Source organism: Pleurodeles waltl, chromosome 3_1, assembly GCF_031143425.1.
Source record: "Pleurodeles waltl isolate 20211129_DDA chromosome 3_1, aPleWal1.hap1.20221129, whole genome shotgun sequence".
NCBI lineage: Eukaryota > Metazoa > Chordata > Amphibia > Caudata > Salamandridae > Pleurodeles > Pleurodeles waltl.
Genome location: NC_090440.1, coordinates 534,786,250 through 535,074,607, shown reverse-complemented (window position 1 = coordinate 535,074,607; position 288,358 = coordinate 534,786,250). Strand labels below are relative to the sequence as shown.

General features: G+C 44.8%; 2 protein-coding genes across 11 annotated transcripts; one reads left to right on the top strand and one right to left on the bottom strand.

The window, feature by feature from the left end:
• Positions 1 to 50,826: 50,826 nt before the first annotated feature.
• On the bottom strand, positions 50,827 to 210,184 carry HACD3 (3-hydroxyacyl-CoA dehydratase 3). The gene is made up of 11 exons (XM_069222852.1): positions 209,928 to 210,184; positions 141,887 to 141,929; positions 136,314 to 136,387; positions 113,251 to 113,415; positions 109,836 to 109,887; positions 109,192 to 109,302; positions 107,537 to 107,664; positions 82,138 to 82,250; positions 81,941 to 82,047; positions 58,588 to 58,719; positions 50,827 to 51,761 (listed from the first exon to the last, which is right to left on the bottom strand). Exons 1-11 carry the CDS (start codon positions 210,117 to 210,119, stop codon positions 51,685 to 51,687), a joined length of 1,194 nt encoding a protein of 397 aa, XP_069078953.1. The 5' UTR covers positions 210,120 to 210,184; the 3' UTR covers positions 50,827 to 51,684.
• A 116-nt stretch (positions 210,185 to 210,300) lies between these two features.
• Positions 210,301 to 280,264, top strand: LOC138284268 (zinc finger MYM-type protein 1-like). 10 transcript variants are annotated; one of them, XM_069222850.1, is made up of 6 exons: positions 210,301 to 210,425; positions 254,720 to 254,782; positions 261,869 to 261,945; positions 262,565 to 262,848; positions 263,752 to 263,813; positions 277,085 to 280,264. In XM_069222850.1, the coding sequence occupies exon 6, from the start codon at positions 277,110 to 277,112 to the stop codon at positions 279,219 to 279,221; it is 2,112 nt and encodes a 703-aa protein (XP_069078951.1). In that variant the 5' UTR covers positions 210,301 to 210,425; positions 254,720 to 254,782; positions 261,869 to 261,945; positions 262,565 to 262,848; positions 263,752 to 263,813; positions 277,085 to 277,109; the 3' UTR covers positions 279,222 to 280,264. The 10 variants fall into 10 exon arrangements, with proteins under 10 accessions (XP_069078951.1, XP_069078946.1, XP_069078948.1 ...); XM_069222845.1 differs by having other exon boundaries at positions 263,752 to 263,818; XM_069222848.1 differs by lacking the exon at positions 262,565 to 262,848 and adding an exon at positions 214,806 to 214,832 and having other exon boundaries at positions 210,307 to 210,425; positions 263,752 to 263,818.
• Positions 280,265 to 288,358: the final 8,094 nt, after the last annotated feature.

Sequence of the window (288,358 nt, the reverse complement as noted above, 5' to 3'; positions counted from 1 at the left end):
TTCCCTCGAGTATCCTCTCTCAAGAAACCTGTTTTTCATTGTTTGCATTTCCATCACAAAATCACTGTCTTTACTGCAATTCCTTCTAGCTCTTAGAAGTGCGCCATCAGGGATGCTGCAAATCAAATTTTTGGGGTGGCAACTATTAGCATGTAAGAGACTGTTTCCTGCTGTCTTCTTACAAAATAAGAAAACTAAACTAACTAGTATTTTAACACATAATTTCAAATCCAAAAATTCAATTTTTGAACGATGTATGTGTGATGTCAATTTCAAATTCATCTCATATATATTAAGGTGTTTAACAAATTCTCCAGCCTGTTCTTCACTACCTTTCCAAATGCAAAAAATTTAATCAATATACCGAACCCATAATACTACATGCTCATCAAACATTTGCATATTGTACACCACTTGCTCCTCCCACCATCCTAAATAAAGACCTGCATAGCTCGGAGCAAACCAAGTACCCATTGCGGTCCCTTGCAATTGTCGATACACTTGACTTACCAATAAACACGTTCTTGCTGTCACAGCTGGTTGCTTTCGTCGAGGGATTTTTTTTCCTTTGAGGCTGAAACAACGTTTGATTGATAAATAAATATATATAAGGTTATGGGGACATTATAGTTAGGTCTTGAATTTACTGGCACAAAACCATAGAAATTCAGCAGTTAGTTATTTTGTGAGTGGGTGGTTCAGTGTCTTAAGTGGGTATGCGAGTGAGTCTCCGAGTGGGTGCATGAATGTTGTGTGGGTGTGTCCGTAGCTGTGTGAATGACTTGGCCACAAAGGAACCTTACCTGCCCTTTTATCCAACAAGAGTTCACAACTTTGCACAAAATATCTACCCAAGTGGAGTTCTTTCTGCCTCCTTGAGTAAATGACCAGTATGTATTCTACACTGCAACTGTGTAATGGAGCACAAGGAAATGTCACCAGTGACCTTGTGTGCATTTTGGCATTCTGATATTTCCTGGTGCCTCTTTTTCTAGAATTCTGTGATAAAATGAATCCTCCTATAGAGTCCAACAAGACTGCAAAGTCCTAAATCTCCGCCAAACCAGGGTCCTTCCTTTTATTTACATGCGGTATGTGCTCCTTCGTTTTGTGGATATGTCCTCATATTCCTCGGCATCAAGAACGTACCACCAAAATTGGCAGCAAATGCACTGGGGGGCCCTTTGATAAACTGTCCATCTTCCTGGCAAAATGCAGGAAGACCTCTGCATACTACTAAGGTGGGTGGTGCAGGGCCAAGCAGGCTGAGCTTCCTAGTGATTTGCACACTTGTAGCAATTTAAAGGGAGAACCATGGACTCTGCTCTCACATACAGATTTCCCTGCAATAGATCAGCGATGCAGTCACCTTCACAAAGGATTTCAGATTTTAATAGAGGTGGGGGGCCACATGGCTTCCGTGCACCCCTCCCTGGGCTGATGTCGGCCTGGGCACCCCATCGCCCAGGGTCGAGCCATGTTTCCTGAAGGCCTTCCATGGCACCAAGTCAGCAGCATTGAGTACTGCGACAGGAGCCTCAATGCCCCCGTGGTCCCAGCCGACTCCCTGCCTCCTGCAGGAGTCAGCATTGCTCTCACACACAGGAAGCTGCTAAACATACAGCTCCCTGTGTTTGGGAGCAATCCTTCCTTCTGTTTCTCTGCCCGTATCACTGCGGGCAGGGAAACAAACAAAAACTCCCCTTCCAGCAAGCGAGAGCTGTTTAGCAGCTCTCAATTCCTGGGAGCAGAGATTGTGTTTGCTCTGAGCTCCCTCCAAGTCAGAGCAAACAGGTATGTCCTGGAGGTAGACACCACGAGACATAGCAGAAGCCAGCCCTGGGGGGGGTGGCATCCCCAGGGCCAAATATGGCTCCAGGAGGGGGGCCGCACCTCCCTGATTTGAAACAAAGCCCAGGGGAGGTGGTGGTCCCTGGGTCTTCTTAGAAGCCAGAGGGGTGGGGGCCCTGCCGGCCCCTCTCCTTCTCTGAGCATAAGCCAGAACTGGGTAGGTGGAGGTCCCCGGGAGCCGTATATGGCCCAGGAAGGGTGGGCATGCAGCGCAGCTTCTAAGAAGCCCAGGAGTGTGTGGGAGGGGGGGTATGTGCAGTCCCCCTTCACTATTAAACATAAAGCCCCAGTGAGGTGGTGGTCCCTGGGGCTCAATGAGCCTTAGGACTGGGCCATGTGCACCCTCCTCCTCCTCCTTTTTTCTTGTGTTCTTTTATTAAATGTCCCCAGGACCTGGCTCACCCAGTTGATCTATGCAAAACAGGTGCGGGAGCTTGCGCTTGGTTTTTTCCAATGACAAGTTTGCCCTGGTGGGGACCCTCCTAAGATGGCAGCCAACACTTCCTGGTTGAAGTGTTGGAAGCCAATCAGATCTCAGTATGACATCAGGAGGGTTTGCGGAGCCTATATATATATATATATATATATATATATATATATATATATATATATATATATATATAATTTTTTTTTTTTTTTTTTAATCTCTCAAAAAACTGAATGAAATTGCACCAAATATCAAAAATGGTTCTTTCTGGCCAAGAGCTACCTTTGTGCCAAATGTGGGGTTATTCCATCCAGCGGTTCATGCTGTACTTGTATTCAAAATCCCTATGGAAAAATGCATTGGAAAAACATGTTTTGCCCCCCCCCCCCCCCCTGCCTTTTTCTTTACCCCCACTTGATGGATCACCCCGAAATGTTGCAGACAGCAGCTGAAGTGAGCATAGAATTTTTGGGGCAAAGTTTATTAAGATTCATCAACCGGTGACAAAGATATAAGCAAGTCAAAAACACTTTTTCTATAGAAACTAGGTCCTAATTATAACTAGCTAGTGGTGACTGCAACTGGATATATAATCTCAGACCTTTAGACATTACGTCCCTGCCGCCTGTAAAGCCTCCCTTCTCTCTTAAGGAAAAAGTGCTTATTTTAAGAAGAGTTTTCTCACCTTGAATTTTATGTGAAGCTGATATTTGCTTGTATGTAGACCTCTTGGCATCATTGGTACAGGTACTATTGTGTAGTTCCGTGTACGAGTTTTCTATGAAAGAGGAGATCTCGTTTGATTACACTACTGTAGAGCAGAGACCAGTGCACTCAATAATTTGATGCCTCCTATCATACAGAATTGTTCCTCGGAGCTCTGAAAGATTGAACTACTTTGTGTGCTTCTTAAGTTTGCTGCTTTTGACTATTGCAGAACGACAGCAAATTCTTTACTCTGCAGCTGTCCTGCATCTCTTTTTTATTAGCAGAAACGTGTATCGTTAGAAATGGTAGAAATGTTCTATCCGTATATTGAGACACCTCTGAATTCTTTCCTCGGGCACCTCCTTTGCAATGTCGCCTGTTTGGTATGTTCTGTTTGCTTCTACCATTTTCTGTCCTAGCTGTGCTCCAGTCACACTAGTAGGTCGGAGCCTTAAATACAGTGCTACCAAAGTCGGTGTGCTATAATTCGATAAAAGATGTTTGAAGAGTTTGGTGCACTCATTGGTTGACAGATATCCATGTAAAGATGTAAACACTTCACTGGCACCCATCCCCATGTTATCACGTTTTAAATGATTGGCAACGTAAACCAGAATTTCACGTTGCAGTGGACGATCATTTTTTTGGTAAATGCCCGTATAAGTCATAGCAAATTTAGTTCTGGCCTAAACAGAGCATTCTCTGTTTTGTTAGTGCCATGTTTTCCAAATAATTCACAATAATACATACAGGGGCCTTGTCAGCCCCCTTAACCATTATCTGATCAGGCGGTACTGATATTTTGTTTGCGCCTACCATAGCGCAAAGCATGGGGCAGTAGGTGAGCTTTGTTTATCCACTGTATGCACTGTGAATCACTGCATTGTTCCTGATCTCGTGCTCGGCTGCCTTCAGCAAGAGGACGGTGTCCCTGGGCCGTTGGGTCACTTCTTTTTCTATATATTTTTTAGGTTTACTTTTTTTCATGTTTGTAAAAATGAATAAAAAAACATTGTAAGCTTGCCAAATCAAGTCCTTATAAACTTTGTCAGTGATCGTTTCAAGGTATTTCTATGGTACTGTTTCATCCGCTAGAAGGTTCATTGAAATTCACCCCTTTTAGTGGACACTTACGGTGATGATGCTGAATTAAGAATCCTCACTACGTGTCTAAAAGTTTTTTTTCCATATAGCCCCCTCCAGCAAAGAGCCCTTTTGTTTGATTCATTTCAGGTCGGTCATGTCAGAGGTATCAATTTATATGCATCTACGGACGTGTTATGCAGTCCCTTTTTTTTTTTTTTTTTGCACACAATGTACGTTCGGAAACACAAAATATAGAGGAATTACATAGCTAATAAACATTTTTCCACAATTCTGCTAAAATCAATGCATCATGATCGAGTAGTCCTACCACATAGGAGAGGGAAAAAAAACAAATACACCATGCCCACGTTTGAATTTTGGAGAGATGTGGTAGCTCTGTTATTTGGATCTGGGGTTAACTGCCAAGGTGATCTACCAATTCCAGACATTTATGAAAATAGACACTCAGATAAGAAAAAGCACAGGTATCTATGCAAACCACATAGCCCTGGATTCCCCTGACTAGTTTTCAGAAATGCCACCGTTGGTTGGTTGGTTGTTTTTCCTGGAACACAAGCGTGAATACTGCAGCCATCTACCCATGGCAAGTGAGAGGAAATAGAGAAGTCTGGGTAAGGTTGTAACATATAGGCAGATAGACTTTGGTTAAACCCTTATCTGCCTCGTGAAGGTGGAGGATCACATGATGCTAGGACAGGCTCATACCTTTTCTCCCTATGCTGGTTTAGTAGGCTTTCTGACGCCCTTCTCCCCAGTGGAAAGATTGGGGGTGTTCATCCCCAATCATCCTACCATGGTAAAAGTGAGTCAAGGAGTTGTGTGCATCTTGCTCATTCTGGCACTAGGCTGCATCCTTCCATTGATGGGCCCAGTTTTAGCCAGTCCCCCACGCCTTTCCTTTTTTCTAAATACCTTTCCCTGGTGTCTAGTGAGCTTTGTGGCAGGGGGTGAGGTGGGAAGCCTGTCATACCAGGATGGCTGCCCAACCTCCTCTTTTTTTTTTTAAACACACCTCCTTCCCCTCCAGTATGGAACAGAAAGACTATACAGGCCCTTCGGTGGAATGGTGAAGCAATTGGCCAATATTCCTAGTTACCTAAAGGTGTGGTCCCTGCTCTGTGTTTCCCCAAGCAGGGATTCACTAGAGAGGAGTACCGGTGGAATGCGAGGGAGCGGGGAAGGGCAACAGCCTTTACTTTCCAATAGAACCACTTTAATTGAGATTGTTGCTTGGGGAGCTGTGTCCCAAAATCTCAATCACATTGAAAGCAACCAGAGCCATGCGTCACAGAAATAAAATATTCTTATCTATATATCTCGGGCTTACAGGGAAGTTATACCCTTGCATCTAAAGTTGAGTGCCTGAAAAGGCAATCCTGCTAGTTTGAGCACAATAGGGATTCCTTCACCTTTGTGCCAGGACATGATATTTACATTATCCGCACTACAGAGCTAGTGCTGGAAACACGAATGTGACATCACACGCACAAAAGTAGTTATGTGTTTTCATTTAAATAAATGACTCCAATTTGCTTCCTTGAGTTCTATCATAAAGACGACACACAACACAAATATATTGCTCTGTTCTTTTAATATAGGAACAGGGGACTACTGCCCTCTGGGTTATCACAGACTGGAATTCTTTCCATCTCCTACTAACTTATCGACTTACAGTTCTATTGAATTCACAACCATTATGCTATTTGGCTAGTAGTGACCCTTCTCTTTTAGAGGCAAAGCTCAGTTCTTTCTGATCACGGATGCTTTTGCAATACAAACACTAGCTGAGATTCTTCAGTTTAGCATAGTTTTTCCATTACATATTACTGCACTAGACCTGAGAAAGTCCTCTTGAAAAGATGCATTGGTTATCAGGCTCATATCTCACTGATACTGTCCTGGGTTGATGGAATTTATACAAATAAAGAAGCTATTATCATTCAGTATACTAATCTTCTGCATCTCTTGCTCTAGGAGTACCACTCTCCCTCAACAGTCATTATCCCTTACCATTGTGCTTCCATTGTTGTGTTTAATAAAACTCATATTTAAGGTGATATGAACAAAGAAGCAACACTATAAAATAAAATCAATTAGTCTATACAAACCTCTATTGGGCCTGCAATGACAATATAATTTAAATGATTGGCTCAGTATTAAAAATGAACGTAGTCTAATACTTCTTTAGTTGATCCTGGATGTCCATCCGAAAGCAACAGAGGCATAGCCCTGGGAGACACTGTTGAGCCACCACTAAGTAGTGGATGGTGTTCACCTGAGACGCAATGTAATCATGTTAGAAATTTTTTATAGAGACTACCCAAGAGCACTATAAGCCCATTGCTCTGGAAAGCACTACTAAGTCAGTCACTAAGTGCCATAAAGGGTCCTCCATGAAATCACAGCTAAGTTTTCACTATATAACGTGTGGTGCCTACCAGGACCCTTTAAAGCATTAAGTGACCCCGAATTTAGTCTCCCCAGGAGCGATATGTGCCCTATCAAATGAGACATTGTTAAGCTACCATTAATGCTATATTGCATCTATTCAGAATGAAAAATGTCCTAGCCATCGTAACAGAAAGTTTAAATTCTATTAAGGACACTGAGGCGAGGATTATGCTTTTCCCTTCACTTTATTCACTCCAGCAGACCATTTTAACTACATTAAAAACTATCTTTTCCATGAACGAAAGGGAAAAGAACATATAACCAATCAACTGCCTGAAAGGGTCCACAACAGTCCTTCCTCCATGCCTATGCCCCCTCTTTCTTCATGTGACAGGTTGCATGTTTTCCTTGCAGTCTCTTCCGGTTTAGATGATTCTGCTCCTAATAAAAATAATAGAAAAAACATTGAAAAATCTGTACTTGAACTGCAATACCATGTCACAAAGATTTTAGAAAACCTGTATATACTTTGCTTAATCATTAGAACATCTTACTAAACATCAGTAAGTTGAAAGCACTACTACCAATTCTTGCCAACTAGACAATGTTACTTAAAAGAAACTCTTTCATATAGATACCCTTAACATCGGGTGGGCATCTATCTATCTATCTATCTATCTATCTATCTGATCGGTTTGGGTGGGTGGGAATAATTCTCGCCTCAGTGTCCTTAATAGAACTAAAACTTTCCGTCACAATGGTTTGGAAATTTTTAATTCTATGTCTGGTCCTGGAAGCGAGAATTATGATGGTTCAAAGCTTATTGACCACTAGACAGGCCATATCTTGAATTGTTTAAAGTAGAACCTTTTGAATGTAGAATCGGACAACCAATCTGCTGCATTCATGATGTCCTCCAGTTGAGCCCCCAAAGAAGAAGCTTTTGAGGCCATAGCACCTCTAGCTGAGTGTGCTAAGCAGAAAGAGGTATCAATTCCTGTCTCTTGCATAGTCCCTTTGACCCACCTAGCAATAGGAGGGGAGAAGACAGCCTTGAAAGGTTTCTTCATATTTCATAAATCTTCATTCGGACAAGTGCTGACCATAAAAGAATAAAAACAATTTCACCACACAATTACATGATAAAATTCATATCAAACTTAATTACAATTCATAGCTATTTACAGTAGTAGCAATACTCATCAAGACCATATCTGCCAGCGAGACCCCCAACTATACAAAGGACAAATTTAAATAAAACCTCTTAAAAATAGAAATAAAGTGCAAATAACCATTTATACCACATCCTCCCCTTCCATGGACTTTCTTCTTCTTACAACAGCACAGAGAAAGGAGCGCACTCTCTGACCTATTTCCTCGTCAAACATTTGTAAATGAAAAAGTGCTTCTCTACACTTAGGATGCCCCAACTTTTTCAACAGCGGTTTAAGAAAAATTCTAAACTGGGAGTTAAACAAAACAACATAAAATGTGACAAAGACTGCTCCACATGGCCATCTCAAGGACAAGGTGGGGCAGGATCTCCAAACAGCCTGTTCCCCCCGCAGAAAGCACAGTAACCTCCACACTGTGCCTGCTCTAAAACTAAACAAAAGGGACCTCTCCCAATTCATAAGGGGTAAGGACTTATAACGCGGGCCTGCAAGTTTCAAAAGAGCTATAATAATTTAAGACTGACACCTTCCTTAGTTCAAGTTTGTCTATTTACAGTACAATACTAAAAAAAACTGAGCTTTACACTCAGCTTGTCGCTCCTTCTAATGGTCGCCCGTGCTGTAAAAAAGTCCTCCAGTCTCAGTAAACAAAAAGTTTTAAATACTTAATTAATCCAGGGATTGGAATGGCCCTTATCTAAGCCATTATTATGTCCCTGCAAGAAAACGCTGTCTGATTCGACCATACTCAAACCCACAACAGTAAAGGAGCTAAACTGACTATATGTAATGTGTTTTAAATTAAGCTCCAAATGCATAATAAAACTTGAGCTTAATGGAGGTACTTGAAGCAGCCGACGACAAATGCAGGACTCCTCAATTTAAAGAGACCAAATATTTTAAAACAAAATTGATGGAAGTCTGAGTGTAGATTCTATTGAGTCTATCACAAAACCCCAAAACGTCTTCTGAGCCAGTACAAGAAGTGGTTATTTTTTTCCTTTCTTTTCTCATTGGCTACGAATCCCACACTCTCCAAAAGAAAAACAGATGACTGCAACTGTCTCAAAAGGCACCTGCGACATGGATCCATTATTAGGATGTCATCCAGCTACACAATGAGGTGCATGCTCTAAGAACAAAGTTGTTACATCACCGGACGTAGAACCTTGGTAAAACACCAAGTGGCTGAAGAGAGATCAAGTGGTTGCGATGTGAGTACATAAGTATGACCCTCCCAATGGAATTACAGTAACCTCCGGTGCAAGGGAAATATTGGAATAGTCAAGTAGGCATCCTTGAGATCCAGGAGTACCATCCAGTCATGTGGTCTTAAGATGTCCCGGAGAAGGTGAATATTTTCCATATTGTATTGGCAGAAAACCATTCCCTGAACTTCTGTTGATTTATGACTGGGCATTCGCCACTGTTTCCTTTTTTGACTAAGAAGACGTTTGCTGAGGAAACAATTTGGATGTAAAGTAGACAGGGTGATTACCCGCTTCTTCAGGAGGTCTGATATCTCCTGTTAGATGAGTAGCACGGCCTGGTCTAAACAAATGAGAGGACGCAAACGTAACTTCTGGACTGGGGTTCTTTAGTATTCGATTTGAAAACTCTGCATAATCTTCAGAACCCATGCATCTGTCATCAGACTCAACCAATCATGAAAGACCTGAGCTAGTCTTCCCCTTACTGCTACATGGGAAGAAGACACTACACTTACCAAAGTTAGATCCGTGGGATTTTCCTCAGATTTCTTCTGACTCCTTGGCATTTGAATCCTCTAGGTCCACTATGTCAAGCAGTTTATCTTGATAGGACCAACATGAGCGGCCAATGCGCTTTTTGGGGTCTTTGACATATTTACTAAGAAAGGTGGCCATCTTTGCATTGACTTCAGAAGTGAGAGCTACTTCACCTTCCAGGGCAGTGTGGGGACATTCTGCTAGCAGGTGTTCCCTAGCCTCCTTCTCCAGAAGCTTGCATAGCCTGCAGACGTTATAGGCCGCCACCTTCACCACCGGCTTCCATTCCGAAGAAAGGGGTGTATCAAGTTGTCAAGGTCTAACATGTTTGATAGATCGTCCCCAGAGTGGGTAGGGTCAACAAGGAGCTCGAGACCCAAGATGCCATGGTCTGGAGGGACTTGGATCGCCGTCTGATTCCCCTTGGAAATCCTCCGCCTCTTGGGGGTCCTGCTGTGGGAAAAAACGTTTTTATCTCCCTGATTTTGTGGGGAGGGAGTTGCAGATTCTTGAAGGGTGTTGGGCTAAGAAAGGAAAACATTCTTGAGGTGGTTGAAGGTATCTAAATATACCCCCTGTGTGTGCTTACATTTGGACCCCCCCTTTGATGGGTGTTCGTCAGCTCTGGGGGTTGTAGAAGGTCAATAGGGTGAGATGCGCTGTCCGCCAGGGGAATAGAACCCGTGTAGCAATAGCTTCCTCTCCAGAGGAGCTATAGCTTCAACCACTCCGCAATGTGTGGAAGCATCTACTGTCACAGAAATCTTCATCAAATGGTAAGTAGGAGACTGATTCTGCCTCTACATAGGTATCTTGTGTACCTTGCATACTTAAGCAGTGAGATTAGAGAGATATATAGTCGCAGTAAGAATGGCAGAAGTTTGTTTTGGAGCTGTGGGTACAGCATTTTTAAAGAACCCACAGAGTTCAAGTGAAGGTCTGAGCCCAAGACCAAATCCACCCTGAATATATGGGGTTTCAAACCTAGGCTGGTCCCCACGGCACAGGAATGGTTAATATTTTACCTACTGAACCAGGGCGTAATAAAAGGAGTCAAGCGGCTGCTGTTACAGACCCAGCATGGCACTTAATGAAGGTGTGAAGTAGCCAATTCGGGCGTCGGTACTATGTACAAGTAATTATGTGCTACCGACCCTTGAAAGGGTGTCTTGATCCAGGTCGAATGTGGAGAATGAGGCCAAGGCTTGCAGGAGGCTGCGTGTTCAGAGAGCCCATAAGCGCAGACATGGGAGTCCTCAGCACAACTCAAAAGTGCGCTCTGGGTCTTGACAGTACCTGGTCGCCCTATCAAACAACTGAGGCCCCCACTGAAGGGTTGTAAACAATGCATAAGGTGCACAAGAGCGTGTTCCCACAACAACCAGTAAAGAAAAACACAAAGGGCAATAATGGCTGAGCCTAATAAGCACACTGCTTACAGTATTCACACACAAAAGTTGAACCTCTTGTCTGCCAGGCCTTTTCCCCCTCAGGTGCAAAGCCTTTTTTTGGCTGTTTGGGGGCAGTTCGCGCTTAGGCCCTCTCAACTTTTTGTCCACATAAGCTACCCACGCCAAATTTGCGTCCTTTTTTTTCCCCAACATCCTAGGGATTCTAGAGGTACCCAGACTTTGTGGGTTCCCCTGAAGGACACCAAGAAATTAGCCAAAATACAGCGAAAATTTTGAAAATGGCATCCACAAAGGGTTTGCAGTGCTCAAATCACCATCTTCCCAGCTTTCAGCAACAGGCAGACTTGAATCAGAAAACCCAATTTTTCAACTCAGTTTTGGCATTTTACTGGGTCATACCCCATTTTTACTATTTTTGTGCTTTCAGCCTCCTTCCAGTTAGTGACCGAAATGGGTGTGAAACCAATGCTGGATCCTAGACAGCTAAACATGTCTGTAAAGTAGACAAATTTTGAATTCATCAAGGGGTCATTTGTGTAGATCCTACAAGGGTTTCCTACAGCAAATAACAGCTGAAATAAAAAAAAAATGAAATTGAGGTGAAAAAAAACTGCAATTTTTCTCCACGTTTTACTCTGTAACTTTTTCCTGCGATGTCAGATTTTTAAAATCAATATACCATTACGTCTGCAAGACTCTTCTGGTTGCGGGGATATATAGGGCTTGTAGGTTCATCAAGAACCCTAGGTACCCAGAGCCAATAAATGAGCTGCACCTTGCAGTGGGTTTTCATTCTATACCGGGTATCCAGCAATTCATTTGCTGAAATTTAAAGAGTGAAAATAGGTATCAAGAAAACCTTTGTATGTCCAAACAGGCACACGATAAGGTGTTGAGAAGCAGTGGTTATTTGCACATCTCTGAATTCCGGGGTGCCCATACTAGGATGTGAATTTCAGGGCATTTCTTAAATAGAAGTCTTTTTTACACACTGTCTTACATTTGGAAGGAAAAAATGAGGAGAAAGACAAGGGGTAATAACACTTGCTTTGCTATTCTGTGTTCCCCCAAGTATCCGGATAAAAATGGTACCTCACTTGCATGGGTAGGCTTAATGCTTGCGACAGGAAGCGCAACGTGGACACAACATTTTTACATTGAAATCTGATATTTTTTTTGCAAAGTGCCTAGCTGTAGATTTTGGCCTTTAGCTCATCCGGCACCTGGGGAACCTTACCAAACCTGCGCATTTTTTAAAACTAGACCCCTAGGGGAATCCAAGATGGGGTGACTTGTGGGGCTCTTATCAGGTTCTGTTACCCAGAATCCTTTGCAAACCTCAAAATTTGGCCCAAAAACACTTTTTCCTCATAATTCGGTGACAAAGTCCTGGAATCTGAGAGGAGCCACAAATTTTCCCCCAAGTCTCCCGATAAAAATGGTACCTCACTTGTGTGGGTAGGCCTAGTGGTCGTGACAGGAAATGCCCCAAAACACTATGTGGACACATCAAAATGATCAAATACAAAACTACCTGTTTTTGTGGGGGGTGGGGGGGGGGGGGGGGCACCTGTGTTTTTGGTGCTGGGCTCAGCAGCTATCTAGGGAAACCTACCAAACCCAGACATTTCTGAAAACTAGACAACAAATGGAGTCCAGGGAAATGTGACTTGCGTGGATCCCCAATGCTTTCTTACCCAGAATCCTCAGCAAACCTTAAATTTAGCTAAAAAATAAAATTTCCTAGCACCCAACGTTCCCCTCAGTCTCCTGGTAAAAATTATACCTCATTTGTGTAGGTAGGCCAAGTGCCTGTGACAGGGAAGAGCCAAAAACATGACAAAATTAATGGCGAACCAAAGCGGGTCCAAAAGGGCAGTTTGAAAAAAATCATTTTTAAGCTGACAAGTGCAGCAGAATTTTTATCGGTATAGATGAGACAATGTTGGGTGGTAGGAATTTTGTGGATTCCTGCAGATTACGGAAGGTTCCATCACAAAAATGTGGGAAAAATTTGTTATTTCCAGCAAAGTTGGAGGTTTGCAGGGCATTGTGGGTAAGAAAATGGTGTGGGGTGTATGTGAAGCACACCACCGTGGAATCAACGAGATGTTTAGTTTTCAGATGTGTCTAGGTCTTGAGGATTTTTCTACATGGCAGCGTCCCAAAGTAACAAAAACTGTAGCCCTCGCCATTCCAAGTGGGGAGATTGTGAGAGTTACCAAGCTCTCATGGCCCAAATGTAAAACTAAAACCCAAAATAATCAAATGTCCTCTTGCTTGCTGTGGGATAAGATGTTTTAGTGTGCGGACGGAGAGCTCAAAGACTGTTTCCCCCTTCAGTTGGGGAGGGGGCATAACCAGGCCCATACTGGTTAGTAGCCACCACCCCACTTTTATTTTTTGTTTATTTCACTGGCATCTAGTAGACTTTCTGCCCCCCCCCCCCCCGGGTGTGGATCGGGGGTAATTGCCCAATCTGCCCACTGGTGGGTACAACAACTTAAGGCCCATTTATTTGGGGTGGGGTTATGGCCATACCCCCTCCCTCTTATTTTGAAAAAAAAAATCTTCCTTGGTTTCTGGTGGGCTTTTCTGCCCCCCTTGGGGGCGGATGGGTCTTCCAAAAATAGGCCGATCTGCCCCCAAGGGGGACAGATATGGCCAACTAAAATGTGCCCCCATGGGGAAAGACCCTTGCCCAAGGGGCTGCCCCCCCCCCCCAAAACAAAACAAAACACACACACAAAAATAGTCCGATCTGCCCCCAAGGAGGTCAGAAAGGGCCTAAATACAATTTCCCCCCCATGGTAGAGACCCTTGCTTAAGGGGTCGCTCCCCATACATAAAAACAAACTAAATAAAAAGATATATATATCCCTGGTGTCTAGAGGTTTCTGCCCCCCCCGGGGGGGTAGATCAGCCTAATTATGTTAGGCCGATCTGCCTCCAGGGGGGACAGAAAAGGCCTAAAAATATTTTTGTCCCCCCTGGGGAGTGGCCCTTCCCCAAGGGGCCGCTCCCCTTATGTGTAAGTATTTTAAAAAAATCCCTGGTGTCTAGTGGTTTCTGTCCCCAGGGGGTTGACGGTGTTGAGGGCATGGAGGGTGGTGGCATTGGGGGTGGTGGCATTGGGGGTGGCGGCATTGGGGGTGGCGAGAGCCATCGTTTCAGGTGCTGGGTGCGGTCCAGACATGGACGGGTGCAGATGGGCTTGCCTTTGATGCGCCAGTGGCCGTCATTAAGTAGGGAGGGGGAGGAGAGGACAGCTGGGAGGCGAGAGCAAAAACGGTGCATAAAAAAAAAGGGGGCGGGCCGTGGGGGCAGCAGCGGCGGGAGTGCAGCCCGAGAGAGAGGAGGGGGGCGGGGACGCAGGGGCAGCAGCGGGGGGGGGGGGTTGGGAAAGAGTGAGAGAGAGTGGAGGGAAAAGCGCAGAAGTAAAGCAAAAGTCAGAAAGAGCACAGAGGAGAGCGAACTGCAAAAAGGGGCACAAGGGGGAAGACACGAAAGAGAGAGCACACAGAGAGCAAAACAGAGAAGAGAAGCCTAGTAGAAAAGCAGAACTCTCCCACTAGTGGGTGGAGGAGGGCCTTGAAGTCCTGCGAGGGGTCAGGAGTTCAGAGAAATGAGGGCTCTACTTAGCAGGTGGAGCTACGGGAGGCAGAGGAGTTCACTGACCAGGTCAGTGGTATTGCTCGACCTACCACGCAGCAGGCACCATTAGGTGGGGGGGGAGAGGAGAGGACAGGACAGGACAGCTGAGAGGCGGGAGCGGGGTGAAACCAGCACGAAAAAAGGGTACAGGGTCGCGGGGCAGCAGCGGTGGGAGTGCAGCGCATGAGAGACAAGGGGGGTGGGCCGCAGCAGCGGCAGGAGAGATAGAGGGAGGAGAGCGAGAGTTAGAGAGAGAGTAGAGGGAGAAGCGCAGAAGTAAAGCAAAAGTCAGAAAGAGCACAGAGGAGAGCTAACGGCACAAGGGGGCAGACACCGAAAAGAGAGCACACAGAGAGCGAAGCAGAGAAAAGGAGGAGAGAGGCAGCCTAGTAGGAAAGCAGAGCTCTCCCACTAGACACCAGGGATGAGGTGCAGGCAAAGGCCTGCAGGTGGAGGAGGGCCTCAAACTCCTAACAGGGGGCCAGGAGTTCAGAGGACTGAAGGTGCTACTTAGCAGGTGGAGCTACTGGAGGCAGAGCAGTTCACTGACTAGGTCAGTGGTATTGCTCCAGTTTACCCAACTCCAGTCCACCCGACTCCAGTCCAATCCACCCAATTTAAATCATGTACACTCCACCAATTCCAGTCCACCCCACTCCAAAAATACATCCCACCCCAATCCACCCCATCCTAGCCTACCCACTCAATCCAACGCACCTCACTCAATCCAACGCACCTCACTCAATCCAACGCACCTCACTCCACTTCAGTGCGCCCCACTGCAATCCCATCCACCCCTCGCCATTCCAATCCACTCAATTCCACCCCAGTCTAGTTCACCCCACCCCAATGCAATCCGCCCGCCCCACTCCAATCCAGTCCACCCACCCAACCCCAATCTTATCACTTCAGTTTAATCCACCACCCCAATCCAATATAATGTAACTCACTCCAATCCACCTCACCCCATTTCAATAGACCCCACTCCAATCCACCATCTAAACCACCCATTCTACCCAATCCATTCCACTCTACTCTAATCCACCAGACTACCTCAATCTGTGCTATTCCACACAACTCTGACACTTTCTGCCACTGAACTCTACACCCCTATACTCAACTCTGACACTCTACTCCCCCCCCAACTTGACTTTATGACACTGTACTCCAACAAAAGCACTCTACAACTCTATTCCTCCACTCCACTCTGATACTCCACACCACTAACTTTTAGCCATGCTGAACAGCACCCCCACTGATGTACAACATAGCAGAAACACATTGCCAAGCCAATAGTTCTTGTATAGGCGAGACCTATTGACTTTGCTTGTTTTGTATAGCTGAAATGGGCTGCCGGAGTAAATAAAGTGAAGAGAGAAAGGCATACTCGTTGCCTCCTGGTCCTAACAGAGTCCTGACTCTCAAAAGCACTGTTATGCCACTGGTAAATACTTTGTGAGTGTCTCTACCACTTCCAGGAATGCCCGAAACCCAACCCCTGATGGGACTGTTAGTCCATTAGTAAATAAAGTTTAACACAGGTCTCTGTTCTTTTCTGTAATAAGAGCTACTATTGTGAGGTCAAAATCATCGCAAGCTACTCCTATTTTCAGTGTTGTAATAGTGATGACATCATGCAAGATAGTCAGCCGTGATCACCTCAGTCTGGGTTGCCAGCAGTAAAGTAAAAAAAACTAATAAGGCTTCATTAATTTGGAATGCTTCTGCATGGGTAATACAAAAACCCATAGCTGCAATGCACTAAGGTCTCTGCAACGCCACATGATTTGTCACTCAAACATCAGCTTCAGTTATAAAATAGCAATGTTTATTGTTACCCAAGTCAATGATTGGAATTATTGAATGGGAAATCAACCGTTTTTCTCCAAACATCAACTTACCAGTCCTGTAAATACACACATTTTCGTTTTGAATACACATTGTTCAATTTTCATTGTACGTGGATTAATTTAACCGAACAAACTCTTCTAATCTTCTAAAAATCTTATACGGGAATTACGCGGCACAGGGCATTCACACCCAGCATGGTCAACATCCGGAATTCCATTTGAACATCCAGAGGGCATACAGAAACAACGTGGTCAAAATGTTGAATTCCCTGTGAACATAATTTACAAGTTTGTTCGTGTTTTACTTATTCTCTCACATGCTCCTGCGATACATTTTGAAGGTATAATTTGCAATCTAATTTAAATGATTAAACGTCGTATGTTATGAGGTATTTTCCATCGCACATATGGTTGCATTCTCTTAGAACTGTAGGAGTTCTGATGCACACATAGATTCCAGTGCCTCTTGGTTTAGTTTGAAGTGAGCCGAGGCTGCATGGAAATTTCTCCTACGGTGCTGTCTTGCCTTTGCTCACTGAAAGCCCATCTCCACAGCAAACTCCTTAAAGAGTTGGTCTCTGACTGAATTTAGTAGACTGTACTGCACACAGGAGATCTACCCACTGGTAGCTGAAGAACTACTCGTTGGAGAAGCCTAATGTATAGAGTCGAGCCAAGAATGATAGAAGCACGTACCCTCAAGACAGTGCAGTGCCATGTAAACAGAATCTTTCGATTTCGCTATAGTCTGCATTTTAGTTTTCTTTTGCTGGTGGCTATCATTTGCTGTTTTTTTAAAAATTCACCTTCAATGTCACAGCCACCTCCTATGGCCCTTTTGCTGCTGGGTATTTGGTTTTCTGGGAGATGTGGCTAGCTGAACAAGCACTGGCAAAGCCAATAAGTCTCGCCTACGCAAGATTTATTGGCAATGTGTTTTAGCCGTGTTCTTCACCAATGTGGTTGCTGTTCAGCGTAGCTAAAAGTATGGTGAAATAGATTGGAGTACGATAGAAAAGGGTGAGGTCGGACATATTGGACTGGGGTGAAGTGAGGTAGAGTAGAATTGGGGTAAATTGGACTGGGGCAAATTGGGATGGAGTGGGGTAAATTGGAGTTGTGTGTATTGGAATGGGGTAGGGTAGATTGGAGATGAGTCGGGTAGATTGGGATAGAGTGAATTGGGGCAGATTGGGGTTACATTACAGACAACACATTTTCAATTTAAACGACCATTACCTTTGTAAAGACATAACAGTTTTACTGCACAAAAACGAATAGTGTGGAAATGTCACCACCTAGTGTATTGATGTGTTTTGACCTTATTCAAATATTTGTTTCCATTACACTTCAGAATTACAAAAAATGAGCTTAATTTGTGCTTTCCTAATTATGAAATAGGGCATTTACAGACAGAAAAACGTTTTCTTTCCCAGTACCGACTGTCAAATAAATGCTCTCACTTTGAAGTCGGAGAAAGAGAAGTAAACACCAACCTCCCTTGGAAGACAGTGTGACATTTGACCTTTGGAAGAATACAGTAAACAGGTGATGCTCCACAGGAGGGAAGAAGACATTCTGGACAGCCTAAAACAAAGCTGGCAAATAGCCTGAAAATATGAGTTACAAACCACAAATCCAGTGGTAAGCAATGTGCAGGATTCATTCTCAGGGATGCTTTCAGAATGCCTACAAGAAGTCTTCATGCAAACTGACAGCTGCACTGTTTGGTAGGCTTCAACCTAAAAAGGGCAGACGCAGAAAAACTAATTTGACATGCAGTGAAGTAGAGGTGAGAAGTGCCAGTGTGCAATAGTTGGGATCTTTTGTCTATTTGTCCTGCTGGTGTTTAAACACGGGAAGTATCCATGATACGATGCAACAAGAACACAGTTCAGGCGGTTTGGCCTCTCAGTATCTACAGACTTCCAGCTGTGTTCTATCACTCTATCACTTCAGCACAGTCTCTTGTGTCTAACAGGTCACAAACACGACCACCAACCGCTTCTTTCTTGTTGGCGGCTCTGTTTTCTGGTTTTGCATGCGATAGGCAGAAAACTTCATTAACTAAATTGGCTGGTGCAAAATCCGACATTTTGATCAGAAATCTATTCTAACACAACCCATAGCGGAGGTGGGGGGTGAGGGCTGCCCAGCCACTCCAAGCTACTACAGATTTTTCACTTGTGGCTAAAACTCCATAGAAAGTCAGTGGTTGGTTCAAAGCTTTCAGAATTTTAAACTAGTTATGGTAAAATACAGACTGCCCCTTTCTTAGAAATTTAGCTTAATTTTCTCCCTAGGAAAAACAACGCTGGTCTCATTTAAACTGGTTTGACCGTCTTAATTCTTTCCCCCCTCGCCCCCAAATATAGTTTATTAAATTTAAACATTCACGCTAGGGATCCCAGCTATACAGTAGTGATAATAATACAAGTCACAGTGTACCACAAGCAATTTGGCAGGCTGTTAAGCCAGAGCAGTTACATAATGTGCTTAGGTATAGTCAACGAAATATTGCCTTTACCCATGTGGTACCTATCTTGAGAATTACCTAATCCCATGGGATACGAAGAGCCATGGACCCCCAAATCATGTGCCATCCCTGTCCTCCCCCCCCTGGTGCTGAGTGCTGTTCAGTGCTTCCTAAATGTCGCTAATGTTAATGTCGTGTTCCGTGTCCTTCAGGGGTAGTTCCCTCCTCTTGCCCTAGTGTCTCCCTCAAGGAGTGTGCAGAGCTCAGGTAATGGGAGGAATAAGCTGTTACATAGCCAGTCCCATCCCCTGCTCCCCAGCGTCAAGGTAGTGGCTCCTCTCCCTGCTAAAGCCCGTCTAATCTCTCGAGAGCACATACCAAGGTTCCCCATGCTCGCGCTCCTTCAATCGACCCTCGGTGTCTTTGAGCCTACCGAAGCCGTACCTTCCCTCCCGCCCTTGCCCATTTCAGGAATTCGCATTTTCATTTGGGACCCCGGGGCCAATGCTTGGCTGTTTCTCTTTTGGCCAGCAGAAGGGCCACACCTTGAAACTGATTAGATATCTTATGCCGAGCCGTATGTGGATAGCCAACGAGCAAACAATGTTTGGGGTCGTGTGGGACCTCACAGTCGATCACCTCCGTCAGTGTACTAGTGATCAATTCTCAGAATTCCCCTAAATTCCGGCAAGCCCAAAACACGTGGAAGATTTCTGCCGCCACTTCCCCGCAGTGTAAGCATTTGGCATCCACCAAGTTAAAATGTTGCAAGATTCTGCCCAGAGTCAGGTAGGCTCTGTGTAGGCTGTAAAAGTTAATTAGCTTGAAGCTGCGTTCCTAGAGACTTTAGGAATTCTGATAAGGATATCGTTCCAAGCTGCATCTTCAATGGGTGCAGGCAAGTCTTCCGCCTATTTATGTTGAAGGGCTGTAAGAAGTGTGGGGTAAGGTCCGGTCAAATCCTTTGATAGAAGCATGTGACCGCTTTGTGCGTGCCTGTGGCACTCGCCAAGTATTGACAAACCCCCGATTGGGGAGGCTCTACGCATCCCTGCGTCCAATGTTGAGATTGCCTCAGAGAGCGCCCTGTGAAGGAGGAAGTGACCTTGGGGGCAAGTCCTAACCTGCTCGAAACTCCTCAAATGGTAGGAGGGTGTCCACCTCAAACAGGTAGCCCATGGAAGTTCCCCCCTGCCTCGATCTAGGCGGAGACTCCCCTCCAGTTACCTTCATGGTGTAATGCCCAGGAGCTGCAGTGGGATCTCCGCAGCATACGGCACTGTGCAGCCCGATCTGCGCAAGCAGCGTGACCAGCAACGGTGAAGCACATGCAGCTCTGCTGAGCTGGGGGGAGGATGGTGGGCGGGGCATAGACGATTCAGAGTTCTGGCTAGGATCTGGAGGTCTGGGGTGAAGGCCCCCCACTTCCCTGCCCAGCATCGTGTGATTGGCTATCCAATGGGTCAGCCATTGCAATTGGTCTTTCAAATAATAGGTCTCAAAGTCGGGAAAGGCCATGCCACCCTCTGCTGTGGGTCTTTGCGGTTCTGCCAGCGTAACTATCCTTTTGCCCATTCCCCAAATAAAATTTATCACCAGTGAGTTTAACTCATTGAAAAATGCACTCGGGATCCACAATGGGAGAGTGACGAAGTAAAGGAGGCAGGGGAGAGCGATCATTTTCAAGAGTGCTCCCCCACCCTGCCACCAATAGAGGCAGTAACCCCCAAAATGTCATGCTACTGCAGAAACCCTGCAGTGCCCGCCGCACATTCTCTTCCATAAGATCCGTCCTATTGTGGTAGACATACACTCCCATATAGGTTAAACAGCTAGCCTCCCAGCTCAGCATGCCTCTATTCGTCGCTCTGGGGAACAGACTAGACTTCTGCCAATTTACTTGGAGCCCAGAGATCAAACCAAAGTGGTCTAACAGTCGCCTCGCTCTCTGAAGGGCCCCTGTTGCATCTTCCAGAAATAGTAGGAGGCCGTCTGTGTACAATGCGATATAATGGTCATACTTTACCACCCGTATGTCCTGGTAGATAGCTTGCCAGGCCCGCACAGGAGCAAACAGCTCAATAGCCGGAGCGGGGAGAGCGGGCAACCCTGTTGGGTTCCTCTCTACTGTGTAACTCTCCGATACAGATTTGCATGTACGGACCCTTGCTCCCGGCATGGTGTAGAGCAACTGGGTCCAGGCTACAAAATTCTCTCCAAGGCCAAAAGCACGTAACACCTCGTAGAGGTATGCCCATTCTAGGCTATTAAAGGCTTTTTCGAAGTCTACTGCAAAAATCACTGCTCTGTGCTGATCATAGGTGTTCGCAGAAAGAAGCGAGAAAAGCCTACAGACGTTAAGAGCCGTGCTACGCCCAGGGATAAATCCCGCTTGGTCCCGATGGACCAGGAAGGGCATATGTCGGAGTAATCGTGTGGCCAGGATACAACTAAGTATGTTGTAGTCCACTGTCAACACCGACAAGGGTCGATATGCTATCACGTCCGTGGCCATCTTACCCGGTTTCAAAAGAGGCACTATCAGGGCCTCCCAGGCTGATGGAGGGAGGGCCCCCTTCTTTTGGCCTCTCCATTCATGGTGACCATTTTCGGTCCTATATAGACTGAGTAAAATTCAACTGGGAGGCCATCCAACCCTGGGGTCCTGCCCCCGGACATACCTTTGGTGGCTGCTTGTATTTCAGGGAATGTGATGGCCTGCCCCAATGCCTCCGATTCTTTGGGTGTGAGTGTTGGAAGAGTTATTTGCAATAGAAGTGCCTGGATGTCCTCGACGTATGGGCGGACTTTGCTACTGTACAAGTCTTTATACTATTGATAACATTCCTGATTGATTTCAGATTGCTGGTAGACTGCCAGGCCAGATACCCGACACAGTACTACGATGACTGATCCCCCTCTTTGCAGGGTTCACCAGCTACGCTAGGAGGGAGCTCGTCTTATCCCCTGCTCATGGGTGCAGGCTACATAGCCCTTGTAGTCATAGCAGCGCAACCTCTCGACCTCCACGGCTACTTTTTCTCAAGCTTCAAGAACCGCTGTTTGAAGGTCCAGATCATCTGGATGCTCCCGCTCTACTGAGTACAGAGCTTTCTCTACCTTCTGAATGTCTTGCAGCAATGTACCCCGGACACCTGAGGTTGTGGATATGCATAGCCCCCAGATGACTGTTTTGAGCACATCCCACTCTGTCAGCCACAAGCTCGCAGACCCATCACTGGTTTCAGAATAATCCACTATAGCAATACCAATGGAGTTTCGGACAGCTTGATCCTCCAGTTGGTCCGGCTGAAGTCTCCAAGTTGGAACTAGGGACTGCAGGCACTTCCAAAGACCCAGCAACAACGGGTTATGGTCTGAAATCGTCCTGGTGAGGTATTCCGTAAGTTGTGCCCGCCCATGAACATCTGGGGAGCATAAACAGGGATCTAATCGCACATTTAGGTCATGCAACGATGAGTAAAACAAGTAATCTGTCTCGTCTTGGTTGTGCGCCCTCCAGGTGTCGATGAGCCCACATTCTCGCTGCCAAGCCCCGCCGAGTCAGCGGTCGGCGACTCCCGCAATGGAGGTGTGATCTATCCGAGACAGGGTCAGCAATACAATTGAAGTTGCCTTCCAACAGCTCCGACCCCATCATTTGTGCAGCCGGTAGGGTCGTCAGAAAACCTGGTTGGTCAAAGTTAGGCCCGTAGATGCTCCCCACCGTGATCTCCCGTCCGTCCAGCCTCCACTGTATGAGGACGTAATGCCCCAGCAGATCTATGAACAATGCAGTGTTCTGTAAGGGCACCCCTGGCTTAATCCATATGAGCGCCCCGTGCATAAGCCGGATACCTAGTGGAATATGTATAGACCCTCCACCTTCGCTGCAGGATGGCTCCCTCCTTGGTGTCTAAATGGATCTCCTGGAGTAGTGCAATAAGAATACTTCTAGTGAGGTGTGAAAATGCTTTGACGATTGGATATTGTATGCATGCCCCTAATGTTCCATGTTAGTACTTTGTTCTCTGCTTTGTTAGCCATCTGGAGCTGTGTGTGCCCTGCACAGGCGACCATGGGCATGTTACGTTCTCCCCCCCTTATTAGGCGCCTCCTTGGCACAACATACCTGAAGCATGATAAAAAGACGCATCCCCAAACAATCCCCTGATAATCAATAACCTGAACATCGCAACTCCCCTTCCCCAGGACATGTGGTACCGCCCTTCTGTCTAAACTTTCAAAGAACCAACAATTATGCACGTTCCTGCCTTCTAACCCTCAGGCAGCAAGTAGCGGGGGTAGAGATTCAGCCAGTCTACAGTGTTCAGAACTGGGTGTCTCAAACACCCATTCAAACCATCATGGACTTATGGAAAGAGAAAGATAAAAAAAAAGCCCCAGAAACTGCCCATCTGTGGGGGAGGGCACATCTAATAATAACAATAATCAACCTAAGGAGGAATGCTCCCACTTCCCCCGATGATCCAGCCCCCTTACAGACCCAGTATATGGTTTTAGATGAGCTGTCCCAGGGGTAATCACCACCAGCAGCACACTGGAGTGTCCTGATACGAGCGATTCACTGTTAGATTAAGTTCTCTCCTCATTTGCCCCGCAGGATGGAGACGGCAGGCAGCTCGCCAAACCACCCAATGAAGCGACTACCTCCCCCGCTCTTCAGCGTTCCTGCGTGCTTCATCTCCAGTGGGAGGCCCGGCCGATGCCAGGGATCCCCTCCGGTTGGAGCGAGGGGTGGCTCTTCCTCTTCTGTATCCGAGCCATTCCAATCAGGCCCAAGCGAGGCTGTCGCTCCACCCAACCCCAGGCATCCTGAGGAGCAGTGAAGAATTGCACCCCCTCCGGTGCCACCACCAGGAGCTGCGTGGGGAACAGCATAGAGTATGCCACTCCCAGAGTTTGTTCTTCACCTCAGTGAATGACGCCCTCTGGTGTTGGATTTCTCGAGAAAAGTCTGGAAAGATTGAGATCCCGTGGCTCCCCACCGTGAAGCTTCCTCTTTGACATGCCATCCGCAGAATGTAATCTTGGTCTCTGAAGTGAAGCACCTGTGCCAACGCTGGCTTCATGGGAGTCTCCCTGGGGGAGCGGTCGAGATGGGTCTCTGTGGGTGCCAACAGGGCTAAAAAGGGAGAGAGGCCACCTCTCTCCTGATCCAATCCTCCAGGTATTTTACTATGTCAGGTCCTTTGATATATATATTTTTTTATTTGAGATGTTTTTTATTCAGGTAACCCCACCACTCTGATATTGTTCTGGCGTGGCCTGCTCTCCAGTGTCTTGAGGTGGGATTCAATAGAGCTCAAGCAGCCCCTAGTCTCCGTCACCAGTAGAGGTATTTCGGAAAGCTCCCTCTCCATCGCAGTGACTCTCTCCGCCAGATGCCTATGGTCGTCGCACACCAAGCCCAGATCAGTGCTCAATGTGTAAATCTTATTTTCTAGGGCCTCCCATGATGCCGCAATGACTTGCAACACATCCTGAAGTGTAGGGGAAGAACTCACTGCCCCCGTTGGTGGTGGGGGGGGGTCACCTGCTCACAGACATCTCTAGGGCACAGGGGACCACCAGAGTCCATGTCCCGCTTCCCCATACATTTCCCCATTGGACTTCGCTGGGTTTAGCTAGGCTCCGTGTCCAATGGAAGGATTCTCTTCAGGCCAGGGCTCGATGCCTCAGCCCAACTCAGGAATTCTAGAATCTGCGCCTGCCCCCATGAAGTCCACTCAGCTATCTGGGGTCAGGCCGAGGCACCCGCCAGCAGATAGTCCCCTGAGACAAGCCGCCCACGGGGCAGGCGTCCAAGGCTGTCAGACTACCTTCAGACTGCTGTCAAGGCAGTGCACCAAGGCTGAGCCAGGTATCAGCCCTCCTCCTTACTTGTGGGCTGCTATCACACAGGGGGCACCAACCCCAAGAGGCCTGGCCTCCACACTGCTCCAAGCCAGTTATAGGGCCCCTCGCAGTCTGCCCAGTAGGGCCTTGGGGATCAGGCCCTTCCCCGGCCTCGCCAATCCATCCTTGTTCACCCCCCCGGCCACCTCTCCGTCAGCAACCAGGGATCAAGTTGTGCACCGGCTCCCTTTACTGCAGGGCAGGGTCTCGCCGAGGGTTCAGGCCCCAGCAGGCAGGGGTCCGCGGCACCCATTGCGCTAGTCAGCGGATCGTCCTCAGGTCCCTCAAAGGGACCTGCTCCCTCTCTCTGCACCTCCATGGGCCCAGCGTCGATCTGCTCACCGGGCAATGCAGGCAGCTCCTCTGCCCTCCGTGAAAAGCCTCCTCGGGGCTATCCTCTTTGCAGCCTCATCTCTGCGGCTCAGCAAGCCACAGCCGGTCTGGTCATGGGCCACAGCCCAGGCCGACTCCTAGGCTCACCGTGGGAGCCACAGGCTCTGCCGCTCTGATGTCCGCGTCCAAGGATCAAGCGTGGCACTTTCCCCATCTCCATCACCGGGCGGGGTGTCGCGGATGGCTCCCACCTCAGCAGGTAGGGTCTTGCAGCACCCCCTGTTCCGTATCACAGGGACGCTCACAGAATCCCCTGCGGGCCAGCTACCTAGACACGCCACATCCCTCAGCGCTCCGTGGGACTCATCGTCAGCAGTGGTGGCTGGTGACTGAAAGCAGTGGTGGGGCACAAATACAAGACAGAATTGCACCTTGTGAAAGAGCCTCACTACCCACGTATTTCCATTCACCTACTCACCCACTGCCTTTGTCACCTACCCATTTACCCATCCACATTGTCATCCACTGCCATTCACACAACTCTTATACACAGACACCCCCATTTTCTCAGCCACTCTGTCAAGCCCTGCAAACACATTCAAACACACATTGCCTCACCCATCCAGTATCCAGCAGTTTCAGTGATAAAAGGTACACCTTTATTTGAGCTGCAGATTACATGTTTAATATGACATATGTCATTAGCCTCCAGGAGAAATAAAACAATAACTAGCCATGATAAATTACTGGAACCATTACTGCCTTTGAGAGATGAAATCACCTCCAGAGGGAGTGAAAGGAGAGGAGAGCTGAGAGAACAGATTTTTTTCTTATTGTCTGTAAAACTGATTTTTTTTCTTATTGTCTGGAAAGGTAGAGCTCCAACTTACTTGTATGCAGGGTTGTCTTTGGCATATTTATGACTTGAGGTCTTCAGGTCACACTCCTTTCTCCCAGAGAGCCCTGGATGGAGTTATTTATTGTATTTATTCAATTTCTCTGCCACAGACTGCTTGTAATGCAGGAAAAGAGGATTTTCTTTGCGCAATGCCACATTCTTTTAATAAAATGTGATGTGTGGTACGTAGACCCTTCTGATCACACCCCCACCATTTGAGTAAATAGGAAAGGGTGGAGAATAATATCGGAGTGACATGAAGTTTTCAGAAACCCGGGCTGAACAAAAAACGCTCCAGGCTGTTTACTATCAAGGCTTCTAGTGGAGGAGGAGATAAGCCAGGGACGTCACAGAGTTCTGAGAAAACGTAAGGGCTTTGCGTGGGCAAGCCCTGTCAGCCCTACTGTGCAGCTTTCAGCCACATACTGACGCAGACGCAGTGGGGCTTTTCAAAATGCACAACTTTCAGTCGGAAAATGTTGTGCAGAAAATGTTTTACTTTCATCATGTAATTAAATATATCCTTCACTAAAGAGGCCAGAAAAGGCTCGGGCGCAGCCCCTTAGTCCTTGAACACCAGCAGCCCCTGATCGTCAGGTCACACGGCAGGCAGCTCCTTCACGTCTGGCTCACCGCCCCCACCAGGCTACCTCTCCGGGGTTCCGCATGCGCCTCTCAATGCACCTCCAACGATGGCAGCCATCTTGGGCCGCCATATGGCCTCATCTCCAGTCTGTTCCCGGACTCGTTGCAGGTGCTTCACCCCTGTTAGCCACGGGAGGTACACCAGTCTGCATCTCAGGGGTCAGCCTCACTCGTCTCCCGGACTATGTTCCGGGCAGGATGGGGACTGATGTAGTTGTGCACACCACAGCTCAATCCGACCTACTCCATGCGCTGCATGGCCAAGGATTGAACCTATCAAAAGTGACCAATATGTATTAATCCAAGCCTTACCTTCAAATTTCACCAGTTCAACATATTATATCAGACAGTATTATAATTTAATAATATTACCGTTTTTAATTTTCATGTGCATGAGTCCAATTCCCATTAATCTATGGAATCACATCTGAACTAAATTAAGTCTGGACACAGGGAGCTAGATATGAGTTAGCTGGGTAAACCAAGGAGTATTCAGCTACGTGCTGCAGTTGGCTACACACATGTATTAGAAAGTTATTAGATTTAATGAAGAGGGATGGAGGGAGCAGGAGAGAAGGGATGGGAAGGGGGTCAGGACCTGAGCAAAATAAAGGGAAACACATTATGGCAAACACTTTTAACCTTCTGACCTTTACCTCTATCTCTTCGGAAGAGACTTTAAGAAGGTTGGGGTGACATGATGGTGGTGCAATCAACTGAACATTGTACAGAGTGGGACAGACTCAAAGGTAAGACAGGAAGGGGCTAAATCACCGAGGCCTGGCTCAAGCTCATTGTCCAAGTGAGGATCAGGAAACTGTGATTGGGATCTTCAAAGTTCTCTGTGTATGCATCCACAGAACATGACTTTGGGTCTTGATACTGTGACACATACAATGTATAACTTAAAAATGCTATATTTTTCTGCTAGAATCTGTACAGCATCCACCTCTTTTCAGAGAGGACGCTAAACACACAGAAATGATGATGATTGTGACATGCCAAATATGGCTCCCTGCATTGCGATTCAGACGTTACTCAAGGAGAACCCTTAAAAAAAAATTGTTGCGACATTAGGATGGCCTGGTATTTGAAGGATAGGAGTAAAGCAAAAATGGACAGTGCCTATCCGTGAATGTAATGGATTATACTATATTTACAGCAAGGGACGGACAGTAAAATGTTTCCTTCATTGAAAGGTTCAGTCACGGTAAAGGATTTAATTCAAAGGTTGATTAGCTGCATATTTCACAAGGCTTAAGGTTTAAGGCCAACCACAAATGGAGCGCAGGTTGGATACAGGGACCAGGGTTATCCTGTTACTTTAGGACTAAGAGGCATATTTACAAGAAAGTGGTACATTAGTCCCGATACACCACTTTTCTTGTGTCGCTCTTGCCCCTCCTAACGACACCATGGTTGCACATTTATTTACAAAATGGGCACCCTGGTGGTCGTTACCACAACAGCGGGAAAATTGCTGACGCTGTTGTGGCGCTTTGCTGCACTAGCATCAAAACGTTTGACACTAGTGCAGCAAAGCACAGGGAGGCCCATTGATTTTAGCAGGTGTTAAAAAATGGCGGAGTGAAATGTTGTAGATTTTACTGTGCAATTTTTTCAGGCCTCCCTGCGTGGGAACGCCGCCCTTGCATACATGATGCCTGACACAGGCATAAAATGGTGCAATGGGTTACAAAGTGGCGCCAAGAATTGCACCATTTTGTAAATATGGTGCGGGGGAAAAGCCACCATAGTGCCAACTTCGCATAAAAAAATTTACGCTAAGGAGACACAAGGGGGCTTGTAAATATACCCCTTAGTCTCTGGAAGGGAAATGAAAAATCTTTAGTGGGGCAAGGCAGCAGGCTGTGGCCAAAGAGGGCTCTGCGTTGTTGGATAGCTGCTGGACGAGATCTTGGTCAAGCCTTAGACTATTGAAAAAACAGATTGGAATTTTGCACCCAGGGACGTTTCTTCGCTGGCTGAATACTTTTCGCACCTTCACTCGGTGAAGATTTCTATCTACAGACTTAATTACTTTTTTGGAGCTCTGATTGTTCCTGCAGGGCATGCTGAAGAAAGTACTAGAACTGGGCTCCACAAGGCCAGACACCTTTTTGCGAGTTCCTGCTCAATCAGATTTTAAGCTGCAGAGCACTTAGTGGGAGCAACCGAAAATTTTGGTTCAGTGGCAGTGCACCTTAGTTGGACTGGCTTGGCAGCTTGGCCCAGGTCCTCATTGTTTCTTAGAGCAAAAAGGTTCCAAGTCCCAGAAACATTTAGCAATACACTTAGACATCTGCCAATGGTCCAGGACTTTGAAGACATGACTTGGGCGGTCAAGACTCGCACCATTAGAAGCCTGCAGAAAGTCTAGGGCAGGTCCAGTTTGAATTGACCTGCTGGTAGTGCAGGAGAAGGCCTCTTGAAGTTTGTGTAGCCCAAACAAGAAGTTAGCTTTACGGCCCTTGGAGTCCCCCTTCTTTGTCCTGGGTACAACAGGCAAAGCAGGTCTAGTCTTCCAGGCTCTTCTCATGTTACACACAGTGGGTCCAGTCCTCTTCAGTTCTTGCACAGGCCCAGTGCCAGTTTGTGGGTGGTGTAAGTTTCAATAGTGGGAGCTCCATGTAATCCTTTCCAATTTGCTCCCCAAGCCTCAATAGCAAATCATTGTCACAGATTCAGTGTGACCTTAATGTCTTAATGGTCCAAGGGGAAGTGAGATTCTGTTAGGACTGGGGGCTTCAGATTATGTTTCTCTTTCTTTACTGACTTAAAAACAACAGCCAACAATAATAGGTATAACTAATAAACACTGCAAACCCCATGAACCTCACAATAAGCCCACCCTCATCAGTCCACCAATCTGTGTCCTTAACTGGCCTTAAAGCTGGGAAACACCATCATGCTGCCTCTTTCTTTGCTGTTTGGCAGTCACAATAAGTGCCCCCAGTTTCTATGGCATATTACTTGCATTGATGATACTTAAAGTACAAGTATATTGTTGTACATACAAGTCTTGCATGTTCATTTGAGCCTTTACGGTTGAATCTATGTGTGTATGGATATGTACTGTTGATCATTGGTACAAATGCTTTCATCAGTAAATGCTGTGTAGACAAGCCTCCTTATGTAAGGGACTTAGGAGGGCTAATCCCCCTAAGTATGACAGTTTATGTGAACATGTTGCTGCTATTGTTTCAGACTAGGCCGGTCAATAAGCAGTTATCACAAAAACAACTGTCTGCAAAATTAGCAATGCTTTTATGTTAGGTTTCCTGCAGAAGGGTTTTGCGTGTTAAAGCTCTGCACGTAGAGTATATTATCCTAAAGCAGTATCCTTTTTGATTACCAAATATACAAAATCTTTATCTCGATGCATTGAGTATCAGGAGTTTCCACTTAACGCAAAGGAAAATATTGTCAATTATGGTCATATCAGAACTGATTTAGCTCCTTCTAAACAAGTCATTAGAAAGATGGCTAGTTGGGGAAGCCAACAGCCCCACTTTAAACCAATAATAGAAACACTCTTTAACTGTGTTACCCAGAGCATCCACCTGGAGTTCAGTCCACTCTTGTATTAGAGACTGCTGTCCAGACAGACACTAGAGTGGATACCCAACTTGCTCAGGCGTCTGTGCAGTATGTTTAGCTAATATATCCTGGTCCTCTTTCAAACTGTTTTTCCATTGTTTACTGGAGTTTATTACATGGTTGCGCTTGTGATTAAGTTTAGGGGTATATTTATGAAAAGTGGTGCATCATGTCATGATGCACCACTTTTCTTGCATCCCCCTAATGCCACCATGTGTGTGCCATATTTATGATACGGAGCACGTTAGGGAACTAGCGTAAAAAATGTTGACGCTAGTTTTGCACTTTGCAGGATTAGCGTCAATATTTTTGCCACTGATCCTGCAAAGTGAAAAGAGGCCATAGAAAAAAAATGGGAGCCTCATTTTAACACCTGCCTTAGTCAATACAAACAAACCAAGAGCAGCTGCCTGCCAGTACAGTGCATTGCATTGCATTGTGAGACAGTGGATCTGCTGGCTACCTTTAAAGATGTAGTGTTACTTTTTCTGAAGGTGCTGCTTATGTGACCCTTCTGCTTGCATTTCTGTTACATTTTCCATTTTCCTTTTAAAATGTATTGCTGTTTCATGGATCCGCAGTCAGATTTCACATGTACATATATTTTACAGACATTGGCCCTCGTTACAACCCTAGCGGTCGGTGATAAAGCGGCGGTAATACCGCCAACAGGCTGGCAAAAAAAATAGAGTTATGACCACGGCAGAAACCGCCAACACAGACAGTCATTTTAACACACTGACGAACACGGCGGTAGCAACAGCACCACGGCGGTAACAGCCAACAGCCAGGCATAAGACACTGTACCACCCACAATATTACAACTGGCCTATCTGCCACCTTTTCCGGGGCGGTACCAATGACATCAAAAGCACGGCGGAAACAGTACACAAAAGGCAAAGGAATTACCTATGGAGAATCGGGGAAGAACCATGATGCCATGGAGAACAGCAGAGCTTCCCCATGCTGGTCTACCTCCTCCTACACTAGGGATACTAACGCCGGCCATGACCACCACGATGAGTACTGACACCTAGCACACAGGGGGGGGGAGGAAAAAGAGAGTGACACACACACACACGCAACACACCCAACCCCAACACCATACACACAAACAGATGCAACAACATTACATATCCACCCCGTACCCCTCAGGAATAATGCAAGGCCAAAAGGATGAGATTTAAGTGAGTTTAATAAGAAAGTACGAGAAATACGTCCTCAAAAATCAAATCAATATTTACAGATATACAAATGGAGGGACACTGCCCAGTCCATAATGTCCTTGGGCCAAATCACATAGGCCAAGGCCTCACTTGACTCATGCCTCAACACGGAGAGAACACTACTGGGGCATGCTGGTCTGAATGTGTGCTTGGGATAGGTTGGGGTTCAGGGGAATGGGACTGGGTAGAGGAAGTTGTAGGGGGGAGGCAATAGATAGGGACAATGGCTGGAATGATCTATGCTGGGCCGCCACACCAGAGTGAACGTCCTCTGGGAATACATTTGTATGTTGCAAATGCCCTGCCAGCCCCTGGATGGCATTCACAATGGTTGACTGCCCAACAGAGATGGATCGCAGGAGGTCAATAGCCTCCTCACTCAGGGCAGCAGGGCTAACTGGGGCAGGGCCTGAGGTGCCTGGGGCGAAGGAGACACCCACCCTCCAGGATGAGCGGGCACAGGAAACTCGCTGAGGGGCTGCTGGAAGGACAGTGCTGGTATGGGGGGTGGAAACTGTACCTGTAGTTGGGGTGGCCACAGAGGTGTCCGCCACCACCAGGGAGCTTCCATCAGAGGAGGTATTACTTTCAGAACTGTCCCCCCAGTCTCCGCCGTGGTGCTCCCCTCGCCCTCCGTCCCACTGGTGCCCAATTGTGGATGCCCACTAGCTTGTTTGGGGGTGGATTGCATCAGCTCCTTCCCAACATGGAACCTACCCTGCAATGTCCGGCCTGGCCTAGGGGGACGAACAGGCACACATCCCCCACCCAGAGACCACTCCTTCATGTGCAAGTAGTATATTGGGAACTGTACTCACCCCCTTGTAGCTGCTGTTATGGCCTCAAGCGCCCATCCAACTCCGGATAGGCCACTGCCAGTATGCAGAACATCAAGAGGGTCAGGGTTCGACGGGCACCCCTTCCTCATTGGGAGGCCATCCCCGGCTGGGCCTCCGACGTCTTCCTTGCCCAGCGTCTCAGGTCCTCCCACCGTTTGCTCCGCCTTCCATAGACCCCCAGGGTCTCCACGTCCTTGGCGATGGCACCACATATACCCTTTTTCTGATGGGCACTGACCTGCAGAAAAAGAAACACAGAAAAAGGTAGCAGTCATACCATCTGGCCGGTTACACTCATGGCCCAACATATCTCTCCCATCCTCTTACGCACATGCCCAGGACCCCTCAACCACCACCCCCTTACACAAGGCCTTCACACACAGCACTCCTTGCATTGATGTTCCATGCATCGTGCACAAAGCGTACTCACCTGTTGGTCTGGAGGCCCATAAAGCAATCAGTACTGGGGTAGGACCCCATCCACCAGTCTCTCCAACTCTGCAGCGGTGAAGGCAGGGCCCCTTTCCCCAGTGACTCGAGCCATAGTCGGTTCCAGACACAGGTCAAAGCAGCACTTGCAGTGTAGGTCCTCTCCTGTTGAAGGTCAGGTAACAAGTGAGTAAACAGATAGAAAATGGCGGTCACGTCCGTCACCGCCGGCGTGCATCACCATTGGCTACTGTAACCCATAGGGCCCAATGAGGAATTGCACGGCGGTACTCAACTGCCTCCCGCAACGGCGCAAAACGTCAGCGGCTTTACCTCATTTCCACTGGTCCCTCCACACAGGACAGGCGTCTGCCATTTCGGTGGGGGGGAGGAGGCAGGCCATGGCACCTAACTGTGTCACAGCAGACATAAGCACATTTTGGGACTAAACATCAACATACTGTTTCTGTCACAACATGCAATACATTGCACATTGAGGAAATGTCGGAAACTGACCTGTTGCTCATCGTTTTGCCCCCTAGATTACAACCGTTGAGGATGTATAGGAGATGGAGACATCCCCCCCCCATGTACAGGCCCCTGGTGGACTTGGCAACAATGGAGGACAGGCACATTATCCTCACCTACAGACTTGATAGGGCCACAATCCAAGAGCTGTGTGCCCAATTGGAGCCAGACCTGATCTCAGCTATCCATCAGCCCACTGGGATCCCCCCTCTTGTGCAAGTGCTTTCTGTGCTCCATTTCTTGGCAAGTGGCTCCTTCCAAGTAACAGTGGCCTTGGCAGCAGGAATGTCACAGCCAATGTTCTCCAACGTGCTGACCAGAGTTGTCTGCCCTGATGACACATGCACAGCTACATAGCATTCCCCCAGGTGGAGGATTTGGCCACAGCGAAAGCTGACTTCTATGCAATGGGACACATCCCCAAACATTGTTGGGGCAATAGAAGGTACACATATTGCCTTTGTCCCCCATCCCCTCCTCCCTGGAGAAATGAACAGGTGTTCAGAAATTGAAAGAGCTTGCACTTGATGAATGTTCAGATAGTGTGCCTGTCCCATGTGAATGCAAAGTATCCTGGGTCTGTGCATGATGCCTTTATCCTGAGGAATAGCAGCATCCCGTATGTGATGGCTCAACTCCAGAGGAACCGGGTGTGGCTAAAAGGTGAGCCCATGGTCCCTACCCAGTGTATATTGGTCTATGGGTGTGGGGTTGGCCCTAAGGGTGAATGTGTGGCTAACAGGTATCCCTCGATATTTGCAGGTGACTCTGGTTACCCCAGCATCTCATGGCTACTGACCCCAGTGAGGAATTCCAGGAAAAGGGCAGAGGAACGTTACAATGAGGCACATGGGCGAACAAGAAGAATTATAGAGCAAAGCTTTGGCCACCTGAAGGCCAGGTTTCGGTGACTCGATCTAATAGGTGGTTCCCTGCGCTACTCACCCAAGAAGGTGTGCCAGATCATCGTGGCATGTTGCATGTTGTACAACCTTGCCTTGAGACGCCAAGTGCCTTTTCTGCAGGAGGATGAGGCTGGAGATGGTCGTGTGGCAGCGGTGGAGCCTGTGGACAGTGACCAAGAGGAGGCAGAGGATGAGGATGTGGATAACAGAACATCCATCATTCAACAGTACTTCCAGTGACACACAGGTAAGACACTATAACTTCACCTTCCATTGCAGTTTTGTGTTGTATATTTTCATTGGCAGGCTGCTGTTCCCACTACTATGGCCACTAACTGTACCCTTTGACATATCTATTTACAGATATCTGTGCCCTACTCTGGCTCCTGGTGTATTGACTGCAGTACAATACTGGTCATACGTATGTATACGTTACTGTACAGTCTAATTGCAATGTCTACAGATTGCTAAAGGAATACATGCTTAAATCATTTGACATACTACATACTTGTATTTTTTTCAAAGGGTGTTTATTTAATTGCTGAGAAGTAAATGGGGGATGTGCAATGGGCTTGGGTGATGGTGGAGGAGAGTCTAGGATAGAGTCCATTCTCTTTGTATCACAGGTGCATTGTCCAAGGGGGCATAGGAAGGGGAGCAATGGCAGTTCAAGGTGGACAGGGTGACACAGAGGGACACAAGGGTGACAATCAGGAGAGTCTTATTTCCTGGTGGGGGTATTGGCAATGTTCTCTGGCTTCTGCCTGGATCGCAGGGACAGTTTGCATGGTGGTTCTCCTTCTGCAGGGGGAGGGGTGATGGTGGCCTGTTGTTCCTGTGGCGGGCCTCCTGTCCACTAGTGTCAGCGGAGGTGGAGGGCTCTTCATCGGTGTGGCTAGTGTCAGGGGCCCGTTGGTGTGCCACTGCCTCCCTCATGGTGTTGGCCATGTCTGCCAGCGCCCCTGCTATGGTGACCAGGGTGGAGTTAATGGACTTCAAGCCCTCCCTGATCCCCAGGTACTATCCTTCCTGCAGCCGCTGGGTCTCCTGCAACGTGGCCAGTATCTGGTCCATCGTCTCCTGGGAATAGTGGTCTACTCCCAGGATGTTGGTGAGTGCCTTGTGGAGAGTCAGTTCTCTGGGCCTGTCCTCTCCTTGTCGCACAGTAGTCCTCCTAGCTTCCCTGTTGTCCTGTGCCTCTGTCCCCTGAACCATGTGCCCACTGCCACTGGCCCAAGGTCCCTGATCGTCCTGTGTTTGTGGGGTGGCCTGGGTTCCCTGTAGTGGTAGACATACTGCTGATTGACGTGTCCTGGTGACAGAGGTATGGGCCTGCTGGGTGGGTTCTCTGGTGGTGTTTCCTGAGGGGGGAGGCTCTGTGGTGGTATGGGACTGTGGCTGGGTAACCGACTGTCCGGAGGTCCCTGATGGGCCAGGTTGGTCATCCAGATCCAGGCGAGCAGAGCTGCTGTCATCACTGTGGACCTCTTCTGGGGGGGGGGTTTGGGGGAAGAGACTGGTTGCTGCTGGCACCTCCTCTCCGGTGACATTGGGTGTGGGACCTGTGGGGATGTAAATGCAGTGTTAATGTTTCTGCGTGTGACATCTTGTGCATGGGTGTGTTGCCCTGTATTGTTGTGAGTGACATGTCAGCTTTACCTTATGTGAGTAGTTATTTTGTGGGCTAGGTGACTCTCTCAAATGAGCATGCTGTGGTTATGGGTGTCCATGCAGGGCCGAGAGTGATGTCCATGCATTGGTGGTGCATGCAGGGATGGGTGGGTTGTGATGGTGGGGTGTATGTGAGGTGGTGTGGGGAGGGTAGGGGTGGGGTTATGTGATGACATGCAGGTAGGGAGGGGTGAAAGTAGTAAAAAGTTGACTAACCAGAGTCCAGTCCTCCTGCTACTCCTGCCAGGCCCTCGGGATGCAGCATTAACAAGACTTGATCCTCCCATGTTGTTAGTTGTGGGGGAGGAGGTGGGGGCCCACTGCCAGTCCTCTGTACAGCTATCTGGTGTCTTGCAACCACAGAACGCACCTTCCCCCGTAGGTCGTTCCACCTCTTCCTGATGCCATCCCTTGTTCTGGGGCGCTGTCCCATGGCTTTGACCCTGTCCACGATTCTCCACCATAGCTCCATCTTCCTTGCAATTGATGTCTGCTGCACCTGTGATCCGAATATCTGTGGCTCTACCCGGATGATTTCCTCCACCATGACCCTTAGTTCCTCCTCTGAGAACCTGGGGTGTCTTTGTGGTACCATGGGTGTATTGTGAGTGGTGTGTGTGGCGTGATGTGTTGGGGTGTATGCTGTGAGGTGCGTGGATGGTGTATGGGTGATGGTGTTCTGTGGCTCTGGTCTGTGGGTGCTCTTGCTGCATCTCTCTCTGGTGGCAATTTATGTTAGTTGTAAAGGGTTGTGGGTAATGTGTGTGTGTGTGTGGTGTGTGTATGAATGTCAGGTGTGTGTAGTTTGATTGTTCAATGTGGTGTAGGTTTGTTTGTGTGTGTGTATTTTGAGCGCAGCAGTATGTACCGCCAATGGTTTACCGTGGTTGAATGTCCGCCGCGGTGATTCGTGGGTCATAATGCTATCGGCATCGTTCTGTTGGTGTAACAGTGTGGGTTTTGGTACTGCCATTTTATCACTGACCTTTGGGCTGGCGGACTTGTGTTTGTGTCTATATAGTGACAGATTGCTATGTGTGTGTCATAATATGGGTAGTGGTATTTTGGCGGCAGTTGACATGGCAGTAAGCGGGACTTACCGCCAATGTCATAAAGAGGGCCATTATCTTCAGTTTCCCACAGGTTGGTGGTACTATTCTGTGTTAGTCTATCAGTGAAGATCTCATGATGTAGAAGGAAAATTTTACTTACCCGGTAATCATCTGTTCATGTCATAAAGTGAGTGTAGATTCACATGCTGTGCAAAAATCTGCCATCTACTGTTGAGCTCAGACATGTACAGCTTGTTTTCCTTTGAAGAAGTCTTCGAGTCACTAGGTATATTGTATAGTGCGTCTACCTATTGCTGGTAAAGCACACAGGCATCTGCTCCATTAGATTATTTTTCCGCACAGCAGGTGAAGATAGAAATTGAGTGTAAAGTTAAAGAAGGAGAGGAACATGCAAAAAAATTAAGAAAGAAAGGCACCTGCAGCAACCAAAAGCTTCTGGGACGCGAGTGGATATGTGGATATAAAGCACTAAATATCACAAGTAGTTGCATACAGGGTAAGTTAAATTGTCCGTTTGAGATCTGTGTAGCTGTAGACACATACGCTGTGCACAGATTATAAAGTAGATCTCCGCAAGTGGTGGCTAAACAGAGAATGTTGCAGAGGACAGGAAAAGCGTAGAGCATAGCCTGACTTGTTGCGGTGCCAAGAGAATTTGGGGGTTTGTCCTAAGGATACTCTATCTTTGTGAACTTGGAAGCAAGGCTATTCCAGGTTAAGAGCCTAAAGCTCAGTCACTTGAGGGGTGGGGTGATGGCCAGTAGGAAAGCTAACTTCCAAGAAAGGAACTGCAAAAGGCACGAATGAAGTGGTTCATTAGAAGGGCCTATTTTCATGACAAGAACTATGTTGGGATTCCACACCAGGGCAGGTGGTACTCTGGGTGAAATGACTCTTAAGTCCTTCCATAAAGGCCTTAATGACTAGCTCCCTGAAGAGTGAAGCATGTTCCTTGTTCTAAAAGTAAACAGCAACTGCGGCCAAATGAAGTATGATGTAAACAGAAGTGAGGCCTGACTTTTTGCAAGTGAAGCAGGTAACAGACAGTGTCTTAGACTGCTGCCTTGAGCAGGTTGATGTGCCTTTGAAGACAGTACAAACCTCTTCCATTTGGGTGCATAGCAGGTTCTTGCTGGTAGGCCTGCGGGCCTTCTTATGGAAGGTTATGCACTATGCCCCAATTCTAAAACCTCTGGAGCCAAATAGCAAGATTTCGCTGCCTGGGGGTTTGAGTGTCAGAGTGCACCTTGGCTCTGCGTAAGACGGTCTGGGTGGATAGGCAGCTTTGTATGATGCATTAGGGACATGTCAAGGAGGGTGACCACTTCATCCACAGTGTATTACCCATGAAATGTGGGTATCTGTAGGGAAAGCTTGGCATTTTGCAATTTCAAATAAGGCGCCTAGGTCTACGTTGGGGAATCCTCAATGATGTGAGTAGGAGTGCTGGTGGAGTTGCTGCATCCTGCCGCACATGTCTGTGTCATTTTCCACTCCAAGTAGGTATTACTGTAGTAGATTGACTGTGATGGATGCCCACTGCCAAATGTCCTGAGTTAACACAGACAGCTGTGGAGAGTGAGTACCACCCTGCTTCTGTAGTTAGTACATGGCATTCATGTTGTCTGTGCAAGTGAGGACCCCATGTGCTGCATGTGACAGAGCAACAACGTGCGTGCTAGCTGGATGGCTAGGATGTCTAGGTAGCTGACTCTGTTGATGGGGTTCCCGCATACCCTGAATGGTGAAATCCTGTCAAAAGTACCCCCCTACTCGGTGAGGGAAGTGTCACTTGCGATGGTCACTTGCAGAACTGGGTCAAGAAAAAATCCAGCCTTGCAACTGGTTGTTGTTTCAACACCACAGATAGCAACAGGTATGGCCCAAGAGTAATACTAAATCTTCCAAGTGACCCTTGTAATCTGACATTGGAACTAGGGCAATACAAGAGGTCATCATGCCAAAGAGGCGCATGACCGTTTATTGGTGATGTGGCTGAGAAGGGACAGTTTCTTACCTGCAACTCCAGTTCTCTTGTAGGGGAATCTCCAGTGAAGTCATCAGCATTGAATAGTCCCGCCTATGTGTGGGGACCCCGGAGCATTTCTTTGCAATATATCTTAAGTGCAATTTTCGCCTTTCTTCAAGAAGGTCTGCATAGAGAGAAAATAAATACACAACTTATTGGAATAGGTTACAATGGCCAAATTCTTCATCTTAGAATCAAAAAGGGGTCAGGAGAATTAAATAGGTATACAATGTCATGATGTATTGGTAAAGCAGCATAAATGCCTATCACAAAACCTTTTTCAAGGGAATAGAGAGATGAAGAAAAACAGGACAATATAGCCCCATAGGCTGTTATAAGAGTTGAATAAGAAACTGTGCCCCATATTTATACTTGGTTTGCGCTGAATTAGCGTCATTCTTTTTGATGCTAATTCAGTGCAAACCTAACACCATATTTATACTTTGGCGCTAGACACGTCTAGCACCAAAGTTATGGAGTTAACATTGTTTCCTGGACGGGAAAACCTAGCTTGCATCAATGAGATGCAAGGTAAGTGTTACTGTCCACAAAAGGATGATATGGCCCTTGTTCCATATTTATCCCCCGTGCTAAAATCCGGCACGGGGGATGGGGGCCTTAAATAATGGTGCTCAACTTGCTTAGCGCCGTTATTGAATGCCTGGGTCTAGGTAGGCTTAAGGGGACCTGTAGGCATATTTTCATGGTCAGAGACCATGGAAATTGCCCACAGGTGCCCTTCCCTGGCCCCAGGGACACACCTACCAACACCAGGAGGACATCTGAAGATGGGGGACCCATCCCAGATGAGTCTGGGTGCGTATAATTTTTTTTTTCTCCAACACCGCTTGGGGGCCCTGACTTGGGGTCCCCTGCACGGCGCTGACCCCAATGGCCATGCCCTGGGGACACTTGTCCCCTGGGCATGGCTCCTGTCCATTGGGGTTGTGTGCCAGAAAATGGCGCTACACTGCTTGGAGGCAATTTTTCTACCTCTGAACAGTGTAGTGCCATAATTTGCCGCACAAGCCTCTATTTTCCCTATGCCTCCCCAGCCCTGTTAGCATCCTTTCCAAGAACGCTGACAAGGCATTAGTGCCGGCTAGCGCCATTCCATAAATATGGCGCCCGGACGGTGTCTTGGAATGGCGCAATTTTGCGTGGATAAAGTATAAATCTGCCCCTGGGATTTTAAGAACCTAGCAGCCACCAATATCCCATCATGCTCAGCAGGTCACAGTTGCTTCAGTTTTTTTTTAGGTGATAGTAAAATGTATGTATTGTATATATTTATTTCTGTCAAATCCACCAGGGAGGAGGGTGGGTTGCTTATGACTTCAATGGAGATTCCCCTACGAGAGAACTGGAGTTACAGGTAATAAACTGTTCCTTCTTTTGTAGGGGATCTCCATTAGTTATAAGCACTGAATAGAGTAGCAAGCTCATCCCTACTAAAGTGGTGGAGAAGACCAAGGAATGAGATGGATAGCCTAATTTAAGCAAACAAATTTCTGAGAGAGGCCCGACCTACTTGAGCATCTGCTCTAGCATGAGTCGAAACAGTTGTGCTTGGTGAATGTGTGATATTTAGTGTGCAAAAGTCATGTGGCTGCTTTGCAAAAATACGCTATAGGGACATTTCTCATTAAAGCTGCAGTAACAGCTTTACTTCCAGTGATGTGAGCTTTAGGCCTATTGGGAAGTGACTTGTTAGCCTTTTGAAAGCACAATAGGATTCAGGAAACTATCCACGGGGAGATGGACTTTTTAGATGTGGCTAACCCTGTACGGACTAGCCCATAGTTGATAAACAGTTGGGTTGATCTCAGACAAGATCACACCTTGTCTTATCAAGGTAGAATTTCAAAACTCTCCGCACATCTAGGGAATGAGGCGCCCTCTCAGCTGGAGTAGAAAGATTCTGAAATAATGTTGGTAAGGAGATGGTCTGGTTGACATGGAAATCCTAAGTAACTTTGGGAAGGAATTTCGGATGAGTCCCATAACCACTTTGTGGAAGACTGTGTATGGTTTTGATAGCATAATGCCTGGATTTTGCTAATCCTGCAGGCTAATGTTACAGCTACCAGGAAAGCTGTTTTCCGTGAAAGATGCTGTAGGGAAGCCTTGTGAATTGGTTCAAAAGAATCCTGCTTCAGTCGAGAAAGTACTACATTAATGTCCCAAGGAGGTGAAGAAAGCCTAGCAGGGGTAAAAAACGTATTCAACCCTTCTAGAAATTCCTTTCCTACAGGGACTTTTACATGAAAAAAGAGGTTTGTGAAGAACAGCTTCTGTAAGCAGTAAGAGCTGCTAGGTAAACCTTTATGGAAGACAATTGCAAGCCAGATTTAGCCAAATGAAGCAGGTAGGAAAGAATGACATCTTCTTGACAGGTTGTAGGGCCTATGTTCTTGGAGGAACACCAAATGCAAAATCTCTTCCACTAGAAGTCAAATGCGAACAGGTGAAAGGCCACAGCCTCCTTGAGGATCTCCATGCAGTCTTGTGGCAGGTTTAAATATCCATATTGCACTAGCTCAGGAGCCATGCAGACAAATTAAAGGAGGACAGATTGGGGTGAACCATCTGGCCTCCGAATTTCGGATCGAATGCCGGTATCAGTGGAATTGGTGGAAAGAAATTTGCCAGACCACTTGTTCCATAGGGCATTCCCTTGTGTCCTTCGTTGGAAGTACCTCGAGGAGAAGTGTTGAGACAGGGCCACTCACCTGAAAAGCAGGATGTCTGCAGGGGCGATGGTATGCCCCCAACCTCCTGGAACACCTCTCGACACTTCCTGGTGGACACAGAAACCCCAAGCAGGGGTCCCAAAGGGAAAGGGGGAGTGAAAGAGACAAAACGCTGCCACGTCTTGCCGGTCCAGCCAGGAACTCTGTATCTTCAGGGGGGGGCAGGTCGTTGTTGACAGAGTGATAGTAGAGTTAGTGCACTCAACTTCCTTGAAACTGAATCTCTCTTTCTGATATGGGCACAGGAGCGGTAGAAGAACACCAGGATGCTCCAGCACTTTTCTTGGATAATAATAACTGTTGGCACAATTACTAACACTGCATTACCAAAAACCCAAACTGAGTACCATAACAATAAGGACTGCAACACTAAGGCTGGCTTCACAGAGATTCACTGTGGCACACTACAATTAGAACTGTGGTTGCACTTATCATGCACAAGAAAGACAAACAAGGGCATTAGTTATATCATATACAACTTTCCTGCATTCTTAGGGTTAAACTAAAAGGAACAAAAACAATCCAAGAAATACAAATGTCCACTCTGGGTTCAAACAGTTAAGGTGGCACAGCTTGGTTTGGTTTCACTCTGTGTGTAAAAACCCTTCAAAAAGCAAATTCCTCAAACCTGAAACACAGCCATGAATGACACAATTTAAATCCAAGAGTTATGCTATTAGAGAAAGAAAAGTCACATAAATGCTCTTTTAAAATTGCACTGTCACTTTTTGTAGTACTTGGGCTCAAGCAGATTTCCGGAAGCACATTTAGGCAAGTAACTGCAATAATAATGTAGAATGTTCGGAGAAGCATTTGTCTCTTCAAGATAAGCACTCTGCCAAAATACGAGGTCTGAAATACACCAGCTGTTCTAGGAAAGCATGGTGCTCAAAGAACAAACTCCCTGGAGAATACTAGTCACTTAGCTGCAGTCTTTTCCGGTGTGCTGGAGGAATGCCTGGTGTCAGCTGGTACAGGAACGAAGAAAAGAATGGCCTCAAAAGTCCTGAATACGAGGATGACAGCAGGGGCTGGACTGCCAAGTCAGATGCTGAGATCAGGAAGCAAAACAAAGCCAAGCAGGGAGGCATGCTTCACTCTGCTATTTAGAGCCAATCAGGAAAGCAGTTGAGTTTCCACATGTGGATGAGTCAGCGCGCCCAATTAGAAGCACATGTCTACACCTGCTCACATTAGCAAACAAGCATTGGTAAAACAAGCATTGATAAAACCAATTGTGTAACACAGCACATTATGTTTACTTAGAAACATGAAGGTTTAACCAAGAACAGAGATATGATTTAACCCTAATCCCTGGGGATACTAACAGATAACGCAGGAGGCACCTTGCGGATTCCTGACAAGAAGTTGCAGCATTTTTTGTTGTCTGGGAGGGGGGGGAGGGGGGGCGAACAAGTCTATGGTTGGAGTGCCCCACAGTTGGAAGATGTTTTGTACATCATTGTGTAAGACCCATTCGTGATTTTCTTCCAGAACTCTGCTGAGAGCGTCTGCCTGAGCATTTTGGACACCTGGGAAGAGAGCTGCTGTGATGTTGAGGTTCCTGGCTAAGAGACACTTCTAAATTGCCTGGGCTTCGTGTGACAAGGGCCTGGACCTTGTACCCCATTGCTTGTTGAGGTAGTACATGGTAGATGTCTTGTCTGCCTGAACAAGCATGTTCTGGGTCGTAAATGACTGCTGAAAAGCCTTGAGCGCTAGGTGAACTGCACGGAGCTCGACGAGATTGATGTGATAGGTCATCTCTCTCTGAGACCACGTGCCTTGAATCCAGAGGTGATCCTTGCGAGCTCCCATCTGTCAGTATGGTTTGATAGGGGACCTGTTGGTGGAACAGCATTGCTTTCTGGAGATTGTCTGTAGAACACCACCATTTCAGGGACTGTGTAGCATGAGGAGACAGCTTGATCTTGTCCTCCCAAATGCCCGTCAGTTGGTACCACTGGTCCTCAAGGCATTCTTGGAAAGCTGCATGTAGTGTTGAGCATCAGGAGTGAGGAAAACGCAGAAGGCGATCAAACCAAGAAGGTAGGACACTGCCCTCACTTTTGGGTAAGATACCTTCATGAGAGAGTGACACTTCTAAAGGATCGATATGTGTCTCTCCTGCGAAGGACACACGTTGGCCTGTATGGTGTCAATGGAGGCTCCCAAGTAATGTAAATTCTGAATCGGAGTGAAAGTGGACTTATTGTGGTTTACATAAAGCTCCAATTGTTGCAAGGTCCAGTTGAAATGACATTGGGCTGCTTGAGAAGTTGACGAAAATCCTCTATATATGGGTAAACGAAGATATAGTGCTTCCTGAGATGGGCTGCCACTACTGTCATGGACTTTGAGAATGTTCTGGGTGCTGACTTTAGGCCAAATGGAAGTACTGTGTACTGGTAGTGGTCCTGCCCCCACAACAAACCGTAAGAAAGTTCGATACTTTCTGGTGATTGTCTTTGCTCCATCGACCTTCAAGACGCATACTTTCATATTTTAATCTCCCTGGTGTAGTTGGGGATAGATTTGATGTAAACCTAGCATCCTGAACTTTTCTTGCCGAATCCACTTGTTGGCTACTTTGAGGTCGAGTATGAGTCTGAATCTGTTCTTGTCTGTTTTTTTCACCAGGAAGTACCTGGTGTAAATGCCTGTTCCCCGTTGTTTGAGAGGAACGACTTCCAACGCCTTCTTTTGTAAGAGGATGTTGACTTCCGACTGTAGTAATGGGAGATGGCAAATGGATAGTTTCGGAGGTATGGAAGGTGGCGGGCTGGTGAACCGGAGACCATAACCATTTTGCACAATATTCCGAACCCAGGCATCTTGTGTGATGTTGTAGAAGCTAAATCAGCTCAGCTCAATCAGATAGAATCAAATCACCTGCCTGCTCCTCTTTTAAGCAAAGTAGTTTAATACGTGTACACGGATACTGAACAGCATAAAAGATCAAGCTCGAACAGTCTGAAAAAGGAAGTAATACATTATCTTTTATATCATTAAATCACAATCAAATTTGTACATTTCATTGGTTCTTGCCATTGACGTACAATCATTTTACATATTTGCTAAAGTTGTTTATCCTTAATCCTTCATAATGCACCATATATGGATAGAAGATCATGGACAGGAACTTGCATAATATGGCCTATGTGTCTAATATCGCGTGATAAATCTATTAACAGAAATAGGAACAATAAGTGCACATGCTAGTACTTTCGATCAGGAAAATTGTTTCAGCTAGCATGCAGTGATACCTCATGATGGCTGTAGAAATAGCAAGCCTTGCAACATAATGCGTTCTCAGCAGTATCAAAGTATATCAAAACCATAGTCAATGATAGTTATCGAAGTTGTTCAACAAACAGGCCTAGTTGTCATTGGGTATCATAAGGCTCACCAGGCCTAAAATGGACCCAGAAGAAATACGATTCCACAATGTTTTGTCTCTCTGCCAGATAATGAGAAATGCCCCCCTACCGGAGTGGGTAACGGAAGGGGGGGGGAGAAAGGACTCATGGTTTGGTTGTTGTCTTGTTTACCTCCCTTAAGCAGGGTGTTGGTTCGAGTGACCTCTTGTCTGCTTTCATGGTTGCTGGTAGGGTCTTTGGTTTTGTTGCGGAGATCAACCTGAGTACCAATGAGGGGTTTGAATCCTCGGAGGGTAAAAATGGTGTTGGTAGGATCTGAATGATTTTCTCTGCTCTTTTGGTCTCTCAGCTTCACCACTTTAAGGGTTTCCATTTCCCTTTTCATTTGTGCCATCTCATCTTCATTGTGACTTCAAAGAGAGTAGAGCCTGAGAATGGCAGGTTCGAAATCCGTTGCTGAAACTCTGGTTTAGGAATGTTAAGTGGAGCCATGCATGTTTTCATAAGGACACTCCGCAACTATATTAATGATTGGAGACCATTGCACCCTAGTTGACTATCTCTATGAAATCCTCGCTTTTGCCTGTGGGAAGATGTTTAGTGAAATGTTGGATGAAGTCCCAGAGGGCTCTGTAAATATTGCCCAAGAGAGCCGTAACACTGTCTGCCTTCATGGCTGTTGCAGCAGTGCTGCAGACTGCGGCCTGCTCAGTCCAGCTTCTTGCTTTCCTTATCAGGGGGAACAGACGAAGACTGAGTAGAGTGGTGTTTTTTAGCTGCTAAAATAACCACAGAATCTAGAGGGGGATCGGCATAGAGGAACAGAGGATCTTGATCCAGAGGCCTGTATTTCTTTTGAACCCTCGATGAAGCAGACTTAACTGATGCGGTGTCAAAAACAGCTCCATAGCTGGTTGTAGAAGGCCAGGGACTAGTGGTAGTAGTGGCCTTGAGACTGTCCATTGGTGTAATGTCTCTAACACTACAGATGTGGAGGGTGTGGGTACTGACATCTGTATATTAAGACTGCCCCCCCCATGTACCAGTACCTATTGAAAGGTTGTAATGTCAACTGGGCAGATACGAAGCGGTGGTGAGTCAGATAATGTTCGCGAATATCCTTTTGTTGATGAGGAGGAAGTATTTAGAAACCTATGATGAGGTCTCGTGTAAGCCCTAGATTGTGATCTGGAGGGGCGTGACGTACGACGCAGCGGATAGTGGCACGAAGATGTAACAGAGCGCCTGGAAGTGTGATGGCGTTGGTGATGGCGAGAGCGGTGGTGTGTTCGGAAGCGTGCCCTGTTCCTTGGAATCAAGGTCTCCACTGGTGGTATTAGTGCCACAGTAAGGGGCACTGTCTGCAGAGGTGGTGATGGAGGAGTTGATGTTGGCTGTGGTGGTGGTGCAGGAGGCAACATAGGTGGTTGTGGCAGTGATGGAGCTGGTGGAGGAGGAGGAGGAGGAGGAGGAGGCGGCGGCGGCGTAGGTGGTGGAAATGGATATGAAGCTAACTCTTTATAGGAGACGGTGAACATATTCTCAAATATAGAGAATCTGGAAATGAATAGAGTCTTCTCCCCTTTCTCCTGGTGTCTCCTCGATGTCGACATTCTACTGTGATGCCTTGACATTGATCTGTTCCTCGACTTCAACCTCCGCCTACATGTCGATGTTGATGTACTTCTTCCTGACGTTAAGACACTCCTTGACATTGAGCGCAGCCTGTGCGTCGACGGTGTATGGATTCTTGACGTCATCCGTTGTCGCTTTATCACAATGGACCCAGCTCCTGACAGCGCACATGTAGGAGCCGTACCTTGACTCAACTTCTTAATCTCAACATCAACCGGGATCTATGTTGTTTTTGTGCAGAAAACCTCCTTATTTATTTTCCCTCTTAAGTGACTATGCAGACCTTTCTGAAGAAAGGTGAACATTGCACTTAAGAAGATATATACTGTGAAGAAATGCTCCGGGCCCCCCTCCCACAGGGGCAGGATTAGTCAGTGCTTATGACTATCAATGGAGATCCCTTACGAGAGAACAATTGGAATGCTTGAACCAGCGTGGACAGGAATAGCCTTTCCAGGTGACAGAATTGAATACTGCCCTCTAAGAAGGGCTAGACCTGAAAGGGATGGATGTCAGATTTTGAGATATTGATGATAAACCCTAGACTGTAGAGTAGGTGTATGGTGGCATGTGTGTGCGCACACCATGCACAGCTGTTTGGCTGCACTCTCGATCAGCCAGTCATCCAAGTAAGGAAAGATGTGGATGCTGCGTCTCCAGCGATGGGTAGTAAACATGGCAAAACACTTTGTGGACACCCTGGGGGATGTTGATAACCCCAGAAAGAAGCACTTTGAACTGGTAATGCTGGCCACCTACCACAAACTGGAGGAACTGGCAATGTGCATGGTGGATCGAGATGTGAAAGTAGGCATCCTTCAGGTCGAGGGCAGTCATGGAGTTGCCCTGCTGTAATTGAGTGATTACATCCTGGAGTGTCTCCATGTGGAAGTGCTCTGACCGGATGTATTTTTTCTGAGAGGCCTGAGACGGAGTATGAACGTGAGAGGCCATTCCTTCTTTGGGATGAGAAAGTACAGGGTGTATACTCCCTTGCTGCAGTGGTGGAGTGGCATGGGTTCCATGGCCCCTTTGCGAAAGAGTGCATCCACTTCCTCCAGAAGAAGGCACTAATGTTCTGGGGAGAGGGTGCGTTTGCGGAGAGGAATGTCTGGTGGGGTGGTGGTGAGCTCCAACCAGTAACCCTGGTCTATGATGGCGAGGACCCACTGATCTAAGGTGATTACGGCCCACCATGGGGGCTATATTGTTTCCCCAACAAAAGTGGTGGGGGTGAGGGGTGACCGTGAGTCACTCCTTGGTGGGGGCAGAAACCTTGGAGTTATTATCCCTGTGACCTCCCTAAGAATAGCCCTGTGAAGGGGGTTGCTGGCTCTGCTGCCTCTGATGGATGAAGAGGTGGATTTGGCATCTCAGAGGTACTATGACATGCAAAACTAATAGTGGTTAGTATGTGTTTGGAGCACCCCCATGGGCTTAGCAATATCGATGTCCTTTATCATTTTATTTTTTCTGAGTGTCTGGTCAACCTGCGGCCTGAAAAGGTGCTTCCCATCGAAGGGCAGGTTCAGCAGATGCTGCTGTAATTCAGGCTTAAAGCCTGAAACATGCAGCCATGCATTACGCCATGTTTCAGGCTTGAAAGATACATCAGTTAATGCAGCGTGCTGTGGTGGCGACAGTGTCAAGGGCACACCTGATAGTGGTGTTAGATATTATTTTAACTTCTGCACCCTGGCCACAACTGGCTCTTTGAAAACCTCAGCTGCAGTTTCTAACATCTCGCTTAGCATAGTGATGAACTGCATGGATTGCTGTGTCTCCATGAAAAAATCTTTATTCTCCTGTGTTTTGTGCATTTCCACTTTGTGAAAAGTGGCTGCCCCCTGCTAAACCTCGTGATACAAGGTGGTGTCATCTGGAGGGGATGGCCTGGTTGGATAGAGGTCAGGATCAGTGTCCCCAGGGGGTCTATGTCGTAATCATCCTGTGGCTCGAATGGTATGTTGTAAGGTTCTTGAGGAGAACCGAGACCCCCACTGCCCCCAGCCTGAATGTGGGGAGCACTGTGGTGATTTGGACAGAGGGGCTGCAGGTGGTTTGCGGAGGGAGTAGGTAGAGAAGGCAGCAAAAAGGGGGCCAAAAAGGTAGACAGTGGTAGGCTAGGCTGAGAGGGCAGGGGACTGGTGCCTTGCATGCCGCCTCTTTACTTTGTCTTGAGGCTTACATCGCAAGGCGAGGGCTTCCGCAAAAGTCAATTTTCTTTGAGGATTCAATGGGTCTTGAGGCTCTGGCGGTGGCGGAGACAGGATTCTGACGGTTTGGGGGCAGATCATGATGTACTTCTGTCTCGCATCAAGCTCTTCCTGGAGTCGTTGCAGGATAGGCTGGTACTCGGATGTAGTGGAGCATTGAACGCCAGGCATATCGGTGTAAAGGTGGCTTCTGAGTCGATGGCGCGGAGGTGGATTTCAGCATTGAAGGAGTCTTTTGAACTGAAGATGGGCTGGAGGACATTTTCAAAGCCGAATCCAAAAGCGGTGTTGGATCCAAAAGGTGGGGCTTCATGATATGCTTTGACCCTGGGGGCTGGTTAGGAGCGTGATCTGAAGTGTGTTTTCGGTGCCGACCATAGCCTTCAGGCAGTAGTGGAGTGAAGCCCAAGGCTGGGCTACAGGGCTCGCTATCCAAACCCCTCAAGGGTGGTGCTTGGCATCCGTTCAGTGCTGGGGAGATGAAGGAGGAAAAATATGTATTCACGACAGTTGTCTTCCTCATCTGCACTGACTGAGCATCTTCTGTCTCTGATTCTGAACAGGAACTTGCCTAGAGAGAGAAGATCTTAGTCTGGGTGGTCAAAGTCTCTGACTGAGGTTGGTATTTGACGTTCCAGTCACCTAAGAGATCCGAGGTGTTGTCCCTTTGCCATCGAATGTGAAGCGCGACGTCAACCCAGATAGTATTGCAGTGTCTTCTCTGATCCGAAGGCAAGGCAGGCAGAACAAGAGGTCTCAATATGTGTTCCAGAGAGAGGTAGAGGTTATACACCTGGTGGTGGTCAGACCAGGGGTATTTGGCTCGACACCGATGGCAATGTTTTAAATGGAGTCCTTTCCATACAACCAAGTAAGCCCCAAACGGGGCTTTGAAGAGTTCCAGGTCATTGAAACAGACAAGCAGGACAACGCCTCCGAATCAGCAATAGATGTGAAAATTGTGGCGAAACCAAATGGGCCCCAAGAGGATCAGCAGACGGTATTGATTAAGAGCATGGTGAAACACGGGTTCGGACCTGATGGCAGGAAAAAAATACAATCTAACAATAAAGCTGATGCCCATGAACATTACCAGCAATCAGTGAAGTCGCTATACCTTGTGACTACAAGACATCTTCGAAGGAAAACAAGTTGCGCACCTCTGAGCCCAACACTAGATGGCAGGGGTATGCACAGAATGTGTATCTACACATGCCGTGAACGTATGTTTACTTGTTTAAAGGTTGGAAATGTAGGCCGTTTTTCATTATGCCATTTGGTGGGAGTGAAGAAGTTCTGCGTCCTCACTTTCTTGTTCCACGCTAGTGTGTACAAAATATCGCCTCATCTGATACAGAGACCTGATTACGGTCATGCATATTTACAATTCATAGGTATACCAACAAAACACTTTGCTTCACCTTTCATCACATCAAAGGAAATGTTTAGCCTATTTAATACCCTCTACTGCACATAAGGGTCACCTTGGACCACTATAGTGTTCCTTTAAGCTGGAAAGGATTGTGGCTGGCCCCTGCGGTACAAAAATAAAAGGATTTGTAGAACCTGCTGCGGTAGCTGCAAAATAAAAAAATCTCCAATCTCTTTCTATAGCATATCAGGCATTGATCTTACTCACCAGAACCACACTAGTGAAATGCTCGGGTACACGTGGTGCTTTTTGTTTCCAACTGTAGTGCTCTGATGTACCTGTTCATCAGCCTGCACACAGCTGCCCTGTATGCCGTTTCAAAACCTCAGATATCAGCGGAACCGAAAGCGCTCAACTTGGTAGCTCTGGTCCCAACACATTCATGTCATGGGGAGGCCTACTTTTAGGCCAGAAGATCATCGGTAGGATGCAAGGTGGAGAGAAGGTAAGGCACACCACCAAAGAAGGGATTTGAAATTACATTTGTCTTAAAGAAAATACGCGGATTTAGCGAGGTCATAAAAGTGAGGGCTTTATTTATTTTTCAGATTTCTTAAAAATATGCCTGGATGAAATCCCGCTACAGTTAAGTTCGCTAATATGCAATTAATACAAAGAATGTAATTACAGTCTTGAACTAGGTCATGCTTCCCTCTCTAAACCTGACAACCACAGACCTCACCACCAGCCATGACGCAAGGAAATAAAAGAATGTGACTTATTATTTTTGTCAATAGATTCAGTATCTCGAGTGTACTGTGCTGCCATTGAGAGTGGTTTCCTACCGCTAGAGAGGCCCAACGCGCTTTCATGGTTATCGAGAAATGTACTTGGACTGCACAGCTTGAGAATTAAAGTACACGTTTGACCCTCCTTGTATGTAGCCCAGAAATATTTGTTTTGGGCAGGAAGAGGAATATAATGTGTCGGAATATTCTAGTACTGTTTTGCCCCTCGTACATTTTGGGACTGGAAGATGGCTGCCTTGCTACACAGTTGTCTTATTCCTTTCCTATTCAAACTGAAACGTTCAAAATGTCACAACGCTAGTTTATGCACACAAGGAAACCACCAAACAGTCTTCTCAGACTGCGTTCAAGTTGGCTGCGGAAGTTTTGTGGCTTTGGTCCTGAGCTGCATAGCAATACATCCGACTGTGTTCAATGTGTGTGCTGCCAACAGTGGAAGAGTCAGGAGCGTGTGGTTCTCATGCAGACGATACTTGTGTGAATCAGTACAACTGTGCGAGCACCCAAACCATCACTCAAAATGAAATCATTTACATGGTTGAATTGCGTTAAAGTCCGGCAATTGTAAAATAATCAGCGATGATGTGGAGAACTTTCATTGAAGATCACATGCTATTAGGGGATCTCAATTCATCTTCCTCTTCACTGGTCCTAGCCTTCGCAGCCTTTGTTTGTACAGATGACGGAAATTTATGTACAGCCCTTGAAAGAAAAAAATAAATACACTATTAGATGATACCAGGAGGGTGCACAGCATTTTCAACAAGCTAATCACAGATAACAAAACAGCTTTCACAAAACAAGTGTTGGCCAAGACATCACCAGAAACCTTCACACACATTCATCACCCACTAATGCCCCCTCAAAAGCCTGCAAGCCAGCATTATACATTTTCATATCATATACAGTTCTCTTGACCCATCTCACAGATGCCTCAAGCTCTTCTGAAACCACTACTGTCAAATACATACCTAAAACCTACCTTGGAGATTTCAGGTGACTCATCTACAAGGAGCATACAATAACCCTCTTCCGTCATGCCTCCCCAATTCTCTTCCATCATAAACTCCTCAATCATTCTAACGGAAAGGCACTAGATCACCCAAACGACCGATTTTACCATCAGGCAAACCCTTTTACCAGCTTGCAAAACTGCAAATCTTATGTGTACCAACCAATTCTTTGCAGGGCCATTCGATCAAACATTCCACCCACGAAACACCTTCGACAATACAACCCATTTCATCAACGTGTTAGAATAATTTAATACTGTAAAATACAGATACTGCTGTACCAAGACATCAAACGTAAACCCTGGTGCCTTGGTGAACTCACTGGCTAAACCCTTTCAAGCAGGAAACATGCAATCTTGATAAAGTCTAGCTCTAGCATATAACCCAAATTCAAATGAACATCACAGCAAAGGAAGCAATAAGTAAAGCCTGCAAACAATTTTAAAGGAAATTAACAGTGGTTAGCATATTCAACCTCTCCATCCCCCTATAAGCCCCCTCTAAATTCGGTGTCCGTTGCTTTTTTTTATGCTCTAGATGTATGACCCACCATCATCCCTGGGTAAAGGGCATCCTTTCAATTTTCCACTGCCCCCCCTTTTTATCTGTACATAGAGAACCTCATGAGTATATACGCAATCATAACTGATATTACTACATCTCAAGCTGGATCCGAGAACAATTTTAAAGATAATAGTCTTGATATCTACGCCCTCTGATGCAGTAGCATTATACTTAGTGCAGGTATTCTCTTTATCATCTAACAATGCACATCATCGAAACTTGACAAGAGAAGCCATGCAGATGCAGTCTTACATTCCACATATTTAGTATAACATATCCCATATTGCACTTTTTGAAAGTGAATTACTGATATTAACTTGATTGAATAACTGGGCTCATACAAGGGAGAAGAAAAGAAAGCCTTAGAATTTGAAATGTATGCGCTACACTATTCTTGAGGACCTTTTGCAATACTTTGCATCCTTAACATCTGAATACATTTTACAATGGACAGTACTTGTCTAGAACTGACGTTATGAAAAACTAATTTGTTTTTTTATGTCCCCACAGGGGTTAAAAGAGAACTAGGACATTTGCCTGGCAATTCAATCGAAGGCCATGAATTGGTGGAAACACAGCGGCTGAGTTAAACACTCCATACATAAGAGACCAATTATACCAACTTTTTAGCCATTTTTTCGATGTAATGAAAATTCATTTCCAATGTACACCAATATTCTGCCTTCGTCAGTATTGGTAGGTGAAAGAAAGACATTATGTATGCTGAAAGATTAAACCATAACGTTTTGGGACGCGTTTACCTAGAAAATTTGGGTTACAAGCCTTCAAGTTTAAGCACATCATGCATGAAAATCCTCAACAAAATGGCCTTGACTGCCCAGTAGTCCATTCTCTTAGAGGAAGGGGAGAGTATGCCAGAGGGGCCTGTAACGCTAACTGTTAGCATGAAAACAGCATTGCATTCCGAAATAAGATCTACAGTTAAAAGTGCTTGTACTCGGTGTTTAGGGGCTAGATTTCAAACAGACTTATTCAGCATCATAGATCAGTTAATTACGTAGGATAAATGCTCCGGCTGGATTCCCTTCTACTTTCTCCCACACCCTTTATTTTCCTACCTCTAGAACTCATGTACAATATCTAGTTGGAAGGAAAACCAAGTTGTTACTTGGTACACTATGCTTAGGCTGGCAGGGAACCACAAGGAAGCAGCAAATATGTTCGCTATCAGTTCCTGCTTGACGGTCTGCAGTTCCCGGCTCTTCACCTAGGTGCTAACACTCCAATCTGAAAAAACTGAGATTTTTGCACAGTTCATAGCCTGCTCTTGGTTTCCTCAACTCAGGTCTAGACACCAGCTTCTCTGGCTCTGCTCCTTGTGCCAGACATTGCTCTTTCTGTCTCATTTAAACCAAGCTCGACTGTGCTCAAAATCCTGAAGATTAAAAAAAAAGTTGTTTTTCTGTAACTGTAATTCGCCAACATGCATATCTGCATTAACCATGACAGACCAGCCTAACCTTGTTTAATTCAGAGAAACTGTGCGGACCACCGCGGGTACTAGTGGGAAGGCAGAGTTAAAGCACCTCCTCCAAATGCAATGTCCACTTGCTACATTGCTGAAAACCTGATTCTAAAAGTGTTACATCAAAATTTGTTTCTAAATCCTTGGCTGAAAGGTGATCTAGATTCTAGTGGACCTGCAAAAACTCCATAGCTTGTCACAATTTTGAAGAGGGTCCTGTTATGGGTACTGGCTGTACACCTCAAGTTAAAGCAGACTAGGACAGCACAATCCAAAAACTATTATCACTATTGGATCTAAACCTTGGGGATGCAGCAAAATCCCTTTGTCGAAACAGAGTAGAAGGAGGAGGAGATATTTATAGAGTGCAGCTGTCACACTGAGGAGAATCCTGGCACTATGCTGACCTACTACAGGTCATTAAAAGAGAAACAAGTGGCCTTAGATTAGAGAACTGCACAGTAAGTCTGTTGCTTGAAAAATAAAAAAATTAAATTCTTTTTAAAACTTTGCTTCAGATCCATTGGAAGACAAACTGCGGGGCAGTAGGTTCCAAGCTTTGGAGCCTACTACTGTTAATGGCTTTCTGCCTCTGGATTTCAGTCGAAATGGGGGTAGTTTCAAAATCTTTCCTGAGGATGATCTTAGAGTGCGTTGGGGCAAATAATGACAAACCCGTGCAGAATGAGAAGGTATTTCAGATACTTTTCTTCTACATTTATTCTGCCTCTCATTCAACAACACAGGTGACCAAGAAAGCACCAACAGCTTTGTACCAGCTGAGCCACTTACAAAAGATAAAAAACCATCCTGCTATTTCAACACTGTCAGCTGAACTGCAAGTTCTTGTGCTCTCCCACATTGACAGTGGGGTTGGCAGATTCTAGTGTCACTTCGCTGGAAGCAATCAACCATGATGCCAACTCCTAATCAAATGAAAATTTACATCAGCCCCACCTTTACAGACATGAACTGGCTCCCTCTGCCAGTCTATATCAAAATGATGTTTTCCAAATCTTTTAAAAGAAGACTATTATGCCTACTCTTAGTCCCTCGCATGACCATAAACATGCACCCCTGACCCGGGTGCCCCAGCTACAACAGTATTTGGATCCCTGGTGCTCATTTTGCTGATTTATTTTGGACATGTGTGTGCACCACCACATAGGCCAGTCTTAGGAATTGCAGTGTTGCTGGACCAGGAAGGACAACCAAAGTGCTACCCTCATAGTGTTGAAAGGCTACTGCCTTTGCCAGGAGTGAAGTAGCACAAGTGTGATGGTGGCAGCACACCATGTAGTGAGCTGTAGAAGTGAACAGGCCTTTTTATCTGTGTTACTTCAGCAAGGCCTAACAACTCACTCTGGTAAAGTTCTGCTGCTGAATGCTTAACTCACGCTTTGCCTGCATCAAGTCAGTACGTAGGTCTATGCAGCACGCATGTGGTTGCATGTATGTACCCCTGTGAATGGTGAACTACATGGAGGACTGCGTTCGATTTTGGAAGCTGCAGAGCTGACTAGAGAGGCATGTGGAGCTAGAGGAATTCCCCTCAGACAGATTTCCACATTACTGCGGTCCTGTGGGCTGGGTGGGACCCACACACTTGTGGATGAAGGGCCAGACTCTTCAGTACACTTCAAAGGGTACGCATTGATTTAGAGAAAGGGTAATGGAAAGGAGCCTGGGCACATCTCAGGAAGGAGATGAGGGTGATAAGAGAATCAAAGAGTAGGGCTGGGGCCCTTGGGCAAATGTTTGCACTTACCATTGTGGATGACATCCAGGGGCTGTATTATACAAAGTGCCTTGGGGTGCAATAGCCGTTTACTCCTTCTTTGCGCGCCTGCAGGGCACTTTGGTATTACAGAAGGGGCCACAGACGCCCGTGTGGCCCCTACTGTAATACATATAGCACCGGCACACATATAGCCCCAGTGCTATCATCAGAGGGCGTGCCCTCATTTGCACGGGGACGTGGCCGCCTGCCTATGCCCCCATGAAAATAAAGGAGTCTCTTTGCCTCTAAGCTGTATTGCTCCGTGGGTGCAAAAATGCAAAGAAGCCATCAGGAGGCCCACTGACAGTGCACCACAAAAAGGTGGTGCACTGTCAGCGCGCCCTTTGATGGCAGCACTCTGGAAAAGATGAAGGGGGTACTGTGGACCCCCCCCCCAGACATCCCTTTGCAGGCAGGTGCAGTCACTCACTGCATCCACCTCCAAGGGACTCTCACACCCCTTTTAAAAGTGCAGGCGGGTTGCCGCCTGCACAGTGAAACACAGAGCGGCAACTTCAAAGCTGCTCTGTATGTCACGTGAATGCACTGCCCCAAGGTTAGCACAAGTTTGCAACTACCCTGAGGGCAGCGCATTCAATGTACCAAGGCGTATTCTCCTTGTTTGCGCAGGGTGCACCTTTTGAAAGATGCGCCGGGGGCAAACAAGGAAAATGCGCCTTATGTGTAATACGACCCCAGGTATGCACCTCCAGTCACACCCGTCACCTGTGATGAAGGCCTATCAAATTTGGAGTCACTCCTGCTCTGACAGACTACTTTCTGGAGGAAGGCCTGGGCACATCGAAAGGAAGCATACCCCCCAACAAACTTGAAAGACTTGCATTACATTTGGTGTCCGGAAATGTGCTATAAGAAGGGGAGCTACGAGCTGGGCTGTGCTAGGAGTAGAAGCTCTGCCTGTGACCACGAATGGGGGACAATGCCTGCTAATCTCTCAGCTAAGTTAGGGGATATCACCTAGGGAAATCCAAAACCACTTGTACCTGGAGCACCAGTGCCTGCCTGCTTGCCAAGATCAGTGTGTCCTGTGAGGGAGAGGAAAGCACCAGAGGGATCAAGCTCCAGGGGGATCTCTGTAGCAAGGTGTGAGGAGACGACTCTTGTACCAGTCGGTTTGTCGCCCCTGTGTAGGTTCAAGTCAGCAACTTTATAAGCCAGAGGGGGCTGCTGTGAAGATTACTGCCCTGCAGAATGGGTCATAGCCAATGTGCAAAATGAAGTCTGCAACCCCCTATGCCAGAGGGGGGTGCTGTGCCAATGTGGCTGTCACCCTTGTATGGAGTAAGGTCCGTATGCTACAGGAGGGGGTCACCGAAAAGGACAAGTACTAGTGACTGGTTGAAGAGAAGAAGCCGTTCTGGCTGCCTGAGCCCCTGACAGGATTGAGCACCCACCTCCTGCCCTACCAGAGGAAGCGCCATGGCCATCCCGTTGCTGCCATTGCAGAGCCGTGAGTGCTACCCACCAACTTCAGCTGCTGCCGCTCTATGTAAAGTAGGTGTGTGAAACACTCTTGGAGACACCTGTTTTAAAACCCCTGCAAGAGCCGGAAGGCCCTGTGGGAACTTGTTCTGCCACACAGCGCTTCGGGCGCTGGCACACTTTGACTTCAAAAAGAATGGGAGTGGGCCTTCTGAGACTAATTCTGTTGCTGACTGTACTGTGAGTTGTTAGTCCACCACAGTGTCGCCTCCCCCCCCCTCCCAAAAAACAAAAGAGAAGCCTTGGACTGCTTGAGCCACGGTATTACAGAGTCAATTGCTGAAGGGGTACTTGGACCAACTGCTCAGGATCCATTGTAAGTTGGACCCTGGGTCATCAGGAGTAAAAGACCTTAACACCCGCCTAGTAGTTCCTGCTTGTCCAGTGGCCTTCTGGAAGAGGTTCTGACACCAAAAATCTTACAAGTTGATTGAAGGCTCATCAGTGTCCTAACTGCAACTTTAGGGAGCCAACAAAGGACTTGGAATTACCACAAATTCTGGACTTTTTTTGCAGACCAGCCAGTCCCAGCCATTCCCCGGCTCATGAAAGATCCAAAAACAACTCCTGTTCCTGCAAGTTCCACACCCACACAACCTATTGAACAGAGAAAACCCTTGCAGAGACACAAATTAAGGATATTTCAAGCTGGTTTTCTTCATGAGCAGCAGCACATCAAAAGAGGATTTTTGCTTTCTGACTTATCAACAGCAATACGGTGAAATAAATACAACTTATTACCTCTGCTTCATTTATTTTTGCTGCTTCTCCTGTCCACATCTAACCTTGCTACATAACTTCCTTTCAATGAAATGGAAAAAACCCTTTAGTCTTCTTGCAGACATATACCAGATCATTTAACATGCATGCCATACACTTGCCACACAACTAGTTTTATGGGGCTGCTGAGTTAAGAGTTAGTAGTGCTGCTTCACCACTGAATGCTGAATGTCACTTTAACACATACATACTCTCTGAAAGCAGGATTTGTTTCACTCTGATGCAAAGTCTGTAGAGACAAACAAGCTTGTCCACAGTGTACAGTGTGTCTGTACTGATACCTGGAGAGCACATATTAATTTAGTAAGATTTACATGTGTGATCATTGGTCTTTTCTATCCCACAACCTCAAAGGGCAGAGACATAAGGTATGGCAATTTTCATGTCAAACAAAGGGCTTACCAAAAAAGATCATAAACACATAGATGGTCAGGAAAATTGAGAATCTGATGGAAAAGTTCAGTGGGTTTGGTAAACTGTAGCTAAACTTCCCAGTCTCATTGAAGATCGGGATAGCTTGAATCACGGAAACAGCTGTGGAAAGAAGAAGATTGTTAAAAAGTTGCAGACAATATACCAAGGGTTTAATTTATGATAAGAGCCACATAAAAGATGAAAAAACACTGGCCTAGATTCTGAAACTCAACAGCGCAGCGGCCAAAAATGCTGCGCTGTGTGACAAGGAGAGAGCAGAAGAGTGCCATATTGACATAGAAATGGCACTCTCCTCCCCACTCCCTTGCGCCGGTGCTGATTTCAGGTGCTGTGCACCACACACATACACACCTTAGCACCGTAGTGGTAGGGTGTGTGTGTGTGTGTGTGAGTCTAGCAAAGATTTTGTACAGAAAGAGTAGCCTTCCTGTACAAAATACTATGCCTAGACAAGTGGAAATGCTTTGCCTACTTCGTATGTGTGCTGTAGAGGCAGCACATATGCAAAGTTGGAAAAAAAATATTTAGCATTGGTTTACTGTTATAAAAGTAACAGTAACCCGAAACTAAGCCTTTGAGAGTCTATATAAAAATGGCTGAACAACATACTAATGTACCTATAATTGAGAAAAACTGCCATGGCGCGTTTGCGTTGGCCGAGTCATAGTTTTTTCTTTCTTTCTTTAAGCCATGTTACACAGCAGCCCAGGCTGCTGTACAGCATGTCTGAAAACACTGACCGAGCCAATAGAACTCACTTAGGCAACACCTACTGGCTTTGCCAATTCTTGTTCTTGTGAGGGGTGAACTAGGATATTCTCACACAAAGACTGCAGTGTAACAGAAACCTGAAGAGTGTGCTTACCTTTGGGATTCAGAAATTTTAAAAAAGGTGCTCTGTAAGCGATCACAGATCCATTCCGTCCCTGTGCATCACTCGCCCTCGTTCCAAATAAGGCGTTGAACACTACCTTTAAACGTTTTAGTTAAGATGCAGTAAACCATTATTACATACTTGTAGAAATTATTATTTTGAGAGACAGGGGCAGTGTCGCACCACATTGGAGGGGAGTTATAGAAAGAATACACCCTATATGTGAGGGTTCAGTGTGAGCCATAGTACCAGGGGTTTAGCGTTAGTTTGCCCCCTTTTAACCCAACTGATTCACCCACACCCAAATGGCTTTGTACCTGGATGCAGCACATTTTTAAATATCCGCTATCTTTTTCAGGTCATGAAGTTTACCACATGGGCTTACCCCAGATCTGCGTGACTTGTTTTCGACCTGGAAAAGGTCTATAATTTGCTGGACTAGACATACTCTTTCACTCTCCTTCATCCGTATAGTTTTTGTGGTTGTTAGACATGACAGCCTTACGGTGGTCTCCCCCCCTGCCCCGCCCAAAAGTTTTGCCTACCTGCTCTATTTTTCTGACCTCATTTTTGCTGGTACTAGGACTCTACGCACTTTACCACTGCTAACCAGTGCTAAAGTGCTGGTGTGCTCTCCCCTAAACATGGTAATATTGGTTTATCCCCGATTGGCATATTTAATGTACTTATAAGTTGCTAGTAAACTGCACTACATGTGCATAGGACTTATAAATGAAATGCTACTAAAGGGCCTGCAGGACTGTTTGTGCCACCTACTTAAGTAGCCCTTTAACCATGTCTCACGCCTGCCAATGCAGAACCTGTGTATGCAGTTTTACACTGTCATGTTGACCTGGCAAAATAACCCTTTTGCCAGGCCAAACCTTCCACTTTTATACATACAAGTCACCCCTAAGGTAGGTCTTAGACAACCGAGAGGGCAGGGCACAATGTATTTAAAAAGCGGGGAATGTACTTTTAAGTTTTACATGCTCTGGTAGTGAAACACTCCCAAAGTCGTTTTTCACTACAGCAAGGCCCATCTCTCCCATAGAATAACATTGGGGTTACCTGATTACATCTTATAAGTGTAATTTGCAATCTGGAAGAGCTAAACCTTTCAAGTTTGGTATCTCTGGAATCACAATTTACAGTCACAACCTATGGTGAAGTTGGATCTTGATTTGCAAATCTGTCAATGCCACTTCTAGTAAATTGGCATTTTCTGACTTTTTCCATTTGGTACCTGCTGCCTGTCTCTGATCACTTGTCTGTGGTGGGTGACAGTTGTGTAGTCCTCCTCAGACAGCCATACATAATGGGAGCATAGGTGTGACTTGATGGGCCATCCTGAGAGGAGGAGAAGAGGGAGAAGCAGGGCACAGCCTGACTTACACCTGAATAGTCTGTGGCCTGTTGACAAAGGGCTGCATAACCCCCTGTAGTGAGTCTGGAGCCAGGGTAGGAAGGGCGTGCCCTATGTGCACTTTAAAGCCTGTCTTTGAAGTCTCCCCCACTTCAAAGGCCCAACTGGGTATAAGTCCTGGACCTCTGAAACCACCAAATTAGTATACTTCTAGACCTGTGAATACTCTGCCAGGAAGAAAGAAATTCTGTGGTGCTGAAGGACTGCCACTCTGCTGAACTGCTGTTCTGGACTTCCACCTTGCTGTGCTGCTCTCTCTTACCTGGGTGAGAAGGGCTGGACCTGCATCACTTGAACCCACAGTGACTTCAAGGGATAGCTAGCTGGCTGGCCTGCTGATATGAAGTCTCAGGGACATAAAAGACTTCCGACCACCCTGCTTCTGTATGCTGCCATCTGTAAGTCTGCCCTGCGAAGTGGTGACACTCGAGTCCTAGACTCTTGGAAGCGGGCTTAAGGTGTTTGCTCCAGCATAACCGGTGCATCCTCTGCTGCATGGAGCAGAACCGACACCACAGACTTGCATTGCGGCATCTTGGGACCGGCGCATCGCCTTTGGAATTGCCACTGCGTGATGCTTCCCCCAGAGCCAGATCCTCACACTCCCCATTGAGGGCAGCCTCTACAACAACGCCAAAACTCTGTACTGCAGCTTCACAGCTCATTGGAGCAGATGCCTCACCCCAACTGTGCAACAAATCCTGTCGACAGGATCTTTGCACTGCAGCCTTGCTGCATCTGGGAACCGATGTACCCCTTGGCTGCGCAACACATCTGTGATTCGAACCCATGCAAAGATCCGCAACCAGATTTTAAGGTACTCTGGTTCAGCAGGCCTATTGGTTCCCCAGGTGCCAGCCTGCAATCCATCACTGTCAGCCTGAACTTTTAACTTAGTCCCAGTCCAGTGTGACCAGACATCCCCGGTTGGCGCTTCTTGCGCTTAAGAACTATTTTACAGTTTATTCTTCAAAAATTAAGAACTCAAGATCTACTTATTTGATTTTTGCAGTTTTGGTCTTGTTTTATTTATTAACTCAAGCCCTAGTTTCCTAGTGACCTGTTGTGGAATCTTCTTGTTTGGTGTTTTCACTGTTTTACTGCTTGAAGTGATGCACAAATACGTTACACATTTCCTCTAAGTTAAGCTTCACTGCTCTGTGCCTATCAACTAGAAGGTGAACAAATGTTAATTTAGGGTTTGCTGACACCTGTACTAGGATTGTGGTTGCTGCTTGACCAGGGCTCATACCCCAGAAAACCACTATCCCAATTTCTAACAGTGGTTGGCTGAACCGCCTTATTCAATTGCTCTTTGTGAAACCCTTGATGCGGGTACGTATTGGTCTGTATATACCTGATGCTTTTTCATTTCAGATGGGTATGTGCCAAGGATGTCCATTCTGGAAACCATACCTGGAGCAGCACGGAGCCAGTGGAAGGACTCTGCCCGCAAAAATGTAAGCTGCGATAAGTCCTTGCTCCTTGACAGGGACAGAAGCCCTAGGAAGGATGCAAGAGGCATGACCAGTAAGAAGCAAGAGATCGAGAGTGATGTGGAAGCCAACAAATGGTAAGTATTGAAAAGTAATGGGCAGGCTCTAAGCCTCTTTTTAAGATCTAATCTGGTGAACAACAGCTTTCACTGACAGCGCATGCACGCTGTAAGTGAAACCTAAAACTTTGGTTGGATTTACTGGGAACAGTCCATAAATACATATTTTGGGTCTTGAATAGAATCTAAATACAAGTAAACCTTCAATGAAGGCTTCAAGAATAACAGAGAAAGTGGGAGTGTAGATGGAATTTTTGCAGAGCTCAAATAAAAACATTTAAGGATGACTTTAGACCCTTTTACTGACTGGTGCTGTGCAGAAGACAAGAGATGTGTATTGGATTCTTGTTAATATTGCATATGTTGTAAAAATCAGGATGTTTCTTCGTATAGTCATCATAAAAACCAACCTCATAGTACATCACAGATGGCAAAATATTTGCCAAGATTCTGACACAATGCAAAATGCCTCTGATATTGTTTCCACCTAGCAACATGAATTTATACGTGAGGCAAGCACAGTTGAGGATACTACTCTGGCAAATAGTTTTATGTGCATGTTCCAATAAAAATCTGCTATTGGTTTACCAGGTGTAAAGGGGGTGGGGCGTTGACACAGTCAAATCAGACTTTTTGTGAGCAGTTATCAGAGGGTTTAGTTCTGATAATCTAATGTACATATTATTCACAACCTGTATCAAACAGCAAAGCACCCTTGTGTTTCAATCAGGCTCCATCCAGAGTGCACGAGACAGGGATGTCCCCTCTAGTCCTTTCATTCTTTTTCTCTTTTGCTGAAACTATTTTTGGCTGGGTTACAAATACTACATCATATCCTTTAAAAGGTAAGGTACTCCATAGCAATTTGCAGTTCTGATAATAATTTGCCATCTTTATGTCTAATCTAGATCCAATTTATTACTGCGGTGTTTGGCAGGATCGCAGGTTGCGAGCTAAACCAAGTTGTCACTGGGGTACAGGACATGCTACACTTAAAATAATGGAAGGTGTGTTTTTTGTACCACTGGCTGATCTCTTGTTCTTGGGCTACCTGAGGTGGCATGTAGATGAGCAACAGGATCATTCATGAACGAAATGAGCTACTTTGATAAAATAGCTGTAGCAATGCTTCAACAAACTCTCCCATGCAATAGCTGGGCAGGGAATGCAAGCAATCACCTGCACTCACTGTACAAACTACTGAATGATGTTGTTACACAATGTACGTTATACTCTAAGCATCCGACTGCCTTATCACAAGGTAGATATAAGGACTAGTGGTTCACTCCTGATTAAAAGAAAACTCACTTAGCGACTAGACAAGCATAGAGATGCTTGCACATTAGTTACACTTTGGAAGCAAAGGCCAGTTACAAGACACAGTTTAGACATTGTAAGTCATGCCTCCACAAGGCCAAGACTGTGTACCTGACCACTGACCTTTCCTGCCCATCAAACACTACACATGAGCTATCTGCAATTGTGGACTTGTTTCATTTCACTATACTGTATCTACATTACTGCTCCTATCCAAGTGGTTTGTGAAGACTTTCTACTTACACCCTCGTATCTATCTATCAATATGTTAAAGATTTACAGCACTGGCAAGTTGCAGGCGCTGTTTGATCTCGGGAGGGCATACACAGACTGTCCACCTTTTAAGTTGCTTAGGTCAGTAATATCCTTTTGCAGTACAAGTCAGGGTCTCCCAGTGAGCCTTGCCCTCAAGTCAACTTAAAAAACAATAAAACCAAATAGTCTTCATTATTGTCGCTCCACGATGTAAGAGCACTAACATCCAATTCTCCTTGGACTTGTTGCCTGGGACCTGTACGAGAGATGTGGTGACCCCATACACTTAAGAAATCTGGACAGGCCTGATCTTATAACCTATTGGCCTATCATTAATGTTACAATCATCCCCAAACACCTGTCCACATTGCAGTACAACCTCCGGAAACTACTAGACATCTTGATAGGTCCCAAGCATGAATTTGCCCTAGACAAGGGGTTCCTTAAGCCATTCAGAACAAACTATTAGTTGCCAAAGACAAGGGGTTGCAAGCTGGACTCCTGTTGCTCGATCTTTCCATTGTGTACCACACAATCGACAATAACATCTTACCTGATCATCTTGGTGCAGCAAGGGAGTTTAGTTTCTTCTTAAGTGCCCCGATTCTATTTCCTTTTCCGGATACCTTTGGCGATATCTCAAGTGTCTGCGCTTACATTAATTATTTTGTATCTATACATTCAGCCTTTAGTTGAACTAGTGAGATATACCATGCATGTAAACATGGCCCCTTAGACAATCACCTAATGCGATCAGACAGAAAGTGTAGACCCATAAGAACAGTAGCAATGCCCAAAGCCTTACTGAAAACCGGAACACAGAATGTAGAGGCAAACCGGAATAACTGACTGGACTACCCTTTGCCTGGCCACCAACTGTAGATGCTTCAGCAAATATAGTTCCACAATACTGAGGGATGAAGGAGAGAGACTGGAGGTTGATGCATGTGAATGACTAGTATCTCAAAGAATATCCACTTCTTTTAGTGCTTAAGGCTGGCATTTAGCCTATTAATTAGCAGGCTAGAATACTGAGGAAGTGAGTAGTGCTAAGCATCACAATGGCGTAAAGTGCGTACACTATGCTCAGACACAAGATTTTCCCAGTTACCATGTTGGCCTCCAATCTATATCACTGCTCTGTGAAGAAACCACTCTCTTATGTAGATAAGAGCTGACTTCTGATTAGTTTAAAGACTGACACCTGGCAGCTGAGTAGCAAATCTTCAAAATGTACCTATAAAATATATGTTTGAAATGCAATTACTTATGACACATACTTCTAACTTCAGATTGCTCACCTTTAATATCCCCAGGCACCAGACCAGACCCGGAAAACCTTAACAGAAATGCTTCTGCCTGCCAGATGGTTTTGACATTGTTCTGCTCCATAAGTAGAGATGGAGCTGCACCGAGGACCAATCCTTCCTTTCTCTGCCTTCGTACAAGGATCTGGGGCTCAATCCCAACTTTTTCCTCACCAGTTGATAAGTTTTTTCTCACAAAATTATTTTTCCTAGTGTGCAAGTGAAGCAGGTCTCCTCCTAAAACTACAAGGTTTAAGTCTTGTAGGGACTATGGCAAACAAGTCTGTGATGGATCCCCACAAGGTGTACATCATTTTTGTTTGGGATTGGTGCCTGATTCCAAGTCATGCGAAGAGTGTGCCCTTATAAATCCGAAGCTTATTCGGGAACATAAAGCTCTACATGGCCGAACACCACAAGAAGTCCTGCTCCCACTCAAAGTCCAAGACACGGAGCCATTCCCACTCTTGAGGTCATTTCCACAAGTCTGTGTTGCAGTCCAAGTCTTCTGGTAAGTCGAAGCATAAAAAGCCTTGCAGGATGCACCCTAGTCCCACAAGTTTCAATCTGAGAAGTAGCAAGGACATTAAGATACCTTGTGGTCTTGCTCATGGTACAAGCCAAGGAGCGTATCCCACAATTGATCTGGATGTACCCCGAGTTTCCAGGTTCATCAGACTGCTCAGAACAGATAGAGGCTTTTGAACAGCCCCTTGGAAATTTTTTAGCACTCTTTTGGCTCCCCCTGGTGCTTGTTTGGGCCTTAAGGATCCACAGAGGCCTCCAGTAGGGTTCTTGTTGGTTAGTTCTCCCTTAGTGCTGTCTGCAGCTACTGAACCCACCTGGGTTCTGATCCAAAACGGGGGTTTCAATCAGGTTCCAAAATCCACACTGGTCTATTTGGTATAGACGATGGGCCAACACCACTGTCAGATCACATTCCTATAGTCCTATCAGACTCTGACCAAATTCATCTTGGCCCCCGACAGAGGTCGTGTTCTGATGCACCTGACACTGTTTCAATCCAACTCAGACAAAACCATGCCTTTGCTTTGGAACTGCAATCCAGCGATCCTACAACTTTTTGGTTCGGACTATGATCACATCCAACCAGACTTTGGAGATGACAATGGAGATCAGGGGCAATTATTTTCCCCACCAATATGATGACCACAATCTATTCATGAACTTGCAAGAGCCCACACCGCTAGACACTTCCCCGGACACTGGGTTGCGTTCTGCCCCTGACTTTACAACAGAAGAGAGTGCCTCCTTTGCCATAGTAATGAGATCGGCAGTGGTGGCATTTGATTTACAATTGCCAGGTACCGAAGTCAAAACTAACATACTGACAAAAGTTTTGCAATCAGGATAGACTTCACCCAGTCCTCCACTTCCATTCAATGAAGCCCTGGCTTGACAGTCTAATGAGCATATGTCTAAACCTTGTTCCTGCCTACCAGTGAAGAGACAGGTTACCAGAGCCAGACAAGCCTGATTCCTTGATGCAATACCCTACACCAGAAAGTTTGGTGGTTCAGGCTTTCACCAGTAGGGCGAACCCCCATTCATTCCTTACAACTCAGCTATAGTCAAAAAGAATCAATGCGTTTGGGAAATGGATGTTTTTCTCAGTCTATCTAGTCCTCTGGTCAGTTAGTGGCAGCTGTTTTCTGGAGCAATATACCCATGCCTTATAGTACATGGTTGGGAAGATATTTTCACCAGTCCCGGAGGAATTCCAGGTCAAAATGGCTCAAACCATCCAGGTTGGTCACAACCTGCAAAACAAGTAATCCTCAGGACAGGACACTACTGATTGCTTGGGCAGAGCAGCTGATGCTAGTGTAGTGCTTTAGTTGCATGCCTGGATGAGATCCACAGGTGTATCTGGGGATGTGAAAGCAGCTCTCTTATGGACATGCCGTTCGATGGATCTCATCTTTCTGGTGAAAAACGGACTCATATTTGAAAACCTTTAAAGAAAGCTGGGCCACATTGGGTTTCCCAAGCCTGTTTTCCTTTGTGAGACAGTATCCTCAACAGTTTCACCCCTTTTAAGGCTACTACAGAGGATTCCTGTCCTGCCAAAGCCCACTTGACCCCAGAGCATGCACCCCAGTTTTTTCAGGGTGGGTCACGGGATCAAGCAGAAACCCACACCACCAGGAGCAATGAATTTCCCAGTTCCTACAGCAACACCCTCCAAACTGCTTTACTTTGCATATGACCAGCTAGTATGAGACAGGGTCAGATATTCCCTTCATGGATGGCAGAATATAAACACCGAATAGGTGGGTTCTTCAGATCGTCCAAACAAGGCTATACCCCACCATTTCTTTTCAACCTGCCATATCTTCTTTTTTTTTTATAAAGATGCTTTATTGTTTTCCAAAAAGAGATTTACAAAAACATTGCCAAGCCAAGTGATACACATTATTGCATAGCGCCCTACTGTGCACATAAAACTTATTTCGGAATTAATAGGATCACTTGAGATGGGTAAAGCAATACGGAAGAAACAAACCCAAAGGAAAAGGTGTGAGAGTTGAATAAAGGGAAAAAGGGAAAAGAGTGAAAAGGGTGAAAAGAGTGTCTCCTGTCCACGGGTGATTCGTGGTATGGGTTATAAATTTTGGGGGCATTTTTGGCACCCTGCGGCCAATTTCGATCGTGAGTTTGCCCTCTGTTAGTCGACCCCACTCAGTTATACGGGGTAGGTCTCCCCTAGGTCCAGAACGAGATTGAACAGGAGGACCAGGCCCACAAGTATTTGGATCCGTCAATGGAATTGGTTTTTGAACATAAGTGTAAATTGGGATCCCATGTAACCTAGTCCTCTCCCAGGGCCTCCCAACCTCCCCAAATCTTATAGTATTTGCCCGGGCACCCCCTGGCCTCGTACACCACTCTCTCTTGTTGTGCACACCAGTCCATCCCCCGTTTCCATTTATTTAGGGATGGGGCTCCCTCTGTCATCCATTTGGTCATGATATCCCTTCTGGCAACCAGACATGCTATTCCCACAAAGGCTCTCTTCATTCTTCCCAAATCTGTGTCTCCCGCCACCCCCAGTAGGAACAGGAGCGGTTCGGGGGGTAGGTCTGTTTGCAGGGCCCCAGAGATTTGTGCTGCAAATCTCTTTCCAGTATTTCTCTATAATCGGGCATAACCATGTCATGTGGTAGAAATCTGCTCCCGGTTGGGAGCATCTGGGGCAGGCAGCTGTGGAGCCGAGGCCCGCCTTGCATAGTCTCTTGGGTGTCATGTATACGGCGTGTAAGAAGTAGGATTGTATCAAACGGAGCCTGGAGGATATAGTTAGGGTACCAGGGGCTGCCAGGGCATCATTCCAGTCCCCTTCTTCTATTCTACCCACCCGTCGTTCCCACTTGTTGCGAAGTCTGGTCATAGGACTAAGGGTGTTGGAGATCAGTGAGCTGTATATTTGTGAGATTCCTCCCTTGCCCAGGTTGCCCATCAGTACTTTGGCCTCCATTGGTGAGTGGTCTGGCGTGGGCGTGTCAGTACGCATGTGCGTCATTAGAGCATGACGGATCTGAAGGTATCTATAGAACTGTGACTTGTTCATGGAGAAGGTGCTCTGGAGGCCCTCAAAGGATTTCATGTGTGAGCCCTCCCAGACATATCCAAGTGTGGAGATTCCGATTTCATCCCATTTCCGGAATCCCTGCAATCTCCTGACCTCGGTCAGGAGACTACCATGCCATAGTGGGGTTTGACCGGTGATTCGTTTCCACCAACCGGTGACCCTCTGGGCCTCTCTCCATCCCAGGGGTGTCACCTTGGTCACCTCTGGGGTACAGTTGGGAACTGGGCATCCGTAATGGGCGTCGAATACTCCCGCGTATTGCAGTGTGCCGAGCTCAAGTCCATAGGCCGGATCCGACCAGCCTCCACTAACCCAGTCGTTCACCACGATGAGTTGCGTCGCAAGGTGGTAGTAGTATAGGTTTGACATCGCGAGACCCCCCCTCACACAGGCCACGTTGGCATGTAGCGAGTGCCAGTCGCGGGCGGGCGTCTTTCCATAGAAATTGGAGGATCATTGAATCCAGGTTTTTAAACCATTTCTTAGGGATTCAGAATGGGAAGTTTTGCAGCAGATAGAGAAATTTAGGGAGGACCATCATTTTGAAGAGAGAGACTCGCCCAAGTAAGTTAATGGGCAGGGTTTGCCAACGCAGAAGGTCTGTCTTGGCTTTAGCTACGAGGGGTGCCACATTGAGTTCCCACGCTAACTCTGGTACAAGGGAGACTGCGATCCCCAAGTATTTAAAATTGTTTCACCAAATGGGGATGGTTTGCTGCCAATCTATGCAATCCCTCGCCGGGTGTAACGGAACAAGTAGGGACTTACGGTGATTCAGGGTGAGGCCAGATGCTTCCGAGAAAAGATCAAGCAACTGCAGAATACGCGGACCGCTTGTGGCTGGGTTCGCGACATATACGAGAACGTCGTCTGCATAGAGGGCCACGCGGTCTTCAGAGCCAGAGGGCCAGGACCATCCCTCAATCAGAGGGTCCTCTCTGAGCAGTTTGGCGAGCGGTTCTATCACTAGCGCGAAAAGGAGTGGGGACAGGGGGCAACCCTGGCTCGTGCCTCTTCCTATGGGAAAAGAGTCCAACACCGTTCCATTCACTTGTACTCTGGCCGTCGGCTGTGAGTACAGGAGTTTCACGAGTTTCCTAAATCTGGGGCCAATCCCATTGCCCCTCAGGACCTGATGTAGGTATGACCAATCCACTGTGTCAAACGCTTTCTCAAAATCGAGGGGGAGAAGAGCTTTCGATGAGTCGGCTAGGATATCACGGTGCGCCAGGGCCAGGTGCAGGCGTCTGATGCAATGCCTGGTGCTCCTGGTTGGCATGAAGCCACATTGGTCCGGGTGGATCAGCGCTCAGAGGGCAGGTTTTAGCCTTGCTGCGAGGATCGAAGAGAGTATCTTAACTTCAACGTTTAAAAGGGAGATAGGGCGATAGGGCGATAGGGCGATAGTCCACACAGTTCCGTGATGGTGGTTGGGTTTTAGGAATCACAGTAATTGTGGCTTGGTCGATACCTATTGGGAAATGGCCCTCGCTCTCGGCCTCCTCATACATGTTAAGGAGGTGCTGCTCTACTGCGTCGCCACAGCTTTTATATAACTTGACTGGTAAGCCGTCTGGGCCGGGGGTCTTACCCGGGGCTAATGCAGTTATTGCGGTTGTCACTTCCTCCAGGCTTAATGGCTCATCGAGCGCATCCTTGACTGTGGATGACACCTTGGGAAGGGTGATTTCGTCTAGGAGGGGAGAGTCCCTCTCGGTTTGTGTCTGTGGGTCCTCTTTGTAAGCAGCGAAGCTCTGTGCAATGTCCCTAGGGGCTCTGGAGAGCCCTCCCGACCCGTCCGAGATCTCGGGTATAATTCTGTTAGCCCTAGGACGTGTGGCCAGCCAGTGCAGGAGTTTCCCACTTTTGTTCCCCCATCCATATACTCGGGCGGTGGAGGCCCTCCACATGAGCTTGGCTGATTCTAGGGTGAGGGCCTTGACCTCTTCGCGCATTTTCAGGAGCTGGCGGAGGCCCTGGGCCGAAGGAGATGCCAGATGCCTGCGTTCGTGGTGTAGTGTCCGCGATTCTAGTTCGGCTATTTGGGAGATACGAGCTCGCTCCCTCACTCGGATGAGGTGTTTGGCGTGGCCTATAATTGTTGCCTTGCATGCTGCCCAGACCGTGCCCGGCGACTGCACTGAGCCTACATTTTCTTCAAAGTACTGTATCAATCGGGTTCTCACTGCCTCTTTATACTCCTCCTCCTGTAGGTACCAAGCGTTTAGCCTCCAAGTGGGCCTGTGAGTCGGATCGGCGTTGCCAAGGTGCACCTGTACAGGTGCATGGTCGGACACCCCATGTGGAAGGATCTCTGTTCCCGTAACGTTAACTATGTCTAGTGCAGGGGCGAATAGGAGGTCTATTCTGGCATGTGACCCATGTGCCGCTGACGTGTGCGTGTATTGCCTAGTGTTGGGGCGCCAGGTTCGCCATACGTCACACAAACCGAGGCTATCTGCCCAGTCTCTGAGCGTCGACGCTCTGGACGAACGGCCAGCTGTTTTATTTCCTGATACATCTAGCTCACTGTGTAATACTGCATTGAAGTCCCCTCCTATTAATGTGGTACCCTGGGGAAGGTCAGCTATAATCTGTTTGAGGGAGGCCAGAAAGGTCTCCAATCCCCCGGGAGGGGCGTATACACTTACTAGGTTTATGGGTCTCCCATGTATCAGCCCAGCCACCACTATGTATCTACCCTGTGTGTCGGCACGTGTGGCTGTTATTGTAATGGGCAGAGAGCGGTGAAGCAATATAGCCACACCCCTGGAACCACTAGAGAATCCCACGTGATGGACCCTATCATATCCCCCTCTGGCGAGCATGGGACATTTGGTTCCAAGGAGATGCGTCTCCTGTAGCATAATCGCCGCGGGGGAATGCCTGCGCAGGGTACTATATATTGCTGATCTCTTAATTTTGTCCAGGAGGCCGTTTACATTCCAGGACAGAATTTTAATCATTGGAAGCGGCATATGAGTGAGGTTAAGTGAGTGTGAGCTGGGACGTGCCAAAGGGGTGCCTCTCCAGGTGTTTTGTGGCGTGGGACAGGAAAGAAGAGGAAAGAAAGGAAAAAGGAAAAAAAGGAACCCTCACGAGTCAAGAAACCTAAGCATACATTAATTTGTAACTGTGGTGTAAACACAACTCCTCCCAACTCCCCCCCACCCCATACTTCCACCCAAGAAGCATCTGTCGCCCTAACACCCATTTTAACCAGTTTTATCTACTAAACCTGGCTTTAGTGTGGAGTGATGGACCCCTCCTGAAACACGGATCTCTTGCAATGTTTGTTTAGAAGGCTAGCCTAAGTGCCCCTTTCGGGCATCAGAGCTTAGTCTTGCAGCAAATATTCAGTATATACTCTGCGAGCCCCCGACAAGCGCCCTTCCAGCAGGGCCCCGCCGTCCATCTCAAACCAAACAGGTTCTTCTGCCCAGCGCCTAGGACAGGCCTGGGTCGTCGCCACTAGGCCCCTGGCTGGTGTCTCTTTTTTCCAGTGTGAATCCCGTCGCTGTCTCAGTGTTCGACTCTGGTGTGACCTCCCGATCTTCACTCATCCGGGTCGCCGGTTCTGTTCCGCCTCGGCCTCCGCGTCTTCGGCTTCTTTTCCTCTCCCTCCGGGGGAGCGAATGGTGCCCGGCCGAAGCCCCCGCCTGCTCCTTAGGCTCATTGCTAGGCCTCGGAGCTTCTACCGTCAGCCATGTCCATGCCTCCTCCGGCGAGTCGAAGAAGTGAGCTTTTCCGTTTAGGATGACTTTCAAGCGTGCGGGGAACAACAACATGTAGGAGAGCGTCATGGCTCTTAGCTTCTGCTTAACCCACTCGTAGGACCGGCGTCTGTTCTGTACCTCGCGGGTGTAATCCGGGAACACCAGGATTTTGTGATTGTCCCATAAGAGATCGGTCACATGTCTGGCTTCTACGAGAACTCTGTCACGGTCTCTAAAGTTAATAAAGCGAGCTATCATTGGCCGACGCAGGCCCCCGGGGGGTGGCCGGGGGGCCAGCGACCTCTGGGCCGTTTCAATCGAGAACCACAGTGACAGCGACTGGTCTGGCATCCATGATTTGATCCAGCTCTCCAAGAACTCGACTGCTTTATTCTCTTCCACTCCCTCCGGAAATCTCACAAAGCGCAGGTTGTTCCTCCTGGAGCGATTTTCAGCGTCCTCGGCCCTTTGGTGGAGTTCGCCAGTTCGGGATTGCAGTTGGGCCACTTTAATTTTAAGTTCAGCAAGGTCGTCTTCTGTTTGTGAGACTCTAGTTTCAACCTCTGTTATGCGGCCCACAGCATTCCTGAGGTCTTGCCTAATGAGACCCATGTCCACACGGACCTCTCCTATCTTGGACTCCACTGCCAATTGCGAGGACTGAATAGCCATTAGGATTGCGTTTACTCCGTCTGGTGTGGAGGTTCCTGATAGCGTCGTAGTCTCCCCGTGGGGGGGTGCCGGGACGGTATACTGTTCAATTTTCTGCTGCGAGGCCGTGGGCTGCCTGGTGGCCCTGTCCTTTCCCATTTTGTCCCTAGCTCTCTCCCGGTCCGGGGGCAGGTCGCTCAGGGGGTATCGGAGATCTTGCTGCAGGATGAGGACGGAGAGATAGTCCCCGCTTCGGCCCACCTCCGGCGTCGGCCAGGTCGCTGTGTAAGCATCAGGGTCCCCGCTCAGTACCCCCTTCGCGGCTGTAACAAGATTCTCGCAGGAGTCAGTAGGGTCCCAGCACCAACCTAGGTTCTTCAGGTATCCATTCCCTACTAGATAGGGAGTTCATTCCTCAGGTCCCGGACCTCTCTCTCTGATGGCCCTCGTGGGCAGGCCTCGCTTCTCCGAGTGTCTCCCCCGCTGGACCGGGCTCTCTTTAGTGTCCGCCGGGGCCAAGGTCCCGTCAGCAGCTCAGGGCGTCCGCTCACCAACCTCCCCAAGGCGAGGAAGCCCAGGATCCTCTTTCATCGGCGGCCCCAGGTCCAGGCCCTGGCCCACAGAGTCCGCCCGAGCCCACGCCAGGGGCCCGCCTCAGCCGCGGGGCCCAACCTCAGGCCCAGCAGTCCTCCCCTGGGCCCAGTCACCGACACGACTCACCAGCGGCCGGCAGTGCCCGGCCCCGCTCCTCCGGTCCCTCGCTCGGCGCCCCCGCGCGCGGGGTCCGGAACACCGCACCCGGCTCCGGAACACCGCACCCGGCTCCGGAACACCGCACCCGGCTCCGGAACACCGCACCCGGCTCCGGAACACCGCACCCGGCTCCGGAACACCGCACCCGGCTCCGGAACACCGCACCCGGCTCCGGAACACCGCACCCGGCTCCGGAACACCGCACCCGGCTCCGGAACACCGCACCCGGCTCCGGAACACCGCACCCGGCTCCGGAACACCGCACCCGGCTCCGGAACACCGCACCCGGCTCCGGAACACCGCACCCGGCTCCAACAGCCCCAGGCTCCGGCCACTGCTCGGCTCCCCGTCGGGGCCGCCTTGAGCCACGCCGACTCCGCTCCTCTCTCGCCTCTGGGCCCGACCCTCACCAGGGCACCTTCCGGCGTCGGATTTCTTCCGATTTTTCAGCCTCGGGTCCCGCGGCACTCCAGGACCCACAAGGGGTCTCCTAGGTTTCCGCTACGGGTGCGGCACGGCTTGGCCTTCCAGGCGGATGACGGAGGGGTCCAGAGCACTCTTAGAGTGCGACCGCCATCTTGACTCCCTTGGCCACGCCCCCCCAACCTGCCACATCTTACACCCACAACAGAACATCTTTCTGAGGAGCACCTATCCATCTTGCTACAAGAAGTGCTGGCTCTTTCACCAAGGCAGCCATATAGTATTCCAGCCCCAGAAATAGGTATGGGCTGTTACTCTTCCTATTTCCTCATGCCGAAGGACTTTGTCCTATTTTAGATCCCCGCCCTCTAAACACTTTTGTGCAGAAGGACAAATTCAAGATGTTCACACTGGCACAAGTTCTGTCTGCCCTTGATCAAGGGCACTGGATGGTGGATTTAGACCAGCAGGAAGCCTACATTTATGTAATCGTCATGCAATTCTAGATGTTATTTGCAGTCTTCACATCAATCTGTTGGAATTGTGGGCCATTCGCCTCGGGATGCTAGCCTTTGTACCGTTCATCAAAGGTTCTTAAAGACAACACCACTGCCAGGAGGTAAAACAACAAGAAAAGCCTGGTGGGGACCTCTGCCAGGAGGCACTTCATCTTTGGAGCTGCTCGAGCATCAGGGCATTTCCCTGGTTGCGAATCAGCTTGTGGGATCTTTGAACAGTACCTGGGGATCACGATGAGGTTACACCCAGAGATGGCACATGGCATCTCCTAGTGGCGAGAACCCTAGCTAGATGTTTTCTCCACTGACAAGAACATGCTGTGTCAAATGTATACAAACTAGAGTTCTCAAGAAGGCTCTTGCTCAGAGACACATTCCAGATAGAGTGGAGCACAGGACTCTGTTACACCTTTTCAGCTGCTGTCTCCCTCTCCTGCTAGCAATTGTAAAGAAGTGACAGGAATGGCAGGGCCAAATTGCAAAACTGGAAAAAGATGACATGCAATCATCTCAGACTGGTGGATGGAGTATCCCACTGCGGTCATCAGAACATGACTCAGTGATCCTCAGATGCAAGCCTAACCTCTGCACTGGCCGCAAGAACCTATAGTTAAAGTTCATACCTAGATACATAACCCTTCCACTCACAGACGTAACAGGTTTCATCACTGTGACACAACCTCACCCCCCCCTTAGATCAGTACCTGCTATCCTGCCTAGAATTGAAACTCTATAATGCAGAGGGGCACTACGGGAACACTAAATGGCGCAGTGCTTAGCAGTGAGAAAAAGTGTGTGTGGGGGGGTTGATCTTAGACTCTCATTGGTCGTTTACATTTGGGTGGGGTAGTTTTCAGTTTGCACTGTTGTTTATGACAGACTTGTGTTTCTGAGACTATGTGCTTCCTTTGCCAATAAACTGTTACAAACTTTGCAAAAGGACACTTGAAAGAATTGTATCATTGTTGATCGTTATACTGTACCATATGTCACTGAGCTCACAAAAAAGCATAAAAAGGTTTTATAAAAAATAAAATTAAAAAAAGGGGCCAAAGTCTTTCTAGTGGCTCCAGATTGGACAAGGCGAGCATGGTATCTAGACTTTCGACATAAGCATCTGCCATCTGATCTGGCTACCACTTTGGAAAGATATTTTGTTGCAGCAGCAGGGCAGAGACCTGCGCCCGAACCTGTGCATTCTGATCTCCTTGCGTTGAGATATAGTGTCAGCAATTGACGGCAGTTGATCTTCCTCTCGCAGCTGAGGATGTCATACTGCCTGCCACATATGCCCTATAGAGTTTGTCTCTGCTGGGAGCTTTGTCAAGTTTTTGGCCTGGTGCATCACCCACTACACTGACCCATTGCATGACAAACTGTTGAATGTCCTACTGTTTTTTGGATCTCTGGCCCAGCAAGGGTCTGCTTTGGGCACCAGTAAAGGTTATACACGGTACCTTCAGTTCACCGCATGAGAGATTTCCAAGCTCTTTTGGTGCAGCCACTTTTTTTTCCTGGATAAAGTGGCATTGAGGATCATGGCAGACATTTTTTTGGGTTGGACTGCCAGCTCTTTGTGGGGTTCTCTGGGGCAAAGAAAAGATCTGTTATGCACTGGCCAAGATGCAGCCTCCAGAGGGGTTGAGGGCCCATTCCCCCAAAGCCAAGGCAGCTACTACTGTGCTGACATGCGGAGTGCCTGTCCCTGACATCTATCATGTCGTGGTCAGTACACACGTTCACAAAGCACTACTGCCTTGGCAGTCATGTCTGAAGGGATGGGCACTTTGTCCGTTCGGTCCTGCAGGACCTTTTGGTTTGAGCCATTCCATAGACCAGCCATCTCAGGTGGTACTGCTTCAGAATCTTTTCTTGATCTGTGGTTGAAAGTATCTATCAGAATGACAAGTTACTTACCTTTGGTAGTACTCTTTCTGATGGATACACTATCTAACCATAGATACTTGACCACCTTTCCTCCTCCGCAGTCTGTGGAATGTTCTCTTTTTCCTGTTAAAAGAGTACCAATTAGTGACCTGCACAATAGTATTTCTGATTATTTGTAGGATCCGTGTTCAAGGGCGCGGACAAAGTCAAGAAAGAAATCGACATTGGTGAACAAGGAAGGCGCTTATATGTGGCTCCACTGTCACTTACATGGTGGAGAGAAGTTAACACAGAGCCGCACGGTCCCATCTACCAGCACAATAGAGCAATGCTGTTGAAATCTTTCGGAACCAGTCTGGCACCAAGGAATATTCTAAAGGTGAGGAATCTGAGGTTAGAGTATCCACCAGAAAAAGCCTTACCAATGGTAGGTACCTTGTTCAACAGTAATCCCTTTATTGTCACCAATCTTTAATTGCTATATAATCGGCAACTTATGACGCATCACTATAAAGAAAAGACGGCAAAACTCGACTATTATAAATGATTACAGTCTAGTTCTTATATCACAATGTTTGCTGCCAGAGTCAGCAGCCGAGATTAAAGGCAGGTCAGGTCACGTACTATTGTTATTATTATTAATAAATATTATTATTATTCAGATTTATAAAGCACATCTCTACCCCAAGGGGGCTTCCCCACACTAGCATAAACAGAAGGGGCAAAAGTTAGAGGCTAAAAAAGAAACACCTTCAGGAGTTTAAGCTTTTCAAAAGCACTGCAAATCCGAAGCGTGGTGGGCTGGGAATTCCAGAGTTTTGGGCCAAGGTAAGCAAAGGAGAGACTGCCCTGCATCAGCTTATGAATCCGTGGAACAACTGCATATTTCAAATTGCTGGATTGCAGAGCCCGATTCTGAAGCTATGGCGACACCAACAACCTGAGACTTAATGCACAATGCCTTAAATTGGACACACTTGCCAAGTCGGAGCCAATGTAGGTCCCAAAGATGGTGACAGACTGAGGAGTGTTTAGGTAAATGGTAAAGTAGCTGTGACACCACATTCTGAATTATTTGTAATCGCCTAATTAAGTTTTCCATTGCACCCAGATATAGAATGTTACCATAATTAAGTTTTTAAATAATCAGGGCTTGCACAACCATTCTCTGGACTGGAAAAGGAAGGAGCCAAAGTATTTTCCTCAAACACTTAAGGATGCTGAAGCAATAAGCTGCTACCTTGCTGATTTACTGGTCCATGGTAAGCTTGTCATCAAGCCAGAGGCCTAGATTCTTAACCACCTGAGTAGGGGTAAGAGCTGCTCTCAAGTTGATAAACCAGCAGAGAGGTCCCCAGAGTTGAGGTTGATTGACAATCAATACAACTTTGGACTTCCCATTTACCTTTAAAGAGTTGTTATTCATCCAAGTTGCCACACTAGAAAGGCAAGAATTAAGAGCAGCTGAACTGTGATCTTCTTTAGGGGATAGGAATACAATATTTTGTGCATCATCTGTGTACGAAAACAGTGTGGGACCACACCCTTCAACTATGTCTGCCGGTAGTCGCACGTAGATGTTAAACAAAATAGGGCTCAGGGTAGAGTCCTTGGGCACCCTGGAAGGTAACATGTTTGAGGTAAAATTGTGCAGTTTTATGAAGACTCAGAAGGAACAGTTTTGCAGAAAAGGCAGTAGCTGGGCTAAAGCCAGGCCTTGAATACCTAGATCCTCCAGTCTGAAGAAGCACTTGGTGAGAGACAGTATCACAACCAGCACTAAAATCAAACAGGATGACAGCTGCAGTGCCTTTCCTGTCGTGCTGTAGTCTAATCTACCAATGTTGTTTCTGTGCTGCCTTCAGCGATAAATACAAATTGTGAAGTGTGTTTTCCAGAGAGGCTGACAGGTGTTGACTAAGACTTTTAGCAAACAGAGGCACCAATGAAATAGGCCAAATAGTTAGCCCAATTTAAGATATCCAGATTAGGTTTCTTCAGTAGTGGTACCACCACTGCATGTTTCCAAGACTTAGGAACTGAACCCTCAGAATTGAGAAGATTTATCAGGATAGGCAAGAGCAAATTTTACTCAAGATAGCTGGTGGCAGAGGGTCTAACAGTGAGTCCGCTTTCGTAGTGTTCAAAAGAGACAAAAACTTTGTGTTCTTGATGGAGGATAAGGTCCCCAGTTAACATATAAAGAAAGTAAAAGGGGTGGTGTGATGGCTTGTCCATTTTGAAAGGGGGAAAAGAGGCATGGATATCGGCCACTTTTTGGCAAAAATAACCTGCCAAAGCTGGAGGGGGGGTGGGGGGGGAGCGGAGGGGGAGGTAGCAGCGAAAGAGTTGCACTATCTGTTAAAGATTTGACAATCAGAGAGAGTACCTTAGGACACTTCTGAGCATGGATAATTTTATCAGAACAGTAAGTGCCCCGGACCGAGCATCATTCTCTATGTTAATCTCTCATAGTCAGCTTATACTTCATTTTATCCTCATATAGGTGTAGTGTTTGCTCCAAGTCCGCTCCAGGCATTTACAACCTTCCTTTTTTTTTGTTTTTAGCCCTTAGCCCAAGTAAAAAAAAAAAAAAAAAAAAGACCATGGAGAGGGAGGATGGGATTTAAAATTAAGGTTTGGTTTGAATGGAAGCACAGAATCAAGACCGCAGCCAGTTATCAATAGCACTAGAGACAGATTCCACAGTCCCAACCACCTCTGGCATAGTCTCTTGAAGAAGTCAACTGAAGGTGGCTGGATTTAATTTTAACTAATGGCTAGAGAAAGTTGAAGAAGCCAGGGATTGCCCCATATTGGTAGTAATCAAAATTAGAATTGGTACAGCGAAATGACCAGGTAAGCGTGGTTTAGGGTCTTCCGTAGCTGTCGTAAGATTAGATAAGAAAGGATCAAGTAAATGCCTCGCTCTGTGAGTAGACCAATTGAGCCGTAGCTCTAAGGCCCACAAGGGAAGAAGGATTGTCAAAGTGAATATTAGGTCACCCACAATATTAAAATTGGGGCATTTAAGACGAAAAGGAGAAAGAGCCTCTTCCAGGAACAAGCACCATCTTCCCCTAACCCAGGTGGGCAGTAGATCAGAGTACCAGAGAAGGTGAAATTATTTGTCCAACCAAGTGAGAAGACAACACACTCACAATCTGGAATCACCAGATTTTCAATTTTACACTGGTACTTCGCCTTAAAAATGATCACAAGCTCACCTCCCTTGTACGCACGGTCACATCACACAATACAGTACTCTGCTGTTAGAGAAAATATAATGTCAGGAGTAGAAGCATCATTCAGCCATAAAAAAACGCATCTGCCATATAATCAATTAAGAAATTAAAAACTTCCATATGATGGTTGGACAGAAAAGGTGGGTTGAGATTAAAAAAGACAGGTTGAATATCTAACGTCCCTTTGAAAAGCGACTACAGAACTACCACTTGAAACTGTAGTAAATGAACAGCTATCCCTTACTGTGTGTTCAGCTTCCCTACCAAAATCACAGTGACAACACCACATACGGTGGTCATCAGGAACAATAGAGGACTTCACAACTGCCAACGTTGTGGGCCACAGGGCTTGAAGTTGAGTAGCAGATTATTTCACGCTGTCTAAGAAGGTACAGCATAATTGAAGCAGCTGTTTAAAGCTTTTCTTTCTTCTTGTCTATTTTTCATGTTTATTTTTGCACTCCTTAGAGAAAAGATGGTATCTTTCTGCTTGTTTCTACACATTCTTACTGCCTTATATTACCTAACAGGGTTTTGGTGTGTTTAACTTTGCACAAGAGTTTTTACTTTTATTCTTCATGTTTGCTAACATGCACTTTCATATGAAAGAGCTATGGACCTAGGATTTAAGTGGTTTGTAGGAAAGGCGATGGTGTGACCATGTATTATTATAGCTAGGTCAGTGGCTTAGTGGACTAATGCATCCACTGTATGGGCCTGTGTTCGACCTCATGGTCACCAGTTCAAATCCTGGTGGGTCCATTCAGTCTTTCATCCTTCTGAGATCGATAAAATAAATACATTGAGCTGGGTAACAAACATTTGTTATCCAGCGCTTTGATACCCTCAGGTGGTACACGTGCTTTTCATATACACATTATGTTATGCATTATATGGAATATAATACCCCCGGGTGTACAGGATAAGAATTTTGCAAGTCACCGCAGAGTTCCATGATTTTATAAGGGAATTCCTCTGTGACTTGCAATATCGTAATGTATGACAGGGGGGTACTTTATCCCTTATATAATTTCACGTATTCACATATAAGAAAACGAGAAGTTTATATTCATTTTGAGAAGTTCCAAGTAAATCGCCCTACCTAGTGTTTGGGCTACTATTTCCAGTTGAAACACTGATGAAATTTATTAGACCGATCTGAATGTTCTATGACAAATGTTCATAAAGCATGTGACAATGCTTGTATCTGCTCCAAAAGAAACAGAATCTCATGCTGGATTTCAAATACTACAGCAATAAACACATTCTAAAGCATCCATGCACCCCATATTATCCGACTTGAAGAAATGCATAACCATAGGAACTGTTCATTCCTTCTGGAACAGACGCAAAACAGAAGCTTGATTTAAAATGTTATAACAGACCATCATCCTGATCCTATATTAATTCACATGTATGCAGCCTGCTACCTATGCCAAGGTGCTAGAGTGGACAGACAAACGTCCATCTGACCTGACATATTCATGCAGAAACAAAACCATAAGATGACTGAGAAGACATTTGCATGCAAGGGACTCACACCCTAAACTGCAACACCACATACCTGACTTGCGATCCTAGAAAAAAATATGCTAATATTCAGTGTCCGAGAAAATCCAGCCTTATTGGACATGACATTCTGGAGAGAGTGTAATGTCAATTTGTTGTGGGCCCAAAGAGCTTTATCCAACCAATGAAGCATTGTACAGGCGATGTTCCAAGATCTTTATGCAATCAAAGAAGAAGTATACAGAACCAACATCAGAATTTTGAAGCCTACCTTCTGCTAATCCTCCTAAGGGATACAGGGGGATCCAGATTGTATATCTGAGCCATGTTAGCAGCTTCCATTCTGTGTCTATGGAGGACAGCATGTAGAAGGGGTACCTGGTATGAGCAAAGAAAAGTGAGCTGAGAAGTATTTACAGTGCATGATAATTACACCTAGCAGTCATACAACATTACAGTCACACTTACCTGAAAATTTCCACTGTACTCCAAGAATAAAATACAAAGAAGACCACGGCCTTGCTCTGCATCTCCTCCAAAGTCCCAAAGATTACAAATAGAACCAGATTTCTACCAAACACCTAAAAGGCAGAAGACAAAAACCTCAGGTTAGTTTATTTAGTGGATGTTGAGAATACAAAGGACCAACTTCAAATTCCTGTGGTATTAAGGAGTATCAAACATTCATCTGATAATACGATACTCATTTCAAAACTTTAAAGATGAAAGGCTGAGCAAATCCACGAAATTTCCATCTGTGACTAAGGTTACATAATCTCTCCAGCAAGGCCTATATCTCTCTGTGTCAACTTACTCGCTTCATGCACAATTTACTTGCATCCCGCAATGATTTCTGCAATGGCAACCCTAAGATCTCAACGCATGCTGAGCTATCATGCACATTTGCTGTAACCATCCAGAAAGAGAGCCACATGCTATCCCCACACCAACCATGTGGACTGAATGGGCTCTACAGGCCTTAAGGTCACCAAGGAATAAACTATGCTAGTCATTAGTGGTTCCTTACCTTTGCAATGAAAATTGCACAGCACTAGTGTAACAATAGCCCCTGCAGCGCCCACATTGCAGGGGCCCCTGAGCTCCATGGGGCCCCCTCAGACCAGTAAATGACACAGGCGGTGGGGCCCTGCCAGAGAGCTCCTGACTGGTTCCGGGGGGAGGAGTCCCCCTCAATGTATTTTGCAACATCCTAAAAGCTCCTGACTGGTTCCGAGGAGGAGGTGGGCTTCCTCGATGCACTTTGTAGGGGTGGGAGGGCCTCAAGTTTTGTTACACCACTGTTATACTGCAGGATTCACCAGTGGCGTAACAAAACTTAAGGGGACCCCCTGCAAAGTACCTGTAAGGGGCTCCCAGACCAAGTCAGGGGCCTGCCACCCATGCACAGTGAACTGTGGTGATTGGGCCCCCCCCCCCCAATGCACCACAGGGGCTACAGGGCCTTTGTTACACCACTGGGATTCACTAGAAAATAAAATTTCTACTCCAGTCCACAGCACCAGCAGTTTTGGATGTCAGTAAGAAGAATGTTTCCCAAACTGTTGGTCGAGGCCAACTGGTGGGTCGCAAGTCGACCTTTAGTGGGTCGTGAAGGTCCAAGCAATAAATAAATAAATAAAAACGCCTTTAAATTATGTATTACTCGTCACATTTGCTGCACTTCAGTGACAGAGGTCAAATATCAGGCTATGTCTTCTGACAAATTGCTGCTCGTTTGTTTTAACATGGGGATTGGTGTTTACAAACTCTTCTCACTTTACAGTCACAGAAAGAAAAGTAAAGTGAATTATGTTGCAATCTTGCAGGGGTACAGACAGTGTGAAAGGAAATGTAACAGAACAAAATGTAAATACCTGTAAATGAACTGTACACATTCAGCAGTTTGAAAACAAAAAAACAAAAAAGCAATTTATTTGTATTTCTGAAGTGTGATGGAAACTAAGATTTTAATAGGAACAAAACAACTCAATACACTTACACGGTGATGTGGAAATTATAAATATTCACTGAAACCCGATTTCCACAGATTATAATTTGTGTGCAATATAGTTTTATCAACAAAACTGCATGTCTGTGCACATTTAGTGCTGTAAAGTGGTGCTAAACAGTTTGGGAAGCACTGGGTTAGACCTTTTCTATTCGAGTCATAGCAACCCTGATGTCACCACATCAGTGGCTGTACTTGTCACTGCTGTGCTGCATTACCTCTGCAATTCCATCCATAGGGATTACAGAAAATTCTATAATTGTCACCTTTGTCCTGCATTACTGCTACAGCTGCAGGTTTGGTGCCAACAACACACTAAACACGCACATCACATCTGGCTTGCACTATCTGTGCAGCAACATCTGTGCTCATGACAGCCACTCTGGAAACTTTTGCACCACCAGTGATGTAGTCCACAGAGCTTAACTGATGTAACCCTATATATCTTCCTCGGTCAACCTGCACTACCCTTGGTGTCTGCAAAGCATTCTCTATCCTTACAACTGCAACACCACAGGGCATAGAACTACATCAACCAACATTTTGAGCAAGAAGTGAGAGTCATACCTCTCTAATCTGGAAAGTGAGCATTGTATTGAACACAGTGGATTCCCTGAGCTCAATGAGACACTATTATTTACATTCATTTTCTAAAGTAAGCATCAATAAGAGAACCACATAGAATCTACCCATTCTTCCGGAAAAGTGCCATCTCGTTTTGACAACTACAAAAAGTAGTCACATAGTAGTGAGGTGATAAAAGGAATTGTAGTATTTTATCAAAGTACATCTATTCCATGTAAAGAGACGTTCCCATTCTTATATTAGAAGTGCGCAAGTATCAGAATCGAGACAAGAATCAGGATCTAACAATTGTTCCCACTTAAAGGAGTAAGAACAAGTATAAAGCCTGGTTGCTTCCTATGGAATATTCATGCACCGAGGTGGTCAATTCATACATACATACCTCACACATAAGCAAGTGTGAGGGATAGTCTTAGTTACATCAGCAAACGGAGGATTTGTTTCCCTAGAAACTGCTACCTTTAAAAAGAAAAAACGAGTCCGGCTTAGACCCACTGAAAACCTGGAAGACGGTGACCATCAAAGAAGATGCCATATACTAGGCCCCTAGTTGAAGACTGTAGCGCTTTTGGGTTGTGAACGGCACGTCTAGGATACTTTAGGCCGCCATAGCACAAGTATGATACTTATCTACAGTGTTATGCATGGCACCGCTTTGTGGGGGTGCACTGGTTCAAGCTGCTGTCTGAACCAGTTCGCACGCGGCCTTTCCTTTCCACACTTTTACTTTGTTCTCCTTTGTGGCCTCTTTGGTTTTAGGTTACTGGGCTTCTTCCTTTCTGAATACTGGGAACACTGGGAGTTTGGCTCCTCTTCCTGTGCCTCTTTCTATGCTTTGTCCTCCTAGTTACTTGCTTAGAGTTCTCTGGTTCCATCAAATGGTGGAATGTTTTCTGATCTTCCTTACATTCTTCAGAGTAGGATGTCCTATTTAATGTAGCCTAATGGCAGTTTTTTTTTTAGGTATTTTGTTGTGCTTTGGTGTGATGATGTGACAGTAACTGCAATGAGAAGCACCTTTCAGAGCACCATGCTGCCAGCACTGCCTGAGCTTTTTCAGGTTTTCTCTTATCCCTTTCCCCCATTTTCCCCAAACCTCTACTTCTGGTCGTGATATGAACGCCTGCTAATTCGTCCAACTTCAACGTGAGCATGACAACCACTGTCCTACACTTTGAGCTTCCGGTGACAGAGCGTTCAACCTTATGTTTTCTTGTTCAGATCGTACTGTTCTCAATTTAGGTGTCATGTTGTTGCATTTCACTACTGCTCTAATGACTTCACTTCTCCAAGTTCCAGCATGTTGATATATTTGTCCTAACGATTAGCATGTTGATATGGCACAACTCCTTTTGCATATGTGCTGCCCATCAGAGTAGGGATGCATTTACCACGTTGTAATATGTTGCCGTACTGTACCATGTTCAACATGTTATTTACTTTCAACACCATGTGAACAAATACAAAGCTGCCTCTGAACGTGTCAGTTTGTCTAACCACCTCAAAAAGAACTCACTTCACTGGTCCGGAATGAACTCCAGTGGAGCTCTCTGGTGCTGTATGAGATTGACAAACTGTCGTGCAATCGAGCCTAGCATGGGAGCAACTTGGCTAAGACATTTCTGTTGAATGTAAGATGGGCAGCCCTTAGCAGGATACACCCTTACCTGTTCATGGGAAATAATTCACTAACTTTCTAAAATCTATAGGTTTTACTTTTACGTGGTAGTTGCTCTGAGCTGAAGTCTTGTTTTACTTTAGTGAAAGATGTAAATTTGTTTTCTCATGGAATGTGCTTCCAGAAAAATGGAGACAAAGTATTAGTTTCTGATTTCAACCTTCAAAAATATATTGCAGTGTGGAACAACTGGGACATTGCACTTATGCATCTTGTAGGTCTAAGGTGCTCATCCAACGAACCTCTTGTAACTGTAGAAAGAAGTGATGCTTTGCCAGCTGGGAAGAAAGTCCACCATATGTCTTAGAAACGCTCTGCTGTCAAGCCTTGTATGTTTTTCCTCCCAGTGACTCAACAATCTGTGGGCACAGTGGAAGCGCTCTACCTTTTAGGCTGTACTGTTGATCTGCCGAGCTTAGCTAAAAGCTTCCAGGGTGTTACCCAAAGTGGTTCTACAACCTGAGTTAGGTTGAATACTGTCTTCTCATCTCAGGCAATCTGGTGACTGACAAAGGTGGCAGCCCAGTTCCAGTCCCAGTCCAGAGGTATATAACTTTTTTTTTTAACCTGTAGGCCTGTGGTGAGAGCCATTCAGTTCTCCCCATTACAGGTCCACCTAATCCCCCTTTATCTATGTCTTACAAACGAGTAGGCGATGAAGCAGAGTGGACAGTGTATGTATGAGGTCTTTGGTAACAGGAGTAAACTGGTGTGTTATCGATGGAGCCATATGACTCAATTGGTGGCCTCCTTCACTCCATATGCAAGGAGTCTTGTTTTGTAGATTAGTTGATATGAGGGGCCATTCTGATTGTGGCATCATTTGAACTATACCTCTAGCCCTTACGCTACCCAAATATTGTCAATAATTGTCATGTTTAAGTCCTAACTTTAAAGCCTAACCTCGAGGAGGAATTTGTGAATGCAAGCATTGGGACCTATTAGTGGGTGCTGATCTACTATTACATTTTCCTCTAATTAAAGACGAAAAAGCAGTTAGGGTCATAACTATTTTTGTTTTTAAACTGCGGCCTACCAAGACACATCTAACCATATGATGAGACACAAATGACTTCAGTAGACAGATTTCTAGGGAACCCTCAATTACACCATGGAATGCATGGGGGGTCCTATGTTGTCTAGTTGGTGAGGTTTTGTGTTCAAGGATCCTATTATTTTTTTTGTGCTTTTTGAGCTTTATTCAGTAAAGCCTTGCATGTGGAGCCAATTAATCACATGATCAGGTAAATAATAGCAATAATACTACACAGTATCCTTTGCACTGGGGTCCTCTGTTCAAATTAGGGAAGCATCAGGCATTATAATAAAAACTCAGATTAGTCCGAAAATTGTGAAAATTAATCGGGCTCCCTAAAATAAAACGGGCTATAGGGCTAATGTTACAGAAAACCTAGCTCATACATTTTCGGGGTAATATCTCAGATAGAATGCTACTAGTAGCATCTATTTTTTTTGTTCTTCATTTCTGCAATGGTTCCTTCTTTCTTGCCAAAAAATATAAGCCATATTCTTTGAAGTTACCTGGCTGGCTGAACATAGTGTTTTTTTCCTGTGCCATGTTGTATCTCAGCTTCTAATCCCAGCACATCTTATGGAAAGCCGTAACTGCTTGAATCTGCCACCTGAGGAGAGCTAAGGACCTAAAGAGATCAACCTGGATATCTAATATGAGTGCAGATGTATTCATGGCCTTGGGGCATCAGGAGCTGGACAACCGGACTGTCTCAGCAGACCACGAAATGACCCGCAGGACATTTCTCATCCCCAAGCTTGTCCCTTATTTTGAAGTTCAAGATGGGCAAAAATTCTCTTTTTGGTCCCTTTTTTAGGTTGAGCGTGCAAGCGCTTTGACCTGTTGTAAGTATTGTGGGCTTTTAACCACGGCCACCTCATGCACATCACTTTCACTTGTTTGTGGGATTGCCCTTCAAATATCACTTGATGTCATTGGTAAATGCTTTACAGTTGTCCCACCTTGTGGTGGTTCGGTTACCCCCTTGGACACCGACCCTGTTACAGGGATAATTGCAGAATTGACGATATACTTCAGCGTAGGCAAACTACCCTTTTCATTTGTCTGTGCTTCGTGGCTACAATGGCGCAAACTCGACTGGCAGTACCATTTTTACACTATGTGCACTCTGATCTGCTTAGTATACGTTCTTTGTAGCAGGCATATTAACCCTGTGCGCTACCTTATGATGACTCCAAGCTTCCACTAGGCAAAAGTACGTTCTGTCTCCAGAAAGAATATAGATCGCCAGAGTTTTTTTTTGACATTTTTACATTACATGGACTTTGTGATATGCCTAGTACACATTCTTTGCAGCACGTACATTAACCATGTGCGCTACCTTATGATGACTCCAAGCTTCCACTAGACAAAAGTACGTTTTCTTTGCTGCCATGGAGCTCACAGTGTTCAGAGCTAACTCAATCGGTGGTATTGTTTTTACATTATATGCACTCTGATCTGCTTAGGACACGTTCTTTGCAGCAGGCATATTAACCCTTTGCATTACCTTATGATGACTCCAACCTTCCACTAGACAAAAGTACGTTGTCTTGGCTGCCTTGGCGCTCAAAGTACAAACTCGATCGGCGGAATCATTTTTGCATTATATGCACTCTGATCTGCTTAGTACACGGTCTTTGCAACAGGCATATTAACCCTGTGCACTACCTTATGATGACTCCAAGCTTCCATTAGACAAAAGTACGTTTTCTTGGCTGCCATGATGCTCAGAGTGCAAACTCGATTGGTGGAATTGTTTTTACATCATTTGCACTCTGATCTGCTTAGTACATGTTCTTTGCAGCAGACACATTAACCCTCTGTGCTACCTTATTATAAGTCCAAGCTTCCACTAGATAAAAGTATGTTCTCTCTCCAGAAAGAACATTAACCCTTTGCGCTACCTCATAACGAGTCCAAACTTCCACTAGGCAAACCTAAGTTCTCTCTTCAAAAAGAACATTAATCGCTAGAGTTATTTTGACACTTGTACATTATGTCCACTCTGAATTGCTCAGTACACGTTCTTTGAAGCGCACATATTCATTTTGGGACTTGTAGTATTAGTTTTATAATGTGATAAAAGCTGCGAATACAAAGCAGAAATCTGACTAGATGAACTACACACATTTGAGTCTGTGAAACTTGAGCTGTGTGTGCATGTATTTATAAAACTAACCTCGAGGAGAGATTACAGTTGATAATGCTATATAATTGTCAATATTTTATAACTAATATTTCAGTTCAAGACTAACTGAGGATCATTAATATCATGTTAGGAGGCTCTCTTCAAGCGAGTGAAAAAATCATGGGTGTTTTGTTCGACTCCCCAGACTGCAGGAAAGGGACAGTGATCCATTAAGCACACATTCTTGGAGTACAATTATTTATTCATTGCCCCGGCGGGCAATTTCACTTGTACAAACTGCCAAGTAAATATGTTTCGCACCTAAGAGTAGTTTGTGTTTTAAGGGCTTCGTTTAAAAACAAATATTCCAGTACACCTACTAGCCCTTTAGTTATATGAAGGGCCACTGGAATTATGTGGCAGAAAGGAGCAAAATATGCTTACGAGTTAACCAATTATTGTGGCAAAAAGTCCAGTTATGCATTTACAATGCCAATAGTCCCAACTCGAGTAAATGCGAGACCTATTGCATTGCAAATGCTTGTTCTAATACAGAGGTTAACATGCATCAATGGTGCCATGGTCTATTGCTCATTTTGACAGCAGCTGAGGTTCCTTAAAAGGTTCTAAAGATGGTATGATTTGGGCCGTTAAAGAGATGACAGGAGATGATAGCTCACAGTGTAAATCATTCATGGCACCAGATAGTATTCATATGCCTTTTAGTATTTTTGCCACTAATCTAATTCTTCTATTATGCTGGTGTGGCTAATGGTGAGGATGAATTTAAAGTGGGTAGAGGGGTTGTCGAGAGTCATTGCTTGGGACACGCTGGTAGTTTTTCCATAGATGCTTATTCCAGCTGTCCTTCTCTCACAGGTATTCAAGTTATAGCACTGTGGCATATACTATCACTGATGTTTCTGCTGACAGCAAGGCTGCTAAACCTGCTGTTTGTGGTTATGTCATTCCACCCGGTACTGCCTATAATATTCACTATTTCTTTCTAACCTACAGCCTCTCTTGAGTCGTATGGGCCAAATACTGTTGTGGCAGAGAATGGAAAACATAGTCTTTTGTATTTTTCATCTATCTTGAAGCCTGTGAAGTATAGCCATCAAGATCTTTGCACAGCACCGTGGCCCGTTCCCTGTTGATACCCCTCTACTGATTCCCCTACTCAGTTCGCTCTCCTCCCAAGCCCAACCCCTTTTGTGCCTTTATATTGTTGGTTCCCAATATGCTTCGGTCACAACTCATTACCTGGGACCTTAAGGAGGTAACAGCCCCTGAAAAGTTCACCTGGCCTGTTGTTCCATTCTTCCCATGACTCGGAAGGTGTGCTTTCTGAGATGGTTGACCACTACCTGATTTTCTAGTTTTGCATCTTTTGTATGGTTATGCACAGACACAAATGCATTCCACTCTACTTGTTGATCAATAATAATTAATGTTGCAAAACAAATATCTTTGCATAGGTATGTCAGTACAATAGACATATAGGGGGTTATTACAACTTTGGAGGAGGTGTTAATCTGTCCCAAAAGTGACGGTAAAGTGACGGATATACCCCAGCCGTATTACGAATCCATTATATCCTATGGAACTCATAATACGGCTGGTGGTATATCCGTCACTTTAGGGATGGATTAACACCTCCTCCAAAGTTGTAATAACCCCCAATCTGCCAAATCTGCTGCATCAGCCACCACAATAATGAGATTCAAAATCAGCCTACCCTCATTCGTACCTTCAAGGACTTTTTTTTTTCTTCTTCACGAAAGTCATCCACAAACCTCTGGACACCCAAAATGAACTGTTGTAACAAACCTGTAAAACTTGCTATCTTCAATGTAGCTCCGTATGGTCACAAACTGTACATGCTACGAAGTCAAGGCTTTTGTTTTGTGTGGTGGAAAGTATAAGATATAGCCAGGATACATTTTAATCACAACATTGTGAATCTTCAATTCCCCCTGTACATTAGTTTCAAGAATGTAGGAAGTCCCTGCTCAGATACTTTGTATACATAATATATACATATATCTATATATAATTTTTTGTAAATGTTTTTTTGCAGTATTGATGCTTTTCTCGTTGCTGCTGGTGTTCGTAAAACCTTCATAGCTGGCTCTAGTAAACGCAGAAACAAAGGTTTTGTTTTCAGTGTTCCTGAGCATTAAGGACTTCGCTTGTAGCAATTTCAGACAAATGTGAATCTTGGTGGCCTCTCCACTACAAGAATCTCATTAATGATTGTAATGTCTGACATAAGGCATAATTACCAGTGATCTACAATGAGAGTGGGTGTGTAAGCATCATATGACAGATCTTAAGTAGCGTTATTCTTTGGAATGTAGCGCCTTCAGCAATAGGTGAGTACCTGTCTATCAAGTAAATATTCTGAACTGGTCCCAGTTCTGTTGAAGCTTGCAATGATGGTGTGGCAGTAATATTCCAGGCCCAATTAATAACATGTGAACCCTCTAGTGACAACCATACATATTAAAGAGGTGGCCTAGAAGTATGCACCAGGTGTTTCATTCTGAAGCTTGCCAGGGCCCAGAATTGACCAAGCACAGTTTAGCTCAGGCTTCTCGAGCCAGCAGCTAGTGAGCTACTGGTAGCTCTCCACCTAACTGTAAGGAGCTCCCCCATGTGCTGTCCAGCCTTCTAAATTAGAACCTTTTTCTTTGATTAATTTATATTTGAATGCCAAATTGAAACTTGCATTTTCAAAACAGATAAGTTGACGTTTGGAGAAAAAGGGTAACATTTCCAAAATATATTTGTAGCGGATATTTGAGTGTTCATCATGTGGTTTAGGAGGGGCTTATTTCTAATAACACCGTGGCATTACAGCTATGGCTGTTATGTGTTACCTATGTAAAGGCATTCCAAATTGACAAAGCTGTTTCTTCACATTATCACTGGCAACCCTGTCTGATGCACTGAAGTAATCACTGCTAGTAATCTTGCAAAAGATGGGCACTAACGTAATCTTGCATACAGCAATAATAATATTAGTAGCATGGAGTGATTTTCACCGAATATAGGGAGCTCTTAATACAGAAAAGGCTGGAGACCCCCTGGTCTAGCGCCATCAAACTGCCTTGAGCACTATAAAGACTCCCACTCCATAAAATAGGACAAAACAGCCGCCATGGACAGAGCGGTGCTGTTAAAATATTAATACATTTTTATGTTGTAACTGTGCCCCAGCAACATCCTTTTCTTCTTATGAAGCTTTTTCTGTGTTAATAGGTCAGTATCCTCTCTGAGAACAAAAAACATTCTATTTTTCATTGGGCACATGGGGGAATGCTCTAACAAGCTTGACAATAATGTTCCCTGATGCCATGTAACACTCAGGTATGTACATCAACATCGTCCATATTGATGTGAGAGCCTACTGATGTTTGATGTGCCTTCACTTCAGACATCAATAGCTGTCAGGTGGAGTGCATCAGCACTGACCAGGAATGCTGGGAACTTTCTTTATGAACTTTGGAGGAGGGTCCAACGTTGTCCTGGAGCACTGCTTAGTTGAAGATGAAAGCAAACTCTGAGGAGGCACTGCCTGGTATGTTCTCCTGAACATCGACTGATAGAAGGAGCACTCACTATGGAATGGGAATCCATTAGACAAACAAATATTGAGCACAAGTCTTTTTCTTATTTTTTTTATTGTCACAACAACAATATTTCACAACAACTAAAGACATGGTGCCAGTCTGACCTGTCTATTCTCTTTCCAATTTGTTTTATTAAAACATGCATTACTATTTATTTAGAGTTTAAAGACTTGTCAAAGTTCTAACGGAACTTATTTTCTTTCTGTAATTTAAAATATGTTTTTCTCCTTTGTAAAGGTTATTAGAATCAAACTCATAAGCATAGATGCTCAAAGTTCATGAGTTCAGTAAAGAACCCATAACAGAACATTCTATATTTTCGTAGTTCTTGACAGTGCTTAACAGGTGTGCCAAAATATTTTTTTATTGGAGGGGGTGGCTCAGGAGGTTGATGAGTGTGTGGGTTTGTCAGCATATGCTCTTTGTGAGAAACTAAGAGGCATACAGATCTTCTAAGAAGTATTCTGTTCACTTCAACTTGGTTAACAAGGTGGCACAAAGATGGCTGCCTCCCCAGGTTCATAAAAGACCACTAATAAAAATACATACATACTTACACCGAGGGGCTTTAGGCCAGCCTGCTTCATTAATTTGCCTATTCACGGCCATTCACATTTGTTTCCGCTTATGTTAAAACAAATGTGTTAAGTGAACTAGCATCCAAGGGCATCCTTGTGCCGAGCACCGAACCATATCTAAACAAACACAGCAAACAATTATTGAAACAGAAAAGTGTTCAAAGTATTCCTAAATGAGGATGTTTTAAGCACAGCTGAAAATCTTGCTCGAGGTTATTCCACGGTCTCAGGGCACATAAAGAAAAACCTTTGTCATCAGTATGTACTTTATTGAAATGTAGAATTTGAAGAGGTTTTTAGACAAATGACACACCCTTGTAAGGAAGTATCTTCTAAGCTTGCTAGAAATAAAGTGCCTTATCTAGACTGTGCTTAAGCAATCAAAGGTTGCTCAGTATTATGTAACTGTTTGGTACTGTGCAAGAAGAATTTAAGACTTCTCTTAATGCCCAGTGTATGCAGAGATCTTCTGCCGGGGATGTCGGATTTGGAAAAAAATATTTGCAGAATAATGGGTTCATTAAGGTGAAAACTGCAATGGCATATTACGAATGAATCTTGGATTAGTCCTTAGAATGACACTCTCACCTGTGAACTGAAGAAAAGGCTCTTGAGTCATGAATGCTTGTAGCAGATGTGAGTTCCAACAGCGTAGCTACTTTCCAGGTATGAAATTTCAGTTGTGCTTTGTGGATTGGTTCAAAAGGCGGATTGATGAGTTGGGGGAGAACGACGTTAAGGTACTATTCCAGCGGAGGAGCTTGAACCGAAGGGAAAACTCTGAAGAGCCCTCTTCATGAATTGCATGACTATCCTTGTGAAGCATAGCAAGAGGGACTGTGAGTAACCTCTATATCTAGATATTGCTGCAAGATGTACCTACACATATGCACCAAACCTGAACGAGCCAGGAAGAGAAGATAAGGTAATGTTGTTCCAGTGATACCACTAACGGATGCAGGTTGGATTGCTGACACCATAAGCAAAATCTTTTATTTCAATCTGTAGGATTTGTTAGTTCACTCCGCCATCGCCCTTGTGAGGATATCCTTGCAATCTTGGGGAATATTCACATTCTGGAATTCAGGAGCCATGCATACAACTGGAGAGAGCCTGGGTCCGGGTGCAGAACTTGACCCTGGTTCAGTGTTAGTAGGGTGCGCTTGGTCTGAAGATGAACAGGCTTGGACTCCGACAGAAGGAGAAGCTCTGTGAACCAGTATTGACTTTGCCACTTGGATGCGATCAGGATCACCTCTCCACTTTCATCTTGCTGAGAACTCTTGCTATCATGGGGATGGGGAGGTTGGGTGGGGAGCGTACGCATATATCCCGGACCATCCTATCAAAAAGGTATTCCCCCACGACCCCGAGAGTGGGTGCTGACTGGCATTTGTTGCTCTCGTTTGTAGTCCAGAGGTCCAGTTCTGGTTTGCCCCAAAGTTGAAAAATTCTGTTGAGGTCTGTCTGGTTCAGGTTACATTTGTGACAGGTCTCTAGGGATCTGCTGAGAGTGTCCGGCAAAGTGTTTGCTCCTGCTACATGCTCGGCCTGTAGAGTAATGTTGTGTGTTGTTAGCTATCGCCATAACTCCTGGGAGAGTGTCAGGACCTTGTACCTCCTTGCTTGTTGATATAATGCATGCTGGTCTTATAGTCCGTGCGCACTAGCACTGAAGATCCTACTATGCAAGGTAAAAAAGCTTGGAGGGTGAGAAAGATACTAAGTCACAAAAGAGAGTACGGGGTTTTTTGGAATTACAAATGGGTTGAAAGTGTGCTAATTGCGCCACTATACCAATCCTAAATCTCAACTAGAGATAAAACGAGGGGTGGTTTAAGGTCTGTGGAGGGGGATTTCCTTTACAGACTAGGTGGTCTCACACACTATATAGTGTCATGCTTCATCATATGACCACCTAGCCCCACCCAGGTAGGACAGTACCACCTGGGCGGACTCAACCTCGCTGTTAAAGGAACAGGAGGGAGTGCGTAAATTAGTTTGATTTCTGGAAAGTAGGGATCCAGCTAAGCTTTGGGAATAAAAACACCTACTCAGATACCAGGGTGAATTTAATAGAAGGTTCTGTGTGGTGTGATTAAAAGAAGTGGGAGACCAGTGTGAGAACGATGACTCACAAGGTCACCTATCTAGCCGACATGTTTCTGCCCTTGTGATTGAGCTATGGAGGGTCTCTGGGCATTCATCAGGGCGTTGGATCCCTGTTGCAGATGCTTGTAGCACGCTGCAGTTTAAATCGCAGTAGGAGAAAAACGTGGGAAGGGAAGGAAGGGCCTACCTTAGCCAAGGGAATACCTGGGGAGGACCTATGGTAAATACAATAACACAAACAGACCAAAATGCAGGATTTACCCCAGTTCACCCTGAGACCAGTTATGTCCCCAAAGTTGTCAAGTAGGTCATATAAAGTTGGCAGTGTAGACGTATGATCTTGCAGATAGACCAGCACATCATCTAGAGCAATATTGTATGCCAGTCTGGTCCTACCTTTATGCCCCAATCAGGGTACATGGTGCACATTTTCAATGCTAGTGGTTCCATGGCTCAGGCAAAGAGCACTAGTGATAGAGAGCACCCTTGGCGGGTCCCCCTACTGATGGGTAAAGAACATGAGAGCTGATGGCCAGTGTTGACCTGCGCTTGAGGGGCGGTATACAAAAGTTTAACCCAGCCTAGGAAATCGGGGCCATTCCCAAGTTTTCTGTAACTTGCAATGGACAGGACCAACTTAGTGTATCAAACGCTTACTCAAAGTCTAGGGACACCACTACAGGCCGGTCTCCCCGGACAATGAGTCCAGTATATGGCATGGGCATTGGATGTTATAGTTTGTCGCTCTCTGAAGCACAAACCCGCACTGGTCTGGGTGAACAAGAGAACCAAGTAATGGGAGCAATCAGTTTACTAGTACCTTACTCAAAATCTGTAGTCAATGTTCAACATTGACAGTGGTCGGTAGGAGCTTACGTCAAGGGCATCTCTGCCCAGTTTCAAGGGTACCACTATGAGTGCCTTGCGTAGCGAGCACGGCACAACAACCTGGCTATGTGCCTCTTGATAAAACTCTAGTAAGCGAGTAGCAAGGGCAGTTCTGTAGGAGGCATAGTATTCTATGGGAAACCAGTATGTGCCTGTGGTCTTGCCAAGTGCCATCTAGCTGATTGCCAGGTTCATCTCCTCTATCTGCAGGGGCTTCTTCAGGTCTAGCAATTGCAATGGGTTAAACTGGGGGAGTACCGTAGTTTGCAGGTAGTCCCGTATCTGTATCAAAGAGGGCTTGAGGGGAAGAATACAATTGTTCGTAATAACATGCAAATACTTCATTGACATCAGCTTGAGTGTTTCTCAGAAGGCCTGTGCTGTCGCATATAGCGCCCACTAGAGTCTTAAGAATGTTCGAATTTAGCAACCACACTAGCAGACAGCCAGATTTATCACCATGGACATGTTGATGAGCTAGAAAGGCCTTGTAGTCTATGTCACAGAGTCGCTTCATCTACTCCCGGTATGGACACTACTGGCCTGCCAAACAAAGGTATGCCTCTGGAATAGCTACTGCCTCCAGCGCTATGTGTTAGAGATGATCCCACACCCCATGCCATAGCGATGCAGTGCCCTCTCATCACCCTTTTTCATGGCATGCCATTCCATCCCATATGATCCGCCGACCCTGTGCTTTCCTCGAAGTATTGGGAAATGTGTGTGCGTCTTTGAAAGCTGCATCTTGCAGTGCCTCTGTATGAAGTAGCCATGTTGGGATGGGGCCCTTGTCCCCCCCCACTAGAACATAACCTTAAGTGGGGTGTAGTCAGAGAGGGTTCTGGCCAAATATTCTGAAGCACAAATAAGGGTCAGCATTATGTGCTGCAGAAGAAATAATCTAGCCACGTATGAACCTAATGTCCGGGTGCATAGTAGGAGTATTCTTGCTCCCCAGGGTTCCCCATGCGCCAGATTTCATGTAAATCGGACGATCTGGACCATAGCTGAAAATGTTTTGTTGCTGATAGGCCTGGAGTGCTTTGGAGTGGAGGTATTGAATGATTTAGATCCGTGTTGTGTATGAAGTTGAAATCGACTCACCAATAACCCTGTGGGTTGGGGTTTAATAGCATGGTCTGAGTAAGCATGTCTATGAATTTGCCTTGGGCTGTGTTTGCCACATAGAGCAACACTACATAAAAGGGATAGCCATGTAGGGTGCCCTCTAGCAATATGTCATTATCAGCTAAAACCCTGGTTTTCACAAATTGGACTTCTGGTGCTATCCATATAAGAACCCCCACTTGGGAATAAGCTGAGTTTCCAGTACCATATACCTGACCACTCCATCATTTATTTATTTTACCAAGTTGTCCTGTGGTGAGATGTGTTTCCTGGAGACAGGGAATGTGGACATGTCGATGTCGAAGGTAGGCATTTATCCTGTGTCTCCTAGGAGGTGTTGCCATACCACGGATTTTCAAAGTTAAAGCATTAAAGAAAGTGGCCATATGTGTAGAATAAGCAATTCAGGGTGTTCATGATCCCCACCCCCCCATTTCACCCCTGAACTCACCCCTCCACCACCCGACCACACATCCATGTTGTCAGAGTAAAAAGAACAAGCAAAAAAAATAAAAAATAAAACAAGAAACTCGCCCATTCCTGATCTGAGTGCCTTTTGGTTTCATACCACAACCCCTCAAACTATTGAACTGGTATATAACAAATGCCTGCATCTTGGTTAAGTCCATAAAGTCTGGGTTCACTGTGAGGCGTGTGGTTCCGCATCGAAATCCCCACACTGAGGGACATCCACCCAACTCAAACATATAGTGGGCTAATGCAAACCCCTGGAGAAAACTGCCAGAGATACGTGTCTCCTGCAGCAAGGAGTGGTTTCACAGTAGGAGCTGAGGGGTGTCACAGGTCATCAGCGAATTGTGGGGCAATTACAGGGCCTCTGTCAAGTGTGGACCGTGAGGATTCGGAGGCTCCAGTGTCAGAGCTAGAGTCCATTGTTTGGTCTATCTGCAGTGGGGCAAAGGAGCTCACGATGACTTGGGAAGCTTCAAGTACAACTTTGGCCTGCTCCAATGCAGCTTGATCATGTGGCTTTGGTGAGTCTGTGTTAATGGCGACAGGGTGCTAACCAGTTCTCATTATTGTGCCAAAAGTTTCGCATGTAGCCAAGTCCCTACATCTTCTGGTGTGTAAACACATCGATCATCTCTCCATGGACCACGCAAAGTTTCGCTGGGAACGATAGCGCATATTTATAATTCAGTTCTTGGAGTTGCTGCTTGACCTTGCCATATGATCTGCGCTGTGTCTTCACCTCCAAAGTAAAGTCAGGGTAAGCTGTAATTGTGGCTCCTTCATATTGCCAGGGGCCCTCTGTCCGGAAGTGTTGAAGTGCCAGATCACAGTCCCAGTATTAGAGGAGTCGAGCAATGATGAGGCGTGGTGGGGCCCCTGGAATGGGTTGTTTTCCAGGTATTCTTTGCGCTTTTTCTACAGAAAAATACTTAGTTGGTTTGCCCGACCGAACAGTGTTTATCAACCAGTTCTCGACAAAGGGTTCCATGCTGGGGCCCTCTGTTCGTTCAGAGAAGCCCAACAAGTGAATGTTATTGCATCTAGACCTCCCTTCGCTTCAGCGTCCTCCACACTGAGGCGCAGCCAAGCAACTTCAACTGTGAGTTTTTTCATCTGTGTTTGTAGGTCTTGCGCCGTGGGTCGCAGTGATGTGAGGGCAGATTCAGTTTCATCCACACGATCAGTAAGTTTCGGTAGTCTATGTGTAGTAGGTTAACATCTAAGGAGATGGCATTTATCCGGCTCTCCAGAGACGTTTTTGTTTCTAAGTTGGCTTGTAGAACTTTTTAGAATTGGGTTGAGTGCACTTGAAGAGTGCTCTCTAGGTGGGTCAGGGCCTCCACAGTGCGGTCAGTAGAGGAAGAGGAAAGTGTGGCGTCATGCAGGAGGGGGGGAGGGTATTAGTTTTAGATTTCCCCATCATGGCGGATCAGGGCAGAATATGGGGTCTCTGACCAAATGAGCCACACTCACAGCGGGCGCTGATTTAGAGGTAGCAAGTTATGCCTCCAGCTGAGCATTAAACCTCCAGATTGTTCTATCTCAGCGAGTATTCATTCAGATCGTTTCATTCCAAGAGGCAGTAATGTTTTTGCTTGGGAAAGAAGGGGAATATTCATCAGCAGATTGCCAGAAGTGGATCATCAAGCATTAATTCTGCTGTTCACAGGCCTCTATTACATGCGTCCTGCTGACGCAGTCACTGTTGCAGCATTAAGTCACAATTGAAAGTATGGGGGTGGTTATTAATTTCACCACTCTGGCATAAGGATCACTGATAATATATTAGTACTAGAACAGCCAGTGTAGCGCAGTTCACACAGTTTGCCTATTAATGGTTTGGAAAAGTGAAGTTGCCGCTCATGTACTGAACGACTCGCTGCTATTGCTGGGCTTATCTTAAAGACTGTTGGGAGGAGTGGGCTGCATTTCAATCATGTTCCTGGCAGAGGTCTAGATTTTCATAGGTAAATAAGTCCTCGCACCCCTGGAGTGCAGAAGAGGCCTCTGTCTGCGTGCTTGCGGGACCATTAAATGTCGGGTAGGCCGGGGGTCATAAGAAGGGGCCCGCCGTATCAGCAGCAGGGCTCCTGAAAGGCCTTTGTATTGGTGAGGCGGCTGGTGAACAGGCCGTGTTGTGGTTTCTATAATGCGGGATTGGTGGGGGAGGCACACACCCGCTGCTCCTGGGTGCAGATGTGTTCTGGTTTGAAGGTGGGAGCCCTGTCTCATCCACAGCAGACCTCCCTGTAGGTCAGTGCATAGGGTGGGCTGCACAGTGGCACCCAGTGTGCTAGGTACTCCCCTCCTCTCTTTTTTTTTTTTTTCTCTCTCTCTCGGTTTTTGATTAAAAAAAGGTGTAACGTAATTGCAGTGCTTCACTTTGTGCTGAGGGTGGAGGTAGTCGTTATGTGGGTCAGCCAAATGCAGCCTCCTTTCCCCCCACAAGATTAGCAGGATCTAAAGAGTCCTTTCTTTGAGGTACCAGACATTTTGAAGCTTTTCAGAAGCTGGAATGAAGAAAACTGAGCAGAGCTCAGGGAGTCAACCTTCACACAACATGTGGTTCAGAGAAACTGGAGCTTCTGTGGTGAGGGTTCTAAAGGGTGCTGTTGACAGATTTCAAAGGTTATGAATAAGCTGTGATGGTGAATGGACTTTAATGCTGTCATATATGTAAAATTTCACAATACTGCTATTTAATGATATCATGGGACTCCCACTTCCATGGTGTGAAATGATTCAAGCATTTGAATCTATGAAAGATCCAATACTAGAGAAGGTACAAACTCAACCTGGACAGCCTAAAACAAATGAAGCCAGCAAATGGAAAGCAAGAAAATAAAAAAAAAATTCCCCATATAAGCATCTGCTTGTAGCATGTAGTGCTGTAGATTCACATGCTTAGCATAATCCTGCCATCTAGTGTTGGGTTTGGATATGTGCAAGTTGTTTTTCTTCAAAGAAAGTTTTTGGAGTTATGAAGTATAGGAACTCCTGCTTCTTGCTTGCAATGTGCATGATCACTGATTCCATTGTTAGATTGTTTTCCAGCAAGGTGGGTGAGGATGGATTGTGAAGTAAGGAGTAGGATCAATAGGATCATGCAATGCTCATGGTGAAGGAATGAGTGATAACTAAGAAAGTAACTGCAACAATCACAAGTGTCCTGGGAGGAGGATGGACGCATGTGTGAATCTACAGCACTACAAGCCACAAACAGATGCCTACTGGGTAAGTAACATTTTCCATTCAAGGCATGTGTGGCTGTAGAGTCACCTGCTTAGCATAGACTAAAAGCAATTTGTCCATAAGCGGGGGCTAATCTGTGGGGGTTGTGGTTGTATGGAATAAAGTAAGCAAAACTGCTTGGCAGACACTGGCTTGCTGATGTGCCAGTACATCTATGAAGTAATGTTTTGTAAATGTATGTGGTGTAGACCAGGTAGCTGCTTTACATATGTCACCTAAAGGTATATTTCCAAGAAAGTCATAGAAGCTTCTTTCTTGCAAGTGGAGTGAGTTCTAGGAGGGATAGGTACATTTATTTTGTTTTGCCCTTGGCATAGCATGTTTGGATACGTTTGACAATCCAACGTGTGATGCCTGAATTTTGAATGCCTTTTCCTTTGTGTGGTTTAGGGAAAGCAACAAAAAGTTGTTGTGTCTTTCTAAATGTTTTGGTTTCTATCAATATAATACATGAGGGCTCTTTTGACATCTAAGGTTTGTAGATCCCTTTCTGTGACTGAGTCAGGTTGCGGAAAGAGTTCTGGCAGTTCAACAGATGAGATGAAATTTAGGATTGGTACGTAGTACCACCCTATCTCTGTCATTGGAAGAATAGTTCTTCCAAGATTAGTGCCTGGAGATCATTTATATGTCTGAGGGAAGTGATTGCCAATAGAAGCAATACTTTCCAGGATAAAAACTGGAGGGGGCAGGAGTGAAGGGGTTCGAATGAAGGTCCGATTAATCTTGTCAATACATTATTGAGATTCCAGGTAGGAGCTGGTGGTACCCTTGGAGGAATGACCCATTTAAGGCCTTCCAAGAATAGGATGTAAGTTGTCTGTTTTGCAGATATGCGGCCACTGCCGCTAGATGAAATCTTACAGATGTAGAAGCTAGACTGCAGGTTTGTAAGTGAAAAAAGTTACAGACAACGACCTGAACACGGCGTTGTAAAGGATCAATTTATTTAGAATGACAGTGATGGATAAATCTTTTCTATTTAGCTGTGTAACAAGCATGAGTAGTTGGCTTGCGAGCTTCTTTAACAATGTCCATACAAGGTTGCATTAGATTTAAGTAATCAAACTCTAGGACTTCAGGAGCCATATCACAAGTTTGAGAGAAGTGGGGTCCGGGTGTCTGATTTCTCCATGGTTCTGCGTGAGAAAGTCCTGCCTATTGGGCAGTATTTTGTGGGGAACTACTGAGAATTCTAGGAGTGTGGAGAACCACGGTTGGTGTGCCCATGTGGGAGCCACCAGGATGAGGGTGAGGAATATCTGCTGGAGTTTGCAGACCACAAACAGAAGCAGTGGGAGAGGTACAAATGCAGTGGTAGAGGTGGAAAAGCATAAGGAAATATCCTTGACCAGCTCATCCATAGTGTGTTGCCTCTGGACTGTGGGTATGGGAACCTGGAGGCAAAGTTTGGGCATTTTGCATTTTCTGCTGTGATGAAAAGGTCTATTTCTGGATGACCCCACCGATGGAAGTATGGGAGAAGGACTTGTGGATGTAGTTCCCACTCATAGACTTGTTGTTGGCTCCTGCTGAGGATCTATGCAAAATTGTTGTCCGCCCCCAGAACGTACTCGGTTAACAGGTGGATGTTGTGATAGAAAGCCCACTTCCAGATGGTCTGGGCTAGATAAGATAGCTGAGAAGGTATGGTGTCCCCCTGCTTTTGGCGATAATACATTGCAGTCATGTCTGTTTTTATCAGGACTACCTTGCCAGTAAGTTGATGAAGGAAGGCTTAAAGCACTAGATAAACAGTTAGCAACTCCAGGTGATTTATATGGAGATGTCTCTGTCTGATTGTCTGGCATTCCTGGACTGTAAGGGTTTGTAAATGTGCTCCCCATCCTGCGAGGAAGAGGTCAGTTGTTATGGTTAACTGCAGAACTGGGTCTAGGAATGGCCATCCTTTGAGGAGATTATTGGTGATCCACCTTGGCAGAGAGGGGCAAGCTGGACGGCCTACCACCACTAGATTTTTCAACTGGCCCTCTTCTTGAGTCCACTGGTGCACTAAGCACTACTGCAAAGGACGCATTTTGAGCCTGGTATGAGGTAATATGGCTATGCATGAAGCTACCATGTAGAGGAGACACACAACTGCCCTCCTTGTTACCTGCTGATGAGTCTGAAACAGTGGAATGAGCGCTTGGAAGAACTGAATCCGAGCGGCATTAGGTGAGCTATGCCCTGCTGGGAATAGAGTATGGCTCCCAGGTAGGGTTGTACTTGGGTGGGCTGTAGGTGGGATTTGACTGCCTTGTTGGTAAAGCCTAATTGATGGGAGTAGATTTATGGTGGCTTAAGTGTGTTGAAAACAGAGTAGATGAATTGCATGTTTGATGAGCCAAACGTCTAAGTATGGGAAAGTGTTATGTTTTTCCTGAGCATGTGAGCTACTACTACTGTAAGATACTTGGTGAAACCTTTAGGGCAGTTGTAAGTCCGAAGGAAATCATCTTGAATTGAAAATGTTGCTTGTTGATTATAAACCCGAGGTATTGGCGATGCGCCGGGTGAACAGGAATGTAGAAATAGATGTCTTTCAAATCGAGTGCTGCCAGGAAGTCACCTTGTTGTAGTAACAGGATGACATCTTGAAGAGTGACCATGTGAAAATGCTCTGAGAGGATGTACTGGTTTAGGGTTCCGAGGTCCAAGATTGGCCTTAAGACCCATCTTTTTGGGGGATAAGGAAGTAGAGTGAATAAATGAATAAACCCCTGTGCCTTGTTGGTGGATAGGCATTGGTTCTATAGCATTTTTTTTTTAAAGAATTGCCTGAACTTCCTCTTGGAGCAACTGATGATGTTCTGTTGAAAGTTTGTGCTTGCAAGGTGGGATGTTTGGAAGAGTGGACGTGAGCTCCAGACAATTGCCATGTTAGATAATACCGAACACCTACTGGTCAGAGGTGATGTTCCGCCATGCAGGAAAAAACCTTTGCAGTCGTTGTGTGATCGGGTGGAATGGTTGACAAGTCAGGGTTTTGTGGAGGTGGCAGCGGGTTTAGTGAAACTGCCCTTGCCTTTACCTCTGGAATTGTTGCCCCTATAGAAGCTCCTGTAATATCCCCTGGGCAAGGTGTTGTGTGACTGGGGATGTTGGTAAGATGTGAAGGGACCTGTGGAGGTGGGTTTCTCGCTCCACGATATGGGGAGCAGAGAAAGGGGTCATGTTGTGAAGGTGTCTGAAACGTGCCCCTAGCTTTGGCTGTCTCGTTGTCTTTCTTTATCTTCTCTAGTCGAGTGTCTACTTGAGGGCCAAAGAGGTGTTCGCCATCAAAAGGCAGAGCCAGAATGTGTTGCTGTACCTCAGGTTTAAACATGAAACCCTAAGCCAGGTATGCCGTCTGAGGAGCACGCCTGCATTAATGTCTCTTGTTGCTGTGTCACCTGCATGAAGGGTGCATCGAATGGAGGTGTTGGCAATTAATTTACCCTCATGGCTTTCTCGTAGGCCCTCTTTTTATATTCCCCAGAGATGTGTTGGAGGAGTCCCTTCATCTTGTCCCAATATGCGCTGTTGTAACAGGAAAGGAGACCGAAGTACTTGCCAATCCTCCATTGATTTGCAGATTAGGCAGCTACCCTTTTCACCGCAGCATATAACTTTTTACTCTCTTTATCTGGTGGAGATGTCGCACAAGGTGTTTGCCAGTTTGCTCTATTCCTTGCTGTGGCAACCACCAGAGAGTCAGAAGGAAGTTGTTCTCTGATGTAAATAGGGTTCTTAGGGGATAGTTTATATTTCTTATCTACCCTTGGAGTAATGACACATGCCTTAACTGGGTCTTTAAAGATGTCAGGAGTGTGTCTTAATGTACCTTTCAACCTGGGGGGATATTGGGCAGATTGGAGACCTGAAGAAAGTGTCTCAAATAAAAAGTCATCTTCTAGTGGGTCTGTATGTAGATGAACCTTGTGATATGCAGCTGTCCTGACTATGATGCTGTTGTAAGTAGTGGTGTTATCAGTGGAGACAGCTTTACCGGGTAAAGGTCAGGGTCTGTATCTGTATCTGTAGGGAGGTCTATGTCATGAGCGCCCTACAGTTCATCATGTGGTTGAATGGAGTACTAGTATCCATCATCCCCATCCCCCCAAAAATGAGTAGATCCCTGTAGTAAATATGGTGGTAGTGAGGGGGGTGCAGGAGGTGGTGGTGGGGTAATGGTAAGCACAGAGCTAGTAGCCTTGACAGCATTTTTCCTTTGCTGCTTTGGTAATATAGGTATGGCTGAGCCTCCTCAAAAGTGAGTTGTCTTTTAGCTGGCTGTGCAGCAGTTTGTGGAGGTCTTGCAAGAATACGACCAGTGCCTGGGTGGATAACAGGGTGTATCTGGCGTAAATCAATGTCTTCCCACATCCGTTCGAGCACAGATTCGATATTTTGAGAACCAATTATTCACTTTATGAAGAAGTGTTTACTACTACTTTTGATACCGAGGATTTTGGTGCTGATCCTTTCTGCACCAAAGGTCTTGGGTCTGTGGTTAATTTCAGCACTAAGACAGAGTGATGTTTCGGTGCCGACTCTCTCGAATCCGAATGTCGACTTGAGTCCAATGACTTGGGAGTTAGTTGAAAGGAGGGTGTTTTCTGTTGGGTTTTTTTGGCGCCAAAGCGGAGCATTTACGATACAGCTGCTCGGCGCCGACCACGACCAGAGGGCAGTGGTGGTCCAGGTGAAGATTTGGTTGGTCCAGACCCTTTTGTTTATATAACAAAATGGAGGTGTCTAAGGACCAAGATACCAGACCACCTGTGTGTCCCTGTAAGTATTCTAATCTGCTGCCCACCTCAGAGCAATTTTTTTTTTTTTTTTTACAACAGAGAGGCCACACTAAGATATGCAAAAAACAATCTTCTTAACAAGCAGGAGCGCAGCCAACGACTAAATCAGAGCTTCAGCAAGGCATAACACAACTAAATGATCCAAGTCCAAAGTATCCAAAACGCAGCAATGCCAGCACATACGGACAGTAGACTTCCAATCTGCCCACCAAAGCACACTTTAAGTATCATCAGCGCATGTGTTATGCTCTGATGAAGCTCTCCTCTGGGTTTGGTTGTTGGGGTCGGGATGGAGGAGGTAATGTACTCACAGGTTGTTCCTGTGTGTTGTCCTGCATCGCCAGCTTGGAGCCAGAGTTGTGATCTGGCGAAAAAGACCACTCATCTACTGCTGACACCTGAGCTTGGGCCTCCTCTTGACGATCTTCATATGTGCTCGCCGACCTTGGAATGTCTTTTTGGATCAAAAGGACAGGCAAGCTTTGCAGTTGGCTTCCTGGGGGTCCGGAGAGAGGCACAAGTTATACACCTGATGGAGATCGTGCGTGGATACTTGGCATCAAGGGCAGAACTGGAAGGGCGTTCATTTCAACACCAGGTGGACATGTTGTGGAATGGACTTTGAAGACAAAGTCAGCCCCGAAGGGCAAAGGCCTACTGGGGCCACGCTCAACTGGAGCTTGGCCAAAGAAGTCAACATCGATGCACAGTCAAGTAGGAGTGTGAATTGAACCGTGATCAAACACAATACCAATGGTAAAGTCTGGAAAGAGAAATGACAACCGTATTGGACCGGTCCAGGGGAGAACATGTCTGAACCAGATGGTGGAAGAAAACAATCTACAGATGAAATCAATGATCATGCGCATGGCCAGCAAGGGGGAAGAGTCACTACACCTCATGACCTGAAAGACTTTCTTCACAGAATTTGCACACATACGATCCCAACACTAGACGGCGAGATTATGCCAAGCACGATTCTCTACATCCACACATGCCTCCAACATGTTTCTTATAAAACCACATAGCCAATGGGAAGCAACAGGGAGAATGCATTCCTAGGTCAGCTTTCTGAATGTCCCCAAGATGTCTTAAGCAAATCGGGCACCTATGTACCCCTCAAGCTAGTCCACTGCTGTGAAAATGCATTCAATCTGTCTGGTAGGCTTCAACCTTCAAAACTATTTTTCTAAGAGACACTATAGGCTGAAAATTGTTTAAACATTTGGGCTTTAACACCAGTGAAACCAGAGTATTAAGTGCTGCAAGGAGTGCTAGCCCCTTACACTCTCAATGCACCCACACCGTTGCTATGCCTACTGATGCCCAAACACATGTATCTGTGACTCCAGCTCCCCTCACAGTTCGTCTCTTAACTCAGTTCAACACACTGTTGGACCATGTGTGTCGAGCCCAAACACAGTCGGTTCCCTGCACTTTCCCCAGGTACCACATGGTGGATCTCTGTGCTGAGGCTCCTAAAACACCAATGTGTATGCCAAAAGCACTTCAAATTCTCAGTCCAGAGCCCCCAATTCATCACACTGTCCATGCCATGTTTCCCATTACCTGAAGTACTGCTGGAATGACACCTGTTTTAACCAATCCTAGCAGAGGATTGATGATCTCGAGAACAGCCAGCATCTGGCAGAAGTACATCATGTCAGCCATGGTATGGAATGTGTCGTAGAAGGAGTCTACATTGAAACAGAAAAGAGGAATAACATTAGCACATGTATCAACGTGCAAGAAAAACACAGTGCACTCACCTCACACCCATAGGTGCACAGTGGACATTTTTCGGCGAGTGGGTGGAGTGTAGTTATGCAGTGTGCATATCTGGGCGAGAGAACCAGTATAGTTGTAGTCTGTAAATGTACTTCACCCCCATACATTTACCTAGAGATGCACCCTGTATAAATGAACTCTGCCCACTGACCAAGAGAAATACATGGTACAATAGCACACCACTCACTCAGGCAAGTATTGTCTTTTTTCCCCCATGTTTACTGTATCTAATGAACAAACCGAAAGAACAAACCATTCACTTTGAATGCAAGTGAAATCCCTGTATTGTTAAGGCGAGAAATATCAAAATTAACATATGCACAATTTTTTCTCACTTAGTGTCCATTTATTGCAGATGGAAATTTTACTACCCCAGCGTCCCGCACACAAGTATTTTACAACGGAAACTATGAATTGTTACATATCCTTGTCCCAGACCTGTACTTTGCGTGTAGACTCTCAAACAGGCTAAAATAACACATCCCTTCTTTCAGTATAAGCTCTAACACTACATCAAACTCCATTATTATCATCAGACTCCAACACTGTACCGAGAGTATTTGTCATTTCTACCCATTGATCAGTGCCATCATCTGCTTTATCATCAAAACTGACCTCTTTTAGTCTCCAAGTGTCCATTCGGTCATATTCCTTAGCCCCTCAGTAACCTCAAACTCTTGTGGAAAGCCAGCTAGAGGCCTTTGTCTGGAGGTTAACCCCAACATCACAAATTTGTATTGCATTTTGCTTTTCTGAGGTACATAAGTCTTTTATAAACACTGTGCTCACTCAACCAGATGACCACATTAAATAACTGCACAGCCTCCAATGACCCCGTGGCACCTTGTAACACACTCCGTCACCCAGAGACATACAACGTAGCTGAGCTCTGCCACAAACCCACTCATGTTCTGTATAACTGCAAGATGCACAGTCACTCATAGAAGGGATAGCAGCACTCAACCTATCTACCAACCAACTCAAACAACTACTATATAACTGCAATGCTCGCTCATCTAGAACTAAACTGCGCAGCCTCCACTCGCCCACACTGTGTCACTGCACTACACCTCACTCTCTTAGGTGCACTCGTTAACTTTACTCTGCCCATTTTCCCAGTTCTGTATGACTACCCTATGGGAATTCACTTAGAGGCCTGCTTAGGTGCACTACACCCACTCTCCCATTTCTGCAGACAAGTAATGTAAATGGCAGTGCCTTCTAATAAGGAAGGCCACACTAAGTAACAATGAAGAACCCACTTACTCTGAGACTCACTACTATCCTCTGTCCACTTATCCAGACACATACCTTATGCACTCCGACAGTGCACTCTGCCCACTCATCCACGCGTTTGTGCGCAGACACATACCACATGCGGCAAATTACACCTCTGATGAACAAGGAAAACACAAAACAATATCTCCGTTACTTGCCTTGCCCCAAAATGAAAAGTCTGACGGTCATGTTCACAAAGACCCAAGAAAATCCTAGGAACTGGACCAGATTGTACATAAAGAGGTAGCCCTTCTTCAAGTGTCCAAATGCTGCAAAATAAAAAGCATATGTAGGTTACAGATGTGAATACCCTCCTTTTGGGGCGTAGATATGCAGGAAAGAAAGAGAGGGGCTGCAGCTATCACCAGAGAGAGAAAGTCGGCATCATCTAATTATATTTTTTTAATTACTATTTTTTGTGTGTATTAAATCTTCTCATTTTTTGGTTTAACAATGAACTACACCAATAAGAAGGAAAATGAATCTCTTGTGCATAAGTCCACGTTTTACTTATAGGCAAACAAAAACAATGAAGCTTACAATAAACAGCGTTCACTCTCTTAGCGAAGCCCTTCTCATGTTTGAGGGCAGGACCTCCCCGTACACGTGATGGACTGCATACAGCAGGATAATCTGCCCATTTGGAGATCCGTTTTACAGCCTTAGCATAGCTGGACTCTAGGGAGCTGCGACAATGAGCCTGGCTGCTAGAAAATGGTCAAGTGCCGGCTGAGTCTTATGAGCTGTCACAAGTCTGTGAACAGCACACTTCAAGCATTGCCATCACAGAGGTCACACTTACGGTCTTTGGGGCGTCTCGATTCTACGTGAACTTTGCTTATCCGTTCTTCTTCCTAAAGGGAAATATTTAACATTCAATTTACAAACTCAGACATCGCCGTGCTCCTTAAAAAAAGAAAAACTTTCCGTAACATTGAGTATCGGAAAAACAAAATTTAAATAAACCTTTTGCATCGTCATCTTCCTAACATCATAGAAAGCTGTTTCACAAGGCCTTCTGAATCTTAATAACAATGAAGAAAATGACTGACTATTCACAGGACGCCAGAAGCAAATTTTAAGGTCTGCTTTTACTCTTCCCAGGAGTTGGCCAGCTCCTGTAGAATTCGCTTCATAGAAGAGGAGTTCTTGATATACATGTGGGAAAGAAGCAACGTTGCCTTATCGGGAAGGAGACAAATCTCGTTTTTTACTAGATTGCCTGCAAGAAATTCAAGACTAGGGTGGTAATTTCAACCTCGTCGCATCACTGAATTGACATAGTTACCCTTAAGCTAGTCCACTGCTGTGAAAATGCACTCGATCCAAGTCCTGCTTTTAAAAAAGAGAATGATTCTAAAACGAGCAAGATCTTAGAGAAGGAGTAAGAAGAGAAGGGGGTGAGGATTATAAGGAACTAAAGAAAAAAGAAGCTTTACAGGAAGATTATAGCGCTTTCAAAAGCACAATATTAACAACTAAGAGTAGAATGGCCCACCAACTAAAGTGTGCATTTAATAAAATACCAGGCAGGCAGACAGAACATACCAGATAAAACAGTGAGAATAATACACCGAAACGTGACAACCAGTCACTGGCAGCGCACAGAGGTCAGAAAGATACTGAAAAACATACGCACGCGCGCATGCTCTAAGGGTAAGGCTAACACACACTCAACAGGCAGGTCTCCCACCCCCAAGAATATACAAACTTCCACAAACAGAGAACATATTATAACGATCATAATGCGACAACTCCATGGTGTCTAGTAGCTCTGCACCTGGAATCACTACAGATTCATGGATACCTAGGATAACAAGCATTTGCAATGCAGTAGGTCTCGCATTTGCTTGAGTTAGAGCTACTGGCGTTGTAAATGCATAACTGGCCTTTTCTTGCCACATAAATCGGTCAAACCTGCTGCATAATTTGGTCCTCTCTGCCACATAATTCCAACGGCCCTGCATATAACTAAAGCTCTTCCATTTACCTTCTTCTATCTGCAGCAAAAAATGGAAATATTGACATTATTTATTATATTTTCTTATATTCTTATTTACGGATCCCCCACAGCCTAGTGTGGGGACCCAGAGATGACCTAGACACAAAAAGCATGTCCTGCGGTGAGTTATGGGCAAAAATGTTTTGCAAAGGGAATGCCCCGCAAAGTATTATAGGGTGCGTTTCCAAGTGCAGCAAATATTGTAGTATGTTGACTGTAATGCTCAGAACAGCGGGTAAAGGACACCATAATAAAGACAGCATTTGTAAGAAACATGGTCATGAAACCATATAGTCAGCCCCTGGAGGGCCTAACGACATGAAAACAGAATGGCAGAAAGTAATGCAGGGTAACCATATATGTAGAGTCTTACACATTTTCAGGCATGCTGCAATACTATTACAAACAAGGCCCTTAAAACGCAAACTACTCCCAGCTGTAAAACAAAAGTTTTAGTCACGACAGAGCTATAAAAGACATTGAATGGTGGGAGAAGTTACTATTTTGGGGTCCCCCCAACCTAGAGTGAGGACCCAGAGATGACCTAGATAGATAGAGCATGTCATGCAGAACGGTTTGGTGGAGGTCCCATTGCCGTAGGACCACCATAGCCTGAGTTATAAGCACAAATATTTGAAAACGAAATGGGGCATTATGCATTATGGGGCAAGTTTCCTGAGTGCAGTGAATATTGTAGTATCAGCTTTCCGGCTGTGCTGGGAGAGCAATGTTCAGGATTTCTGTGTTTTTCTGTTTTAAATGCCCAAGTTCGAATATTTTTCAACTGCTAAACTTGTACATAAGTGGTAGTCATGTAAAAGGCTCATCACATTGAGTTTGCACCTCATGACATTTCACGTACTCGTGTAAAGCGCTCCTCCAATCGAGTTCACGCTATAGGAACCTTTAAAAAAAAAAAAAAAAGAACACCCACCAAGGAATGAATGAAAGTGATAGGCATGAGATGGGCGTGGTGCAAGCCCAGAGATGTAGATTACAATATGTCCAGAGACAGCGCATGTGCGCTGCTCAGGCTCAACCTAAAAAGAGCTAGAAACCAGATAATTTCTGCTGGTGGTGGGGTGTCTCTCTCTCTGTCTTCTTTCTCATCCACCCACATCAGCCAAAGACCAAATATCTCAGTACGCATCACCTACGCACTTTATAGATCACACCAAGGGCGCACGTAGGGGGTGGCACCTGCAGCACAAAGGGAACGAGGGGGAAAGAACTGCTTTACACATATATAACTCCACTAAAAGTCCAACGTAGCCTAAGATCAGAAAAGTGTAATTCCCTGTCATAAAACCCACATGGCATATGAATGTGACCCCCAAAGGCTGCCTCAGCACTTCTGCATTGACCAGAATCTGAGTCTAGGATTTTGCACTCAGAAGACAGTCATAGAAAAGCTCACCCTCATTGTACTGTATCCCTAGGCTGATTCAAGTAACTGATGCATAGAATCTGGTAGTTTGTGTCTTTTCCAGTGGTTTACAATCACCTGAAGTAATTCAGGGTCCACCTCGGAGAAAGCATCACTTTACAGTGCATTTGCCTTGACTAGGATGACTAAACTACCTGAACATACTAGGACTGTCTGCATTTTCTTATGTCTGTCCTGGTGTTGTGACATATTTCTGTAAATTTAATACATGGGTGGTTTTAACAGGAAGTCTAGTTAGCAAACAGAAAAGGGTGCTTTTTCACCTGCTACTTACTCTTTCGTGAACAGCAGGGGCTAAGAAAGCAGGAATCTCATAAGAACACAGTTGATGTGTGGCCATGCCCTTGTTCACACGTGTTGTGCTACAAAGCGTAGATCGAGTGCCCGGAGGTGTCCAGGCCAGGCTTGGAGAGGTACCCTAGTCTTTCATCCAGAACTGGTTAAAAGCACTCACTAATGAGTACATTCGGGTACACAAGCATTCTCTGTGTGTGTCAGGTTTGCACTTACTTTCTCTTTATTATTAGGATACAAATACAAATCTTGTGACCTTAGTGAACACAGTTTGTTTTCTATGTTGGTTAGCATTGCCATTTAAGTCCTTCCTCTATGCTCACAGTCGCTGCCAAAATAACTGCAGTTCTATGTATATGCCATTACCCGTTTTCTAAACCTAACCTACACTTGCTGCAGGAGGCTTTCTGTATACCTTTTTGTACTCTTATTGCTCTTCAGAGCACTCCAAATATAACAACTATACTAACTTACCTTTGCTTTGAGCTCCATCTCCGCATCAGACTCTTCCAGCCAACGATCAAAATCTGGCGCCAAGAAAACAGGTCGCTTCTCTTGCTTGGTAAGTCGGGGCCACCAGGCGTTGTCTTCCTTCTTCACAGTGATGGTAACCTGCCGCTGAGTCAATTTGTGCACAGGCTGCGAAGAGACACCATCATCAATTATTGAATTTGCATCCACATGCTACATGTTCCTTAAATTAAAATACTTCACCCCACAATCAAAGCAAAGCTGTGGGTGCGCACAGTCACTTAGGAGGAATCATATTTTCGCTTTAAAAACTAAAAAAAGGGGGAAAATATAGCAAAAGGTAAAACAGTGGCTTAAACTGCTCCTCTAAATTAATCACTCAGCTAACTGGGACAAAACCAATAGAGCTTGGCATGCTAGTGTGTGACACTTATTATGGAAGCATATGTCATGGAATTCTTTTTTAAATGTATTGGCAATGCAAAATCTTTTGGCTCTGACAAGATTTGTAAGCCATGGTTAGACCTGTCAGCTCTTGGCGCGGTTCCCCTCTCTTGGCTTCTGACCTGTTTTTGATCCTATGCTGAACTTCGTTTTCGCTGGCTTTAGGACTCTGGGCACTTTACTAATGCTGACCAGTGCTAAACTGCAAGTGCTCTCTGTCTAAATGGTATTGGTGATTGGTTTATCAATGATGGGCTTGTTTGACTTACCAGCAGGCCTCGAAAAAATCATAAAAATGTTACTAGACCTGCAGGTCGAGTAGCTTGAATAATCTACTCAAACTAACTGCAATGTACTTGACCCGGAAACAGGTCTCAAATTGTGTGATCCTAGGCAAATATTGTATTTTACTGTCGCCTTTTTCTTCATTTTCACATGAGTGCACCTTCAAATATGTGAGTTCAGCATTTCTGCTGTAAAAAACCTCCTCTTTTGTTTGATTAAATACACTAAACGTTTGCTCAATGTATAATAAATCTAGACCACATATAGGGTACGTATGATCTATGCATGACTTGCCTCTTAGTTCACTAATAGCTTTGCCATCAGGGCAGGAGTATTTCTCAGTTTATGTTTAAACACTCACTTTTAATAAATATATTACTAAAGCATGATGTGGTAGCACACTGTCATTTACAGACAGTAAATTTCCATGAAATGTCCAAAAACCTTCCCACTAACTTGCAGCTTTACTGATAAAACTATATAGTGTATTATCAATAATCTGTGAAAATTGGATTTCAGAAAACATTTATCATTTGCACATCATTAAGTAAAGTGTTCTGACTTTTTTTTTTAATCCTATTAAAATATTTTTTTCATCACACAGAAGTACAAAAAATGGACTTCCACAGCTACTGAAATATTTTTTGAAATTTTTGTACAGTTGACTTAGTTATTTAAATGTTGTGTGGTAGGAAAATACCAAAAGCCTTTCTTTAATTTCACATAGGTCAGACAGATCACCTTACAACGTCCTGAAACTCTGCAGTCACAAGGAATGTATTTGCATTGCAAGAAGACACAACTGACTTTTGACCTCTGTCTCTGAACACAGAGCAATGAAGAAAAAGGCGATTATTTGCCTAGGATCACACAATTTGAGACCCGTTTATGGGTTAAGTACATTATAGTTAGGTCGAGTAGATTATTTAAATTACTCGACTTGCAGGTCTAGTAACATTTTTATGATTTTTCGAGCCCTGTCAACACATCTATTTGAAAAGTGTAAACGAGCCATGGTATTTAAAAAGTGCTTATTGTTACAACAGAGTTGAAGATACTTGCCTTACGCAAGTCTTACGACATTTTCAGATTACTGAATGCCGTGGAAAGTAGGCATGGATTTGGGAAAACAATGGAAACGTTGTATCTAGTGGAACCACTGATAAATCTGGTTTGGTTTATCAGTGCTGTTCGATTTGTGAGCCTTTAAAAAAAAACAAAAAAAACAAAACAAAAAAAAGATGATAGTACTACATTGCGGTATCTGCATAGCACTTCATAACCTCGAGGAGGTGGTAAAGTGCTTCACTTTTCGTTGGGTGCCTAAGCGTCATTTCGTATGGTTAAAAGGATGTTTGATGTAGTAGTAGCCTATCCTATTTGGAAGATGTTATATTCAGAAACCGTTCATGCACTTTGGCTACAGAGAGCAGACAAGGAGTGCAAGGGGAAGTTATGTACATGGGTAGGAGATGTGGCATCAGGGCCAGAGCTGTCAACTTTGCAACTGGGGAACCAGGTTTTAGTCCAGAAATTGGTGCAACACCCTGTGATTCCGGGCAAATCGCTTAATCTCATCATGCCTAATATATAATGAATGTGAACCAGTGTAATGTGATTGATGGTCATCTGAAGCGTTCCAATACCTTTGGGTGAAGTTCACGCTATATAAATGTGAAAAAAGACAACTATGTGTTGGCCAGGCTGGGGAAGCTGAACGTTTTTTTCTTTGCAGGCCTGGAAAAGGAATACGTGCTTCAGTTCTCGGCCAGCACTGTCGCCCTGAAATCACTCCGACGGGTAAATCATGCCAAGAGGGCAAGTCATGCTTAGGGGATGAGCTGTATGCTCAGTTCACCTCCGCCTGTCTGAATCAGGCACCTGCATTTGTTCAAGCCCTCATCTGTGCTACCAGGTTGTTTTTATCTGGTTCCAAAAAGGGTGAAAGTCAAAATTGGAAAAATTATTTTAGAACATCAATTCACTAAAAGGCTTTCACGTGACCATTGATTTACTTGGAGTGCCTCTACAATCGGGGTGCCCGTGCTCATTTGGGGAAAAGCTAGTTCTGAATGGCGGAAACAACAGCTTTTTTGTAGTTGGAACTGTAGTAAAGATCCATACTCAGTAGTTATCCAAGATATCACTTTATTCTCAGCTCTATGACAGCATAGATGAAACAGCAGAGAAACAAAGATGCAGCAGTTAATCCCCACCTCCACTCTCACACCTCCTCCCACAGAACCTTTGTCGTCCCCACATTCTCTATTACCTCACAACTTCACCTTCCACATTCCATTTCAGCAACACCACAGGAATAACAAAAAAAAGGCATGTCACGGCCAAAATGGACATCTCTTTATATTAAAAAAAAATACTCAGAGGATTTCTTTTGCCTCTTCAGCAACAGAGACAAAGTGACTGACTGCATGTTTCGTCAAGTATATGATAAAATGGCTGTCAGTATTGTACACTTATACAAACAGATATGCTCTACAGCACAGAGGCTGCTGTGACTGATCTTCCCCAATAGTCCACTTTCTGTGATCGATAAGGTTTTGAAACTTATCACTTTTAGAATTACATTTGTAAATGTATAAGCAATAAAGAATACACCATGTGAGTAAATTATGTATACAGAAAACACTCATATGTATGTTTTAAGCAGTTGTAATTAGTGTAAAAGGTTGCCATTATCAATTTTTTTATTCTAACCTTCCGTAACAATTTGTTGCTCAAGGAAAGCGTTTCAATGAATTCTGGCTAACTTCACACTATGTAAAACTGCACAAAAAAAAACGGGATGTGAGCGGGGCAGCAAAGATGCAGAGGGGGAGACTGCCAGCAAACAATGCTATAAGAGAAGTTTAAACAGAAAGTAAAAAATTTGAGCGAGTAGAGGAATAACAAATATTCTATCGAAAGAGTGGAACAGAAAGTGAAACCATGAAACCAGTACTCGCTGCCCAATAAGAAGCAAAGGCATGAGAAACAACAGATTGCCGCAAACAATAGTGAATGTGCGGTCTCATGCGAGACCTAAAAATGGATGTCACTGCCTAAACATGACGGCAACATCCTTGCAATACATAAACAAGCATTGGCAAATCCAATAGGTCTAGCCTTTGTGAGAGCTATAGGCTTTACCTGTGTCTTTTAACTATGTTGTACAGCCACATGACAGCTATTCAGCGTGGCCAAAGGTTAGTGGCGTGGCACAGAGTAGAGTAGCTTAGATGAGAGTGGCACAGAGGAGAGCAGAATGACAGAGGAGTAGAGAGTTGTGGAGTGGCACAGAATGGAATGTGGTCGAGTGGCATGGAGAGGCAGTGCAGAGTGGCATACAGTGGAGTGGCATAGAAAAGCATGGGGCAGAGTGATGTAGAGTGGAATGGACTGGCGTAAAATGGAATGGTGTACAGTGGAGTGGCATAGAGTGCAGTGGTGCAGAGTGGGGTGGGAGTGGTGTTGAGTGACATGGCACTTGACAAAGCCAATAAGTCTTGCCTATGCAAGATTTATTGTCTTTGTCAGTAGTTTTTTTGTCATGTATTCATACTGAAATCACAAACACCATTCAGAAATCGGTTGGTATATTATTAGGATACTCAGAATTTAGAATTATTGATATTTGCCCCACACTGGCCAATTAGGAGGCTGCAAAGAAGACGGACAAGGAAGCCAACAAACGATAAGCAACTGGCCATTTTTGTAAACAATAGTGTTTCGCATGCAGTGCCGAATGCTCATGCATGCCCGATCTTAAAAAGTAAAAAAAAAAAATGAAGAGCTGTATTGGAAAGGTATTGAGCATAGTGTAAACACAATATAAAAAAAAATATTCCTTTCCTAATTCAATTGCAACATTTTTCACAGTAAGCACACTGCCTTTTTATAACAAACAGATTAGCCTTGATCACTGGTTTGTTTAATAAATACTGCAAGTCTACTGTATTAAAGATAAGATTCACGGTAGGAAAAGGTGCAATACAAACACTATTTTTCAGTGGAAGCGTACACCTTCTGCCCATAAAAACCTTGTAGAGAGGAAGATTAACATAGGAGGGAGCCCAAGCCCGTCTTTCAGTGGTGATTCCTAAATCTGTGGCACCAGACCTAAAACAGGACCGTATTATAGAAAGAGGAGTATGTGAGATCCCCCTAACAACATCACCGACCAAGGTGAAGTTTCTCTGTTACAAGAGTGGGGAAGCAGTGTTAGAACACATGCCTTGCAATGTGGGGGGGATTTCCATTTGTGAACGGTAACAGCATTTCTACATAGCGCTTCATACCACGTGTGTTTTTGTAAGGGCTGTAGATAACAGGGTTACTTTAAACCAATCTACTTAGCCTCCATTTGCCAACCTCGGAAGGGAAGCTGGCCTTGTGAGTTCATGACCTGCAGATCGGATCATTTCTCAGCCGGGGTCATTAACATACTTAGCCACCTTGCCAGCTCGAGGGAGTTGCGTTTGATGAAAAGACAGGACCATGGTTTCTCGATATTAGTAAATGTAATGGATTGCAGAATCATTTTGCCAGAGCTTTTAGATTAGTGTTTTTTGTGTGGGAGATCAGAACAAAGAAGAGAAGTAAAATGTAACAATGTCTTTCCAATAAGGTGGACCCATGGTGTCAGATACACATGATCTGCACCAGAGAGCAGAGCTGAATGAATGACTGAAGAAATAAGTGTGTGATTTCTATAGTGCTGCTCAGACGGCATCCTGGCACTTAAGGTTGAGCTAGGGAAACTCAAAGAAAGATTCTCAGAGGGTACCTAGAGTGTCAGAGTTCGTGGTAAAAAAAAGGTTATGATAGTGACAAGGACGATAAAAGTGCAACAGAGGACAGGAACATTGAAAGACAAAGACACAGTGATGGAGAGGTGGTGACTGCTTCAATCTCTTGCAGAGAGCAAACAATTACCTGCAACACTGCCCAACAAAAACAAAATAACATACCATGCACACTACAACTGCAGACCAACTCTGTCCAAACACAAAAGGTTGACATTTCATTCATGACCACTTCAGCATTAAACTATACAAGTTTTTGAGGAGGGGAAGGAGGCACTATCAATGTAGACAGAAATGCCCGCCAAAAATATTATCCATCCATACAGTCAAGAAACGAAACACTACATGCATAGACACAATAGCCAAATAGTCAACACATAAAAACAAAACTATCACCCTGGCCAATGTGAGTCTCCTAAATGCCTTTACTTCAGAACTGTTCAAGTAGTCGCCTTTAATTGAGATAAGCCTTTAATTGAGATAAGACGATTTTGTTTAGTTAACTACTTTAAGAGCTGCCACGGATGACTTAGGAGGCCCTGGGGATGTTCCACAGTCAAAAGCACTCAATGCACAATAAGCCCTATCAGCACATTTGCAGTAGTATCACCCCACGTTTACAAGGTAGAACAGCGATCCAGGCGGATGTGTAAATAGACCAGGCCTCGATTGTTTGGAAAAATGTGATCAAGAGCAGACCTTTTACAAAGCTTTGCACAAAGTCCTAAATTTGGGCATTCAGATATGGTTGTGTTGCACGAGAAATTCCAGTGCCGTCTGTCCCTAAGGGTCAAGCTATATATATAATAATTTTAAGAGAACATTATGGATGTTTCCTAGAGATCAGGTGTATTTAAAATACAGAGGAACCCTTTTTAGATTTAATCGACATCACAGGAAAATACGTTTCTTAATGGCAGAAAGGAAAGGTACTACGGGCTCTGAATTACTACACCTAAAACACAGTTTGAACACTCAAGGATGACAAAAAAAACACAAAATAGCACTGGCAAAGTAAAGTATTGTTCTGCAAGGCTTGTAATGAAGTGCTTTTCTTTTGAAGCAGATGTGCACGTAATCAGGCAATATGCCATCATTCACTGTGAAGTGGGCTGACTCGCTGTGTGGTAGCAAATTGCAAACAAGAGGTGAATAGGATAGATAAAGAGGATTCACCCCCTAACGCATGCGCATATATAAATTCAATTTTTTGATAACACGAGGCTACCAAGAATTACATTCGTTTCCTGGCCAGATATAAAAATGAGTAGCCGCTTTATGAAATGCAGTAATCATTATCTCACCCAGAATAAAGTCGTAAGGCTGCAGAATGTTTTTTTATTTTGCAAGGAGACAGACCTGACGACCTCATGCGGTCAGGGAGCCCAATAACAGAGAGCGAGCGAGAGAGAGAACACGCTGTTATGAGTCCTGGGATTCTAACCCACAAGTGCAAGGACGTAGTTCAGTGCAGCACGATGAGGAAGAATTACGTCTTGTACCACAGTACACCCCAGCCGCTTAGCATTCATGAGAAGGGGGTGTTTTCTAGGTTTCTAACAGTCCCATAAAAGGTTTAGGGAAACAGTGGTAATTCAAACGAGCTTCCATTAGTGAATAACACACTCAAGTATCACTAGAAACTTAATATGCATTCTAAAATTATTTATTTTTAAATTACTAAATTTAATGAAGACAATATTGTAAGGTACTATCACAGAAGAGAACATTAAAAAGCAGCTAATTGAAAACAGCAGGGAAACATTATAACATCATTATCACAATTTGTAGTCCAACACCCTGACTATGCTATCTATAGGTGCTATGCTAGTTCTATTAGATCAATAAATAATAAGCCTATTTCTCGAGATTCAGAGGGGTTACACATATCTGGGAAAACAAGGTCTGTTGTCTGCTTGGAACAGCTTGCCAGCTGTTTCGAGTAGAAGGGATGGGAGATTGCGTTTGCCCAAGGACAGAACACTGGCCGTGATTGTTGCAGCCAGAGCTTCACAAGACTGTAGCAGCTACACTTAAGGCAGTGGAATCTGGGGAAGCGCCCATCTGGATCTGCACACTGGGGGAAGTTTCTTTCTCTCTCACAATGGACAATTCCCAGCGTTTTTATAGGAAACTGGCAACAATAATTTTTTCTTGTGTTTAAAAAATCAAGTGGGGATTTTCAAGACACTGGATATAACTGGCCTAAGCCAGTAAATACTAAACACATAAAACCACGGTACATGTTTACTATAAAAGTCTCCTCCTTAACCCTTGAGACAGAAATCGCGGGGACGTGCTAGACTTGTTGTTCCTGATGGTGTAACAATTCAGGCTAAAGGGTGTTAAAACAGACTACCGCTTTTGCCAGTTCTGCAAAAGATGACAAAATGATGACTAAAAACTACAGGGCATACTGGCTAACTAAAATGGAAACTAGCTAAAATGGAACCCGTCCTCCATGTGCTGAATAGCCTAAAATGTTCTACGAAAACAAAAATCCTAAAAGTAAGGAATTAAAATACCATCATTTCATAACAAATTTACATAGGAGAAGAGCATATGCCCAAAAAAAACGCCTTTGACAGAAATACAATTCATCACTTGTTGCATGTTCAACAACACGTTTTCATACTAAAGTAAAAGGGGTTTCTGAATTGGTAGACACAGGATCTTGGCAGAGCACTGGCAAAGTATACAGGGAGTGCAGAATTATTAGGCAAGTTGTATTTTTGAGGATTAATTTTATTATTGAACAACAACCATGTTCTCAATGAACCCAAAAAACTCATTAATATCAAAGCTGAATATTTTTGGAAGTAGTTTTTAGTTTGTTTTTAGTTTTAGCTATGTTAGGGGGATATCTGTGTGTGCAGGTGACTATTACTGTGCATAATTATTAGGCAACTTAACAAAAAACAAATATATACCCATTTCAATTATTTATTATTACCAGTGAAACCAATATAACATCTCAACACTCACAAATATACATTTCTGACATTCAAAAACAAAACAAAAACAAATCAGTGACCAATATAGCCACCTTTCTTTGCAAGGACACTCAAAAGCCTGCCATCCATGGATTCTGTCAGTGTTTTGATCTGTTCACCATCAACATTGCGTGCAGCAGCAACCACAGCCTCCCAGACACTGTTCAGAGAGGTGTACTGTTTTCCCTCCTTGTAAATCTCACATTTGATGATGGACCACAGGTTCTCAATGGGGTTCAAATCAGGTGAACAAGGAGGCCATGTCATTAGATTTCCTTCTTTTATACCCTTTCTTGCCAGCCACGCTGTGGAGTACTTGGACGCGTGTGATGGAGCATTGCCCTGCATGAAAATCATGTTTTTCTTGAAGGATGCAGGCTTCTTCCTGTACCACTGCTTGAAGAAGGTGTCTTCCAGGAACTGGCAGTAGGACTGGGAGTTGAGCTTGACTCCATCCTCAACCCGAAAAGGCCCCACAAGCTCATCTTTGATGATACCAGCCCAAACCAGTACTCCACCTCCACCTTGCTGGCGTCTGAGTCGGACTGGAGCTCTCTGCCCTTTACCAATCCAGCCACGGGCCCATCCATCTGGCCCATCAAGACTCACTCTCATTTCATCAGTCCATAAAACCTTAGAAAAATCAGTCTTGAGATATTTCTTGGCCCAGTCTTGACGTTTCAGCTTGTGTGTCTTGTTCAGTGGTGGTCGTCTTTCAGCCTTTCAGCCTTTCTTACCTTGGCCATGTCTCTGAGTATTGCACACCTTGTGCTTTTGGGCACTCCAGTGATGTTGCAGCTCTGAAATATGGCCAAACTGGTGGCAAGTGGCATCGTGGCAGCTGCACGCTTGACTTTTCTCAGTTCATGGGCAGTTATTTTGCGCCTTGGTTTTTCCACACGCTTCTTGCGACCCTGTTGACTATTTTGAATGAAACGCTTGATTGTTCGATGATCACGCTTCAGAAGCTTTGCAATTTTAAGAGTGCTGCATCCCTCTGCAAGATATCTCACTATTTTTGACTTTTCTGAGCCCGTCAAGTCCTTCTTTTGACCCATTTTGCCAAAGGAAAGGAAGTTGCCTAATAATTATGCACACCTGATATAGGGTGTTGATGTCATTAGACCACACCCCTTCTCATTACAGAGATGCACATCACCTAATATGCTTAATTGGTAGTAGGCTTTCGAGCCTATACAGCTTGGAGTAAGACAACATGCATAAAGAGGATGATGTGGTCAAAATACTCATTTGCCTAATAATTCTGCACTCCCTGTAGGAAATCCGTCTTAGTCACCTCATACTTTTTGCCTTTTGCTGGACACTGTTTTTGCTGGTGGCATATTCCTTACAAGTTTAACTTACCTGGACAACCGTAGTATATGGTACCACATGTGCCCAGGACCTGGAAGTTAAATGCCACTAGTGGACTGCAGCACCTATTGGGTAATCCACTATATTAGTAGTGCAAGCATGGCTTCAGGCCCATCATGTGTAGCCTTACAGTAGAAGTGTAAAAAATGCAACTCAACATATCAAAATATATGCTTCTCGGTGGGTCAAAACCTCCCTTCAAATATTACGAAGCCACCCTTATATAGCTATTGTAGTCTATAATGCAGGGTGCACAGTATTTGAAAGTAAGACATTTGGAAATTTAATGTTAGCAGAGACTAGCACCCAAAAGCTACTTTTCATGGTGGCAGGCCAAGATGTCCTACGTAAAAACAGAGTAAGGATTTTACAAATTCTAATATTCTCGGGAATGGGACTAGGTAGACAAATAATTAAACAACTATTTTTAATAATTATTAGAAAAACAATTAAATGGTGAAGTTGGATTTTTAATAAATATTAAGGAACAGTAACTTTTAGAAAGTTACTTTTCCATGCCTGAAGTTACTGACGGCTAAAGTTGCATTTGCTCTCCCATTCCGACAGCCAGTAATTAGCTGAATGGGTGTAAAATGCTTCCAAGGAACAACCAATAGGCTGGCCTGAATGGGCAGAGATGACTCCTTTGTACCTCACTGAATATGCAGGTACAGTGGCGGCCTCAAACTGGATTTTGATGTTAGGTGTAGGAAATCATAAGTATTACCAAAGTACATTTCCGACAGGCACCCCCAGCCCTCAGAGCCCACGTTTAAGCGGTTGAAGACTTTCGCCATCTTGAAAATGGCAAGTGCGTATGGTTTGCTCTGGAATGTTTACCCCATTAGTTAGGGCACTGGTAGAGGTACTTCCCAGGAATCATTCCCAACCACTAGAGCTCATGACAGGCATAAGTGTGGCACCTCCAAACACACATTTTAGAACACTCCTGGACCTAAGGAAGAACAGAAAATAACTAGACCTACTATCTGTGACCTAAAAGGTGCCCTGAAGGACTTCTCCCTCTTGTGCCCAGGACAAAGAAGTGGACAACGGTCAGTTGGTTGATCTTCTGTGTGACTTCAGGGAGACGACAAGCTACAAGAGACCTTTCCTTCAACTACCCAGTAGCAACTTGGCCTGGACTGGACCATGCCTCTGCCAGCCACATTCTAAGTCTTAAAGTGCCTTTTCAGAGGTCTGGGGGGCTCTAGAAGTGTACTCCTGTGGTGAAGTAGAACTTTTTTTCCTGCTCTGAGCTTTCCTATCAAAAGTCAACGGCTTCACTGAGTTCTCATCAAGTGGCTATCCAACTACATGGAGTACTCTTCATCAAAAGCCTCCTGCCTTGCCCCACTGAGGGTTTTATACTTCCATTTCAGTGACTAAGTCCAAAAGCAGAATTTCCGCCCGGACTGAACCTGGTTCAAGTATCCAACACACATTTCACCTCTGTGGGCCTTAACTTGCACCTAGGTACTGGTAGAGCAAAACCAGATACCCGTGGTTGCCGCTTACCGCTTTTTCACATTTAAACTTTAAAAACTCATGACTCGGGGTTCCCTTATTGGATATCCGGCTTTCCTGTGTCATTTAATTTATTAAAATGCACGTATTTTCCTCAGTTGGTTTATGATTTTTCTTGTGTTCTATTTGGACTTTATTATTATTTTGGTACTGCAAAAATATGTTATACTTTGCCTCTACTTCAAGACTGTCTGTTCTGTGCCATAGCTACCAGGGGGGCTGAGCTCAGGTTCATTTAGTGAGCTTAAGGGTTCACCCTGGCAAGGGTTGTGATAGTTCCTTGAGACAGATAGTTGTCCACCCCAAATAATATTCAAATTTTTTACACAAAGCAAACTTTGGCTATGCCAATGGTTTTATTTATGTTGTACAGCATCCGCAATGCTGTGCAGCATGGTTAAAAAAATAATAAGAAATAAATAAACCTACAACACAGCCGACTGCATCATTTTGCAGCACTTACAAAATGACAAGCATATTATCTTTTTTGTTGTTGTTTACCAATCCAAGTTTGATTGTTAAACACATAGAAAGAAAAGGAGTGGTAGGGAGTGGGTCAAAGCAACATGGATGTAGGGAGCAACACAGAAGGGCAAAATCACATAGGGTGGTATTTGTGAAGCAAAGGGAGTGTGGACTTACGCAACAAAGGGGGGAAGCAACATGCACACCTGGGTGGTGGAAGCAACACTGAGCACTTGGAGAGGCAAAGCAAACAGATAGCGGACAATGTGGAGCGGCAGGGAAGCAAACAGATGGGAGCGAGAGCACAATGCGGAGCTTGAGGGGGGGAACAAGGGACGAGAAAGCAACAAGCAGGAGAAGTACATTGAGGGCAAGTGCATCACGATGGGCGCGTGGGACAGACAGAAGCACACAGGCAAAGAAGGAGCTACATGACAGCAGCAGAGGCGGGGGATTGCACACAAGGGAGTCAGCTAGAAAAAATATGCACTCAGTCTGCTTAAACAAAAAGAAAAAAGTACCACTTAAAAACTTAGCAGTGAAAGGACACAAGTAAAGCATCCATACTATAGGAGAGAACATATGAACAAAGAGTAAGCAAAGTCCACAAAAGCTAACAAACAAATGGGTGGGTTCATCCCTCTGTAAGCTGACAACATATCTCACAAACCGAGAATGTATGCTCCTTCTAGGAAGCGAGACCTAAAAAGGGAAAAACAGCATAGGGGGAAGAAGGAAAACGAAGGAAGAATTGGCAAGAGAGAAGAAATGTGATGTTGCAGAAAGGTGGGGGTAAGGAGAGACAGATGAAAGACAGACATAAGACCAGCAGAGGAAAGAAGCAGAGCAAGTAAGAGAAAGAGAAAACTACAGCGAGGCCACAGGATGAGAGGAAGAGAGAAGGAGAGAGAGAGAAGGGGAGGTGAGAGGAAATGAGGGAGTGAAAGACTAAGGGAAAGGAAAACTACAAAGCAGGGAAAAAGACGAGAACAATTTTGAGACAGGTGTGCGATGGAGGGACATGGGGAAAAAAACAGGGAAAAAAACAAAGGTCTGGGGAGAAGGCAAAGCCATTACAGAGTATCAAGTGACAGAGACGGAGACAATATTTCCAAAGATTGGGTGATTAAAACTGTCAATGTGCTTGGATCAGAATGCACTCCTTGCCAGCACCATGCCAAGCGCCAACATCTGTGTATTCATTTTAAAGTGATTCTGGTGTGGCACCACCGCTAGCAGGCTGTGTAATGGAGCCATCCACTTCCAGCCCCAGTACGTGGGGCATTGTAGTTAGCACCATCTGCCAATACTTCACTAGCGATGAGCAGGTCCACATCATACATATACACATATATATATATACATATATATATATATATATATATATATATGCATATATATATATAAGTTAGAAATGGGGTCTTTGGTTGGCAGTCAGGTTACCCCCTGTCCAAGCAAGGACCCTCACTCTAGTCAGGGTAAAGGAGAATCACCCTCAGTTAACCCCCGCTCACCCCCTTGGTAGCTTGGCACAAGCAGACAGCTTAAGTTCAGAGCCTAGGTGTAAAGTATTTGTACCAACACACACAGTAACTCAGTGAAAACACTACAAAATGACAACACAGGTTTAGAAAAATAGGAAATATTTATCTAAACAAAACAAGACCAAAACGACAAAAGAAATCCAACATACACAAATCAAGTTATTAATTAAAAAGCAAAAAAGAGTCTTAAATCCTTAGAAAACAGTAAAAACACTGTTAGCGTTGAAAAGAACCTGGGTAGCGTAAAAATAATACACACATGCGAGTGTGCATTGGAAAAGGCTAGCGATGTGTCAATTTCTCACCCGCAAGCGAGACCGTGCATTATTTCTCCTCCTCTGGTCGGGTCGGCGTGCATCGTTTTCCCTCTCCGCAGGAGAGCGATGCATAGATCCGTGCAAGCACTCTGGTCCGGGCAGGCTTTGCGTTGTTTTTCCACACACAGCGAAGTTTGCGTCAAAAATCCTGCCGCACGTTATCAGCAAAACAGCACTATGTGGGTTGCGACGTTATCAGCCTCCGTCAGCGGGTAATACGCGTCGTTTCTCCAGCTGCGTGCGTCGATCTTCCAGCCGCGATGCCAGTGGAGCGTCGATTTCTGCCGCGTCTCGGAAGGAGTGTCAATATTTTCCCCGCACGGCGGTCTGTGCGTGTATTTTCAGTCTTGGTCTGCCAGCTTCACCTTCCAAGGCCCCAGGAACTTGATAGGGTACCACTTGGCAGGGCAGGAGTCTCAGCAGAGAGTCCAGGTGCTGGCAGAAAAAGTCTTTGATGGCCCTGAGACTTCAACAACAGGAGGCAAGCTCAGGACAAGCCCTTGGAGATTCTTCACAAGCAGGAATGCACAACAAAGTCCAGTCTTTGTCCCCTCGCACAGGCAGAAGCAGCAACTGCAGGATAGCTCCACAAAGCACAGTCACAGACAGGGAAGCACTTCTCAGCTCTGAAGCCCTTCTCCAGGCAGAGGTTCCTCTTGGTGTCCAGAAGTGATCTTAAGTCTGTGGTTTTGGGTGCTCTTCTTATACCCATTTTGGCCTTTGAAGAAGGCTTACTGCAAAGGAAAGTCTCTATTGTTTGTGAAATCCTGCCTTGCCCAGGCCAGGCCCCAGACACACACCAAGAGGTTGGAGACTGCATTGTGTGAGGGCAGGCACAGCCCTTTCAGGTGTAAGTGACCAATCCTCCCCTCACTCCTAGCACAGATGGCTCATCAGGATATGCAGGCTACACCCCAGCTCCCTTTTGTGTCACTGTCTAGAGAGAGGTGCAAAACCCCAACTGTCAAACTAACCAAGACAGGGAATCCACAAACAGGCAGAGTCATTGAATGGTTTAAGCAAGAAAATGCCCACTTTCTAAAAGTGGCGTTTTCAAACACACAATCTCAAAACCAACTTGACTAAAAGATGTATTTTCAAATTGTGAGTTCAGAGAGCCCAAACTCCACATGTCTATCTGCTCCCAAAGGGAATATACGCTTTAATCATATTTAAAGGTAGCCCCCATGTTAACCTATGAGAGAGATAAGCCTTGCAGCAGTGAAAAAAGAATTTGGCAGTATTTCACTGTCAGGACATATAAAACACGTTAGTATATGTCCTACCTTAAACATACACTGCACCCTGCCCATGGGGCTACCTAGGGCCTACCTTAGGGGTGTCTTACATGTAAGAAAAGAAAAGGTTTAGGCCTGGCAAGTGGGTACACTTGCCAAGTCGAATTGGCAGCTAAAATCTGCACACAGACACTGCAGTGGCAGGTCTGAGGCATGATTACAAGACTATTCATGTGGGTGGCACAACCAGTGCTGCAGGCCCACTAGTAGCATTTGATTTACAGGCCCTAGGCACCCCTAATGCACCGTACTAGGGACTTACCAGTAAATCAAAATATGCCAATAATGGAAATCCAATCAACAATACAATTTACACAGACAGCTCAGAGTTCTAATGCCAACAACAACAGGTCAGAAAAAATAGGAGGCAGGAGGCAAAAAGATTGGAAATGACCCCGTAAAAGGAAACAAAGTTCCCAAAAAAATAAATAATAATAATAATAATTACATATATATATATATATATATATATATATATATATATATATATATATATATATATATATATATATATATACATACATATATATATATATATATATATATGGAAAATGCCACTTACCCAGTGTACATCTGTTCGTGGCATGAGACACTGCAGATTCACATGCTGTGTATTATCCTGCCATCTAGAGTTGGGCTCGGAGTGTTACAAGTTGTTTTTCTTCGAAGAAGTCTTCGAGTCACGGGACCGAGTGACTCCTCCCTTTCAGCTCCATTGCACATGGGCGTCGACTCCATCTTAGATTGTTTTCCCCGCAGAGGGTGAGGTAGGAGTTGTGAGTATACTAGAGGTGCCCATGCAATGGAGTAGTAATGTATGTACCTAATGTCTATTAAAACAATATTTATTTATTTACATATTTTCAATTTTCAATGCAACTAAAAACTGCTACAGGCTACCGGGGAGGTGGGAGGGCGCATGTGAATCTGCAGCGTCTCATGCCCCGAACAGATGTACACTGGGTAAGTGACATTTTCAGTTTGGTGGCATGTGTAGCTGCAGATACACATGCTGTGCATAGACTACCAAGCAGTAATCTCCCCAAAAAGCGGTGGTTTAGCCTGTAGGAGTTGAAGTTGTCTGAAATAATGTTCTTAATACAGCCTGTCCTACACGTCTACACAGTAATGCTTAGTAAATGTATGAGGCGTAGACCAGGTGGCTGCCTTACAAATTTCTGTCATTGGTATATTCCCAAGAAAAGCCATTGTAGCGCCTTTCTTTCTAGTGGAATGTGCTCTTGGTGTAATAGGTAATTCTCTTTTTGCTTTAATGTAGCAAGTTTGAATGCATTTAACTATCCATCTGGCAATGCCTTGTTTGGATATAGGGTTACCTGCATGAGGTTTTTGGAAAGCTACAAACAATTGTTTTGTTTTACGAAATTGTTTCGTTCTGTCAATGTAAAACATTGGTGCTCTTTTTATGTCTAATGTATGCAAGGCTCTTTCAGCTACTGAGTCTGGTTGTGGAAAGAAGACTGGGAGTTCCAAAGTTTGGTTTAGATGGAATGGTGATATGACCTTTGGTAAGAATTTTGGATTTGTACGGAGAACCACTTTATGTTTATGTATTTGTATAAAGGGTTCTTGAATAGTAAATGCTTGTATTTCACTCACTTTCTTTTCTAAGTGATGTGATAGCTATTAGAAAGGCTACTTTCCAAGTCAGATATTGGATTTGACAAGAATGCATGGGTTCGAATGGTGGGCCCATGAGTCGTGTTAATACAATATTAAGGTTCCACAAAGGTACTGGTGGTGTCCTTGGGGGTATGATTCTTTTTATTCCCTCCATAAATGCTTTAATGACTGGGATTCTAAAAAGTGACGTTGCATGTGTTATCTGCAGGTAGGCAGATATTGCAGTGAGATGGATCTTAATGGAAGACAATTCTAGATTAGACTTTTATAAGTGTAATAAATAGCTTACAATGTCCTTTGTGGAGGCATGTAGTGGTTGAATTTGATTAGTGTGGCAGTAGCAATCGAATCTTTTCCATTTGTCTGCGTAACAATGTCTTGTTGTAGGTTTTCTCGCTTGTTTAATGACCTCCATACACTCTTGTGTAAGATTTAAATGTCCGAATTCTAAGACTTCAGGAGCCAGATTGCTAGATTGAGCGATGCTGGATTCGGGTGTCTGATCTGTTTGTGTTGTGTTAACAGATCTGGTCTGTTTAGTAGTTTGATGTGGGGTACTACGAATAAGTCCAACAGTGTTGTGTACCACGGTTGGCGAGCCCAGGTTGGTGCTATGAGTATTAGTTTGAGTTTGTTTTGACCTAGTTTGTTGACTAGATAAGGAATGAGTGGGAGAGGGGGGAAAAGCGTAAGCAAATATCCCTGACCAGCTAATCCATAGAGCATTGCCCTTGGACTGAGGGTGTGGGTACCTGGATGCGAAGTTTTGGCATTTTCCGTTTTCTTTTGTTGCAAATAGGTCTATGTTTGGTGTTTCCCAGCGTTGGAAGTGATCCTGTAGGATCTGGGGATGTATTTCCCATTCGTGAGTTTGCTGGTGATCTCGACTGAGATTGTCAGCTAACTGATTCTGAATGCCTGGTATGTATTGTGCTATTGGGCGAATGTGGTTGTGAATTGCCCAATGCCAAATCCTTTGTGCTAAGAGACACAGTTGTGACGAGTGTGCCCCCCCCTTGTTTGTTGAGATAGTACATTGTTGTAATGTTGTCTGTCTTGACAAGAATGTGTTTGTGGGCTACTAGTGGTTGAACGCTTTTAATGCTAGAAAAACCGTTAGCAGTTCCAAGTGATTAATGTGAAGTAGTTTCTGTTGATTGTCCCATTGACCCTGTATGCTGTGATTGTTGAGGTGTGTTCCCCACCCAACCATGGAAGCATCTGTTGTGATAATATCTTGAAGCACTGGGTCTTGGAATGGCCGCCCTTTGTTTAAATTTATAGGGTTCCACCATTGAAGCAAGGAGTGTGTTTGGCGGTCTATTAACACTAGATCTTGAAGTTGACCCTGTGCTTGTGTCGATTGTTTTGCTAGGCACTGTTGTAAGGGCGGCATGTGTAATCTTGCATTTGGGACAATGGCTATGCATGAGGACATCATGCCTAGTAGTTTCATTACAAACCTTACCGTGTAGTGTTGGTTTGGTTGTATGCTTGATCTTACATTTTAGAACGATTGGACTCTTTGTGGACTTGGAGTGGCAATTGCTCTTTGTGTGTTGAGTGTTGCTCCCAAGTATTGTTGTATTTGGGATGGATGCAGATGTGATTTTTGGTAATTTATAGAGAACCCCAGTTTGTGTAGAGTTTCTATGACGTATCGCGTGTGAAGAAGACACTGTTGTTGATTGTTGGTTTTTATGAGCCAGTCGTCTAAATATGGGAATACGTGCATGTGCTGTCTCCTTATGTGAGCGGCTACTACTGCTAGGCATTTTGTGAACACCCTGGGGGCTGTTGTTATTCCGAACGGTAGCACTTTGAATAGATAGTATATGCCGTGCATTACAAACCTTAAGTGCTTTCTGTGAGAAGGATGGATGGGTATGTGGAAATACGCATCCTTGAGATCCAATGATGTCATGTATTCCTCCTTTTTTAATAAGGGAACTACGTCTTGAAGTGTTACCATGTGGAAATGATCTGATTTGATAAAGAGATTCAGTGTTCTGAGATCTAAGATAGGTTTTAACGTTATGTCCTTTTTTGGAATCAGGAAATATAGTGAGTAGGCACCTGTTCCTTTTTGATGTCTGGGTAAGAGCTCTATTGGTTGTTTTTGTAGCAGTGCTTGGACCTCTATTTGTAATAGGTCTAAGTGTTGTTGCAACAGTCTGTGCGTTTTGGGTGGCACATCTGGAGGGAATGTTGTGAATTCAATGCAATAACCATGTTGGATAATTGATAGGACCCATGCGTCTGTGGTAATGTGTGTTCAGTTTTGGTAGTATGTGGTTAGCCTCCCCCCACTGGTGACAAGTGTTGGGGTGTTGTGACATTGAAGTCACTGCTTGGTCTGGCTTGGTTGGTTGGAATTTTCCCCTTCCTTTTGGGAATTGTCCTCTATAGGAACCACAAAACCCTCCCCTTTGGAATTGTGATTGATAGGTGGGTCTGGTTTGAGAGGTGGAAGTCTCAGATATTTGATGCCGAAACCCTCCTCTGAATTGTGGTTTTCTAAAGGTGCCTCAGACTTGTGGGGAATAGAGCGCGCCCATGGCTTTGGCCGTGTCCGTGTAGTTTTTAATTTTATCAATGGCTGTATCAACTTCTGGCCCAAACAACTGTTGTTGATTAAATGGCATATTTAACACCGCTTGTTGAATCTCTGGCTTGAACCCAGAACTTCGCAGCCATGCATGTCTGCGAATGGCTACAGCTGTGTTGACAGTCCGTGCTGCTGTGTCTGCCGAGTCTAGTGCGGACCTTATCTGGTTGTTAGATATGGCCTGTCCTTCCTCCACTACTTGCTGGGAAAGTTTTTGATGTTCTTTGGGCAAGTGCTGTATGATGTCTTGCATCTCGTCCCAGTGTGCCCTGTCATAGCGTGCAAGTAGGGCTTGTGAATTCGCAATTCGCCATTGATTGGCTGCTTGTGATGCCACTTGCTTGCCTGCAGCGTCAAATTTTCTACTTTCTTTGTCAGGTGGTGGAGCATCTCCTGACGATTGAGAGTTTGCTCTTTTCCTTGCTGCCCCTACAACCACTGAGTCCGGTGTGAGCTGCTGTGTTATGAACACAGGATCTGTTGGGGGTGATTTGTACTTTTTTTCAACTCTAGGCGTGATAGCTCTTCCCTTTACAGGCTCCTGGAAGACCTGTTGCACGTGCTTGAGCATGCCCAGGAGCATCGGCAGACTCTGATAGGAAGCGTGGGTGGATGCCAGAGTGTTAAAAAGGAAGTCATCCTCCACTGGCTCTGTGTGCATTGCTACGTTGTGGAACGTAGCTGCCCTGGATAGTACCTGCGTATATGCAGTACTGTCTTCTGGTGGTGACGGCTTTGTTGGATAACATTCTGGACTGTTATCCGATACTGGTGGATCATATAAGTCCCATGCATCAGCATCATCCTGTGCCATCCCAGTATGTGTGGGTGACTTCATTATAGGTGTTCCCACTGGTGACAATTGTGGTGAGTGCGGTGGGGACGGTTGTGGTGAGACCATTGGTGGTGGAGATTTGTCTCTAACCACTTTTGCCTTAGGTTGCATTTCTGTTTCCTGAAATGCAAGCTTCCTTTTCAATTTGAGTGGAAGTAAAGTCTGTATCTTGCCAGTCTCTTTTTGGACATGTAACCTCCGTTGTGTATGGTCAGGTTCTTCCATACCTCGGTGTCGAAATCGTTCGGTGCCGGATTCTCGATCGGAGTCGGAAGTCTTTGGCAACTCCTTGGCCTTTTTTGGTGCCGATGTTTGGTCACCTTCCTTTCGGTGGGTTGAGCCATGGCCTGCTGGCGGTGGCGTCCCCATGGCCTTAAGTGTTTTTGTATGAACCTGACTTTGGGACAGGGCAGGTTTACTCACGGTTCGTTGCACCGTCGAGGGTCGTTCACTTTCGGATTCATCCGAGTCCATCTCTTGGATGGAGATACTTTCCTCCTCTTCGACGTCGAGCTGTTCTTTCGTTTTCGACGCCATTTGAAGTCTTCTTGAGCGTCGATCCCTCAAGGTCTTTTTCGATCGAAACGCTCTGCAAGCTTCACAGGTATCCTCTCTGTGCTCGGGTGACAAACACAGGTTACAGACCCGGTGCTGGTCTGTATAAGGATACTTTGCGTGCCACTTAGGACAGGAACGGAAGGGGGTCCGGTCCATTAGTCTGGAACGACGGGTGTGGTCGGGACGACCAGTCCTCGGTGAAGATTGGAAGCCCCGAAGGGCCGCTGAAGCGGTCTTGATGTCGGTGCCGATACACTAACACTAACCCGGTACCGAGCGATAACAATACCGTCGAATTTTTGATACTATAGCTAACTTTCCCGATTCGAAATACGGTGCGAAGAGGAACACGTCTGAACCCGATGGCGGAAAGAAAACAATCTAAGATGGAGTCGACGCCCATGCGCAATGGAGCCGAAAGGGAGGAGTCACTCGGTCCAGTGACTCGAAAAGACTTCTTCGAAGAAAAACAACTTGTAATACTCCGAGCCCAACACTAGATGGCAGGATAATGCACAGCAGCTACATATGCCACCAAACATATATATATATATATATATACACACATATTTATTTAAAAATCAGTAGAAAGGAGCCTGCATCTGCCACAAGTAGGTGTACTGGCTGGGTAAATGTTAGTCAGCCTGGCCCGTCTCTGCTAGGTCAATGTCAATAGTGAACTAGTATGAGTTTAAATCTGGCATTAGGGGAAATCTGTCTGACTTGTTCACCGTCTCTCTTTCACACAATCTAAACCCCCAGTGCTCTCTAGCTTGGCCACTTGAAAACCCCTTATCCACCACCAAAGGTGTATACAGGTGTATTATTAAGGGTCTACACCACACCAACCCCAACAACTGTTTCACAATTACATATTCTTGAGGTTTATCTGGGAACGTGTGGCAGATACCCCACGATACATGCACTAGTGTGGCATAGTGTAAGAACTGTGCAGGACCCAACAGAAACTGCTCCTGCGTGAATGAAAGAAATCTATTGTTTACCTGCATAAATGTAATCTCTGGTGTCTATTAGCCTTTCTGCCCCTTGAGGGGTGCAAATAAGGGTAGTTGCCCCAATGCACTCTTCAGGGGGCAGAAAGTCTATTTTTGGGGTCGGGGCATGGCCATGCCAATAATGGGCAGCCCCACCCCTGTGCTTTTTTTCCCCACTGGTGTCTAGTGCACTTTCTGCCCGCTCCCTCCCCATGGGGTGGGGCAGAAGGACTGTTACTATATTTCTGGGAGGATGGGGCAAGGCCATGTCCACACTGGGCTGTCCCCACTATATTTAGTCTTTTTAATTTTATTTTATTTTTTACTCTGGTGACTGCATTCCCGCTTCACTCCCCTAACAGAGGTGACTATCCCTATAGCCCCCCCAAAACCGAAAGATACATTTCAAATGGGTGCTTCAGAGGTGCACACGCCCTTGCTTAAGGGGCTGCCTCCCTATCCCTGGTGCTTAATGGGCATCATTTTTCTGTGGTGATCCACAAACAAGTATCCACTGGGCAGAGTCACAATTGGAAAGGGGAGATTTTCCCCTTTCCATTTATTCCTCCGCCGAGAGAATCAGTGCCTGGGGGGGATGGGTGCTGAGATATGTCCCCCGAGCACTAATTCAGTGAAAGTAACACAAGCCCATCAGCTCATTATACTTTCACTTTTACTGCAATTATGTCAGCGTGCCAATTGTCATTACAGAAAAAAAAAGAAGAAAAAAAACCACTCAGGTAGCTTGGGAAGCTTTTCTGGAGTAGCCTGAGCTAAAAGTAAAATAAATGGCTTCCTCTGGTACAGAGGTGCCTTCATATACCTCCCCAGTGTCTGCCAATGGAAGATGCAGTTGGGGGTGTCAGCACATGGGTTAAGGAAAAATATTTCGAGGGTTATAAATCAGAGTAATCATATAAAGCAGAGCTCAGTATTTTTCAGAGGTTAGCCCTCAGCATGTAAAACGTTAAACCAAGTCATAGATGGCATTAGAGCCAGAGTGACTCTCACATCAAGCCTGGCAGTCTAGTTGGCTGCAAAAATGTTGAAACTTGGGTGGCACAATATTCGATACACCCATTTTGCAGCAAACAATTCCAACTGATCCGGATGAGGAGTGCTTCACTCATGTTACAGCTTTCACATCTATCACAGTGCAGGTGATTAGCTGGTATTGTCTATCCTGATTATCTGCCACAAAAATAATTGGATGTTGTTATGCATGTCTAAAAAAATACATTGTAAAAAAGCAAAAAGAATGTCCGCAACTTTGTTCTCCACATACAGCATAGAATTCGACAATGTCCATCAAAAGGTATAATAATGGTCTCCTTTTTCTAAGAACATTGACTTGGTCTGAAAGCAAAACAATCCTACCTGAGGCTTTACAGGTTCAAGAAAATCAAGTTTAAATTCATAGGTATTGTCCCCTTTGGCACCGTGACCCTGAGCTAAGAGAGAAGAAGAAATGAATTAGACTATTCGGCGTGCCAAGGTACATTCAACAAATATCACTGGAATTCAGTCCAAGAGAATAATAATAATTAAATAATGCAGTCCAAATATTCTGATTCAACTACAGCACAATCTCTTCAAACATCTATAATAAGTGCAACGTTTTAAATTATTCCAGACAATCACAAACATTGTTCATGCATCACACATCAAGAAATAAAATTCCCCTCCTGGTGGCTTGTTCTCAACACTAACAGCCACAAATAAAAACCTATAACACAAAAAATAGCAAATCTCTGAACACGGACAATGTACCTTTTCCCTGACTGAGGCATAAAACTTAAAAAGTTAGATTAAAGGCACTGATGTCTGGGTTGAGGTTTTATCACAAGTGGAACAGTTTCCACTGGAATACAAAATACAAAAGTGACCAGCCTTTAGGAAAAGAAGGTGTCCAGTTTATCATTCCTATGCTGAATCTTGCCGAGAAGAAGAGCCCAAGCAAGTTTCTTACCTAGGTCAGCTGGGACTTCAAAACAGTACTTTTCATGATATAGTAAAACTAGACAAACTAGCACTGATTCTTCGCAAAATTCTTAGATTCCGAGGATTCTCTAGGCTTCATATCAACTGAACTAAGTCTGAGCTATACCACCTCTCACAGATAACCAATCTTGTCCATTGCGAATTTCCCCTGAATGGTGCGATGGACCAGTCCAGTATTTGGATATCTATCTACATTGTGGCAAAGAACAGATAATACGGCTGAACTATGGTCCAGTTGTGGACAAAGTAGCCACACAGGTTTATCTTTTTCTGAACATACCCATCCCGCTCACCAACTCCTTTTTCACTTCACTGAAGAGTCTTTTAATGCAACTTATCTGGGCAGGCAGACAGTCCCGAATTGGGTGGGACGTTCTTGGACTCTCATACGAGCACAGTGGGTTCAGAGTTCCTCAATCCACATGTATTATTTAGCCTTGCAGTGTCAATCTATCTATCACGTAAATCCATGCCTCCCCTACTCCAAACCTAAAATGGACCAGGTTACCCCAACACCACAGGGCTTGCTACTTCCTGCTGGGCTTCCACTGGACCTGACAGATATCAAAACCCTATCTACCACCAGCTGGGCTTGGTGGAAGCTTAATCAGATCTTGGGTTGTGGGCTTCGATATTCCCCTTAATTACCTTTGGCAAACAATCACTGGCTTCCCATAACAAAGGGGAAATTAGTCCAGCGCAACATGTCTTGCATATTTTTGGAGTCCTTTTCCCAGTTGGACATGTCTTCTCGCCAATAAGATGTTAGGTTTACTAACGCCACTCACATGGACCATTCCGTGCTGCGACGCCTCCACAGTGCCCTGCGGGGCAAGATTTCATTATATCCGTTGGCCCCAGAAGAGTTAACCCCACTGACATTAGTGATTACAGGCATGGATGGGGGCAGACTAATTTCATAACTGTACCGCAACTGTGTAGCCTTCCTCCTGACACGTGATAGGAAACTAAGTTGCAATTGGGAAATTAATTTAGGGTGCTCCTTGACGACATGATTTGGTATGACTGCTGCGCCCAAACACACATCACCCTACCACTGCCATAAGCTTATACATTTCTATGCAGAGCCTACGTCACGCCCAACACATCGGCGGGGTTCAACCCCATGAGATCCTCTAACCGCTCTAAGTGTCATTCTGTTGGAGCTGACTTTAGCCATATGATGTAGACATTCGGTCATGTTGAATGTTTCTGGAGAGATGTATTCAACTGGTTAGCCTTGATGATAAGCACCACTCTTGAAAGTGATCAGTTATTAGTATTCCTGGGCTCTGTTCAAGACACACCAAAAAATCTACCACGATTCACTGCTATTGCGCTACTAATGGCCAAACGCGAGATCGTTTTCTGCTGGGGGAGAAGGAGCTTGTCCAATGTTAAGGCCTGGTTAAAGAGTTTAATGTAATGTGACACCACCAGTGAACTGTATGCCTCACTCCAACCTCAAGACCAAAGGACATCTGGCAGCCACTGCCAGACTACCTGCAGACCTCGGAGTCTTAAGAGTTAGACTCCTGAATTTGAGTGTTACTCTTATATGTCCCTAGTGGACCTTATGGACCTCAGCTCGCAAACACTTGCGGTGACCTAGTTTACTGGCCTCATTAATTCGACTGTTAGTTGCACTTTCCTTCCTTGTGTTGTTACTATCACACCACTCGCGGTTTCTCATGTCTTCTACAATGTACCGTTATGCACCATGAAATGTAGTTCTCCCCGTGTTCGGGTTGTTGATGTTCTGTATACGGCATGACGAAAATTATAACATTTTAAATAAAAAGTAGAACCACAGAAAACACTTGTTCAGCTTACAAACATCTCTGTCCATATTTCTTTGATCCTTAAAAACTATTTTGAATAACTTTTGCCAATTTTAAGCAGAGAATTAATTAGTATGGGGGTCCAAGTACTGTGAGCAGCTCCTCAAGATACCTCAGCTTAGGGAATCAGCATTAACTATTGAGGCTAACACAGTCTCCAAGTACTTTGCGATGATGAAGCGATATCCACTGCAGGATAGGTCCAAATTTGCAACAATCACAATACAGAGCCAATATTGTCCCTTCCTCTATGTACTCCAATCCAAACTTGTCATGCACGGAAAAAGAAGTGGGTAAATTGGTAGTCTCAAATGCTATCTGCAGAAACTATTTCTCTCCACCTGCTGAGATTGAAAGAGCACTATTCAGCAGGCCCCTAAATAACATCCAAAACAGACTCTAACCTCTATGGCTTCACGAACTGTGGAAATGATTAGCCTATCATAAAAGCAAAACTAAACACAGACACACAATTTGTGTGAATGTTAGTCTTCGGTCCAAGTTCAAGTGGGACCAATTCATTAACTCAAATATAATTCCCAGGTAAAGAGAAAGCCTTCGATCTTTTCAAAGTTATGTTTTTAACAGGTTTTGTTTCGCCTGCTAATTTTTAGGTCCACAAAGTATTATCAAGTGTAATCTCTCTAAGACCTATGTATCCCTCAATCAGTAGCAGAGTCACTGGAGGCTCTAGATATTAAAACATTAAAATGTGGATGAGCTCCCTTTCTAGGTCTCTTCAGAGTCCCTCTTTAATGACGTCTCCAATTCAATGGTGTATAAGGGTGCCAACATGCACTCTTGATGCACGCTCCTCAAAGGCTGGAAACTTTTATTATATTTTCCTTTTATACCATATCGAATACTGACAGAGGGGCTTTTTGTATGCAATTATATCCAGATCGAGATCCACCTTCTTTAAAATATGCCAAATCTAGATGCGTTGGGTCTTTCCGCAACATACTAACAAAGCCACAAACTCAAGCAGTTATTGACTAGCTGTAAACAATGTTTAGAGTCGTACTGAGTGCTGTAAGTACAGTTTTATTCATATGCCATTCCTGGAACCAATGAATTAAAATCATCTCCACTTTTCTCATGAAACTGCCTATAAAGGAAGAGTCTATAAAGGAAATTGGGTGACAGCTCTTAGAGTTTTCTCTGTTACTCTTTTTGTAGACCGATAAAGTTTCCTTGATCACTCTTCAGGAAGACAGATAAGATAGACTATCTGCATAATTTGTAGGCAGTTCTTCTCAGAACACTACTTGCAACATCTATAAGTAAGAAAGATCGTAAATTCTTGTTGATTTTAAAAATAATCTAAAGGAACCCCACCCTTGCCCACAACTTTACAATATGAGCTCTGTCTGATATCTTCTGCGTCTATATCAATGTTTGTTCGTCCTCTGGCACCACTAGAGTGCTGCATAATTCCCTGAAACTTGCGACCTGTTTGATGGCTAATATTATTAACTTCCAACAAATGAGCTCTAGCTGCCTGGGGCCATGCCAAAATGCTGTGCTATCTGTGACCAACTTGAACAAGCCCATATGATGAAAGTCGTCTTTCCAGAGAACTTTTCTCTAATACAGAACTAACCCAACCAATTCACTTGTGCTTCACGTTATGGATTAATCTTTAAGCTGACCCATTCGACTTCCTACAGGTGTGATCACACAATATTGTTTGGGTGCTCATGCTTTCATCTCTGATGGCATACATAACATAAGTTATAATAATTTCACGTTTTTATATGCTAACGTTATGAACTTATTTGATTCACCCTTATCCAAGAAAATGTATACTCATATCAAAGCAGTGACCACAACTGCTTTTGCTGCCGGGATCTATTTTAGTCCATTACAGTCACCTCCCTCCAGTGGTGATGTTTTGCCATCTAGGGATTATCAACTATTTCTCAGGAAACAACTGATAACCAGAAAGAGTACATGTCAGTGGTTAAGATCACTTGTCTACTTTAAAGTCACTGGCTTACAGGTAATGGGTTTGTTCCTCGTAACAGGAGCACCTGTCCCCCTGGTCTTTATAGGTACCCATTGTTAATTTCCCTAAAAATAACACTAGACTTGGAGTCATCTCAGCCAAGCAATTTGCAAAGCAAACAGGCCTCACCTTTGGGACCTATTGGATGTAAAGACTTTGAATTTGTTAAAATTTGTAAACTGTTTGCTTTAGTGAAGTTCCCTATTGTAATTGAATTTTACTAAGTATTGGTTTTCCAATGCTTGTAAGGGCTGAGTCGCATGTGTGTGTCCAGTGAGTTCTGGTTACAAGAAAATTTTCTTAATTCAGAGCTCTGGAACTGAAGCTGAAGTTCCAGAGAAGTGAGAGTCAGTAGGCCATAAGAGTGTTCAGATTACATTCTCATTCAATCTTTTACCTCCCACCACTGTACAAAGTGAAGGTTACACAGAAAATGTGGGACAGTTTTTAGACCTGGGAAAAAGAGGTTAGAAAAAGGTCCATGAGAGGCCAGGAATATGGAGAAAAAAAAAAAAAAAAAAAAAAAAAAAACAGCCTTGAAACTGAAAGAATATAGCGACGTTAAAAGTGAGAGACGGAATTTAGAATGACTACAAATAAAATGTATCGGTCAGAAAATGACATACGACAGGGGACTAAATAAGACAAAATGTTGGAGAATATTTTGGACAGTATTCCACCTTATGTTCCCGTCCAATCTAATGCTCCAGTGCAACATGTTAACGTTAATATCCCTAGTCCCTTTCCTCATGTTACAATTCCTCCTCCCCCTGGATCTGCCCCTCATTTCCCCAATGTCATATCAGGCAGTTCAGCTGCTATGGGAAACACCAATGCCCCAGAATAAGAGCAGGTACAACTCAATTTACTGGCCACAGCTACAAACATTGTTCTGCCTGAAAACTAGAGGTTATGCAATCTGTATTTGTGCTAGCAACAGACACTAAAGGTGTGTCTTGTCCAGATCATGAACAACCTTCCACATCACTATGGATATGTGTGACTGATACTGGGGACACCAGTATTAGAACGTCATACACTGTTCTTCACAACACATTCTCTTTGCTCATGTGGTATGGTTACAGCACACCGATACCAACCTTTAAAATGCAGGACATTGTCTTTAATGCTGATATTTGGATTCTGCAAGAAATGAAAAAGAAAAGTAATGACATATTAGCTCCTTGTAGGAAAAAGAAAACAAAATGTCAGAAAAATGTCTTCCTCGCACTATTCCCCCCACCCACTTCAAATCACCCCCACACATGCACACAGATTTCTGTCAACTAGACATCAATTTCACATTTCTCCTAGGAATTCACAGAGATAAACTGCTGGTATGCACTGCCCATATCCCACTCCTCCACCATTATCCACCGGTTCCAATGCTCCAGGTTTAGATTTCCAGCAACATCACCACAATTGTGAAAATATTCCTGGGCAGAGAAGTGATCATATGGTTAGGGAGAAAAAGACATTAATTCGGCCAACATTCCTTAAGTATTTCCCAACATATGCCATTCTGCCACACTGTTTCTTGTGGTTTCTTGCAGTGCAGCATGCAATTTGAACTGATAGTGCTTTAGGAACTCTGCACTGTGATGTCAAAAATGTGCATACTCTCCAGAAACATTATCAATGTTTCCCTAAACTAATTCGCCCCATTCCATATCGCTTGGTTCTTTGGCCCAACACCCTTGATAACATCCTATATATGCATTAAGGGTTGACGATAATCGTGGGGAATGCATTTTCCTACAATTCAGTGGGGAAGAGTCCATTTACTTACTTAATGCAACACTAGTACAGTATGATTTTGTCCCTCATAAAAACGCAATACTGAGTAGGCATATAAATAAGCTGAAAGCTAAATACCCAATATTGATAATACTGTTAATTTTCCCAAAGTGCATACATTTAATTTGCTATGGACATTTTCTAATCCTCCCCTTGTATTGCAAGCAAGGTGACACTTTCTGCAATGCTAGAAAGGTCTTCCATAGTAGCACTAGAAAACTGCATGTAACTTTAGGGGATTCTGTTACTATTAGGGTGTGCCGCAGATATAACATCCCTTGCTTCAAGGTGAATCAACTATCACCCATGACACCTACAGTAGGGTGTTGCTGATCTTGAGACATGGCACTTGGTAAATGTCCTAAAAGGACGCTCTGCTCCAATCACAACATAATTGGTCAATAGAAGAAGATTGATTGATCACATGAGCTCATATAGACCATTCTCCACAATTTGGTGGCTCCTGAAACCTATGGCAAGTCACTGCTCAGAGACACTGAGCTGAATCTTCTTGGTGAACTCTAATGAACTTTGCAGATGTGTCCTGCTGCATGAGGGCCAATCAGGCGAGGTTTCTTTGACCTGCAGGCACAAGCTACAGCAGTGACATCAGCACAGAGGAGTGTTGAATTAGAAAGCAACTGATCCGGTTGCTTTAGGGCATGGGTACTCACAAACATTTTTCCGGGGGCCAACGTTTTTGGTCTATGATGTGACGAGGGCCGCATTGATGCCCGCAATGTGGCACTCAGAAGGAGAAAGTTCCAGGGAGTGGTGCCAGAAAAGTGGGTGTAGTGGAAGCTAAACACATAACCCCATTTTATCAAATTGTGTGATCCTAGGCAATTGTTTTGTTCCACTTCCCCTTTTTTCTTCAAAAGCATGTCAAAATACATGACCTCAAGATGTGGAATGTGCAAAACCTTCCCCTGTGTTTGATTTAATAAACTATAATATTTGTGTATAACAGGAACCCAACCCACAGGGTGCACTTAACAGCTGACATGCATCTTAGCTCACTATTGACACTGTTGTCAGGCTGGAAAAACGAATGTAAATTCATGTTAAAAAACTTACTTAAAAAAAAAAATCTCAATGTACTGATAAAATGTGATGTACGAAGGTGGAACGTTTTTATTTGTTAATGAAATACGCTTTCTGAATTTTGAGTGGATTTAATCATATTTTTACAATATTGCTTTAAAAATAAAGGTGTTTCTAAAGATGTGCTGGATAACCTAGTTACTTCCTTTCTTTCATTTCAGTTAACCTTTACATAAATGCTTGCTTGTTTATTTAATTTCTTGCTTAATGTTTGCACTGATTCAGCCCACTGCTGTTTTTGGGGGCCGCATGTAAAGGTCAGGGGGGCCGCATGCGGCCCGGGCCGTACTTTGAGTATCAATGCTTTAGGGGCACGTGAACAGTGACACTGGGAGGAGTTAGCAAAGCACCATTCACTTCAATGGCTGTGGCAGGACGATGATGACAAGGAGGGAGTGGGTGGCAACAGTTTGCTGATTATTACAGGGGGAAGGCTGCAGGAGGTGTGCAGGGCGCTGTACTCCTGGAAGTAACACATACTTAATCCTGTATTTGATTTCCCTTTGAAAAACATATTATGGCGCAGAGCATGACAGAGTGCTCCTTATCTTGACTCTGTAGAGGCTCAAGAGAAGGAAGGATCCAGCTGCAGACAACAACTGCACTAGTGGACTAAGAGGTAAGTGTGCAGTTAAGCTTCTGCATCAAGGGCTTGTCAACGCCCCCCACCCAAACCCCTTGTGCCTTAGCAGCTACAAGGGGGTGGGGTTCTTGATGGCCCTCTTCTGTCTGCAGCGAGGCAGACAAAAGCTCATAATGAACCTGGGAGGGTGAGTGAGTGAAAGCAAGGATTGGTGGATGGATGAAGTGGTGGATGGATAGATGCATGGATGAATAAGTGAAAGGATGGATACAAGAATGGAAGAGTGAAAGGGAGGAGGGTGAATGGATAGGTGAAAGGTTGAATGGATGGAGGAGTGAAAGGATGGATTGATGAGAAAGGATGGAAGAATGAGTGAAAGGATGGAAGAATGAGTGAAAGGATGGATGAGTGGAAGTGTAAAAGGATAGATGGATAGAAGTGTAAAGAATAGGATGAGTGGATGAAGTGAATATATGGGTGGATGAGCAGAAGGATGGATGCGTGAAAGGATGTAATGATGGATGAGTAAAACAATAGCTCGAGGAGTGAAAGGCAAAGTAGATGTACGTCTGGATGAAAGGATAGATGAGTAAAAGGGTGAACTTATGGATGAATAGATGGTTGAGTGAAAGGATGGATGGCTGACTGAAAGAGTAAACGGATGGCTGTATGAGTGGATGATTAGGTGTAAGGATGGATGGCTGAGTGAAAGGGTGGATAGATGGATTAGCCAAAGGGAGGATGATGGATGGATGGCGTGAAAGGATGGATAGATGGAGTGAAAGGGTGGATTCGGGTCAAGCAACAAACTGAGGTAACTAGTGACATTGTTTGATTGCCGACATAGGTGCATGAAGTTTCCTGCACCAGCTATCAGATACTCTTCAGAGTTGGTGAAAAACCAGCACTGTGAGCATGTTTGTGTGACTATGTGTGCGAGTTAAAGTGAGAGAGTCAGTGAAGGAATGAGTCATAGTGAGTGAGAATGAGTTAAAGTAAGGATGACTATGTATGAGAATAAATGAGAGTGAACGAGAATGACTGAGTGTAACTGAGTGTTACTGTGTGTGGCTGAGTAACAGTAAGACTTAGTAATTCAGAATGAGCGAGAATGAGTGAGACTGAGTGAGACAGAGTGGGTCAGATCAGAATGAGGGAGACTGCGTGAATTAGTGAGACCGAGTGAGTCAAAGTGAGACAGTAACTTAGTGGGTTATTTACAAGAGGCCTGGGCCGCTGGAGTATCACTTTTTTAGATGCTCCTTTGCTTCAGACCTCTCAATCATATCGATGAGGCGACGTAAAGCCACCTTACGTAGCTTTGCATGGCCTCACAGATATGGAGTAAGGCAAGGTAGTGCAAAGCGCTGCATTGCTTTACTCTGTGTTCCCATGCAATACCCATGAATTTTGACACTGCCAAAGATTTACAAAGTCACGTAAACCTGGGGCAGAGCCAAAACCTAATGCCTCCCCAGAGCAGACGTAACAAGGAGAAATGTTTTTATTTCTCTTCATTTTTTCTTCTTTCCTTATGTGCTGCATTCCGAAGCAAACCTAGAAAGGGGAAAAACGCCTCCATGGATGTTTTTTGTGCAGGAAGGTTTCCCTTTCTGTACAAAAACAATCCTGCCAACAACGGAGACACCCTTGCATCATGGTGCAAGGGTGTCTGCGTTGGTACTAGGCACCAAATTCTGCACAGGTGCTGGCTCAAAGGACAGGAATGCACCATATTTAGAAGATATGGTGCATTCCTGCCCTTTCGGTTTGGCATAGTGCAGCACAGCAAAAAGACTTGCGGCACTGCCCTACACCAAATTTTGTAAATGAGGCCCCTCAGTGCAAGAAAGTGTGAGAGAATCTTTCAAGTAGAAACTCACTGGAATTCGAGCCAAGGATTATGTCACACCACTTTTAAAGGTCACCAGTCGCCAATGACTTTCCTTCTGCTAAGAATAACCTGGTACATGCAATGGAGTTGAATTTTCTCCTTGTGATGCTGGGAGTTAAGGCAGTCAGAGCTCAATTTGAAGTTAAACATGAATGGCTTGTTTGGTTTCTCATTTCCTCCCTATTTTAAGAAGGTACTCTATATTTTCCTTACATATCCTCATAAAGCACATTTCTGATTGCACTGATAGAACTTTCATTAAAAAAACAATCTTGCTCAGAGACCACAAGCTTTGGCACTATCCCATTCATTCAGCTCAGGGTTCCTTGAGTCCTTCCACAATCAGCGGCTGCAAGGAAGGGGAAGAATCACTTTCTGAAAGAATTTTTGAAGGCGCAGAAGAGGGTGCTCATGTGGTATTATATTTTTGGTGCAAATGAGATTCGTGGAGGCAACATCTTCAGGGATTTTCTGGGTCATTTACCAAGTTCATTGGGAGTAAGGAATTGGGATAATGGTGGATTTGGCAGTTAAGAATCTTTGGCCCCACTGTGAACAGTTTACAAGTGCTATTTATGGCGACGTGCGCATATTCTGAATAGTAGTCTATTTCTCAATGAAAATCAGACAAGTGTGTGTGTGTGGCGGGGTGGAGTGCCTTGTGACAGTTGACTCTAAGGTGCAGCACTGTTTCTTTTGTTGAAACCATTAGTGAATGTTAAGTTGTGCTGGTGTCTGTTTGTTTCTGGGACTGAGTGCAAGTATCTATAGCATCAGCGATTGTAGCGCATTTTGGAAAGCTGAGACTGTGAGGACCCCAGTTTGACTTTAGAAAGATTTTACATCAGGGTGCTTTTATGGGCGGCATACATCAAACAGTTGGTTTGTTTTGCTTCTTTGGGACTTTGTGGAGTACAAGATGCACGATGAAGGGTAGAGTCGTGCAGCAGGGTTATGTGACTAAAGTGGGGTAAACAAATGCGTTCCACATTCTATTGGAAAATTATGTCAAGGAAGTGCCCTTAAATGAAGAGAGGATCTTCTCTAGCACGTCTGTTGAGGCTATAACACATGTCCATGATGATGGTGAGTTGTGTTCAAACCAGAACTCTAGAGTCTTTGACCACTATCAGGTGGCTGCAAGTGAGCAAGAGGTCAGTGAGCAGCGTTGCTTGGCCGGGTAAAGGTAACTGGTTAAAATTAAACAAACCTTTAAAGAAATCCTATGGTTTCCTAGGTGCTGCTGGCAGGTATTATAATGCTGGATGCAATTAGAGTTATTTTTCTGTATCATGGCTATCATTACAACCTGTCCAGACTGTCTTTCGCCTTAAGTTATAGTTTACTCTTGTGTACTATGTCTTTATGGGAGGGTTAAAAGTGTCTGTGAATTAGCACTCTGTGAAAAGCAGGCCAGCTTTATTAACTATGATGAAGCCATTAACAATAATAGATTTGTTATCTAAAACAACATTTTATCAGTTTGGAAAGGGTTTCCAGATTCTAACAGACAATAAATGTGCAGTATGCCTTAATATGATCTATATAGTGTTGGAGCTGAGAATTCACAGTAGAATATGAAATAACTTTTCGAGGGCACTATCAATGTTGGTGCAGGTGTGCAGCATTCTGCACAGGACCTTTGACCAACACTGGCTGAAGCAGGATAAACAAGTGATGAACGCAATCTAAAGGTTCTGTGTTAGTGCTCCTAGTTCACAAGCAGTCTCTAACCCAAGGCTGTATCAGGAGTTGCAGCCTGTCATAGTACAAACATGCCATGGAAAAATGGCCAGAGATGATGCCTAAAAAAAGTCACTTGACCAGCAAGGGCTATTCAGTACTGCGGCCTACCTCAAAAAAAAAAATCACCACCCTCGGATATGAAATGGGGTTATAACCAAGAGCTCCTTATGGTATTTTCACAACTTGTTTCCCCAGGGAGAAATGGACTCTTGCAAGAGTACCGAAAGGTCATGCCAAGCTTGGGTTTGTGAACAAAATGGGTCTATCTACCAAAATAGCGGTATTTTCAGATAAATTACAAACTAAACTTTGAAACAAATGCAAATGCATTTGCTACAAACTAACCACGGGTGACTGAGGGCAAAACAAACATATTTTCATGACATAAAGAGATTGTTTGAAGGCGAGTGAGCTTACTAGCCAGAATTGAAAACCTAGTATCGGAGAGTGTAGATTATTTTCAGAAAATGCCAAGCGAATGTGTGCTAAACATGAATTCACAAAAATGTCAATCTGATATAAGTAGAACACTATTTTTAGAAAGGGACAAACTGATGTCTGTGTATAAAATGTACTAACTTTCATAATATTTTTAGCAAACTTTAGCACTGATCAATTTGGATTGAGCAGGCATACTGTTATGTCATCATTTCAATGAAGCAAGAGGGAACTTACTAACAGCTATGATGTGTATATTAGGAATTATGTGGGTTTGCTTCATTTTATAAATTGACATTTTTTTTGTTATATAATTATCAGCATATATAAAAGGGGCGGGCGGCCAATTAAGTTAGGGAGTAATTTAAAAAAAAAAAAAAAAAAAAACACACCTCCGCTCCTGCGCCGCTCCTCTGCCTCCTACTGTCCCGCTGCAGGTAGTCACAGGCTCCCAGCCTGACCTGCGCCAATCCTGACACTGCTTAGAGCAACGTTAGGATTGGCTGGGGGCACTCCCAGACAGACTGGGCCTGAGCAGGCTTTTAACCCAGCGACTGCATTGCTGGGCTGAAGAGAGGCCTGTGCACATGTGTGTTTGGCCGGCCCTAGACAGCCGGCCAAACACACACACGCTCTGAGGGGGGGGTGCTGAGGGGGAGTTCTGTTCAGATGCACTCCCCCTCTTTAATCGTCACCTCGTGACCCCACCCCTTTTACCAAAAAACGATTATAAACACAGTTTATGATCGTTTTTTGTGAAAAGGTTTGCAGCTGCGCTGCTGGTAGAGGGGTGAGGGGTGCCACTCTACCCCACCCTTATGGAGGAGCTTCCCCTGACCAGCAATTATCATTTTAAACTAAAGGACAGCTCTGTCTCCGGCTTGAGATGGTAAGATCTGCATGACTTTGTGTTTTACCCATGATGCAGACAGATTTTCAGCTGTACTCCATGAGGGAAAAGGGGAAAGATTTGGAAATGAAAGGCAAAAATGAATGAAGATTAACACATTCTTACAAATATAACAGGCCATGCCAGATTGCATGCTCAAATTATTTGAATTGCAAAACCTATAACTTTGTAGCCCATGGCTAGAGAAACTTTTGTATGAAGTGCATTAAAATCTGAATACTTTCTGTTTTAGATGTCATGAGTGCCCATATGATCAACAGAGGTCCAAGGCATTTTGCAGTTGGTCACAATGGGCCATCACTTTTGCCATTCACTTCATGATTTACATTAGGACCACGGTGATGTGGTAAAGTAGTTTGTTACTGCACACACAACCAGTGCAAATCTGTCAGAAGAAAAAACTACTTCTCAAGTTCAGAGAGGGGCTTAGTACAGCAGGCTTGCAGCCCCACTAACTGCACATGCTCAGGCTCTCTCACTTAAGTCTGCTCTCCCTGAGTAACACTCCACAGAGTTCTTTACAAAGTACTACTGTAGTGATATTTGTATTTTGACCACTGACTTTGTGTCGCACCACTTTGCACTTGGCTGTCCACCTTGACACTAGTGATCACCAGTTACAGACTAAATTTAGATTCAGCTTAGCCTTAGCTTCACTGCTTCACTTCCACGTTAAGGGTACGAGTAGTTTTCCATACAAACATGTTATGGAACATGTTTTCTATTTCTGCGTGTTCTCTTTCTGATCGAAGAGCTAGGACATATTATCATTGAGGAGCTAGGATACAATATGGAGGAGTTAGTCAGTCAGCACAATAAGGATGTACTAGACTGATGTTTATGGTACAGCAGGGAATGGTTTGTATTTGGGAGGGACGCTTTGGGAATTTGGCCAATTCCCAACGTGTTTCAAAGCTTACCTAAACTAGCCAGCATTTTTGAATACTTCTCAATAGGAGGGGTTTTCCAGAAAGCTCCTTCTTCGTTTTTTTAAGATATAAAAGAGACCCTGATCAACAGTAGGATATTCAGAGACCTCAATCAGGATTTAGACGGCAAATGCCTGATATATATATTTCCCGTGAGAGTAGAGATCTCTCTCTCTCGCAGTCGAACGTGGTCATCGGCTTTCTGGCAGGAGAAAGATGAAGCACCTGACAGGCCCTACGGTGATGCATTTTTATTAATTATTTGCTTTGCATTGTGTATGAATATATATATACACATATAAGTGTTTGTATCCTTGCATGTACATATTTGCTGTTTATAGATTGAAGATTCTTTATACATGGTCTTACTTCATGGTTGCACATTTTAAAAGTACACTTTTTGCTATTCAATCCTTCCTTCACGAGCCTTGCGAAAAGCTATAATAAATGTCTTTTTCAGATTAAGAAGTGCATTTCAGAGAATCTTTTCGACTCCTTTCAGTGCGTATATTTTGGCTCAGATCGGCAAGGGAAGGATTTGTAGATTAAAAGTGAAAATATTTTTGGCAGGAAGACTAAAACATTGGCTTCTAAAAACGTGTGAAAAGAGTGTTTTTCAAATTCCTGGATGGCGCCACGCACCTTATGATGAGTTAACTAGTGAATTTACACAATTGGCTGGTTTATCAGAAAGTTGGGATGATTTTTTGAATGAAGCAGAACCAACAATTTTTTTTAGCTTGCTTAAGAAAAGTACTGGTTGAAGGAAATGATCTTTCAGTTCTTGGCAGAAAGTGGTGGATACTTTTGTCTGCCCACAGGAAAATGCATGAAAAATGTAAACAGTTAGAAAGGGTGAATGAAGAACTAGAAAAGCAGCTTGTGGACTCAAAGAATAGTGTTACCATGTTGTCTTGCCAAAATAAATTATTGCAAGATAAGGCAGACACGTATCAAACCATTGTAGAACGTGCTGCAATCAAAGTAGCTCAAAACAAATATCGTAAACATAGAGGAAGGATAAATCAGAAAGTGGTCCCTTTAGTCATTGCTAATGCTGGTTTGGATTGGTGCCCAGATTCATCTTGGATTAATAGCGTTTGCACCACCAGTAATCCGTCAAACTCTAGTGATGAGGAACGTGAAAAGGGTGGGTAGCAGGGGGACCTACAGGAGCAGGGGGACCTACAGGACCAGAATGTAGTGCGTGCACAGCCAATATTTGGACGAAAAGTGCAGCATACACCACAAGATCCAGCAGGAGTTGCACTACATGCTCTAGAAGATTAGATTACACTCAGCAAGAAGTAAATGACATTATGGATCGCTTTAAACAGGGAGTCCCTACTTGCTTGGGTTGTGAGTTTGTTTGGAACTGGTGTCTAGTGTTATGTTAGATGTTGGGAACTCTCGCAAGTTCTGTACTCTAAGTTCCGATCCAGTAATACAGGGACAGTTCAGGGGTTTTCAAGGACAACACCAGACCACTTTGTTACAACTAGTTGTTGATGGGTGTAATCTGAAGTACCCTACTGATTCACAGTGGCCTCCCAATGACAAACCCTGGTATACTTTACATGATGCAATGCAAAGAATGAAGGAGGAGGCAATTAAATCTGCCATTTTCTGGGGCAATGCACACCAATTGTTAGATGGTCTGCTTACAGCGCCAATTAAAAACAAAATAATTCACCTTGCTCCACCTGCCTATAAGTAAGTAATTATTACTTTATTAATCAATCAGACAGGGCAGGCTTTGAAAAATGTACTAGAAGCGGTCAGAGAGTTAGGGGAATTAGGAATTGGGGATAAACCTGAGAGATCTTCAAGGTCTGAGGGTTGCACAGATAACAAAAGAGTGTCCAGGAAAGACATGTTTACGGCGCTACTAAAAGATGGTGTCAAAATAGAACAGATTGATGGGGTAGATACCAAAAACTTGTGAAAAATGTACTGTAAAAGGGGTTTAGATCGAAAGGAAAGCAGCAGAAAGGTAAACAAAGATTACAAGCGTGAAACGCAGAGCACGTCACAGATATCAAGGGAAGGAAAAAAAAAAAAAAAGGGAGAAAAACGTTTCTGCACAAGAGCGTGAGGAAAACCTGGACAGTGACTGGTTAACTTTTGAAAACAGAGACGAGGGTGAGCCTGCTCGCAAATATGAAAGCATTTATCCAGACTTCACTTGGGCAAAAGTTGACGGATTTAAATCAGAATAGGAAACTGGCCAAACTCCGGTACAAAGTTAGGCTCATCGAGATAACAGACCTCATGTTGATTTAGAAATACATTGGAAACACAAAAATGTGCAAAACGTTTGAGCCTTAGTTGACACCAGAGCGGAGGCCTCTTTGAATTATGGAAACCCTAGATAGTTTAACGGACCACATTACACCATCACAGGGTTGGGGGAGGGTGACAGACCCCCGCTGTACAAACCACAGTACAAATGAAAATAGGGAGAATACCAAAAAGAGAATATACTGTGCTGATTGTGCTTCTCTTGGAATACATATTGGGAATTGACATTTTGAAAGGAATTACTTTGTATTTGGATGATGGTTATCATCAGTTTGGAACAAAAAGATACATTTCAATGGCTGCCATGAAAGTGGGTTGTTTAAAATTCCCCCAGTGAAGGTGCCCCTGGCAACTAAAGTAATTCATTTGAAACAGTACTGCATTCCTGGAGGGCATAATGAAATAAGTGAAACTATAAAAGACATGATTGAGGCTGGTGTAATAACTCCAACTACTACTGAATGGAACAATCCCCTCTGGATGGTTAAACAACCTGATGGGCGCTACAGAATGACAGTTGATTACTGTGAGCTGAATAAACATACACCTCCTTTGACAGCTGTGGTCCCAGACACCATCACTTTGATTGAACGAATACAAAAACATACAGGGACATGGTATGCCATTATTGACATCGCCAATGCGTTTTTCTCTATACCGTTAGTGCCGGAATGTCAAGAGCAATTTTCATTCTCCCACTGCGGAAGGCAATTTAAAATGTTATCTTTGCCAATGGGGTAAATATATAGACCCACTATCTGTCACAGGCTGGTGGCATAGAACCTGGATGAAATGGGAGAGACAGAAGAACAGGTGCAGATTCAGTTGGCGAGAGTAGTGGAACTCTTGCAGAGTAAAGGGTGGATGATTAACACAGATAAGACACAAGGACCATCTCAAAATTTAAAATTTCTAGGCATTCAGTGGAATCAGGGACATAGAGATGTGTTACCACAAGCAAAGCAAAAGATTCTTGAGTTTGCCACTCCCCGCATTAAGCAGGAGACACAGAGATTTACTGGATTGTTTGTTTTTTGGAGACAGCACACCCCTCATTTGAATCAGATCTTGGCCCCTCTGTACAAAGTGACAAGGAGGAAACATGAGTTTGAATGGGGTGAAGAGCAGCAGCGTGCTTTTGATTTGGCAAAGGAAGCAATTCAACAGGCCTTAGACTTGTGGCGAGTGCAGGAGGGAGATATTGAGTTACATGTAACTGTTCAGGGACAATATGCAAATTGGAGTATGTGGCAGAAACAGGGAAGGAAAAGGATGCCCATGGGGTTTTGGACTAGAAAACTACCTGACTATGGGAAGCGCTATATTCCTTTTGAAAAACAGCTTTTGGCCTGTTATTGGGCTCTAGTGGATACTGAGCAAATAGCACTGGGTCATAATGTAATTCTGAGATCTGAAATACTAATTATGCAGTGGGTGATGAGTTCACCTAAATCTCACTGTATAGGACATGCACAAGAGGCTAGTATCATATGCTGGAAATGGTACATACAAGACAGGGCTTGAGTAGTAGCGGCAGGCACTGCAGCCCTACATGAACAGGTGTTACAAGCCCCTGTACAGGATGAGGAGAGGGTGCATGAGGTACCACAGGTAAAAGAGTCACCAGTAAGATGGGGTGCACCATTTGAATCCTTGTCCCCTAAGGATAGGAAACATGTATAGTTCACCAATGGTTCATCCAAATACGTGGGTACCAAAATACATTGGAAAAGCAGTGTCATACAATCCAGTTACTAAAAAGTTGCTGACCACCACAGGAGAAGGAAAAAGTAGCCAATATGCAGAGTTGTACGCTGTGTATCAGGCTCTAAAGCAAGAGCTGCCTGGGACTTTTCATATTTACACTGATTCTTGGTCCACTGCCAATGGGTTAGCCACTTGGCTTCCCGCATGGCATGCACATAACTGGTTTATCGACTCAAAGGAGGTGTAGGGCAAAGAGTTGTGGCAGGAAATTTGGGAAATGTTAGAACAGAGTAAAGCCTCCGTATATCACTTGGATGCTAATTGTCCCATTGACTCACTAGAACGCTGGTTCAATTCCCTTGCAGACGATAAAGCAAACATTTCAGAGACAGAAGTGGCAATACCGGTTTCTGACTTGGTGGGGATGGCTAAATGGAAGCACCAAAAATGTGGACACCTGGGAGAAAAAGCCACTTACAGGTGGGCAGAGATTAGAGGGATGTCATTCCCCTAGACTTGATAAAAACTGTAATTTTGAAATGTCCTATTTGTCAGTACACACAACAGAGATCTGTCCGGCAAACAGTTAAAAGTCAATTGGGGAGAGGAAAGTTACCAGGACAGATATGGCAAATTGATTACATTGGACCACTACCGATTAGTCGTGGGTGTCAATACGCCTGCACCGTAGTGGACACTTATTCTGGGTACCCGATTGCTGTCCCTTGCAAACGTGCTACTCAGCACAATACTATCAAAACTTTGGACGTATTAATGTTATACTATGGAGTACCATTTCAGGTCCAGAGTGACAATGGGTCACACTTCAAAAGGCAAATTGGTGCAGGACTACTGATCTCAGCACAATACTGGGTGGATATAACATATTCCTTATTATCCACAGGCCTTAGGGCTGATTGAGAGAATGCATGGCTTACTGAAAGCTCAATTGTGAAAATTATCTGATGGAACTTTGAAGAACTGGAAAGAGCATTTAAATGAAGCTCTCCAGATTAGACCATTAACAAATGCTGAAACACCCCGATGCAAATGTTAACTCCAGCTTTGCCAAATACAACCACATGTGGCCACTAATACCATCACATACTTGGAATAAAACTTGGAGCCTTAGCTCCTTACAGAGCCACACCTGAATCTGCAGGTCTTGTATTACATGCTTTACAAGCTTACAGACTGAAACCACGAGACATAGCACTGTGTGATAGAGGTGTTGGAGTACCGATTACCCCAGAGCATTTCGGATTGATTGCTCCCAGATCTGGGTTGGCCCTCAAAGGTATTCCGATTTTAGGGGGGTGATTGATGCAGATTACCAAGGAGAAATCAAAGTGATTCTGTTAAATAGTGGAGAAGTTGATTTATTCATTCAAATTGGAGACAGAAGTGCCCTACTTATCATAATTCCAGTGTATGGAGGATTGGTGAGGAAGGGGACTGACCCAGCTCTGTACGCGGGGAGGGAGGTTTTGGTTTAACTGATAAAAACCCTGGTGCTTAAGTGTGGGTTGAATCCTCAAATTGCACTCTAAAACCTGCAAAAATTATAGCAAAGGGCCCCAATAATGTCCTGTTGATCATGAAACCAGGAAAGGAAAAGTGGGAACATATTCCAGCTGATAAATGTTATTTGCGAGAATGAGCATACTTGTTTCTTTTACAGATCATACTACAGCTTGTGTTTGCCGCAAGTGTTCCGTGTGGTCTTCTTTTGGGCGTGTGCATGTGGGGTCGGGAACACCTTTGCTGCATATTGTAGGAAAGTACCATCTTGCCTGGCATGTTACCCCCATATTTCACTGTATATATGTTGTTTTAGTTGTGTGTGTCACTGGGACCCTGCCAGCCAGGGCCCCAGTGCTCATAAGTGTGCCCTGTATGTGTTACCTGTGTTATGACTAACTGTCTCACTGAGGCTCTGCTATCCAGAACCTTAGTGGTTATGCTCTCTCATTTCTTTCCAAATTGTCACTAACAGGCTAGTGACCAATTTCACCAATTCACATTGGCATACTGGAACACCCTTATAATTCCCTAGTGTATGGTACTGAGGTACCCAGGATATTGGGGTTCCAGGAGATCCCTATGGGCTGCAGCATTTCTTTTGCCACCCATAGGGAGCTCTGACAATTCTTACACAGGCCTGTCACTGCAGCCTGAGTGAAATAACGTCCACGTTATTTCACAGCCATTTACCACTGCACTTAAGTAACTTATAAGTCACCTATATGTCTAACCTTTACCTGGTAAAGGTTGGGGGCTAAGTTACTTAGTGTGTGGGCACCCTGGCACTAGCCAAGGTGCCCCCACATGGTTTAGGGCAAATTCCCCGGACTTTGTGAGTGCGGGGACACCATTACACGCGTGCACTACACATAGGTCACTACCTATGTGTAGCTTCACAATGGTAACTCCGAATATGGCCATGTAACATGTCTAAGATCATGGAATTGCCCCACCAATGCCATCCTGGTATTGGGGGGGACAATCCCATGATTCCCCGGGTCTCTAGCACAGACCCGGGTACTGCCAAACTGCCTTTTCAGGGGTTTCACTGCAGCTGCTGCTGCTGCCAACCCCTCAGACAGGTTTCTGCCCTCCTGGGGTCCAGCCAGGCCTGGCCCAGGAAGGCAGAACAAAGGACTTCCTCAGAGAGAGGGTGTTACACCCTCTCCCTTTGGAAAAAGGTGTTAAGGCAGGGGAGGAGTAGCCTCCCCAGCCTCTGGAAATGCTTTCATGGGCACAGATGGTGCCCATTTCTGCATAAGCCAGTCTACACCGGTTCAGGGACCCCTCAGCCCTGCTCTGGCGCGAAACTGGACAAAGGAAAGGGGGGTGACCACTCCCCTGACCTGCACCTCCCCTGGGAGGTGCCCAGAGCTCCTCCAGTGTGCTCCAGACCTCTGCCATCTTGGAAACAGAGGTGCTGCTGGCACACTGGACTGCTCTGAGTGGCCAGGACCAGCAGGTGACGTCAGAGACTCCTTCTAATAGGCTCCTTCAGGTGTTGCTAGCCTATCCTCTCTCCTAAGTAGCCAAACCCTCTTTTCTGGCTATTTAGGGTCTCTGCTTTGGGGAATTCCTTAGATAACGAATGCAAGAGCTCATCAGAGTTCCTCTGCATCTCTCTCTTCACCTTCTGCCAAGGAATCAACTGCTGACCGCGCTGGAAGCCTGCAAAACTGCAACAAAGTAGCAAAGACGACTACTGCGACATTGTAACGCTGATCCTGCCGCCTTCTCAACTGTTTTCCTGGTGGTGCATGCTGTGGGGGTAGTCTGCCTCCTCTCTGCACTAGAAGCTCCGAAGAAATCTCCCATGGGTCGACTGAATCTTCCCCCTGCAACCGCAGGCACCAAAGAACTGCATCACCGGTCCTCTGGGTCTCCTCTCAGCACGATGATCGAGGTCCCTTGAACTCAGCAACTCTGTCCAAGTGACTCCCCCAGTCCAGTGACTCTTCAGTCCAAGTTTGGTGGAGGTAAGTCCTTGCCTCCCCACGCCAGACTGCATTGCTGGGAACCGCATGTTTTGCAGTGACTCCGGCTCCTGTGCACTTTTCCAGGATTTCCTTTGTGCACAGCCAAGCCTGGGTCCACGGCACTCTAACCTGCATTGCACGACCTCCTGAGTTGTCCTCCGGCTGCGTGGGACTCTCTTGTGCAACGTCGGGTGAGCACCGTTTCACTCTACTTCGTAGTGCCTGTTCCGGCACTTCTGCGGGTGCTGCCTGCTTCTGAGAGGGCTCCTTGTCTTGCTGGACGCCCCCTCTGTCCCCTCACGCAATTGCCGACATCCTGGTCCCTCCTGGGCCACAGCAGCATCCAAAAACCCTAACCGCGAGCTTGCAGCTAGCAAGGCTTGTTTGCGGTCTTTCTGCGGGAAAACACTTCTGCACGACTCTTCACGGCGTGGGACATCCATCCTCCAAAGGGGAGGTTTCTAGCCCTTGTCGTTCGTGCAAAATCCTCAGCTGCTACCATCCGGTGGCAGCTTCTTTGCACCCACAGCTGGCATTTCCTGGGCACCTGCCCACTCTCGACTTGATCGTGACTTTTGGACTTGGTCCCCTTGTTCCACAGGTACTCTCGTCTGGAAATCCATCGTTGTTGCATTGCTGGTGTTGGTCTTTCCTGCAGAATTCCCCTATCACGACTTCTGTGCTCTTTGGGAAACTTAGGTGCACTTTGCACCCACTTTTCAGGGTCTTGGGGTGGGCTATTTTTCTAACCCTCACTGTTTTCTTACAGTCCCAGCGACCCTCTACAAGGTCACATAGGTTTGGGGTCCATTTGTGGTTCGCATTCCACTTCTAGAGTATATGGTTTATGTTGCCCCTATCCCTATGTGCCCCCATTGCATCCTATTGTAACTATACATTGTTTGCACTGTTTTCTATTGCTATACTGCATATTTTTGGTATTGTGTACATATATCTTGTGTATATTTGCTATCCTCATACTGAGGGTACTCACTGAGATACTTTGGCATATTGTCATAAAAATAAAGTACCTTTATTTTTAGTATATCTGTGTATTGTGTTTTCTTATGATATTGTGCAAGTGACACTAGCGGTACTGTAGGAGCTTCACTCGTCTCCTAGTTCAGCCTAAGCTGCTCTGCTAAGCTACCTTTTCTATCAGCCTAAGCTGCTAGACACCCCTCTACACTAATAAGGGATACCTGGGCCTGGTGCAAGGTGTAAGTACCCCTTGGTACTCACTACAAGCCAGTCCAGCCTCCTACACATATGAATGACAATATTTGGATTAATTTGGCGCAGACTGTGCTCAACAAGTCTGACTTCTGCATGTGCGCCAGGAGAGACACTGTAGATGTTTTGTCAACCTGTTTAATCGCTATACCAACACCAAGCATTTTGTTAGAAATTTTCAATGCCTCAAACCAGGATAAAGATGTGGAAGAGCATGACGGTGAAACCCACTTCAGTCCCTATGAGTATTGCAGGGACTGTCAGGAAACAACCGATGAAAAGTGGGATAATCTCGCTCAGATATTTACCTACAACATTACTACCGGTGACATGTGTTACTACATGTCCTGCAATTCTTGTGAAATTGGAAAATGCATTCAATTGTGTTTAGAAAAGAAAACATCAACCTCTCAAAACTTAGTGTGGGAACACAGAGTTTTGTGCTTTTACCGAACGGACAGAGATTGCAAAAATATGTCAAATTACATGGCTTGTCATCATCTAGTGACTGCTGCCAGTCCTATTAAACATATCACGTTGCCTGTTGGCTGACTGTTTTCACGTGGAAACCTTACTTTTACTTACATTCCAGCTAACATAATGGGCGGGCCGTGTATTTTCACACGCGTGGGACTCATGATGTTTCCATCTAACTCTATACATACTCATTATCCTGGAGACACTATGCAACTAGATGAAAACTGACTCAGATATTCATTTATTATCCCAATCAGAGTATCTAAGCTTAAGTCTTTCTACTGTAGGCGTGCCTGGTTTAGCAGTATACAATACTAGTGTAATTAATAAGCTAGCATGTCTAATAGTTAAAAACATTAACCATACTTCTATTGCTTTATCTGAATTTTTATTAGATGTGCGTGGTACTAGAAAAGGTGCATTACAAAACAGGGCTGCTATAGACTACCTTTTGCTAAAACATAATCATGGTTGCAATAAATTTGAAGGCATGTGTTGTTATAATCTTTCTGACCGCTCTAAATCTATCCAAGCCACAATGATACACTACATACTTTAGTGAAAGGGGTAAAGCAGGATATAGATCAGGGATGGTGGGACTGTTTGTTTCAATAGTTACCTGATTTTGGACAATTACGCAAAGTTTTGGGTGGAATTGTTGTAGCATTAGCTCTTATTATATCATTATGTTGCGGTGTACAATGTATTCCTAATCTGCTTTCAATGTTTATACGGAAAAGAGTTGATTTTAAACCTATACGCTACACGACTCGTTGGTCAAAGGGCGGAATGTAGTGATATTTGTATTTTGACCACTGGCTTCATGTTGCACCACTTGGCTTGGCTTTCCACCGTCACACTAGTGATCACCAGTTACAGACACCATTTTGTATTTAGCTTAGCCTTAGCTTCACTACTTCACTGCCACTTTAAGGGTACGAGTAGTTTTCCGCATAAACATGTTATGCAACGTGTTATCTATTTCTGCGTGTTCTCAGAGCTAGGACATTATCACCGAAGAGCTAGGACATAATATGGAGGAAGTCAGTCAGCACGATAAGGATGTACTAGACTGATAGGTATGGTACAGCAGGGAACGGTTTGGATTTGGTAGGGACGCTTTGGGATTTTAGCCAATTCCCAGCATGTTTCTTTTAAAGCTTACCTAAACTAGCCAGCATTTTTGAATACTTCTCAATGGGTGGGTTTTTTCAGAAAGCTTCTTCTTCATTTTTGTAAGATATAAAAGAGACCCTGATCGACAGTAGGAGATTCAGAGACCTCAATCAGGATTTAGACGGCGAATGCCTGATATGTATATTTCCCATGAGAGTAGAGATCTCTCTTTCTCGCAGTCGAACAAGTTCATCAGTCGCTGGCGGGGGAAAGATCAAACACCTGACAGGACCTACAGTGATGCATTTTTATTAATTATTTGCTTTGCACTGTGTAAGAATACATATACATATATCAATGTAAGTGTTTGTATCCTTGCATGTATATATTTGCTGTTTATAGATTAAAGATTCGTTATACATGGTCTTACTTCATGGTTGCACATTTTAAAAGTACACTTTTTGCTAATCAAGCCTTCCTTCACGAGTCTTGCAAAAAGCTGTAATTAATGTCTTTTTCAGATTAAGAAGTACATTCCAGAGAATCTTTTCGACTCCTTTCGGTGTATATTTTGGCTCAGTCAAAAGTAAAGCAAAACACTTTGGCATAGATCGGCAAGGGAAGGATTTGTAGATTAAAAGTGAACATTTAAAAGTGAAAATATTTTTGGCAGGAAGACTAAAACATCTGCTTCTAAGAACATGTGTGAAAAGAGTGTTTTTCAAATTCCTGGATGGTGCCACGCACCTTATGATGAGTTAGCTAGTGAATGTTCACATTTGGCTGGTTTATCAGAAAGTTGGGATGAATGTTTGAATGAAGCAGAACCAACTTAAGAGTTAAGGTACACAAATACATACTTAACCTTCAACTCTTATCTTAGACCTGTGCAACCCTGTAAACTTCCTAGCTTTCCTTCTTCAACCTTCTTGCTAGTTTGATTAAGGTGACTCATAACTCATACACAAATTGTCTTTCAGTTGTCAAATTCACAAACCTAGCTTTTGTTTCCTTACTTTCTGCATCCCAATTTGGGATGATATCTCACTCTCATAGTAGTAATAATAATAATTATAGTAATTTTTTTATAACTCTTCATACTACACCTTTGCCTGTTCTACGTACTATAAATAAGTGTCTATGGCGTTACCAAAGTTAAAGTTCTCAATCTGAAGACCTGTAAAAATGAAAGGCTGAGTTGGTATTGCCATGATTCGAGCAGGGGACATGAATGTCACCAAAGATGTCAGTGGCATGCGCTTAATCCTGAATCATCTGGCTGGTTTTATTTAATCGCTAACAAAACTGAAATTCAATTATTGCCTACTCTCTTGATTCTCTTCACAATGGCCTTCCCTCTCATCTCTTCTGTTTCATCCCTTTAGGCATGATCTTTGACAATGTAATTTCCTTCTATAACAGTATTTCCACCGGTGCATGTCCTTATAGATTCCAGTTGTTTAATAAAAATAAGATATATTCTTGCTTTAATTTTCAAAACCCTTTTTCACAAGTTTAAGTCTCATCATACATTACCGTTCCTCTTATCTTCATACTGATTATCATGTACTAACTGTTTGCTACCTGCTATATGCCTCTTTTTCAAGATCCCTTTAAAAGCCCTTTTACAGCTCCAATCTTCCTCCCTCTAGCTGCCCTTCGCTATATATCTATTATCTTCTAAATGCTGTCATGGTCTTGCTGCTGGCCGGAGTCGCAGTTTCCATTTGGTCGACCTTATCACTGTATTTATTTAAAATATTTCAATTTCAAAGATTATGTGATTACCTAAAGGTATGCTCGTGCTTGGTAAGTAAGCTGACAGCCAATGCTACTTGCAGTGTGAACAGTCAAGGCATTTGCTGAAGCTAAGCAAATTAGTTTGATATCTTAGGCTACGGAGTTAGAGATCCTCATGTGACTTCTAACTGGTAGACAAATGCTGCTACTCCCAGCCAGGTTTTCGTTATTTTGGGAACCTAAAGCAAGTATGCCAAACTGCGCAGAATTCGAGAAGTAGATGACCAAGAGAACAAATGTTTAATGAAACATAGGACTGCACAGAGCTTTAAAACACATACTTAGACTTTTACCTCAACTATTTATAAGGGAGAGTCTTACCTAGACCATAGTCCTGAAAATGCATTTAAGCCCTGGTGGTCGAAGTTAAGAACAAAACCATGTCACTAGATGATAGGAGGGGTTCTGATTTGTAACCTGGGGGTGTAATAATGTGAAAAGGAACCCCCAAGCAACCATTGAAAGCCACAGTAATGGTTGAAGATGATCAGAAATATAAGCATGATGCGAAGTCTGAAACACAGTAATGCACATGTTGAAGATGCTGGAGAGCGTATACAGGAAGCCCAAAAAATAGCGCATTGGCATAGTCAAGTCATGCCCTTACTAACGAATGTGTTATAGAAAAGTGAGATGTTTTGAGGATGTAAGGAAGAAATGTCCTTAAGAGCAATGGCATAGTCAAGAAAAGCCCCTACTAACGAATGTGTTACAAAAAAGTGAAGTGATTTGAGGATGCAAGGAAGAAAGTTCCTTAAGATCTTCAAACATCGAAAACAAGAAGATATTGTCTCAATATGTGGCAAAAAGGAATGGTTTTTATAGAAGATGATGCCTGGGTTCGGAAAATAGTTTTAAAAAGTTTGCCTTTAATAGATCACAGTTTGATGATCACTTATCGTCACTTCCAGTGTACAGTGTCTCTGTTGATCAATTAGCAAGGTTATTTCAAAAGTCAATTTGAATGCAATTTCAAGTTCCAGAATGTTTAACTGAATTCTCACGATCAAATCAAAAGGTCATAAACTTGTCGTCTTATTCATTTGTAACAAGATAGATCCATTCAGGTGAAGAGTATTTGTGGCTTGGCACTCTTTTCCTTTTTGTTCTCCTCACAGCACAAATTTCGCCTTCACTTTGATTCGATTCTTCAGCTGTTTTTGTTATAGTTGGGAACTTGTCAGCCACTGGGTCAGGTGTGGGTGTGGGCCACTGGTCTCCTTTTACAGTTCTCTTTTCGAGTGCAGCTGCGTTTTCAATGTTTGCTGTGTTGACAGGAGTCATCGGAGAATGATTTGAGTCTCCTGCACCTTCATCTGCATTTGGAATGCTTGCACTTTCGCCATCTTGCACTAGTTCTGCTTCAGTCGCTTGTTCAGTCCTCACAGCTTGGCTAATCTGAATCCCTTCTTCTTCTGCATTCACTCTTGGGGACCAGACTCTGTATCTTTAAGAGGACATGGAACTGTGCATGTGTGGCTTGCATGAACCCTGTTCAGACCAGAACACTTCACAGCTGTTGTTGTCCCTAAGATAACTTAATAGGGTCCTTTCCACTTTGGTTCTAGGCAGGTCTTCCTCATACATTTCTTAATAAGCACCCATTCACCAGCTTTCAAGCTGTGACACTGTTCTTGAGCCGCTTGAACAGTTGTTGCTTCAATCTAATGAGATAAAGATCTAACCACATCAGCCAGACCTTTGCAATAATCCAGCACTAAATCATCTGTTATGCTCACAAGTGCATTTGCAGGCACTGCTGGTAACCTCGTTGCAAGCCCCATAAGGATTTTGTGCTGCAACAATCCTGTCTTCCTGTCAGGGGTGTCACACACGCTTATCAGGACAAGCTGTTGTAATGCATCAGGTTATTTTAACGCTGTAGAGACACAAACCTTTGCCAATCGAGCTTTTAGTGTTTCATTCATTTGCTACACTAATCCAGAAGCTTCTGGTCTATAACTGCAGTGCAATTTTTGCTCAATGTTACTTGCTGCACCCAACAATTTTATGATCTCATTATTGAAATTAGTTCCTCTATCTGATTCCGAACAAGTTGGGATGCTGAACCTAGGTATCGGTTCCCTGAGCAGCAGTTTGACTACAGTAAGACTGTCATTCCTGCATGTTTGATAGGCCTCTATCTAACATGAAAACACACACAATTAATTCAATCCATTGCAGGTAGGCATTTCAATAAAATCAAGTTGCATTCTGGTAAATGGACCCCCTACTCTGCCTATAAGACTTAAACTGACCACAGTGCGTTTTCCCACATTCAGTTGTTGACATGTAACATCTGTGGCATACTGCTTCTGCAATTAACTTAAATCTGGGACTGGGGGCGTGGCCACGGACGTCAAGATGGCAGTCGCACTCTAAGAGTGCTTAGGACCCCTCCGTCATCCGTCCGGAACCGGCCACCTCAGTTGATCCTTCGAGTCCCCGGTCGTGGTGTGGGGGCTGCCTGGGTGCTTCCCGGCTCCTGTTGGTCCGACTCCGAGGCTCGGGGAGGCCGAGGCGGCGCCGGAAGAGAGGCGGCCCCGGGCGCCGGACCACACCTCGGAGGGGGGCCGCCCGGCGCTTCAGGCTGGGGCGGATCTCCTGCGGCTGCGGAGGTCGCGGCGAGGGGTGCCTTCCCCCCTCGGCGCGCCTGGAGAAGCCGCGGCTGTTTGCGGCCGCGCGGGGGAGGAGTGAGGCCGGGACCGCGAGAATCTGCGGCCGGCACACAAGAGGATGAGCGAGGTCCCGGGGCCCTGACCGCGGGGTGCCCATGGACCGGATTAAAAAGGACGTCGCCCGGGGCGGTGCTGCCCGACAAAGGGGAGAAAGGAGTGGTTGCACCCCTGGGGCCGGAGCCCCCGGGGTCCCACAAGGACCTTGCTGCACGCCAGCCGCCGGCCCGGCCGGGCGCGGACCGGGATGAGAGGTGCCCGCTCGGCAAGAGGCGCTACCAGGCCGGCGCCTGAAGTATAGAGTGCCCTGGTCCGGCTCACCACAACGCGGCGGGCGAACATAAAGAACTGCCTAAACACATGGATGAGGAAGAAGTAAGGAGCGGAAGGGAGTTTACACTGTTCGAAGACCAAGAGAGACTCTGCCCCAGCCCGATTAAAGTGAGAATGCTAGAGAGGAGCGGGGAGTCGCAGGAGACCGAGGTGAATATATTGAGTTTTAAATATCTAGGAGTCCACATAACTCTGCTCCCCGAACTGACATGGGAACTCAACATCACACCGCTTCTTAGGAAGGCTAAAAAAGACCTTCAGCGCTGGCGAGATTTACCACTCAACACACTGGGTAGAGTTGCACTATACAAGATGATGATACTCCCCAGCTTCCTATACCAGTTGCAAAATTTCCCACACCCAATCCCCCGGAAGTGGTTTAACGAAATCGAGTCGACTGCACGCCAATTTCTATGGCACGGCTCTCGATCTAAATTATCCCTTGCTACATGTCAAAGGGACATTAGTGAAGGGGGTATGGGAATGTCCAATATTTATTTCTACTATCTGGCCATGCGCCTACAGGTGATTAACGACTGGCTGTCGGGAGGCTGGACGGACCCCGCGTATAGACTGGAGCTCCAGTCGCTGGGATACAACGGGGTTTTCGATGCTCTGTACGAGGGAGCGATTCCACAGACCATCCCTGAGATTACTAGGCTGGTATTGACGTGGTGGCGAGCGGCACAGAAGACCACGGGGTGGTGGCCTCGACTAACTCAGCTCTTGGCAGGGGAGATGGCTGAGGGAAGTTTCCACGCTGGAGGGGTTCCGGAGATGGGACATTATAGGAATATCCACACTGGGTGACATTTGGGGGGAATCACAAATCCGGTCCTTCGAGGAGCTTCAGAAAACACACTCTCTAAATAAGACCCAATTTCATAAGTATTTGCAACTTAGGCATACCTTATTAGTACACCTACATCCCGGGGTTAGCATCCCAGAACACAGCCCACTCGAGGCGAAGATTATGATGGGACACCTAAACAAAGGAGGGATCTCTCAGATCTACCGAACTATCCTTGCAAATACAACCCTTGAGAAGCTTCGCCAGAAATGGGAGGGCTGGGTGGGCCCCATAGAAGACCTAGATTGGAGAGGAGCACTAATAGCCCCCCGGAATCTGGCCATATCTACACAATTTCAGCTCCTACAAACCCTCTACCTACACTCAGCTTACCTCACTCCTAAAAGGCTCCACCAAGCTAACCTCCGCCCCACAGACGAATGCCCCCGTTGCTTTCAACGAGGAGCCGACTTCTTCCATATGATTTGGTCCTGCCCAATTATAGAGTCATACTGGTGGGCAGTCTTGGAGGAGATCTCCGAGGTCCTACAGACTGAGATAGAGATATCCCTGATTCCAATTTTGTTAGGAGCCATGGGCGAGACGGGGCTAAGCAGAGCGAATCGAACCTTCCTGGGGGTGGCCAGCTTGGTGGCGAAGAGAGACATCATGTCAGACTGGAAGGCCGTAAAAGCTCCGACCCTCGCCAAATGGAGACGAGGAATGGACCGGTGTGCAAGATGTGAAAAACTTGTATATGAGCTGAGGGGGTGCCCAGACAAGTACAACAGAGTATGGGGGAACTGGGACAGTTTACTGGCCATTTGATTAACCTATGAGAATAGAACTCTTCAGAAACTCTCGGGAGACACCCCATGGCTGGTGGGAAGTGGCGTAACTATCTAGCTGCAATCTCTGCCTTGTGATGAGGGAAGGACCAAGCCCACTAAGGGCGGTGTGAAGACAAAGCCGAACTTTATTGCTCAATGTGATAGTGGGGACTGCAGAACCTGTGCTCTGGAGATGGGATCATGCCCAGACTCTAACCCCTATCCCAACTACATGGATCTCATGTGGGCCTACAAGATCATTAGGACAAAAACGAACAAGTCGGATGTGACAGGAGTTATATCCCAAAGATAGTGTTGAGTTGTCGGTATTTGTACCTATTGTTATAATGTGTTTTTATTGTTTCTTTTAACCAAAATAAATAAAAAAATATTTATTAAAAAAAAATCTGGGATTGTACCATCTCTGTTTAAATGTGAAAATCATTTAATCTCTGCTGAGATTAACCTGACCATGGTAATACCAAGCCATAGCGGTCAACGGAAAATCTTGCAACAAGACTTTCCCTTCATTTGAAATCCAGACATCATCTTCCTCTCTTGGTACACAAGCTGCTCTACTCCAACTTCTGCATTCTTCCTGCAATCTCTTAATTTCATCCCAGGTATCAACCACTGACTGACATGAAGAAACTTTTATTTGTCTCAATGGTGTCACTTCTACCACCCCACACTTCATTGAATGTGACGCAATGGAGTGCACATATCTGTCAATTTGGTCAGCATAGGCATAGCCTAACAATATATAATGATTTGATCGCTGGAGTGCAGCGTATTTTACAAATGCAATTTTTGCAGGTAATTGTAATGCATTTAATAAACTGTATCTTTCACCATTTCGAATGGTCCTAAAAGCTCTCTGGTGCCATAATAGCCCGAAGTCGTGTACAAAACCAAATTCATATTGGCTATCGGTGAATACTGTCAATTTAAGCTGTTCAGGAACACATAATGCTCTTGTAAGGGCAATCAATACAGCTGCTTGGGCCGAAATGACTCCTTGAAGCCATGAAGTTTAAACTACTTCTGAGATGGTGCAGACTGCATAAGCAGCTCTCAGAGTTACTGCACTGTCTCTTCAACCGGAGCCATCGACAAATACAACTTGATAATTCTCCTCTAAAGGAGTATCCTGAATATTAGGTCTGGGTTTGGTGCATAGTTCATTGACATCAAGGTAGTCATGTTCCATTTCATTAACATAATTTGGATCAACATTAACAGCCAGCAATAAAGCAGGATTTAAAGCTAAGCATCTTCTGATAGACACATTGGGAGAGCCAAAAATTAATAACTCATAACGGGTAAGATGGGCATTAGTCAAATACTAGGTTTTGGTTCAGGTAAAAAGGACCTCAACCAAATGTGGGACATAGACAGTTAGAAGGTGTCCCATCGCAATGCCTCTGCACTAACTAAGACTTATACCAGTGGCAGCCACATTCTTTAAACAGCCGGGCAAAGCTGCAGCAACAGGATCCAATGTTGTGGAAAAATATGCCACAGGTCTGTTTGTTCATCCATGCAACTGTGTCAAAACAGAAAGAGCACAACCATCACGTTCATGACAAAACAGTAAAAACACTTTTTGTGTCATCAGCCATTCCCAAAGCCAGAGCTCTGCACAAACTCTCCCTCAACTCAGTGAAGGCATTCATGCATTCTTCATCAAACGGTACTGGGTCAGTAACGTCTTTGCATGTTAATTTCTGCAGTGGTTTGGAAATTACTAAAAAAATTGGTATCCAATGTTGACAGTAGCTCACCATGCCTGACAAACATTCTGACCTCTCTTTGTATAACTGGGGGATTAATCTGCAAGCCTCACGTGCACTGGATGCAACCATCAAATCATCAATGTATTGTACTAAAGCAGACTGAAATGGCATTTTAAGGACTTCAAGATCTTTTTCAGGATCTGATTAAAAATGGACAGTGATTCTGAGATTCCCTGTGGAGTACGGCACCACGAATACACACGGTTGCCCAATTTCAATGTGAATACAAACTAGCTTTCCTTGTGCAAAGGCACTGAGAAAAAGGCTTGGGACAAACCAAAAACACAAAACTACTCTGCTTCGTAGGGAATTTGAAATAAAATTATTGCTGGACTTGGTATCATAGGACAACATGATACCACAATTTTGTTCATCTTTCTCAAATCCTGGACTATGCGGAAAAGGACATATTAGTAACTTCTGCAACTCTGACAGTGGAACAGTAGTAGGATTAGCAAACCAGCATCTGGTAAATCCCATTAAGGAGTACACCCATTTAAGATAGGAACCTTTGAGGATTTGCACCAATTTGTAGTCTGCGATTCAAGTCATGTGAGTCTGTTAGGAAGAGACTTGCTTTGCAAACTAAAGTGCTCCATCACTTGTACACATGACCGTGTAGCCATTCAAACAAATAGTGATGATGAAACTTCCAGTCAAACTGATGAGCTGTATCCTCTCATTGTATTGTTTCCTGTTATGACAGGCAGAGACTTCCCTGATGAATTGCAAGACATGGTAATGTTGAGAGTCTGGTATCTCTCCAGAAAAGATATTGTACTCATACGAGGTATTGAGCCTGTCAAAGTAACTGTAAAGTCAAATTCAGTCTTTTCCAAAATGCTGCAGTACAACATGACCGCAGAAGTAATTGAGGGAATAACTCTGATAATTACAGACTTTGTCGAGCAGGGAGTTCTAAAAGAAGTGTTGGGTAGCCCATTTAAATCTCCTATTATGGGGTTGCGAAAATCAAGTGGAAAATGCCAACGTGGTCCTTGTGTGCATGCAAATGTTATGGGCCATGATGTTTTGTTTCTGGTTTACACTGGAGCTCTTAGTAGTGGGCAGAAACATGTTGGCCATTAATTAATAGATAGGTGACCCTTTGATCCATTATTCTCAAATAGGTGTCCCATCACTTGTTTTTAGCCTCACCAGCAGTCACCACGAATAAAGGTGTACTATTACACAGGTGACTGACTAGGTGTTTTTATATGTCCTGTAGCACAACTGGATCCCACATCTATCCAGATAACTTTAATCTCTGCACTCCCTTTGAGTTCTTTTAACGGTGAGGTTGAGTCCGTCCAGGTGGCATTGTCCTACCCAGATGGGGCTTCATCATATGATGAAGCAAGACACTACATAGTGTGTGAGACCACCTAGTCCATATAGGAAATTTCCCCTACCGCACAGCACGCTAAACAAATCTCAAAATTTGAGATAAAAGGGTCCAGGGTAAATTCGTTTACCAGTAGTTCCCATACAACACCCAATACTTCTTGTGTTTATGAACATGGGAAACATGTCATATTGATCAGTGAACCTACTTTATCACAGCACAGTAGTGCTCAATATTTCAATTTCTGCATTAGTTCCAAAAGGAGAATGTACTGCTGATACCGGAATTGGAATCTGTGTACCATACCTATTATTACCCTGGGCATACAACGGGACGAATGGACCTATTGTCATTGGAACTTTCAATGGGTATGGTCCTGACAAATTTGTGGGAACATCAGTCCTGCACCTTGACCCGTTAATACTGTACCAACAGTCCGGTTTAACTTATTTGGGGCAACATTCTGTGGTGTCGTTCTGGGGGAATACATATGCATTGTCTGTCTCTTATTCACAATTTCTGCAGATGTCATTACATTAGGCGTAGACTCTATTTGAATCACTCCTGAATTGGCTGTGGCATAACTGCAGTTGTGATAGTCCCTGCTTTCCTCCTCCTAAAGCCTGACAGGGCTCTCTGCCCTCCAAAGGAGAAAGAAAATGGGGCCTCCTGGAACCCAATGGCTGCAACAGAGTAGAGGCACAAGCTAACATGGAGTGAGATAAACCTCTTACATCTCATGCCCAGACTAAGACTGACAGGTTCACAATGCCAACGCAAGAAGGAGTTAAAAGACCTGGTGACAAGGGAGTGGCACAACAAGCTGAAGACTGAACAAACAACAAAGTAATCCTTCAAGACATTCAAGCCTCAAACAGTGGAAACTAAGATTGGAGAGGTAGGAATAGATGTACTCATCTAAAGCCAAGACCTCCGGAACATGATTGAAAGGGTCATTGGAGCAGAGGGGTGGATATAAACATTGGAGGACACAATATGTAGCCTTTGGACCAAAGTGGCAGAGCTGACCGATGTCTCCCAAGTGCAGGAAGATCGGCAGAAGATGCTAAAAATAGCTCCAGGTATTGCAACTTATGATTCATTGGATTCCTAGAAGCGTTGGAGACCACGAACACTGAAAAGTTCCTAAAACAATGGCTCATATCATGGGTCCTTCCAAAACCATGCTCTGCCTACTTTATTTTTAAACATCCGGACAAGCCACTGATCGCCCAGCTGTTTGCCCCCAACCCTCTACCACCCTCCTCCCCATAGGGGCACCCTCCCACCCGTCCAGTGATCGCTAAACTGTTGAACTACTGTGCTAGCAATGCTATACTAAAAGCAGCTCAGGAGCAAGACACTCTTACTTAAACAGTAGTCCTTTGAAGCCATCATGCACAAACTGTGTGCCATGTACAGTCAATACATGCTTTTGTACCTGGCCAAACCGAAAGTATTGCAAGCTAGCAAATCTTTCTTCTTTGCCTACCCAGAAGAGGCCTGAGAGTGGCTTATGCAACAAAGAGCCCTAAGAGCTGCTCACCTCTTCCCTGCAGTTTGACAGATGGGAAAAGGAGGGCTTGAGGCAGAACTGCCCCCGTAAACTAGGCAGATGCAGGGGGCCTTCCTGGGGGAGGAGAGCTCCTGGAAGAGATGCAGACTCATCTGGCTTTGAGGGAGAGACTATAGAGCACCAGCAGCCGGAGGTCCAGATTAATTCAGGAGGGGCTTCTTTGATCCCCCTCGGCCTCGTGACTGATGAATGGGGAAACTCTGGCACTCTGATCAGCTTGTGTGGGAGATCCACTGTGGTGACACCGACTAACTTCTTTTCGGTCAGCAACTGACAATCCTTCTGAGTACATCTTGGATGCTGGGCTTGCATTCGTTCCATTATGAATTGATTAAGCCATTGTTTATTCAGTCTTATGTTGGGGCGATAGATGCTTCTGGGGTGAACGTGTGATAAGGAGGGGTATAAAGAGGAATGTTGCTGGCCCCCATTGGCCTCAGTTACTGTTCACCGGCAAGCCTTTTTACTATACCACAGTCTATTCAAACAGGGCACACAAGAACACCACCCATGAATCCATCAGTAGTAGTAGACTAGGAACAGGAGAAAAACCACAGGAACTGGACAGCTCATGTCACCTGATATACCATGTACGTGGTTAAAGTTTTGACTATGAATGTGAATGGGCTAAATACCCACATTAAGCGAAGGGCGGTTCCGGGGTTTGCCAAATGCCACCGCCCAGCGGTAATGATGGAATCTCATTTTCTGGGAAACAAATCTGGCCCAATATCGTTATGATAGAGTGCATCATGCATGTCACAAGATGGGGTCTCGGGGAGTGGCACTGTTATTTCACAAAACCTTCCCATTCACTGTGACAAAGGAGATCGGGAACCCGCAGGGGAGGCACATGACCTGAGCAGGGATATTGGAGGGCCATCATACAATTTCCATAGCGTCAATATACCTCCACAACTCCAAGGACCCTCTTTGGGTCAGGATCCATCAATACCCAGAAGTGACATTGGCGACACAGAAACAAGGCTGTTTTAGTTCAGCAACAAGACTGGGCCTTTGCAGAGCCTGCTGCACCTGGAACCCAACTACCAGGGAATATACACACACCTCTGCTGCCCATAAATAGAGATCCTTTATAGACTTCCTTCTCCTCCCTGCCACTAATATTTTACTCACAATACGTGTTGACATAGTCACATGGGTGATCTCCGGCCACTCGCCAGTGCTCCTTACCCCATGGTCCACCAGGAGGGAAAACAAACCAATCTGATGGATTAATGCATGGTGCCAAGTCAACCAAAAATATACACAATACCTAGCAGAAGAAATCTAGGCTCACTTTAAAGTGAACCCCACTTCGGTGGACTCGGAGAATGCTTTGTGCAGCCAGGAAAGATCACATGAGGGGAAAAGCAAGATCATTCATTAAAGACGCCAGAAAAGAGGAACAGGCAGCAAATCTCTGAACCTGAGACAGAATTTCACCACAAGAGAATAGAGGAGCTAGGTCTAACTGATGATGAAGAGCACCAATAAGCATTTTACTGGGTGTCATTTAAGCAACTCGCCCTTGATGAGGCCAGACAAAGCTAGATGCCATCAATAGGTGAGTTTACTAATGGGAAGACAAAATCGGGCAAATTGCTGTAATGGGTGGCAATGTGAGACTCAGCATCAGAACAGAGATCCCAAAGGTGCTCAGATCCCATGGTGCGGTAGAAAGACTACTCATTGGTGCGGCTTCCAAGCCACTTGTGGCCAGAATCTCACCAGATCGGACAGACTTAATTAATCTGGACTGCTCCCTACAGCTGGAAGAGCCGGAAGGCAACCTGCAGGATATGAACCCAGGCAAAACCCCAGGTCCCGATGGTTACCCCATGGAATACTATCAAATATTTCATAGCCACCTCTTGCCCTACCTCCTCTCCATGTTCAATGAGGCCATCCAGAAGGGACGTTTCCCTTTAGAGACAGATCTGGCCACAATCGTGGTAATACACAAATCAAAGAAACCCTTTGAGTGTCCTTCATTCTACCACCAAACATCACTAATAAACAGTGAGCTGAAGCTCTTAGACAAAGTCAACAGACTCCTTACAGTCATTACAACAATGATGAACCCAGACCAATGTGTGTTCATCCCCCATACAGCGCGCAACACTGTATTAGGAGGGTGAAAGTGCGCCAAGCATACAGACACCACCTGCCTGACCCAATGGCACTCATGGTTATTGACTTAGAAAAAGCATTTGATTCTCCCAAGTGGGATTTTCTCAGGGAAGTGCTCAACCACTTCAGATTTGGCCCCCAATTCAAATTGTATATTTGAGTTTTGCACACCCAAAACAGAGAGCAACTGAGGGTCACTGGGGTACTTTTTCACCCTTTCTGATTCAAAGAGGAACTAGGCAGTGCTGCACACATCTGCCCCTGCTCTTCACCTTGCAGTGTGGATTTGGTGCATTGTGCATGTGTGGGAGTTCCACTGGGAGGGACAACAGGGATGACCGCAGTGCTCTATATGCAGATGACATCCTGCTATTCCTCACTCAAGACCTTCGGACATGGTGCAAAGGCTATTTTACACCCTGCAGTTATACAGTCAGGCCTCAGGTCTACAGATCAATTGATCCAAGTCCCTATCTGGTCTCTGGTAAACCATACAGCACGTGACCTGGCCAGGTGGGTGAACCTCACCCTCCTCATCATGTGGCAAACTACCCTATTTAAGCTGATGGTTTTGACGGGATCCCTATTTGTATTCCAGAACTTCCCACTACTAATCCTGCAGACCTGGTTTGACATACTAACAGCGAAGATCCGAGCATTCCTCTAAGCGAACCAGGCCCCTCGCTTAGCATTATGTAAATGTGCACTATTCACCTATCATATAGGCCTGGATGTGTCCGATCTACAGTCGTAGTACTATGCCGCACAATTGATAACACAATGACTGGCTCAACTGAGGATAGTCGGACCCTACCTCACGCGCCAAAGTCGCTTTTCTGTGATGTGATGCGCTCACTGATTTGCTCTAGGGCACTCTGGTTCCATATAACTTGTCGCAGATGATGAAAGCAATTTTTCAGGCCCCAAGATCAGCTTATCACTGGATGCAATGGGACCAGAGACTCATGCTGAAGCTTCCCAGTGGCAAGGACAATGGCTGGGATGGGTGGCGAGTTTAGGGGGATTTGTAATCTGGGACCATATTGACATTTCAAAACTGGGAGATCTCTGGAGAGGTTTGTCTATGCAGACCTGCTGGTTGAATTTTGGGTTTGTTTGCAATTCTTTTTATATTTGCAGCAACACCATGCTGTTGCTACGGACGGGGCCGCTTTGAAATGGATCCTTGACTTAAGACCCAATGAAAGGAGAACTCCTTATGGGCTCACTGGGTAGGAGAGTGTTTTCCCAGATTTATAGATCCTTGGCATTTAGTGAACCCGATCAATGCATGATCCAAGAACGAAAAAGAAAGGGGTAGCCCCTTGAAAATAGTGACTTGAAGGAATCCAAGGTGGCCCAGAGAACACTTGCCATATAGTCCCAACCATGTATAATACAGACACGGAATTTACACACCACCTACCTTTCACTTTTAAGGCTGGGGAGAGAGGGTGGATGAGCAGGAAAATATAAACTGCTATGCTTTTCCAATTCCCTGCCGTAAAGGAGTACTTCTATCTCATGGTGTTTTTATGCCCAGTGATCATGGACTACTAAACAGCTGTATTTAATACCCTATCCCAAATATTGGAGCAAAATATTGAACCCACACCTTGTATTGCATGATTGGGTCTCTTGGAGGATATTGGGGGGCAGTGGGGAGATCGTACTCAGCTAAAAGGGATACAGCACGCCACTGGACCTCCCCTAGTCCGCCTTCCTTAGCAGCATGGCGAAAAACCCTGGACTGGGGCGAAAAGATGGAAGAATTGGTATATGGGGATGTCCTCAGAAATATACAAAGGTGTGATGTAAATGGTGGAGTTAGTATGGGCTCCTGCATTAATCATTACTGATGGATATTTTGAGTGTACTACTGTTGTTTATGTCTGGTATCAGGGTCATGTCAGACTTGTACTGGACCCCTTACTGGAAAAGTTAAAAACTCAATAAATTTGGATCATGAAAAAAAATGAATAAAGAGCATGGGAATGCAGGGTGTCCATGAGTTATAAGCGATATACTGTTTTTATAAAACAACTAGGACTTTCTTTAACATCTGATTTAACATCAGTAGCCTCTTCTCATCCATACTTTTACAACCTTTTGCAAGCATTTTTTGTTTTTCATTTTAGTATGCTGCCTTCATTACTTGAATCAATAAGAAATATCAGGAAAGAAGTGCAAATAATGCTGGACGTTGTACTGCCATTTGATAAAGTTTGTTTTGACCAATGACTTTGTGTTTCACCACTGTGCATATTAGTTGCTCAATGTTCACCAGTAGCACATGGTATGTTTTGTTCAGTTGAGCCGCCTATGGGCTTTGACATGGCATTAGCCATTACTTTCTGTATTCAGTTGAGCCGCCTATGGGCTTTGACATTGCATTAGCCATTACATTCTGTATTCTGCCTATTGGCTTTGACATGCTGTATCCAATCTAGCCGCCTATTGGCTTTGACATTGCATGCCTATTGACTTTGACATGCTATTAGATATTCTGCCTATTGGCTTTGACATGATATTATACATTGCATTTTATATTCAGCTCAGCTGCCTATTGGCTTTGACATGATATTATACATTGCACTTTGTATTCAGCTCCGCTGCCTATTGGCTTTGACATGATATTATACATTGCATTTTGTATTCAGCTCAGCTGCCTATGGGCTTTGACATGATATAAGACATTGCATTTTGTATTCAGCTTAGATGCCTATTGGCTTTGACATGACACTAGACATTGCATTTGATATCTAGGTTAGCTGCCTATTGCCTTTAACGTGGAGTTAGACACTGCAGTTGAGAATCCAAGCTGTATTTTTCCAAGCTGTGTTTTTGCACCAGAGAACCAAGATGTTTTGTTCTCACAGTAGACTAGACATGATAAGAGAGAGTACATGGGTGTTGTTCTCTCTGCTTGAGCTTGGGAACAGGAGTAGTCTTGGAGACCTGGCCAGTCTCCAAAAGGCTTGCTCAGTTTCCCAGGTCTGAGAGGAGGGGGCACACCTTTGTAACGAATGTAACAGGCTGCAGAGAGTCAGATTCGAATCTGCCGGACCTCGTGCTGGAGCTTGGTGCCAGCTGCCAGCAATCCCGTGTGGGTAGATGAATCTCTCTTTCTCGCGGCTGACAGGGGTCATCAGCTTGCAGACCTTAGAAAGATGAAGCTGTAGATAATTCCCACACGGTGAAGTATTTGTTTTGCTTTGCATTCAATATCTTATAAATATAACCTGCTGTGTATATTGCAAACTGATATATTTTGTTTGATTAACGCGGACTTGAAAGCTACTAATTCGTCATTCATAAATATTGTGGTTGGGGAAGAATTAACAACAATAAAAGTCTTCTTTGACCTCAGAAGTGCATTTCTGTTGTGTTATGTTAGTGCTTAGAAACTAGATAAGAGGAAAGCACTACAATTGGTACCAGGAGTGGGGTCGGTCATTAAGAAGTGATTAAGAAGGGGTTTGACGAGTTAGTAGATTTCTAAGTGCACACTTTAAAAGTGTAATTGTTTTTTTGTTGTTTGGAGAATTACAGAATTTTTTTTTTGTTTGGAGAATCACAGTAGCACGGCAGACCATGTCATGTGTTGTTAAACTGCCTGATGGTGCTACGAAAAACTGTGAATTGTTTGTTGTTTGGAGAATCACAGTAGCACGGCAGACCATGTCATGTGTTGTTAAACTGCCTGATGGTGCTAAGAAAAACTGTGAATTGTTTTCTGTTTGGGGAATTACAGAAGAAAATGCATGTGTAGAAAACGTGTGATTTGGAAGTAATGATGACAGAAAGGTCTGGATACCTTTATCTGCTTACAGAGAAATGCAGGAGAAATGTAGGAAGTTGGAACATGAAAATAGGAATTTACGTGAGCAAATTAGCCCGACTGAAAGTTATAAAAAGGCTGTTTTTGAAGAATCTTTCTTGTCCCATTCCAGTAATGAGGGGGTTAAGACAGCTCCGAGCTGCACTGAGTTTTCGTGTGAGCCAGGGTTTTTGGCAGACAAAATGCATTCCTTAACTGATAACACGGACGAGTTACCGTTGCAAAATGCACAAGTAAAACGAAAGATTTTAGAGCAAGAGCCGACTTTCATTAGCTTGTTTGATTTTTGGAAAAAGAATATCCCTCATTTGAGTGAAATCCTAACACTTTTATATATGGTCACTGTGAAAAATAATATGCAGCTGCGCGCTTGTGATTTGGCAAATGAAATAATGCAGACTTTAGGTTTTTGCGCAGTGCAAGAAGGAAATACTTATGTACATTTAAATCATGAACAAGGAAAGAAAATAGTGCCCCTAGCTAGAATCATACAATGGATCTGGTATTTGCAAGACAGGGCTAGAGTACCACAGATAAAAGAATTACCAATGAAATTGTGTGCACCATTTGAATTTGTGTCCACTGAAGATAAAAAGCATGTTTGTTTTACTAATGATTCATTGACTGAAATGTTGTTTTCTGGCACAGGAGAAGGAATGGAGTTGTATAATGTGTGTCAGATTTTAAAGCAAGAGCTACGTGAGATGTCATTTTTATGCTGATTTTTGGTTCTTTGATAATGTTTTAGCCACATGGCTTGTACCTAACTGTTTCAATTACCTTGCAGATGTTAATGAGAAAAATTCAGAGAGAGAAGTGTTCACCCAGAATTCTGCCTTAGTGGGGATGGCTAAGTGGGTGCCCCAGAAATGTGAACAGCTGAGAGAATAAGCCACTTACAGGTGGGCAGAGATGAGAGAGATGCACATTCCCCTAGATTTGATAAAAACTGTGCAGCACGCACAAAAGCAATCTGTCATGCAAGCAGTCACAGAGCAGTTGGGGAGGGGAAAGTTACCAGAACAGAAATGGCAAATTGATCAGGTTTTAGGGAGAGTGATTGCTGCAAATTACCAAGGAAAAATCGAAATTATGCTGATACCTAGAAAAGAATCTGATTCATTCATACAAATTGGAGACAGAATGGCCCAAATTGACAAAAGTGCAGTGAATGGAGGTTTAGTAAAGAACGAGTCTGCCCCAGCCCTTCTGACAGTGCAAGAAAAGGAAAGCTGTGGCGCAGCAGATAAAAACCTCAGTACTGATGTGTGGGCTGAAGCCCCAAGTGACCCTCCAGAACCTGCAGAGAATATAACAAAGGGCCTCAAAAACGTCCTGCTGATTATAAAACAGGGAAAGAAAGAGGAAGGGTGCAGTTTAAATGAAAAATGTTATTTGCAAGAAAAGTCATACTTGTTTCTTTTGCAGATCCTACCACGTTTCGCCACTGTCCCTGAGTGTGCTGTGTGGTCCCCTTTCCAGTGTGTGCGTGTGGGGTCGGGGAAGGGACCGAACCCCCAACCTGAACCTGGCTGAGTAAAGTGCCAGCACCATGGATCCATTTTGCGCAAACTGCGCCTTCAGTTCAAGTTCAACTTGTTTGATTGCATTCTTCCACCGGAACTAAGCTGTGTTTTTCATGCCACATCAAATTGCTAACACGGTTGAATTAGAGACTCATTCAGAGTATAAAAATTGCCCAGTCTTTTCTATGTAGATGTATCTGATGTGAAAGGTTATGAAATCAATGTGTTAATTCACTTCTATTGCTTTACAGGGATTGCTTTGATCATTCAAATTTTTTTGTTTGAAACAAGAGATATGTGAAACAAAAATTCATTGGTCAAAGGGCGGAATGTACTGCCATTTGATAAAGTTTGTTTTAACCAATGACTTTGTGTTTCACCACTGCGCATATTAGTTGCTCAATGTTCACCAGTAGCACATGGTATGTTTTGTTCAGTTGAGCCGCCTATGGGCTTTGACATGGCATTAGCCATTACTTTCTGTATTCAGTTGAGCCGCCTATGGGCTTTGACATTGCATTAGCCATTACATTCTGTATTCTGCCTATTGGCTTTGACATGCTGTATCCAGTCTAGCCGCCTATTGGCTTTGACATTGCATGCCTATTGACTTTGACATGCTATTAGATATTCTGCCTATTGGCTTTGACATGATATTATACATTGCATTTTATATTCAGCTCAGCTGCCTATTGGCTTTGACATGATATTATACATTGCACTTTGTATTCAGCTCCGCTGCCTATTGGCTTTGACATGATATTATACATTGCATTTTGTATTCAGCTCAGCTGCCTATGGGCTTTGACATGATATAAGACATTGCATTTTGTATTCAGCTTAGATGCCTATTGGCTTTGACATGACACTAGACATTGCATTTGATATCTAGGTTAGCTGCCTATTGCCTTTAACGTGGAGTTAGACACTGCAGTTGAGAATCCAAGCTGTATTTTTCCAAGCTGTGTTTTTGCACCAGAGAACCAAGATGTTTTGTTCTCACAGTAGACTAGACATGATAAGAGAGAGTACATGGGTGTTGTTCTCTCTGCTTGAGCTTGGGAACAGGAGTAGTCTTGGAGACCTGGCCAGTCTCCAAAAGGCTTGCTCAGTTTCCCAGGTCTGAGAGGAGGGGGCACACCTTTGTAACGAATGTAACAGGCTGCAGAGAGTCAGATTCGAATCTGCCGGACCTCGTGCTGGAGCTTGGCGCCAGCTGCCAGCAATCCCGTGTGGGTAGATGAATCTCTCTTTCTCGCGGCTGACAGGGGTCATCAGCTTGCAGACCTTAGAAAGATGAAGCTGTAGATAATTCCCACACGGTGAAGTATTTGTTTTGCTTTGCATTCAATATCTTATAAATATAACCTGCTGTGTATATTGCAAACTGATATATTTTGTTTGATTAACGCGGACTTGAAAGCTACTAATTCGTCATTCATAAATATTGTGGTTGGGGAAGAATTAACAACAATAAAAGTCTTCTTTGACCTCAGAAGTGCATTTCTGTTGTGTTATGTTAGTGCTTAGAAACTAGATAAGAGGAAAGCACTACAGACGTTTCATCAAAGATGCAAGTAAAAGACTGCCTTTTCTATGAAAGTGTTCAACAATTCTACACTCCTGCATTCTGCTTCATAGCTCAGATCCCAAAGTATAGGAGCCCAACTCTAAGATTTCTCTATCATAAGACCATGTCTTGTCACCCCCAAATAGTGTACTTTCAACAGCAAAAGCCCAAACACACACTAACCTACAAACCCTGCCCCTTCCTTCATAAACATCATTAGCAATACTGCTTATCCGAGCCCCTAATAATAGTCAGACTGAAGGTTCCATTGGAACTATTAATTACAGTTGTAATATTACTTCTACTGCTAACCCCATTTTACACGCAGCCAAGATCTATAGCATGTTTGGACAGTCGCAGCTCGTTCCGCTCATAAGGAGGGGGAGAATGGGAGGGGGATCTAAAATTTAATAAAATAAAAAGAAAAATGTAAAAAAAAAAAAAAAAGGAACACTTACCTTTTTGACACCATTCCACACTGCGCTCCTCTTTCCTGCTGGCTGCACGCAGGCACAAGCTCCCAGCATGCCCTGTAGCCAATCCTGACGCTGCTCAAAGCAGCGTCAGGATTGGCTGGGAGGGCCCAGCCAGGATGCTGCCAGGCAGACTGGGACCCTGTGCAGGCTCTCTCCAGCCCAGCAACTGCGTTGCTAGGCTGGAGAGAGCCTACTGTGCATGTGTGTTTGGGCAGCCCAAGACGGCTGGCCAAACATACATACACCGAGACAGGGAATGCGGAGCACTCCCCCTCACTGCTCCTCATCCCAGATGCCCCACCCCTTTCACAACCAGGGGATAATAAACTATGTTTAATAGTTTATCACTCCTTCGTTGTGAAAGTTTTGCAGCTTCTGATACTGGCGGTGGTCGACGCTCCTCCGCCCGAACGGAGGGGCCGCCCCTGTGTTTATACCCCTTTAGTAATCATACCAACTACAGAATGATGACACAGAATGCTAGCCATTAGAATTTCCAATAGGAGAAAGAGTGATGGAAACAGTTCCACTCATTACCGCTAAGAATTTGTCTATTGATTTTAAAAAGAACTACTAGTGGTACACTTTGATAGTATTGGACTCTGCCATCCTTCGAAAGCAGCCCTTCCTTCATTGTCAACGCATGTTCCACAACTTGGGACTCCACTCACTTTCTTAGCAGATGCCCTCGCCTTCCTATTCTTCGATTGTCAATCCAGCACAACATCAAATATTGGCTTACACCTCACTCTTCAATTATACAGCCTATTCAGCCTCAACTTGGTTCTCTACTCCTAAAGCATTGTGAGGTCATGGACTGTCATTTATATACAGCACATTTTCCACTTAAATGGCCACTACATTTGCACAAAGTTTTACTGCTAAAACAGTACTACACACGTTGATAATGACTGGAAATTGTGTTTCATTGAATATTTGTAATTTGTGCATCACCAAGTAAAAGTGTCTTGATTGTACATATTTGTTTTCATCACACTTCAGAATTACACAAAAATGTGCTTCATGTTTTCTTTCTGAACTGCTGAATGTGTACAGTTCATTTACTGGTATTTACACGTTATGTGTTACAAAAATCACATCCTATGGACTTTCCTTTCACACTCTGTGCCCAGTAATACTGTTATATAATTCATTTTACTTTTATTTCACCGACTGCAAAGTGTAAGGAGTTTCTAAACGACAATTCCCATGTGAAAAACGATAAGCAGCAAATTGTCAGAAGACAGCCCGACTTTTGACCTCGGTCATTGAAGCACAGCAAATGTGACAAGATAAATACAGAATTTAAATGTATTTTGATTGCTTGGACTTTCACTAGACACCAAAAATCAGCTTGTGACCCACAGTTTTGGGAACACTACTCTAGGTACTGAAGGACCGATTGCTTGCACTGCACCTATGGCCACAGTCAACTTTGCCTACATGTTCATATTTAGAGAGGAAACAACCACATTTTTAAAATCCTTCTAAATTTTAGGATGTCAGACTGAGTCCTGATGTCAACAAACAGGCTGCTCGTACTGAGAAGGCTCTCCCTCCTACCTTGGCCTTCACAGACTTTATTTAGTACCAAAGACATTGAAAGGGTTTTAAGAGCAAGTCCCAGTCACTCAGGTATGCCCTAAACCTGGTAGGCAGAATTTGTGGATGATGACAATATAAGGCTTTCTGTGGCCATTAAAGGTATCTGAACAAAATATATTATTGAACAGGTGCAAGGTGTGCTGGAAGGTTCATATAGTTCTTAAAGGGAGCGGATGCGGGAGCATGACCTTGTGATACACCACTGTCTCTGGGCAACAACAGTATGCGTAGGGTAGTACAGCTGTACCTTGTTACTGGCAAAACAGAAAGTATATAAACCAGGCCAATGCTGAACCTTGGATTCCACTCCCCAGTAGTCTCTCTAGGACACAAGGATGGTCCACGAAGTCAAGGGCTGCAGATAGGATCAAACGATATTTGTGGGAAAACTGCCTTTTCTGGCATGGTCATCCCATATTTTTATTGCCTTTAGAACTCTCTGTACTTTACCCCTTCTAACTAGTGCTAAAGTGCCTGAGCTCCCACTTTCAACATGGTTTAATTGACATATTGCTAAATGGTATATTTAATTTACTTCCAAGTCTCTATTGTATTGTACAAAATGTACCCAGGCCCTGTAAGTAGAATATCTCTAGTGGACTGCAGGACCTATTGCACCATCCACTACAATGACAGTGTAGAAGATGGTTTGAGGCCTACCATCATAGGCCTACCATCATATGCCAGTTTAAACACTGCAATTCGAACTGTCAATATATATACCATTTAGACAGATCAATACCTTTGTTTTAAATATTAATAAGCCACCCCTGTGTATACCTTGTAGTCCACAAGTAAGGGGGGATGGTAGTTAGAAATAGGGCACGTACAAATGTAATGTTAACATGCCCTTACAGAAGGGGTCTTCAAACTGAAAGGCAGGCCCCTGTAGGAGGGCCTCAAATGATCCTGGGAAGGGGGAGGTTCAAGGTGGAGGGGGTCGCAGGCTCTGGTCAAGAGAAGCTTTATGCTGAAAACAGGGCTTCGATTTATGCTGAAACAAAATGTGCAGCAGTAAACCGCTCTGTAATGGGCCATCACTAACAACTTTTGTCATTTTATATCCAAGCTAGGAGTAGGTGTCAAAAGGGAAGGGACTCCAAATACTCTTCAAACCCTGCACCTTCAGCCCCAATAATCACACTGTGGACACATTTACACATCAGGAAGCAGCGCAGACCAGAATACGTTTAGCATCATGTATTTGATTCCATTTTTAGAACAGTAACATAACTTAACTGCAATGTTCAAGTAAGTCTAGACAGATTTAAACACTGCCAACTTAATAGAGTAATTGTGAAAATTTCAGAGGGGGCATGATGATTTTGTTCCCTCACAGTGGGCGGGGGATGGAGAGAGGGTTGTGCTGCATTTAAAAGTTTGAAGGTCACTGCCTTACAGTGACTAGCACCCATGAGCTATTTTTCACTGTGACAGGCATAGCTGTGCAGAAAACCATGTAGATTAAAATGTCAATACTGTCTATCAGGAATGTGACTAGCTTTAAAAAAAAAACTATTTTAATATTAAGGAAAAGTTACTATTAGAAAGGTTCCTTTTCTCTGTTCAAAGATCTTGGAAAGACAATTGATTGGTTGGTTAGGGCCAAGAACAAATGGGGACATTAAAAAAAAAACCAAAGCAGTATCGAGTAGTAGCTGGAAATAAGGAACACGTGTTGTTAGACTATATCCATACGGTCTTATGGATGGACTGTGACAAGCATTCTGGGCAGCTGGTTGGCCCATGAGAGGAACCAACAAAGACTAGTGCTAGAACAGAGCTAACCAGATTGAAAAACACTATGGAGAAATAAGCTTGATGATGGGGATTCAAGGCAGCTGATTGGCCCATATGAGGAACTAACAGAGGCAAGCACAATAGAGGCTACTTCTAGAACAGAGCAGACCTGAATGTAAACCATTTGTTACACCGTATACATAGGGTTTTATTGATTGGCTATATTGAGGATTCTATGCAGCTGACTGACCCACAGGAGGGACCAATGGAGATCAGTGCAATAGAGACCAGCGCAATACAGACTACTGCTAGAATAGAGCAGACCAGAATGGAAACCACTATGGCGAAATAAGTTTTTGTGGCAGGGATTCGAGGCAGCTGATTGGTCCATAGCAGGAACCAATAGGGATGAGCGCCATGGAGAGTACTGTTACTGCTAGAATAGAGCAGACAAGAAGGGAAACCTTTATGGAGTGAAGAAACCCGTCTGATAGTGTGCCTTTGAATGGAATGTTCTGACTGGCGATCTGTGGGTATTTAGAGGGAGAGGATAGTGGCATCGAAGCATAACAGTTGAGAGAGAAGAAGTGAACGTGTCAGGAGCCAGACCCTTTTACGTTAAAGGGACAGCCACTACAGAAGAGGAGTCTGTGGGTTTACTGGAGACAACATAAGCAGGAGAAGGAATGACTGTGTTTACTGATTTTTTCTAATTCAATGCTATTAAGATTGGAGGATAATTGTTAAATATAAGGCTGCTTGTTTGAAATCACATAGTTGTTTAAGTAGGAGGGTTTTAATTTTTTGGAAGTGCTTATAATAATCTGTTGCCCTCAGAAACTGCTGGACTAAGAAGGTTTTGATTGCTTTATAACAACACTCTTAGTCTAACTGGAAAAAGTTAGCTTGATAGTGGGTGCCAAATCTAATCCAGGTGCCTGGAGAGAGGGAAGTGATACTGCTGCTTCATGGGGCTCAATTGATCTGATTTGTTTTTATTCTAGCGTTCATTGGGGAATATTCAGAGACGCAGGGTTATTGATTTCAACAGAAGCTCGTCTAGATAGAGGGGGACTCAACGGATGATACATGCGCTTTCTAATACAAAAAGAAAAGATTAATTGCTTGTAATAGAACATTAGGAAATTGAAGCTTACAGCTTCTCTGTCCACCCCTCACTCATCCTCACAGTAGATCTTATGTCCAATAATTATCACTTAGCTGGAATACTGTACTGTACAAGTATAATACTGCATATGGTGATATTATTAGAAAGATATTTGTATTGTAAACATTGCATGATGTTATTTTTGATTAATAAAATGTTGATGAGAATACTTAACCCCTTCGCTGCCAGGCCTTTTACCCCTCAGATGCCAAGCCTTTTTTTGGCTATTTTGGGCGGTTCGCGCTTAGGCCCTCATAACTTTTTGTCCACATATGCTACCCAGGCCTAGGGATTCTAAAGGGGCCCAGAGTTTGTCGGTTCCCCTGGAGGAGACCAAGAAATTTGCCAAAATACAGCAAATATTATTTATTTATTTTTGTTTAATTTGAAAAAAGGGCTGCAGAAAGAGGTGTGTGTTTTTTTTCCCCGAAAATGGCATCAACAAAGGGTTTGCAGTGCTACAATCATCATCTTCCCAGCTTTCAGGAACAGGCAGACTTGAATCAGAAAAACACATTTGTCAACACAATTCTGGCATTTTACTGTGACATCCCATATTTTTTGTGCTTTTAGCCTCCTTCCAGTGAGTGACAGAAATGGGTGTGAAACCAATGCTGGATCCCAGAAAGCTAAACATTTCTGAAACGTAGACAAAATTCTGAATTCAGCAAGAAGTCATTTGTGTAGATCCTACAAGGATTTCCTACAAAAAATAACAGCTGAAATAAAACAAAATATTGAAATTAAGGTGAAAAAAACAGCCATTTTTCTGCACGTTTTACTCTGTAACTTTTTCCTGAGATGTCAGATTTTTTAAAGCAATATACCGTTACGTCAGCTGGACTCTTCTGGTTCAGGGGATATATAGGGCTTGTATGTTCATCAAGAACTCTAGGTACCCAGAGCCAATAAATGAGCTGCACCCTGCAATGGCTTTTTATTCTATACCGGGTATACAGCAATTAATTTGCTGAAATATAAAAAGTGAAAAATAGGTATCAAGAAAACCTTTGTATTTCTAAAATGGCCACAAGATAAGGTGTTGAGAAGTAGTGGTTATTTGCACATCTCTGAATTCCGGGGTGCCCATACTAGCATGTGAATTGCAGGGCATTTCTCAAATAGATGTCTTTTTTTACACACTGCCTTACATTTGGAAGGAAAAAATGTAGAGAAAGACAATGGGCAATAACACTTGTTTTGCTATTCTGTGTTCCCCCAAGTCTCCCGATAAAAATGGTACCTCACTTGTGTGGGTAGGCCTAGCGCCCACGAAAGGAAATGGCTCAAAACACAACGTGGACACATCACATTTTTTCACAGAAAACAGAGGTGTTTTTTGCAAAGTGCCTACCTGTGGATTTTGGCCTCTAGCTCAGTCGGTACCTAGGGAAACCTAGAAAAACCAGCGCATTTTTTAAAACTAGACACCTAGCGGAATCCAAGATGGGGTGACTTGTGGGGATCTGACCAGGTTCTGTTACCCAGAATCCTTTGCAAACCTCAAAATTTGGCCAAAAAAATACTTTTTCCTCTCATTTCGGTGACAGAAAGTTCTGGAATCTGAGAGGAGCCCCAAATTTCCTTCCACCCAGCATTCCCCCAAGTCTCCCGATAAAAATGGTACCTCACTTGTGTGGGTAGGCCTAGCGCCCATGAAAGGAAATGGCCCAAAACACAACGTGGACACCTCACATTTTTTCACAGAAAACAGAGGTGTTTTTTGCAAAGTGCCTAACTGTGGATTTTGGCTTCTAGCTCAGCCGGCCCCAGGGGGGGGCAGAAAAGGCCTAAAATAAATTTGTCCCCCCAACACCTCCGAGATTGACCTAAAATCCGCTGATCTGAATGGTCTAAATACAATTTGCCCTTGCCTAATGGGTCGCTCCCCATCTCTAAAAAAACAAACAAACAAAAAAACACAAAAAAAATAAATAAATAATAAATCGCCCTGGCGCCTAGAGGTTTCTGCCCCCCTGGGGGCAGATCGGCCTAATAACAATAGGCTGATCTGCCCCCAGGGGGGGGGCAGAAATGGCTTAAAATAAATTACCCCACCACCCCCCCTGGGAGCGACCCTTGCCTACGGGGTCGCTCCACTTGTGTGACGGCGCAAAAAAAAAAAAGATCCCTGGTGCCTAGTGGTTTCTGCCCCCCCTTGGGGGAAGATTGTCCTAAAATCGGCCGATCTGCCCCCAAAGTGGGCAGAAATAGCCTAAATACAATTTGCCCCTCCAGGGGAGCGACCCTTGCCTAAGGGGTCGATCCCCATCTGTAAAACAACAACAAAAAAATCCCCGGTGCCTAGTGTTTTCTGCCCCCCTTGGGGGCAGATCGGCCTAATTAAAATAGGCTGATCTGCCCCCAAAGGGGCAGAAATGGCCTAAAATAAATTTGCCCCCCCCAGGGGAACGACCCTTGCCTAAGGGGTCGCTCCCCACCTCTAAAATCAAAAACAAAACAAAAAAGAAAAGAAAAAAAAAAAAAATTATCCCTGGTTCCTAGAGGAAAAGGCCTTTAAAAAAAATGCCCCACCTGGGAGCGACCCTTGCCCAAGGGGTCGCTCCCTTATGCCAATTTCCTTTTCTAAAAAAACATCCCTGGTGTCTAGTGGGCATTTCAAAAGCCGGATTGCTTTGCTTTTGAAATGCTCAGAGAGACTTTAAAGGGAAGGAAATACATTTCCTTCCCTTTGAAGCCTCTCCTGGCCTCCTCCACGTGATTTAGATGGAGGAGGCCTTCTGTGACAATCAGCGCGCGATTGCGGGGGTGGGGGGGTCGTGGTGGAAGGGGTAGGTCTTCCACCTTCCATCCCTGCCTTGGGGGGTAGAAGGTGGGGGGGGCAACCCCACTATGCTCAGGACGTAATGGTTACGTCCTATGGCACACGAGCACTGCGCCTCAGGACATAACCATTACGTCCTGGGCACAGAAGGGGATAAAATGTTCAAGAAAAAAAAATGCAAGTAGGAAAAAACATCTTTTTAAATTACTGTGAAATTGTAGGTAATATTTCTTTGAAGCATCATTTAGTAAAACGTGTTGATGCATGTTACTATTTCCAAAAAATATTCATAATTAAAAATCTGTCAAACCAGTTTCAACAAGAGTATAGGAAACATGAAAATAATCAACCATTGGCAAAGCCAACCAACCCAGCATTGATGGTCAGTCTTTTGGTTTTGTCAATCTGTGTCCTCTTGTTGACATTGCTTTTGTAAAACGTTATTGTTGCAGGAGTCGCCAGGCCCTCACCATTGTAACAAACATTGGCAAAAAAACTTTAGGTCTCAAAAAGCACATTGCCACAGTAATTTCTGGCACTGAGCAGAACTCCTTTGTGTGCCAATATGCTCCTTGTGGAAGAGCATAATGCTATCACTCACAGTAAAACCAGCCAATAGAGACAGAAATAAAATGTTAATAAAAACAAAAAGATCTTCATTAACGTCAGACCTTATTAGGGGGCCAATTCCTAAAGAAAAAGTCACAAATGTGCATCTACAGAAGTAGACCAGGAAATCGTACTTCTAGAAAATATTTGTGAATTGTATTTTAGCACAAGCAAATATGCATGTGTAGACTTGCTCATGTGAAAATCTATTGAGCATTAACAAGTTCACTTTACCTTCAACCACTTTTATCCCAACCCTGGAAGAACTTCCATTTCTGCCCTTGTAAGAAGTAAATTTCCAACTTTTATAAGTATGTGAAAAGATTAGAGAAGAGCTGGTGAAAATCCATAAAACATGCAAGTTAGTAGGCTTGCACAGGCATTCCAACACTGGAACTATTGCTTACTGCTTCCTCCCGCCCCAGTATGTACATCTGCGGAAAGGTGGGAAAATAAGGAAATTGCTAGTAATCAAGCCCTACTATAGTATTAGCCCTGGCATAATCAGAGGCTAATATCAGCGCTCTTATATAATGGGATTGGTGCCATAATTTGGCGCTGCACTACAATGTACCAAAGGGACAAGTATATATATTTTTTTACAGGACAAGTAGATTTATGAAGCAACATGTTTCAAGGACAAGCAGATATTTTATTAAATTCCACACCCCTGAGAACACTATCACTTGTGTGATCACAGAAAGCTGACTATTGCTCTGTTTGGTTTATGTGTTTCTCCCAGCCTGGGATTAACACTTGAAGAGATGTGAAAAGGTGTGAAGTGCTTCCCAGGCACAAACAAATGACTGACCTTAATAAGCAGAGATTACTTCTCAAAACATCCCCATATTGGCACTGTGGTGTCAAATCCTACTTGAAACGTGTTCTGTGATTACACATAACTAGTGCAACTATGCGGCAGCAGAGGGCCAAATTATGTTCCAAGGTTGAATAAATTATGTGGTAATAAAAGCCAAATTATGCAGCATGATGTGGCACATTTTGTAATAGTAAGTCATCATGTTGTCATTTTTAGGGTTGAGGCTGCGTTGCATGCGCTCGCGCATGCGTACAGCAGCGAGACTCTTTTGTATTTAGAAAAGGGCTCGGAGCCCTGTCAACTTCACGTCAGTGTTTTTTATTGGTTCGTGGGCTTCCCTAATAAAATCTGCTTGCTTTCATTAGTCGAAGGCACGCATATGTCATGCCTTTTCCGGTGGCTAGCCCTCCTTGAGTGCAGCGACCAAATACAGAAAACATGCGAGGCTCGCTGTTTTCCATCAGGCTCGTGGACTTTTTTTCTCTAATTTACGAGCCTGATCTCGCTTAGCAGAAGTCGAGCGCTTTACATACTTGATTTCACTTTTTCGGGTTATGTACACAAATGCACTTTTGCCCAATAGGTGAAAAGTCGGGTTAGGCGTTTACAACGCGATCAGCTCTAACATGAGCAAACGCGAGACCCGTTGCATTGTAAATGCTTGTTAAACTTGGTAACACTGTATGGGCATTGGTTGCACCTCATTAGTACCAGTTTAACACCCAAATATAGCAATAAACAGCAGAAAGGTGACTAGTCCAGCTTTCCAAATGGCCTTCCAAGCAGCTGAAACATGTCACTGCATTTTAGTCACTTTAAAGCGAGAAACAATTTGTTTCTTAAAACCACAGATTACGCAGCAATTGATGGATTATGTGCCAAATATGGCACATCTATATCTCTGCAATGCACTTGCATACAAGATAGATCGCTAGATAGATACTTTATTTGTATAGGTACTTAAAACCATTGCATTAGAACCATAGTCACAATTTTATACACAGTTTAAAAAGATCTCATCAGGTTCTGAGCCGTCATAAGATTACTTTATCTTTTGCTGCTAGGTTAATATAGGAAACTCTCCATCGGTTGCCTTACGATATTGCCATGTAGTAGTTACCAGGGTTAAAAATGTAACCAGTCGAAAATTTAACTGTAGGTCCATTGGAGCAAAACACGCCAGCACAGCTTGACTCCTTGTTCGTAGGTCCCATTCATTAATCAGATTTTTTTATAGAACTTTCCTTTCAGGTGCAAGTTTTTCACAAGTACAAAAAAGATGTCCAAGATCTTCTATGCCAGCACCACTAAAATCGACAAGTAGTATTTGCTGGATCTCTTAACCGGGGGGGGGGAGGGGGAGATTATCAGTGCGTATGGTAAAAGCCCCAGTCGGTTACTTAAAAACTGTTTTTGGTGTGCCTTGGAAAGCAAAGGCTAAGGTATGCCTGTGGACCCAGGGTGGTATAGGTGTTCAGTGTCATCCAGGCATGGGTCCTCCTTGAGAAGGCTGCTTTGTACTCCATCGAGGACTGGAGTCTGAATGATCTCCGGACAACTTTTTTTTTTTAAGATGCTGTGTAAAGTTGGAGTCCCCCACAGATCAGTGAGCCCTGTCTTCCTCAATGAATCTTATAGGTAGACTCTGGCCGGAGAGGCATTCTTACGCTGGAGCTCCTGCTATAGGTAGTGTTTAAGGGAGTCTGAAGTGGCTCCCCGGACCTTATTCCATAAGTTTATTATGTATACACCCCACCTTGCCAGGATGATTCAATAGACCGAACTCCAGTCTAATTTGGGCAGGAGCAGTGTATTTTGGAAAGTCGAAAATGATACGATAAACTTTACGTACTGTGTGATCTAGAGTTTGCAAGTCTCTATCTCTTTGTATTTCGCACCCATAAGTTATAGTAGGCAGAAGCTTAAGTTTCATTACCTGTAAGAGGGGAGTGAGTGATGGGCCATTCAATTCTGTTTTCCGTCTTTTTAAAGATACGCTAGGGCCAGGCCTTTCCCCATGATGCTACCTCTTTGTTGTGCAAAGTTACCAGACTTGTCAATGATGACCCTGAGATATTTACATTTATGTGCTTGCAGGAGCTGTGTCTTGCCCCAATACCACACCTGAGAGGACTTCTCCTTGCTACTAATTGACATGGTACAGGTTTTTTCAAACATCGGAGTATAGCTGGGTGGCATTTATCAATCGCTGGAGCCCTATCGTGGTATGGCTTATCAACACAAGGTCGTCTGCGTACATAAGACGCAACAGCATCTGATCCCGATTTTCTGAGCATATGAGTTTGTGCGGGCAAGAGCCCCTGGCAGATCTGCTAAGTACAGACTAAAAAGTGAGGGGCCCAGAATGCAGCCCTGCTTCAGACCTTTGATGGTGGGTATCCTCAAGAGGTGCGTGCTTGTGCCCAGTTTAATCTGTACCCAGCTGTCCATGTGGAGGGCTATTATCAGATCTTAAAGCGGTTGGGGGATGCCCCAGCTTGTTAATTTCCCACAAAGCAGGTTCCTCTCCATATGATCAAAGGCAGCCCTAAAATTGACAAAACAGACAGAGCTTCTGTTTCTGTGCCTTTGCTTTGTCAATAAGAAGTGCAATAGCCATGATGTTTGTTATAGTGCCAGTGGCTTTTGAGAACATGGTTTGAGTGTTGGGGATTATTGTCTTTTTGGCGATCCATGCTGACAGGTGTTCCAGCAGGATTCCTGCAGAGTACTTTGCCTCGTTATCTATTAGAGCAATTAATCTGTAGTTTTTTTGGGAGCGATCTATCCTCGTTTTTGAAGATGGGTGAAATTATGGAACCCTTCCAGGACAGTGGGATTGTGCCAGCGAGGCCAATTTCTGAGTAGAGAGGTTCTTAAGTTGTAGTTCAGAAAGTCCTGTTGTACTTAAAAACTGCAGGGGGGAGGCCACTTGGTTCCGGGGCTCATGCCCTCAGCTCTATGATCAATTATCGGGGCAGTTGCTACAAATGATGACTCCTGCGGACACATATGGAGACAGGGTGTTCCTGTACTTGTGAATCTTTGTGTAGGCATTTCATGGGAGATGGTGATCACTTCAACTGCCATTACGCAACCTCCAAGATATTGTGCCCAGACATCTGGTCTGTGCAAAGTAATGTTTCAGTGTGAGGGGCGCGAACGTTTACATACTGTGTGTCAGAAATGTGTGCTGTTACACTTTGCATGCATTATTTAGCATGGCCCATAGTTCTTCACATGTCCTGTTGATCGACCACTTCAGCTTACTTAGGCCTCATTACAACAATGGCAGTAAATGCCGCCTACTGCCGTGCTGACGGCCGCCAATATACCGTGATTGCTGCAGTATATTGTTACAGGTATTATGCCCCACACAGAGAAATCCACCACTATACAGACACCCACACAAGTCCGCCAGACCAAAGCTCAGTGATAAACTGGCGGTACCAAAACCCACACCGTTATGCCAACAGAAAATCGGCCACAGTATCAGGACCCACGAATCACTGTGGTGGTCTTTCAACCGCAGTAAACCATTGGGGGTACACACCGCATCGCTTAAAATACACACACACTAACAAAACTACACCACATTGGACAAATCAAACTACACACACCTGACACACATACACACACCATACCCACACACTCAAACCACTATAAAACACACACCCACAACCATTTCAAAGAAAAAAAAAAGATTGCTAACTGAGAGAGACAAGCCAGGAGCACCCACTCAATCTAAGCCCCAGAACACCATTACCCATATACCATCCACGCACCTCACAGCACACACCCTCACACATACCACACACACCTCATCCATAGCACCCCAAGAGACCCCAGGTTTTCAGAGGAAGAGCTAAGGGTCATGGTGGAGGAAATCATCCGGGTAGAGCCACAGCTGTTCGGATCACAGGCGTAGCAGAAGTCCATGGCTAAGAAGATGGAGCTATGGCGGAGAGTCATGGACTGGGTCAACGCCATGGGACCGCACCTCAGAACAAGAATGACATCAGGAACAGGTGGAACGACCTACAGGGGAAGGTGCGTTCCATAGTTGCAAGACACCAGGTAGCCGTACAGAGGACTGGCATTGGACCCCCACCTCCTCCTCCACAACTAACAACATGGGAGAAGCAAGTATTGGCAATAATGCATCCTAGGGCCTAGCAGAAGGACTGGACTCTGGTAAGTCAAATCTTTACCGTTAAATATACCCCACCCTACCTGCATGCCATCACAAACTCCTACTGTCACCCCCATCACCCCACCACCTCACATATACCCCACTATCACAACCCACCCATCCCAAAACCAAGCCCTGCATGCCACACCAATGTATGGAAACCCATCACAGACCTGCATGGACACCCATCACTAAAGCATGCACATTAGAGAGAATCACCTGGCCCACAAAATCACCACTCACACAAGGCAAAGCTGACAGGGCATCACAACCATACAGGGCAACACACCCATGCACAAGATGGCACACGCAGATACAATAACACTGCATTTACATCCCCACAGGACCCCCACAACGTCAGCGGAGAGGAGGTGCCACCAACATCCAGTCCCCCCACAAAGAGGCCCACAGTGATGACAGCAGCTATGCACGCCTGGATCAGGATAACCAACCTGGCGCATCAGGGACCTCTGGACAGTCGGTTACCCTGCCACAGTCCCATACCACCACAGAGCCTCCCCACTCAGGAAACACCAGCACAGCACACACCCAGCGGGCCCATACTACTGTCCCCAGGACATGTCAATCAGCAGTGTGTCCACCACCACAGGGACCTCAGGCAACCCCACAAACACAGGACGATCAGGGACCTGGGTTCAGTGGCAGTGGGCACACGGATCAGGGGACAGAGGCACAGGACGACAGGGAAGCTGGGAGGACTGCTGTGCGACAGGGGGAGGACAGGCCCAGGGAACCCACTCTCCACAAGGCACTTGCAAGGATCCTGGGAGCATACCACCCTTCCCAGGAGACCTTGGGCCAGATACTGGCCAAGTTGCAGGAGACCCAGGGGCTGCAGAAGGGACAGTACCTGGGGATCAGGGAGGACCTCAAACACATAAACACCATCCTGGTAACCATTGCAGGGGTGCTGGCTGACATGGCCAACACCATGAGGGAAACAGTGGCACACCAACGGGCCCCTGATACTAGCCACACTGGAGATCAGCCCTCCACCTCTGCCGGCGCTAGTGGACAGGAGGCCCGGCCACAGGAACAACAGGCCACCAGCACCCCACCCCTTACAGAAGGAGAACCACCCCACAAACGGTCCCTGAGATCCAGGCAGAAGCCAGAGAACATTGCCAAGACCCCCACCAAGAAATAAGACTCTCCTGAATGTCACCCTTGCGTCCCACTGTGTCACCTTGTCCACCTTCAACTGCCATTGCTCCCCTTCCTATGCCCCCTTGGACAATGCATCTGTGATACAAAGGGACTGGACTCTATCTGGGCATTCCTCCACCATCACCCCAGCCCATTGCACATCCCCCTCAACCTCTTAGCACTTAAATAAACACCCTTGGAACAAATACAAGTATGGAGTCTGTCAATTGATTGAAATATGTATTAGTTTAACAAGCCGTAAACATTTAAATTCATATGTACAGTTATGTATACATTGGTATGAGCTGTGGTTGGCAGCAGTAAACACACCAGGAGCCAGAGTGGGCCACAGAGATCTGAAAATAGAGATGCCAAAGGGTACAGTAAGTGACAATAGACATCAGGCTGCCATGTCCAGTGTCTGTGTGTCACTGGAAGTACTGTTAAATGAGAGAACTTCTGTTGTCCACATCTTCTTCCTCCGACTCCTCTTCCTTACTGTCCACAGGCTCCACCGCTGCCACAAGACCGTCTCCAGGCTCATGCTCCTGCAGAAAAGGCACCTGGCGTCCCAAGGCCAAGTTGTGCAACATGCAACGATGATCTGGCAGACCTTCTTGGGTGAGTAGTACAGGGATCCACCTGTCAGATGGGGGCACCTGAACCTGGCCTGGACAAATGCTACATGTGTACCATCAATGGCACCAATGATGTTGGGGATATGTCCCAGGGCATAAAAGTCAGCCTTCACTGTCGCCAAATCCTCCACCTGGGGGAATACGATGTAGCTGTGCATCAACTCTCTGGTCAGCACGTTGGACAACATTGGCTGAGACATCCCTGATGCCATGGCCACTGTTGTTTGGAAGGAACCACTTGCCAGGAAATGGAGCACTGACAGGACCTGCACTAGAGGGGGATACCTGTGGGCAGGCAGATAGCTGAAATCAGCTCTGGCTCCAATTGGGCACACAGTTCTTGGAATGTGCCTGTCCTCCATAGTTGCCAGGTCCACCAGGGGTCTGTGTACACGGGGGATGTCTCCATCTCCTATTCATCCTCAGCGGTTGAACTCTAGGGTGGAAAACGGTGAGCAGAGGGTCATATTCACACATATGTGAAAATAAAAATGCATTCCTTCCTTTACAGAAACAGTATGTGAATTCGAAAGTAAGTTGATGTGCCAGTGTCTACTGTGACGCAGTTAGGTGCCATGGCCTGTGCCCCCCTGAAATGGAGGCTGCCTGACCTGTGAGGAGAGACAAGTGGAAATGAGGTAATTCCGCTGGCATTGTGTGCTGTTGTGGTCGTCGGTCGATGACCGCCGCGCAACTTCGCATTGGTTATCATTGGGCCCTATGGGTTCCAGGAGCCAATGGTGATTTACGCCGGCGGTGACAGTACACACCGCCGCGGACGTGACCGCCATTTTCTATCTGTTCAATCACTTGCTACCTCACCTTCAACAGGAGAGGCCCTAAACTGCAGGTGCTGCTGTGACCTGTGTCTGGAAGCGACAATGGATCATGTGTCTGGGGAAAGGGCCCCCACCTTCACTTCGGAGGAGTTGGAGAGACTAGTGGATGGGGTCCTATCCCAGTATACTTTACTCTATGGTCCTCCCGACAAACAGGTGAGTACACTATGAGCATGATGCGTGGGCCACGAATGTATGGATTGCTGTGTGTGTAAGCCTCGTGTGGGGGGTGCTGAGGGGTCCTGGGCAGAGTGCTGCATGTCTGGTGGTCAATGTCTGTGTGTAAGGGGGTGGAAGGGATATTGTGGAACATGAGCGTAACGGTATAACTAATCTCTTTTTTCTATGCATATTTTCCTGCAGGTCAGCGCCCATCAGAAAAAGGGTATTTGGCAAGCCATCGCTAAGGAAGTGCGGACCCTCGGGGTCTTTGACAGGCAGAGCACCCACTGCCGCAAACGGTGGGAGGACCTGCGCCGCTGGGCAAAGAAGACGGCGGAGGCCCAGCTGGGGCTGGCCTCCCAACGAGGAAGGGGTGCCTGTCGTACCCTGACCCCCCTGATGTTCCACGTCATGGCAGTGGCCTATCCGGAGCCACAAGGGGGTGTGTACAGATTCTGATACATTACTTTGCGCACGTTAAGGTTGTACCTGGGTGGGGGATGGGAGCTGTGGGTGCCCCTAGGCCATGGTGAACTGGCATGGTTAGGTCCCTTGTTGGTCAGGCTCTGAAGCACTCCAACCTCAATAGAGTTAGTGGGCATCTACTAATTGGCAGGGTCCTGTTGGTTTCAGGTGTGCAGCCAATGGTGTTGGGCAATGTACCCCATGGGCTGGTGACTAGCATTGTAACTGGTAGTGCATGGCCTAGTGCATAGGGCTGATCCCTGTGTGTTGTGTACGCCAACAGTAGTGTTGTTGCTGGCATTGACCAAGTGTATCCTAGGTGTCTCTTCCCACCCTTTTGGTTTTGTCACCCTGTCCTTGTGTGCATTAGCATCATCTGGCGGAGGAACAGAGGCACCGGCGACGGAGGGAGCTGCATCCCACATAGGCCTGGAGGCCGAATCCAAAGAGGGGGAGGGCACCAGTGGGACGGAGGGCGAGGGGAGCACCACAACAGAGACAGGAGGGGACACTACAGACAGCGACTCCTCCTCGGATGGAAGCTCCCTGGCAGTGGCAGACACCTCTGTGCCCACCCAAACAACAGGTACAGCCGCCACCCCCTGTACCAGCACCGCCTTCCCAGCAGCCCCTCAGTGTGTTTCCCATACCCGCACACCCAGGAGGGTGGGCATCTCCTTCGCCCCCGGCACCTCAGGCCCAGCCCCAGTCAGCCCTTCTGCCCTCAGTGAGGAGGCTATTGACCTCCTGAGATCCCTCACTATTGGGCAGTCAACCATACTGAATGCCATCCAGGGTGTCAAGAGACATTTGCAACAAACAAATGCATACCTGGAGGGCATTCACTCTGGTGTGGCTGCCCAACAGAGAGCATTTCAGGCTCTGGCTTCAGCACTGATGGCAGCCATTGTCCCTGTCTCCAGTCTCCCCCCTCCAACTTCCTCTGCCCAGTCCCAATCCCCTCAACCCCAAACTATCCCAAGCACACATTCAGACCAACATTCACCCAAATCAACACACAGAAGTGGCTCAGGCAAACACAAGCACCACACATCATCCCACAGGCACACACAAACACCATCCAGAAGCAGACACACCAACATCCATTGCCTCCACTGTGTCCCCCTCCTCTTCCTCGTCCACCTCGCTTCCAGTAGCATCTCCACTCACACCTGCATGCACTACATCCTCATCCACTACCTCCATCACCAGCACGCCTATCACTACACGCCCCTCATTGGCAGTCACCACCCCCACATCCATGCACACGTCCCCTGTGTCCTCTCCCAATGTGTTTGTGACCCCTCCTCCCATAGTGCACAAACACAAGCACACACTCAGCCAACAGCCATCCACCTCACAACAGCATCCAGCTCATGCACCTGCACCCAACCACAGCAGACTGACCCCTCCTACAACCACTCCCTCTTCCTCCACTCCCAAACGTTCACCCTCTTCCTGCCCCAGTGTCCCTAAGAAGCTTTTCCTCACCACCCTTGACCTCTTCCCTACCCCTCCCCACCCCCATCCTTCACCTTGGGCTAGGGTGGCCAGAACCCAGCCCAGCACCTCAGCCACCAAGTCCACGTTCGCTCTAAGGAGGCACCCGTTAGCCCAGCCACTGTGCCAGCAACACCTGCCAAGGCCAAGAAGGTTCCGCCACCAAGAAAGGGCAAAAAGGGGAGAGCATCCAGCAATGAAAAGGAGGCACAACCAGCCAGCAAGGCCAAGGCAAAGACTCCAGCTGGCAGAAGCAAGGAGGCACCACCATCTGCCAAGGGCAGGACGGGGCACAGAACACCAGCCAGGGCACTTCAGCCCTCCAAGACAGCAGGGGAAGGGCTGGAGCCTCCCCCCTCCACTGGCAGCACCGCCACCTGCACTGCAACCACTGTACAGCCGTCCCCGCCAGCAGGTGGACTATAGCCCTGCATCCATGGTGTGTCATGCATCCTGCCCACAGAAAATCATGTGGATCTGACACTCAGGTGAGTGACTGTGACCTTGCACACCCCATGTGCTGCATCACTGGGCACAAAGCCCCCTCCAGAACCAGTGGAAGAAGGCATCCACTCACCCTATCCTTGGCAGGATGAAGCACACTGGGCACAAAGCCTCCTCCAGAACCAGTGGAAGAAGCCATCCACTCACCCTATCCTTGACCGGATGAAGCACACTGGGCAGAAAGCCCCCTCCAGAACCAGTGGAAGAAGGCATCCACTCAGCCTATCCTTGGCAGGATGAAGCACACTGGGCACAAAGCCCCCTCGAGAACCAGTGGAGAAGCCATCCACTTCAGAGACTGTGGCTTTGCACTCCCCAGAACCAAGCAGTGGGCAAACCACCCACATGAGAGACTGTGGCTTTGCACTCCCCAGGACCGAGCAGTGGGCAATACACCTACTTGAGAGACTGTGGCTTTGCACTCCACAGGACCAAGCAGTGGGCAAACTACCCACTTGAGAGACTGTGGCCTTGCACTCCCCATGGAGCCCCCTCCAGGAGCAATGGCATTGTACCAACTTCCGGCTGAGGTGCCCCCCTTCCAGGTCCCCCTGAGGTGCCTGTGTGTTTTCGACCTGATGCCCCTGCAGGGTTCTCTCAATATTGAGGCAGGATTCAAATGTGGGCTTGGCCTTATGTGTTTTGGTCCAGTGGGCCACGGACATTTTGAGTGGAAATTGTCCCGCCTTTTGTAAATATTATATATTTTGTAAATACTGTTTTTGAATTATGAATGTATTTCGAACTGTTTCTAATACAACACTGATTTTACTCCATTCCTTGTGTCCTTGCGTTATTCCTGAGGGTTACGGGGTGTATATGTAATGTTGTTGCATGTGTTTGTGTGTATGATGTTGGGGGTGGGGGTGTTGTGTGAGTGTGTCACTCTCTTTCCTCCCCCCTCCCCTGTATGCTAGGCGCAGTACTCACCGTGGTCGTCGGCGTTGGTACTCCTGGTATATCAGCAGATAAACCAGCATGGGGAAGACGTGCATCCTGGTTCTTCCTTGAGTGTCGAAAGGTGAGTAGTTTCCCTTCAGAACACTGTTTCCATCGTGCTTTTGATGGCATTGGTACCGCCCCAGAAAAGGTGTCGGATAGGCCTCTTGTAATACACTGGGCGAAACATTGTCTTCTGCCTGACTGTTGGCGGTTACCACCGCGGTGTTTGTTGCTACCGATGTGGCGGTCGGAGTGTTAAAGTGTCTGTATGTGTTGGCAGTTTCCGCCATAGTCATGATTCCATTTTTTTTTTTTTTTTTACCGCTGGCCTGTTGGCGGTGTTGCCGCCGCTTTACCACCAACCGCCAGGGTTGTAATGAGGGCCTTAGTGCCCATTTTTGGTTCCTTAGAGCTCCTAGCAGGACTAAGTTTCTGGGTCTGATTAGGAGATGCCTTATGGTGGTGTTGATTTTCCTTTTAAATTCTTGTAGCTTGGTCTTTTGTTCCTCCGACATGCGTGTTGTCGCTGAGAAAGCTGTAGGTGGTTGGGCGAGAGCAGATTCTGCAAACATGTCACATAGCTTAGTGGTTAGCAATTCCCACTTCACCACCTCACTGCTGCTTCTGGCTTTCAGTTCGACTACCAGGTCCACTGCTGCAGAGGATAAGAGCTCTATGTTTGATTAAGCACATTTGACCAGTTTGTAGTTTATAGTGTAAGTGATATTGAAGGGGGGCTCTTCTTCTTTCCAATTTGGGGACTGCCAATGAAAGGACTAGCTCCTGCGGGCGGTGGTCACTTTCGTCCCTGTCCCCTAGGGGATAGGTGGCAACCTGTTCAAAACTACCCCTTGGGGAAAGAAGGATTGTGAGGATTCCTGCAGCGGTGTGGCTATGAGGCCCGGTGAGTTCTGGCATGCAAGTGGATTGCAGGTTCCATAGGGAGGGGTCTCTACAATTTGCTCAACCTCGCAGTTTTGACTGTAGCGATGATACCAAACCGTTTTGACAGTGTAACTAATTAAGCCCATGCAGTTTTAACTATAGACCTGTTGCTGTTGAGGGGAGCCAACCCTTCTCCCTGCTCACTTACAGTGGGTGCTTGTTCTTTCCGGATGGGCCATGCTGTACAGTCCTTTTGTGCTGTAGTTACGGCAGGCACAGGATCTGTGTTAGTCATGCCCTGCTCTATGTTGGCTATTAGTTCCTTAATAGGGGATTTTTTTCATGTTGAAGCTCCCGTTTGACCTTATGATCGGTGGAGATGCAGGTCTCTGTTGCCGGTGCGCCGGGATTTGCGCCAGTCACAAGGTTGAAGATGAGAGAGATATCCATGCTGTTGCTGGAGGTTCCTTATAACGTCCTTTTTTCCTTTGAGCCCATCTTTGCTTGGCAATTGTTTTTCCATTTATTTTTCTGTCCGCTGGGCTGCCAGGTGGTTGGATGTTTCCCAGAGTATGGGCGTTGCCAGCTTCCAGACCCAAGGTAGCTGGTGCCTCTGCTGCAGGTGGCGTCTGGTAAGACCTTTATTTCCGAACCTGGTCCCTTACTCCCAGGCCACACACTGTGCTCTTTGCTGTACGTAAATGGGTCTCCGGCGAGTGCTGAGCTGGAGGGCCAACTTTGAAATAAGAAGGTTACTGGAAGCCTCCAGTTTTAGGGACGCACACAGATTGCAGAGCATGGAAGGTATTAAGGATAGTTTGTCTACAATTGGGCCACATGTGCAGTTAGGCTGTGCACTAGTCAAATAAGGTTGTGCCAGCATAAGAAGAGGTTTCAGGTCCCTTAGTTTCCCATCTATTACTGCTACAAACACTGCCAGTGTATTGAGTAGTGTTAGTTGAATGTCCATTTCAACAGATTTATATTGAAGAGCTTCGACTAGAAGCTGCGTGGTTTTTAGAAGGGATGTCCATGCACCATCAGTGTTTACTTACCTAGAGTTTGAGCTTGTGTCCATTCCTGTTGGTGTTGTGACCCTTCCAATTGTGCTCGCATCGATGCTCTTGACGTTCTTGTAGATTGTTTTGCAGAGTTCTGTGCCAGGCGTGGCCCTATGAGTTGGAGGGGAGTCTTGAGAGTATGCAATCAGCATATCCTCCGATTCTTGCGGGCCTAGATACGATAGGGTCTCTTTGTCCTCTGCTATGGGAACTTCCACTGCCTTTGGACCCCCTGAGAGCACTGAAGATTGGTGAGCTTGGTTTGCACAGATCATTGAAGTTGCTTGCGAGGTGAAGTCTGTAGGTGAAGTCGTGTCCTGTGTGCAATAGGCTCTCCTCTTTGGTGGTCAGGGTCAGGGCCATTACGGTTTTGCTAAGGACTGAGACGTTTTGCCAGTTCTTATTTTGCTGGGGGTGGGGGAGGGGAGGGCAGCACCAGGTCCTCTAGGTCCTGCCCATGTGCTGCATGGATCTTTGCTTGGATAGTTTGCTCGAATTGCCGCCTAGACGATAGGGATCTGTTTGTAGTTGTAATTCGGCTTTGTCTTGGTCTTAACACCTCTTCACTGCGTTAGGATTTTGGCGAGCTGAACTGCTTACAGTGTGGTTGTGGGGATTGAAGGTTGTAGCGGTGCCTGCAGGCCCTGGATATTGCTGTTACTTGAGTAAATGACTGATGCAGGAGAACTCTGTGTATATTTTTGGCAGGAGATCAGCAGTGCAGCGTTTTTTTTGCTTGTTCTGAACTGTCACTAACACTGAGACTTGCTACTTCCTTGTCCGCTTCTAACTTGATGGCTGAAGGGACTGCCTGAGTTTGTAAGTGGTTTGCTGATTCTTGGGGTTTCCTCTTCCTCTTCCCTGCTGCACTTTTGTTGGAAGGATTTGTTCTTGTTTTTCCTGATCGCATAGTTTTCTTTCTTCTGTTGCTTTCATGTGATTCTTATGGTTCGTATTGTTAAACTTGCTAAATTGTTGGGCCTATTCTGTTTAGTTCGATTGTAGGGGAGAGCTAGTGGTTGAGGCAAGTGAGGCTCACCAGTCCCCTGCCAGCCTCACCCAGCCCAACTGGGCTGCTTCAACGATGGCCCAGGGAACACTCTTCGCAGTGACTGCCAACAGCCACTACACTTGCCTGCGGTTGCCACCTAGTTTGTGGAATCTACTGAAGTATCTCCAGTCCGTGCTCAGAGTTCCTATTCACCGGATTGCAAAGTTTAGAGGTCATCAATCAGAAAGGCAGTCATTAGGGACAGAATAGTTGCTGAAGTTGATCTGAATACTCCGTATGTTGCAAGGATCAAAGGCACAACTGAGCAAATGCTGACCAAACTGGGCAGGTTCTAGACTCTGTGCAGGGGCATAAGAGAAAACTTCTGGTGCGGGCTTCAGAGAGCCCTGGTTGGCAAACAGCGCTTTTGCAGTGTAGTTGCGGATGCTGCAGTACCCCCCCCCCCCAAACCTCACACTGGTGCCTCCTGCAGACAGAAGGTCTGACAGGCGTACCAGGACAGGGTAGGGCAAGGCAGGTGGGAGCGGCAGAAAGATGGGGGCAGTGAACGCCCGGCAGCACCCCCTCTGCCCACTACCCACCCCTAACTGGGCCCCTGGTGCCTCTGGGTGGCTCAGACAGCAGGTCAGAGGTGCTGTTTGGGAGGGGGGCCAGACTAGGAGCCGGGGCTCAGCACCCAACAGTGTGAAGACACAGCGCAGGGGGAAACTGGGGGCAGGAGCTGCACGAAGCTGGCCAGGCCGATACCTGGGGTCGAAGGTCCGGGTTGGGCTGAAAGTCAGTCAGAGGGTCGGTCTCAGGGCTCTGGTCTCCCGGTCCCGGTCTCCGAACGTCGTGGCACTGGTGCGCGCAGCACTGGTATGCCTACTGCTTCCGGGGTTCAGCAGTTCTGCTTCCAGATTCCAAATTCCGCTTTGCGGTCCTACCATACAACACTAGGAGTCATACTTGTTCGCAATATGATATTTCCTGATGTATGATGTACTTCTATCTTTGACTGATCGTTATGTTAAAATGAAAATAGAATGGTGGAAAAAAAAACTAAAAAAAGCACTGGGGCACACCTAAAATGACAGGAACAGGATGGCAAAACAGTTCTTGTGTATCCACTGTCTGGGTGCTGGAAAATCTTGTTTTTGCTTTATCAGTCTTCTATCTCTAGGTTAATTGGGTGTACAGTAGCTGCTTCAAATTGGATTTTGGTATTAGATGTGGGAAAGGCACTAGGATTACCATAGTGCACTGCCCACACACAGCCCCCAACCCTCAGAGCCCAAGTTTAATGTGAGAGAGTTTTACCATTTTGAAAATGCCCAAAGTGGGTAGAGTTGGCCCTAGGAAATTGTCTCATTAGATTAGAGCATGCCCAGGCGTCATTCCCACCCTCTACCTCATGCCGGTCAAAATAAGGCACCTCCAGGTATCCACTTCAGAACACCCCTGGACCTCAGGACGATCAGAAGAGTTCTGAACCTGTTATATGGGACCTGAGAAGACCCATGAAGGACTGGAACTGCTCTCACTTGTACTCAGTGGAAAATGTGGACATGAAGGGTCACAAGCCTGACCTCCTGTTCAAATTACAGGATATACCAAGTTACAAGAGGCCTTTCCTGCAACTGCCCAGCTGATAAATGCCAAGTGGACCAGGGCTGAACCAGGCTGTTTGCCTCTGCCAGACACCCTGTGAGACCCTAAGTGCCTTCTCTGAAGTTCTGGGGGCTTTTAAAAGGTACTCATGTGACAGAATCAGTCTTAAAGGACTAAAGTCAGAAGGTAAGATCAGATCTTCAAACCAGACTAAACCTGGTTGATGTATCCGATTATCACTACCTTGTAGTCATCGTCAAATGCACTTGGTCCCTGTCTAATGAGACCATTGACGGTCATTGCCACTTATGCTTCTTGAGCTATGCCTACTTAAAACTTGAAAAATTCATATCCTGGGTTCCCCTTATTGTATTTTTGTGTCATTTTATTTAATATGTTTACTCTGTTTTTCGAACTTTGTTTGAAAATGTTATCGACTGTGCTATAAAGTTTCCAGTTGCAGAATACTAATTACATCTTGCATTACATTTTGTGGCATGTTCTAAACACAACAAAAGCAAAATATTTCAAAAACAACTTATTAACTATGTAATGTTGAGCAAAAGGCATGTATAGTGGACAAACCCAAAATATACATATAGTGAGATGACCCTTATTGTGTGGATGAAGAGTTATAGTGCTTTCCTTCTTCGGTATTTGTTGGGATGACAGACCATTAACGATTGCCACCCATTGGTTACAAAGCTGTGCAAGGGGAAAACTGGTCTGTGGTAGAGGCATTCAAAGCCTACATTGATGTGAAACAAAACAGTTTCAATACAAATCAACTCAGGACACTGTCCGTGGTAAGGCACTAGATGCTATGCGGCCTCCAATCACAAATGTCAACCACATAGAAGCCACCTGAGAAATTACTAAATGTTAATGTCCTGCCTTCCATCAACTTATTCCAGAGCATACACCATAAAATATCCTCACACACCACCAGGTGTCATGCTTCATCAAAGGATTATCCACGCTCTTCAAAAACCTGGTTTGATGAAGAGCGGGCCTACACCTCCATTCAGAAAGGCACTTCTGCTTAGCTGTGAACCTGTGAGATAGTGAAAATTAAAAACCAATGTGGTATACCCACCTAGACTCTTTCAATCGAAGGATACCACTTGATATTAAAAATTCAACGTGAAGATAAGGGGAACTAGTACCCCACTGCCACACACAATGTCAACATGTTTCTGCCTGTTGGCTGAAAAAGTCCATTGCATTCTTCAGGCAGAAATGCGCGGTCACTACAGAGCACACCATCTACTGTTGGCTGAAAAAGTCTATTGCATTCTTCAGGCAGAAACGCGAGGTCACTACAGAGCACACCATCTAGTGTGTGCCACTATACCTCAGGTTAACCTCTGTCAAATTTCTCACTTCAATAGGTCTCTGGGTACCTGTACAATAGTAAGGAGATAGTCATTCTTCTTACTTCAACACAGGATGACCAGAGCAGGCAAACAATAAGCATGCAGCACTCGCATGCAAAGTGATAGTGACACTGCACTCATGTAAGTACACACTACCTACACGTGATGCGAGAACAGCTCACAACATCTTACCTCAACTGCAGGTCAATTGTGCCTCATGGAGTAAGGGTCAGGAACCCCTATAGTCACACACTACATTAACACAAGGGAAAACAGTGATGTATCAACTACTATATCATGGTATTTGTATCCCACCATCCAAAGAAAAAGTCACTGAGATGTCCTTTAGTGTGAGGGTCTAGTATTCTGGCTTTGAGGCATACAAGATGACCCCAGCTATGTGTAGGGCAAGGGCCAAGAATCAGATGGTTCGTGTCTGCACGACAACAGGGATCAAAGGCATGAAAGGTGACGCTATGAGGTAGCAACCAGTAAGCTGAGGCCTAACTGCCCTTCTCTCCTTCCAGAGACCCCAACTGGTGGTCTGCACACTCCTGAGACTTTTGTTCACGGCACACTAACTCCAGCTGGAGTATGCACTATGCACATTGTACACTGGCAGGCAAAAATCAGGCCAACCCATCATGAGTAGTGTGCAAGATGCGAGTATGAAACCATCAGCTTGTAGGTGCTGCAGGACCAGCCATGGACTACTAAGCACCAGCCTCCAACATTCCACAATAGCGAAGTGGCTCAATAGTCAGAAAGAGTATCATCCCCTAGAAGGTCAAGCTCCATGAATTCAGTGGGACACCCTAGAAGCCATCCTACAATCAGGTTAGCAACCTAGTGCGATCAATCTCCTGACCAGACAGCCGATGAATGGATGGATGGCAAAGGGGCACTGGGAGTTTTCTGAAGATCTCCTCTGATATGGTGATCTACGAGAAACACAATAACCAACTCCAAACCCATTCATGGTGGGAAGCATGTCCGTTGTGAATGTAGGCAGTCATTTGTTGTTTCTGTAGTTGTTTCTCAGCTACGCTCTCCGTGATCTTTAGAAGTGTGAGATTTGGGAGATAGATTTATAGCTTAACAAGACACCTTCTTCTTGAGTAGTTTTTTTTTATTAAATAAAATTTTTAAAAAAAAGAAAAAAGAAAAAGGTAGGCAATATCAGCTTATTTCCAACAATCTGGATCCAATCCATTAATCAGTGTGCAACTGACCAACTTTCTTAGTGAAGCCCCAATCACTTTTCCAAGAGACGTCGAAGTTGCTGCACAAGACATATGACTAAATGTATTACGTACATGGACACTAACAGGCAACGTATGTTTTTTTTTTATATAAAATTCAATGAAAATTACATTCTTAATATTTTACCCGAGTATGTTTAATTGTCAAATCTGCAACCCACATAGTGGCCCTCTTCTATTTTTAGGGTCCAGCGCACAAGCGCTCCATCCCTACTGTAATCTCTCTTTGGGCTTTTAACCATGCCCATGTCATTCCTGTCACTTTCATTGGTTTGTAGGCTCCCCTTTTAAAATCCACTTGATTTCATTAGTGTCATGCCTTTTCCGGTGTTTAGCCGTCCTCGAGAGCACCGGCCAACTACTGAAAACATACGAGGCTCCATGTTTTCAGCCTGGTCTCTGCACTACTTTATCTTTTTATTTTCCACGCAGCGCGATTGCCCTGGGGTTTACTTAGTGCGAACGATTTCGGTTTTCAATTTCAGCGCGATCACGCTGGGTTTTACGTAGCACGATCGTGCTCAGTTTTTTTCTTTCAATTTATGTGGCACGAAAAGTCTGGTTAGGAGCTTACAACGCTAATAGCTCTAACTCGAGCAAATGCGAGACCCGTTGCATTGCAAATGCTTGTTTGTTTTTTTTCTTCACTTTTATAGGCATGGCCAGCTCATATTGAAATACATAAACAATGTTACTGAGTTACATTCAAACAACCCGCATGATACAAAAAGAGGTTGCAATATTATTGTGTCAGATGTTCCAAAGTAATTAGATGAAGCAACACTTTAGTAAGTGTAATAGCTCTGTACTCTCTTAAGTATGCAGTTCAAGAGTATCAAGAGTTAATCCTCCGAACAGATCTTTACGAGTTACATGGTCATATCAAAAAGAGTAACAGGGTATCAGTTATCAACGCAGTTCTCAAGCAGGAACATTTCGGGTGGTCCTAAAGAGGTTATAGGAGTTAAGCACCCTATCCCTCTGGTAAAATAATACCCATGGCCAGTAGAAGATGCTGATGATAGAGAGAAGGTTTAGAAGTCACATAATGATCTTCCTGGACTCATCTTCCCCTTCCAGATTAGTATAAATCACAACAGGATCAGCCCACTTGAAATCTTTCTCACCCTCCAAAAATTAGTTTTATCCCTATCAATTTCACCAGGATCACTCTCTCAAGCTCACTCTCCCTAGACCGAAAGCTGGTAACTGAAAAGGCTGATGTATGAATTAGAAACAGCTAAAAGTATAAGGGACACAGTGCTGAAACTTTTCAAACCCCCCAGTCACATATCTGGGTTTAATCCATCATTCTTTTGCTCAGCATGCCACCCCGGTTTGGACCCAGACATATACAAATCAGTCTTGCCCCTATCTCCCATTGGAACAGTCCAACCCGAACTGCCATGTCCTCCCTGGACCAGAAACAAGCATCCTGGTACCAGTTTCAGGGTATCACCCTTTATCCCCCAGGCTAGTTTGAATCCATTGGCACAGTAAGCAGGGGACTCACGTCTGGGCATACCAGTGCGTAATTTGTGCTTGTTGTTTCCGGTGCTGAGAACCGGCATTTATTTGTGAGGGCCGGGACTTATTCTTATGCCTCAAGCAGTTGCTGCGAGCAAAAGACACAAGAAGGAAAAACTAAAAAGCGTCATAAAGGGAGAAAATAGAAAGTTGCAGGATGAGCTGAAGGGGCAGAGGTGGCTGTAAGTGGATTGAAAAGGCCCGAGATGGCTTCCGAATTATGCTGCCTCGGTATTCAGTGCTGGTAGATTTAATTACAGCAGCCTCGTGTTTAAGAGAAGGGCTTTGAGCACCGGCACCTCTTAATTTACAAATTCCCACTTTGGGCAATTTTAGCAACACAAAAGGATGATGAATGGAGTGCTGATTTGTGACTGGGGGGTGAGTGTTTGGAAAGTTTCAACACTCTGTCCATCATTTTATTTTGTGCAATTTGCTATGTGCGCCCTTTGCGGCTAGGAGTTTGCCTATACGTGGTTCCTCTGCCTGCTGGACAACTGGATTCAAGCTAGCCTGGCTGAATACCCCAAAACCGGTCCCAGGTAAGACCTTGCTTGGCAGTTCAGGCTGAACTGTTCCCACGGGGCAGGGTCAAGACTAATTTCCACAAGACAGGGTCCCAACTGGAGTGACGTCGTGAGCAAAACAACGATGGATTAAACCCAGATCTATGACTGGGGGTGAGTGTTTCAAAAGTTTCAACGCTCCGTCGAATCATTTTATTTAGTGATGTTGAGGTATGAATTAATTATCCTGTATGTACCCAGCGATCACGCTGCACTTGCAAACTCCGCGCACCCCTCTACCAGCCCCTCTCATATTCCAATCCATGTTCGTACATGTCCACCTCCGAACACTTTCCCTACCTGTACGTCGCTTAGTTCCACCCTCAGGTAGAGCTCTTTGTGGCGCTGTGCCCAGTAGACATGAGGTGTTAGGACAGGGGCCTCCTCCATTCTTCCAGTGTGAGGTGGATCTTTTGATTGGGTCAGTTCGGGGAAGGGCGCTAGTCTACTTCCCCAGGTGACATCCGAGATCAAAGCGCGCATGAGCGACATTCATTGTGAGGCTCATCCTGCTTCCAGCAGGCCCCTCCTCCGCTCCTCCCTCCTGCTAGCAGCTAGAACAATCCGGGGCAGGTTCTGCGCCGTCTCTACACGGAGCATGGCAGCACGCGCATGCGCAAGGTAGTGTCTTTCGCTTAGTTGTGCGCTACATTATGAACTGCTTCCGGGAATACGGAAGTTTATGGGTGGATGCAATTATACAGGGTAGAACCTGATGCCTGAATTTCAGGTGGCCGCACGAGCAGGCCCCGCGATCTCAGTCGCGTGCCTGAACATTCTTTGCCTGTCGAAATAGAGGTAGGAAATGTCATGTGTAGTAAGTAGAAATGTTTGGTTCTAATGGTCATTGACATGTACTTATTATTACAGTCTAACTCCAACTCCGAATATTTGTGGAAAGCACAACTTCATCTCAAAATTTTAGAAGAGGAAAGTGAGAGATTTCAAGAAAATAATAGGAAGAATGTATTTCCCCCGTTGATTTCTATTCATGTAGAGGCAGCTTCAAGCGAGAAACAGGAAAAATAGAGCAATTTTGGTTTTAAAAATCGTGACTCTGCCTGAATCGTGCATGTACGCAAATATTCCAGGAGACACTTTGCCATTATTACTCCAATCCCGGACTTTTTTTTTTTTGTTGGTTAAAAGGTTTAAAGTCCCCAAATATTTTTAGGATGGGTAGAAAAGTAGTAATTAGATTTTCGATAAGTGATGCCTAAAAGTTCGCAATTTAAGGAAAAACAAAAGGAATTCCCAGAATAGAAGAAAAAAGAACAACCGTTAGTAACAATGGACAAACTTTATCATCTGTGTACAAAGCTCAGCCACCGGCTCATACAGTAGTTGTTAAAAAAATAACTGTTAACGTTTTAAGACAAAAATGAGGGGGAACATGTTTGACTCCTGTTGGACTTGTCAGACCCCGTGGGCCAGTTGCGGAGCCACTGCAAGAGATCCTTCTGTGGAAAATTTGGAATAGTGTTTCCTTTGAAGTTGGGTTACCTTACAGTCGAGCTGTATTTCATTAGGTAAAACCCCAGGACTGAATACCTTTATTACCATGTCCTGGAGAGGTGAAGTAGTTTAAGGTCAGGATAGAGAAGCTCCAGTAAAATAACTTTAGAATTGTGGTAAGGGCTGTATTTTAAAAACCATCTCCCTGTAACTTTGCCCAGAAATGATACAGCATACATGATTCTTTAGGCAATGTAGAGAGATCGCCTACGAAATATATTTTTTGAAATATCATGAAGGTTGGTGAATTGTCCTCACATTTTTCTTCCTTGCCAAATTCCCAAGGTATGCTCCTCCAAGTGTAAAAACAGAATCAATCTGTAGTGTCGTTAGAGAAACCGCCTACTAAATGCTCTTGTGCTTTCCCATAAGCTCACTTGTCTACAATATGTTGCACCCCTGCCTTAGAATGTACAAATGCTTCGGATTTATTTCTTTAGTGGAACCTGGAGTGTTTTAAAGACTCAAGATTAGAGTGTAGGGTTAGTAAATGTTGACGTCCTACTTGCCATACCACATGGATACTGTCAGTTCCATATGAACTGAACCACACTCCTTCCTGCCGGGTCAAATAAGCCTTAGCAATTTATCTTCCGATTTTATTTGAAAGGTTCTTGAGGCCATCTGACTCAGTTTGCCTTCTAATGCATCATGTGTTGCGAGGTTCGACACTAGACAGTGAAAAATTAAGGATCTGAGGTACACAATCCAGACATTTGGCATATTTTACACATAAACTGGTTTGCACACTGGCCTTCATGTTGCAATGTGACTTATGTGTTATTTCGTTGCATCACAAAATGCCCTTTCTAGGCAGTCACAAAAACACCTGCCTCATTAAAATGTACGAGACACGGAGCATTTTGCCACCCTCTGTGAATGGTGGCAAATACAAAAATGGAGATGTGTGAGTTATAGAAAAAAAAACCTCCACCACTGCCTTTACATTCCCTGGATGTTATGTTATGCTATACTCTGTTGTGTTATGCTATGGTAGGCTATGTTGTCTTATGCTACGCTATGTTGTGTTAGGTTATGTTGTCTTATGTTATGCTAAGCTATGTTGTGTTATGATAGGCTATGTTGTCTTATGTAATGTTATGCTATTTTATGTTATGGTGTCTGATGTTATAGTGTGTTATGCTATGTTTTGTTATTTTGTGTTATGATACGCCGTGTTGTGCTCTGTTATGTTATCTTATGTTATGCTATATTGTGTTGTGCAATGTTATGTTGTGTTATGCTATGTTATGTTGTGCTATGCTATATTGTGTTATGTTGTGCTATGTTCTATGTTGTGTTATGCTCTGCTATGCTATGTTGGGTTATGTTAATCTATGTTGTGTTATGATAGGCTATGTTGTTTTAAGTTATGCTATGTTGTGTTATGCTGTTATATTATGTTGTGCTATGTAGTGCTATGCTATATTGTTTTACGCTATGCTGTGCTATCTTCTATTATGTTATTCTCTTAGGCTGTGTTGTTTTGATGTGTTTTGCTGTGTTGTGTTATGCTATGTTGTTTTAGGCTATGCTATGTTATGCTCTGTTGTCTAATGTTATGCTATGTTGTCTGATAAGATTTGTTGTGTTCTATGCTGTGTTGTGCTATGTTGTGTTATGCTATCTTGTCTTATGCTATGCTATGTTTTTTGTTATGACAGGCTGTTTTGTGCTATGTTGTGTTATGTTACGCTGTTACACTATGTTGTCATAGTATGCTATGTTGTCTTATGTTATGCTTTATGTTAAGCTGTGTTGTGCTATGGTATGTTAAGCAGTGATTTGTTAGGCTATGTTGTCTTGTGGTATGTTATGCTATATTGTGGTGGTGTTATGTTGTGCTACGTTGTGCTATGCTATATTATGTTGTGTTATGCTGTGTAGTGCTGTTGTGCTGTGTTTTGTTGTGCTGTATTGTTTTGTGTTGTTAGGGTGTGTTGTGCTGTTATGTTCTTTGTTGTGCTGTGCTATACTATGCTATTGTGTTGTTATGTTAAGCTATGTTGTTCTATGTTATGCTGTGCTTTGTCGTGTTATGCTATGTTGTTTTATGTTATGCTATGTTATGTTGTGCTATGTTGTCTTATGTTGTGCTATGTTATGTTAAGCTGTGTTCTATTATGTTATGATAGGCTATGTTGTCTTATGGTATATTGTGTTGTGCTGTGTTATGGTATGTTGTGTTATGCTATGTTGTGATATGCTGTGTTATGTTGTGCTGTGTTGTTATGTTAGACATATTTTGTTGTACAATGTGTTGTTTATACTGTGTTGTGTTGTGCTAAGATATGCTATGTTATGCAATGATATGTTATGTTGTCTTATGTTATATTAGGCTGTGTTGTGTTAGGCTATGTTTACCTATATTGCGCTATGCTGTGTTGTTATGCTATGTTGTGTTATGTTAAGCTTTGTTTTGTTGGTATGCTATATTGTGTTGTGCTATGCTTTGTTGTGTTATACTATGTTGTGCTGTGCTTTGTTGTGTTATACTGTGTTGACCTATGCTTTGTTGTGTTGTGTTATTTTGCGATACGCTATGTTGTCGTTTGTTATGGTATGCTATATTGTGTTATGTTGTCTTATGTTATATTGTTATGTTATGCTATAGTGTTATGCTGTGTTGTGGTATGCTATTCTGTGTTGTGCTGGGTTATGTTTGTGTTATGCTGTGTTTGTTCTATGTTATGTTGTGCTATGTTGTGCTTTGCTATGTTGTCTTATGTTAAGCTATGTTCTATGTTAAGCTGTGTTGTGTGTGCTATATTATGTTGTGTTATGTTATGATAGGCTATGTATGGTTGTGCTAATCTATGCTGTTATACTATGCTATTATGCCTTGTTATGTTATGATAGGCTATGTTGTCTCATGTTATGCTATATTGTGTTATGTTGTGCTATGTTGTGTTGTGGCTTGTGCTATGTTATGTTGTAGTGTGTTGTGCTATGTTATTCTTTGTTATGCTGTGCTATGTTAGGCTATGTTGTGCAATGTTGTGTTATGCTATGATGTGCTATGTTGTGCTGTGCTATGTTATGTTAGGCTAAGTTGCGTTGTGCTGTAGTGTGTTATGTGATGTGTTATGCTATGGTATGTTATGTTGTGCTATATTGTGTTATGCTATGCTGTTATGCTATGTTGTGTTATGTTAATCTATGTTGTGTTATACTATATTGCTGTGTTGTGTTATGTTGTCTTATTGTATGCTATGTTGTATGTTAGGCTATGCTGTGTTATACTATGCTGTGTTATGCTATGCTGTGTTATGCTATGATATCTTACGCTATGTTGTCTTATGTTATGATAGGCTATGTTGTGTTATGATGTGCTATGATATATTAAGCTACGATGTGTTGTGCTATGTTGTGTAATGTTAAGCTCTGTTGTTTTATGTTATGCTGTGTTGTACTATGCTTTGTTGTGTTGTTATACTATGTTGTCAGGGTTGTGGAATTTATTAAAATATCTACTTGTCCATGGGACATGTTGCTTCTTAAATCTACTTGTCCCTTTGGTACCATGTAGTCCAGCGACAAATTATGGCAGCAATCTCATTATATAAGAGCTCAGATTATGCCAGGACTACAATTGTAGGGCTTGAATACTTGCAATTACAATCCCTACTAAAGCAATTTCCTTATTTTGCTACTTTTCCGCAGATCTATGTACTGGGGCTGGAGGAAGAGGTAATCAATAGTTCTAGGGCTAGAAAGCCTTTTGAGTCTGCAAACCTTCTAACTTGCATGTTTGAAAGCTTTTCACCAGCTCTTCTCTAACCTTTTCCTATAATGAGAAAGGTTGGAAATTTACTCCTGACAGTGGCAGAAGTAGAAGATCTTCCGGGCTTGGGAAAAAAGTGGTTGGGGGGAAGTGAACTTGTAAACACAACATTTTTTCACATGAGCACAGCTACACATGCATATTTGCTCGTGCTAAAATACAGTTCACAAATATCTTTTAGGAGTACGTTATCCTGGTCTACTTCTGTAAGTTCTTGTGAATTCATGAAAGCCACTAATTCAATTACATATACCATGGGTGCACTTTTGTGAATTTCTTTAAGAATTTGGCCCCTAATTAGGTCTGGTGTTAACAAAGACATTTTGGTTTTATAAAACTTCTATTTCACTCTCTGTCGGCTGGCTTTACTGTGAGTGATCGCATTCTGCTCTTCCACAAGGAACATATTGGCACACAAAGTAGATTTGTTCATTGCCAGGAACTACTGAGGCAATCAGTGGTGTAATGAAACTGGAGGGGGACCCCTGGAAAGAACCTGGAGGCCCCCTCCAGACTCACTCAGGACAGATGCTGTGCTAAGAGAGCCCCCATGGAAGAGGGCTGCGGGGCCTTTGTTACGCTGCTGGTGTCGGTGTCAGCTTTTTGAGACCAAAAACCTTTTTGTTTTCTTCTTTTTGTCAGTGTTTTCTACAATGGTGAGGGGCTGGCAGCTCCCACACCAATAAGGTGTTACAAAAGCCATGTCAAAACAAGACATGCATTGACGAAACCAAAAGACTCCAAAAAACAAAAAATGTCTGATCGGTTGGCTTTACCAGTGCTTGTTTATTTTCGTGCTTCCTATAATATTGTTGAAAAGGGATACAGTAATTTTCCATTAGGAATATTTTTTGGAAATACTAGCAGGCGTCAACACATTTTACTTAATGACGCTTCAAAGAAATGGCACCTAAAATGTTATAGTAGTGAAACGTTTGTTTTTCCTACTTGCATTTTTTTCTGAACATTTTATATTGAAAGCAAAGAATCATCACTGTTGCTTACAAGTTTCTGCAAACATTTGCATCTATTCAGAGATCATTCTGGGAGCGTTATAATTAGCCTCATATTGTTAAACCTTTGTAACGTGTGTACACTTTTTTTTTTTTTTTAACTGGAACTACTGTCAGTAGTGCAGTGTGACCTTAAAACGTTCATTTACGTCCCTCACCCTAATAATGAAGGCTTTTCATTAATGAACCATAAATACAAGTTCGAACAGCATGAACATATGGACACATATTACCTCAACTGCAGACAGTTCCCTTGTCTGTAAACAGCCCACCCAAGGGTTTGTGCTGTAGGGGGTTGGGCCTACTTGTCCCAAGGACAAAATAAACATGAAAACTTGTTGCCCTTGACCCTAAACAAAATGTCCCAGGCATCTGGCGATAGGAATTCTACAGCCCTGGTTGTGCTATGCTTAGTTGTGTTTTGTTGTGTTATGTTATGCTGTCTTGTTTTATGTTGTGTTATTTTATGTTGTGACGCCATGTTGTCCTGTGTCATGGTATGCTATTTTGTGTTATGTGGTCTTATGTTATGCTATGTTGTGTTGTGCTGTGCTGTGCTATGTTGTGTGATGCTGTGCTGTGTTGTGTGATGCTATGGTGTGTTGGGTTATGTTTTATGTTGGGTTATGTTGTGGTATGCCATGCTGTGTTGTCTTCTGTTATGCTGTGTTAAGTTGTGTTATGCTTTGTTGTTATGTTATGCCATGTTGTGTTGTTCTATGTTATGCTGTTATACTGTGCTGTTATGCTATGTTGTGTAATGTTATTCTATGTTGTCTTATTTTAAGCTATGTTGTGTTATGCCATGTTGGGTTGTGCTGTGCCGTGTTGTGCCATGTTGTGCTATGTTATGTTGTGTTGTGCTATGTTATGTTATGTTGTGTTATGCTATGGTATGTTGTCTTATGTTGTGTTATGATAGGCTATGTTGTGTTATGCTATGATATGTTGTGTTATGTTAAGCTATGCTGTGCTATGTTATGCTGTGTTGTGCTATGTTGTGTTATGTTAGGCTATGTTGTCTTATGCTATGTTGTTACGTTATATTGTGTTGTGCTGTTTTGTTTTATATTATGCTGTATTGTGTTATGTTATGTTGTCTTGTGCTAGGGTGTGTTAAGCTGTTCTGCTATGTTGTGGTATGTTAAGCTGTGTTGTGTTATGTTAAGCTATGTTGTTACGCTATGTTGTGTTGTGCTATGAATGCTTATGCACTCTACTCTGCACCACTGTACTCTGTGCCAATGCTTTCTATGCCACTCTACTCCACTATACGCCACTGCTTTCTGACACTCTACTCTGCAACACTGTACTGACCGCCACTCTAGTCTACACTGTTCTACTCTGTACTACTGCATTCTGCACCAATACACTCTAGTCCACTGCACTCTATACCACGCTACTCTGCATAACTCCAATCTATGCCACAGCACTTTACCGTACTACACTCTACTCTGCACTGCCCCACTCTACACTTCTCCACTCTGCACTCTATGCTACTCGAGTCTACTCTGCCACTATGCCATTGCACCACTCTATACTACTGCACTCTCTGCCACGCTGTTGTATGACACTCTACTCCATTGCACTCTATGCCACTCTACTCGGCCCCATGCCACTTTATGCCATTGCACTCTAAACCAATGCACCCTAAACAACTGCACTGTACACCACTGCACTCCACTCTGCACCACTGTAATCTACGCCACTGCTCCCATGCCATTCTACACCACTATGCCACTAACTTTTAGTCATGCTAAACAGCAAAGCCAATAAGTCTTGCGAAGACGAGACCTATTGACTTTGCCAATGTTTGTTAGTACTATGAGGTACTGAGGTCCATGAAAGAACTGTGAATGTGTAAGTCCTTATTTTAAACACGCATTACACACATCATAATATAGGCTGCTACAAAATGCACAAATACATTTTTGTTCAATAAAAAAAAAAAGTCCTTCTAATATACAGATTTGAATAATATACAGTTTATACCTAGTACTAACATTTTCTATAATAGTCCATTAATAAAAACCAGGCAATCCACTGCTCAACTTGGAACACCCTTACAGTATCTCTCTAAAAGAAAATATCTGTGCCATCAGAAAGCTTCAAGTGAAAGTCAGTGCAAGTTTCCGAGCCCCTTTGCATTTGCAGATTTACCAGTTGTGCACATTTGCATTTCTTTAGGGAAGGAGACACCCTGGCAGGAAGGCCTGTTTCTTATCTGTCTGTCCCTCCCTCCCTCAGAGTACACAAGACTCCCTGCCTTTCAGTCCAGCTGGGAAAACTGACCTGTCCTAATTACATTTTGTACTTTAGCTGAAAGGCTACAATTGCAGACAAATGCTGTCTGTTAAGCCTTTCATCATGGACAACAGACAGTGGGGCAAAATTACGGGCAGGACGTGAAAATTGCGAACGGGTGGTCACCCTACAAGCTCAGTCGTGTATCCTTCTGAGGTCGAAGACATGATTCCCCACTTTTGTTGTATATTTTTATTTGCACCACATTGATGGATTGTAATAATATTTATCCGGTTCCACACATTAGGCATTTCAGCAGTCGGAAGAACTACATTATTATTATTATTATTATTATTATTGTTGTTATTATACAGATAGACACAATCAGTCTGACAGTGGCCACGGGGAAGCCAATGTTATTTGCCTGCCCAGTGCCCACAGAGTTGCTCGTCATTTAGGCTTGATGAAATTCGGAAAACGCAAGACCTTGTCTAAAAACTGCTCTGTTAGAGGAACCTCAGCTACTTCATGACTACTTATGTGATGAAATGCCATACCTTCTCGGGAGCTGTCAGGAGAGGAGAGTTGTACTGTGTGTTAAATGGCTTCACTGACTTTGGAAAGGAAAGCACCTTACTGTCTTTCACAGGATAAGATGCTGTGCAGCTGAGAGATGCTTTTGCCTGCTAAAAGGCTGTTCACCACAATGTCTCTCAGGTAAGCTCTATGATGTTTTGAAATGCCAGCCTCTCTTGGGTGATATGCGGAGAGAAGAGATGGTGGCTCTGTTAGCTCGAGCTCAGATTCCCTGCCGCTGTTTGAAACCGTGAAATAATGTCAGATTTTCTCCAGTGATTTTGCAGAGAGGAGCGGTCATATTTCAAGTTACAAGGCTGTTCTGCTAGAGGTAGCTCAGTTTCTTTTATAGCGGTTTAAAATTATGACATGCTACCTCCTTTCGGATGCTATGCGACAGGAGATTACGTAGTGTCTATTAATTATCTGCTATTTCAGAGGAATTCGGGTTTCCTCAGTGATGGTTTACAATGATTGCAGATCGGCCCTTCGACTGTGACATGCTAAGAGGAGAAGTGGCACTACACAGTAAAAAGCATCTTCTTTGGTGGGGCATGGCCGGCAAGGTGGCCGCTCGGACCCACTAGGAGAGTGCTCGCGGCCCCATGTTCAGGATCCTACATCATCCTGTCTCCCTGAGGCTTCGCAGATCCTGCAAAATAGCCATGAGATCTAGTGCATGGGGGTACGGCGCGAGAGTCAGTGATCGTACTGGGTTCGGGCCACATTGCCGAACCCCGAGAGACTGCCTGACCCCAACATGGCGGCCGCCGTGTCGGTCGGCCGTTAATCCAGTGCTGGAGGAGTCGAGTGGCGCCGTCTTGCAGTCTTGTCTGGGGGGGCCCCCCGGCGGTGGCAATCTGGCCTGAGTCGGTCGGCGCAGGTGGGGAACGGACCTCCCCGTCCTGTCCTTGCATGGGGAGCGGATTGAGCCTACGACAGGGCTCAGGGCCTAGTAGCCCCCTGGAACAGGTGCGGCGCCGGACGTGGTGGGGCCCCTGCGACGCAGATCATCCACCGGAGACGAAGATTTGGCGCACGGCGGTGGTGTGCTGAAGGGGCCTGTGTGAGGTGCCTGCCCCAGATTATCAGACTCTGAGAGACTGCCTTATCCTAACATGGCGGCGGCCGTGTCGGCAGGCCGTTAAACTTGAGGCTGGGGGAGTCGAGTGGTGCTACCTGGCAGGCTTATTGAGGGGGCGCCCTGGTGGTTACAATTTGGCCTGAGTTGATTGGCGCCTGTGGGGAACGGATTCCCCCCCCCCCTGACTTTCCCACCTGCCTCATCTCTACAGAGGGGGGGGTGCCATTGATGGGGTCCTAGTGACCCCCTGAAACAATACAACGGCGGTCGCTGTGGAACTTCTGTGCTGCGGACCGATCGCCAGTGACGAGGATTTGGCACACGGTAATAGTGCACTGACCAGGCCTGTGGGAGGCGCTGGCCCAAGACTGCTGTATAGTGCTGAGCTCTTCTCCACGATGCTACTGCTGCCGGTAAGAGCGTGAAGTTGTGAGCTGGCCCTGTCACACACACTGTGACCATCGGTGCCCTAGGTGAATGGTGGAGGCGGATATAACGCGTAGTCTACGCCATGGGCAAAGACAAAGCGGGGAAGGGAGCTCAGCAAACCCAGATGGACCAATATACAATGCAGACTCTGGGTGGGAGTCTACAACAAGAACCCCCTGAACAAAGGGAGTGAACCCACTGGAACGCAAATCCTAGCCGCCATTGAGGCCTCAGGACAGGCAGTAAAGACGGAAATTGCTGCCATAGCAATTGGCGTGAACTTGCTGAGAGCAGATTTGAGAGTGGTAGCAGAATGCTCAGTGGCGACTGAGCAACAAGTGACCTCCATGCAGGCTGACATTGATACCCTAAAGACCTCGGTGGCCGCCCTGGAGGTTAAAGCGCGCATACTGGAACTGAGAGCTGAGGATGCAGAGGGAACAGCGCGTAAGTGCATCCTCTGTGTGGTGGGTTTCCCCAAAGTGGCAGAAGGTACGAACCTGGAGGCCTTCTTGGAGGACTGGATTAAAAAAGCACTACCCAACGCCTCCCTGTCAGCAGTGTTCGTGGTGGAACATGCGCACAGGGCGCTGGCCCCTCCGCCGGGTGCCCCTCCTCGAGTGATCATCGCCAAGATTCTCAACTACAGGGACTGGGACATAATCATCCAAGAGGTGCGCAAACATGGAGACCCTTCCTACAAGAAACACATAATCTGCTTTTTTCCTGATTATACTCGGGAGGTGCAGCTACAAAGACAGTCCTTCATGGGTGTTAAGCACAAACTGAAAGAACTCGGGTATACCTATATGTTACTATTCCCAGCTAAATTGAATGTTCTCCATGCAGGCCACTCCCATTTTTTTTCACTCACCTGAGGCGGTGTGGGATTTGCTGGAGCTTGGAGATGGGGGCAGAACGCCGGGGTCCCAGAGCGGAGGAGTCCGTGAGAAGCCCACCAAAACGGGTAATCTACAATCCACTATGCGTAGGGCCAGTTGGCGACTCCGTGCTACCCTAAGCGCCAGAGTGATAGTACACCCAGGTGGCACCTTGAGTATGCACAGGAGACGTTGGGAGCGGGAGGAGGCTAGACTGTTGGTGCGACCCGTCACTGCAGAGGCATCCCCTCAGTCCGGTTCCCCCCGCGGGGATGGTGGACTAACAAAGGACTCAGACAGCACCAACGCCTGAAGGGTTGTTGTGAATATGTACCAGAACTGGATGAGTGGTGCTGTGACTATTGGCGGACTTGAGATACTGCTCCCGCTGTCTGCTCTTTCCCTTCTCTCCTCCTTTTTCCCTGCTACCCCGCTTCCCATCCTCCCCTACTCCTTTCTGTTAAGCTCCTTTTTATTGCTGGGTGATGGAGACTCGGGCGGCTACAGGACACGGGTGGGGCTAATGTGGTGTACAGTCGCTACTTTATCCCCAACCCCCCTTTGCTAAGCTAACATTGTTTCATTCTCCCCCACCCCCTTTTTTTAGCGGGGAGAGTCATCCGTTGTGACTTATACTAATCATTTGCAGAGAGTAACACTTTGATTTTGGTACTGTGTGTGCGTGGTCTGGGTAGTCAGGAGAGAGGTGTGAGAGTATATCACAGACTCTGTCCAGGCCAGTTCCTCGCTATGGTACAGGTTGGTGCTGCCTCTACCTTCTGGACTCTAGGGTGGATAGCGGGGCGGACACACGGAGTGGGCAGACACTAGTTGTGGGTGGTGTTTACCTGGGGTGGGATGGGGTTGTTGTTTAAGGATTCTAATTCTAAATGCACCGTATTTCCTCAGACGGAGGGAAGGTTCGTGCTTCTGTTGTTGAAAATGCGACTGACTGGGTGGTGGGCGGAGGGGGTGGGGGAGGTGATTGCAACTTGGCATAGAGATGGCAGGTGCATTGATCAGAATGGTCACATGGAATGTGTGGGGGCTGAACTCTTTTGTAGAACGTTATAGAGTGCATACATATCTTAGGAGACTTGGGGTTCATATTGCTCACCTACAGGAGACACACTTGTTAGATAATGAAGTGCAAAAACTACAGAAGAAGTGGCGGGCCAATTATACTCAGCGACATACTCATCTTACGCAAGGGGTGTGTCAGTTTGGGTGGCCCCTGGGACACCTTTTCAATTAAAGAGCTTTACGGCAGATGTGCAGGGCCGCTATGTCTTTCTACATGGAGAGTTGGATGGCCGTGAGCTCTGCATTCTAAATATATATGCCCCCAACTAGGACGATGGGGAGTTCTTCCAAAGGCTCCAGTGTGAATTAGTACCCTATACAGGGATGCCCATTATTTGTGCGGGCGACTTAAATTGTGTTTTGGATGGGGCCTGGGATAGAAGCCCGCCAAGGATGGGCAGTAAGCCTCATATGACTGCCATTCTCCACAGGATAATGGATAATCTACATTTAGTGGATATATGGAGGGAGATGCACCCCACTTCCACAACCTTTTCTTGTTACACTCCCACACCTGGGGCACATAGCCGTTTAGACAGATTTCTACTTGCGAACGTCTGGACCCTGAATGTTCGTTGGGCTATCTACCAGGTCAGATTTCTGTTGTATCATGCCCCTCTTCTATTAGAATGTGGTACCCGCATGCCTAGACCGGTGATCCCCCTCTGGTGCATGAGGCCGGAGCTACTCGGCAACCATGAGTATAGGCGCGATATTCAGGAGGCACTGAAGGGTTATTTAGGCGAGAACTGGACCACAGCCCAGAGCCGCGGCATAGAATGGGAGGCCCTTAAAATTGTTATACGAGTCGAAAGCCTTACTAAAACATACAGTATTCGGAAGAAGCTAGATCAGGAACTGCCGCAGCAGGAGGACGCCCTGAATAACCTGCAGTGTCAAATTGACAATGGTGACGCATCCGAGGCCGAGCGTTGAGTGGTGCATGGTCACATAGGCTGCCTGTGGATTATATTCGATAATTATGTCCGTAAAGACTTCAAACAGCGATTGTATAGTGAGGGGGATCGGTCGGGGCGCATGCTCGTTTGGCTGCTCGGACGTGAACGCCCCACCCCCATAATCCTATCTCTCCGGGGTCCAATCGGAGATAAGATTTTAGGTCAAACGTGTGAATACCCATTGACGCGACCACCTCAAAGAAATATACACTTCTCCGCAGTGTGACGAGAGTTCTCAAATATGAGAATACCTGGACAGCCTCCGGTTACCCAGGCTCACGGACATTCAGGTGGAGGAACTAGAGGTTGAAATGTCCCTGGAGGAACTCCGGGGGGGCACTGGGAGGAATGGCCTCTGGGAAGGCGCCAGGCCCCGACGGCCTCCCGGTTGAGTTTTATCACGCATATTCCCCGACTGCTGGAAACACTTAATTTTGCCAGACTGCTGGAAACACTTCATGAGTCATGCATAGGGGGCCTTTTGCCACAGCAGATGAGGGAGGCATTGATCGTTATGCTACCTAAGGCATGGAGGGACCCTGCAGACCCGGGCTCCTATATGCCGCTTTCTATGTTAAATGTGGATGTGAAACTGCTCGCCATGCGATTAGGACATGTAGTGACCTCCTTAGTGGAAAAGGATCAATGTGGATTTATCCCTGGGAGAGGGACCCACATGAACTTGCGGAGACTATCGCATGTTATGCATGAGACGCGTAAACTCGCTGACCATGCTGCGCTGGTTGCCTTGGATATAGAGAAGGCATTTGATACCCTGTCCTGGGAATACTTATGGGCAGTTCTGTACAGGATGGGCTTGGGACCTTACTGTTAGTCATGGGTACGTCTACTCTACTTATTACCGCAGGCCCGGGTCCGCACTGGGGCACTTGTGTCCGAGGCATTTGATATTGAGCGGAGCACTTGACAGGGTTGCCCCCTATCCTCGCTACTGTTCGCTGTGGCCATGGAACCCCTAGCTATACGGCTGCGGACACGCCTGTGGAATTGGGGCATACAGGTTGGGACAATGACACACACTATATCACTATATGCTGATGATGCCCTGGTGTATGATACCTGAGCTCAGTCCCTCTCTTATTAACGCTGATGGACGATTTTGGTAGGGTATCGGGACTCCGAATAAATCGCTGGAAGAAGGTATTGTTTCCTATGGCGGGTCTGTCAGCACTCGTGGCATCAGAGTTGCCGCGAATGGATCTGGAGTGGGAGACAGAGTTGTTTCAGTATCTGGGCCTGCGGATGACACACTCCCCTCAACTGCAATATGCCTTAAACATGGGTAGAGTGATAGATGGCCTTCGAGTCTGGGTCCATTTTTGGACCTTCCTCCCACTGTCAGTTATGGGTAGAGTTACACTCTGCAAGATGATTTTCCTCCCCAGATGCCTGTACATGCTACAGAACTCGTTCTGTGAAATGCTACCACCTCTTTTTCAGCAGCTTAATGAATTACTTCTGTCCCTGGTATGGGCGGGTAAGTGGTCCAGAGTCCGCATGGATGTGCTAAAGCTGGGCCTGCCCGATTTCTGCCTATACTATGCAGCGAGCAGGCTGCAGTATGCTGCCATGTGGGGTGACGACGGCCCCAATTTGGAGAAAGACCTTTTAGAAGGCTCTGTTTGTTTGTCGCATTTAACGTGTTTGTTGAGGGGTGGCTCCAGGTTTCCACCCTGGGTCCCCTTCCTAGTAGCGCAGGTGTCGTGCGTCTGGGAACAGGCTGTTTTGAAGGTGTTGCATAAAGCGCCATATGCGCGCTTGATTCCGCTTTGGTGGTTGCGCCCCTTCTCCAGTGCTGCAGGAACACTGGACTTTGGAAAGTGGTAACACAGCAGCTGTAATACTGCTGGCCATCTATATCGAAGCAATACATTTATTACCCGGGAGGAAGCAGAGTCCCTTTTTGGAATTGACCAAGATCGATTTCTGCAATACACATGCCTCTCGCAGACAGCGCGTGAGGTTTGGACCACTTTTTCCACAGACCCGATTGAATCCCACCTTACAGCGATCCTTGTTGACCCTGGTTAGTACCGTGGTCTCATCTCCCGGCTCTACAAGGTTCTAAAACAAGATAGGCAGATAAGCATAACTGGGGCTAGAGATAGTTGGGATGCTGATCTGGATGGCCCGCTCGCGGATGGTGAATGGACTAGAACTTGTTCCCTGGTGCGGGATGCAACTAGCAATGCAAAATTTAAACTGATACACTTTTATTACGTGCACCAGGCCTACCTGACACCGCCTACATAGAATATTCCCAAAACGCCCAGATAGGTGTGCTCGCTGTGTTGGGGCCTCAGCTAATTTTGACCACATGACATTGGTATGTTGCATGATTCAACCCTTTTGGCTCCAAATAGTGCGGACACTGAGGGAAGTGTCAGCTGTTGACGTAGAGGTGACCATGAAACACTGCCTACTGGGCTTAATCCCCTACCCCAAAAAAGGACGCAAAATGACTTACAGATTTGCACAGTTGGGGCTCATCTATGCCAAGCGGTGCATTGCGATACACAGGGCGAGCCTGATTTCACCCCCCCCGCATGATGCATGGTTGGCTGATCTCGTTGAGTGGGCGACTGCGGAGGAGTGTCCGCTTCGAAAAGTGCGTATGGATAAGTACGCTTAGTGGGATCTGGAGAGATGGAGAGGTATGATGGATGCCATATTAGGGGACTCTGTGGAGATTGCGGGGGACTGCTTGGAAGGCGCTTCCACTTGCTGAGCCTAGATGACGCCAACCTGGGCGAGCAACGCATGAGTGCATTGTGTCTGACTGGTTGGAGATAGTTGGAGGATGGGGTTTGTCCCATGCCCCCCAACCACCCCTCCCCCTCCTCTGTCGGTTGATTTGTCACTGAGGAGTGGATGTCCACTCTTTCTCCTGTCTACATGGTGGGCCCTGTGTGGGACTTGCAAGAGTGTTTGTGGGTCCGGATGGTTCCTCCTTGGTGTGCTCTATCGGCTGGGTGGGTCTGGCTCATGTTGTAGCTTCCCTCCAGACTCAGATTTAATACACAATCTCAGTGACAGTATTGCACACTGGATTGCTCTGCAATGTCTTCCACGTTATATCATTTATGGTGAATGATATACATTTCTCTGTTGCCCATGTAATGCTTGTCAGGCGACAATTGTTTCTGCAGTCACATAGGTTAGTTTTGATCTACCATCATATGCATAGGTAACACTTTATGTATCGCTGGAGACTCTGCTGAGGACGTGATGGAGACATCATGATTGTCAATTTGGAATGTAATGCTCTGCTGCTGCAGTATACCGTATGAACGGTGTAATTCATGTGTTGTTATTACATAGTAATAAATAAAGTTTTAAATAAAAAAAGCATCTTCTTTACTGTAGACACCGCAAGGAGTTGTGTCATATGATGAAATGCTATAGCCAGCCTCGCAGACATGGGAGGAAGGCATAGCAAGCAGTTGCAGTATTAAAGGGAGTGCAGGCACTGTGTCTTGTCTGACATTATGAAGCCTCCTAGACCTAGAACTGTGAATTAGCGTATGTCTCGCTTCTGCCACCCTGTGCCACTTGTGAAGGGGCTCTCAAATCAGCTAGCGCATGTAAGGCCACCAATGTGCATTCTTGAAAATGGCAGGTTACAGAGCCATGCTTCATGCAATTCGCTGAGTCTCGTGAACACGCAGAAGGTGAGAAAATGCAACAAAATTGAATGAAATTACCAATTAAACCCAGTTTAAAAGCCTCCTAAACATGCACAAATTCAAGACAACTTTTTTAATGAAACATCCACACATTTACATTCATAAAGTATTCTACAATGTGCCATCTACATAAGTGAGCCGATTCAAAGCTCCATGGCCGCCATGAGCATAAGTGCCAATGCGAGACACAAAAGGAAAAAGAAGTTCACTCACAGTCAAACATATTGGCAATCGTGCAGTTATCCATGTAACAGGATCAGTCTGCAAGGCGGTGCCAAAACCTCCCCAAGGCTGGACAAACATAAAGCATTTACCAATGATAACAAAGAATTTTTGAAAGTGAAAGTGATGGGCGTGGTAAAAATCCCACAATAAAAAGAACATCAGATTGTCTCCTTTAAATAGGGTCCATCAGACTGTCTGTGCAAGGAAAGAAGAACAAAGTCAAAAAGGTGGGGGCAAACTTTGGGGACAGAGGAGACAGACAAGGAGACTGATCCGGGATGTAGTCGCAAGGACAGACTAGTTGACAAAGGCTAAGAGAGGGGCAGAATATAGAACTTGCTATAAAATGACACATCACAAAGCAAAACCTCACATCTCTCCACTCAGTGTCACATTTAATCATTATGTCCCACACTGGGTAATAACACATAAGATGACACAGCCACATACCACATCAAATTCCCTTAACCACACTACTCCTTAACTCACAACATTTAATCAACATAAGCAACACCATGAAAAACATCACATCCTCCAACACCACACTAGAATACTCCACTTTATTCACACCTTATCATCCCTTGTCAAAACACTCAACACCTTTTTATCAAAGGGAAGGAGTTTTACCAGTGCAGTTATTTTAAAGAAAATAAAGTAAGCCAAATTACATTTCTTTATTGCTTCACCACTGTATGCATTTACCATGGCTTTATACTCCTCTAAATCAGATTTTCATGTTTTGGGATTGTGCACCTGCACAGTTCCTGGTTCACTGATGGTAGCAAGTCACACAAAATTATGGTTTGCCCGTCTGATTTAAAAGTGGACGAGCTGTTGGTGTACCCACAGTGGAGACTACTTTGCACCATAGTTAATCCACTATGAAGGCCCAATTGAGTAAGGTACATTGGAGGCTTGCCTCTGTGTCTGCCATCTAATTTAGATGGGCTGATATACAGGTTTATTTTCACTGCCCATCCCTGCCAGGAAAACCTAGACTGTAAGGGGAAGTGAAAACTGTCTAATGCCCCCTCGCCATGAAAGATAACGTCTCTGTCAAAAGGGGGTAGGAGGTTGAAAATATAATTTACATTTGGAAACCCACACTTCAGTATTTTAATTTTGGAAATAAAATAAGTTTGACCGATGGTGCTGTGCATCAAACTTGACAGAAACCGCTGTGATGGCAGTTCCTCAATCAATCAGTATTTGTAAATCGCCGCTACTCACCTGTGAGGGTCTCAGCGGACTGGCGGGGAGAGGAGGGCCTCATCCGAAGAGCCACGTCTTGAGGTTCTTCTTGAAGGTGGTGAGCGACGGGCTTTGTCTGAGGTGCAGGGGGAGGTTGTTCCAGCTTTTTGCTGCAGTGTAGATGAAAGATCGACCTCAGGCTGTGGTTTTGCGGATGTGAGGGATGTTGGCCAGGGCCACCTGGGCAGAGCGGAGGGATCTTGCGGGGGTTTCGAAGGAGACACGGGGGTTCACGTAGGCTGGTCCTGCATTGTGTATGGTCTTGTATGTGTGAGTGAGACGCTTGCAGGTGATTCGCTTCTCGACTGGTAGCCAGTGGAGGGCCCTCAGGTGTTGGGAGATGTGTTCTCGGCGAGGGAGGTCCAGCATGAGTCTGGCGGCGGCGTTCTGGATGAGTTGAAGTTTTTTGATGGTCCTAGTTGAGGTTCCAGCGTAGAGGGCGTTGCCATAGTCGAGCTTGCTCATGACTAAGGTGTTGGTGACTGTCTTCCAACAGTCTGCTGGGATTCATCTGAAGATCTTCCTAAGTTTGCGGAGTGTGTGCCAGCAGGAGGAGGCTACAGAGCTTACCTGGCGGGTCATGGATAGGGAGGAGTTGAGGATGATTCCTAAATTGCGGGGGTGCTCTGTCAGTGCATGGGGTACGCTGAGGGATGTGGGCCACCAGGAGTCGTCCCAAGCTGAGTTGACGTTTCCGAAGATGATGAGCTCCATCTTGTCGGAGTTGAGCTTGAAGCAGCTTTCTCTCATCCAGGTGACGATGGCTTCCATTCCTGCGTGAAAGTTCTTTTGGCCGTGTCTGCGTCTTCGGTGAGGGTCCTGCCAATGCTTAAGAAGTGATTATCAGCTTGGTCGTCTTTTCCAAATTTGGCGAATGGGGACTCGATCACTGTGGCAGAGTAATTTACTTTGTCGCCATGACTGATGTATCCCCCACCCACCATATAATAAATCATCCCCTAAATTCCTCTTGAGGAAAGTGGACATTGTAAAAGAATGGTCACGCTGGTACAATATTCAAGGAATAGATATGCCAGAACCGATTAAGACTGTCTGACAAACACAATATTTGATTCAAATAGACTTTATCAGTTGACCCCTAAGGTTATCAAAGTATAGGCAATCAATTAAAATAGGCATACTGGAGCTTTTTATTTTTAACCCTCACTCCCAAATGCATTACACATTCATCATTTTCCCCCTATCAAATGAATAGGAAAATCCACGATTTAACCCCACCAGAAATGTCATCATATCTCTTCACCAAATTGGATTTGGGAGTTTCGAGAAATACATGAAGTTTGTAGTTTTCTGCTATGTGTTTCTTCAGTACAATGTAGAACTCTTTGTGTTAAAGTAGCTCAAATTATTATCTCTAGATTTCTTGGCAGCCTTTTCCTTAAGCTCCTTTTTACTCTCATTTATTAAAGCATCACTGCTAAAGGTTTCTTGATTTAAACACAGAGGAAAATTCATTTAGCTTTGCTTAGTGCCTCTTGCCCATCACAATTCACTATGGCAAAGGTCTTTTATGCCAAGCAAGAATACTTTATTGAACATACTTGCATTCTTTGCGAACATTGTATGGCTATTTTGGTTGAAATATTATTCCAGGCGGTTAAGCAATGTTCTGTATGGATAGCTTGTATAATCAGAGATGGGACAAGAGTGAAGAGATTTTTCGGTATCTACCCTCCATTTTATTCCAGTCATGTCGCAAACTTCGGCTTATGACTTCTGTTCTATATAACGTTTGAGGGGATACTATAGCATTATAAGCTGTGATCACCTGGGTTAGTCATGATCCGTTGAAATCCCTTACAATTCTGAAAACACCCCCAACCCAATGCAGTGAAATTGCTTGAACGCTGCCCATAAGCTGCTGTAGCCCCACCTGTAATCCGACGAGGTGAGTGTTGCTGGGAGGACGGGTGGAACACGGCGATCGGCCCTCCGGCACCGTGGGCTGTATGATACCCTCTTCCCAACCAGGGCGGACTGGCTGGCTTTTGGGGCCGCTCCATTGACAGTAGTGACCCACAGTGATGACCTTTGGAGTCTAGCACTCTAGCAGAGGGAAGCTACCACTAACCACCCCTTGTGACTGTGGTGACTGGGTCAATCTTTGGCACTGTGATGCTGGTGGAGTCTGTTTAGGCAGTACTCCTTATTGATGTGACCTACCCACCACTGGCTGCCTGGGGCTTTGGTGACGACGACTTGGGGGTGTGGTGGTTGAACCCCTCGAGGCAGGACAAGAGTGCTGAGTGGGATCACTGGGCTCCACGCGGTGGTTCCCTCCCTGTCTCATTTGGCAGTATACTGAACTCAGGTGGAGACCGCAGGCCGTGCTCTGGGGCACCCAATTGGAGGCATTTAGGCCCATTCCTTCAAGTTGGACTACGTCTGCTGCAGCATGGGGAAGGCAGATAAGCACCAGGCGCGCCTGACTTTTGAAGCTAAGTGAGTGGCCAGGCCCCTGCAGTTGGAGTCTCCCGATGCCGATCATGCGGAGTCATCTGCAGGGAGCACAACGTTGGAGAGTACTTTACTTGCAATGCAACAAAGCCTGCAATCCATAGATAGCAAAATCTACTCCCTAAATCTACTAATGGATCAAATGTCAGCAACACACGACCGTCATGCCATGGGTATAGCTGAGGCTGAACAGTGCATATCTGCAACAGAAGACATCCTACAAAATACATGAGACACCTGCCTCAATATGGAAAAAGTGCCCGCTCATGTCCAGGCCGAGAATGAAGATGTGGAGTCCAGGTCCCGCAGAAATAATATTTGCATTCTTTGGATCTGGAGACAACCAATTCCGGGAGGCTTGAGCTCTGTGTTGAGCATCTCCTTTGAGATGTTTGGTGTGGAATACTTCTCCACTATGCGGATTGTCGAGCAAGCTGATAGCCAAAACCCTCCTGCCCCACATGTGACACCAGACACCGAGACCTATCACTGCTAGGCTGCTCAGCTATCACAACTGTGATGTAGTACTACTTCGACTACAGCTGCCCCTTCTATCTGATCCATGTGAGCCTGCCTTTGTTTCTTACTTGACAATACAAGGGCTGTCAAATTGGTTTTCTATATGGTGTGCAAAATCTCTGAGGCTCCCCTCTTATACTTGTTGTTTTTGGACAAAATCTCTGATGCTTCCCTATTATATTTATTGTATTCTCTGTGATTAGGTAAGCGAATAGAGGATCCATCTATTTGGGTTTTTTCTACTCTTCCTCACCTCCTCCGCTCCACCCGCACCCTTCTTTTTCATATTTTTAGCTTCTGACTTTACATACTTCCCTATGAAGCACTTATTTCTTCTATTGTCATAGGTTCTATATGATATGCTTCCATATATGGTATATCTTGGGTAAAATATTGGGCCCGCCCCTTCTCTTCACCAGCATTGGTCTCAAGGAAATGAACACAGAGGTCTGGCTAATTGAGTCTGATGCCTTTTGTTTTTTGCTAATATTCTCTGGGGAAGCTACTTGCCTTACTATGGCAGACATCCAATCAGTTACTGCCTGTGTATCTTTGCTATTGCATTTATAAGCTGGGTTTGTGATTGTATTCCCTCATTGTTCACTGCCATTGCTCCAAATATACCATGCAGAGTCTTGCATAAGTAATTTAACTTCAAATAGCGTTGAAGAGGTAGGATCAGGTTTTATGGATTGATGTTGACGTCCATTGTCAGACATTTCACCTTCCATCATCCTCGCACCATTAATGGGAGAGAAAAAAAAGCACATCCTCATCTACCACATTGACCATCTGGGGCAACGTATCATCCTGTAAGGGCAGGGGTGGGGGCTTACATTGCCTTTGACATTAGGTGCACCCAGGGAAGTTGGCATGAGCTGATCAGGATAGTGAGAATGAAATAAACAAGGGGATGAAGGCAAATTCGGTTCTGAGAATACCACGTATTCCAGAGTTTAAATTCAGTGTACTGCATGCTTCATTTGTATTAGAGCACACACCATGGTGTCCTGATGTATCCACTTGTATAGAGAAACTACAAGGGACAGGGAATGTGTGGAGCTTTGCTTTCCCACAAACTCCTTTACTGAAGTAGCTAGCATTAAGGTCGAAGATGGTGCATGAATAATGACCTTTCTCTGTCATGCCTGTTGTTGCCATGGAGCCTTTCCTTAATTTGGTGGTTGCTAATGAGTTGAGTATTGATTTAAAAAAACAAACACTGTAACTTAAGTTTATTTAAAAAAATAGAAATCGATTTTATCATTTAACTTACCCCCTTCCTCCAAGAAAATGCACTACTACGGCCTCTACCTTAAACTGCCCTGGACAGCCAAAGAATTTTCACCCCCACTACGGACAACAAGTAGTCAGACCAGAGTCCATTCATCTCCTTAAATTTCCAAGTAAATATTCTGTGCTTACAGCTCGACCTCTCTGCCGGACATCAACTCTCCTAGCTCCCCAGGATGGAGGACACAGTTGAGGCTGCTTAGAGCAATGACAATATGAGGAATAATGAGACCTACAAACTAAGTGCTTGCAACCTTGGCTGCAGAGCTTGCTACAACCAGTAGGTAATAAACAATAGGAGGGGAAACAAAATAAAGGCACGCCTGTCTCACCAGGTTCCCGCATCCAAGTGTTTTCCGTGTGAATATGGAGTGGAAAGGCTTATGTTCAGAGCTGAGAAATAACCTACAGTTTCCTGTAGCTTTCTGTTTTGAAAAGACTTACTTCTAAATCATCCGCAGTCTCATAGATTTGTTTCTGTAGATACATACATGGTTCAGCTCAGTCCCAAATTAAGGACATCACGTTACCCCATCCCCCATCCCCGGCATGAAAATTAAATGTTGTTTTGCTGGTTGTCTGCCTGGCAAGGCATGACCGCAACCATAAGCATGGTGCTGAGCATGTCTTCCAAAATCTGCCACAACTGGCTCAGACTGATTATTTCAGTACTAATACTGTTAGTCTGATGGAGTGTTTACGATGTTTGTCAGCTTGCTTTGAAACCCCACGGTGCATAAATGTCAATAATGTCGTGGCTCTGAGACTTACAACAGGTTGACCAGACTGCGCATTGCAACGTATAATAAACATTGTAGATTGTGGCAAATTTGAATGTGGCATATATTGTTTCATAATGCATAGCTGAATTATTGTATATAGCTTGTGTGGCATCCTTAAAGCTTTCCCAATACCCTGATTAAATCAAATATGCACCCAGTAATTACTATGTCAGCGGTAGTCACACAAGTTAAAAAATAAAATAAAAATGGCGCTACAGGCAGGCCAGCGCACTCCAGTCTCACAAACAGTTTTACGTTTCCTTTCCGCTCAGAGACTCCCCTTTGGTGGAAAGAAAAAATAGTACAGTTTTGCCAAAGAGAGAGGATGTTTCTCTCCTACTTTGATTTATTCAGAGCTTACTACTACCATCTTTTCTTGAGGTATTTTCTTCAGGTGTTGGGTGTTCTTTCTGTGTTACATGTCCTGGCCAAAAAGTAGAAGTCTGAGACGGTGTTTAATTAAAAAAAAAAAAAAAAAAACGTAAAATAAATGAGTCGATGACTGTGGTGGAACAGTGTTTAACTATGATTAAGGTCTGTGGGATAATGTTAACTATGGTATGCTGCGGCCACTGTTGAACTATGTGTTTAACTGTGTAGATTAACTTAACTGTGTTGATGGTGAACTATGGTAGACTGTGCGTGGCAGCGTATCACTGTTATAGAAATTGTGGCAATGTTAATTGTGGCTACATGCTTAACTATGGTAGATTGTGTGACATCACTGAAACTTCTTGACGCCATATTCAAATGTACGTCTATTACTTACCACATCAGCAGTAGCATTAGTCATGCAAGTAAAAAAAAAAAAATGGCACACTTCCGTCTCTGCCACAAGGTTTACTTTCAGCTAAGACTAGTCAAAATATGTTTCCAAATGCCAAAGATAGAGGTTATCTGTCTCCTGTTCTGATCTTCATGTTTCCTTTTAAGGAGAGAGGATGTTTCTGCCCTGCTTTGATTTATTCAGAGCTTATTACCACAACACTGTTTTTAGTTTTTCTCCACAGTCAGGTATTCTGTATTACAATTTTAAAATAAATCACAGTCAGGTATTCTGTATTACAATTTTAAAATAAATATGCTGTAAGCGACCAGTGTAAACAATCCAGCATTCATAGTATCATCCCTCCCCCATGAAGCCCCAAAACATGGGGCAGCACAAGCCTACAATATTTCAATGATATATTTATGCCGTTCTTCTTACTGAACCCTCTGGTTGCTGGACCTTTCGGGTGGCTTTTGGGTGTAATAATAAGCTGCAACCTAAACCTGATTATGGTTAGGTCTATTTTCTGTGAGACAATATTGAGAATTTATAGTAGTTTCAAAATATTTATTCAATACAATCAATAAGTTTTTATTAATCAATGAAATTTACAGAACATTACATGAAGCAAGTCACGAATCTTTTCCTAGTCTGTTCAGTTTAGTTTTATTTGGCGAGTATTACCTTTATTAGCGAAGAATACTGTAGCAGTTCAGTCTAGTCTGACTGAAGGAATCTGAGAAAGTGTTCCTTACTCAATTCTTATTATCAGTTCAATGAGCTACAGCTATTGCACTATTCTGTAACAATCTATCCAGCTCACTTTCCGTCTAGCAACAGTCAGGAAAAGTGTTCTGCTAAGAAGTAAAATAACCAAAATAAAATGATATGCCCAAATGCCAGGATGCCAAGCAGCTCTTTAATCTCTAACCTGCTCTGCATAGGGAACCTCTTCACTTTCCCTAATACACCTTCTAAACATTTTTATTGGCAACAATATAAAATTAATGTAATTCAGTCTTCACATGTTGCAACAATCGGCCTGTTTATTTAGAGAAAGATTAGATACCTCCGATTTGGTTCACACGCATACTTTTCTTCTGAAAGAATAAAATACATGCATGAGTGTAATTTCTACTTCCTTTCCCACCACATTCACAATGTTGATCCATTCAACAAAAGATGCAGCTTATTATACATATTATGCATGTAAGCACATTCCATTGCAGGTTAGCAAGGAAAAAAAGAATATACATAATACTGCTTCCATTGTTCAGGACGGAAGAAGTATTGTAGCATGCAGAAGTCCTGCAAAGGTTAGAGGAGAAACATTTATTTTGCAAAGAATGTGTTCATGTCAGCAAATCAGGCAGCATAGGTCGTGCAGTGTTTTAAAACACATTTAAGATTTGTGCAAGCAGCCACAAAGAGGCTTAGCTCCATTCACTTGTTTAGTAATTTCCTATTACTTTGATGTTCATTAAAAGCTCTAGACGTTTCACTCCCTAGATGGCTTGGAACCATCACAACCATACTTCAACAAATGTATTTGTTTACATTTCACTTTCATTTTCATTATTGTCAGAATCCTGTCTTTTTTTTTTTCTTTTCAGGTTTTCTCTTTCTTTAACCACTTCGCTGCCAGGCCTTTTCCCCCTCCTGTGCCAGGCCTTTTTTTGCCTATTTGGGGCAGTTCGCGCTTAGGCCCTCATAACTTTTTGTCCACATAAGCTAACCAAGCCAAATTTGCGTCCTTTTTTTCCAACATCCTAGGGATTCTAGAGGTACCCAGACTTTGTGGGTTCCCTTGAAGGAGGCCAAGAAATTGGCCAAAATACAGTGAAAATTTCGTTTTTTAAAAAAAAAATGGAAAAAGTGGCTGCAGAAGAAGGCTTGTGGATTTCCCCCTGAAAATGGCATCAACAAAGGGTTTGTAGTGCTAAACTCAGCAGCTTCCTAGCTTTCAGGAACAGGCAGACTTGAATCAGAAAACCCAATTTTTCAACACAATTTTGGCATTTTACTGGGGCATACCCCATTTTTGCAATTTCTTGTGCTTTCAGCCTCCTTCCAGTCAGTGACAGGAATGGGCATGAAACCAATGCTGGATCCCAGAAACCTAACCATTTCTGAAAAGTAGAGAAAATTCTGAATTCAGCAAGGGGTCATTTGTGTAGATCCTACAAGGGTTTCCTACAGAAAATAACAGCTGAAAGAGAAAAATATTGAAATTGAGGTGAAAAAAACATCAATTTTTCTGTACGATTTAACCTGTTACTTTTCCCTGCAATGTCAGATTATGGAAAGCAATATACCGTTACGTCTGCTGGACTCCTCTGGTTGCGGGGATATATAGGGCTTGTAGGTTCATCAAGAACCCGAGAAACCCAGAGCCAATAAATGAGCTGCACCCTGCAGTGCGTTTTCATTCTATACCGGGTATACAGCAATTAATTTGCTGAAATATAAAGAGTAAAAAATTGCTATCAAGAAAACCTTTGCATTTCCAAAAAGGGCACAAGATAAGGTGCTGAGGAGCAGTGGTTATTTGCACATCTCTGAATTCCGGGGTGACCATACAAGCATGTGAATTATAGGGAATTTCTCAAATAGATGTCTTTTTTACACACTCTCCTATATTTGGAAGGAAAAAATGTAGAGAAAGACAAGGGGCAATAGCACTTGTTTTGCTAATCTATGTTCCCCCAAGTCTACCGATAAAAATGATACCTCACTTGTGTGGGTAGGCCTAGCGCCGGCGACAGGAAACACCCCAAAGCGCAACGTGGACACATCCTAAATTTTGGAAAAAAACAGAGGTGTTTTTTGCGAAGTGCCTACCTGTAGATTTTGGCCTCTAGCTCAGCCGCCACCTAGGGAAACCTACCAAACCTGTGCATTTCTGAAAACTAGAGACCTAGGGGAATCCAAGGAGGGGTGACTTGCGGGGCTCGGACCAGGTTCTGTTACCCAGAATCCTTTGCAAACCTCAAAATTTGGCTAAAAAAACACATGTTCCTCACATTTCTGTGGCAGAAAGTTCTGGAATCTGAGAGGAGCTACAAATTTCCTTCCACCCAGCGTTCCCCCAAGTCTCCCGATAAAAATGATACCTCACTTGCGTGGGTAGGCCTAGCGCCGGCGACAGGAAACACCCCAAAGCGCAACGTGGACACATCCTAAATTTTGGAAAAAAACAGAGGTGTTTTTTGCGAAGTGCCTACCTGTAGATTTTGGCCTCTAGCTCAGCCGGCACATAGGGAAACCTACCACACCTGTGCATTTCTGAAAACTAGAGACCTAGGGGAATCCAAGGAGGGGTGACTTGCGGGGCTCGGACCAGGTTCTGTTACCCAGAATCCTTTGCAAACCTCAAAATTTGGCTAAAAAAACACATGTTCCTCACATTTCTGTGGCAGAAAGTTCTGGAATCTGAGAGGAGCTACAAATTTCCTTCCACCCAGCGTTCCCCCAAGTCTCCCGATAAAAATGATACCTCACTTGCGTGGGTAGGCCTAGCGCCGGCGACAGGAAACACCCCAAAGCGCAACGTGGACACATCCTACATTTTGGAAAAAAACAGAGGTGTTTTTTGCGAAGTGCCTACCTGTAGATTTTGGCCTCTAGCTCAGCCGGCACCTAGGGAAACCTACCAAACCTGTGCATTTCTGAAAACTAGAGACCTAGGGGAATCCAAGGAGGGGTGACTTGCGGGGCTCGGACCAGGTTCTGTTACCCAGAATCCTTTGCAAACCTCAAAATTTGGCAAAAAAAACACATGTCCCTCACATTTCTGTGGCAGAAAGTTCTGGAATCTGAGAGGAGCTACAAATTTCCTTCCACCCAGCGTTCCCCCAAGTCTCCCGATTAAAAATGATACCTCACTTGCGTGGGTAGGCCTAGCGCCGGCGACAGGAAACACCCCAAAGCGCAACGTGGACACATCCTAAATTTTGGAAAAAAACAGAGGTGTTTTTTGCGAAGTGCCTACCTGTAGATTTTGGCCTCTAGCTCAGCCGGCACCTAGGGAAACCTACCAAACCTGTGCATTTCTGAAAACTAGAGACCTAGGGGAATCCAAGGAGGGGTGACTTGCGGGGCTCGGACCAGGTTCTGTTACCCAGAATCCTTTGCAAACCTCAAAATTTGGCTAAAAAAACACATGTTCCTCACATTTCTGTGGCAGAAAGTTCTGGAATCTGAGAGGAGCTACAAATTTCCTTCCACCCAGCGTTCCCCCAAGTCTCCCGATAAAAATGATACCTCACTTGCGTGGGTAGGCCTAGCGCCGGCGACAGGAAACACCCCAAAGCGCAACGTGGACACATCCTACATTTTGGAAAAAAACAGAGGTGTTTTTTGCGAAGTGCCTACCTGTAGATTTTGGCCTCTAGCTCAGCCGGCACCTAGGGAAACCTACCAAACCTGTGCATTTCTGAAAACTAGAGACCTAGGGGAATCCAAGGAGGGGTGACTTGCGGGGCTCGGACCAGGTTCTGTTACCCAGAATCCTTTGCAAACCTCAAAATTTGGCTAAAAAAACACATGTTCCTCACATTTCTGTGGCAGAAAGTTCTGGAATCTGAGAGGAGCTACAAATTTCCTTCCACCCAGCGTTCCCCCAAGTCTCCCGATAAAAATGATACCTCACTTGCGTGGGTAGGCCTAGCGCCGGCGACAGGAAACACCCCAAAGCGCAACGTGGACACATCCTAAATTTTGGAAAAAAACAGAGGTGTTTTTTGCGAAGTGCCTACCTGTAGATTTTGGCCTCTAGCTCAGCCGGCACCTAGGGAAACCTACCAAACCTGTGCATTTCTGAAAACTAGAGACCTAGGGGAATCCAAGGAGGGGTGACTTGCGGGGCTCGGACCAGGTTCTGTTACCCAGAATCCTTTGCAAACCTCCAAATTTGGCTAAAAAAACACGTTCCTCACATTTCTGTGGCAGAAAGTTCTGGAATCTGAGAGGAGCTACAAATTTCCTTCCACCCAGCGTTCCCCCAAGTCTCCTGATAAAAATGATACCTCACTTGCGTGGGTAGGCCTAGCGCCGGCGACAGGAAACACCCCAAAGCGCAACGTGGACACATCCTAAATTTTGGAAAAAAACAGAGGTGTTTTTTGCGAAGTGCCTACCTGTAGATTTTGGCCTCTAGCTCAGCCGCCACCTAGGGAAACCTACCAAACCTGTGCATTTCTGAAAACTAGAGACCTAGGGGAATCCAAGGAGGGGTGACTTGCGGGGCTCGGACCAGGTTCTGTTACCCAGAATCCTTTGCAAACCTCAAAATTTGGCTAAAAAAACACATGTTCCTCACATTTCTGTGGCAGAAAGTTCTGGAATCTGAGAGGAGCTACAAATTTCCTTCCACCCAGCGTTCCCCCAAGTCTCCCGATAAAAATGATACCTCACTTGCGTGGGTAGGCCTAGCGCCGGCGACAGGAAACACCCCAAAGCGCAACGTGGACACATCCTACATTTTGGAAAAAAACAGAGGTGTTTTTTGCGAAGTGCCTACCTGTAGATTTTGGCCTCTAGCTCAGCCGGCACCTAGGGAAACCTACCAAACCTGTGCATTTCTGAAAACTAGAGAGCTAGGGGAATCCAAGGAGGGGTGACTTGCGGGGCTCGGACCAGGTTCTGTTACCCAGAATCCTTTGCAAACCTCAAAATTTGGCTAAAAAAACACATGTTCCTCACATTTCTGTGGCAGAAAGTTCTGGAATCTGAGAGGAGCTACAAATTTCCTTCCACCCAGCGTTCCCCCAAGTCTCCCGATAAAAATGATACCTCACTTGCGTGGGTAGGCCTAGCGCCGGCGACAGGAAACACCCCAAAGCGCAACGTGGACACATCCTACATTTTGGAAAAAAACAGAGGTGTTTTTTGCGAAGTGCCTACCTGTAGATTTTGGCCTCTAGCTCAGCCGGCACCTAGGGAAACCTACCAAACCTGTGCATTTCTGAAAACTAGAGACCTAGGGGAATCCAAGGAGGGGTGACTTGCGGGGCTCGGACCAGGTTCTGTTACCCAGAATCCTTTGCAAACCTCAAAATTTGGCTAAAAAAACACATGTTCCTCACATTTCTGTGGCAGAAAGTTCTGGAATCTGATAGGAGCCACAAATTTCCTTCCACCCAGCGTTCCCCCAAGTCTCCCGATAAAAATGATACCTCACTTGTGTGGGTGGCCCAGGTGCCTGCAACATAATAAGGCCCAAAACCTGAAGGGATAGAAGGGATAGCACAGCAAGTTTATAAGGGCATATTCTTTTATACATCTTTAGACGGACTCTGCTTTGGGGACCCTCATAAGTGAGGTGTCATTTTACTTGGGAGACTGAGGGGAAAACTGGGGAGTAGGAATTTTGTGCTGGAGCGGTGATCCTACTAAGAAAAATCAGGAAAATATGCTTTTTTATGCAAATTGTGAGGTTTACAGAGGAGTCTGGGTAAGAAAATGTTGGGGGAGCCACACAAGCCACACCTCCCTAGACTCCTTGGGGTGCCTAGTTTTAAAAAGTTTCTGGGTTTTGTAGGTTTCCCTACATGACGGCCGCACCCAGGACCAAAAACATAGGTGGGCCCTCCCCCCCCAAACACAGGTATTTTTGGAATATATCACTTTGATGTGTGCACATACGTCCGTGATGTGCCAAACACTAAAATTGTGAAAAGAAACACACTTAGGTTATGTGAAGAAGACCCCTCACCCACCAACCAAGTTGGTGGCATGCTTCATCATCGTGGTCCCACCTGAGGCACCTAGCGTGTCTCAAGTGTGCTGCGACGCCTCATTACAGCGGAGCAGGTTTTGTCATTTGTACCACACATACTGGTTGGATTTGGCACAAGGGTGAGTGATGGTTCAGTAGATCAAATTTTATTAACAAGAGATTTCACAAAAGTGAAATGCACTGGTAATAACTGAAAGGCCAAAAAACTGAACCAATGACTCACAGCTCGTGAGCTGTAAAGCCACGACAAGGCACCAACCGCTTTACAGTCCATTCACACACCTTTCATACATGACATGCACTAGACCATTCACGCCGCCAGCCACGGGCCCAGCACATTACAAGACTCGCATCCACAGACAGCGCCAGTCAAGGGCCCATCACTTTCATACGCCCACATGCCTGATACAGCAATCACACCAGCTGATGAGTGTGTGGACTGGCGTTTGGCCGGCACTGCCAGCCAAGCGCCACACCACCAGCCAAGCGCCACCCCACCCACACCACCAGCCAAGCGCCACCCCACACACACCGCCAGCCCAGCGCCACCCCACACACACCGCCAGCCAAGCGCCACCCCACACACACCGCCAGCTAAGCGCCACCCCACACACACCGCCAGCCAAGCGCCACCACACCCACGCCGCCAGCCAAGCGCCACTCTACACATGCCATCCCCTTTTTTTTGTTTTTAAACAACAAAGAAACCACTAATCATAAATTAGTACAAAACTACAAACACAAAAGCTCTAACTGAATACATGACTAATGCCAACCGTGAAACCGAACATATAAAAATATAAAACACCAGTTTACGCTCACGGAATTTCCCAATAATTCTTCTGTGTGTGGTAGCTCCTGAAACAGCCACCCACACACAGCCCAGGCTTTGAAGGACAATCAGGGCAGTACATCCTAGTCTCCTTCCTGATACCTCTTCGAGCACAGACTCTACATCTCTTAGCAGGAAAGTTTTTTTTGGCCGTGGGAGGAATGTGCTCAGCAAAGTGACGATCTTTCAATCTAGCCACATCCTCCACCACTGCTTCTCTAGGAACTCTTGCCTGTTCCAGCACAACAAGGCTAGCTATGATAGACTCCTGAAATTTCACAAATGTCATCCTTGACTCTGGAGAACTATCCTTAAACACAACAAAAGCATTAAAAGTTGCCAAGTGGAACAAGTGAAGCGCTAATTTCTTATACCACACATAAGACTTACGAGCAGCAGTGTAAGGTTCTAACCTCTGATCTACTCTATCAACACCACCCATGTGCTTATTATAGTCTAAGATGCACACAGGTTGGCGCACTTCGGCAACCTGACCCCAAACAGCCACAGGTGAAGTACTCTCATCATGGATGGTGCTTAGCATGTATACATCCCTCTTGTCTACAAATTTCAGAGCTAGCAGCTCATCATTCCGCAAGGCACTGCACTGTCCCTTCTCAAGTTTTTTACAGACAAGCTCTTTTGGATAGCCTTTCCGATTAGAGCGGATTGTGCCACAAGCAACAGTGTCCACTCTGAACAACTCCTTGAACAACCGAACTCCAGTGTAGAAGTTATCTACATATAAATGGTGACCTTTGTTAAACAGTCGTCTACCAAGTTCCCACACAATTTTCTCACTAACTCCAAAAGTGGGAGGACAACCAGGGGGGGTCAATATTGGAATCCCTACCAGTGTAGACCCGGAAATTATAAACATATCCTGTACTACTTTCTGACAGCATATACAATTTAATTCCATACCGTGCCCTCTTGCTAGGAATGTACTGCCTAAAAACCAAACGACCCTTGAACAGGACCAAAGACTCATCTACAGATATTTCTTTCCCTGGAACATAGATCTCTGAAAACCGATCTACCAAATGATCAAGGACAGGTCTAATCTTAAAAAGACGGTCAGAATCAGGATGATCTCGTGGCAAGGCTAAAGCATTATCTACAAAATGCAACATCCGAAGAAGAAGCTCATACCGGTTACGACTCATGATGGCAGGAAATATAGCAGTTGCCATCAAGGGACTAGTAGACCAATATGAAGACAGCGACGGCTTCCTTATCAGCCCTATCAAAAAAGTTAAACCCAAGAACTTTTTCAACTCTTCCAGATTTGTGGGAATCCACCGGCTAGCTCTAGAGTGTGGCCTAAGTCTGGCAGCGTTGTCCCTCAAAAACTGCTCTGCATACAAATTAGTCTGCTCAACAATCTCTTCCAAAAATATATCGTCCATAAACAACTCAAAAAAGTTGACGGGCAAAAAGTTTTCCGTATTAACTCGACACCCTGGAAAACCAGTAAACGCAGGCAACTGTGGCTGCTCCATGTTTGGTGCAACCCATGCGTCAGGTCTTCCAATGGGAAGCCTTTCAGCCGCTGGCTCCTGCACCATTGGCACATCACTGTCCTCCTCTAAAACAGGCCCTTCATCAGCACTGAGAGTGGCTTCATCATCAGATGATTCATCTCTGACAGAAAATTCACTTCCAGAATCCTGCACTTCCTCCTCTGCCTCAGATGCAGAGTCAGTCTCATATTCATGGTCAGAAGATGACTCAAAAAGCACACTAACAACCTGCTGAGCGGTCATCCTACGGCTGGCCATGATCCTTCCTACTAAAATTAACTGGACAAATACACCACCAACAACCAGCACTGTGTAAGATAAGTAACAAAGTATAGGTTTATCACTAAGAATTATAAACTCAAAAACTATACTGCTCACTTGCCTGAAAAAGCTTGACTCACCAGCAACTACTCTGCACAGCCACAGCAATCACCAACGATATCCCACTAAAAAGAGAAAAAAAAAAGCAAATTAGACATAAGACAACACAATAATCATTGTGCATAACTCTAAGGACAATTTCACACACAATCCTGCATTCAGTACACCACCTACAAACATGTCATTCATGCATTGCAACAATACTCACTTGGAGTAAATTTATTTACTTACCTAAAACATGCAACTACGCAAACCGCAGGACAACTACTGCCAAAACTGCAACAAGCCACAGCAAAGTCAGCAAAAGCTTTGAACTAAAACAAAAAGGAGAAAAACTGTTATTATCATAAAAGCAAATACTTCGCCAGTTGACAAACACTCCGCCACTAACCATTTTTTCATTTTCCCCTGTGTCTAGTCTTCTCTGCTTGGGGGAAGATGGGCCTAAAAAAAAATAGGCCAATCTACCCCCAAGGGGAGGGGGCAGTAATCGCCCAGATTACATTGCACCCTTTGGGGGGGGCGACCCTTGCCCAAGGGGCCACACCCCCACACAAAGCACACACACACACATAGTATCCCTGGCGCTATGGGGATTCTGCCCCCCTTGGGGACAGAAAGGCCTAAAAAATAGGCATATCTGCCCCCTAGGGGGGCAGAACTGCCCAAAAATACATGTGGGCCCCTGGGGGCGACCCTTGCCCAAGGGGCCGCCCCCCAACACAAAAAATAAAAACCAACAATAAAATCCCTGGTGTCTAGTGGCTTTCTGCTCCCCTTGGGGGCAGATCGGCGTAAAAATAGGTCCAATCTGCCCCCAAGGGGGGCAGAAACGACGCTAAATACATTGCGCCCCCGGGGGGAGCGACCCTTGCCCAAGGGGCCACCCCCCAACACAAAGCACACATACAAACATATCTTTCTGGCGCTATTGGGATTCTGCCCCCCTTGGGGGCAGAAAGGCCTAAAAAAAATAGGCCCCTCTGCCCCCAAGGGGGGCAGAACTGCCCAAAAATACATGTGGGCCCATGGGGGCGACCCTTGCCCAAGGGGCCACCCCCCAACACAAAAAATAAAAATCAACAATAAAATCCCTGGTGTCTAGTGGCTTTCTGCCCCCCTTGGGGGCAGATCGGCCTAAAAATAGGGCCAATCTGCCCCCAAGGGGGGCAGAAACGACAATAAATACATTGCGCCCCTGGGGGGAGCGACCCTTGCCCAAGGGGCCACCCCCCAACACAAAGCACACATACATACATACTATTCCTGGCGCTATTGGGATTCTGCCCCCCTTGGGGGCAGAAAGGCCTAAATAAAATAGGCCTCTCTGCCCCCAAGGGGGGCAGAACTGCCCAAAAATACATGAGGGCCCCTGGGGGCGACCCTTGCCCAAGGGGCCGCCCCCCAACACAAAAAATACAAATCAACAATAAAATCCCTGGTGTCTAGTGGCTTTCTGCCCCCCTTGGGGGCAGATCGGACTAAAAATAGGGCCAATCTGCCCCCAGGGGGGGCAGAAACGACGTAAAATACATGTGCCCCCAAAGGGGAGCGACCCTTGCCCAAGGGGCCGCCCCCCAACACAAAAAATACAAAGCAACACTAAAATCCCTGGTGTGTAGTGGCTTTCTGCCCCCCTTGGGGGCAGATCGGCCTAAAAATAGGGCCAATCTGCCTCCAGGGGGGGCAGAAACGACGTAAAATACATGTGCCCCCAAAGGGGAGCGACCCTTGCCCAAGGGGTCGCTCCCCTACACTAATAAGCACACACACACACACATACTGAAATCCCTGGTGTCTAGTGGGCATTCCTGCTGCCCGATCGCATCGCGATCGGGCAGCAGGAATGCTCAAAGAGACATCGAGGGAAAGGAAAACCCTTTCCTTTCCCTCGATGCCTCTCTGAGAGCTCCCCCACCCCGCACGAAGGTGAAAAACTCACCTTCTCCCTTAGACGCGCTGGAAGCAAATGGCTTCCAGCGCGTCTTTCCCCCTTTCCCTGAAATCAGCGCGCGATTGCGCGCTGACGTCGTGGGGGGGGGGGGGGGTGGGCGTGAAAGGGGAAGGGATTCCCCTTTCAGCCCTGGCCTGGGGGTGTTGGGGGGCGGCCCTCGGGGGAAGCGCTAGCGCTTCCCCCGACTGCCAGTCCCAGGACGTAATGGTTACGTCCATGGCGCCACACGGGCGCTGCCATGGACGTAACCATTACGTCCGTGGCGGGGAAGGGGTTAATTTTCAAATATTCTTCATTCACTCTGTCACTCCAGTTCCGAATCTTTCTTCGTTCTCTTGTTCATTTAGCTTGCTCTCTTCTTTATCAAAATCATCTTAATTGCTTTATATATGCCTGGTGTAGCTAGGACAAACTATCAATTCTATGGGTGTTAGTATAATTTAAAGTATTCCTCCTCCCAATCCTTTCAGCCAGGTTGCTAGTGTTTCAAATCCTCTTGAGCTATACTAGTAGTTTCCAAAGGTTTCAGGTCAGGTTTTGAGTCTGTTATGTTATTTGCATATTCTATTATCTTTTTGCTCACATCTGGTATACAACTGCAGCAATTTTCAACTCTCAGCATCTTGCAGAGCCCGCCCTTTTCAGCTAAGAGAATGTCTAATGCTTAGCGGTTTTGAAGAAACATAGACCTAATAACTCCAATCTCTGTATTTTCTAATAATATGGCTTCAAAAGTACTTGTTGTCAATCTGTCTATTACAGTGGACAACCTCCTAATTATCTCTTCATTCAGACTTAAACCCACTTCAGGTATTGTAGCTCCAAATATGTCTCCCACCATTTGTGTTCCTTCACTCGCACTTCATATGCATCTCATGTGTGCTGGTGTCATTGTTAGGGCTTCTAAAATCTTCGGAAATAACATATTTCTTCTCAAAATGTAGGAGACCTAAACTATGCATTCCCTCCACTTATAAAATTTACTCCTGGTATTGTTGGGTTGCCTTCTTTCAAAATCTGCCATTCCCCACCAGACAATTCAAACACATGTTCACAATTACTGTTCCTCACTGGTATTTTCTTCCCACTTATCCTTCTCCTGAACACACATTCCTTCCCTTTCAGTCGCTCTTCTAACTTCAGTCTAGATAACACTACTTTCTTTGTGAATTCATCTTCTCTTTTCCACATGTTGTTTTGTTCATCCTCTTTCTTATATGCTTTTCTTGCAAATTGCTCATGTCTCTCTTCTAAAATTTGAACAAAAGCTTTTTCTTGTGAATTCATTAAGCAAGTTGTATTTTCTCATAACCTTAACAGTATTTACAGGAAGACATAGGGGGTCATTCCGACCCTGGCGGTCCAAGACCGCCAGGGCCGGGGACCACGGAAGCACCGCCAACAGGCTGGCGGTGCTTCCAGGGCCATTCTGACCGCGGCGGTAAAGCCGCGGTCAGAAAAGGGGATCCGGCGATTTCGATTACCACTGGCCCAGAGAATCCTCCATGGCGGCGCTGCATGCAGCGCCGCCATGGGGATTCCGACCCCCTTCCCGCCAGCCTTTTTCTGGCGGTAACGGCTGTCGTGGGGCCCCCTAACAGGGCCCCATAAAGATTTTCACTGTCTGCTTTGCAGACAGTGAAAATCGCGACGAGTGCAACTGCACCCGTCGCACCCCAGCAACTCCGCCGGCTCCATTCGGAGCCGGCTTCATCGTTGCAGGGTCTTTCCCGCTGGGCCGGCGGGTGGTCTTTTGGCGGTCGCCCGCCGGCCCAGCGGGAAAGCCAGAATGGCATCCGCGGTCTTCTGACCACAGAGCGGCCATTTGGCGGTTCCCGCCAGAGCCGCCCGCCAGGGTCAGAATGACCCGCTGTGTCTAAAACTAACTCCGAGCTGTCTCCATTTCTCTGACCTGCGCGTGTAAGTTCATGCTCTTCATCAGTGGTACCTTAGAAAGCACCATATCAAAGTTTGAATAATAATATTCAAAATGTCTTTGTCTATAAGCTAAACCAAACAAAATGCTATAAGAAATTGCATAGGAAAGAAAGATGTAGTGATAAAAAAAACTTGTTCATCAGCTGAAGACAGCATGTGTGCGCACACATAGCAGTTATTAATTTCCTTAGGTTTGGTGTAATCTTGTACTAGTCTGCAATAAACATTCATAGAATTATCTTCATCCATGTAATCTACAAGTTATGTCTTTAATATATTTTCATCTATAATAGATTTTTGTGTAGTGTTAACAAACTCTCTTAGTTTTCTCTGTATCTGGTGTAAAGCATATTCCTAAAACTATTGCTTTTCGTACTGCAACTATCAATACAAGTAAATTTATTCTATTTACGGTACACATGTTGGCTCTATAATTGGATCTACTACAAATAATTCGTTAGTGACAACAAATGTAGTGTATTCACTTGCCCAGTTTCAATATTGACAATCTTGAACACTACTCCGTGTTCTTCTAAAACATTATCCCTCATTTATATTCTTCTTAATCTCAGACCAAGGTAATCTTCAATTAATTCTTTGTTTAAATTGTTCATATATAATGTCTCTATTTTTTTGGAAAGGTTATTGGCAATTAGGTCTTTCAGGGTGGTAGTGGCAATTCCTTACTCCATTCAAGTATTTCAGAGATAGGAACATTCAGGATCTGACTCAGTTAGTATGTCCATTCAGGACATGAATATCTTTGACAAGGCACTCAAGTTCTCCTTGATCTTCTGAGTGTGAACCACTTGATTCTTCTGCTTTGATTGCTCTTAATGGTGCTGACTAAGTAGGCCCACTCTTTTTTTTTCTCTTTTTGATGTTTAGTCTAGGCTAGTTCTCGTCATGTGGGTTTTTTCTTGTACTTGATCCAGAACTTGTACCCTCTCCTGGGTTATCAAGTGTTTGTTCTGTGACTGTTTCAGGATAGCCATCGCCAGTGGTTACAGTCAGTATCTCTCCATCATCAATTTGTGAGATGTCCTGCAACTGGACATCAGCCAATAGAGCTTCTTCACCCTCAACTTTGTCTTGCAGTCTCTGATCACAATGCTGTCTTTCTTGATTTTCTTCTTGTACAACGGATGGTGGTACTTACACCAGTGCTTGTGGTTCACCAATATCAGACAGCACTATTTTTACATGAGTATTTCTTGCCTTTTGGGTGTGCAAACAATGCACCCAGTTTGAGATCCTGCACACTTGACTGCAGTGTTTGTGATCAGAATTACCTCATGGGGCCCTTTCCAGCATTGCTGTAAACAGGACTTTATCACATGTTTCTTAACTAAGACCCATTCTCCAGGGTTCAAGCCGTGGCACTGGTACTGGCTTGGATGTTCAGTCACAGCTTTAACCTGTTGAGACACAGAACGCACCACATCTGCCAGCCCTTTACAATAATCGAGTACCATGTAATCTCTGATATTCACAAGTGCATTTGCTGGAACTGCAGACTATCACATTGCTCTCCCCATCAGGATCTTGTGAGGAGATAAGCCGATTCTTTTATCAGGTGTACTTCTCAGACTCATCAACACCAAAGGCAAAGCATCAGGCCATTTTAAGGAAGTGGATGCACAAACTTTCATCAATATGTATTTAATGGTCCTGTTCAACTGTTTCACAATGCCTGAAGCTTATGGACGATAATTGCAATGAAGCCTTTTCTCAACTTGTAATGCTGCACATAACATTTTGATAATCTTACTGTTGAAGTGAGTACCTCAATCTGACTCTAGAATGACAAGCATATCATACCTAGGTATTAACTTCCTTAACTGTAACGTTACTACAGTGAGACAGTCATTTTCCCTCATGGAATAGGCTTCCACCCAGTGAGAGAAAATGCAGATAATCACCAGAACCTATCTCAACCCATTCCAAACGGGCATCTCTATGAAATCTGTCTGCATCCAGTTAAAGGGACCACTTTACCATCCTACATGACTCAATGTGATGTGTTCTCTTGCAAACATTCATTTGTTGACATGTCACACACCAATGTCAAACCTTTTCAGCATGTTCTCTGAATTTTGGATTAAACCAAAACTGTCTGAAGGTCATGCTTGTGGACGACACTGAACCCGTATTGGCAGCCAGTGAATATTGTCACTCATTTTTGCTGTCAAGCAGCAAGCTCTAGTAAGGGCAATTAGTTCCTCAACTTGCGCTGAAGAAATACTTTGAAGCCATAAAGCCTCAACTATTTCTTGGATGGTACATACTGCATATGCTCCTCTCCAGTACCTTCACTTATTCTCAAACATGAGCCATCCATAAACAAGATATAATCTAGATTAATCAATGGCTCATCCAATATTTCCGGTCTGAGTTTGATGTATAGATCCGTAACATTAAGGCAATCATGTTCAAAATGATCAGTTTCAGTTTTGTCAGAGATAGGCAGCAATGTGCTAGGAAGCCTAACAGGACTTGAAATACACACCACAAATTGATGTGTTTCTGCAATATAACGTATTTTTACAGGTGATTCTTCTGAAATCGGGGTAATAACTTGTTTATAAGTAACTCCTACATCTTTTATTTCTGTTCCTGAGAGGGGTCGGTCTGGCACTTCAACTGTGCGCACAGTGGAAATGGTAGCTCTCGTGTCATTAAGAGATTACACTTCGTGGCCATTCACATTTCCGTTTAGATATAATCCACTTTGGTCTACCTGTAAGATTGCACCAAGCATGCAATCTGCCCCCCCTCGGGCAGTGCCTTTGTGACGTGCCACCAGAGTTCCGAATTTTGCTGTTATCAATCATTGGAAATTGTTGAATTTCATTGGGATTTTGAGCCTGCATCACATTCATTCCAGGCAGTTGGTTTTGACTAAAACGTACTCCATTCATAAAAGGTTGAATAACAGGGGCTTGTGGCATGGGGACGAATAGATTTCGATTGTGCATTGGAATTTGAAACTGGTCGTTTTGGAATATTTTATAGTTGAACTTAATTCCCATCCTGATTCTAATTATTTAGAATTCTATCTTGATTAAACCAACATTAGCCTATTGCACACGTGACAGGTGGTCATTTTCTTGAGCATCACAAAATCAACTCCTGCACCTGAATCAACAGAAACACCTCTTCCTTTCCCTGACAACACCACTATTCCTCCAGCTTGAGCTCGGCTCGGTGACACTTCTTATGCCTTGAACCGCACAGCATTATTAACAACTGACAGATTCTGAAATACCTGTTGCGCAAACTTTGTCTGAGCTAACATTAACTTCTCTTTACTTTTCTGCTGCTTTAGCTCCTGCTAATCACTACTGTATTTTGCATACTTCAGAATCTTAACTAAAGTCTTAGTCTGCCACTAAATCACATTCTGCTGTATATTTTGACAAATGTCAAGCCTCAAACCAAGCATAAGTGTGTTGATAAAATAACCCATGTCTCCGGAATCTAGATGCTTCTGATCTGTATGCTGTTAAAAAAAACTTTAATCTTTCATAAACTTAATGCACAGTTTCTTTGACTTCTTGCTGTATTCTTTCAGCTTTAAGTAATTTAAGTCCTTAGGCAATATTCCATCTTTTAAAAATGTTATTGCCTCGTTATACTTGGTCATTACCACAGGCAATGGTGCTTTGGCAACAGGACTTCTTGCAGGTTCTCCATTTGGCCACTGAACAGTAACCTTACATTCCGCCCACATCACTTGGAACCACAATGTCAAAGAAAGTATTTACAGGGAGTGCAGAATTATTAGGCAAGTTGTATTTTTGAGGACTAATTTTATTATTGAACAACAACCATGTTCTCAATGAACCCAAAAAACTCATTAATATCAAAGCTGAATATTTTTGGAAGTAGTTTTTAGTTTGTTTTTAGTTTTAGCTATGTTAGGGGGATATCTGTGTGTGCAGGTGACTATTACTGTGCATAATTATTAGGCAACTTAACAAAAAAAAATATATACCCATTTCAATTATTTATTATTACCAGTGAAACCAATATAACATCTCAACATTCACAAATATACATTTCTGACATTCAAACACAAAACAAAAACAAATCAGTGACCAATATAGCCACCTTTCTTTGCAAGGACACTCAAAAGCCTGCCATCCATGGATTCTGTCAGTGTTTTGATCTGTTCACCATCAACATTGCGTGCAGCAGCAACCACAGCCTCCCAGACACTGTTCAGAGAGGTGTACTGTTTTCCCTCCTTGTAAATCTCACATTTGATGATGGACCACAGGTGCTCAATGGGGTTCAGATCAGGTGAACAAGGAGGCCATGTCATTAGATTTCCTTCTTTTATACCCTTTCTTGCCAGCCACGCTGTGGAGTACTTGGACGCGTGTGATGGAGCATTGTCCTGCATGAAAATCATGTCTTTCTTGAAGGATGCAGACTTCTTCCTGTACCACTGCTTGAAGAAGGTGTCTTCCAGGAACTGGCAGTAGGACTGGGAGTTGAGCTTGACTCCATCCTCAACCCGAAAAGGCCCCACAAGCTCATCTTTGATGATACCAGCCCAAACCAGTACTCCACCTCCACCTTGCTGGCGTCTGAGTCGGACTGGAGCTCTCTGCCCTTTACCAATCCAGCCACGGGCCCATCCATCTGGCCCATCAAGACTCACTCTCATTTCATCAGTCCATAAAACCTTAGAAAAATCAGTCTTGAGATATTTCTTGGCCCAGTCTTGACGTTTCAGCTTGTGTGTCTTGTTCAGTGGTGGTCGTCTTTCAGCCTTTCTTACCTTGGCCATGTCTCTGAGTATTGCACACCTTGTGCTTTTGGGCACTCCAGTGATGTTGCAGCTCTGAAATATGGCCAAACTGGTGGCAAGTGGCATCGTGGCAGCTGCACGCTTGACTTTTCTCAGTTCATGGGCAGTTATTTTGCGCCTTGGTTTTTCCACACGCTTCTTGCGACCCTGTTGACTATTTTGAATGAAAAGCTTGATTGTTCGATGATCACGCTTCAGAAGCTTTGCAATTTTAAGAGTGCTGCATCCCTCTGCAAGATATCTCACTATTTTTGACTTTTCTGAGCCTGTCAAGTCCTTCTTTTGACCCATTTTGCCAAAGGAAAGGAAGTTGCCTAATAATTATGCACACCTGATATAGGGTGTTGATGTCATTAGACCACACCCCTTCTCATTACAGAGATGCACATCACCTAATATGCTTAATTGGTAGTAGGCTTTCGAGCCTATACAGCTTGAAGTAAGACAACATGCATAAAGAGGATGATGTGGTCAAAATACTCATTTGCCTAATAATTCTGCACTCCCTGTAAATCAGTCCACAGCACCTTAGAAAATTTTACACATCTCGGAACCTGTGGATACCACAGAATTGGACTATCTCCTTTACTGATTTTTTTTTTTTTGTAATTGACAAAAAGTCTCCCCTGCTGCAAAGAACATGTACATACACTCCACCTGGTGTTTCCCTCAATGGATATATCATAGACTGTATCCTTCTTCCCTGTCTGTTCTTTTTGTTTAATTTTAAGCTCAACATCCTTTGCTTGTTTCTTGTCTTGCTCTTGCTCATTTAATTTTATATTTATCCATCTCCAGTGCGTACACATTTTATTAATTCTGTGAGATGAATTTGTAATCCTGTAGAGCATATGTTCTCAATAGATTTATCATTTAACTGAACTCTGACACTTTTCTGCAAAGGTACGCTTTTAGAAATGTTTACATCCTATTTATTTGCCAATTCAATTAATTAGTCATGTACCATAGCAGCTTTTAATGTGATCTCTTTCCACAGATAAATTATTTTTCATGATATTGTTCTACATGTTCAAGGTTTAAACAATTCTTCAATTCAACTTTCAACTGTGGCACATTTAAAGGTTTTCTTCCTGGGCAACTGGACTAGTTTCTGGGTTCGTACTAGTACTTGGTCCTTCTGCATCCTCAACCTTTACATAGTTTCTGACAGGCTCTTCGAACCAAGGAGGAGTTAAGCCTCCATCTGCATTACCCTCTCCGGTTTGTGTTGTAGAGACGAAACGCCTACCTTCCCCTAATGCCTGAATGGTCCACACAACAATCCGTGAGTTCTGTGAAGTAGGAATGAACTTTGTTACTGGAGCAACCCCAGTCGCTTGTTGAATCACTGTAGTCTGTATAATCTATACAGGTACTATCTGCTGAGTAACTAATCCAGTTACCTGCACAGTTGTCACCATGTTAACTGGAACATTTGCTAATGGTATCGTCTGGGGCATTCAGATTTGTGCTGGAGTACTTGTACTGATTATTGTGTTACAGCCTGTGTAATAACAGGCTGTCCAGTAATCGGTTGAGCTATCAAATTAGCTGTCTCAATACAGATTGTACCTTTACCGGCATTACTGTTTGCATCTGACTAGTAAGTTGTGAAATTTCAGAATCTGCAGGAGCTGTGACAGTAACTACACCACTTACTGTGGAGTTTCCACCAAACAGCATGGGTTCCACATATGGTGGTGGGTGTTCTGACAACATGTCTTCCAATATATAATATCCAGTCAACTTTTTGATCAACCTTTGCTTCATTCACACCCTTATATGTTTTTCTGGCTGGCCTTTCAGATTCCCTAGTTCTGTCTATTTCTCCTTTTGTGTGCATGGGATATAATCTGGTTCCTTCTGCTATACCTGTCCTCCATATTTGTGCTCTCTGATCCCAAACTGCATCTGCTTAGTTTCTTACAGCTCTCTTAGTCCTCCTTTCATACTGTCTTTGTCTTGTTTCAATGCCATTCTTTCCTATTCACATGATGCCTCAAACTATGTAGGTCTAGGAGGTGGCTTCATATCATATAAAACATCTCTCAGCGTTTCATGAATTCCCAAATTCAATGATTCCCCCACCTAGGGAATCTCACTGCCTTTTCTTTTTCAGTGACTTTACACCATTTGCAAAGCCAAAGACGTTATCACATGGGCAAGCAAACGGCTATGTAGACGGATAAATTATGTACTCTACGCCTTGTTTAATTGCTTATTAGTCTCTTTATTGTCTCTATGTATGTCTCCTGCTTTTCGCCTCTGTGGTTTGTTTTGTAATGATCGTCTTTGTTCTTCCTCTCCCTTCTAGTCCCGACCGGACTGGACCACTGTGGTTGTTGCACCCCTCAGAAAGAAGAGGAAAGAACCAAAGGTAAGTGTATACTCTTTTTATTTTGTGTTGTTTTGTGGGGGTGGGTGTGAGGGATATAAGCAGTTTTTTTCCTATCCCATCACTGTGTTGTCACGCGTGTCTCTTTTACTTGGAAGCATGGTATGTGACACATGTTCCCATCTTCTAAATAAGAAGAGGAACCTGTCTCTTAGATGGGTGTCCCCAACACCCCCTCCATCCCCTGCAACTACCAGTTTCCCACCCGCCCACTCGTCCTGGCAGATGCCCACGTACCCGGGTTAGCCACGCTCCTCCGGGAGCATGGCGAAACAAGGGAACGGTGACCTCCTGGCTTACTCTAGAAACTCTTATCCGGTTCCCTGAAGTTCTTCAACAGGGCGCTGTAGCCTCCTGAGTCGTCCTGTGCTGGCCAGTCTCTAACAGTGTCTCTGTTTTGTGCTCCTTTCTCCTGCTCTTGTTGACAATCCTTCCTTCCGGCTTAGTCGTCCTTCCGATCCTAGGCCACCATTCATCAGTGGGCTGATCAGCATCGCACTCAAGGCCACGCCCCTCCTCATGTGTCTCTGTAGATGTCTTAAATGGACAGATGTCCCATATTCTCTGTAAGAAAAAGACAGGCGCATCTCATGGTGCTGAAGGAGAAGGGAAGGGCCAGGGTAAAACATCATCTAAGCTGAAATTGTCCCCATCCCACACCCCCGCCCCAGGATTTTCCCGCTCGGGGAGAAGGGGGAAACGAGTGAGGAAGTCAGTGTTACCCTGTTCCCTAATTTTCCTATGGCGGACCTCAGGCATGAAGGGCTGCAAATACAAAAACCATCTCAGGACTCTGTCACTGTTCCCTTCGGCATACAGTACAAAAGGCCTGCCCTCTAGATAGTAGCACAGCTTCTCAATTCTCCATTTCAGTGCCAGACTCTCTTTTTCTATGGTGGGGTACACCTTTTCACAAGGAAACAGCTTCCTACTGATATAGAGAAGGCATCTCTCTTGCCTTTCAGCATCCAATTGGAACAAAACAGCACCAATGCCAACATCTGAAGCGTCTTGTAGGGTTTACGAAAGTCAGGAGACAAAGCACCGGAGCAGTAGTAAGTGCATTCTTCAAATCCTGAAAGGCTTCGAGAGGAGTAGCTGGGGGTTTTTAAACATAGGAGATGCCAATTTTTTCAATAAGTCCGTAAGGGAAGCTGGTCGCTCGGAGAAGCAAGAAATAAATCTCCTGTAATATCCTAGGAGACTGAGAAACGCTTGCATTTCCTTTTTTCCTTTTAGGAAAAGGAGTTGCAGTTATGGCTTTTATTTTCTCTTTTTGAAGTTCGATCACCCCTTCTCCAAGGAGATAACCCAGATATTTCACTTAATGGTGTGCAAATCTGGACTTTTTTGCATCGATATGGAGGTGGGCCTTTTATAACTGATCTAAGATGGTTAAGGTGTTCTAGCCAAGTCTAGCCATATCATCCAAGTAAGCGGATGAATGCCCCTGTAGTTTTGCTAGTAGGCTGTTCATGAGTCTCTGGAAAGTTGTGTAGGAAGGCTGCCTGGTGTGTGGTGGATACCTATGGTGTTTACACGTTATACCAGGTCCAGTCAACCCTTTATTAGTTAGTGAGAGTCTCTAGGAAGCCAGGGTTCTCTAATGGTAACTGTGGTGAGAAGCCAAGACGAATCTAGGAGGAGTGTAAAGCACTTGCAATACTACAGCAGTCACACAGCAACTTTTCACACTTGAAAGGAACCACACAGTGTTACAAAAATAAAGGTACTTTATTACAGTAGCACTGAACTAGGGACCAGATGTATGAAAGCATTTTGCATTCACAAACGGTGCGAATGCCCGTTTGCGAAGGCAAAATGCCAGTTCAGAATGTATGAAATACATTCTGAATGCAATTTTAATGAATCGCTAAAATAACAATTCCTTAAAATTGCTACTCTCTAAATTAGAAATCACAAATAAGGATTCCTTATTTGCGATTTGTTAGCACATGTATGAAGCAATTCCTAAATGCGATTTTGGCATTTAGGAATCGCTAATTACCACCAAGTTGAACTTGGTGGTAATCATGTGCAAAATTTAAAAATGCATTTAAAATGCATTTTTAAATTGTACATGTAAAGCACACATGCCCTTTTGGCATGTGTGCACCTTACATGTCCCCCAAAAACATTTTGGGGTGCAGCAGAGGGGGCCTTAGCCCCCCAGCACCCTGGGGTTTTGCATTTCCAAAATTGCGATTTCTGGTTTAGAAATCGCAATTTTGGAAATGCAAAAAATTCGCAGATATGGGCCAACAGGCCCATAGCTGCGAATGGGGCCGGTATCGCAATTTGCTATTCAGTAATAGCATTTGCGATTTTTAAGAAATCGCTATTACCGAATCGCAAATGTGATACATGGCACTTTGCGAGTTGGAAATAGCGATTTCTTAAAAATGGCCCTAGATTACTTATAGATTACTTATAGCCAGTCACCCAACTGGAGGCAAATGCACACTATATATATATATATATATATATATATATATATATATATATATATATATATATATATATATATATAGGAATTAGCATATATAAACAACAAGCATTGGCAAAAATAGCAGAAAATGGGGCTTTATAGGGGGGCCAAAATGTATACTAAAATAGTGGAATGCGAAGTTAGGTCCCCCACCCAAGGATATGGAACAGGTAGAAGGGAGCTGGGAGAACGCAGGACCCCTGGAGGTGAGTACCTAGGTGACCCCCAGCGACCAGGATAGCAGATGTAAGTGATCTGGTCTTCCCAGAGACTACCAAACTACTTGGAGAAGGAAGACTGCAAGACCAGGACCAGTCCAGTGGATTCCTGAAGAAGAGGACCTGAACAAGAAGGGGACAGAGTTCAGTCCACACAGAAGTGTCCCAGTGGGGCAGGAGCACTACACACTCTTCTCTGGATGAAGATCCGATCGATGAGGGAAGGTGAAGATGAGCTGCAGAGGTCCTTGGAGTCGTGCATATGATGTCCCATGTCGGCAGCTGATAGTCTGTGGCCAGGAGGACCTTCAACAAGCCTTGGCAGATGCAATTCCGGGCAGAAGAGGTTTTGCAGAGAAGAAGAGATACAAGCAGGGTCCACGAGACTCAACCCTGGGAGGGGAGTTCGGGCTGTCCCTCAGCAGCCGGGAGAGCCAGCAGAAGCAGCCGTAGCCCTCACAGGCCACCCACTGGCAGCAGGCACAGTAAGTTGCAGTGAGGCCCAATCAGCACACCTGAAGTCGAGTACCACGTCGCTGGAGCAGCAGAGAGGAGACTGTCCTTGCAAGGATGAAGTGCTGGAGGCCGTGGCTACTTAGAGCCTGAAGATCCCTTGGAGCCGGAATCAACAAGCCTTGGTTGCTGCAAGATTCGCAGTGCACAGGGGTACTGTCCTGCAAGGAGAGGCAAGGCTCACCATATCCCAAGGTTGACAAAGGGCAGAGAGGACCAAGGGGACCACTCAGCACTACCACCTGTGTTGCAGGATCCATGCAGTTCCAGAGGAGAGCAGATCCCAACAGCTGGATGTCATTGCCTTAGGTGCCTGCAGATGCAGGGGAGTAACTCCTTCACTCTAAGGAAGATTCCTTCTTGTTTCTTTGGTGTAGCTGAAGTCTTGCTGACCCCATAGGATGCACAGCTGTGGAAATGTTGTAAATGCTGGAAGGAGTCCAAGAAACAATGTTGCAAGGCGAGGTCGTCTCAGGAGTTCCAAGCTTGTTTGTTTGGTTCCTGAAGAGTCCAGCAGCGGTTCTGATGGCCATTAGCAGAAGAGGTCGATGCAAAGGAGTCCTGGTGGAGTCTTACACACCGAATCTGAGGACCCTAAATAGTCCAAAAAGTTAGCCTGACCACTCATATGCCCCCAGGGGCCTCTGCACTTCTTGGTTTCTAGGTGGCAGAATAAAGTGGCCACCTGAAGGAGCTCTGGGAACCACCGTGGGGTGGTGATGGACAGGGGATTGGTCACTCCCCTTTCCTTTGTGTAGTTTCATGCCAGGGCAGTGACCGGTTCAAACCGAATTATGCAAGGAGGGCATCACATGTGCCCTTCAAAGCAAGCCGGTGGCATGGGGAAGCTACTGCTCCCCAGCCTTGTAACACCTATTTCCAAGGGAGAAGGTGTTGCATCCCCTCTCACAGGAACTTGCACTCTTCCCTTTGGGCTGAAAGGGCCTACCACAGGGGTGACTTACAGTGACCTGGGGTGAAAGGGTGGATGCACCTTTTAACGCAGGCTGCAATGGCAGGCCTCCATGCACATTTTACGTGTAATCCCATGGGTGGCATAACACAAGTTGCAGCCCATGGGAGACTCCTGGTGTCCCAATGCCCTAAGTGGCATATACTATGGACTTATACAGTAACACCAGTATGCCAATTGTGCACTGCACAAAAGTAACCAAATTTGGAGGGAGAGATCACAATCACTGGGGTCCTAGTTAACAGGATCCCAGTGAAAACAGTCTAAGCACACTGATAGCAGGTAAAAAGTGGAGGTAATCATGCAAAAAAGTGGGTGCTTTCCTACAGGTTATAGGGGCCCCATGACAGTGAAGTGGTACAACCAGTTTGGCGTAACAAAGGCTGTTTTTTCTTGGTCAGCTGTGTTTAAAGGAATCTGCCAATAGCCTTTAGTTAAGTCAATAGTGTTTATGTACTGTGCTTCCTCAAGCCTCTCCATCATCTCATCAACTGTAGGTAAGGGATGCCCATCCAGTTTAGAGACTCTATTCACATTGGAAGTCAATGCAGAAATATAGGCTGTCGTCTGTTTTTGGGACGAGTACTAAAGACGAACACCATTCACTCTTGGATGGGACAATGACCCTCAATAGATTTTCACATGAGCAAATCTACACATGCATATTTGCTCATGCTAAAATACAGTTCGCAAATATTTTCTAGGAGTTCTGTTTCCTGGTCTGCTTCTGTAAATTCTTGTTAATTCATGAAAGCCACTAATTCAAAGACAGATGCCATGGGTGCATCTTTGTGACTTTCTTTAATAAATGGGTCCCTAATTAGACATTTTGTTTTCATTAAAACTTTCTCTCGGTCTGTCAGCTGGCTTTACTGCGAGTAATCGCATTCTGCTGTTCCTCAAGGAGCATATTGGCACACAAAGTAGTTTTGTTCAGTGCCAGGAACTACTGTGGCTATCAGTGGCGTAACAAAACTGGAGGGGGCCCCTCTGCAAAGAACATGGAGCCCCCCCCAACTCACTCAGGGCATGTGTTGTGCTGAGGTGAACCTGTAGAGGGCCCCCCCCCACACCTCAGAGGCTGCGGGACCTTTGTTGCACCACTAGTGGCAATGTGTGCTTTTTGAAACCAAAACACTTTTTTCATTTTTGCCAGTGTTCTTTACTATGGTGAGGGCCTAGCAACACCTACAACAATAAAGTGTTACAGAAACCATGTCTAAACAAGGATTGGATTGACAAAACCTAAAGACTCACAACAAATGTAGGATTGGTTGGCTTTGACATTGGTTCCCATAATCTTGTTGAAAATGGTTGCACTGATTTTCCATTGGTAATATTTTTTGGAAATACTAGCATGCATCAACACATTTAACTAAATGGCACTTCAAAGAAATGGCAAGTAAAATTTAATAGCAGGGAAAAGTGTTTTTTTCCTACTTGCATTTTTTTCTGAACATTTTATTTTGAAAACAAAGAATCATCACTCTTGCTTACAAGCTTCTGCAAACATTTGCATCTAATCAGAGAGCTTTCTGAGAGCATTATACTTAGCCTCGTATTGTTAAACTTTTCAAAGGTGTGTGTGTGTGTGTGTGTGTGTGTGTATATATATATATATGTATATATATATATATGTATATATATATATATGTATATTTATTTATTTTATACTGGAACCACTGTCAGTAGTGCAGTGTTACCGCAAAACCTTTGTATATAGCACTCACCCTAATAAAGGCTTTTCAATAATGAACCATAACTACAAGTTTGAAAACCATTAACATACGGACACACACATTACCTCAACAGCAGACAATCCCTTCTCTGCAAACTGGCAGCCAAAGGGTTTGTGCCCCAGGGGGTTGGGCCTACTAGACCCAAGGACACAATAAACATGAAAACGTGTTGCCCTTGACCGTAAAAACAATGGGCCTGATTACAACTTTGGAGGAGGTGTTAATCCATCCCAAATGTGACGGATATACCACCAGCCGTATTACGAGTTCCATAGGATATGATGGACTCGTAATACGGCTGGTGGTATATCCGTCACATTTGGGACGGTTTACCACCTTCCTCCAAAGTTGTAATCAGGCCCTATATGTCCCGGCCGTGAGTGATAGGAATTCCACATCGCTGGGATTTGTGCTGTCTAGTGTACTCCAAAAGAGAACAGACCTCAACTTCTGAGTCTTTTTTTCATGCTTCTTTTGGTATTTCCAGTAGTGTACGTGGTCGTCGCCCAAAGAGCAACTCAAAAGAAGAGATCCCCCCCCCCCAAGCTACTCTGGATTTGGCTTCTTAGGACAAAAAGGGCAAGCAGAAGTAACTGGTCCCTAGTTCTCCCATAACTGGACATCATCATCATTTTTAGAGTTAATTTCAGACTCCCGTTCTACCCATTAACAAGGCCATCTGTCTGGAGATGGTAAACAGAAGTGGTCAGATGTTTTATGTTTAACTGTTTGCAAACATGTTTCATTATTTTAGAAACAAAGTGAGTTTCCTGATCTGTGAGGATCTCACGAGGAAATCCCATCCGAGAAAACACTTCTATGAGATGTTGGGCGATGACCTTTGACTTGGTCACTCGTAAGGGAATAGCTACAGGATATACCTTGTAGAAAAATCAACCATTACCAACACATATTGAAAATATTTTGTGGACCTGGGTAAGGGTCCTATTAAATCCATACAGATACGGGCAAATGTCTTTTTAATTATGGGTAATGGTTGTAGGGCTATCAGTGGTGGTTGATAGATGTTGGTTTTCTGGCATATGGCACACTCCTGGCAATATCGTTTGACCTGTGCATATGTCCAAGGCCAGTAGAAATTCTGCAGCATGGACTGACTGATCTTTTCTATTCCAGAGTGACCGGCCAGTAGGCGAGAATGTGCAAAAAACAGAACTTGGTCACGATATCCTAAGGGAACCAACAACTGAGAGGTATCATTGGCCTTACCTAATCGATAAAGGAGGTTCTTTTGTACAATGAAACCATGGGTATGTAGGAATGGAGGAGTCCAGGTTACTCTTGGCACTTTGCCAAACATTCTGGAGGGTGCTTTCATTAAGCTGTGCCAATGCAAACCTTTTGTCCATTACCCATTGTTCTGAAGTAAGAAGAGAATCAGGGACAAAACACTTTTGTGATTTGGTGGGTCTGGGACCTCTTTTTCTGTAAAAGGTTTCCGGACAACAAATCAAGGAAGTAGGGTTATCTGTATCCAAAATGAGATGTTCAGGGAGGCAAGATAGAACCCCTGCTTCAACTGGGCTACTTATCCCTAAGGGGCTGGAAAGTTTAAGCCTTGGGACTGGATATACCTTGGTGTTACCTTGTGCACATTGTATCCTCATCTTTTTGTTTGGAATTATTTGGGAAGGATGTACCACTCTCTCCTGACTACCAATTGCCTACAGCCGGAATCTAACAAAGTGGTTATGGTTGCCCCATTTAAGAATAAACTTGCATAATAAAGAGGGCCAGTTTCCTGTGCATAGTGAACAGTCCTGGGAATATTCCATAGGTTCTTCATCCCCCTTCTCTTTTCGTCCTTTGCAGAAGCGGGCGATATGGCCCCTCTCCCCACACTCGTACCATTGAGGACCAGGGTTTACCACAGTTCGGGATTCCCTATCCTAACCTTGGAAGGTTCTTCGTGGTTTTGTTTGGCTTTCTCTCATACTTGTGGCTGGACATGGGGAAAGGCTTGGAAATCTTTTCAGGGTCAGTTCAATACCCTCCAGACTGGGCACGTACAAATGAAGTGGCCATTTCTACTGCATGGTTGAGAGTCAACCCAGCATGTTGTCATAACTATTTCTGTGTTTGAAATGGTAATGCTTGTAAGTATTGTTCAAGGTAGATTTTTTTCCATGATTTCTTTGTTCGTCAATTCCAAGGGTTTAAGCCAGCGATATGCGGCATCCTTTATCCTATAAAATAAGCTCTTTGGGGTATCTCTGGGTGTACCCCTTTCCTTCCTAAATTTCAGTCTGTGGATTTCTTCATCTATGCTTAAACAATCCATAATAAACTGTTTCACCTCTCCATAACCTGTCGTCCCAACCCGGTTGACAATCTGATAAGCCGCCTGTAATTTTGTAAGCAACGGTGCTGAATAGAAGGGCCATCTTTCAGTTGGCCAGGCGCTTGCATAAGCAGCTCGCTCAAAGTTCAAAAAGAACCCCACATGCTCTTTCCCGGGTCCATACTTCTGTAACGGTACCATAACTCCTGATGCTGTGGGTCCTTGTGAAAGGCCAATGCCAGGGACCAACTGAGTTTGTCATACCATTTTAGTGAGATTGTCCACTTCAGAATGAATGGCGTTGGCGAATATGGTCTGGTCTAATTCCACCTGCTTCATGTGGTTCTCGGGGGCCCATTCCAGTTTCCGCTGGCCCTTGCATAGCTGATGTACGTGTTCCATCTCGTAGCAGACGGTGCCTTATGCTTGCATTCTCCACCACTTGTCACATCAGCAAGCAAATGGCTGTCGTCCCATCCCGGTTGACAATCTGATAAGCCGCTTGTAATTCTGTAAGCAACGGTGCTGAATAGAAGGGCATCATTCTCCACCTCTTGTCCCATCAGCAAGCAAATGGCTATGTAGACTGATAAATTATGTACTCTATGCCTTGGTTTGTTGCTTATTGTTCTCTTTATTTTCTCTGTGTATGTCTCATGCTTTTCTCCCCTGTGGTTTGTTTCGTAATGATAGTCTTTGTTCTTCCTCTCCCTTCTAGTCTTGACCAGACTGGACCACCGAGATTGTCGCACCCCCCGGACAGAAGAAGAAAGAACCACAGTTAGGTGTATACTCTTTAATTTTGTCTTTTTATGGGAGTGGGTGTGAGGGATGTTTTCTATCCGTCACCCTATTGTCATGCTTGTTTCATTTACTTGAAAACCTGGTGTGTGGCTCTCGTTCCCATCTTCTAAATAAGGAGAGGAACCTGTCTCTTAGGCGGGTGTCCCCTCCCCGCAACTACCCATTTCCCACCCTCCCACTCGTCCTGGCAGATGCCCACATACCTTGGTTAGCCATGCTCCTCAGGGAACGGTGGCCTCCCAGCTTACTCCACCAACTTTCGGGTTCCCTGTAGATATCCGACAGGGTGCTGGAGCCTCCCGATTCGTCCTGTCGTGGTCGGTCTGGTCCTTGGTCAGTCTCCCATGGTGTCTCAGTTTTGTGCTCCTCTCTCCCACCCTCATCAACACTCCTTCCTTCCGGGTTCGTTGTCCTTCCGATCCCAGGCCACCATTCAATAGGGGTTGATCAGTGTCACACTCAGGCCACACCCCTCCTCATGTGTCTCTGTAGATGTCTTAATGGGACAGATGTCCCATGTAGTTAGTAATTAAAAGACAGACGCATGTTGTGGTGCTGAAGGAGAAGGGAAAAGCCAGGGTAAAACCTCATCTAAGCTGGCATTGTCCCCGTCAGACATGTATGTAATCCTCCCTCCATCAATTGATATGCCGGTGTACACTCTGGAGGTGTCTACTTGCCTTCTAATAATAAGAATAAGAATAATTTAAAAGTTTTATAAAGCGCATAGCTACCTCATATAGCGGTGTCTCAGAGCTATAGGAAATAGTTTAACTAAGGAGCTCACAATCCACCTCTGCTAAAGATTACTTGAACCTGAAAAAACAGGTTTTCAGATTCTTACGGAAGATAGTTTCAGAGTGCTCTTTCCTAAGACAGAGAGGGAGGGAGTTCCCCCCCCTCTTTTTCCACCAAGACACCAACGGAGGTACCACCAATACCCACTTTATTAAATTTAGGGATCGTGGCCAAGCAAGCTTCTGTTGACTGTAAATTTCTACTGGGGATATAACACTTAATCAGCGAATGCAGGTATTGCAGTGCTTTTTGTGGCAGTGGCACATTGCCTTAAAGGCAACCCTTTCCTTTAGAGCAAGCCAGTTCTGTTGTGCTAATGCCGGGGCCATCCTGATCTTTTTTGGAAAGTTTTAGTAACAATCAGGCGACTGTGTTTTGTACCCGCTGCAACCTTTTTAAACAGCTTTGTGAGACCCCTAGATATAATACATTACAATAATCCATAGTCGAGATTACTAGTGATAGGATCACTGCCTTCCTAGCAGCCTCAGGGAGTAGGACTATGTATTTTTTTTTTTAATAGGATCTCAGAATCCCAAAACATTGAACCGCTAAGCTTAAAATTTGGTGCTCAAACAAAAGCTGTGAGTCAAACCCGATCCCAAGATTCCTAACTTTTGGCTTCAGGCTAGGCACAGGTCTCAATGAATCCAGCCACCATACTGAAGACCATATTGATGGTTGTTTACCAAAGATAAAAACTTCAGTTGTCCCTGCATTCAATTTGAGACAGGTGAAGCGAATCAATTAAGCGACCTCGTCAGGCATGTTTTCAAACGAGCTGCCATGTTTTCAGCATTCTAGGATAGAATAATACAAAATGTATCATCGGCATATGATATGATGTTAAAGCCATTTTGCTCAATGATGTAAGTCATTGGGCACATGTCAAGATTAAACATTGCTGTGATCCAACAGCGATAAAGCAGCCGTGTCTCCTCTGTCCAGTATCTAACGTATGGTTTAGGAGGCTAGTAAGAGAACTTATTCTGTACTATACTGAAGTTGAAAACCAGATTGGGCCTTATGGAGAAGGCCCCTTTCTGCCATGAATGTCGCGAGTTGAGCATATTTTTCAGTTACTTTGGAGAAAAAAAAGAGCAATGGTACTGGTCTAAAATGTTCTGGTTTGGCTTGATCCATTAATCCGGAAATCCATTTCTTCCGGAGATGCACTATAATAGCATGTTTCTATTACAGAGTTTGAAGCCCGACTTCTTCGACAGATACATGGTTGCTCAAACAAAACTTCGACAGTGAAGTTCCCTTGAAACAGTGTAACCACACAGAGAGGTAGAAAAACTATTAGCATCGAAGGCGCAGAAAAAAGGGGGAAAAAAGTACACCGGCGAGGACTTCTTATGGCTCCGATGACATCAGACAGAGTCACGTGTGGAGCCATTATATGTGACGTCCTCATCAACATGGAGATCTAGAAAGAAAACATTTCTGTTGAATGCTGGCACATTAGGAGTATTCAAAAGGTGAGGAATCCACTGGTAGATGTATCCATCAGAATAAAGATATACTCTCAGAAATTGGAATCAGGTTTTGAAAACCTTTCCGATTCTCCAACATAAAAGACTTCTCTATTCACTCTAATGAATTCTCGACCCGTGGAAAGTCACCTAATTAGTGCTAAGTAGCCTTTGCACATCAGGTTCCTCATTCACCAATCTAATGTTGGTACAGTCACTACAAAGTTCTATTAAATCACTATCTTTTGTGCAAAATCGACTCCGTCTCACCACTTTACACTTCACCTAGCTGACAAATTTTCATGAACTATATTTATCTATCCCGGGATCTAAGACAGTTAGTCTGAATTTCTCTTTATTTCTTTAATAAAGCATCTTTCAACACAGCAAAAAATAAAATTCATCATAACCATTACATGCATATACGTCAACACTATTGATACTCACACCAGTCAAACTTTTCACCAAACTTGCAACCGCCAACTGCAATTGCTTTCGAAACCACGCCGCATCAGTCTTCACAGTCGGGGTTAGGCATGGAGCACTCAATTTTTTTTTTCTTACTCCCTTTCCTTTTTGCAGCTTTTTTCCCCTAGCACTTTAACCATCCTGTAACTACCAAATTATTTGGGGCAGCATAAGTCCACAAATTTTCAATTATATATTTATACTGACCCTCTTACTGAGCCTTCTGGTCGCTCAACCTTTGAGGTGACTTTTAGGTATAATAATAAGCTGCAACATAATCGTGTTGTCAATTTTCTACGAGACAATAATGAGAGTTTAGAGTAGTTTCAAAATACTTATTCAATAAAAGTAATATGTTTTATTAATCAATGAAATTTAAAGAACATTGCATGAAGCGTGTCCTGAATCTTCCCTTAATCTATTCAGCTTAGTTCTATAGGGCGAGTATTCACTACGTTACAAAAAAATCAGTAGCAGTTCAGTCTAGTCTGGGAAAGTGTCTCTTACTCAGTTCTCATTATTATCAGTTCAGTTAGCTACAGCTTTCGCAGTATTCTGAAACAGTCTCCAGCTCACTCTCCGAATAGCAATAGTCAGGAAGACTTTTCTACTAAGAAGCAAAATAACATGAAATGCCCAAATACCAGGAACCCAAGCAGCCCTCTCTCATTTCTAACCTGCTCTGCATTGGGAACCCCTTCACTTTCTCTAGGACACAATACATTTTTATTAGCAACAATGCATAGCAAATGTAATTTATTCTTCACATGTTGAAACTTCTGAACACTCTGCCTGTTTTGCAGTCAGAGAAGCGTTGGATACATCGGATTGGGTTCACATGAATACTTTGCTTCTGACAGTATATAATACATGCATGAATGTTATTTCTACTTCCTTTCCAATCACATTCACAATGTTGATCCATTCATAAAAGATGCAACCTAGTATATAAATTATGCACGTCAGCGGATCCCAAAGCAGGCTAGCATGCAAAAAGAATATATATAATACTGCTTCCATTGTTCAGGATGGGAGAAGTTTTGTAACATGCACAAGTCATGCAAAGGTTAGAAGAGAAACATTTATTTTGCAAAGCATGTGTTAATTTCAACAGTTCTCAGCAAGTCAGGCAGCATAGGTCACGCAGTTTCATTCACTTGTTAAGTAATTTCATATTAATTAGATTTTTGTTGAAAGCTTTAGCAAACGCCATCTACACCATAGTCGTAATTCTTTTTCACATATTTTACCCACTTTAAGTTTTTTTAAAGTTTTTTTAACTTTCTTTAGGAAGAGGAAAGACCTGTTAATTGTTCTAGATATAGTGCTGGCACACTGTTGTTGATTTGATTTATGTAATTTACTGCCTGAAAATATGGGGAAAATCAAAATTTCGAAATGGACCGGCGTACATGTGCATCAAAGCTAACACACTTGGGATTTCCTTCACCAAAATAGTTTATAGCCCCAGCCCCTGTGTGTGTCCTAACAAATGGCTTGTAGCCTGAATACATCAGGTTTGCCAAAAGCTGATACTACATGCCCCCTCCATTTGTGAGCAATAAATACAAACCATTTGTCAGGACATAAACGTGGCCTGGTAACAGATGGCATCACATATGGCCTCCAGCTGTAGTCTGCTACAGTGGAAACTTTGGGAAAGTAAATCCCAGCTTTGATTTTTGATTCACACTAATGTGCTATCCTGACCAGGGAGTTAGCAGATGTGCTGTGCAGCTTGATCCTCAGTACCCAGTGGGAGAAGACATAAGGGGGTCATTACAACTTCGGTGGACGGAAAAGCCTGTCCGCCGAAGTCCAACGAGTAGGTTGCTGCAGGTGCGGCGCCTCCCCACAGGCCCCATTACAAGTTTTCCACTGGGTCAGGGAGCGGGAATAGAGTTTCCGCCCGCTGGCCCAGCGGGAAACAGCTTACAGCATTGTCTCTGGCTCGTAATAGAGCCAGTGGCAATGCTGTAATGCATAGGGAGCACCCCTTGCAGTGTACACTGTCCTCAAAGCAGACAGTGAACATTGCGACAGGCTGGCCAGGGGGGCCCTTGCACTGCCCATGCCAAGTACAGGAGCCCCCTGCACCCCGTGCCTGCAGCCGTTTCATGGCATTGCTACCACCAAGAAACCGCTGATGGAGAAGGGAGTCGTAATCCCCAGGGCAGTGTTGCTTGCAGATTAGTGCTGATGGTGTTCCGGCAGCACTACTGCCGTGGTCATAATGTGGCGGTCGATCCGACCACAACTCTGACGGTCATTGGACCTCCAGGGTCGTAATAAGGCCCCTAGTCTATATGGGAAACGTCCTTAAGGACGCGGACGTTTCCCACGCAAGCGTAACAAATTATGGTTTTTCCTGTGCCTTAACCACACATGTGCTGAACAACCATATGTGTGGTTAAGTCACATGAAAATTCATGCGTTTTTAGGGAGAGGACACGGAGGACACAGTGAGGTAAATGGGGCTGGGGGTGGATTATGGGATTGGGGTAAGTCGGAGGCGGGCTATTTTTTCTTTTTTAAAGGGGTTGGGGGATTAGGCTTTGGGTGGGGGTGTTGTGTAGTTTATTTTTCAAGGGGCGGGTGAAAGTTTAAGGAAGGGTGGGAGGAGAGGGCGGAAGGATCGGGAGAGGGCGTAGTGAGATAGTGGGGGTTGGGGCAGGGTTGGTAGGTAGTTTTTAGCAGAGGGAGTGGATTTAAGGCTGTGGGTGGGGGTGTCAGGGTAATTTTGTTTTTAGAGGACATGTATTTTTTTTATTTTTTAGGGCTTATGGTGGGTTGGGTGGTCGGGGTAACTTACTTTTTAGGGACCAATAGAGTTTAGGGTGGGTGGGTCACAGTAGTTTACTTATTGGGGGGAAGGTTTCAGGATTTGTCAGGGTAGTTTTGTTTTTAGGGGTGGGGGAGTCGGGGTATTTTTTAAAAAATGTATAGGGCTCAGGGCCGGTGGGAGTGTTGGGTGTAGTTTAGTTTTATGGGGCATAGGTACGGGGTTGGGAGTATTCGTTTTTTTAGAGTTCAGGACGGGTGGGGTGTCGGGGTATTTTAGATTCTAGGGGTGGAGGTTTAGGATAGTATATTTTTTTTTTTTTTAGGACTCCGGGCGGGTGCGGGTAGGGTTGAGGTAGTTTTGGGCCGAATAGCATGTATTTCCACACATGCCTTAACTAGGCATGCTTTTACAACAAAATCTGTTGTAAAGGCATGCGCGGTAAAGACGTATCTAAACATAGCAGTTGTGGTTCTGACCTCGTTGTTTAGGCATACGTTGTTCTGGCATGCATGGTTCCATCATACAACGTGTCTATATAACTTACAAGTTACACAGATAATATATAAGATGCTGAACTGGTTTCTTACTTGCAAACAATTTTAGAACGCCCTCTAAAAATAGAATGGAGGTAGCATGGGAACAAATAGCAGTCATAGAATTTCATGACGTCTTAATGCAACATTTAAAGACTCAAGCTTTAGTTGTTGCAGTAACACATGGCACAGTCACTGCTGTTCATTTCTGTGTTACAGCAATTACCACTCTGTTTATTGGCAATGTTCTATAGTTGCTTCCAAGTTGCAGAAGGAATGCTAAACCTGGTCCTTGGATGTTGACTTGAGCTCGTGCTGCCCACTGGAGCTGGCTGTGACAACATGGGGAGTATGAACGGAACTGTGCAGTGAAAATGCAAATCTCCCACTTAAATGAGCAACAGATAAGCAGCTTTCACTCTAGGTTTGGGGGTGCTGATAGGAAGTGCAGCACTTGCCATCAGCACCCTCAGGCCCAGAATGGAAGTGCATGGCCAGGCATCGGGTCACAATCTTTCGATCTTGCCTGCCATGATTGAAGGCTGCAGTGGTGCTTGAACAGTAGTGGTTCTGCCGTCAGTGTTGTTTCTTGCATGTCTTAAATCATAGGGATTATGAAAAACACAAGGCTAGTACAGAAATAAGAGTCACAAATGTGCTTCAGCCTACACCCATTCTGTAGGAAAGCTAAGTGTGTAGTATGTAGGTGGTGGTGTGTTTTGGGGCACGCTGTCACAAACACATTACTAACGGATGGTACTGCAGCATAGCACACTTTCATTTCCAGATAGCACATCTTAATTGAAATGGCCATTACATTTGCACAGACAATCATGCAGTTACACTGGTAAAATTATAAAGCATACAAACAACGAGTGGAAATTGATTTTCAGTCATACCTTCAAAATTACAAAAAAGTACTTCATTTTTTCATTCCTAACTGTATACTACACCCATACTACAGGCAAACAGGAAGTGACCAAACCATGAGAAATATAGTCACAATTTCCTTCTTAGGACACAACACTACTGCACCCAATTTTCGGTACACAAGGGTCAGAGTCGACGACGTTTCGATTAGTATAATTGTGAGGATCATCATCAGGACCTCCCAGTCGCGTAAAATGGTTTTCTTGACCTTATCGTAAACCAGAGAAAATTTGGTTACGCAGACTGGCCTCTCGGTTTCATCTCTCTCTTGGTGTCAGGGTTGCTTTGCTTGGGTATTATCATGCCCTTTTTATGGAGCTAGTGTAAGCCTCCAGGGTTATCCTCTCCAAGTAGTTGAGCTTTTAGAGTTTCTACTTCCCTGAAAAAATCTTGTTTTCTAGAACAGTTACGTCAAAGTCTCAAGAATTGGGAATAAGGGAGAGAATATCTTAATGCCCAAGGATGGTGACTTAAATATGCTAGCAATGTATTTCTTTCTGTTGGCTTGCAGTATAAGGAAGTATAGAGTTCATCCTCTTGGGTTTTAACCATGAGGTCCAGAGATGGGATCTTTTCTTCGCTGTGTTGTGAAGTAAATCGGAGTTCATTACAGTTGTATTTCAACCAGGAAACAAATGTTAAAAAAGTGTTAGGAGTACCGCTCCAGATTAGATCATCTATGTATCTTTTCCAAACTATTATGTTGTCATGAAATGGATTTCTTCCTGACAAGATGGTCATGGTCTCTAGATTATCCATGAAGAGGATATCAAAATTGGGACATAAACAGCTCCCATAGTTGTCCCCTTAATCTGTTGAAAGAAATCCTTTTCAAAGAAGAAAAAAGTTTAGAGTGAGTGTAATGAAATCAGTAAGGAATGGATGGGGGCGCAACTTACTCTCCAGGGTCTGTCTGATCTCCCCAATTTGAGGAGTATTTGTGTACACGTATTCTAAATCAGGTGTACATAGAAGGCATTCATTGCAGTCAAAGTCCATATGTTCAATTTGATTCATTAGATCTATGGAAAATTTCATTTTTACTGATAATGCATGCATCCATACCCCTCCTAGTGATAGTATATCTTTGGGTCTGGAGCTCCTTGATAGGTTTTCCACAAGTTTTACATAATGTGTCTCATTAGAAATTTGTCTTAGAATTTTGTTCTTATACTGATTGATATCTTGTAAAACTATTCCCCCTCCTTTAACTGCCAGTTTGACAATCGGAGATGTATTAGATTTAACAGTGTCCAAGGGCTGTTTTTCTGCTAAAGATATAATATACGGGATAACAATCTTCTGGTTTTCAAGATTGGCAGTATCTCTAAGGACCAATTTTTTTACAAAAGTCTGGATCTCTGGAGCATGGAGGAATTGGGTGAGAAGGTGGAAGGTAAGCGAAGATTAGTAAACAAGTTAGTACCAAGGTGAGAGTTAACTAGGACGAACGTATGTAATCAGATTTTACGCAAAAACTGAAAGATCTCTGTTCGTAGACTCAAGAATTAGGTCTCACCATGGGCACGAAGGGATGGCCCCTACTCAGGAAAGTAGTCTCTGTGTCTGACAAAATATGTTTGGAGAGGTTGAAAATGGTATTTGTCTGAAACAAGTTAGTTGTATCAGGAGGGGTGTTGGGGACTGCATTATTAGGGTTGCTTAAGCTCATTGATTCCCCCATTGGTAATATTTCTGTTGTGTTTGTCTCCACTGGTGTGTTGAACCATTGCAAGCCTCGGCCTCTCTCTATCTGTGGGGATCTGGACTGGCCTCTTCCTAAAAAGTGGGATGTGTATTAGGTGTGGAGGAGCTTTTACTCTCTCCTGGGTCAGAGTTATCTGATTATACTGCTGAGGAGTCACTGAATGTCACAAGGTTCTTGTGTTTATTGAATCCACCCCCAAGGTTTTTCAGAAATTACGGTTTACATAGAAATTCTCGTTAAGGTAGGGGTACATCCTCTCTATTGTATAATATCTTATATCCTTTTTATGTTTATTAGACTTCTTCTACTGTTCTACTCCTATAAACTCATAATGATCTTGTTTATTTTGTCCAATAGAGTTTTAGCATCCGATATCAACCCAGATTCACTCGTTTGTTTTTCAAGATCTGAAATTTCTGGAACGGTCAATGGCCTTATCTATGCCAAGCACCAGTCAGTGTTGTGAACAGGTTGTCCCGATGTAACTAAAACATTTATTATAATTGTTGTCATTTGTGAATACACCGGTAATATTCCTCACTTTTAAACCAAATGGAATTATGTTTGCTTTCAAGTATTCAATTGTTCTGTTAGACTGGAACTTGCAGTTTGTGTGGTTTCGCCAATGTCAGAGAAAAGAGAGGGGCCCTCCAATATTTTTAAGTCGAGTGAGCAAGCGATTTAGACCTGTTGCCTTCAGGCTTGCCTTTCAAAAATGCCTTGATGACATTGGTAAACGCTTTACGTTTGTCCCTCCTTAGGGCGGTTTTGTTATTGCCTTGCAGATTGACCCTGATACATGGATTACTGAACGAGTGCAGATATGTTTTACTGTGAGCGAACTACCTTTCTTCTTTTGTGTCTCTCCTTCGCACTCATGCTCATGGCGGCCATTGCGCTTTAAATTGTCTCTCATTGCCGTCAACCAGGACCTCCCACCCATCCCTCAGTTACCTGTTTGTGTCTGCCCGTCCCCACCACCCCTCCCACGTTGTTGCTTGTTATACTTTAAAAACTGTTTACTGCTTATCGATAACTGACAACATTCTTTCAAGTTTATTTGATGATATCATGCCTGAGAACAAAATTCCATCTTTTGTTAATGGCCACCTTTTTTTCGTTTGGTGTCTCTTCCATGCATGCCGGTTTTTAGTTTGTTTTCTTTTTCCATTGAACTCCTCCCCTATGGTGTGTCATGTTATTTAGCAGCATATCAGAGTGGTTGTTCGTACCCATTTGCAGTCAGCTGTCAGAGCAAGGTTTGGTGAGTTTAGTTCATGGGTGTACTTAATAGCAGCTATGGCAGTACTGATGCGTAGGGGAGCTCAGGTGAGGCACTGTGGTGAAAGGAGTGTGCATTAATGAGCTCAGCTGCTGGACCAGGCCGATGTGAGCTACAACTTATGCATGTCCCCTCATGTGCTCTCTGACCATTCACAGGAACTGTTTAAGGATTTACTTTTAAATTTGTTGGCTTTTAAAAGACATATCTTGTCACTCTATACGTCTTTGTAAGCAATTCCAACATATGTATGTCAGCGATCTAAAATGTTTTAGTTTTCCAAAGCATTCGCCACTCCACTCAAAGTTCTAGTGAAACTAAAATCCTTGTTTTTCTCACCAGATGTTAGCATGTATGCGTTGTAGCAAGAGATAAAGAGACCCTTTATCTGGTTTCAGATTGCATTAAAATGTGTGTCAAATAATTTTTAGGTCTCTCGCCCACATACAGCTTATTGTGTATAATAGAAATACTTGGAATAAGCTGTGGGTCAGTCTTTTGCTTTGAAAATTATGGGGTGGGGAAAGTTGTATTCTATTGGAATTAACATGGCAGATTTGAATTGTGATGCTAAATGGCAACATTTTCATTTTTGGTTGCAGGTAGAGGAAGAAGGTAAATGGAAGTGCTTTAGTTTTATGCAGAGCCACTGGAATTATGTGTCGGGAAAAAAACAAATTATGAGGCGTGGTTGACTAATTTATGTGACAAGAAAAGTCCAGTTATGAATTTACAACGCCAATAGCTCTAACCCAAGCAAATGTGAGACCTATTGCATTGCAAATGCTTGTTTTAATGTAATTGTCGGTTTACAATGGCATATGGTCTGACATGCTGTGAATAGAGACCTGCTGTAAAGATTTAGTCAGAAAATAGGAAAGACGAAAAAAACAACACACGAGAAGGAGGAAAAAGGAAATACCCATAGGTATTTGTAGTAGGGGAGTGGGGGGTCAAAAAAAAATCCCTTGCAATCTTTCGATTGCCATAAGATTGTGTTACAGGGAACAGGGGCCCCTAGCTAAAAGGTAAATAGTAATTCATACATCGGGGTATAAATATAGTCCAGAGAATGTTAAATCAGCTTGATAAAAAAAACATAATTTTTATTTTTTATACATAGAATTAAATGTAAGGGTGCACTTATACAAGTGCATAACATATTCAGGCAGACAAGAAGTGACCAAACCATGGAAAATATAGTCAGAACTTCCTTCTTAGGACACAATACTACTGCACCCAATATTTGATTCCATATATACATAAGGGTGTTGAATATGTGGACTTACTTGTGGAAATAAGTCGGAATTGGTGGGTTTAGCCCTTATTGCCTTTATTATATTGAAATACTTTGAAATGTAACCACAAATTTTGTCTCTAACTGGACCAGTGGGTGACTTTCACATTAGCAATTTCTATATCTTCGGCTAATCTCATATATACATTTATTGTGTGTATATGGAATCTTTCATTCCTTGTTTTGGTCACTGAGTCTTGCATTCATTTTCTTATTAGCACATTAGATGCTACATTGAGGTTTTCATTTTGGCATTATACATTATTCGCAGTAAGATCTTCCCGCCACACGTGTATAGGCAGTGTAGATGAGAATGGCCTTATAATTGACACTTAATGCATGTATATTGTTTCCCATTGGATTTTATGTCACTTCCTTGAGTAACCGGCCTATGTAGCACTTTGTTTCTTGTTATTGGGTTGTGTTTTCAATTCACCATCACTTTTTAAATTTATTTTTTATTTTGTTGGTGCCAATTCATCACCAAGCCCGGAGCATGGAGGTCATCTCACTTGTGCAGACTTTATTTAGCGTCCACATTTCAGTGAGATTTTTGTGCCAGTTCATCACCATGACCAGAGCATGGATGTCATCTCACTTGTGCAGACTTTATTTTAACTTTCAATAACTTTGTTTTCTTTCTTTTTCTTCTCTCAGTTCATCTCGCCTTGCTTTCTTTCCTTTCCCCATACAGGTATCCACATAGCTAATTCATTTTTGGTCTAGCTATGTCCTGCCAGGCATGCATTGTATCATTCTGATAATGATCCTTACAACTGTATGGATCAAAACGTCGTTGACTGGAACACTGTGACCCTGGTGTTTATATGGAATCAAATATTGGGTGCAGTAGTGTTGTGTCCTAAGAAGGAAATTGTGACTGTTTTTCATGGTTTGGTCACTTCATGTTTGCCTGAATATTAAGCACCTGTATAAGTGTGCCCCTTTTTATCAAGCTGATTTATAGCTCCCTGGGCTATATTTACACCCCTGTGTATGAGTTACTATTTAACTTTTACTTGGGGAAACCTGTTCCTTGTAACACAATCTTACACGTGGCCCCTAATTATCTTCAGGCTTCCCTTGTTTCTTTACAGCAGTCAGAGAAGGAGAAGTCAACACCAATTTCAATGGTGACAAAAGACTTAGCAGCAATTTGTCAGAAGAAATTGCCTGAGATTTCATCTATGTCTTCGAACTGCCAGCAACTCATGCACAAGTGACAAGATACAACAAAGAGGCCTTCAAATAGTTTTTTTATGTTCACCTTCTGAACGCCAGGATGGTTATTAATGGCTACCATTTATTTGCGAGCTCTAAAATTAGGGAACCTCTTCAAATAAGTGATTTTCACAGCGTAGTATGGAAGAACTTGGCTTTAATGTATAATTTATGTTTCCAATTCAAATCACTAATGATTTAGTATTTTTCTTTTCAGCACTTAGTAAAGCCTGAGGAGGTCTTGCACAGAACCTAACATCCATTGCTGCTCTTGTTGCAGCTGAAATACAAGCTACATAGTGGGTTGGGTCACTTAAGTATCAGTTTTAAGGGATGGAGGTATATAAGCAATTTTAGAAGACTGGAATGTTGAGAGCTCAGTTGAGGACAATGAAGTGGTTGGTCTAAGCATTCTTCTCCAACGATCCAAAGTTTGTCTTGCTGTTTCTACCTTTTTACCTCAGTGGATGGAATGTGATAATAACCTTTAGGTCCTTCTGCCTTGGGCTATACTGGTGGTTAAAGGCCCTCTCCCCCGTTATAGGCCCTCATCTGTAGCTCAACCTATATATCTGGTTCAGGGACTTCAACAACCTGAGCAAGATGTAAGGCTATGTTATGAACAGTCATGTTGTGCAAAGGGACGTTGTTTGCAGTATAGTGCAAAAGTACACAAGATATGCATTTATTCAGAAATGTGAGTTAAGCTTACATCAAACCTTACGCATTGTATTTTAATTTTAACAGGTCCCTTTAATATTGGAGAGAGACCATGAATACAGTGGAGCAGCTACTTGCAAAGCCATTCCTTGGACTGAGTCATGAAAAAAAACTAATTATTAAACAATTAGGACCTGATCGTCCAGACCTAAAACTACAACAAACCGCCCAAGACAGGGGAAAGATGTACAAACGTACATTCTCAAACACCTGGTACTCAAAGGTTGATTGGCTTACAGGGTGTACTTCAAGAAATTCTGTGTTCTGCTTTCCCTGCTTGCTGTTTGGTGGTGACATTCCTTGGACAAAAAAAGGAGTGACAGACTTGAAGCATTTGTCAGATAAAATAAAGAAGCATGCACACTCAAGGTGCCATATGGAAAACCTGACAAGACTGGGAATGTTAGGAGACGCGCCCATTGAAGCCCACATAAGCGACACATACAGAAAAGCAATAATGAAACACAACGAAGCAGTCGATAAAAATAGACACATACTGTCAAAAATAATTGATTGTATTCGTTTCTGTGGTGCTTTTGAACTGGTGTTACGAGCGAATGATGAATCTGAAAGTTCCTCAAATCCTGGCATATTCAGAGGCCTTGTAGATTTAATTGGAAGCATAGACCGTGAAATGGAAACACGTTTAGCAAGTGTTGCAGTGTTAAAGGGCACCTCTAAAACCATACAAAATGAACTTCTTGAATGTATGCTAGAGATTATAAGAAGCTACATTGTCCAAGAGTTGAAAACCACAGACTTTGTGGCTATTCAGGCTGATGACACCACTGATGTGGCCAGTAAAACACAGTCTGTATTAATCTTTCGGTATATTGAAAGTGACAGTAAAGTGGTAGAGAGATTCTACGGTTTTACACATTTAAGAGACTCAAGTGCAGAAACCGTTGCTACAGCTATGTTCACTGAACTGAACTTGATTTTTCCAGATAACCCTCAAAAGCAAAAACTAATTGCACAAAGCTACGATGGTGCTTCAGTTAGGAGTGGAATTTTTGGTGGATTACAAGAAAAAATCAGAGATGTGTACCCTAATGCCCATTATGTGCACTGTTATGCCCATCAACTCAATGTTATTATGCAGCAAGCAGTAGCAAAGATCTCTGAGGCTCAAATGTTCTTTTTGGATGTAGCAGGAATAGCAGCATTCTTTTTGAATTCACCCAAAAGAACCGAAATACTTCAGGACATTGTGGAGAAAAGGGTTCCAAAAGGATCTGCAACTTGTTTGAACTTTAACTTACGCACAATCAACCTAATATACGAATATAGGACAGATCTTGAAAATTGTTTCAATACCATTGAATCCAGTGGTAACTTTGAATGCAAAAGTCGAAGTGAGGCCCGTGGCTTTGCTAGAACACTGCAAGACAGGGAGTTCCAGTTCTTTCTGTTTTTGTTTCATGAAATAATGCCTATTGTTGACAAATTCTATAACCAGCTACAAAAACGAGACATAGAGACTATATTTATACAATGGGCTAAAATCCAGTTTGTCACCAGCATGAACAAAGTTAGAGAAGGGGTTGACAGTTTAGACAGCAGACTGCCAAAAGATTCTAGTTTTTCCAACCGTAGAAAAAACATCGGCAGTCTGGTCCAAATTGCGCAGGTAATATGTGACACTATAGTTGTGCATGCAAATGAACGTTTTTCTTTTACAAAGCATTTGGTGAGTGCCACATTACTGCAAAGTAACCAGTTTGCAAATTATGATATTTCCTTCCCTGAGCAAGCACTGAATGAGGCTGTGGAAGCTTATCCTATGCTCAATAAAGAGGATCTGAGAACTGAATTAACTGTACTATATGGAATGCATGTGTATCGGCAGGCTACTGGTGCCATTTCTTTGCTGGCTTTAATTCAAAAACTTAATATGGAACAATCACTTACAGAGACCGTGGCTTTACTAAAAATACTCATAACTACTCCCATGACAACATCTGAGTCGGAGCGATGTTTTTCAACTTTGAGCAGAATTAAGACTTTCTTAAGGAACACCATAATTGAGGAAAGACTAAATGCTTTAGCAATGTTATCTATAGAGAGAGACCTTGTTAAGAGAATCCCAGACTTTAATATTCAAGTAATTGAAAAGTTTGCAGCTATTAAAGACAGACATGCTGACTTCATCTACAAGAAGTGAACAACATGTGTTAATCCTAACGTTTCTAGAGTGCTGGTAGTTTGTGACCTGCTTACTTCCTCATCTGTTGGACAGATATTGGTGTCTGTGAAATCAGTAGTGTATGCCGGACTTCAGTCTGTCAAACTTCTGCCATACGGATGCTTTGAAACTCAATACTAAGCATTTGAGACATTATAGAGTCTTACTATGTATGTTTTAGCAGCACATATCTCATTAAGTTGCGTAAGTTGATAGAACCTTCTTTGCAATTGCTATCTGATCCAACACAACTATTTCATTTTTTGTTATTATGTTCTGCTTGTTTTATTGTTAGATGCAATTACACTCTTATTTATAAAATGTGGTGCTGCCAACATGTGAATATAATGCAAAGAAACATTTAGTAAGGTGTATCACTGCAGAGTGTAGTTTGATGATTATAACATTAATAAATGTGTGTACTTATAAAGCTGGAATCTTTCTAAAAGTGCAGCAAAGTTCTGGTCAACCTCAAAGAAAGCCAAGAATACAGTCAACAAGTGATTGGACTCGTAGCTGGTTAGTGGTTTGTTACTGCATTGTGATACGGTGTTCTTGTTCTTTCATGGATGTTGTTCCGGAGCCTGGGTGCATAAAAAGAAACGGTCTGGACACTTGTATTTTTCATTTTTACACTTAATCTGCAGTAATGGTGTCCTTGCTGCAAGATTGTGAGAGCCAACAGATATTGTGAGCTTGTCCACAAAATAAGAGGGTTGCCGCTAGTCATGATGGTTTTGCTGGCCCACTAAATCATCAATGTTTTTAAATAATGTAGCCGATTTTGATGATGTAGTGGATGAGCAAAGTTGAGCTAATGGAGTTCCATCAGAATGGGGGTAAAGGGGATGATGTGATCATATTTCTCCGTCCCTTGCATAACACATGAAGTGCATTGCAGGGTGCCCTTCAAGGTTAAGTCTTGCTGTCTCGTTGTGTTCAGTCCTGCAAATCACAATAGCTTGTATTTTCTTAGTAGATTTCATTTCCAAGGTATTTTAATAAAGAAAGAAATATTTGAAGTACTAAGAATTGTTATCTCAAAATCAATTATGAATTCCTTTGGTTACAGAATGGAGCAGGTATATCCTTATTATATTAAATGTCTTCATTGATGTCATAGCTAGATTGTAAGAAGAAAATGTCAGACATTCTTATAAAAAGATTAGAGGCTCCCACCATGCTATATATATATATATATATATATATATATATATATATGTTTACTTGCATAGTTAAGTACAACATAATGTTCCAATTGTTTATCAAAACATGATTCACATTTGCATTGTAATTTTGCAATGCCCGTGCTTGCTGTAAGATCATTATTATGGCATTAAGATTTTCAATTTTAACAACCAGATTCAATGCCGAGACAACCATGCATGCAGGTAAGATAATTTAATAACCTTGCTTGTCATACTGTACAGTTGCACACTACAGTAAGTGTTGAACAATTTTAATTCAGTAAGCTATGAAGCATTGTTTTCATGTGTTTAAATATTTCAAGTCTAAAGTTTCAAAATTGCTTTATAAACCTTTTTGCATTCTCAAATTTGCTTTAACATGCAACATTTGTCCACTTCTTTATCCATATTATCTCTGGGAAGACCCATACCTCCTCAAACTTCCTTTGTGGCTGTTGGGCCCGCTGTCTTAGTTTGCGATGCAACACTCATTTCAAACTTTTATGCCTCCCTTCTTTCAAATGTCACCAGCCGCCACCAAGCGAGTGAGGGATAGTGCAAAACTATTGGTGAGACCGCCTCCTGGATCATCACTTATAGAACAATGACCTGCAACTGGGGGTTATATGTAACAAACTGATTACTTTTAATGCGTGGTTGTGCCCCCTATTCTCCAAATGGAATGTTTTTGTTGTACATGTATGTGATGCCATATGTGTGGCTGAGTGTGTTTGTGTATTCTTCCCTGGGGATCAGAGTTGGGTATTTTCTTATATGGCTGAGCCTGTTCAATACCTTACTTTTACAATTACGTCAACGGAAGCGTAGAGAGAATGGTGTATCAGGTATCCCCTATTCTTTCATCATTATTCCTCAGTGGGTGGGTGGGTTGGTCACATTACCTCCTGACTGAAACATAGGCCTGACTAGAGATGTATATAATGGCCCTCATTATGACATTAGCCATGACTGTTGAAGTGGCGGTAATACCACCAACAACCTGGCGGTAATTACTGCCAAATTATGACCATGGGGGTGATATCTCCCATAGACAGCCAGTGTACACACCAACAATCAGGGCGTAAACACCACTGACCATGGCGGTAGCCTTCAACAGCCAGGCGGAAGTCAAGGTACCACCCACCATATTATGACATAGCAAACCGCCAGGATTTACGGGGCGGTACTAACGCCATCAAAAGCATTGCCGAAACACAGTACAGAAAACAAAAGACTCACCATCAGGAACGCAGAGGACTCCGCCGCCGCCATGGACCGGAACTCCAAGTCTTCCCGATGCTCTACCACGCCATGGCCGTCCTGGAACACCAATGCTGACGAAGACGACGACGGTGAGTACAACCACCTAGCACACAAGGGAGGGAGGAAAAAGAGAGTGACACACACACGCACATCACACACCATTCACACACTCACACCATACCCAGAACCAGCTGCAGAGTAAAACGAATGTCACAGGACCCACATGAAAATAATGCAAGGACAACAATTCTGATGTACGAATAATGTAATTTTCTGCCAACAGCCACCATAATGAAACATTAAATGTAAATGCAGGCGTCAATGTCCAGATTGGGCCAATGGCCAGTACAAAGTACCAAACGGACACCTGACCACAGGGCACAGTCCAATGCCCAACTTGACTCCTGGCATAATCTGGACTCCATTGTTCAGGGCCATCATGTTGGAAATGGGCAGGCACCTCAGCGGAAGGGTAGGGTAGGGAGCACCTCAGCGGAAGTGGGTAACATGCCCACTTGTTCTGGAGGGGGATCCTTGCCCAACTGTCTCTGGAGGGGATTGAAAGGGCACAGTCACTGGAGTGGGTAACATGCCCACTTGTTCTGGAGGGGGCTCCTTGCCCAACAGTCTCTGGAGGGGCGGCTGCATGCCCTCAGCTGGTGGAGGGGTCTCCTTGGGTGCCTCTGCTGGTGGAGAGGGTTCCTTGCCCTCTGCTGGTGGAGGGGGCTCCTTGGGTGCCTCTGCTGGTGGAGAGGGTTCCTTGCCCACTGCTGGTGGAGGGGGAACAGTGGCTTTCTTTGGTGGTGGAAGGGGATCCATGTGTTCCCTCTTGTGACTGGCCCCCTTGGCCTTTGACATGTGACTGGTGTCCCTGCTTCCTGGTCTAGGAGGTGGCTCCTCTGACCCCGTCCTCTGTCTCTTGGGTTTTGCCACCCTAGTCCTCCCTTTCTGAGGCAGAGGTGTGCACTTACTAGGAGTGGCTGTCATCACACTCGGGGCTCCTTTGTGCCAGCAGCTGATTTTTTGGTGGGAGCAGTGGCAGACTGTGTGGCTAAGGTGCTGGTCTGGGTCGTTGGGACCCTCCTATTATGAGCAGGAAGGGGGATGGAGGGGGAGGTAAGAGGTCAAGTTGGGCAAGAAAAAGCTTCTTAGGGACGTTGGGGAGGGATGTGGGAGAAGGGATGTGAGTGAAGGTAGAGGGAGTGGCTGTAGGAGGTGTACGTCTGCTGGACTTGGGTGCAGGTGCATGAACAGTGTGTGTGTGTGTGTGTGTGTGTGTGTGTGTGTGAGGTGGATGGCTGTTGGGTGTCTGAGTGGGAGCGTTTGTGTCTCTTAGGAGAGGGGCACACAGGGTGGCAGAGGACAAACAGGACGTGTAAATGGATATTGTGGTGGTGTCTGCAAGTGAGGTATGTGTTCCACATGATGTGGTGATGGTGGTGGGGCTGTTGATGCAGTGCATGCAGGTGTGAGTGCGGATGTGACTGAAGGAGGAGGAGGGAGAGACAGTGGAGGCAGTGTATGTTGTGTGTACAGCTGTCGTTTGTTGAGAGTGCTTGTCTCTTGAAGTGTGCTGCCTGTGTTTGTCGGTGCCTCTCTTGTGTGATGTTTTGTGTGCATGCTTGTCTGTATGTGTGCTTGGGATGGATGCGGGTTGAGGAGGCAGGGACTTGGAAGTGGTAGTTTGATGGAGGACGGTAGGACCAGGGACACTGGCTGCCATCAGAGAGGAGGCTAGAGCCTGAAACAATCTCTGTAGGGCCGCCAACCCACCATGGATGCCCTCCAGGTAGGCACAGAATTGCTGCATCTCGGATGCCTGCCCCTGGGTGGCATTTACTATGGTTGACTGCCCAACAGAGATGGATCTTAGGAGGGCAATAGCCTCCTCACTGAGGGCAGCAGGGCTGACTGGGGCAGAGCCTGAGGTGCCTGGGGCGAAGGAGATGCCCACCCTCCTGGGTGAGCGGGCACGAGCAACTTGGTGGGGGGGCTACTGGGAGGGCGGCGCTGGTACGGGGGATGGCGGCTGTACCTGTAGCTGGGGTGGGTCCAGAGGTGTCCGCCACCACCAGGGAGTTTCCATCGGAGGAGGAATCAGTCCATGTTATCACCTCCTCTCCCTGCCGTGGTGCTCCCCTCGCCCTCCGTCTTACTGGTCCCGTCTGCATCAGTGGACTCTGCCTCCTGGGTCCTGTGGGCTGCAGCTCCCTCTGTAGCGGGTGGCCCTGCTCCTCCGCCAGATGATGCTAATGCACATATGGACAGGATGACAGAAGAAAATAGGGGGGCAGAGAAAGGGAGCACTGGGTCATTTACATCACTAACACCACAGATGGCATACACATTATCACACACAGGGATTAAGATTGAGCACTGTGCACCGCACTGGCATTCCATTGGCTAGGTACCACAGGAAGATGAGAGCCAACCACTGCCACCTGCACCGCTCCTGGGACCTACTAAGCCCTGTCTGACATGGAATGCCACCTACCTAGTTAACAAGATTTTGCCATTCACCCATTTATCCTGAGCTGGACCACGCAGCAATGTCTGAGCTGGCATTAAGGGGCACCCATTAACTGAAGCCCACCATCAGAATCCGATGCCAGGCAACAAAGATGGTTGTTACACACACTGTACTCACCCCGTTGTGGCTGCTGTGCTGCCCTCAAGCGCCCAACCAGCTCTGGGTATGCCACCGCCATTATTCAGGGGTGCTCCGGTTCCAATGGGCACCCCTCCCTCGTTGGGAGGCCATCCCCAGCTGGGCCTCCGCAGTTTTCTTGGCCCAGCGTCTTAGGTCCTCCCACCGTTTTCTGCAGTGGGTGCAGCGCCTGCTATAGACCCCCAGAGTCTGCATGTCCTTGGCGATGGCACAGCACAATCCCTTCTTCTGATGGGCGCTGACCTGTAGAGGAAATACAGACAGGAGGACACCATTGACCATACAATTCAGCCTGTCACACATATGGCCCACAAATACAATTTCCCCTCAAATGGCACACACATCACCCGGAGCCCTGCATGTACACTACCACCAGCCATACCCGCCACCCAAATTACACACTGCCAGCACACACAATCTCCATGCAACCTTATCCATGCAACCTTGTCCCCATGGTGTACTAACCTGTTTGTCTGGAGTCCCATACAGCTGTCCAAACAGAGGTAGTGCCCCATCCACCAGGTGCTCAAACTCCTCTGAAGTGAAGGCAGGGGCCCTTTCCCCTGTCACACGGGCATTGGCAGGTTCCAGACTCGGGTCACAGCTGCACACGCACTGGATGTGTTGTCCTGTGGAAAGTCAGGAATCAAGTGAGGTCATAGACAGGAAATGGTGGTCACGTCCGCTGCGGTGTACACGGCCACCAGTGATCCTCATTGGACACTGTACTCCATAGAGCCCCATGAAAGCCAATGAGGAATAGAACTGCGGTGCAAGACCGCCTTCTGCCATGATGCCCACCGTTGGCGGAGTTACATCACTTCCACCTGTCCCTACAAACAGGACAGGCAGCCGCCATTTTATGGTGCTGGTCAACATTCTGAAATTGAAATCTGCATCATTGCTGTCAGTTGTACATACAAAGCTCAATGTACACTGAGGTGGTGGTTCCATTTGTCAGTTTGCCACTCCCTTCTCACTCTTGTGTCTCTTAGGTACTTACCACTGCGGAGGAGTAGGAGGAAGAGGCAAGTCCCAGTGTACAGACCCCTTGTGGACTTGGCTACACTGGAGGACAGGCACATAATATTCACCTATAGACTGGACAGGGCCGCAATCACAGAACTCTGTGCTCGATTGGAGCCTGATCTGATATCAGCTATCCATCATCCCACTCGGATCCCCCCCTCTTGTGCAGGTTCTATCTGTGCTCCATTTCCTGTCAACTGGCTCCTTCCAAGTGACAGTGGGCTTGGCAGCAGGAATGTTGCAGCCAATGTTCTCAATAGTGCTGGCAAGGGTTTTGTCTGCCTTGCTCAAACACATGTGCAGCTACATCGCTTTTCCCCAAGTGGAAGATTTGGCCACTGTGAAGGCTGGATTCTATGCAATGGGACATATTCCAAATATTATTGGGGCCATTGACAGAACACATATAGCATTTGTCTCCCCCTCCCCCCAACCCCACAGCACAATGAACAAGTGTTCAGGAATCAAAAGAGTTTCCACTCACTTAATGTGCAAATGGTGTGCCTGGCTGATCAGTACATCTCCCACGTCACTGCCAAGTATCCTGGGTTGGTGCATGACTCCTTCATTTTGAGGAATAGCAGCATCCCAAATGTCCAAGAGGCACAGGGTGTGGCCAATAAGTGATCCTGAGTCCCCACCAATTGCACGTTAGTGTATGCCTTCAGGAGTCATCCCCCATACCACTGTACAAGGCTAATGTTTGTTCCTCAATTCTTGCAGGTGACTCTGGCTACCCAAACCTGTTGTGGCTCTTTACCCCTGTAAAGAATGCCAGAACAGGGGCTGAGAAGAGGTATAATGATGCTCATGGGCGAACCAAGAGAATAATTGAGTCATTGAATAATTGAGTAATAACTGAATAATTTGGCCTCCTCACGGCCAGGCTTAGATGCCTCCATCTGACAGGTGGATCCCTTTGCTACTCACCTGAGAAGGTCTGCTAGATAGTTGTTGTATGCTGCATTTTGCACAACCTGGCCATCAGACAACATGTGCCCTATCTGCAGGAGGAGCAGCGTGAAAATGCTCCTGTGGCAGCAGTGGACCCCAAGGACAGTGAGGATGAGTAGGCAGAGGATAAGGGTGTGGACAATGGGACATCAGTCATATGGCAGTACTTCCAATAACACACTGGAACTGACCATTCCTCTAATTATGTATCTTTTCAGTGTGGCTGTAGCATGATGGCAGTCACTGCCTTATCATCTCAACTGACTGTCACCTATGCCTTCTCATTTTGCAGATGTTGGTGTGGTGACAACAGTGTACTGATGTGATGACTACAGGCCATTATCTGTATGCAATCACAAAGTTCAGGATAATTGCACAAGATGTAACTGTTAATATTATTGCACATTTTCGTCACATAAAGCACTATCACTCATGTTGTCTTCAAGGGTGTTTTAATGTAGTGAAAAATATAGAAGGAATAGTGCAATGGAATGGGTTGATGGTCAAGGTAAGTCCAGGGTATTGGTCCAGTCTGTTTGTAGCACAGGTCCAGTGTCCAAGGGGCCATAGGAAGGGGAGCAGTGGCAGTTCAAAGTGGACAAGGTGACAGAATGGAACACAAGGGGGACATTCAGGAGGGTCTCATTTCCTGGCGGGGGTCTAAGTCTTGGCAAGTGTGTCTGGCATTTGTCTGGGTCGCAGGGAACGTTTGCATGGAGGTGCACCTTCTGCAGGGGGAGGGGTGCTGGTGGTCAGTGGGTCCTGTGGCAGGGCCACCTGTCCACTATCTGCAGCAGACGTGGGGGGCTGTACAGTTGACTGGCTAGTGGAAGGGGCCCACTAGTGTGCTTTGTAGTCCCTCATGATGTTGGCCATATCACCCAGCACCCCTGCTATGGAGACCATGGTGGTGTTGAGGGCCTGCAAATCTTTCCTGATCTCCTGGTGGTGTTCCTCCTGCATCTGCCGGTTATGATGTTTAACATCTAACCCATCTTGTCCTGGGATTGTTGGTAAACCTCCAGGACATTGGTGAGTGCCTTCTGGGCAGTCGGTTCCCTGGGCCTACCCTCCCCCTGGCACACAGCTGTCCTCCATGTGTCCCTGTCCCCCTGTGCCTGTGTCCCCTCAACTGTGTGCCCACTGCCACTGACCCCAGGACCCTGATTGTCTTGGCTGTGAGGTGTGGACTTGGGGTCCCTGTACAGGTGAGCACACTGCTGATTGACGTGTCCTGGGGACAGAGGTGTGGGGACGTTGGGTGGCTGCTATGGTGTTAGATACTGAGGGGGAGGCTCTGTGGTGGAGTGGGAGTAGGCTGGGGTAGTCGACTGACCAGTGGTCCCCCATGGGCCAGGAAGTATTGCCAAGACTTGCTCCTCCCATGCTGTCAGCTGTGGTGGGGGAGGTGAGGGTCCACCGCCAGTTCTCTGGATGGCGAGCTGGTGCCTTGCTGCCATGGAACGGACCTTCTCTTGTAGGTCGTTCCACCTCTTCCTGATGTCGTCCCTTGAACTTGGATGCTATCTCACGTCGTTCACCCTGTCCACGATTCTCCGCCATAGCTCCATTTTCCTGGCAATGAGAATTTCTGTACCTGTGCTCCAAACAGCTGTGGCTCTAACCTATGTCCTCCACCATGACCTGCAACCCCTCATCTGTGAAACAAGGGTGCCTTTGTTGGGACATGGGTGTTGTATGGTGTGTGTTGTGCAGTGGGTGTTGAGTAATGTGGTGGGGTGCGTGTGTAGTTGTGTCTGATTTGCGTGTCTATCTCTTGCCTATTTTTCGTGTTCATAAAGGGTTGTGGATAATGTGGGTGTGTTTTTTATAGTGCTGTGGGTGGGTGTGATGTGTGTAACATTGTCAGGTGTGTGATTTTAGTGTTGGCCGATGTTGTGTTATATATTTGGATGGCCATTCTGACTGCGCTGGTGTGTACCACCAGTGGTTTTGGGTGTTGTTTTGTTGGCGTAAAGGTATGGGTGTTCATACCAACAGTTTACCACTAACCT

Coding starts and splice junctions, on each gene's coding strand:
- HACD3 (XM_069222852.1), bottom strand. CDS start 210,119: ATGTCGCTCATGCGCGCTTTGATCTCGGATGTCACCTGGGGAAGTAGA. Junction 141,930..209,927: donor TGGAACTAAGCGACGTACAG/GTAGGGAAAGTG, acceptor CATTTCTTGCAG/AATCCAAATATCAGCATTAA. Junction 113,416..136,313: donor TTGAACCTGTAAAGCCTCAG/GTAGGATTGTTT, acceptor GTCTCTTCGCAG/CCTGTGCACAAATTGACTCA.
- LOC138284268 (XM_069222851.1), top strand. CDS start 277,110: ATGAATACAGTGGAGCAGCTACTTGCAAAGCCATTCCTTGGACTGAGT.